General features: G+C 35.4%; 10 protein-coding genes across 13 annotated transcripts; 5 read left to right on the plus strand and 5 right to left on the minus strand.

The window, feature by feature from the left end:
- The first annotated feature begins 7,518 nt into the window (after window positions 1-7,518).
- On the plus strand, window positions 7,519-39,316 carry LOC123549777 (beta-hexosaminidase subunit beta-like). 2 transcript variants are annotated; one of them, XM_045338158.2, is made up of 15 exons: window positions 7,519-7,658; window positions 22,928-23,009; window positions 24,507-25,028; window positions 25,351-25,466; window positions 28,887-28,997; window positions 29,546-29,647; window positions 29,886-29,991; window positions 30,726-30,930; window positions 31,709-31,825; window positions 33,008-33,098; window positions 33,849-34,020; window positions 35,970-36,057; window positions 36,686-36,790; window positions 37,180-37,387; window positions 38,011-39,316. In XM_045338158.2, exons 2-15 carry the CDS (start codon window positions 22,931-22,933, stop codon window positions 38,134-38,136), a joined length of 2,148 nt encoding a protein of 715 aa, XP_045194093.2. In that variant the 5' UTR covers window positions 7,519-7,658; window positions 22,928-22,930; the 3' UTR covers window positions 38,137-39,316. The 2 variants fall into 2 exon arrangements, with proteins under 2 accessions (XP_045194093.2, XP_045194094.2); XM_045338159.2 differs by lacking the exon at window positions 7,519-7,658 and adding an exon at window positions 18,313-18,871.
- A 2,364-nt stretch (window positions 39,317-41,680) lies between these two features.
- LOC123550339 (mucin-5AC-like) lies at window positions 41,681-60,714 on the plus strand. The gene is made up of 4 exons (XM_045338769.2): window positions 41,681-42,247; window positions 53,426-53,489; window positions 57,737-58,402; window positions 59,740-60,714. Exons 1-4 carry the CDS (start codon window positions 41,912-41,914, stop codon window positions 59,994-59,996), a joined length of 1,323 nt encoding a protein of 440 aa, XP_045194704.2. The 5' UTR covers window positions 41,681-41,911; the 3' UTR covers window positions 59,997-60,714.
- A 6,888-nt stretch (window positions 60,715-67,602) lies between these two features.
- LOC123549779 (zinc finger protein 568-like) lies at window positions 67,603-83,479 on the minus strand. The gene is made up of 9 exons (XM_053545005.1): window positions 83,099-83,479; window positions 78,726-78,865; window positions 78,009-78,141; window positions 77,593-77,747; window positions 76,660-76,788; window positions 75,440-75,587; window positions 72,689-72,814; window positions 70,384-70,541; window positions 67,603-68,687 (listed from the first exon to the last, which is right to left on the minus strand). Exons 1-9 carry the CDS (start codon window positions 83,433-83,435, stop codon window positions 68,499-68,501), a joined length of 1,515 nt encoding a protein of 504 aa, XP_053400980.1. The 5' UTR covers window positions 83,436-83,479; the 3' UTR covers window positions 67,603-68,498.
- Window positions 83,480-101,047: 17,568 nt separating this feature from the next.
- LOC123549780 (glutathione S-transferase omega-1-like) lies at window positions 101,048-107,202 on the plus strand. 2 transcript variants are annotated; one of them, XM_045338162.2, is made up of 6 exons: window positions 101,048-101,202; window positions 103,474-103,643; window positions 104,762-104,867; window positions 105,533-105,752; window positions 106,056-106,185; window positions 106,567-107,202. In XM_045338162.2, exons 1-6 carry the CDS (start codon window positions 101,186-101,188, stop codon window positions 106,824-106,826), a joined length of 903 nt encoding a protein of 300 aa, XP_045194097.2. In that variant the 5' UTR covers window positions 101,048-101,185; the 3' UTR covers window positions 106,827-107,202. The 2 variants fall into 2 exon arrangements, with proteins under 2 accessions (XP_045194097.2, XP_045194098.2); XM_045338163.2 differs by lacking the exon at window positions 103,474-103,643 and having other exon boundaries at window positions 101,082-101,202.
- A 4,195-nt stretch (window positions 107,203-111,397) lies between these two features.
- On the plus strand, window positions 111,398-117,064 carry LOC123549781 (glutathione S-transferase omega-1-like). Its single transcript, XM_045338165.2, has 5 exons — window positions 111,398-111,542; window positions 112,929-113,034; window positions 113,473-113,692; window positions 114,739-114,871; window positions 115,648-117,064. Exons 1-5 carry the CDS (start codon window positions 111,506-111,508, stop codon window positions 115,905-115,907), a joined length of 756 nt encoding a protein of 251 aa, XP_045194100.2. The 5' UTR covers window positions 111,398-111,505; the 3' UTR covers window positions 115,908-117,064.
- Window positions 117,065-126,224: 9,160 nt separating this feature from the next.
- On the plus strand, window positions 126,225-139,976 carry LOC123549782 (uncharacterized). Of its 2 annotated transcripts, XM_045338167.2 has the most exons (9): window positions 126,285-126,370; window positions 128,528-128,557; window positions 129,186-129,272; window positions 129,778-129,987; window positions 132,620-132,757; window positions 135,200-135,260; window positions 135,782-135,849; window positions 137,630-137,724; window positions 138,270-139,976. In XM_045338167.2, exons 4-9 carry the CDS (start codon window positions 129,814-129,816, stop codon window positions 138,382-138,384), a joined length of 651 nt encoding a protein of 216 aa, XP_045194102.2. In that variant the 5' UTR covers window positions 126,285-126,370; window positions 128,528-128,557; window positions 129,186-129,272; window positions 129,778-129,813; the 3' UTR covers window positions 138,385-139,976. The 2 variants fall into 2 exon arrangements, with proteins under 2 accessions (XP_045194101.2, XP_045194102.2); XM_045338166.2 differs by lacking the exon at window positions 128,528-128,557 and having other exon boundaries at window positions 126,225-126,370.
- Window positions 139,977-139,978: 2 nt separating this feature from the next.
- LOC128557560 (nucleolar protein dao-5-like) lies at window positions 139,979-164,323 on the minus strand. The gene is made up of 11 exons (XM_053545006.1): window positions 164,208-164,323; window positions 161,643-161,744; window positions 160,611-160,689; window positions 158,749-159,415; window positions 157,778-157,932; window positions 156,621-156,978; window positions 154,279-154,386; window positions 153,734-153,754; window positions 152,253-152,555; window positions 151,039-151,218; window positions 139,979-146,894 (listed from the first exon to the last, which is right to left on the minus strand). The coding sequence occupies exons 2-11, from the start codon at window positions 161,711-161,713 to the stop codon at window positions 146,749-146,751; spliced, it is 2,088 nt and encodes a 695-aa protein (XP_053400981.1). The 5' UTR covers window positions 161,714-161,744; window positions 164,208-164,323; the 3' UTR covers window positions 139,979-146,748.
- A 10,152-nt stretch (window positions 164,324-174,475) lies between these two features.
- Window positions 174,476-225,755, minus strand: LOC123549783 (F-actin-uncapping protein LRRC16A-like). Its single transcript, XM_053546606.1, has 18 exons — window positions 225,746-225,755; window positions 224,617-224,668; window positions 220,526-220,628; window positions 216,839-217,053; window positions 216,407-216,461; window positions 214,982-215,085; window positions 213,094-213,231; window positions 211,890-211,971; window positions 205,652-205,750; window positions 204,990-205,121; window positions 204,350-204,466; window positions 203,743-203,805; window positions 202,824-202,933; window positions 201,710-201,797; window positions 201,062-201,169; window positions 199,868-199,903; window positions 196,585-196,654; window positions 174,476-178,044 (listed from the first exon to the last, which is right to left on the minus strand). The coding sequence occupies exons 1-18, from the start codon at window positions 225,753-225,755 to the stop codon at window positions 177,620-177,622; spliced, it is 2,007 nt and encodes a 668-aa protein (XP_053402581.1). The 3' UTR covers window positions 174,476-177,619.
- A 5,375-nt stretch (window positions 225,756-231,130) lies between these two features.
- On the minus strand, window positions 231,131-254,458 carry LOC128557561 (F-actin-uncapping protein LRRC16A-like). Its single transcript, XM_053545007.1, has 8 exons — window positions 254,265-254,458; window positions 249,678-249,775; window positions 243,523-243,579; window positions 243,102-243,161; window positions 240,113-240,249; window positions 239,144-239,312; window positions 236,597-236,670; window positions 231,131-231,278 (listed from the first exon to the last, which is right to left on the minus strand). Exons 1-8 carry the CDS (start codon window positions 254,299-254,301, stop codon window positions 231,164-231,166), a joined length of 747 nt encoding a protein of 248 aa, XP_053400982.1. The 5' UTR covers window positions 254,302-254,458; the 3' UTR covers window positions 231,131-231,163.
- Window positions 254,459-259,744: 5,286 nt separating this feature from the next.
- On the minus strand, window positions 259,745-261,157 carry LOC123550707 (uncharacterized). Its single transcript, XM_045339135.2, has one exon. The coding sequence runs from the start codon at window positions 261,155-261,157 to the stop codon at window positions 259,745-259,747; it is 1,413 nt and encodes a 470-aa protein (XP_045195070.2).
- Between the last annotated feature and the right edge of the window lie 10,250 nt (window positions 261,158-271,407).

Here is a 271,407-nt window from a genome sequence, read left to right on the forward strand (position 1 = left end):
GGTAGATGTCATTAGAAGAAAATGTCAACGGAAGGAAAGCTCATCTTGAGCACGCTGTGCTATGATGCGCAAAAAAACAACTGCAGCTGGCCATCATAAGACATGAAAATGTCACTAAACCGGTGAGCAAAAACTGAGGAATTATTTATTTTCACCATAGATAAAAGATGACGAAGCACTGACATATTGTATGAGCCCAATGGCTCTCAATGTTTCACCTTCGTTTGAAATTCATCCGTGCTTGTATGTTGCCACACGTGGTTCTCCTGAGACTCGTGATTGGCAGAAATACAAATAAAGGTATCATATTGTAGCTTTGGAACATGCACTTTCCAACGACACTAAGACATATAACATGTTACATTTAACGGGTGAGCAGCAGTACACTAAATAAAGTGCCGAACATTGACATTTCTTATATAAAATTGTAGAAAATAGCGGGTTTTGACCTGCATTCGGGCCATATTCTACACATTTTCAAAAAATTTAAAAACTGAACAGTCTGGGCCTGAAATTGGCACATCTTACTTGAATTTTAAGGAAAACAGGCTGAAAGTCACACAATAGACTTGCATATTGACTACCTCTACCCGTAGTGAGTATAAACCATCATATCTGAATTCCTGAACTGTTTAATTTCTTATTCTGTAACATTTCTTGATGTCTTGCATTTTTAGTATCCAATAATCTAAAATGAGCCCCGTGACATATACATTTTAAGCTTATATTAGAAAGCTAACGCGCATACTAGTAAAATTATCAATTATGCAGACTACGGATAACAATGAAACCAAAATACATTGAAAAGTGTTAATTATCCGTATTTTACTTCTTCTTTCAATATAAAATACCTTTGGATGGTCATGCACTTCAAACCTGGATAAAAAATTGTACTTGAAGGGACAGACATAGACGAAATGGAGATTGTGGCAGTTAAAACATTAAATTACACGAAATACAAAAAATTGCTGCGGCTCAACTAATTTGAATTTACCCTGGTAACAAGGTAACCTACATCCTTAAGTCACAGTGGCGCCGATATTACTTAGGTTTGTAATATCGATTGCGGTTATCGCTTGTGTTTAGCCGTTAATCGATAAGTTCTGTGACAGACTGAGACATTCAACCAAGTCGAAATAGCGTTCTTAGGCCAGGAATATTAATTTTTGCTTTGTAAAGTTTCAAATGTTCTTCAAAATTGCGACCGTCATCCTACCCTAAAACTGAACTGATTCGGCAGCTAAGAACCTTAAACTGTATTTCATTAGCATAGTACACTGGTATTTTTTCATTGCAATAGAGCGTCAAACACTTTAGCCACAGTGACATGATATTATTAAGGCATGTTTTATCATGTGTGGTTCTCACTTGGGTAAAGCCATTTAGGGATGAAGTCTGTGACAGACAGAAACAATTCAACCATCGCTTAATTCATTTGAAAGACCATGTAAATTAACTTCTGCTCTATTATGTTTCGATTAATTGTTCAATTGCGATCGTCACCCTGGCTTAAACACGGGACTGATTCAGCAGAGAAGTATCTGGATATATTTTTCATTGCAGTGGGGCAACAAACACTATATTCGGAATGACCTGGTATTACTTTGGCTTGTAATATCGTGTGCCGTTCTCACTTGCATTAAGCCGTATAAGACAGAGAAGGACCTCAAACTGAGGTTGTACTATATAAGTATGAGCTCTGATAGACTGAAACAATTCCACAAGCGTCAAATATATTTCATAGGACATGTATACATATACAGACTTTGCTGTGTGAAATTTCAATATTTTGTCCAAATTGCGACCGTCATCCGGTTCTAACCAATGAAACGACTACGGCACACCTCGGGTTGTACATCGCAAGCTCAATCCGGGGGTCGTAGGTTTGAGCGCCACTGGGGTCAAGACTATGACTTCTCATATCACACCAGTACTGTTTTTTCTGGAAGTGGACTCGAGAGTGGTTCAAATAAGCTTTTAAAAAGCTTTCATCACAATCGAGCTAAACAAATTAGCATAAACTAAATACGCAGACTTGTTTTTGCCACAGTAATTCCGCTTTAACCACTGCACTGGTAAGTTAATTAGCGAAACACCTCAATTGATAGTACAACTGCAGTATATCGAGAAACAAGTCACGGTGACCCGATATTACTAAAGCTTGTCTGTGCAAAATCTAATAAACATGATCTATGCCGAACTATTTTGAACTTGTTTAATTACAAACTGTCAGTCAGTCGCAGAATGCATCCTTTTATAGTCCAACGCACTCAACTTGAAATTTTAATCTAGAAATAATAAGAACCGCACACTGTTACAATCCTTAGTAATATCTGTCCACGTTGTTCAAAAATGTGTCACTCTTTTGTAATGACAATATAATCCTAATGCTTCGCTGCCGAATTGGTTCAGAGGTTAGGGCAGAAAAACGGGGTCAGTTCGGAAAAAAAATTGAAAATTTGACATAGCAAAAGTAAATATGCATGGTCTATATACGTATATATAGCTTTTGACGTTGGTTGGATAGTTTCAGCCTGTCACAGTATCCAAACGGCTCAACGCACTCAATACTAAAATTTTACAGAAACGAACCCATGTACGAGCCTTATGGCCAGTTTTTCAACTATTAAGTAATGACTTAAGCTCTGACTTAAGCCGTGTCGGGTATATTTACAACAATTTAGTCAGCACGTGAATAACGGGGCTCGACAAAAGTTAAACCTTCGATTGGATTTTTCTACTATGAGCGGTGTCAGCAATGGCTTATCTTTCTATTGTTATTTTAAACCTGGGGCATAGGTGGTTTAAGAAAAGATGCAGGCGGAATATTTAGACATGGAATTAAATTTCCAGTATGAAGTTAAAGCAGAAATGTTGAGGAGGGAGGGAATGATACGGGACTGAGCAAACCCTTCCGTTACGTACGACGATTTGGACTTTTGGACAGATTTTTTCTCAGTGAAGCTAGTATTATATATGTTTTACTTTATATAGAAGAAAAACTTAAACCAACGGCGACGGCGACGCCGACGCCGACGCTGGGGCGAGTGCAAAAGCTCTATTTTTTATTCGAAAAGTCGAGCTAAAAATGTAACACGTTCAACTCTTCCATTTTAACTTTACTAAATTCGCTACGTTTGTACACGTTTCAAAATATACGTGCAAGCATAAATATATAAGTGCATGTAATTAATTATAAATACATGTAACTTACAAATAATTATGTAGGTGAACATATATATAAAAGTTAATGGATACGCACGTCTGTATATATACGTCTCCTTTCAATGACGTGTGGATTTTGAAATTCATGCATTTGCAAGTGTAATTTGAGTGCCTACAGTATACTATTGATTTAAATTTACAAATGCATTCCTAATTACAAGTGCATATTACACGTGTTTTGTATACGAAAGGTGGAACATTTAGGAATAATGAAAACAATAAGACAATGAGCAAACATAGGAATGCTTGTAGTCTTACCTTGAAATAAATTCACCTTTTTTCCCAGCAATTTTTTTTCATTCATTAGACGGGCGCTAGTGCCTTGTGTTTTAATGTGTCTTTGTATTTTCTATGAGAAGTAGTAAATCACCAAAGTAACACGTTTTATCTATGAAAACGTACAGCGAAACGGTCCGATGACTGTATCTACATCTTCATAGTGTGTGACCAAGGCTTAGCTAATACATCGCAAAAATACCCGCCGAGTATTAGTAAAAATCCGTTAGAAAACAAGGTTGAGCGATGGCTTAACTAATACTGGTTTGAGCCTTTCTTAGTGCTAGAGTTGAAAAACTGGCCATTAGTAATATCAGGCCAAGATGACTAAAGTGTTTGTCGCTCTATTGCAATGAAAAGTTGTGTATCAAGCTTGCGACTACCGCTGTCAAATCGTTTCCCCTGGCTGGGGCAGGGTGACGGGCACAATTTGAAATTTCGCATATATTGCAAAAACTCATATAATTGGTCGGTGATATGCATTTTCATTTACTTTCTTTAATTCTGTGTAAAAAAGGTTGTTTTTTTTACATTTGCAAGATTGGCTTCAATCTGCGTCGACCATCTTTAAAAAAAAATATTTTCTTTATTGACTTCTGACCTCATATACTTGATGTATTCATCGATTTGCCATTTCAGGTGATTTATCGCCTTTCAGTGAGAAGTTCAAAGTGAATGCAGCTTAACAATAAAACATATTCGTTTTGTATCTAACTTTTTAATTGTTTCGATTACATAGTTTGAGTCCTAACGATCATGGTTAAATATCATGCTTGTGCATGTAGTTTCCGCCCATTCAACTTGCGTTTACGAACGGATCGTTAAATTTTTTAATTGAAATAGTATCGATTTGAGTCTCGTGAAACTCGTGAAATTTAGCGACTGTAACAGAATTTTACACAACTGTTCTGTTGTTCTCTGCGGGTTAATAACCAAAATGAATACCTACATACCATACCTGCGCACGTGCACTGGTATCATACCATACCTGCGCCCGTGCACAAGTTTCATACTATACCTGAGCACGTGAAAAGAATGGTAGATGAGTTCAAACTGTAATGTTTATATAATGCCATGTTATTGTCCGTAAGTATTGACCTGACACTCAAGAATATTCCGTATATTTTCCGTAAATTAATTCTCGGTGTCTGAAGTTAAATAGCGAAATAAATATTTCGTATATACTTATCTGATCATAACTTATGGTCTATAAACGTTATGAAAAATTTTGAATAAAACATATTTAAAAGTAGCTTAGATAAAAAGACAAAGTATTTCTCACCAGCGTTTCCTGAAAATGAATACTAGATCTACAAGAGAAAACAATCAGATTTCGGGAAATATGTTACGCAGAAGATATTGTAAGAATAAAAGTAACATGGATAACAACATTACATTGAATTAAAAAAATGGTCTGAAGTGGTTTTGAACTCGTGGGATCGTGCGTGGCAGTCAGACAGCTACCACTATGACTATGCCACCGTGCCATTTTTTATTTATATTGGTTATTTTAGGATACAAATATTTCGTAAAATAATGGAACCCCCTGAAAAAACTGGCGAAGATTAATGAGTGCCAGGTCAATACTTACGGACAGTAGACAATACCTGCGTCAAGTAGGATTTACAAATGTATACTTATTTTTTTAAATATTGTAGGCCTATAATTTGACCTTTGAATTACGATCGTCATGTTTTCATCTACAAGATACATTCACGGCTCAGTAGTTAACAGGGAGGAGTAGAAGAAGACAATTATCATAATAATTATTAATATTGTAAGATGATGATGATGATGATGATGATAATGACCATGACGAACCAAAAATGCAGAGCCCGAAACTAAGTTTATTATGAAAAATGATTTATAAACATGCAACCGAAGAGTGAAGTTGTGCATTAAAAGATAACAATGAAACAAATTGCGGACATTTCATTCAGTTAAACAGATAAACAGACGATACCATTTTCGGATACATAATTGTTAAATATCAGTTCATGAGAACGTGAACTACAGAAAGTGAAATATTGATGTTACAGAGACCATATTGGTGCGTTGTTTATTTTTCTGTAAAACGAAACAAAAAGAAAAAAATCTCACAACAAATAATCGGCTAACAAAAATGCATTTACATACGGGAATTGGCAGAACTTTCATAAACTATTTTTAATATCATTTTACGTATTTCAATTTACCTGCTGAAGTTAAAGTAATTCCCACAATCAGTGTTTTTTTTTCTGACTGGGAGAAGGAAAGACTTATAAATAAATTAATGAAAAAAACTAACAAATTAAAGTGACGTTGTGTAAGTCAGTTACTTACCTCTTAGATCGGTGTTCATGAATTGAAAATACCCGCGCTCGTGCGGTAACACCTCGAGCGCTATGCGCTCTCGGTGTCACGATTCGCACGAGCGCGGGTATTTTTAATTCATGAACACCTCCTACTCGGTTAGTAACCTACACATATATTAATAAACGTTAACGATACGGCAGATTTGTTGTTGTCTGGTGCATTTAAGAAAACACATTATAAAATGGTCATGTATATGAACTCCCCCGCAGCATCGCATTCAGAATTACAGAACACATTTGTTCCGCACAGAGGACCAAAATACTTCTCTACTTCAGGTTTTCACACACTCGGACATCACAACTCAAAACAGCAAAATTTCAACACGAATCTTTAGACCGCATCGGTAGCCAAGTGGTAGAGTGTCCGCTTCGAGTCCGGGGTCGTGGGTTCAATCCCTGGCCGCGTCATACCGAAGCACAAAGAGGATAGTACCAGGACTGGCCAGCCGGTGTCAGTATAATGTGACTGGGCGGGGTATCATGTCACGTGTCTACGGCGTGATATTCGAGTGAGGCAGCACTATAAAGTTGGTTGTTGTGCTCTCTGCTACAGGTAGACACGGTAGTGTATTGACGAAACATTGTTGAACAGACACTAATCCCGAACATACACAGTCAAAGAATTCCTTAACAAATCTAATTATGGACATCACTATTAATCTGATTAAGTGATTTGATTTGATTTGATTGCTCACTGGTTTTAACAAATGAGCCGTGCCATGAGAAAACCAACATAGTGGGTGTGCGACCAGCATAGATCCAGACCAGCCTGCGCATCCGCGCAGTCTGGTCAGGCTCCATGCTGTTCGCTTTTAAAGCCTATTGGAATTGGAGAAACTGTTAGCGAACAGCATGGAGCCTGACCAGACTGCGCGGATGCGCAGGCTGGTCTGGATCCATGCTGGTCGCATACCCACTATGTTGGTTTTCTCATGGCATGGCTCAAATATTATATTGAAGAACATCAAAATTTCAATAAGATTAAATCGTGCAAACGGATCATTTCATTTATATGTACGATCACTGCCCATATTTCAAAAGTCACATAAAATCACATGAATAAGTTTAATTACAAAACTATAATGATATAGGTGTGAAAGTGATTTTTTTTGCTGATATGTGGTTAAAAATTAATATCAAGATTTATTTTACAGACTGGGAGAGATAAAAGAATGTGTTGAGATTTTGACAGTTTTGTGACTTTTCAAAATTTGGTTGATGACGTAGAATGAATAAAATGATATCATATTATCATTCGATTTTAATGAAATTTTCGCATAATCATTAATGTTTGTAATCATGTTTTTCTTCAAATGTGAGAAATTTAAAAAATATGAAAGGTATTGATTGATAAAGAGAGATATATCTTTTATTCCCCCATAAGATTAGAAGCATGCAAGTCACATCATAATAAAGAAATTATATGAACATATAATACATAGAGAAACATCTATTGAACACAAAAAGTGAGAAATGATAAAGTGTAAAAGCACTTTACATGGAGATAAATGGCAATTTATACCAAAGAAGTATAAAATACATTTATTTTTATAGCTCTTTGTTTATACTGATGAATGCTAATGCTCAAGAGCTAGTCCATGATATTATTTTAAATAAACATAAACAACAATAATAGTGTAAAACATAATATAGGTCGACCACCATTTTTTTATGCATGACAGTTGATTCGCCAAAAGATAGGATAGGAATACACGTAATACATAATAAAGTGGCAAAGTTATTAATGTAAACGAATGCATCGACCAAAGGATTATGGCGTTGGCTTAACAAACTCGAGGCCTGGTAAGTTCACATTTTTTCAATCGTTTGTTTTAATAAACATTGCTTTAGAAAATGCTTAACTTGGATTCCGATACATCATCTGACTCAGAGACTGGCACAGCTGAAGGGTCGTCAATAGACACAGCAAATGAATTTGAAATTTTGTGACATAAATTAAATTTGAATAAAAGTAGCAAAACTTAATAATATAGAAACAATGAAAAAAGTCAAACATTATTATTAAAATATAAAATGATTTTTAAAAAGAGTCTTCAAAGATTCTTGACTAATAATAAAATAATAAAAAAATGTATACTGGAGAAAAAATACGGTCGTAATTTGGGCTTGAACTCGCACCTCAAGGTTTGTAATCATTGCGCTCTACATATTGCGCTAGCGATATAATCAAGTTTTTCAGCCAAGTATGGGCCGAATATCGATATAACCCAGTCACTATACATGTATTATCTATCTATATTTGTTTTCTTTCAGTAAGAAAATGTGTGCTTAATATTTTGACTAATTATTCATAAATACATTAATCAAGAATCAACTTTCATTATTGTAAGTTTCGTTAAACTTCAAAATTATGAACTATTTTTCCTAAGCGCATCTAATCTAAGACTTTAAAAATTATGAACCTATACCCTGTAGCATTTTGAGTATTTGCATCTAATTTCTGAGAATTATATTGCATGTATATGCATAATAAAAAATTGAAACGAAATGAGTATATAGACTGTATCTTTAAGCACTAGTCAAAATTACATACCATTTTTGAAAGTTTTGCTGTGTGAAATAGCATTTATAGCGGCGTGGCAGTGGCCGTCTTGGATGTGAGAGGTCTCGGGTCCAATTCCCGGTCAGGGCTGAATTATTTTAAGTCTGTTACACTCTATCAATAGTATTTTGCTTAGAAACAATAGACATGAATGTCATTTCAGGTAGCAAAGCTAATATTACTAGCATTAGAAATTTTACGCGGACCCATTGAGTCACTAGTAACAAAGGATTTATTAATATCGATCAGTGAACATGGCCAATATGAAACAAATTTTAAAATTATTAAGCGGCGCCATGAGAAAACCAACATAGTGCATTTGCGACCATCATGGATCCAGACCAGCCTGCTGTTCGTTTTCAAAGCCTATTGCAATTAGAAAATCCGTAAGCGAACAGCATGGATCCTGACCAGAATGCGCGGTCGCAAATGCACTATGTTGGTTTTCTCATGGCGGGACTCAAATCATTATCATCCACTTGAAATGCTGTATTGATGAAATAAGCACATTATCTACATGTTTGCTCAACAAGTAAAAACGTTAATAGTATTTAAGGCAAAGGGACATTGGTTAAAGAAATAAACGGACAGTCACAATGTATTTACAGGGCGCATTCGGCATACAAACCCGTGTAACTGACTTGATCACTGAGTTCACCTGAGTGACACGAGCAACAATTGTAGTCCGAACGCTTTATCGTGTAACTGAAATGATGGAGAACATTACCTATATGCTGACAGTTCAAAAGCTTCTGAGCTGTAACAATAATAAAGAATGTTGCTACTTTTGACACATAATGACTTCATTTTCCAAAATAAACAGCTGATCAGACGAGACAGTAGTGGTCTACATGTATACGTTTGGTCTACATGTATGTTTTCATGTACATGCGGTATAGTGCTGTTAGTTGATTGCATTGTCGTTGTGTGTATATTAAATAATGTTTTCAATGACAATGAAATAAATGATTTTAGTGAAGAACCTAATATAGATATATGTTTGATGACCATAATGAGGACAGACAGTCTGGTATCGTTGTTAGAGATTAAACTGGTACTACTTCAGTCAGAGTGCAAAATCAGCCTGGGTTATTATCAATCGACTTTTCAGATTCTGGGATCAAGTAATACTTGGAAAAAATGTTCAGCCTATAATGTTTAATAGACTAGAAATTTCTGTTATAATGTTAATTTATACTTTAATTCATTTCTGAAACACGGTGAGAGAATCCACTTTCCACACTTTAGCTGAATGCCAGGGACAGTTGCTGATACATTTACCATTTTCAACTACTTTGGTATATCTTGACAGGTGATCGAATCCGCAACCTTTAGCCAGGGATGTTGATCTATCACTTAGCCATGTCCATTAAAGAAATACGTTACGAAAATGAATAAGCTCAACTCTGCTGTCTCTATACCCCCATGCTAATGAATTTCTTTTTTTGAATGAAAATGTTTTTGTCTAAAAAGACATAACTGAATTCACCATGCTCACAAAAAAACACATAAGAAACAGTAAGCTTTGTTACACCTCAAAATGGTAGCAACGCGTTTTGGTAGTCACTACCAAAATTCGGCCGAGTTTTGGTAGCGACAAGATACGTTGCAATGGTACATATGATGTGTTAAGGATTTTGGAATGGAACGTGTTTTTGGTAGTTTTTTCTACACCGGGGGCTGAGCTCATTTTTTGCATTACGCATAAAAGAGAGAGATAAAAGGAGTGAATGCCTCATAAAAATGGTCGGAGAGGGTGTTCGGAATTTATCTCCCGATATATAGTTTTCGTATAAAACAACCAATATGTAGATTCCTGAGAGTGTGATAGGGGCCTCAAACGTCTTTCCCTACGCAATAACTTTGTATTGTTTTGTTGTTTTAATGTGTGAAACGGAGTATATATGTGAGGAAGGCACGTGGGTCCTCCTCCAAAATGTTTTTTAAAACATCCCACATAAACATAAATGGTGAATTCTGTGCGTGTTAAGGGGTCTCAGATAAATATTTCCGGCAAAAAAAGATTTTTTCTCTTTAAAAGTGAAACACAACGTAAAAAAATGGTAAAATGTGGGCCTGGGCTTACTTGACTAATTTTCCAAAAACTGAATTCTCCGTCGTTAGATTTTTATTTTTATTTTGGTGTATACATGCGAGTGGTATTTTGGGGTCCTCCTCGGGCAACACATGGAAATGGTGGGTTCTGTGTGTTTAGATGGGTAAGAAATATATAATTTACTCAGAAATGAAGCTTGCTCCGCAATGAAGTATACAATGTCATGTATCTTATTATTTATGTACATACATGCGAATGATTGTCTCTTTATATTTATCGCAGATTTTAGCTCTCTTCTTCATTTGTATACGACGCATTGTGAGAACACCTGCGGGGGGCGGGCGGCTCCAAAAGTTGTTCGCTATCTAACTTGAGCATTTTTATCCAATGTTCTATAGACTAGTCAGAATGTTAACATCTGAGGTAGTTCTAGAGTTTCGCCCTTTTAATTGCTCAAAATTGCAGGTATTGGCAGCGTCAACTCTTAAAACTTAAGCAATCTTATCCAATATCCACCAAACTTGGTCAGTATGCTGATTTGCATTATATCTAGGTCAAGATCTATAACCAGTCAGATCATCTCAGTAGCTCTGGGGGTATGTCCCTCGAATAACTCAGAATTGTGAATGTTGACAGTTTCCGCCCTCGTACATGAGCAGTTTTTGTCCGAAGTTCACCAAACTTTCTTTTATTGTTCACCAAACTTGGTCAGAATATTTATGGGCATAATATCTCGCGCAAGTTTGATAACCAGCAGCAAAAACTAAATGCTTTCCTTTAGCTTTGCATAGATCTACCCTACAATTGTTTAAATGTTTTGTAATCAAAATAATGTGTTGTGAAAATGATTAATTTCCATAGAATAAAATATATTAATCACATGATCAGCATTTGATTGTGTTTTGCATACATTTTAATTCTTAAACTTGACAGTGCATACCCTACAATTGTTTAAATGTTTTGTAATCAAAGTAACGTATATTTTGCTTGTGTTGTGAAATTGTTTAATTTCATAAAATTTAATCAATGGTTATGACGACCAGTATGATGATGATAATGGTAGTGATGATAATGATGATAATGAAACTCATAATAATGAAAAATTATGATTGTGGTGATGATATTGAGGATGAAAATAATGATGACGACAGTTTATCTTACTGCGAAGTAAGCTTCGTATAAGATCCCTCAAAACTACATGAAAAGATATATATCGTATTTCTGATTTTCGTTTAGATATGTTTAAGACCCGTTATGCACGCTCAGAATTCAACATTTTGGGATTGTTATTTCCCCTTTTACCTCTCCCATTCGTGTGTATCATTAAAATGAGTCCAGCCCCTGATGTAGACGAAACTACCAAAATGCGTTCCATTACCGCGCCTCAAAACGGTACCAACGCATTTTGGTAGAAACTACCAAAATGCGGCCGAGTTTTGGTAGTCACTACCAAATTGCGTTAGACTGAACAAAGACTAGTGTATTTGACCATCTTGGTTCCTTTATCACATTTTTTTTATTTCTAAAATTAACCAAAAAGAATCCTCCGAACGGTGATTCTTTGCGGGACTTCCTCTACTATGCCTTCGGAAAGGTAGATGCTGGGTCTGAGAATTCCTGTTAAGTTAATCATTTCTCAAAAATGCTCTACTTTATTTAAAACAAATCGTATTTGATGGATTCTCCTCCAGACAAAAATCCAGTTAAAGACGATTTCGGGAGTTTCGTGCTTTTTTTCATATAGACAAAGAAGGAAAATTGCAAACTGTTTCATAGATTTTTTTTAAACTTGGTATGATTATAGAAAATCACATCAGGAAGAAATTTATGAGAGAAAAATCGGGGGTCACCGTCCTACTTTTTGAGTTATCTGCCCTTGAATCTGAGATTTTTGCTATTTTATGTCATTTTCAAGGGCAGATAACTCAAAATCAAGCATACTGATACTTCATACAATTTCATATTCTTGTTTGTTATCTCAATTTCAGACATTCTGCAAAGTTTTAAATAATTCTTTCAAATAGAATTATTGCTATACTTCAATGAGTAAGAATATTGCTTTTTCCTTGAAAAAGGGAGATAATTTGAAAAAAAATCTATTTGTTCGCGTAAGAGACTATTGAAAGATATCTATCTGATGAAAGTTCTGTAAAGTTGGTACAATGACACTGAATAAAGTAAGAACCATTTATTTCAAATGACAATTGGTATGACTAGACGCAAATTTAAGTTATCTGCCCTTGAAAATGACCTAAAATAGTGAAAATCTCAGTTTCAAGGGCAGATAACTCAAAAAGTAGAACGGTGACCCCCGATTTTTTTCTCATAAATTTCTTCCTGATGTGATTTTCTATAATCATGCCAAGTTTAAGAAAATTCTATGGAACAGTTTGTAATTTTCCTTCTTTGTCTATATGAAAAAAAAACAACACGAAACTCCCGAAATCGTCTTTAAAACACATACTAGTAAAATAGTGGTTGATAAAGTTTCATCAAGATCGGACTTAGTTTTTTGTGTCCACTTAACCAAGCTTTGAACTAGACTTTTAGAGACGTAAATTCTGACAAAGATTTAGTAAGATCGGTTTAAATGTGAACCAAACCAATTGATCTTTCTGCGAAAACGTTTGAAATGACGTTTGGTCCAACTAAAGGCGGGAATATATGTTACGACAACGCACATCACCGTCATTTGGGAAAATCAGAAAATCGTCGTATGACGTAACATATATTCTCGCCTTTTTGTCAGACTGACGGGCATGTACCCTTGGCAATGCACACTTTCAACGTCATTTCAAACGTTTCTAGAAAAGTCAATTGTTAACGACGGACAAACAAATCCAACAATCCCCACAGCTCCACATGTGCTCTTTGTGCTCAGATGAGCTAAGAATTATTTCCTTTTCAAGAACCACTGGTAATTGTGCGATTGTGAAATTTATTCACGTCTAGGTTATCAGCGTATATCTCTGGTTACCAGGGCAACGAAAGGAAAACTTTTGAAGATTATATTGTTTCCAAAAATTTCAACACAACATTAGTTTTGAGCACTTGAACAAGAGGACTCAGTTGACTGATATAGGGTCATCATGGACGTCTTTCTTTCATTGATTGTGTTTTATGCACTAGTCATTTGTAACCAAGAAAATGTAGATGTGAACACTCCAAGGGGAGTAATAATTTATTTTCAACTTTCAATTTTGGCTCAACTTAAAATATTACCTTAAATTTGACCAATTTGCCTGCCTACTTTTCCCGTATTTTTTAAAAATGACAGTAATATACTACGGCCTAATCTTAATCATCATCATAATCAACAACATCATCACAGCCACGATCATCATCACCACAATCACAACCACCACCACCACCACCACCATCATCATCCCCACAACCATCATCATCATAATTATCATCATCATCATCATTCCCGTATTTTTTCAAAATGACAGTAATATGCTACGCCGTAATCTTAATCATTATCATAATCAACAACATCATCACAACCACCACCATCATCTCCACAATCACAACCATCACCATCATCATCATCCCCACCACCATCATCATTACCAACGCCAGCATCATCATAATTATCATCATCATCATCATCAACGTCATCACCATCGTTTTTGTTGAAATATTAGAACTCTGTTGTTTAGCTTTATAATAAATGGTTAAGTTAATCCTCTTTATGTGGCAAAAAGGCACAGTTGCGCCCCATATCAGCAATTTCTGCTTTATGCGTTGAGCGTCGCCGCATAAACGTTTATGCGTTGAAGATCACCGCATAAACGAAAAAAAACACGTTTATGCGGCGATGCTGTTATGCGGCGTTACATAGCATATCAAAGCGAAATATAGAAGGAGTACGCAATTTTTTATTTCTGTGATGCTGTCTCTCAGCTAATCGTAGCAAAGTTAAAGTATCCGGCTGAGAATTTGTATTCTCTGGCTGAGGATCGGTACACATTATCTGAGGATCAAGAGAATCTGTACGCTCTGACGCTAAACTTTCAATATTCTCTAGCGAAGGATCTGTTCTCTCTGGCACTGAATCAGTATTCTCTAGCGAAGGATCTGCACTCTCTAGCGCTAAATTTTCCATATTCTCTGGCGAAGGATCTGCACTCTTTGGAGCTAAACTTTCAGTATTCTCTGGCAAAGGATCTGCACTCTCTGGTGCTAAACTTTCAGTATTCTCTGGCGAAGGATCTGTTCTCTCTGGCACTGAATCAGTATTCTCTAGCGAAGGATCTGCACTCTCTAGCGCTAAATTTTCAGTATTCTCTGGCGAAGGATCTGCACTCTTTGGAGCTAAACTTTCAGTATTCTCTGGCAAAGGATCTGCACTCTCTGGTGCTAAACTTTCAGTATTCTCTGGCGAAGGATCTGTTCTCTCTGGCACTGAATCAGTATTCTCTGGCGAAGGATCTGCACTCTCTAGCGCTAAATTTTCAGTATTCTCTGGCGAAGGATCTGCACTCTCTGGTGCTAAACTTTCAGTATTCTCTGGCGAAGGATCTGCTCTCTCTGGCACTGAATCAGTATTCTCTGGCGAAGGATTTGCACTCTTTGGAGCTAAACTTTCAGTATTCTCTGGCGAAGGATCTGATTACATGTAAATTTATAAGCGGACGCCAACTTGGACGCTGGTACCGACGCCATCTCTCAGGAGGTCCTAATGTGAAATATGGTTCTCGTTCCAAATCGCATAAAGTATTTATCCTGAATATTCAGTTATTATAATAAGGCTCATGTTTCCAAGATACCATCATTTAGTCGAGTAATGGACAGACGCTTAGCTTATGTGCAACTGAACCTCAACTTTAAAACAGATGTAACAATTCAGGAGTTTACATTTGTGCATTCAGTCCATCGGTAGTCCTACTCCCCGGGGTGTACGTAAAGTTTTTTCCTGCATCAGGTGAAAATACGAGAAAGTTATGCCCGGTATACAAAAAAAAAAAAAAAAAAAAAACAAGTGCTTGATATTTACTCGACCAACCTCAATAACTCTTGGTGAATAAATTAATCGGTAACCCTTGTAATTAAATTCACTACGGGATTGGATTATTTTATTGCATTTTACTTCACTATATTAAACAACATTGAAAACTTCTAAAGAATTTTGGTAGATAAATGTTGCATGTCTACCTTGCATATGCTTTTAAAGGTATTATACAAACCGTCTTATGTGACCATTTCTCGTGAATCGCTAGAATTTTAACCTCAAACAGTCTATACTTACTTATGTGCGTTTGTGAAACCTGTCCCAGGGTCGGATCATGCGTCCGACGCATCAAATAATTGTGGTAAACAGTTGTGCCAAGTTCCTTCAATATCTCTCGATATTCCAATGGTCCTGCTTGACTGAATGAAAGGTCACGGTCGGATGAGCGATTAAGTTCCATCATGACACTCTTTGAAATAATATTGTCGATTTGTCACAAAATATCTTTTTTTTTTCTTTTTTTTTTTGCAAATCATGAGATTTTTATTAATACCGTTTTTCGTTGGATGCGTACATATCCGACGCATTTTGGTACTACAATTCTGTAAACTACCAAATTTCGTTGAGTGTAACGCGTTTTGGTAGTGACTACCAAAACTCGGCCGAATTTTGGTAGTGACTACCGAAACGCGTTGCTACCAATTTAAGGTGCAACAAAGCTTTTTTCAAACTTTGTACGTAGTACAGCCATGAAATGTGCTAAATGCTAGTTTGACTTTTAAAAGACCAAGTACCAGTTCTTGATGTTGTTCAATCGGGTCCAACACCATTTCCTACAATCTAATTGCCATATATGACTGACAGTCACTAACAAATGTTCACTCTCCCTGGCAAGCTTAGCAACCTAAGTGCACTTTCATAAGGAACTGACAACTCTACATTCGCATGAACTGAGGTAGACTGCAAATGGCCATTGAAGGAATTTCTTCGCAAACCGGATCAAACTCGTGACCTTTGGACTTGCAGTACAGTGCATCAACTACTTAGGTAACTAGACAACATACCATATGTGTCTGTGGAAAGGAAGTTTCTCGAAATATGCTTGACATGAATGTTGCTGTAAGAAGCAGATTTTTCAACCTTTGTCCTATTAAGCAGTATTTACAGATGTGGGAAGGTGGGGTGGGGTGGGGGGGGGGGGGGTGCATGAATGACAAAAGAGCATTTCAAAGTTACTCTGCATTTAGAAGAAAGTAAAAGGTTTTAAAAGAACAATGACAGCACGCTCCACTATTCGAAGGCAATTGTCAATATAAATGATTTTCGGTTCTAGAATTGAAATAATGATTCAAGGATTATTTGACTTGATTCTATGAACTGGCTTTAAAACTCTGAATAGTTTTCAAACCAGTACCGCCCTTAGTTTTGGTAAGAGCAACTTGACTACAATAAAGGGACATAACTTTGCCAAAATTAAAACAAATGTTATGGGACTTGATGTTTTTACCTTACTTAACAATCCTGAAGACTTGTGAGAAATTTCAACCCTATGCCCCCATTAGTTTTGCATGCAAACCCAACAATATCTATGCATAAGAAAGAGGGCATAACTTGTCCTTCCTTTACAACACTGGAGACATATATGGAAGTTTTAGTCCAATATCTGCGTTAGTTTCCAAGATAATTACTTGCATGCAAAACTTTAATCAGCTTTTTCTAAGTTTAAACAGTGGAGCATAACCTGGCCAAAGTTCAAGTAAGAGTTGTGGAAGTTGATGCTATGTCCTTCACAACATGGAAGACATGTTGGAAGTTTCAACCCAGTATCTGCATTAGTTTCAAAAAATATAACTTCCATGCAAAACTTTAACCCCCAAAAAGGGGTCTGACTCAAGTAAGAGTTATGAGGCTTGTGATATGTTGATATGACCTTAATTTACAGACCCAAAGAAGTTTTAACCAAACATCTGCATTAGTTTGGATATACTAATTTGTAAAACTTAAAACTGCATTTTCCAAAAGTGGCATGATTTTGTCAAATGCATATTAGAGTAATGGGACTTGATCGTCTGCGGTTAGTTAACGATCTTAAAAGTAAAATTGGGTTTCAAAGCAATATGTCTATAAATGAGTCCCATAATTTACATTATATTCGATCAAGAGATATCTAACCTATTTGGTAGATCTTATGAGTTAAACGACTTGTGTGAAATTTCAATTCAATATCATCTGCGGTTATTGAGATAAAGACTTGATATAATTGCACCCAAAACTTTACCACCATGTTTAAAGTGTTAATGCATTCGGATACGATCACCCGCCATTCCCAGCTTCAGGAGGTGGGTAGCATTCGGGTGACACATTACACGAGTTATACTCGAGTAATACCCAGGGTGACTCGGGTTAGCTCGAGTATGTATGCCGAACGCGCCCACAGTTGATAAGATATATTACTTTTGTGAAATACATGGAACATGTGGTGCAGAGGTAGATCAATAACTATACTACAATAAGTAGGATGGTATAGGCGACAATGAAAAAGATGGGTTCAATACAGTGATAAATTGAGTACGTTGTTCCTGTGAGTCCGCACAGGAAAAGAACAGATGAAAAGATCTATAAACGTTGCTATCAACAGACACCCAATTTAAAATTCAACAGCTTGTCTATTTTTGCGGAAACTATTATTGTAAAATTGATTTTATTCCCATAAAACAATGGGAAAATATATTCCGTCAGGAATGCTCTATTCTACCCTTTATTCTGCAGTACCAGTATATCACTGACGCTTAAATATCTAATACGATGTCCGTTGAAGCTAACGTGTGTTATTTGGGGCATTTAAAAAAGCTTTTAACTTTCGTTGACATGGCATGGCTGGTTGCAAACAGTCGTTCCTTACAGTCTTTCATGTCAGTATATTCTCGAACAGTCAGTAACTGGTCAGAAGGGAAGTACGCGGGCTAGCATCCAACATCATAGGAAGGATAAATGATGTCTTGTTATGTTTTGTTTTGTTTGTGCTATTAATAACTTGTCGCCAAAACTGAGTAATTTTCATTACAGAAAATTTTCAGATCCTTGAGTAGGACGCATTTTAACTGATTTAGTAGCAAGTAACAGCAATAAATAATTTCCATAGGCCTTTTAGATTTTTTTTATTTAATTGTTGCTTTAATGTGCGAGCACGAAGCTAACGGCTAGTTTACCTGTGAAATATTTGTGCATGTCTAATTTAACACGTTAACGCAATACACACTTCAAAGCAGCAGTGTTGATGTTCGTAAACTGACGTGCACGCCGGCCAGGGGCGGGCCTAAAAGCCGCAGGGTGTTAAGCATCTACAATGTTTAGTATATTTAATTTATTTACGGAAGTAGATAACAATCAATTGACACACACAGTGAAATAAAGTGGATGTTAGTGTATCTGGATAGATCAATGTATTATTTTGTTATTTTAAAAATATCCTGTACGCTTATCTATAAATATTCATCAAACTTAAAAGATATTCAGCATTTACTAGTGTGCGCCTTTCTTCCTACTGTGCCTCCAGTAATGCAGTCATTCAATGATTTAACTTTTTTTTATTTACGTAGCTATTTATTTATTTATTTATCAACTTTTGTATCTTATGAGCCTGAATATGAATTTATTATTTAAAAAGTAACTTCCCGAAAACACTTACTACAATTTTTTTATAAAGTTAAAAATAATTATCGGCCTTATTCATTAAAATCTGAAGATAAAGTATTGTTTTTATGCTCTCTGGACAATAATAATAGATGGGGTATGTAGTTTCCGCATTGTCCGTCAGTCTGTGTATGACCGTCCCATCTTTGTCCTGATAACTCCAAACTCATTTAGTCAAACCGTTATTCAGTGAACATATCATTATGAAGTGAACCTAAGTATATTGTCAGGACATGAATTTACCATGCTCGGTTTAGGAGTTATGACCCTTTTAGATTTTGCAGAATGCTGTATACCAACATTAATGTACGCCTTGTAACTCATCCTACAGTTTTCAGTGGATCTGGAAGTGAACTTGCGAGATTGTCAGGACTTGTCACTTGAATGTACCATGCCCCATTTAGGAATCAGGAGCTACGGCCTTCTCAACTTTTACAGAATATTGTATATTGCACAATATTGCTGTAGGTCTTGTTGAATAAATCCTGTTACAGTTTTAAAATGATCTGGCCCAAACTTACAGAAATTTATCACTTGGGAAGTGAACTTGCGTATATTCTCGGGATATAATCTATAGATGCATCTTGCCTAGTTTATGAGTAATGGCTCTTTGTCTGGTTCAAGAGTTATAACCCTTTAAAATTTTACATGGGTGAAATTGTCACAAACGCCATCCCCATATAAACGTACTCCAACTCGCCATATTCACCAAAAGAATTAATATGAAGATGACTTGTAGTTTGTTTTTTTTTAAATCGGGACCCAGAAATAAACGCCTCCTTTTAATGGTTCCGATAAAACGAAGTGCCGAGCATTTTGATAATTTTATTCAGGAAGTTTGATGGAGTCAATGTGGAAGGTCACGGATGTAATATTCTTTTAATCACATGTTAACTTTTGCTATCGAAACATCAAAAATTCTACTTTCTTTTACTGTATAATCAAGTTAATTTGACTAACGTCTCCTTTACTATAAAGGACGTCGACGTCAAGGCTTTATTACACTAGTGTTTTATCATTTTTAAATAATGGCTCTATTACACTTCCGCGACGTCAAACATGTGATTAAAAGATTAAAAGGTGTTACATAATGATGCTAGTCTCTGTCTGTTTTCATTGTTAAACAATCATAATGTATCAATATATATATATATATATATATATATATATATATATATATATATATATATATATATATATATATATATATATATATATATATATATATATATATATATATATATATAATATCAACTGCCCATTACTGTCGCCATATATGTATATGTATGTGTTTGCCACATGGGTCGATGACCTACTGGTGTTTATAAAATAAAATCTTAATCTTAAAAAATCATCTTAAATTTATAATCAGATGTTGTCAACATTAGTTGCCAACTTCTAACGTAGCTACTGACCTTTAACTGACCTTTTAAACACAAAACGCCTCCACAAAGTACAACAATTTTATATACTTAGGTAAAGTTCTGTTTGATGTTCATTCCTTTGTTTTTTTCATGTCACCGTTCTTTTTATCTCAGCAATATTAATAACTTTCCATGTCAGTTGCATGTTAACATTTCGTCTTCTTTCTTAACTGATCCGATACCATTAGGATTTTTAAACCATTCCACAAAACTGTTCTAAAACTATTCTACCGTCCTAAGAATAGGCTGAACACCACTAAATCCGGCTGTTCTTTATTTCATATAAAATGCACTTACTTTATAACGGTTTTTCGACATTTTCTAGCATATCAAATTTTCAGAAACTTTATTCCCATAAAGAACTATATCGCTACTTTAGAAAAACAAAAAGAAAAGGGGGTGTTAACTTTTATATGAGAAAACTACAGTTCTTTAAATACAACCCGTTGAATTTACTCCTTTTCGCTTCTTTCAATTTCTCTTTTCGAGACGTTAAATTCTTACGCCGCCATTTTTACCTAGCATGCGATAGGAACATGCCGATTTCAATAGAATGCAAAGGGAAACATACTGAAACGCGATAGAGTAAAAGTAAACACGTTGCTATGGAGAAAGGCACTAGGAAAGGAAAAAAGATTTGCACTATTTATATTTGGACTATTTGTTTTGGTTGTGATCAGCCTAAGACGTTTCTCAAACCATTCTACAAAATTATATCCTTCTAAGACCTTTTATAACCAATTCTACAACCATTCTACCTTCCTAAGACCCTTCTGTAGTGTAGACGAGATGGACTAATCATGTAATATTATTTTCTTTAGAACCAAGTTCCTTGCATTTCATCATTCCTTCTTTATGAACCATTTCTTATTCCACGACAGACTTACACCCCATTCATTGTTTTTTATTATCATTTATTAATTTCATATATACAACTGTTGGTACATCTCCTGTGTACAGGATATCTTCGGGAAGCATACTTCAGAAACTCCTGCTTCTAGTTATGCTTTCATTTGATAAAATCAGTATTTGAAGTGACTTTGAGACTTTGTACTTGTTTATTCTATCGTTAATATGAGTTCTTCATGGAATGGTTTTGATCATAGGACAGAAATTGTTTCGTAATTGTCTAATATAATATGAAAACATCTCGCGTTAAAATTTAATCAGCTGAGGAAAGCTGTCTGTCTGAAGAACATGACATTATCTATCTATGCATAGCGTTATAGGACATGGTTTTATCAGATTGTTGCGGAATTGCGGAAAGCCATAAAACCCGTTGAGTTGTGGCATAAAGTCATAAGAGATTAGTTTTGTGTAAAAGCTAGTCAGCTATCCGTTCATTATGCTAGTGTTCACCATCATTGAGACTGAAATATTTACGAAGTACATACCCGGGTATATACTATCGACCAATAACTCAACAAATACTTTCATTTAGAAAGAGGCTCTTTTGGGTTATATATTGTAACAGCTGGTTCCCAGATGATTCCCAATGCATTTGCAGTTGCTTGAAGAGAACGCAAGGTAAATAACGCTTCCATGGGATTTGGCATTTCAAGATGGGGCGGAATGAATAACATTCTCCACCACTCAATATAGACTGTGGCATATAAGATGGACAGCCAAGCCATAAAGTCATTTCAGATCATTAAATTAATTTGAAGACGGATATTAAAATTCTGTAAATTGGCTCCTGTTCCATAAACTGTAACTGGTGCCTTTATTATGTGTAGTGAACAATTTCCTTTTATCTATTTAGAGATTTTAGAGACATTTCCAAAAATATATTTTACATTCTTTTTAGATATTGTAAAAAAGGGACAAAAATCTTAAAGATTTTTTGCGAATATAATTTCAAAAAGCGTCATACTTTACCAACAGGTTAAACAGTAACTATTCTACATTTTCTTATAAACTGTAGACAAGGCCATTAAATCAGTGGATCCTTTATATTTATTTAATTTTAACAAGTCGGTCAAAATCCTACATTGATGCCTAGCATTCTAAACCATAACAAGAACCGAGTTACCGCAAAACAGTTACCCCAGAGCCAGATATTTCCATCCGCACCATCAACTAGTAATAGATACTTTTTTTACTTACATAAGAACAAATAAACAAAACTTTAAGCACTATTTTCTTATAGTATCGTATGAATTCATAAATTGCAGATTGGGGGTCACCCTATACCTTGGGTGCAAAACGAGAATTTTTAAGCAAAGACACAGAGAAACCCTGTTGCATGCAAGAAACTCTGTTGCTTCAAATGCCGATTACAGAATAAGATTGGAAAATGAGCACAGATTTCCGTCATTTATAGATATGAAATTTATTCTTTGTAAATAGAATAACCTTGCCCTTTTGTATATTTGTTTTCAGAACATGGACGTCAGTGTAATACATTTGCTTGCCATAATGTTTTCGGGACTTAGCGTTTGGGTAAATGCTGAAACTGTTCTTGGTAAGTTTTTTCCATTTTAGTTTTGTTTTACTCCATTTCGGCAAGGTCCATCTGATTGTCCGATTTGTTTTCCTTTTTGCTCGATCTTGCAAGGCAGGATTTTACATAAATTATAAACAATATGCTGAGTCAGGCACAATACCTTGCATCCAAGATGAAATTCCCCATCTAGACGACTAATTTTCTATATTTTTCAGCTCTTTTTAGGCATTTATGGATTTGAAAAATAACTTTATACAAAACATCAGTTCGTAGTCCTAGTCATTGAGGTCACACTAATTATATACAGAGGTCAAAGACCTTGTCCGTGCTTTGCCTATAGCCTTTTTATTAGGGATGGCAACGAATAGCAATTTAGGTATTCGAATATTCGGTCAAGCTTCCGAACGAATATTCGAATATTCGGTCATCAAATGATCAATTAATAAACTCAGAATCTTATGAATTTATCGTACCCTAATTAGCAGCGATCTGCATTAGTTCTACTTTCGTTTACACCGGAAAAGTTTTAATAAATATGTACATACAAGCAGCGTAAGAAGACAAAAGGTCACTTTTCCTAAGCTCCAAGGTCAAGAGTACATTCAAGATGGTGTTTCTTATGAGCATGTAGGATGGTAAAATGAGTTTGTACAAATGGACATAGAGTATTGTTATTATTTTCTGCCACTCCATGCTCCATCGGATCAGGCGGTCGCGTTGGCATCTTGACGCGGTTGCTACGGCGCAAAGACGAGGATTGTCAGATAGGTGCTTTAGTATCTTTGCACGCACTGCTGGCGCTTCAGAGAAAAGATGAAGTTTGTTATACTGGTGTAGGCATGTTGTTGTTCTGGTGTTGTGGACAACATGCCATAACGAAAAGGCGATGGGTTTAATACGCCGTTAATGGCACCTTTTCGTCATGTCTTGTTGTAGTACTAATTATGTTAGCAATTCATTTTGATAATGAAATGAACACAAACATGGCAGAGAGTACACGTAATGTACAAGGTTTGAAAGATTGAAAGAAAAACAAGAGCCTTTATCATTCTTCAATTAGTTTATACCAACATTTAGAAACTGATTTTTGTAAGGTGATTACATATGGTGAATTTGAGTAATTTAAACATCTGTTTGGAACTTGAAAACATCCAGAGTACGCCAGTTAAATCATCAATGCATGTGCTTATATGTATAGGAACCACACTTGTAAGGGTCATGTAACGCTTTTTCGTACTACCTGGACTTTTAAGAAAGGCGTACTGAGTTAACATTTGGGGCTCACACACACACAGGTATATGGACTGCAGTCGAACACTATTTACATGTACTAAAATTATCTGAGAGACAAGTAAAATCTCTTATCCCTATGGTTATTGTTATTTTGCATAAGATAAACGAAAATGAATAAGCAAGTCAGGTCAGGGTTATTAAACTTTATAGAAAGCTTTTTTTAAATCGTAAAGTTAGCCTCGTGGATATTTTCTTATTGTATTGTACGTTTTATACATTCAGGTGGCGCTAAGATTATCAGTTTGGGCAAGACCTACAACGCAAAAGTGCCAGATAACACATTTCAGAATCAATTTCTTGATACACATAGTCAGCCGGTAGCAAACCTGAAACAACACGGCGATAAATACACCTTTGACCTGACAATTGACAGAAGATATGCATTCAAACCGCCTATTCGAAAGGCGCCATTTTCATCAGTTGGCGAACCTTGGCCTTTACCGAAGCATTACAGGTCCGAGAGAGGTGCAGCGCTAAATCTAAAAAAATCAACTTTTAAAATATCTGTGCTCAATAAATCCTGTGATATTTTAACAGAAGCAATAAAAAGGTACAAAGCTATTATAGAAAATCACATAATAGAAGAACAATATGATTTTACATACAATTTCAATGAAAAGATATTCAACGACCATAAGAAACTAGAAGAAACGAAATACAGTCACGTGACAAAGATGGCTGATCTTGAAATCTACGTAGCTGAAGAGGACTGTGGATACCCGCATATTGATATGAAAGAGTCATGTATGTGATCTTTTTTTTTTAGCTTTTCGTTATGGCCTTTTTATCGAAAACATTAATTAATTCATATTTTCTTCTCGATGGCAAAAACTGTATAATTATATTCGAACACAGTTTAGACGCTCTTGTATGAGTTTTACGTGCAACAGTGGTCAAAATGCTTGGAGCTCCAATACATTTTTACCTGTAACTTTTATACCCTTTGACGAAATCTAAAGGGCAAATTATGTTCTTTTAGAACATGACAAGCTTTTTTAGAAGATCAAGTTTCGAAAACTTAATCTGTATACTTACACATCAAATAAACAATTTACAAACTTTTCAGACAAGCTTATAGTCCGTCCACACATAACAAGGCTTACAGCAGGGCAAGTGTGGGGAGCTCTACGTGGCCTAGAGACGTTCAGTCAATTGCTTTTCAGGAAGAGAGATACAGAGGAGGTAAAAACTTGAATTTTGAGAAGAACGCTATGGAAAGCCGGTGCGCCAGGCTAATTGCCAAATGTTCAATGATAAATGTTTAATGCTAAATGCTAATAACTTAATGCTAAATGTCAATTTATTAATGGTAAAAACGTAATGCTTAATACTAAATACTTAATGCTAAATGCCAAATGCTAAATGTCAAAAAGGTAATTCTTAATATTTAACTGATCTGTATTCCATTAACTAATGAATATAAATTTGAATTATTTGAAAGCATATAATGTTCTACTGCTCTAATTGGAAGCAGTAATATGTTCTATCGGTAATGGAAACACTAAATATCAAAATGCAAATGCTAAATGTTAATACTAATTATCAAATTCTTAAAATTCATTAGTTTGAATTGAAGCATTAACATGTTGCACTAGTGATGAAAACATTGGACTGAAACTGTTTACTCTGAAATATTTAGAAGAAAAAAAATTAACAGGTACAAAGTTATGTAAAGAAAGCCAATGACCTTTAATTTAGCGATAAGTATTTTGCTACATTGTTTCGCATTTCACACTTAACAGTTATCATTTATCATTTGACATAAGTATTGCCGTTTGAGCGTCAGTATTTGACCTTTATCATTTGGCAAATAACATTTTGCACTTACATTTTGGTATTTAGCATTTGGCAATTAGCATGGCGCACCGACCTTCCTTAGCCTTGTACGAAGTACATTTCATCTATCGTCACGTGTCATAATTATTTATAGTGATTACAAAGTTACTTGCAATTGACAAAAGTATCAACAGTGTGACGCAGTGTCACAAGTATATACACAATACTAACCCATCACCACTAGCATAATCATTATCATCGTCTAAGAATTATAAATGTGTGAGATTATATCAAAAGAGAACCAACATCCTACATGATAGCATCTTCAAAATTTCTATCATCATCATCGTTATCATCATCATCATCATCATCATCATCATCGCCATCGTCATTATTATTATTATTATCGTCATCATCATCATCATCATCACCATCATCATCATATATCATCATCATCATTATTATTATTATTATCATCATCATCATCATAATTATCATCGTCATTATCATCATCTAAGAACTATATTCGTTTCGACTAACAATTTCTGTGAAAAGTAACAAATATAATTGAAAGTGACTAAAATGCCAATGTGAATTTACTTTCAAGTATTGTACGATGGTCCGCTGCTTTTAACTGAAAGCAGTAAACCTGTTATTACTTATTTTAATGGATGTATTGATTTTTGTTAACGTAATTGTCTAGGTTGTACAAAACGGTTCAATTTCCAGGTAATTAGAAATGATCAATATTCAGTTATGAGGAGACAACTTAACATTCAACGATAAAGAAATATCTTGTCACAGTTTGCTGCACAAAAAAGTTTCGCCCGATCTGAATAATTTTTTTTACCTTTAAAATCAAAGTATTGAATTTCAGATTTCACAAAGCAGTATTTTTCCTATTTATACCAAGACAGACAAAAGATATGAAAAACTTTTTTTTGTTATTCGATATTATTATTTGTATTTTTTCAGTCAATTCGAGCTAAAAGCAGAAAAGGCAGTAATATTTTCCGGACAGACATTATCATATAATACAAATTTTAGTTTGGTATTACTGCGCAAGACTTTATCTTTTTTCTGTTTTTCTGTTCAGTTTTTCATATTTTACTATCCATCATAATATTTTCTTAATCACTTATATACGTTTATACGTTTTATAAAGCTAATTCGTTAAAAAGTTTGATTAAAATCAATCAAAAATGAAAGCGATGCAAGTAATTGTCTTGAAACAACTAGATTCGACCCGATTAGCATACGAAATATAGACGATGAAGATGTCACTGATAATTTACCATATTCGGCCTGTTTAGCAAACGAAAAATGACCAAAGGCCATGAGTTTTGTAAAAATTGACAGCCATCTGTTCTTATTAAATAATATCTTGTTGAAGTACCATACCGTCAATAATAAAATAATAGACCTCCGCACCACCCCCCCCCCCCCCCCCCCCAAATATTTTGGAAAAGAGATATAACTTGCAGTCTAATATAACATTTACTTAGCATCATATAATTCTTTTCAGCCTGATTTCTGATTTGCATTTGGCCTTCCCTTGTATTCTGACTTGTCTCTTTCCGTAGTGTGAGTACTGAAATCTGTACGCGCCACGCCAAGGATTGTTTGATTACATTTTATAAAAATAATATATCATTGAGCGCAACCACTACAGTTTGAGCATCTGCAAAATCCACGTAACTATTAAGCCTGTTTACGCATGTAAACGATATATGTATTTTTTTTCATTGTTCATTCAAGGGAAATAATATTTCCACAACTTTATATCACAATTAGACAAATGCAGCGCTAATTGATTGTATGTCCAGGGCTTCAACAGAAGAATGTAAAAAAAAATGGCACACTTAATTAGAACAATACATATTAAGACAGTTCAGTGCCTAGTCGTATGTGTATCATCAGAATAACTCAATGATTGCTAAAACATAGAGGCTTGAGGGGGCCTATGGCCCATTTGGCCCCTGTACAAGGCTTTGAGGCTTTGTCATGAATAATGCACCGGGGATACCTTGCCGCCCCCCCCCCCCCCCCCCCCCCCCAACGCCGGTCAAAAAGGTTGCCCCCCCCCCCCCCCCCAAGTTAAACTCGCTCCTACGCCCATGCAATATTAATTAGTTTATATGCTATACCCTAATTTTCCTGCGCTATTATTTATTGCAAAAATACGTATATTGGCCAAACCGGTTGATACCAGTGTTTTATCCAGTCTCAGTAAACTAAACACTCTCGGGAAACAGCTTAATATTAATTATTTAAAACTCAACAGAGTGGTTCTAAAGAAATTACTATAAATCCACTTAATCTGTGAAATAATAAATAATGAACTTAAAGCTAATGTCATTTAGAGTCACTGATAGCAGCAATTTGAACAAACTAGATAGAAGTATTTACATTTGAGCAAATTTGAATTGGGTACCAGGTACAACAAATAAACAACTGCCACGACCTTTTAGTTATTGAGTGAACAAACCTTACATATGTATGTCGTGCTTTGCCTTGTACATGGATAACTATAAATCTTCTCAGCAAATAAATAATGTATCCGCCCTGTTCTATATATGGAGGGACTTCCGTAGCTAAGTGGTTATAGTTGATAACTTCAAATCACTTGCCCCTCACCGATGCGGGTTCGAAACATCGTTTTGGGTGCATAATTCTTCGTGTGTGGAAGCCATCCAGTTGGCTAAAGGAAGGTTGATGGTTCTACCCATGCCTGAAATAATGTTTTCAGAGGCACGTGATGTACTTTTATTATAATCCTTTTATACATAACGTATCATGTGTGTATTGTTTATATATTTACATCAGGTGTATTCAAGAGTGACAGAGATTGAGGACGAACCTCGATTTCCCCACAGGGGTATACTGATAGACACAGCAAGACATTTTATCTACAAAAACACCATCAGAGATGTTCTGGTAATTTGATTTTAATTATAACATAAAGTTTGTATTCGCCTTAGGTCGAATGATGTAGCAGATACTGTTATTGATTCAAATTATTTTAAATGATAACAGCCTCGCTACTACGTGCGTAGTCTTCTGGTATCGCTCGTAAGTGGTCAGTAGTAACACCATTTTCGGTTTCATAAACATGTATTTTTAAGCTAATAGGTGGATTCTGTGCAATCTACATGTTATTTTCAAGTGCATGTTCACAGAACCGGACAGGATGTCATCCTTGACCGCACAGTTTTAAACATTTGAGTTACATACAAATTTACAAACATACTCTACTATTGCACATGTTTTTGAGTGTTCTTGTAGTAGTAGTAGTAGTAGTAGTTTTTCAAAAAAATCTTGTAAATTTCTCTATTTCATATTATTTCTTTATTTCCCACAAACGTCTTTAATCATGCTTGTATAAAACCTAGTGCATGTATATATGTATGGTAGATAATGCATGAATTTGATAAAATTGACTAAAACAATGTATGAGTGTAACAGTGATATATTTTTTTTCTCAGGACGGCATGGCATATAACAAGATGAATGTTTTACACTGGCATATAGTCGACGACAACTCATTTCCGTACAAGAGTGAAGTATTTCCGAAACTCAGTGAAAAGGTTCGTACCATTTTATGCATTACAGGACATGAGGAAACTTGCTGCTTAATAACTTTAATCTTGGCTTTATAAATGTTGACCTCTTTCGATAAATGAACTTTTGTAATTTTCTTCACATCTCTTGAAACCCAAAACAGAATGTTGGGAAAACATCATGTTTAAAAGGCTGTAATCTGCATATGTTCGAATAAAGTAATTTTTAACTGAAATGAACTGTACATTTTTTCCTTAATTTAAGGGTGCCTACCATTCAACCTTGGTGTATACCATAAACGATATAAAAGAAATTGTGGAGTATGCGAGATACCGGGGGATCCGTGTCATACCGGAATTCGATACACCAGGTACGGCTCTTGACGGGTTATATCAGAAGTTAGCCATATCATTTTGTTGGTTGCAGGTTTAGTGTATTTCTGACAATCTTTATTTTATTCCGAATCACATCCAAAGGATGTTCATGTGCTACACAAAATAGGCCCATTCATGAACAATGCGGATGAATTATCAATGAACAAGCAGTTCTTATTCAACCTGTATCCACTCACACTGACCATTTAGATTATATAAGATCTATCAATGATAAGGTATTCCAGCCCATGGTTACATCACAAGCTAGGTCAGGCAGAGTTCATCTTAGAAATGAGGCACATTAAATTTGTATTTGTTTCTCATTCATGTATATTCATAGACTGGCATTTAAACAGAAAATAAATCTACCAAAAACCCGCAATCATCAGACATTTCAAGGCTTTGATTTTAAAGAGAAACGTCTGAAGAAGCCTTGATATCTGACTGTCTATGATGAAATGTTTTATTATTTTGTCATTTATTTTTGCCGAACAGTGAAGTGTTTAACAAAATGAAAATTCAGTATTTGGAAACAAAAACAATTCTTTATGTATTGTATGTTTTTGTCTTTCATTTTTGCATCTAACATTCAAGAAATTCCACTGTTTTCTTTCATACTAAGCAGAGAGCAATTGTGGTATAATACTGTAAATAAGAGTCCTGCAATAGTGCATGGATTAAAATTAATTCACAAAATGCAAATATCGTTTTTCCTTTGTTCATACTATAGGACATACGTTTTCCTGGCTTGGATACCCGGAAATCAAAAGCACATGTTATGTTGGCAACGTGCCAATACAGGGACCGATGGGGCCAATAAATCCAGCACAGAATGAAACGTACTCCTTCTTGGCGAAATTATTCAGCGAGATATACAATGTATTCCCCGATAATTTTGTGCATTTAGGCGGAGACGAGTTACACAGCACATGCTGGTATTGTATAAATCTTTCTTTCTTATCTCGGATCCCTCTTTCTTGCTTAGCACAGGTGCCTTTTTCATTTTTTCCACATGGCCCCTTTCTTGTTTACCACAGGTCTCTCATTCTTGTTTACCACAAACCCCTCTTTCTTGCTTACCGCTAGCCCCTCTATCTTTATCACAGGTCCCTCTTCTTGTTATCACATGCCCTTCTTTCTTCCTATATTGAATAGTGTTTCTTGCATGTGACATGCGATCAAGTGGTAGTTTGTGATCATGGTAGAGCATTTTGCGATCAAGGTCTTTTATTTTGCGATAACATACGCCGATGTGTCTTCACCTGATGAATTACAGTGTTAACGGTCAAATCAAGACAAGTTTTACAGATGCCTGATTGAAAATTGGCCACAACTCTAGAGTAATAATAAGTTACAAGCCTTGCTGTATATAAGATCCATGGTTGTAGTATGGCTATAAAATATGTTCCATTCAATTATTACTTTTAGATGAAAGATTGTAAATAATTCTGCAGCAGCAATACATAACATATTGTATCATTCAGTCATAGAGCGTAGCTTTTATCGTTGTAAAATTATAGCGGCAAAAACATTAATGAGGCGATCATCTTTTCAACTGCCATAACATTAGTTTTAATCAAATCTAGGATTTCTCGTATCTAAAGCCACTTGTGCCTAAAATAATTCAATATTAAGTATATATACGAGTTATTTTAGATATTTTCCATTCATCTAAGGTTTTGCAGTGTTGGTACTTACCTTTCTAATTGACAGGGCGACAAATCCTCAGATTGTAGCGTTTTTACAGACAAACGGTGGTATCCCTGCATATGAGGCAAGATCAAATGCTGCCAACTATATCAACAAGGCGATAGGATACTATTTTAAAAGGTAAGACCTTTGACTAAAAGACAGTCCATGTTATTGAAATTAGAACTTGTTACGTTATAGTGTTTGACTTAGTTACTTTCAGTAGTTACTAACATTTGTATATATCGTGTAATGCAAAATGATTGGGTAATGAAATTGCTACCGACTGGCAGGTCGGGCTGGAGTCCCTTTCAGCTTTTTTCTTTCGGGTTCTCTGGAGTAATGGTGATGACTACTTATTTATACAATTGCTTAACAAGATATCTAGGAATGAACAATGGATAGAAAATTGATTTCAGTATTGCAGCTGCATGTGTGAATGCATAGTTTTGTTTTAGTATAGTTTTTTTGGGAGAATATATTATTTTAACATTTTGTCTAAAAATGCACTCATCGACCTCTGCAAAATTCATATCCTTATTCACATCATGACGGGCGTCTTCCTCCGACACAAAAATGCATCCATAAATCAATGAAAATGCACAAGATTTCACTTTGTCGGTCAGCCACATATAATGAATTAACCAACACTTGTCTAATTGTTTCGTAACTTCTTAACACACATTTCTTTCGTTTTACTAAAAACAGACCACAAAATTTACAAATTTTGTGAATGAGACCTCACAAGTGCTATATTAGTGGATACGTTTATGTGACATATTTCAATAATTCATTTACAAAACACGATGAATTAGGGAAAAAATGTTTTGTTACAACGGAACACAAATTGGATTATTAATTCATTTGAATAAATGGTCAGTTTTGTGAAAATTTAGCTGTTTTTCTTCGACAAAAACGGTTTGTCTAGACCGAAAATTCTCGGGATACTATTAGGCCTATTTAAGAGAGTTGTTGAGACAGGTTAGTGAATTTAAATACTATTTATGAATTGCGCACACATTTACGTTTAACAGTCAGTATATATATTTCATATCAATTATTTTCTAATGTATCTTTTGATTCTTACCTTTTGTTTGTAGTTCTGGAAAATTAAAAGTCCATGATAGTTTATGCCTGGTATCTTAACTGTCTATACGTTTGGGTTTGCGATGAAAAAAAGAGATATTTGTAGTTTGAAACAATCTTGTCAATAGGTTAAATATTTGTTAATTTCTTTTCAGATTAAGTTTTGTTTTATTATATTAACTTTTGCCATCTTCATACGTTATTAAAGTTAAAGTGTTTTTAAACTTTTCGTTTAAGGTTGATATCAACTCTTAAAACAACAGCCAGCGAGAAACAACAGAGAAAGTCCTTTATCATGTGGGAAGACGTTTTAAAGAACACGGGAGATGTAAGTTTTATTTGATAATTCGACGGATGAAGGAAAAATTGTTTTGGGGTTACTTTATTATTAGCAGATGGAAGTTTTATCAAACCTCTATAGCTTTCTTTGTAAAAAACGAATACACAAGTCACAGTGTCACAATATTGAAAAAAGTTCTGTAAATCTTAAATATCTGTTTCTTTTTTTTCTTTATACAGATATGAGAACAGCAATTGGAATTTGAAATTGATTAACTCAACGAAATCACTTAATATAGGGGAAAAAACGTTATTACTTAAAGCAAGTAGAATTCATTTTAAACGACTCTTGCTAACATTTGTCATAATTTACATTTTTACGTTGCATCATATGGTGCGTCATGATGGCAACCTTTTTGAAAGTCATTTAAGTGAAAACGTTCTTACTCACTGACTGTAAAATGGTAGTGAAATATTGTTACCATCTAACAGATAAGTTAAAATAAATTTAATCCGCCATGATTTTTGTTTTCTGAAAACAAAATTTTGGTAGTGTTTTTTTTTTTCTTTTTTTTTCTGTTTTTTTTTTTAATCTTCATAACTTTCTTATTTAAAAATACCGGGTATGAATATAAATGAAATATTCAATGCACAGGTAAAGAACCGTCGGAATTCTGTACAGGTTTTGAGTATTTATATGTAAATAAAAGCCACATCTTGTACAGAATATATATTATAGATTTTTAGTATTATTTCGCCAGTTGCGTAACTTCTGATCTCGGCATTCTGTGTCAACCAGGTACCCGCCGATTCTATACTGCAAGTATGGCTTGGACGGCAGCAAAATGTGCGAGCCCTGAACCAGCGTGGGTATCGGGCTTTGTACTCCTCCTGTTGGTACCTGGACAGCTACAAGAAACACGTCCTGTGGCCAGAGTACTATAAATGTGACCCGTCACCTTATATAACAGGTCAGTCTTGTAAATCATTGCCATAGATTTCTATTTATCTTTATGATGAACCTTGTGGCATGTTAAAAACCGTTAAAGGAATTTATAATATAGTCCTGGCAGTCAACTCTGCATACATTCTACATTTAGTTCACCCTCTATAAGCACATGTATTTATTTCACTATCTGATTTTGTTCACCGTCCTTAGTGACACATAAATATACTCTATACTGATGCTATGTAACGAGAAACATTATATTGTTTAAGTTACTGGAAATAAAGAATATGTTCTGTTCTGTTCTGTTCATCAAAAAAATCCGGGGCTGTAATGATGTTTATATGTTTATGACTAGTGTATGAAACAGAGGGCACTCTAGTTCCAAAGAGTTCCTTTTACCAATTTAAAATACACTTCCAAAGTTTGAGAATTTATGTATATTAAATTTGCGGTAATTTTGTTTTTGCACCATCATACCTGCAGACGTTTATTAAGTTGCAAGAAAGTCACTAAATATTTCTAAGAAAGTAGAAACATTAACAAAATGTGAAACAAGTAGAAATATCAGTTCACAGTCTACATCTTAATCTGAAAAACATGAAATTGATTAACATTACACCATTTGATAAAAAGGGTTGCCATAGCAAAACAAACAAAATGACATATTTGACTTTTTTAATTATTATTAATTTCTTAATTCAGAAAAAATGATTCTCTGTTTCTGAAAAAAAACGAAAAAGTCATGTTTTACATCTTAAGCTTGGGAAACTATACAGTAAATTATCTTGCTAATCCGCACATAATTATAAATAACGTTGTAAGTATTAAAATGGCTGCTTCCTTGATTAACCATATTCTGAAATTTTAGCTGCCATATCTTTTTTTCAATAGTGATTGGATTTTAAAGCTAAGAATTAGGGCTCGATATTGTACTTCTGATAATTCCAAAGTTCATGTCACGGGAGACATACTGCTTTTGTCTTCGATGTCTCTGTTTCTATCTGTACGTCGTTTGTGTGTCCGTCTACACTTAGCTTGTCCACACATCATCCGCAAAACGACTGGTCGTATTTAAATGAAACTTTACAGGAATGGTTGGCATTTCGACAGCACGCCCCACTCAGATTATTTTTTTGAGGTGTTATGTCCTCTTAGATGTAATTTTTAATAAATTGTGTCCGCACTGCTTCTACTATAGTATTGGTGGGATTGAATGAAACTTTATAGGACTGGTCAGTAGCCAGTCTAGTTGCTCAACTACCGGTGCTGCGGACGAATGATTTTTCACTGAGTTATGACCCTTTAATTATCACATAAAAGTATTTGTAGAGATTTTGCCCGCACTTCATCTCTAAAAACTCCTTGCAAAATTCAGTCAGTGAACTTCAAAGGAGTCGTAGGTGTAAAGCCTATTTGAGTATACCGTTTGAACGTCCCGCCAGATTTTTTTTTTGAGGAGTGAAGACCTCTAGAGGATGATATGTGAAGAAAAAATCCTAATCTGTTGAAGGGGTTTGATTTTTTTTTTTACACAAAAGTCTAAATAGTCCAATTCATTATTTTTTCACTATACATTTCTCTGGATATGTTAACATTTACTTTTTATATCATATTTCTTTAAAAAAGAAACCTTATCAAAATAGATCTAATAAGCATGGACCGATACGTGGTTTAAAAAAAACGTCCATCTAGTACATGTTTGTATACACTTTTTCAATAGCTTGCCGGTCAATAGTAAAAAAACTATTTTTGGTAATTTGTAATTTATATTATAAAATAGTTCTGACTATTGATTAGAAAGCCTTACTACATGAAATAAATTTCGTATTTTTTCTTCAAGTTTTGACATCAGCCGAGCAAAACTTAGTGTTGATTTATAGACCGGTCAGTAGTAAAAACTATGAAGCAGCAGTCTATATAAGGAGTCATGTAATAATTAACTTTCTTAGTCAATATATTTTATGTCTGCAGAGCAAGAGGAGAAAGGGAAAGTTTTAGGAGGAGAGGCGTGTGTTTGGACAGAATATATTACAACTGACACACTAATGTCCTTCATGTGGTAAGTTGATTTTGTAATACATGTACTTCAGTGATTTTTTTGTTAACAAGACTGTGTCATTTTGATTTATTTATCTTGCTGACAAGATTGTGTTTGTCTATCTTGCTGACAAGATTGTGTTTGTTTATCTTGCTGACAATATTGTATTATTTATCTTGATGTCAAGATTGTATTATTTAAACACACTACTTTTAAGTACTGCCTTTATGTTCTATTTTTGCTTCTATTTAAATATTAATATATTAATATAGATTTGATATCTGAGAAAATGATTACTATCTTCAAAGTATCTACCTCATCACAAAATAAACATGTTTGTGTGTACAAACAGTGTGGTCTCGTGCATATTCAAGACCACACTTGAACCACAAGAAAGGCATAAATATTACGATTTCATTAATTGCCGGACAGATTTTGGTGCAAATTGCTACAAATGGACCAGCTTGTGTACAGGAGATGGCGATGGATTGTGCTGGTTTGTTTAAAGGGGAAAATATTAATATATTTCCCTGACTTCACATATCCGCTGCTTCTGTTCTATTCGTTTAAGGTGATGGTGTATTTTAGTTGATAGCTTATATCTAGAGAAATCTTTTAAAAGAATTCAGTTTTTTTTCTGTTGTTTTAGGCCACGAGCTTCAGCACCGGCCGAGCGTCTGTGGAGTCCAAAAACGACCACTGACATAGTCAGTGCTCAGAGACGCTTGCAAGAACAAAGATGTCGTATGATTTAGTAAGTTGGGCAGTTTACTTTTCCATTTGTATTGTAACTTCTGCTGATTGTGTGAAATTGTAACTTATGCTAATCTGATGTATTACAAGAAATTTTGCGACGTTTCCCATTTTATAAAAGATCGTGATGAACAAGTTAGAGGTATAATGACTTACAGAACTCGCAGAAACGGTTATGGCTGTTATGTCCCTTTGTACATTTTTTTTGTCAAGGAATAAAAACAAAGAACTCACCGACAGGTTTCGTTCGAATACCATTTTGTCAATTATTTTTAGACATTCCTTGTTACAAATGCATGTCAAATTGACCTACTGCTGCCATCAAATAGCAATCTTCTGCAGTGTTTATTTTTATTAACATTCGACTGAATAAGAATGTTGCCGTTTCAGTCGTGGACTGCCTACCGGTCATATATCTGGCCCAGACTATTGTCTTCGACCGAGTGGCAAGGAAGACGGTCCGCTTGTTGGAAGTTTACAAGAAACTAGAGATACAGTTAGAGGTGCTGTAAAATCGGCTGCGGAACCAAGCCTTATAGCAGACGATACACTAGAAAGAAAGCAACTATCATTAGTTGTTCTGTCACATTATCACAATGTAAGTGCGTCGTAAATTTTCATTTCCCGTAATACACTATTATAAAAGGACATACAGTTGAACTTCAATGGCTCGAACTCGGATCTTTCGAACACCCCAGATCGCTCGAACTCTCTCCGGTCCGAATTTATTCCTCTTTATTCGTATAGTTCTAATGGATCGCTCGAATTCGAAACGAACTACGAATCATTGGGTGCCTTGTTAATACAGTGATATTACACCTATTCAGTCGAACACAAATTTGTCGACGGAATGATTGTGTTTACAAAGTTTTTCACACCTCTGCCTGACATTTCCCGTAATACACTATTATAAAAGGACATACATTTTTGTATTTTCTTTGATGTGAGTTGTGTCGCTTTCATTTACTATTTTGTACTTTGTATTTATTGTGTAATAGAGTTCTGTGCCATAGTATACACAATCATTTCATTCAAAACCAAAATGCACATTTAGATCATGTCTAATTTCAAATACAAATGAGTGCAAATTGAATTTTTACTAAAATTAGAGTTTCTTTAGAAAATGCCATATTTACGCTCTAAGAAGAGCTGCTATTTCTAAACCTAGTTTGTATTTTTTATTTTGATGTTTAATTCAAAACGTTCTGTTTTCTTTTTCAGTATATGCCGTTGATAAATATAATGTTGACCCTTATCGGAGTATATCTAATTCTTATTGCATCAAAACTGTGGAAGAAAAAGTTTCGAAAAAACAATGTATGCCCAAAGCTAGTCAGTCTGAAGTAGTCCCGGATTAGGAAATGTCGACTGGTGAAGACCGTGTCATACCCAAGTTAGTGCCAGTACGAGTTTGCAGACTACTCTCAAAAGAAAGGAACGAGGTATCATGCAAGAACTATCTGGAAATGTTCTACAAGAGGGGATACCTGCGTGCTTTGTTTTGAAACATGTTAAGGACTTGGCATAATAAAGAGTGCATTTATTGTATGGCAATGTGCAAACCTATATGACTGCCACAATATGTGTGTCTGGACTTTGAGCCAGAAAAAGAAGGTATATTAAAAGAATTGTGACGTTTTGTCCCCGTGCGTTCTAAGAATATGTCAAGTCTGAAAGTCAGTATATTTATTTCAGTCGTTGCATATAAATGATAAATATGAGAGGTGCATATATCTAAGTTCAAGCACGAAATAGGGAACACTAGGGTACCTGTTACGAATTCAACTGATACTAAGAAAGATGGTCCAGAATTATGCATTGGTGAATTCCATCATTTCTTTTGAAATCCATTAATTTAACGTCAGAAATAGGGAGTTTGGATAAAAAAAACAACAAGAAGTCGTCATTCACAACTTTGTAATATCCCTGTTTGGAATATGACTTGGTTTAAAATCAAGATAGTTACACTTTGTAAAAAAAAGACAAGCTAGAATCACTGAATATTTTCTCAACAAATTTAGCATTCCAAACACTGACAGTCGCCATCGTTTAGGCTAACATTAAAAAGTATGAGTGAAAATTTTGTATAAATCAAATCAAAGAAAGTGAATCTTGGACTACTATTCAAAGAGTATTAACTCGGTTATCTGCCCCTATTGTTACAGAACATGGTGAAGACGGCCCTGTTGTTCTACCTCAAGGCATTGGTGGTTTATATTGTCAGTTCATGAGTTTTGAATGTCTTAAGCATATTCTTAATCTTTACCCTGCTAAATTTCTAAAATGGTCTTTCATTCAGTTAGGGCAGTACCATTTATTATTCGAAGGGGCGTTCACTGAAAATTTACTGACTGAATAGCGACCAGTGTCTGCACGGTAGCTACCAAAGCTTTAATTAATACAATATGATCATTTATTGCCATAATTTTGATATATATTAATATAATATATTTGTATTTCGTTACGTGAATAGCGAAAATACACCGGTGAAATCATCAGTTAACTTATTTGTATTTTTGTATTTATTATATATATATATAAATGTTAAATGAATGTCACTAAAATTTATTGCTGTTGAATTGAAGTAATTTATTCATATTATATACCGTAGAGGGATCGATCGGTAGGATCGATTCCTTATTATATAAACAAATTTGTTTTCTTAAGTCGAAAGTGGAAACAGACTAGGGGGAGGAGGAGGAGAAGAGAGAGAGTTTTTTTCGGAGAATGAGAGAGAGAGAGAGAGAGAGAGGACGGGCCTGTCACAACTACAACATGTAAACATTAAGATTGACCAATGATTAGCTTCCATTTTAAGACACCAGTGATTGTTTTTCGGAAGGAACAGATCATGGACTGGCGTGGTACATTGGGTGGATTTTATAACTGTTTAGTTAAAATGGAATTCGGATTAAATATTTCTTTAGACCTACGTCTAACAAAACAAAATATTCGCCTCACATCACGAGATCGAAGGTCATGCATCATATCATGAAAAATGATTAATATCATAAAATTAGTGCAACAGATCGGGATAAAACTCATTAACAAACCAATTATGCTCGCCTTGATGATAACAACTATTTTCAATTAAAGCCCTGTTGTGTCAACTATTGCTGTTGCCGTGATGGCTTTTATATCCAATGAATAAAGTGTACGAAAAAAGACCATCAAACAGCTCTTTTATACATCCCGTTATTTAATTTTCTAGGAATAAAGGCAGAAATGATTACTTAGAAATGGTATCTATTGATGGATCGTTCGGACTTTTCCTCTTCAGTTGTTGCTCTGATTATATTAATTCCACAAGTATTAAGCTGTTAAAGTGGTTTTATAATTTCCGATCTATGGTAATAAACGATTTAAAACTGACCTTTGGAAATATGCCGAGAAACGATCCCTGAACTTGTTTATGCTGCTATGGAGACAATATGTCATGACAAAGAACGAATTAAAAGAATGTGAAATAACTGAAAGTGCTGGATATCCTGCCCAATGAAGAATTTACGACAAATGGGATTTAGTCCGCAGAAAATTCGCCTTTTTATTGTCAGATGCGTAAAAATGAAAAATAGTAAAATACATGAAAGGAATTATTTTCCAACTTAATTAAGTTACGCATTGCCTGATGTTTACAAATCTCTCAACATTTTCTGTTAAAAAATCTATAAGATATTTCCCATGGTGTTCAAGACTGATTAAGAAAACAGAAAGTGTATTACACTATACCGGAAGTTGCTAATAGAGAATCTGCATGTTGCCATTGATCTATACTTAACATAAACTGCTCACAAGCTCTAATGGTTAAGGTGTTAGTTTCATCTATGATGCATATTTATGTTGGGTTTTATGTCACACAGACACAGTTATAGGTCATATAGCGACTTTCAAGCTTTTCATGTTGGAGGAAGACCCCATGTGCCCCCTCTGGGCAGTATTTCATCGCGGTTGGGCATCTGGGTAGAACCACCAACCTTCCGAAAGCCAGCTGGATGGCTTCCTCACATGAAGAATTCTACGCTCCAAGTGAGGCTCGAGTCCACATTGGTGAGTGACAAGCGATTTGAAGTCAGCGACCTTATCCACTTGGCCTCGGAGACCCCTTTTTTGAAATATGTATATGTTAACTTATTTAATATCGCCTTTATGAGAATGTTAGCTTATAAATTTATATAACTATAAGATATTCAGAAATTGTTTAAGACAGTGATCATGGTTTCACATGGCTCTTGATTTAACTTTTCTTTTGAGGAAAATTTCATTTGAACTTTGGTAAATCTAGAACGTGTTTGGCAGATTCTATGATACAGTGCACCCGGATTAGGACTTTCCATGTCATACAGAATTAAGCGGATAGGCTACTTATAGTGTTGCAACATAATAAACAAGATCCGTGCATTTGTTTGTCCCATTATTTGTCGTCTTTGCTCAGTGTTGAAACAGACTTTTGCTTCAAATAGCGGCCCTCTTTAATTTCCACACCATCTGCAAGAATTCTCTCTTCCTTACTGTACCTGAGATAACGCACACAATTCCTACTACTAGTATGCCAGTGCTCAGTTGGTAAAAATATGAACGCTAACGAAAAAGGCAAATGTACCAGCAATTTATTCACATGGAACCTGATCTCAAACAGTTTAATTTCTTTTTTAAGATACGCTTATGAATTTTGAACAAAGCGAGGAAAAAACTTCATTCGGTGAAAAAAAAGGGGTTTTGTTGTTAGCCTGAGTTTATACTATCATAATGCAATACTTTTAGTAGCACAGAAACTTCGCCACCCATAGCTTATCTACCCCGGAAACGGAAACCCAGCATTTTTTAAGTTTAGCCTTATACGCGGCTCTGACGTGAGATCGGATAATAAATGATCTAACACTGTAAACGGACGTGTTGGTTGACTGACGCAAAACATACATTTATAAATGAATGACAACTTCAGTGTGCACTTTAATAAATTAAATCTGGCATTTAATAAAATCTATTATTGATGAAACAGCAAGTAACAATTCTGTTGAACTACGTGTTTCTGCGAAAAATGTAAAATTGATAACGGATTTTACGAAACATTTCTAAAATACAAGTCAAAATAAAATTTCATTGCAAGAAAGTAAAAGTGAATATGTATGGTAGATTTTTAAGTATCCTCAATACGGTATCTGTGATCACTATTTCCCGATATTTTAGCTATGTTGGCACAACGGAAGTGGTTGTGGGAGTTGCACGCGCGGTTCCGCTCTTCAATACTGCCATTTCCGGTTCAGCTTTCTTGCAGATAGCCGCGAACAGTAGGATCAAATGTTTGTCGGAGTGTTCACAACGGAATTGTTCTTCGTTTAATTTTGGCAGTGGAGAATGTCATTTACATAACACATATTTGTGCGACGATGGGGGACAGTCTTTGGTTTCCTGGTCAGGATTCAAGTACTATGACGTAGAAGTGGGTCCTATGATACCGGTAAGTCACAACCTAGTCAAACTAATCCGACGCATATGCAGTTTGTTTTATAGTGTGACAGGTCAAACGGTGGCTGCAAATGTCAGAAATTAAAAAAGCAGCCACTCAGCGACAGTAAGACCATTTAGCAGGGATTTTATTTTCGGGAATTTGCAGTTTTTAGATGCAACTTGGACATGAACATTGCCAAAAATATGAAAAGTGGACATAAGAACATGAGGCATTTAGTTGTCAAGCTAGTAGTTTCTGTACCAGTACAAACCTGTTCTCCGCAAGTAACTGCCAACTCCCCCACATGAATCAGAGGTGGAGGATGAATGATTTCAGACACAAAGTATTTTATCAAATCGTCACGGAGAACATACGCACCGCACGCGGATCAAAATCAGGACCCCGCGTTCTATAGATCTGCGCTCACCCTATTGAGCTTAGTAAGCGGGCGGGGGAATTTTGCTTAATGTTCAATCATTAATAGTCTTGGAAGGCTAATTTTCGTAGATTTCATGATTGAGTCAAACCATGAAATTTAATCCCAACGAACGGGAGAAGTTCTCGTTAATTTTCTCTTCCAAAGTTGAAATCCACGAATTTATATCCGCACAAAAGCAAGGAACATGAAACCATTTCACAGTATATGTGAATATTACAAACATGTTTGGCATTCTGAAAACTGAGACACTTCTATTATAACAACGCAGCGAGGACATTTTACTATGGTGAAATACGGCGCAAATGTTTGCTGTGAGAATGAAAGAGAATTACTGAGTCTATTAACCTCGTATTCGTGATGCCCCAAATTCAGGGTCTTTACTTGGGCTTTAATGGATATTTAGTAAATTATTTATGGGCGTTTGGATTGTAGCAATAATTGTGAAATGTTTCCCTGGATTACAAAAAAAATAAAGCTGACTTTTAAAATTAGTGACTGCACGGGCGCACTCACAAAATTATATAATATATATTCTATTTCTTATACAAGTTTAAAGATAGACTATGCTTGTACACATGACATAGGCGCCCCTAACTTACTGTCACAGTATGGTCATAAGTATGTTACTTTCTGAAAATGCGATACTAAATAAACTTTTAGTTTAGCTTCATTGCTAAGTAACCAAAATTGGGGGCTTGGTGCTTAATTGTTTGGGAGGGGCATTTGAAAATCAGATACTTTTACAGATACATTCGGCATCATTTTTCACTGAGTGTTGCGATGGCCATAACTTTGATCTTACTAAGTTTTATGAGACTAGGTCAAAAAAAGATACGCGCGACACAACCTTTTAGATCCTGTATTTATATTTTTGACGAAGTCAAGAGCCAAAACTCTAGTCTTACTGAATAAAATCTTAAACAAAACCGCAGGTGTACAATTTCGCATACAGAATAACATTTCTAAAATGTCTGGTTACTCTAAGTCAACTATTTTTGAGATATGCGCAAATTTTGTCGGGTGAACGGACCGACTGAAGGACGAAGGCGAATTTAAGACCCCCTCCAACCCAACCCACCCCACACCGCAAAAAATAAATAAATTGGCGGAGGGGATAGGTTACACAAATCCTAGCAGATGTATAGAATTAATTTGGCTAATATGTGAATAACTTATGTATAAAGAGCTGCCTTCACAGATAAATATATCATGTATTAATAGCCATCGATTAAAAAGCTTCCAGTCGTTTTAGTGCAAGCACAAATTTATAATGTGTTTTAAAAGTAATGCATTAATAATGTACTGTTTTCTTAACTTATCACAAAAAAGTTGCTTCTGCACATAAATGTATTTATTTCGTGTTTATATATAGGTATAGTGTTGTTATTGTTTTTTTTACTCAGCCTGTGTGCACAAGAGGTCCAGAGAAAATTTCTGTAGAAAAGGTTCAGGAGAATAATTATCTAAGGTGCAGTGGAAATGGTGGCGCATCAAGTAAATCTAAGATGGTCGTCAAGTTTTAAAATTATCTGTCTTTAATCGACGGGACTATTGCCAGTGCATATAATTACTTACGTCCGCTTTAATCATTTAATCATTAAAAATACATGGCCCCATTTAAAAATGTAATTTCTTCTTGAAAGTAATTTAAAAAGTCGCGAACTATATGGTTTAAAATGGCTAAAAATCCAGTATATTGTATTATATTTCTTTCGTTGTAGATTTTAGTTAAGCGACAAAACTTTCATATATATTCAGAACAAAACAGCTAACCGGCCATCAGTTATTAAAATTACCAAAAGTACATTTTTTTGAAATTTGGCGTACGCTCAAAGCAATATGGTGTTGATAACGTATTTCAAAATATCAAACCACACAAATTGTAAATTTATTTATTTTACTTCCCATCAGATTTCTAACACGTCTCAAAATTCCACAGAAAAGTTGTTGTGTATTTAGAAAACGAGTGAAAATATTAGAAAAATGGTTACTTTTCACGCAAATATTGAATGCTCATTTTGGAAAATGGCACGACAATACGGTGTCCCATTATAGACATCGCCGCATGTTGTGAGCTCGAAACAACGATACTGCGATGTTGAAAAGTCAAAATAACGAAACCAGGATACTTGGCACTCTAATCACAAAATACCAATATTTTGCAGGTTGGATTTTTTCTTATATCAACAAATATAATTAACAAAGTTAAATCGTGTAAAATAACAACTGGAATAAGATCCGATCATTCTTTAGTGTATCTAAAAATAGATGTGTGTGAGCAAGAAAGAGGACCCGGGTATTTCAAACTAAATAACTCGATTATTCTAGATGATAGTTACCAACAGCAAATAAGAAATAACATTAACGAAATAAAATAAATATAACAAAAGTGCAAACCCGAATGATTTTTTGGGAATACTACGATAAAATATTGTTTACATAAAAAGAAACGAGATACTAAAAATGAAAATGAACTGATTAAAACCATTGACAGATTAGAAAAGGAACTGACAAACGATCCAACAAATAATGATTTAATAGAGTTAATTAAAAGCAAAAAAAGCGACCTTGAAAAGTTTACATTTTTAAGAGCTCAAGGATACTATGTGAGATTAAAATCTCAACATATTGAAGGAATGGATAAAAATAGTAAATATTTCACTAATCTTGAAAAAAAGAACTGAAAGCGAAAGTAATGTCATTTCAAATCTTTTGATTAACGGTGCAGAGGTAACCGAATCAAACGAAATATTATCAGAAATTAAGGGCTATTATCAAAATCTTAACAAACAGAAACACATTGATATCACAGACTATGACTTTTTTCCTGAGAATAATATTAAACTAAACGAAGTACAAACATTATCATGCGAAGGTAAACTTACAGAACAATAATGTACAAAGGCCCTTTTAGAAATGAAAAATGAAAAAGCCCTGGATCTGATGGTTTTATAAAATGTTCTGGCCAGACATAAAATTATCATTTATAAACTCAATCAATTATTCTTATGATAACGGAAATTTAACAGAATTACAAAAACAAAGCATTATAAATCTGATTCCAAAAAAGAACAGTGAGCTGAACCTTTTAACTAACTGGAGACAAATATCACTTTTAAATATAGAATACAAGATAGCCATCAAAGCAATAGCTAATTGCTGAGGAGCAAAATGGGTTCCGTGAAAAGAGAAGTACCATATATCAAGTTTCCAGCCTGACAAACATTATTGATCTACGGACCATCATGATAAAAATGCAATTTTAGCAGTCCGAGGTGCAGATCCTGATCAGGCTGCACTGAGGCGCAGAACGGCCTGGCTCTGCACCGATGGCAATCCTTTATAATTCAGTTTAAAGAAGTTAAGGGTTGATTTGCATTGATAATAAAAGAAAAATGATATCTTTGAGCAACTGTTATAGGCAAATAGTTTTGGATTTTTCTCTTGCTGACACTTAGTTGAGTTTTGTGTTTTGTTTTGTCTTTTGTGTGTATAAGTAACCCTCTGGACAGTCCACAGGCAGAGTGTCTTTTCTTGGAAAATCCTCAATATAATACAATATACTATATATATATATGTATAAGTATAAACAGGGTTCCGACTTCCACTTTGTCTCTTATTTTTAAACGGTTTCCTAAAATCCTCGAATCTACATGTAATGACTATATAGTTGCTTGGGATACCCACTTTTAAACCTTTTTTCTTTTTTGGAACCCTGTAGACACTGAATAAGGAAGTAAGACAGTTTGGTTCACACTTAGGCCTTTTTGTACTTTTTTCTTTCTTTTTTCTTGGCAGAGGCCCTTTTTTCCTTTTCTTTCTCTGTTTGGGACCTCTTGTTCTCTAATAAAAGGCTTATAGACTAAGAGAAATAATAAGACTGGCTTAAAATTACATATTGACATACATTTTGGTCTGTTTTATGAAAGATAAATAAGCTGCTTGATAATACCTCTCTCTCTATTAAAAAATCCCCTGTTTCTAGGATTGAAAATTTTTAGAACTATTGTGTAAGATTAAGCCTTTTGAACAAGGCATTAAATATATTGATTAACCTATGTGAACTAGGTATTGTAGTTAAACTGATTTATAAATCATTGTGAACTAGGTATTGAATAGTTTGATAACATTGTTACTACACTAAGTATATACTATGCTCTGAAATTTGTTTTAACTTATATCTATGTTTATATTATGTCTGAAAGATGTGATGCGGGATGGGTCCCCGACCCCATCACATCATGGACGGGGATAATAAATGGGCCCCTTGTGGGCTGAAATTAAAAAAAAAACAAAAAAAAACCTTTCAACCATTTTTTTAACAACAATCGCAGCGAAATCGTCAAGGTTGTATATATGTATTAATAAATGAATTTAGAACTTAACAAAAAAAAAAACATTATTGATACACGGAAGAAAAATAAACAGTCAACATTCTGTGCCTTCATTGACTTCCGTAAGGCATTTGATTCTGTAAATAGGAACTTGCTATGGCACAAATTAGCCGATATTAGTATCTCGACTAAAATGCTCTCAGCTGTAAGGTCTTTGTATCAGAACATCACTTGTTGTGTACGTGTAAATGGTCATTTTACGGACTGGTTCAATGTGAAGACAGGTTTACGTCAAGGTTGTTCTCTATCAACTGTGTTGTTCAACATTGATATTAATGATCTTGCAATATTGTTAAAAAGTCTAGGTAAAGGAATTAGCATTGATGATGAACGTATTTGTATACTTATGTATGCGGATGACATTGTGCTGCTTGATGAAAACGAAACTGATTTACAAATCATGTTAACGTCTTTAAACGATTGGTGTATTTCCAGCTTTATGTCTGTAAATTGTAGTAAAAGTAATATCATTCAATTCAGACCAGTAAGTGTGCAGAGATCTGATCATATTTTAACTTGCGGTCAGTCAGTAATAGAATATACAGATAAATACTTGTATTTGGGTATCTTGTTGTTTGAACACCTTGACGTTAATGTAACTGCAAAAATGTAGCTCAGAGCGCTGGCCGTGCTCTTGGTCGTCTTACTGCAAAGTTCAAAAATAATGGTGGTTTACCTTGCAATGTATACACTAAATTGTATTATTCCTGTGTTGTTCCAGTTATCAGTTACGGAGCTCCAATTTGGGGTTTAGATCTTATTCTTGTTTTAATGCAGTGCACCATAGAGCAATGCGGGTTTTTCTTGGTACTGGGAAGTATACTCCCAATGCTGCTGTACAAGGTGAAATGGGCTGGGAGCCAATTATGGTTGAACAATTGCAATCTGTCTTTAATCATTGGAGACGTTGCCTGAATTATGATAGGTCGAGAGTAAATCAGAAAATATTTGACTGGACATGGCACAAATGCAATAGTAGGTGTAAACATTGTTACATTGTTACATTGTGACCAGTAAGCTACAATCACTTGGGCTAAATTCTTACTTACAATTGCCTTTCTCACGACGGCAATTACTGACTGATATATCTGAAATAATAATGAATGATCACATTGCTCAATGGAGGGCTGATTTAGAAAGAATACATGTTTTTAATTTCTTTTTACTGGAGCATATATAGTGCAGCTTTCAACTCTTGGTCAAAATTTATTAATTATCTTTTAAGGCCCTTTGTATGCACTTCGGTGCACGATTAGCGAACACTTCCTAATTCTTATAATATATATATACTTAATTGCAAGTCGAATATAAAACCGTGATGTTTGATATATCAAATGGTGTAGTATTTGTATAAAGTCTCTTGTAACTCTTACTAGAGTGGCCATTTACATTATATTTTATGTGCAGTATTTTATATGTTTATGTAAATTGACCCATGTAAATGGATGAGACTCAAATAAAATAAAATAAAATAGAATAAAATCAGTAATTCCAGCTATTATCAGTAACTGACAAACAGAATTTATTCAAGGTAGGTACATTGGGGAAAATATCAGATTGATATATGATGTAATAGATCATTTAAACGACAACAATAAAGACGGGTTATTATTTTTTGCCGACTTTGAAAAAGCTTTCGATAGTCTTGACCATAGATTTCTTTTGAAAACACTAGAATACTTTAACTTTGGCGATTCAATTAAATGCTGGGTAAAAACATTTTATCACGATATAAAAGGATGTGTGTCAAATATCGGACATCTGTCAGAACTATTTAATATTGAAAGAGGTGTCCGCCAAGGCTGTCCACATTCTCCTTACTTATTCATAATTGCTATAGAAATTTTGTCTCTAGCCATTTTAAATGAAAAACATATTACAGGTATAACAATGTCAGGTTAAGAAATAAAAAAGAAACTCATGATTTGCAGATGACGCAACATTTATAACAGATGGTTCAAACCAATCATTCTCTACACTTATCAGTGTCATTGAAAATTTTAGTCTCATATCGGGGCTAAAACTAAAACAGGTCCTTTGCGTTACACTGAAAAAATATTCTGTAAAATGAAACCATTTAAATGGACATCAGACCAAGCTACCACTTTAGGAATTGTTTTTACAAATAAAAAAACTGAACGAATAAAATTAAATTATGATAAAAAATTTGAAGAATTATATGCATGTCTAAATAAATGGGGAAAAACATAAATTGAGTTTGTTAGGAAAAATAACAGCAATAAAGACGTTTACTCTCCCAAAAATTATTTTTCCCTTAACAGTGTTAGAAAACCCACCAGATAATTTTTTTTCAGAACTAACTCAACTCATTTCTTTGGGATGGAAAACCAGACAAAATATCTCGAAAAACAATTATAAAAGATTATAAGAATGGTGGTCTAAAAGTGATTGATGTGCAATCATTTGTAAATGCGATAAAAGCTAGCTGGGTGAAACGAATTTTAAACACAGACAATAAAGGTGCTTGGAAATCGTCTTATTTAATGGAAATTAATAAACTTGGTGGAAAAAATGGCTTTTGAATGCAATTTCATATACTCCGATATTACATCTAAAATCAAGAACACCTTCCTTAAAGACGTTATTTCAAATTGGTTTAACATTAATTTTGAAAAAAATAAATATTAAAAGCGTATCCACAGAAATTATATGGAATAATTCATTGATCAAAATATCAGGCAAAACTATTTTCTATAAAACATGATTGGAGAAAGGGGTAATTAAAAATGATCAGAGATTTGTATAGCTATGAAAACAAACGATTCTATAAATTTGGGGAATTTCAAACTCTTTATGGAATTGGAAATAAATATTATCTTCATTACCATTCCCTGATATTAAACATTCCCTCTGCCTGGAAAGAAAAAATAAAGTCAAAAAAGGTAAATGAAAACGTGGGAGAAGCATACTATCTTATTAATAAAATAATGCAGTTGAAAAAAAAAAACCTAACAAACTCTTGTACAATAAATATTCAGAAAATAAAAAAACAATAAAATCATAACAGCAGAACAAAAATGGAACGAATGTTTTGTATATTTAAATTGGAAGAGTATCTATATGATACCCTTTAAGACTACTGTTGTGGCTAAGTTGAGAGTATTTCAATAAATATGTTATGCGGATTATTCCTACCAACAAATTTCTCCATAAATGTAATATTTCTCAGTCCAGTCTCTGTGACTTTTGTAACATGCATGTAGAAACATTCCAACATTTATTCTGGGATTGTACATATATTCAAAATTTTTGGTCAAAATTTCTTTCACAACATGATTTGAAAATCGATTTAAACTTCCGTAGTATTAGTTTTGGCCTTTTTAACATCCCTCAAGCTCAAAAACGTTGTTTGGTAAATTATATGATAATTTTATCAAAATACTTTATTTTCAAAAATAAATTAATGTATACTGTCCCTAGATTTGAGAACTTTTTAATATTCCTTCAAGAAAGAAATGAGTTAGAAAAACACATTGCAACAGTAAAAGGAAAACTTTCTTCACATAACATGAAATTGGATCATATAGAGCTGTGAGAGTAGATGTCGGTTTGTTGGCAAATTGATTTAAAGGTTCATTATTACTAAGGGAAAGTGAGTTGGCATTTTTTTTCATAGGCAGTGCATAGACTTCTGCAAGACACTAAATAATGAAGATTGGCAGGTCAAAATTTACAGAACGTCTTTGGAACTCAAAGAAATGTATGTGTATTATGTTGAAATTTCAATGAATCGACAGAATGACCCCCCAGGTCTTTTTAACTTTCTTCATACTTCATAGAAAAATAATTGTACATATACTGCGATTTATTTCGAATTTCTACATACCAACTTTCATTTTCCAATAAAATGAAATAGTTTCTGTGCTTTTTAAAAGAAATTAAAATGTTAACTTTCCTTAGTATTGGACCTTTAAGAAACTTTTTAAACATAACCTCCATTCACTTCATTCACTATGTAACTTTTTAAAAAAAATATTAATATCTTTAAAAAAAAACAACTTTCCATTAGCAGTACATGCTAAGATCAAGAATATATCTCTTTACTAATAATTTGTTTTTCAGCTTGAAAAGATATCTCTGCACTTAATTTCTTAACTTATATATGCAGCCTTGTTTAATGTTGTATTGTATAAATTAATGTACTGTTTTATATGGAATGGAAAAATAAAAGGGTTATCACTAGAAAACTAATAAAAAAAAAAACACGATTGTGAAAAGTCGAAAGTATATTATTTATTCTTTTATTTACGTCTCATCTGTATACATCATATACATAGAACATAGACAATTATTTAACAAATAAAAAGTACACAGCCGCTCTATACAGAGCTACAAGAGACAATGCATAATTAAAACCTATCAGTCAATTTAAAACTATTAACACAATGTTAATAAAATACCTGGAATTAAAATACACATAAAATACAGAATAAAAAAAACAGGAGCTGCCAATGGACAACATGCTCGACTATTCTCAGTGCCTGATAGTATAATATAAGCTACGAGTAAAACTTCAACATGACAAAAAACATATTCTAAGTCGAACAGGGGCCCTAGTTCAGTCAAAATGTTTGATAGAGTTGCCTCCTCCTTTTACTGGCTGGGGTCATCATGGTTAATAAGTATGCAAAATTTCAAAGCAATAACTCAATGGACTTTAAGAATATTTGGGGTGGTACACAAAATTTTAACATTACAATAAACATACACTAAGTCGAAAAGGGGCCAAAAATCAGTCAAAAAGCTTGAAAAAGATGCCTCATCCCTTTTTACGGACTGAGGTCGTGATGGTAAACAAGTATGTAAAATATCAAAGCGATCTCTCAATGGACCTTGAAAATATTTGGGGTGGTACGCTAACTTTAACATTTGTGTGACGCTCACCCGACGCCGGGGCGAGTAGGACAGCTCCCCTATTCTTCGAATAGTCGAGCAGAGACATTAAGCTATATTTCTTATTCCAAAACCTTAAGTTTGAAAGCCGAACTGAATGTCTACGGTCTCCGGCTTATGCCAAAATGTGACATATCAATAACCCCACAAAATGTTGAATTGTATACCTAAACAGTAACGCTCGATTTTTCTCAATGTTAGACTATGAATAGAACTGAGCCAAGAGATGTGGCTCAACTCAATAAAATAAATATTAAATTTTGTCAGAAATTATAACGAAAGGGAATTTCAAAATGGGTGTGAGGCACAGCTCACATACATTTGATTATGTGAATTGATTCATTTGGTATAAACTAAGATATAAAATAACTAATTTAAGTTACAGGTAAAAAAAAAAGCTCAAGGAAACAAAGATATTAGACCTGATACTGAGTTAAAAAGGGGCATCACTCTGACAAAATAAAAATCACAGTTAAAAGGGATGATTCCCCTTGACAATACCAGATATAAAGTAACTATTACAGGTTTCAAGTCAGAAGCTTAGATAGAAAAAGAGACACTGATTTCATCGAAACTTTAATCAACACACCGGAGATGCAGACGCCGAAATGAGAGTAAAAGCTCTACTTTTTCTGTGAAAAGTCGAGCTAACAGTATGAAATAACACATATATCTTAAAGGCTCCTAATGATTATAGTAATAACCTAAAAAAAAAAAAAAAAAAAAAAAAAAAAAAAAAAAAAACCCTTTTATTTACATAGGACTGATGCCCTTCTTGTTAAAATACTATGGCAGGTTTTGGCAACCACACGAACAAGTCCTTGGTTGGAAAATAAGAATTTCAACTTATCGCATTCCGACATTAACATGAAAGCATTGTTCAGACTACTGGCTTTAGCAAACAGTTCAGCTCTAAAATCGCTAAAGTTCGATATTATTTCGACTTTACACGATCATAGTTGCGTGTTTACCACATAGTTTACCATTTATAACGTGAAGAAAATTAGTTATCAATGCATGTATTAAGCATGTGTTGTGCAACTATTATTGAAACTGTGATATTAGGCAAAGAAAAATAAAGATTTTTTTTATTTTAGTTGGGTGAATTTTCTCCACCACTTTCAAAGCTGTTCTTGCTGAAGATGTTATATGTACCACCGTATACTTCTACAACACAAATGCACCCCCTGTTTTTTGCTGAAACGTATGTTTTCTTATTTGTAGATATATGCAGGTACTACTATATATCCCAGTATAAATTGTCAGACTAAACATGTACTTATATTACCATGTACACCAATATAAACGCTCACCCACCCTCTACAAAATTCACCCCTCCCCCTTTTATTAGCACACACACGCACGCACGCACGCACGCACGCACGCACAAACACGAAAAATAAAAAAAAAGTACAGCTTTCTGTATCATTAATATTTCAGTATGCAGACACTTACAGAAACTCTCCGGACTGCCTCACATTGGGAAGATGTTCGCCAAAATGCTGTAAGTAAAATTATTGTAGTTATAAAAATCTTTCTAGGCATAAATTCAAAAGAAACCTAAGCTGCGTATAGTTTTTGCAAACACTAACTTAATGCGTTCGTTGATGGAAAATTTCGAGTTAGAGAAACTGAGAAGTCACGTGATCGATTCATTTTCTGATGTTTTTAGCTCACCTGTCACATAGTGACAAGGTGAGCTTTTGTGATCACCCTTCGTCCGTCGTCAGTCCGTGTGTGCGTCCGTGCGTCCGTCAACAATTTCTTGTCTGCACGATAGTGGTTTCATTTATGATTTTATTTTAACCAAACTTGCACACAACTTGTATCACCATAAGATCACGGTTCCTTTCTTGAACTGGCCAGATCCCATTATGGGTTCCAGAGTTATGGCCCCTGAAAGGACCAAAATTAGTTATTTTGACCTTGTCTGCACAATAGCAGCTTTATTTATGATTTGATTTTAACCAAACTGGCACACAACTTGTATCACCATATGATCTTGGTTCCTTTCTTGAACTGGCCAGATTCCATTATGGATTCCAGAGTTATGGCCCCAGAAAGGGCCAGAATTAGCTATTTTGACCTTGTCTGCACAATAGCAGCTTCTTTTATGATTTGAATTTAATCAAACTTGCACAAAACTTGTGTCACCATAAGATCTCGGTTCGTTTCTTGAACCGGCCAGATCCCTTAATGGGTTCCAGAGTTATGGCCCCTGAAAGGGCCAAAATTAGCTATTTTGACCTTGTCTGCACAATAGCAGCTTCATTTATGATTTGATTTTAACCAAACTTGCATACAACTTGTATCACCACAAGATCTTGCTTCCTTTGTTTAAATGGCCATATTCTATCATGGGTTCCAGAGTTATGGCCCCATAAAGGTCCAAAATTGGCTATTTTGGCTTTTGCAGCCATATAGAGACTTCATTTATGGTTTTATTTGATACAAACTTCCAAAATATCTTCAACAACAATAAATCTTGGATTCCATGACAAATCAGATCCAGTCATAGGTTCCAGAGTTTTTTTATATCTGATTACCTTCCCTGATTGGAATCAAAATGGATTTATATCAGTAAGTACTTACAGGACTTATTTGAAATTTCATTATTGTTATTAGTTGGACTGAGACAATAAGGGTAGATAACTATGGACTAATTTTGTCAAATTACCTCCCTTAATTTCAAATTAAAATTGTTATGTCTCCATAACTAATGAAGATACTGATCTGAAATTTCATTTATGTCAACAGATTTATTTGGCAGATACTTCTTTTGTCCACTTACAATATATATATATTTTTTTTTAATTACTTCCCTTTTTACGTTACCATAAATAGCTTATTTTTAGTAACTTTTTTATTATTGGCCGTAGGGAAAACACGAGACCAGTTTTCTGTGGTACAACATGGATGGTACCTCCAATTTTTAGGTGTATTTTAACATATCTATACCTTGTAAGATTTTTTTTCCTTTTTGGTTAAATTCCTTCCCTTTGTTGTTCCTGTCCTTTGGACTTAGATATTTTTTCTGAGGACCTTCTTGTCCTCAAGTGTAATGATAATAGGTGAGCGATATAGGGCCATCATGGCCCTATTGTTTAGCTCAACTGAGCACGAAGTGCTACTGGTCAGTGATTGTCCGTCGTCTGTCGTCCATTGTCCGTTGTAATCCTTCAACATTTTCCTTTAAACAACATTTCCCCCTAAACCACCAGACCAATTTTGATAAAACTTCACAGGGATGTTCCTTGGATGGTCTTCTTTGTCGAAGTACAGAACTCTGTTGCCAACCAACCGAAAGGAAAAACTTTTAAAATCTTCTTGTCCAAAACCACAGGCCTAAGGACTTTGATATTTGGTGTGTGGCATCATCTAGTGCTCCTCTACCAAGATTGTTAAAATTATCCCTCTAGGATCAAATATGGCCCCGCCCCGGGGGTCACATGGTTTACATAGACTTTTATAGGAAAAGCTTTGAAACCCTTCTTGTACAAAACCACATGGCCTAGGGCTTTGATATTTGGTATGTAGCATCGTATAGTAGTTCTTTACCAAGACTGTTTAAATTAATGAGGTTTAAAGCGACTAACCCACACATAGTGATTTGTGATTTTCTAAAATAAATATCACCGAAAGGCAGTTGCCGCCACGGTTTTATATATTTACACGAAAATTTATGGTCGATAAGTTTCTTGTTTCCAGAATTACGGTAACATTCGAGTTTTCGAAGTTTTTCTCCTTCACTTTTATAAACTGTTGCAACGCTGTATGAATGTAAACATTGATAAGCGAAAGTATTTTTAGACACTATCATCACATGGGCAGCGAACCAAAACTCCGCATGGCAAAATGTGGCGTAATGAGGCATAATGCTGTATAATGTATGGGGGTATTGGGCATAATGTATATATATCTTAGAAAATGATATTTATAATGGAAGGAAAAAGATTATATTAATTATATAGCACTAAATGATACATTTGTAGCCTAAAAATCAGGCATATATATATTCAAAACTATTTCTGACTGCCTTCTTTATATATTAGGCCCGTTATTACCCTTTTTAGGTCAATTTCTTTCTTTCATGCATCAATTTGTTAAAGGGAACGTCAATGTTTTTCTCATATTTAGACATTTGTTTTTCTTATATTTATATAAATTCTTCTCCTTTATTTTTTAAGTAATGATTATATTATGAAAAAGTACAAAGACATTCGAGATCAATTAAAAAATCAATATCAATTTTTATTGTGTGGAATTGAGTCCAATGCCATTTACTAACTAAATATTTTCAAATGATACGGCGGTTCCAACTTTTATTAACAAAATCGTTATTACATTTGATCAAATCAAAATGATATCGCAATCCATGAGTGTTTATTAATCAAGAGAGGGAACAGTAGCATGCTACTATCGTGTATGTCACACGTATCTTCATTAGTCAACTACAGTGTAATGTCACATGTGTCGTCTTTAATCGTAAAATTTGCGTCTGCTTTAAACAACACTGAAATTATTAAAAGACCAATTTCAATTTCAGTAAGGATCGCAGTATTATTCTTTATTATAGTCTCATCTGTGTACAAACAATACATGCACATAAAATAATCAGAACATTAAAAACAACAGTACACAGTCATTCAAAACATTAGAATTATAAGAGACTTTGTTATATAACACTATGTCTATCATTTACATGTACATATAATTACAACGATAAAACCAAGATGTTATTGCTAATCGCTTTTAAAACAATTAATAAAAGTATGACCTAAAACTGCAATGAAACACAATACAACTTCCGATAAGACAGCACACTCGACTTTTCTCCGTGCTTAACTCTGAACTGAACCATTGCCATTGAAAGGGATAATGGCGCTAATCAACATGAAAGGTATCTTTAATCCAACAATGTCACTGGTCAAAGAAAATATTCAGATTGATTTTAAAAATGTTTTATTGGTTGCTTCTGAGTTAATAATATCAATATAAATGCTTTTTTCGGCGTGCCGTATTAAGCACGATTTTGACCTCGTATGACCTTATCCCGCCTAAATAATGTACCAATCGGATTGCTTGGTAAGGTATTCTCGGTATTTTCAGCCGTAATGAGAGATTTTGTAAGAGTGGCGCTGATTGGAGGAAAGGCTGTAAATGCTTCACTCTGAGTCATGTGTGACACTGAGTGAAATGACAACGCGTTCGTCATCTATAACCTCTATAAGTACAGCACCATCGGGTTGTATGCGTATGTCACAGGGTAAGAAAAATGTGCCGTTCCGATGCTCTACCGACTGAGCTACCCGGCCGCCTACACACTTTCTCCCAGTTTTAATATACAAGTTCTATACCGTGACATATTTCCCCACCATTTTGAAATTCGTCCTCGAATTTCAGCGGGTACTTTATATATAAGCAATTACAGGCGTCGGAGACTAACCAGTGCAATTCTGTCACGATCCCATGTTGGGCGCCAAATGTCACAGGGTGAGAAAGAGAAAAATGTGCAGCCAGACCGGGACTCGAACCAAGGGTCTCGGAATACCGTTCCAATGCTGTACCGACTGAGCTACCCGGCCGCCTACACACTTTCTCCCCGTTTCAATATACAAGTTCTATACCGTGACATTTACATAGTTTGATCAGAGTGGAGTCGGTTAAGACCAACTAAACCGACCTAATGTTATATTGTTATAAGGCTTTCATACTTGTAATCCCTTTAAAACACATTCTAATACCTTACAGATACGGCAACCACCACCACAACTACTACACCAGCCCCGACCACAACTACTGCCACTACTACTTCAACCACATCGACAACCACAACTACTACACCAGCCCCGACCACAACTACTGCCACTACTACTTCAACCACATCGACAACCACAACGACTACACTGGAACCAACAACAACAACAACTACCACACCGGCACCGACTACGACCACTGTTACAATGGCACCAACAACAACATCTACCACACCGGCACCAACAACAACAACTACCACGGCGGCGGCACCAACAACAACAACTACCACACCGGCGGCACCAACAACAACAGCTACCACACCGGCACCAACAACAACAACTACCACACCGGCACCAACAACAACAACTACCACGGCGGCGGCACCAACAACAACAACTACCACACCGGCTCCAACAACAACGACGACGACTACACCAGCTTCGACCACCACCACGACAACAACTACGACACCGGCTCCAACAACAACCACTACACCGCCGGCAGCGACCACAACATCAGGTGGGGGAATAGGTGATATACATTGGCCGTGCCATCCAAACGGAAGTTGTAATGACCCACTCTCTGATTGTAGGAACATTTTCATATGCGAATGTGTGGCTGGCTATAGTTACAACCCGGCAACAGAATCATGCGTAACAAGTAAGAAAGTTTCTAGTTTTAGACTCGTCTGTAACCACATTTTGCAAAAAGCGCCTCATGAAGATTGTCTTTAATGTACATATCAGACTGATCATAGTTTTCTATATATTCTGAATACAGTTTCGTTATATAGCCCCGGTCCGCAAAGATCATCGGATTTGCCACTCGTATTTTTTCTGACACATATAAAATTATTCTTTTCTTCTCCTTTTTTCATCTTTGTGCAATTCACTTCATTTTCCCATTGTTACGAAATCAGATTATTATCTTAAAAAACTAGGAATTCGCTAAAAAAAACATCTTAAAAAAACTAGGAAAACATCGTCCCAACGTCTTCATGCCAATAAAGTCAAACACAGAAACCAGCGCCTTACGCTGAACAAGAGTGACTATGAAAGTACTTCTCATAACCATAATAACCGCAGGTCACGTCTGCTCAGCACCAAATTGGGATCAAAACTCTTATTGTTTGGAACAGGAAACTAACTTAAGGAAATGGGAAATTCTTTAATCATGTTGAAACTGTACAAAACAGGTTTTATGATCGAGACGTGTGCTCAGGTTGTTTAAAAAAAGATATTTGCTGACAGCTGACAGGGTGGGAGGAGGGGACGGTGCTGACCTCCACGTGTCTGTGTTTATAATAGTTCCGCATTGAACGTTTGTTAAGTCAGTTAACTAGTTGTTACCTACACAACGGAACGCAGTGACAGCGCTAGTCCTATAGGAATAAGGTCAGTATTTCGGTCGAAATGCACGTGCTTCCGTGGTGTAGTCGAAAGAAGTCTATAATATTAAATAGATCCTAATTTTCCCATTTTTTTTGCGCAAATTCGTGTAGAACGAGTGCTTTAATCACCATTTTTCACTACTAGAATACATTCTGCATGGAATGAGACGGTTTTCATATTCATACACCCCACATGGCAAGTTTTGCAGATCGAAACCGGAAGTAGCTGTTTACTGCGCGGACGAGAGCAAATATGCGCCATTTTTAGGGTAGCAGACCACAGCTGACTGGCTTTTCACTAGGAACTAAATAACCCCCTATTTTCTTTTCATTTTTTCGTTAATTTGTGATAGAACTTTCATGAAAAATAGGTGTAGGAAAAAGTGATGTTCTCTAAAGATACGAAAAGACGACCTGAAATTGTTGTTTTTTATATGAAACAAAGAAGGATTTGAATTATCCTATAGGACCCACGTAGTTCGAGTCCCATAGTGGGACTATGTTTACTATGTTTACCTTTTCTCGATTCTCCGAGGAGCGCATTAATTTGGATATGCGCACAGATGGAACTACATATAACTCGTTTTTTTATCTTTGTTTATTTCAGCATGTCCATCAGGATTTGACAATTCATTCGAAAAAACGAGTGGATATTACGTTTTCTCAAACAATTTTGCGGTATATTTGAGTATTTTTGATATAGCCGATTGTGAAAGCATCTGCATAGCGGATTCGTCATGTGCGTCTTATGAGTATGACTACATGATGTTCGAGTGTCACATAGCATATGTTACAGAACACGGGCACGAGACTGACTGGACGTCAGACCCATGGTTTGAGTACTACCAACGAAACTGTCTGTGATACACCCTGCTGACAGTGCGCCGTCTAAACATGCACCATTTTGCAAAAAGACGTAACTTTTTAAATGAAATATAAAACTATGTCATATTTAGTTCATTCTTGGGAACACATATTGTTGTACAAAGTGATTCACTCTAGTCAATTTAACCAAACGTTTCAGGGACAAATGGTTTTGTTAAAATAATCATTAAACGGCGTCCCATAAGAACCCAGATAAAACCAACGACCGCACCTAGGTCAGATGAAAAACATAATTAAAGTAATCACTTGTTTTTGTTCATCAAAGTGTTTTCAACTTTGTTAGATTTTTCAGTTTCAACGAAAATAATGGTAGAAGAATGTCCAGAGTGCCCCTCTGGACTACTGGGTAAAACTATCGATCTCCTGCCAGTCAGCAATAGACACTTTTAAAGGGAAAATCCAGTATCCTAAAGCGAGGGTTTCAAACTCATAAATATGTGGGAAAAGTCTTTGCAGATTTTCATAAATTAGTCGATTGTAAAAGTTTAATTTAGTGGAAATCACATAAAAGTTGTAAATGAAATTGAAAAAGAAAGTATTGGAGTTTTTTTATTATTATTATTTCAGTTGAATATGCAGAGATGAACAGAGTCCTTTCATTTATTGTTGTTTATCTGTAGTACTCACACCCTATTGATTATTGAGTACGTGTAGGTGTTTTATTACATTACATCAGAAATAAATTTTCATCTCTTTCTTTCTTCAAGTTTTTACTTTTGCCCAGCAAAATTTAGTGCTGAACTATTGACCAGTCGATAGCGCAAACTATCGTCCAGCGATTTTTATAAGGATACGTGTAATATTAATGGTAACTTTGGCTCATGTCATTTCATGAACTGAACATTAAGATCCTGTAATACACTACACAACACTGACATTCTAACAGTGTTTTGCCTCAGACTGCATGTCTAGGTTCTATAACAATGACCAGTAAAGTTTAAAACTAAACCATTTTAAATAACACGGAGTAAGTAAAGTCACTATCTGTTACAGCATAAGACTTCGGCAGACATGATGTGTGTGTGTGTCCCAGAATCTAGGTCGCACGTCCGAATCCCTTTTGGGTCGCACAAACAGGCCTGGATCTAGAAGTATTTGATGAGGGGCACCAGTTTAGAACAAAATCGTCGCCGGCGAGGTGCATAGCGCCGAGAGGGGGTAGGTACGGGAGGGGGCCTCTGTCTATGTTTTGGGGGAGGGGGAGTGGGGTCTCCCTCCATCCCGCCCACCCCCTGAAACTTTTTGATTGTACAGGTATGAAATGGTGGCCACTGGTGCATTTTTTGGTCTAAATTTTGCGGTACTGGAGGGGTACTCCTCATTTTAGGGGATCAGGGGGGCTCTCCCCCTGGAAAATTTTGAAATACAGGTATGAAATGCTGGGCTCTTGTGCATTTTTTTATCTAAATTTTGAGGTATGGGAGTGGGTATTCCAGTCATTTTAGGGATGGGGTCATGGTCTCTCCCTGTGGAAAATTGTGAAATACAGGTATGAAATGGTGGCCTCTGGTGTATTTTGGTCTAAATTTTGAGGTACTGGGAGGGGTACTCCCCTCCTCCTGAAAAATTTTGAAATATAGGTATAAATGGAGACCTCCGGTGCGTTTTTGTTTGAGTCTAAAATTTGAGAAAGTATTATTCCTTTGCCAAAATAGTTGGGTGCAACTTTGATGAGTATAGGTCACTTCTCAGCCAACTGAGGGGTGTGTGTGTGTTGTGGGGGGGGGGGGGGGGGGGCACATGCCCCCTCGGCCCGGTCGTGGAACCGGGCCTGCATAGTGAAGAAGCCAGAATATTTCATTAATTCTAGTCAGCGCAAATGACGCCTTCATGTCGAAGAAGACGGATATAAAACTCACTGACATAAAAACATCTTGAAAAGTTTTGCTAAGAGTTAAAGTGACAGTGCATGGCAAAGAATAAACGTCTTTATGAAAATCAAATGCACCATTTTAAGCTAGTTATTTACATTTAAAACAAATATTGACAAAACTCAGGATAGACAATTTGATTAATAAACAAATGAAATTGACGTGCATTACTCTTTGTGTCAAGTATTGAACATTTAATTGCGAAAAGTGCTCGAGATTGCTAACTGAATAAAATAACTTTTAATCATTCTGATGTTTATTTATAGAAAGAAAATATAAAACAGAAATATGTTTCTTGTGGTCAAATCAGTATCATCATTCAGACTTTAAAAAATAATAATAGTATGTCCATTTTCTTAAATGTTAGTTGGGAATGAGTCTTCGATGCTCTCGCTTTTGCTGAAAAATGAGGGATTTTTTCTGTGCATTTCCTCAATTTGAACAGTTTTTATTACATAACAATAGGAGGGGAAAAGTTACACTCAAAATACAAAGAAATTATTATTATTTAAATTTTCTTGAATGACTCATAAGTGTGGTTATCTTACCGTAACAACCATAATAGTGCGCAACATGTACATGTATATTTTCATTATGAAGAGGCCGGCCGGCCTTTTTAAAGGTGGATAATCAGATTTTGGCCATGTAACGGATTTGTTCGAAACTTTAGCATCTGATCATTTACACTCATTTATGTTCACTTAACACTTAATACAAATTAGATTTTCACTGGAGGTATTTTTAAAATTTCATTTTCCTATCCTGGTTGCCCAACCAAGATAAAGTTATTTTATCATAAGTATAAATTTGATAAACATACTTTGCCAAAGGAAATGTTTAAATATTAGACATATTGTAATATATTTGTTAAATATTTGCATTAAAAATTTTGTATTTAGATGGAATTCATTAGAAACGCAAGTTTGAAAAATTATTATTACCTCCCTTTGCCTATCTTGGATGCGCAACCAAGATAGATTGGAAATACATGAATTCAGAAGCTACACACAGCTTTTAAACTTGCATTTTGGTTCAGATTGTTCAATAGTTGATATGTCTATCAAATGCAAATGTAAAACTAGACATTGTATCGAATAAAAAAGAAATACCCAGCTTTTTATATACTTTCATATTAAAGGGGAGTTATTACAAAATTTTATAAAAATAATAAAATATACATTTCAAATAGGAATCTAACTCTATGTAATCGGTCTTTTTGTTCCTTAAATAATTCTCTACCAGAATATACAAAAAGGAAAAAATGTCATTAAATGTTGTTTAAATGTGATTGACCACCTTTAAAGGTGCATAGAAAAAAAATAGGAACACTATGTAGGACAGAGGCTTCAGGTTCGCTGGGTTCCCTCACTTTCGATACCAACGCAATAGACTACGGAGGATATGGAAATACCAGATGTTTCACGATTGTTAAACGCTTTATGGAACATAAATAGAGCAGCTTCAGCAGTAGCAGTAACAAAATGTGAAATAACCAGTAACAGTGGCAGCAGCAGTAGAAAGAGCAGTAGCATGGGAACATTCGTGACACTGGAAGTAGCTGTAGCAGCAGTAAGAAAAATGTGAAATAGGCAGTAACAGTAGCAGTAGCAGTAGATGATGAAGCAGTAACAGTAGAAAAATCGTGAAACTAGCTCTGTATCAGTAGTAATCGAAAATACGTGAAAATGGATGTAGCTGTAGCAGCAGTAACAAAAATGTGAAATTGGCAGTAGCAGTAGAAAAAAAGCAGCAACAGTAGAAAAATCGTGAAACTAGCTGATGCAATAGCAGTCGAAAATTCGTGAAACTGGAAGTAGCTGTAGCAGCAGTACCAAAAATGTGAAATCGGCAGTACCTGTAGCCAAAATATGAAATTCGCAGTAGCAGTAACAGCAATACCAGTAGCAAAATGTGAAATTGGCAGTAGCAGTAGCAAAAATGTGGAATTAGCAGGAACAGTTGCAGCAGTAGGAAATATGTGAAATTCGCAGTAGCAGCAATAACAGTGGAAGACTAAGTAGTAGCAGTAGCGTTAAAAACGTGTTACAGGCGGCGACAGTAGCAAAAATATGAAACTGGAAATGTCAAATCGGCAGGAGTAGCAGTAGCAGAAATGTAAAATCGGCAGTAGAAAGAGTACCAATAGCAATAGCAAAAGATGTTAAATTGACAGCAGCAGTAGCAGATAAAGATTTAAAGACTAGACCATTGTTATGGTGTAATGATTGCGATATGCACCTCAAGACTGGACAGTTGCTAGTGTGAAATGCTTACGATATGTATCTCAAGACTGGACAATTGTAAGGGCGTGATGGTTGCGATATGCTCCTCAAGACTGGACAATTGTTAGGGTGTAATGGTTGCGATATTGTACCTTATGACTGGACAATTGTTAGGGTGTAATGGTTGCGATATGCTCCTCAAGACTGGACAATTGTTAGGGTGTAACGGTTGAGATATGCACCTCAAGACTGGATAATTGTTAGTGTGTACTGGTTGCGATATTATTCGTCAGAAGTGGACAATTGTTAGGGTTAATGGTTGCGATATGCTCCTCAAGACTGGACAATTGTTAGGTGAAATGGTTGCAATATGTATCTCAAGACTGGACAAATGCTAGTGTGTAATGGTTGCAGTAAACCTCTAAACCAGACAAATGCTAGTGTTGCAGTATACCTCTAAACCAGACAAATGCTAGTGTGTAATGGTTGCAGTATACCTGTAAACCGGACAAATGCTAGTGTGTAATGGTTGCAGTATACCTGTAAACCGGACAAATGCTAGTGTGTAATGGTTGCAGTATACCTCTAAACCGGACAAATGCTAGTGTGTAATGGTTGCAGTATACCTCTAAACCGGACAAATGCTAGTGTGTAATGGTTGCAGTATACCTCCAAACCGGACAAATGCTAATGTGTAATGGTTGCAGTATACCTCCAAACCGGACAAATGCTAATGTGTAATGGTTGCGATAAGTACTAGTACCTCAAGACTTGGCAATTGCTAGTGTGAAATTGTTGCGATATGCACGTCAAGACTGGTCAGTTGCATGTGTATAATTGTTGCGAAATATACCTCAACACTCGACAATTGCTTGTTTGTAATGTTTGCGATATGTACCTCAAAACAGCACAATTACTAGTGTGTTATCGTTCCAATATGTACCTCAAGACTGGTCAACTTCTACTTTCTAGTGTGTAATTGTTTCAATATGTACTGCAAGACTGTTTAATTGCGAGCGAGTTATCGTTACGTTATGTACCCGCAAGACTGGACAATTGCTAGGTTGTAATTGCTGTGATATATATCTGAAGACTGGATAAATGCTAGTATAAAATGGTTCTAATATGCATCTAAAGTGTTGGGTACTCAGTCTATCTTTGCAAAGCACTGGCAAACTTGTTTCAAACAAACTTAGTTTTATTTGCAGATAGTTATAGCTGGCACTATGTAGTTCAAAATCAGAATAAATGCATACTCAAACGTTTTATCACCAAAGATGATAGCTCTGCACCAAAGTTCCATAAATATCCTTATAATATATGCAAGTCTGAAGTCGAACTGACAACTTGCTTAGCATTTTAAACCTAGTCATGAAACCAGGTGTAACAGGAAGTGGAGTGGGGAGTGGGGACACAAATCTAGTTAGTAACTGAAGGGCCGTAACTCCAAAGCCAAAGGGACTATCTAAACTAGAGCTTTCTCTTAAAGTGATGAATGTACCCCCGCACGCAGACACAATACATTGCATAATTATGTGGACTGTATGTATATTTTATAGTAACAAAAAAAAAAAGTGCCATAGCTCTGCAAATATTTATCTAAAAGAACGTAACATGCACCAAGCACAACTGGAGTTGGCACTGATCACTTGTGTGAAGTTTCATTAAATTGTGTGCAAAGGATCTGAAGATTAGGCGCAAACAAGATTGCATATGCACTGTATTACCAAATTCGGCCTATATATTTTGCCCATAAACATTGTTACAAAGTTTGGTGAACACTGGATTTGGAGAGCTGACACAATCAATTTTCATGATTTTGCAACCGTTCCATAGAAAGGGAGGATCTTGCAGGTTATCAGACTTGGCCGAGATACTATGCCCATAAACATTGTGCCTAGGTTTGGCGAGCACTGGGTAAGAACTGCTCAAGTTACAAAGCTGACAACTTTCGTGGATGCTGCCCATCCTCGCAGGTGATCATATAATGCATCCCATTTCTAAGGGTATAAAAATTCAAGATAACAGGTATCAGTTTTATATGGCTGAATGCCACCTTTCGAAAAACCTCCAATAAGCCAAACTGAATGTATACTTTCGATCTGGGACGCTTCCATGAAGTGAAAGTCCATTCAATTCTGTTAACATAAAACTAAGCACCAGAATATGATACCTTAATTTATTAGATGCAATGTTTAACAGATATATCATGCTTAACGTTACAGAAACCAATTTAAACAACTTCATATACAGTTCTGTAAATATTCCCACCTAAATAACAAAAGGAAAACAGAATATATACAAAAAAGAAACTAATCTACGAAATATCAAAAACATTCATTTAACTGCCAATTAGTAGAATTCTAACAGCCATTAAACACTTGTTTTAGTTAACTGCCCAAGTGAACAATATTCAGAGTTAGTGGCGCAGAAATATTTTCAAGTCGGCTTCCTACATAATTCTTAATCCTCCGAACTGAATAAACGCCATTTTAACAGCACTCAGGTATATATAATTGAGATTATTTAAATCAAATGTACTTCTATTTTTCTTCCCACTATGTTACTTTTGTTTTTCATTTCAATTTCACAAGTGAATAACAAAAGTCCACTGAAAAATCAACTGTCAACACTTCTGGAAAGATTTGGTTAAAAGACTGTACTTTTATATTGAAGCTGTAACCTCCCACATTGATGGTGAACATAAAAACTTCAGCCTGAAATACTTGTTACTCAGGCAGAATATACCTTTCAACCAAGCTGTCAACTCCAATAAATAAGTGCAATTTTTACGTACATGTGTACTATGTGAAAAAAAAAAATACAAGTAAATGTTATTCCAAGGCATCAGGGCCCACACTGGGCTGAAAAAAGTTGGAGCCACCTTTTTTGTCGGGAACGGTAGGGAGGGTGCTGGAGAGGTTTCCCTTCCTGCGGCGCGTTGAAAATTTTTGTTACTTCCCATAAGCAAATGGTGATATTCTAGCTATATAGGGGGACTTTTGAATGAAAGTGGGTATACCTCTAAAGCAAGTTTTGTATTTTAAAATGTTGTTGGATGTTTGAAGCAACCTGTCTGAAATATTTTTCCATTACAGCTTCTTTTTGTTGTGGGCCTACTATGTAAATGCATGGCCCGGGGGCTGTGTTTTTGGTGCTCTGTGCTTCCGAGAAATCTACCCTGATACAGGATTACATTTCAAATCCATTCCTAACTTTTAAAGACATTCAAAAAACTTGGCAAACACCTTTACTAATTACTTACTAAGATCACAGACACGGATCCAGTGTATTTTTATTTTTTTTTATTAATATAAAAAAACAACCTTTTTTCACACAAATTTTATATGCTTTCTATATGTTAGTCAAATGGAAAAAAAAATGATGACAAAAATCCGGTCACAGTGTTGTGTATGATATTGTGACCGGATTTTTTGTCATCATTTTTTTTTCATTTGACTAACATATAAAAAGTATATTTGTGTGAAAAAAAAAGGATGTTTATATTAAACAAAAAATACACTGGACCCGTGCCTGTGACTAAGATACTGTCTGACGGTGGCGACAACGTTAAAAAATTCATCAAACCATTCATTATTTTGCCGATTTATTTATTAATTATTTGATCCATGGAAATTAAAGGCATCAATCATTTAATCTGCCGTAATGACAACAAAACAAAAAGATTATTTTAACCCGATAATCGGTTGCTAATTGATTGCAAATTGCATCTTCTCGCGTGTCAAGATGTTTATTACACATTGTTGTATGTAAAAGTAAACGCAGACTGGGTAGTACTATCCCGAAATAAGTTAATTTTATAAGGTAATATTATCGGAACCAGTCAACTGTTTTTTAACATAATTTCTCAGAGGTTACGATTTAGAAGGTCTAAAACAAAATGGCGGTCCAAATTACGAACATTTTTTCATTTTCGCCACTCGCGATTTTTCTTCGCCACTTTCATCGCAGATTCGCCAAATGGCTCGAGTGGCGAACGACAGCGTGGGCCCTGGGCATGCATATTTATATTTGTGTAAAGTTCTTGTTCTCAAGCACTAGCAGTTTCTGGTGCAGGCTAACCACTAATGCACATCTTCCTTAGTAAATTCCAGGTCACCTCTTTAACTCGTTATTTCAACCACACATCTGCATCAAAACATTAATACAATTTTACAGTAAATTCATATGTTTTCTAATGCAAGGTTCTCCATGCTGAAGAATAATTACTACCTTATAAAGGCAGACACTTCCTTCCTTTCTTGGCACATTCCTAAGAGAATTATCCTCCCCTTAGTATTAACATCTATATGGTGATTAAATGTTGGTCTTCAAAGCAGCATTTGCTCTATACATGTTACACTGTATATCACTTTCTGAACAGTGTTCTATGAATTTTGGACCTCGAGGTCAGACTGAGCACTGGTTGTCACAACAACCTGTTCTTTCTGGTCCGAACTGACAACTATCTGTTGTACTTGATTCGTGTTTGGGTTTAAAGTGTACAACATGTTATCCCCATCCTGTACCACAGTCAGAACATGGGCAGCTTCCAACTCCTTCTCTGTTAAAGTTGTCTGAAATAAATATAGATACACCACAGTAGATATATGGCTTTGAAGATGTGTGTAAATGTTGTCCAAGTGATACTTTAACTACATTCACCACAGTCCTAACATAGTAATATTCTGGAAAATGTCAGTTTTTTTCTGTCCATAGTGGAACAAGAGGGCCATGAAGACCCTATACGACTCACTGGAGTTTCACAGTTCAAAAAAGGAATATTTCTGCTAAATACATGTAACTTTAAAAATTTGCCTGCAGATTCACATGAAAAGTTTGTTATACAGCTATTTTAAGAAAACTATACTAGTTCCTAGCAACCACACGTTTGTTTAATAAAGATGGAGTTTAACCATTTCGGTAGAGGTTTACCAAAAGGAAATTATTTCAACATAAGACCAGTGGATTAGAAAACTGGTGGTCATGTTTTGACCAATCAGAATAATTTGAACAATCTTAGTAGAAGGTCACCTGTAAACAATTCCTATGAATTTATTTCTTTAACTGAGCTAGCAGTTTCTGACAAAACGATTTTTCAATTTTCTCCTGTTTACATATAGGGGTATTAACAAAGCTCCCTAGCTGCCACATTTCTCACAAATTAAATTAAACTGGACATTCAAGAGACAGGGACACAAAAAACATTTCTGTGAACTTATTTCATAATAAGACCAACAGGTAAGGAGAAAATGTTGTCTGAAGTTCTTCTATTTATAAGTATGATTTTTATTTAAGAACTTTTTGAATAATTTTGAACACTTTCCGTAAAGAGACACCCAAGGAACTTTTGTGTACAATCATTTAGATTTGTGACAACAGATTCTGACAAGAATTTTTTTGAAGCTTCCACTATATACAATACAGGGAAAATAAACCATACCCTCCCATAGCCACGTTCTTTTTACAAATCAGAATAATCTGAACAACATCTGACAGATAAAAACACATTCTACAAGGAAGCCTGACTATCACAAAATATGCCCGTCATCAAACTTGGCCTAATTCAAGGGCCATAATCCAGGTGTGCCTAGAGCGATTTGGGTGGTTACCGAATTTGGCCAAAATATTATGCCCACAAACATTGTTAGCAAGTTTGGTTAAGATCGGATGAAAACTGTTCCGTTTGACTTAGAGAGCGGACAAGGCTAAATTGAGTAAATTCACATTTTTTTTTAGTAATTCAAAGGCCATAATCCAAGAGTGCCTGGGGCGATTTGGGTGGTTATCGAACTTGGCCGAGATATCATGCCCACAAACATTGTCAGCAAGTTTGGTGAAGATCTGATGAAAACTGCTCTACTTAGAGAGCGGGCATGCGGTGTTCACATAATACGCCCTGCTCTTTCAGAGGCGGGCGTATAATAACGAACTTTATGAAAACAGGCTGAACAGAAAATATAATGTTTGTTTGCCTGATTTAACACTGTGTTTCAGTTAGTGTCAGAAGCAAGCAAGTGACAACTTCCCTACATGAATGAGAAGAGGAGAACAAATCATTGCAGGCATTCTGTTTTAGGTCAAACCATTATGTAAAACATCCACCTTCTAAAATGTAGCTCACAGGACCTTGATTCATAACCATGTGCTTTACCTTAAGTATATATAAAACATAACCAAAATGTAAATTCTGAATTTTAATGTTTCATCTACAACACGGAAAGAATTGTATAAATTTAGTTATGGAAGGCTATCAAATAGACTAGAGCTTACATGTACATCATGTAGTTCCAGCTCCTGTTCCTCATGTAACAGTTCTGCTTCATCTGATGTTGTGACTTCAGGTCCACCTATCACAATTGTTTTACCAAGTGCCGAAGCTGGTATTGTCTTACCAAGGGCAGAGGCTGATATGATCTTTGGAACATTCCCTGTACGAAAAGATAAAAATCTTAGGACTCTTCCCTGAAGGGTTATTTAGAATAAGTTAACACTTTATTAGGATTGTTCAAAAATATACTTCACACTGGGTAAAACTATCGGTAAATTAAACAAGAGGGCCAAGATGGCCCTAGGTCGCTCACCTAAGAAACACACCATAACAGTATAAAACATGTTTGACCTAGTGATTTCATGGAAACAAATATTCTGACCAATATTCATTAAAAAATTGGTCTCTTGCGATAAAACAAGCATTTTCTTAGATATGACCTAGTTTTTGACCCTAGATGACCCATGTTCAAACTCGACCTAGATTTTATCAAGGCAATCATTCTGATCAAAATTCATGAAGATCAACTGAAAAATACAGCCTCTATCACATACAGAAGTTTTTTCTTTGATTTGACCAAGTGACCTAGTTTTTGACCTCAGATGACCCATATTCAAATTCGACCTTGATTTCATTAAGGCAATCAACCTGACCAAATTTCATAAATATCAACTGAAAAAAAAAACAGTCTCTATCGCATACACAAGATTTTTCTTTAATTTGACCTAGTGACCTAGTTTTTGACCTCAGATAACCCATATTCAAAACCGACCTAGTTTTCATCAAGGCAATCACTCTGACCAAATTTCATGAAGATCAATTGAAAAATACATCCTCTATTGCATACACAATGTTTTTCTTCGATTTGACCTAGTGACCTAGTTTTTGACCCCAGATGACCCATTTTCGAAATCAGCCTAGATTTTATCAAGGTAATCATTCTGGCTAAATTTCATGAAGATCAGTTGAAAAATACAGCCTCTATTGCATACACAAGGTTTTTCTTTGATTTGACCTAGTGACCTAGTTTTTGAACCCAGATGACCCATTTTCGAACTTGGTCTAAATTTCATCAAGGGAATCATTCTGACCAAAATTCATGAAGATCAATTGAAAAATACAGCCTCTATCGCATACACAAGGTTTTTACGTGATATGACCTAGTGACCTAGTTTTTGACCCCAGATGACCCATTTTCAAACTCGGCCTAGATTTCATCAAGGTTATCACTCTGACCAAAATTCACGAAGATCAATTGAAAAATACCGCCTCTATCGCATACACAAGGTTTTTCTTTGATTTGACCTAGTGACCTAGTTTTTGACCCGAGATGACCCATTTTCCAACTCGGCCTAGATTTCATCAAGGCAATCATTCTGACCAAAAATCCATGAAGATCAATTGAAAAATACAGCCTCTATTGCATACACAAGGTTTTTCTTTGATTTGACCTAGTGACCTAGTTTTTGACCCGAGATGTCCCATTTTCGAACTCGGCTTAGATTTCATCAAGGTTATCATTCTGACCAATATTCATGAAGATTAATTGAAAAATACCACCTCTATCGCATACACAAGGTTTTTCTTTGATTTGACCTAGTGACCTAGTTTTTGACCCGAGATGACCCATTTTCGAACTCAGCCTAGATTTCATCAAAGTTATCATTCTGACCAATATTCATGAAGATTAAATGAAAAATACAGCCTCTATCGCATACACAAGGTTTTTCTTTGATTTGACCTAGTGACCTAGTTTTTGACCCGAGATGACCCATTTTCGAACTCGGCCTAGATTTCATCAAGGTTATCATTCTGACCAATATTCATGAAGATTAATTGAAAAATACAGCCTCTATCGCATACACAAGCTAAATGTTGACAGACGACGGACGACAGACGCCGGACGAGCGATCAGAAAAACTCACCTAACAAGTTTATTAGGTTTGGTTTTAGGTCACTTGCACAGTCAGGTCACATGCAACTTTCAGTTTTTAGCTTTCACTGCTGAGGAAACAATTAAGTGGCACGTAGGGCATTATTTCAGGTGCAAGCTGGCACCTAGATTGAAATCAAATCTTGTTTATAAGAGTTTATTTGTATTAAATGTGCTTTATATTCTGTTCTCCATGTGTGCTACATAGCTCTACATCTGTTCTCAAATGTGTAACATCTGATCTAAATGTGCTCTATATTTTGTTTCAATTGTGCTAAAAAATCTGTACCAAATGTGCTCTACATCTGTTTTAAATGTGCTCTACATAATACTAAAATTGTTTAAGTAATCCCCCAACTGCAGCAAAGACATACCAGATGAGATTTCATGTATCACACTGCCACTACTGATAGTTTCTGTACCGTCTAACCCTTCCATTGCAGCCTCCTGGCGTTCTATCTCCTCTAGTGCTGCCTCAGTCAGATCTTGTAATGTTGTTCCTGTGTAAAATACAATCTTTTTGTTGAGTTTTAACATTGCATCCATACAATCATAGGCCTTATGACAACCTTCCAACTTTGATGGTGGAGTAGACCCCAGGTGCCCCTCTGTGTATAATTTCATCACAGGCAAGCAAAAACATAAAATTCAAACCAATATATTCTCAATGTTTCAAGTGGTTTAAACAATATTCAAGATTTTTAAGGATGACAGTTTAAGGAGAATGAATGCCTGACTATTAAATTGACTTTATAATGCCATTGTCCAACAATTCATCATGCTGATAGATCTTTTAAAACAAACCACTATCAAAAACAATATGGCTTTTTGAAATGGCATTTTGAAATCTTAGTCAATGGCTAACCAAGGAGACTGCGTGTGTTTATAATGTCAATTTACAAACTTCTGAATTATCTAAATAGCAAATATCTTTTATTATAAATTAATCTATAATTTCTGGAATTTAGGATGATTTCTCTCACTGCCATAAATGATTCACAAAGACCTAGCAGACAGAATTAACATTAAAACAAAGTTGTCTTCATCTTCATCTTCATCATCAAACCTGTAAACAAATACTTTTTACCAAACATACTTATTTTTACCTAAAACTTTCCTCATATGAGATTTAGTGCTTAACCTTTAGCCTGCTAAATTTCTAAATTTGATTGGTCCATCATTCAATTTCAGCAGTACCACTTCTTATTCAAAGGGGGTTTCACTGAAAATTTACTGACTGAATAGCGAACAGCACAGACCATGATTCGTGCAGGCTGATCTTGGTCTGCACTGGCCGCAAAGGCAAAACCACTTGCTGACAGCAGGCTAAAATACCTATCAATAGAGATTTTAGTGTATCAATTAACTGTCAATACTAAAGTTTGCATTATCACATACTTCCAAACTTAATGTTCCATATACAGTGTGGAATAACTCTTTATTTCATTCACTTATCCCTTTCCAGGTATCAACAACTTAAAACCAACATTTTTCATAATATTTTCATATGTTTATGGTACTTGACTACTTGTTCACTGTTAAACAATTGAGTAAATTCATTTCAGCACTGTGATACAAAATGTATATCCGACATTACAAAATAACACACAGAAGTGAAAATATTTAACAGAAACACAGAAGTGAAAATATTTAACAGAATTCATGCAGAATGTTGATTCTGTATATCATTTCAAAAGAATCTCTGATTCCTCTGAAACACTGTTTATGGTTTTAAACTGATAGTTTGCAATAATTCATGTTGTTACGTTTGTACAGAAGGCCACTTTTACAAAATATATGTTTTAAAACCCCAAAACCAGCGGACCAGTCAAGATGATTAGGTAACTGTCAATACAAGCACTGTGATAACAGAAAACATAAAAAGACTGGAAAACAAATTTGGAACCTTAATAATCAAATCAGGAATTTAACCTCTTTGACAGGTTTATAATATCTTCATTACAAGGGCACCGCCTTGCGGGTGCAGACGCTCATCTGAGTTTTTGTCTCTGTATAATAGAAATACTGTCATACCCATGATTTTCTAAGTCCAAAAGGGGCCATAATTCTTGCAAAAAAGCAATGCAGAGTTACGGTACTTGCTGTGCAGAATCAGCTTTTAATGGCGAATAACTGCTCCAAGTTATAAAGCAATAACTTTGACCATTAAGGAGAAAACTTGACATAAACGCAAAACTTAACCAAGAAATCTGATATTTTCTAAGTCCAAAAGGGCCATAATTCTTGCAAAAGTAGGATGGAGTTATGTTTGTTGCTGCACAGAGTCAGTTTTTGATGGTGAACATGTGTTGCAAGTCTTAAAGCAATAGCTTTGATAGTTTAGGAGAAAAGCTGACCTAAACATAAAACTTACTGTAAAATCATTTAATTTCGTGGGCATCAAATTTCGTGGTTTTGGTCTAAGCCGCAATTTCGTGCGGATGTTAATTCGTGGATTTCAACTTCTGAACATAAAATGAATGGAATTTTACTTGTTCGTTGGGATTAAATTTTGTGGATTGACTCAACCACAAAAATTAGTCCCCCACGAACATTAATGATTTCACAGTAACCAAGAAGCCTGATTTTTTAAGTCAAAAAGGGACCATAATTCTTGCAAAAAGCAGGATGGAGATATGTTTCTTGATGTACAGAGTCAGCTTTTGATGGTTGAACAAGTGTTGCAAGTTTTAAAGCAATAGCTTTGATAGTTTAGGAGAAAAGTTGACCTAAACATAAAACTTAACCAAGAATCTGATATTTTCTAAGTCCAAAAGGGGCCATAATTCTTGCAAAAAGCAGGATGGAGTTATGTTTCTTGCTGTACAGAGTCAGCTATTGATGGTGAACAAGTGTTGCAAGTTTTAAAGCAATACCTTTGATAATTTAGGAGAAAAGTTGACCTAAACATAAAACTTAATTAACCAAGCAACGCTGACGCCGATCAAGTGATGACAATAACATATCATTTTTTCCCCAAAAAGTCAGATAAGCTAAAAAAAGAAAAACCAAAATCTTAACTTTTACTTGCCAGTAAAGCAAGTTACTGTTAAGCCTGTTAAACAAATATGGCAATAACTCAAACTACAGGAATGTTGGTTAGCTTGGGAGTAGCAATAAATTACCTCTGTGTTGACTTTTGATGTGATCTTTCAGCAGTATTTTCCTGGCAAACCCCTGTCCACACAAGTCACAGGTATGTGGTTTTTCTCCAGTGTGCACTTTCATGTGATCCTTCAAGTTTCCATTCTGGGCAAATCCCTTTCCACAAACCTGTAATAATCACTTAAACCTAGAGCTTTACAGGAAGTGATGAAATTAAATACTTGATATGTTATATGAAGATAGCTAAAATGACAAAATTACCTGAATGTTAAAACATGACCTACACCATTTCTTACTTATACATCACAAATGTCTAACAAGGAGAAATAGCTCATGAGCTAATGTTTTTTGTTATACTATATCCGACGTAAATAAAGATTCTTGTAGATGGGGCTGTTGCATAGTCGATAAAATTTCCCTCTTTGCAGTTCAGTTATACAGACTACTTACAGCCAACATTTTTGATTTTCAAAACCACAACATCGTACATTGATCACAAAATATCATAGACCTTAACCCATTTGATTAACTCCCTAGAATGTTTATCCTCTCCATTACACCATATAGTGAGCACAGTATCTTAGACCTTAATTCTTTTGAATATTAATTCAATAAAATGTTTTTAAGGTAGTTCTGCACGTTTGGATCGAAATATTTTTCTACAATGTAGAATTTGATTAAACTCCATTTTTTCAAAACTTCAGGCTATACCTAGAAAATTCAGCAAATAAAAAAGATAGGGTCGTGTGCTTGATTTTTTGCTAGGCTGGTTTGAAAAATTGGACCTCACCCAATATTTCATAATGGGAGTCTATGGGAAAATCATAACTTTCATAACATTTTCACGAATAGGATTTTTTCTACAATGTAGATTTTGATGAAACTTCTCACAGTTGTAAATAAACACATGGACTATAATTTGCTGAAATAAAATGTATAGGTCCGTGTGCTTATTTTTGAGATATTTGACCATGATTAAAGGGAACCGGGCATTTCACGTTAATTTTAAGACATTTTTTTAATTTTTATAACGTGCCATATATTTTAATATCATATTTTGACTTTAGAAATATAGAAACAGTGCCATTATAACAAATTTACTGACAGGTTTCGATTAATTCATAAATTGATTTTCATTTCCGTATGCTGAATCCAGGCTTTATGCTACATTTTCCGGATATATGATGTTACGCCATCACTTCCGGTTTTTCAAACGTGCAGAACTACCTTAAGACAATACCTGACATTTGTAAGGTTTTTCGCCAGTGTGTGTACGCAGATGTCGGTACATATCACCTATCTTCTTCACTTTACGTCCACATACAGTGCATACAAATGGACGCTGACCGGAATGTATTTGGAGATGAACCTTTAAATAACACAATAAATGAATGTTACAGAAGAACACAACTCTTTGCATTGTACCAGTATGTGATTACCTTGCAATGCCCATGTGACCATGAATGACCAATTTTTGTTCTTGTATAATCTGTAATTGGTTGAATTAACTTTTAAAAAGCTGTGGTAAACAAATTTTATCTTGTGTTGTCCCTTCAAGTTAACCATCAATGACTTTTCAGCATGTTTTACAAATACATGGTATAAGAAAATCACTTTGTCAAACTGTTCACATTTAGTAGTTCATAGACTTGAAACTTATGAAAAGGTACTACGCTTGCCCTACCAAGCTATCTGGCTATGTCATTTTTTTTAAAGTTGAAAGGTTCAAATAACAATTTCAATTTATAATGTATTAAAGATAATAGCATTTTAATGAAAATATATTTGAAATGAACTTAACATGGGATGGTAGTGTCTTCTTCAAGTGTGCTAGGTTGGGTGTTTGATTCCTGGTCAGCAGGTCAAGTCATACTAAAGACATGAAAAATGGTACCAGTCTCTTTCACGGCATACAGTATTCAAAGGGTTGTACCGTAAGGTAAAATAAGCCCAGGTCTGTACCTGTTCCTGGATACTTTATTTGTCACAAGAGAGCTTAAGTTTCATTGCTCATGCTATCTGCTCGGCGATATATGACCATTTTGTGTCGATTCACCGTAAAACCCAACTCACTCATGTTATCTGTTGATCATATACTGCATTAAATAAAGCTTAGCTTTACCTCTAAAGAATAGAAAATAAATAACAAGCTTAATCAATGTTGTTAATATACCTGTAGTTTTTCAGCATGGAAGAACCCTTTACAACATATACCACACCTGTACGGTGATGCTTCCTGGGGACGTACGTGGATTTGAGTGTGCCGCCGCCAGTTACCACGCTCCGTAAAAGTCTTACCACATACAGCACAGGTAAATGGCTTCTCACCTGAAACACCATACATCCAATACATTACTAAGATTAATCTTTTCTTACTTATATCAGAGTTAAATTATAAATGAGACAGAACAGCTACATGTCAATGAAATTTTGGTATCGGCCAGCTGATTTTATCTATTTAAATATTGAGAAAGTAACTCCAGTATATAGTATTTATTTTTTCCATAACATTTCACATTGAAATTGGAAATATTGGAAGTTCATTTACAATTCCTACAGTAAAACTTATTTGCTAAAAAGCTGACGCACCTGTGTGTATTCTGGCATGCATTCTGACCTCGTATTTCTGAGAGAAACATTTCCCGCAGTATTCACACTTGTACAATTTACGGTCATCTGTATGTACCATCATGTGACGCTTACAGTTACTCTTGTTAGTGTACTGAAAACAAAAACAATACAATAATTTATTCATATCATGTTAAACTGTGTTTTAACAAGCATTCAGTGAATAGTATTTCTACTGTTTTCTGCAAGAAATAGTAAACTTCCAATCACGAGGAGTATAACATAGTCCAATGGAAATAAAAGTCTTCAGTAAATTTTACTTCAGGAAAGATTAGTCCTGTGTGGTGAATCAACCACAGGCACTCACTAATTGAGCTAGTCTTCTTAACTGTTTGCTAATACAATAGCCTCTGCCAGACTCAGACATAAAAGATAATTTTATCCATTCAGTTCACATCTTTTCATGTTAATTTTCTGCTTCAACTGGTATGTGTTACTTACAAATGAAACCAGTTAAGTCCTACATAGTAAGTTCAATACAAATATTATGGATTTGCAAATGTTCTGGAAAGGAAGAGTCCAGACTTCTTGGTCTCTAATCTTTTTATCAACATTTGCTATATACTTGATCACTTTATGTGTATATGTGTTTGGTACGTACTTTAAATAAGGCATTAAAACAAAAACTTATTTTTTTCTTTTAAAGGTTTACATTCAACATGAATCATCAAAACTCACCTGCTTGCCGCAAACATTACATGCATAGATATAAGAACTCCATCTATTCTTAGGAGGGGAAATCCTTTTCTCAAGTGGCGGTGCTGAAGGGCTTGGAATAGGGCTGTCTTCTTTTGATGTGCCAGCTTGATCTGTTTCTCCTGTTCAGTAAGAAAAACGTGTTTGATCTACAGTAACTGGTTGCTGGAGAAAAAAATATTTTACAACTAGAAATGTGTCCATGGGACACAGATGCCCCCACTACATGACATTAAAATGACAATTTTTTCCCAGGTCAGGGGCCATAACTCCTACACGACTGAATGAATCCGGACACGAAACCCCAGGTGCACAACTGCACATGCTGACCAACATTCCTGTAAACTTTGGTGACTCTAGGTCAAATACTTTTGGAGCTACGCACGACACAACATTAAAATGACCAATTTTTAACTAAGTCAGGGGCTATAAGTCCTACAAGACTGAATGAATCCGGACGCGAAACCCCAGGTGCACAACTGCACATGCTGACCAACATTCCTGTAAACTTTGGTGACTCTAGGTCAAATACTTTTGGAGCTATGCGCGACACAACATTAAAATGACCAATTTTTTACTAAGTTAGGGGCCATAACTCCTACATGACTGGATGAATCCGGACGTGAAACCCCAGGTGCACAACTACACATGCTGACCAACATTCCTGTAAAGTTTTGTGACTCTATGTCATATACTTTTGGAGCTAGGCGCGACACAACACTAAAATGACCAATTTTTACAAAGTCAGGGGCCATCACTTCTACATGACTGAATGAATCCGGACGCGAGACCCCATGTGCACAACTACACATGCTGACCAACATTCCTGTAAAGTTTTGTGACTCTACGTCAAATACTTTTGGAGCTAGGCACGACACAACATTCTTGGAAGGACGAACGTTCCTACATATGGATACTTATTAGGCTACTCTTTTGTTCTCTCTATTGTTCTTTTAGCCACATAAGAAAAAAATAGCCACATTAAAGCCTTATGGAATGAATGACATCAAAGAAAAAGTACAGTTACCTATTGTTCCTATAGCCACCTAAGTATGCAAATGTGAGCTCGGACGGACGGACAAGAGCAAATCTATATGCCCCCCCCCCCACCCCCAAAAAGTGGGGGCATAAAAATGGCGCAAGTTCTCTACTCTTATGGAACATTAATATCCCAAGTTTTCCAGATATATATATATATACATGTTCAAAAGTTATGTCTTACTTTTAGTCAGATCAATAGTTAAAACCACATACTGCTTTCGAGATTTACTGATATTATTTAAAGTAACTGTCTGCACTTAAAAACACAAACTTGCTGCAAACATACAACAAATGTGAAACAAATAATTTGTGTCAAGTTTCAATGAACTTAACAAGGGAAACTAGAGCTATCACTAAAGGTGATGAATGTACCCCCCGCATGCACTGACACAATACACTGCAATTTGACGCACACAAGATTGCATAATTATGTGGACTGTATGTATATAGACCGTATGTATACAGTATAGTAACAAAAAACAAAGTCCCATAACAATGCAAAATATTTATCTAAAAGAATGTAACATGCACCATGCACAACTACTGTTGGTACTGATCACTTGTGTGAAGTTTCATTAAATTGTGTGCAAGGGTTTGGTAGATTAGGCACACACAAGATTGCATATGCAGACTGTATGTACATAGTATGTTAACAAGAAACAAAGTCCCATAACTCTGCAATTTTTGTTGCTGAAAGAACATAACATGCCCCTGCACAAATACTGTTGTTACTGATCACTTGTGTGAAGTTTCATTAAATTGTGTCAAGGGGATGAGGAGAGATGGTGCACACAAGATTGTGTCTAATGTATATAGTATAGTAACAAAAAAACAAAGTCCCATAACTCTGCAAAATTTTTTTCTGAAAGAACCTAACATGCCCCATGCACAACTACTGTTGTTACTGATCACTTGTGTGAAGTTTCATTAAATTGTGTCAAGGGGATGAGGAGAGATGGTGCGCACAAGATTGTGTCTATATATACAGTATAGTAACAAAAAAAAAACAAAGTCCCATAACTCTGCAAATTTTTTTCTAAAAGAACCTAACATGCCCCATGCACAACTACTGTTGGTACTGATCACTTGTGTGAAGTTTCATTAAATTGTGTCAAGGGGATGAGGAGAGATGGTGTGCACAAGATTGTGTCTATGTATATAGTATAGTAACAAAAACAAGAGGGCCAAGATGGCCCTAGGTCGCTCACCTAAGAAACACTCCATAACAGTGTAAAACATGTTTGACCTAGTGATTTCATGGAAACAAATATTCTGACCAATTTTCATTAAGATTGGACCAAAAAATTGGTCTCTTGCGATAAAACAAGCATTTTCTTATATATGACCTAGTTTTTGACCCTAGATGACCCATGTTCAAACTCGACCTAGATTTTATCAAGGCAATCATTTCTGACCAAAATTCATGAGATCAACTGAAAAATACAGCCTCTATCACATACAGAAGTTTTTTCTTTGATTTGACAATGTGACCTAGTTTTTGACCTCAGATGACCCATATTCAAATTCGACCTAGATTTCATTTAGGCAATCAACCTGACCAAATTTCATAAATATCAACTGAAAAAAACAGTCTCTATCGCATACACAAGATTTTTTTTAATTTGACCTAGTGACCTAGTTTTTGACCTCAGATAACCCATATTCAAAACCGACCTAGTTTTCATCAAGGCAATCACTCTGACCAAATTTCATGAAGATCAATTGAAAAATACATCCTCTATTGCATACACAATGTTTTTCTTCGATTTGACCTAGTGACCTAGTTTTTGATCCCAGATGACCCATTTTCGAAATCAGCCTAGATTTTATCAAGGTAATCATTCTGGCTAAATTTCATGAAGATCAGTTGAAAAATACAGCCTCTATTGCATACACAAGGTTTTACTTTGATTTGACCTAGTGACCTAGTTTTTGACCCCAGATGACCCATTTTCGAACTTGGGGTTAATTTCATCAAGGCAATCATTCTGACCAAAATTCATGAAGATCAATTGAAAAATACAGCCTCTATCGCATACACAAGGTTTTTACGTGATATGACCTAGTGACCTAGTTTTTGAACCCAGATGACCCATTTTCGAACTCGGCCTAGATTTTCATCAAAATAATCATTCTGACCAAAATTCATGAAGATCAATTGAAAAATACACCTCTATCGCATACACAAGGTTTTTCTTTGATTTGACCTAGTGACTAGTTTTTGCCCCGAGATGACCCATTTTCGAACTCGGCCTAGATTTCATCAAGGCAATCATTCTGACCAAAATTCATGAAGATCAATTGAAAAATACAGCCTCTATCGCATACACAAGGTTTTTCTTTGATTTGACCTAGTGACCTAGTTTTTGATCCAAGATGACCCATTTCGAACTCGGCCTAGATTTCATCAAGGTTATCATTCTGACTAATATTCATGAAGAAAAATTGAAAAATACAGCCTCTATCGCATACACAAGGTTTTTCTTTGATTTGACCTAGTGACCTAGTTTTTGACCCGAGATGACCCATTTTCGAACTCGGCCTAGATTTCATTAAGGTTATCATTCTGACCAATATTCATGAAGATTAATTGAAAAATACCACCTCTATCGCATACACAAGGTTTTTCTTTGATTTGACCTAGTGACCTAGTTTTTGACCCGAGATGACCCATTTTCGAACTCAGCTTAGATTTCATCAAGGTTATCATTCTGACCAATATTCATGAAGATTAAATGAAAAATACAGCCTCTATCGCATACACAAGGTTTTTCTTTGATTTGACCTAGTGACCTAGTTTTTGACCCGAGATGACCCATTTTCGAACTCGGCCTAGATTTCATCAAGGTTATCATTCTGACCAATATTCATGAAGATTAATTGAAAAATACAGCCTCTATCGCATACACAAGCTAAATGTTGACAGACGACGGACGACAGACGACAGACGACAGACGACGGACGACGGACGCCGGACATTGAGCGATCAGAAAAACTCACCTGAGCATTGCTCAGGTGAGCTAAAAACAAAGTCCCATAACTCTGCAAATTTTTTTTCTAAAAGAACCTAACATGCCCTATGCACAACTACTGTTGGTACTGATCACTTGTGTGAAGTTTCATTAAATTCTGTCAAGGGGATAAGGAGAGATGGTGCGCACAAGATTGCGTCTACGGACAGACGGACAGACAGACAGACAACCTGAAACCAGTATACCCCCCCTTACAACTTTGTTGTCGGAGGGTACAAAAATGACCAAAAAAACAACCATGGTAAATTGGCTGACACCAAGCAGATGAAAGCTGTAAAGTACCTGTATGAACTTTAAGGTGCTTCTCACAGTCTTCCTTCACTGCATACTGCACTCCACATATGTTACATGCATAAACAAAACCACCTTCATTCTCCTCTACAGGTTCATCCTCAATCACGCCAGTTTCTTCTTTCATCTCGACTGGTTCCGGGCTTGCCACATTTTCTACCTCCTCTGTTGCAGCTACATATGAATCAGTGTGAGAACCATCCTGCTCAAGTATATTTCCAGTATCAAGACACAGATGTTTGCTGAGTACTTTATCATCATCTTTCGGCACAATGTCACCTGGCATGTAGACACCTCCTATTTTTAAGTCAGCTGAACCATACATCATATCACGCTGTTTCTTCAGCTTTCTCTCCTGAAAAGAAATAAAAATTTTTGTGCAATTTCAATTCAATTTTCATACAAGTCCTTGTATTACGGTCTTTTGGCAAACAGCTGGGTCTTAGCTAGTAAACTGAGTTTGGAAACTTTTCTCTTTTTTTTTTGCTTAAGCCTTTGTATTTGTTAAGTTACACCAAATCAACACATTTCAGATTTATAAGGTGACTTTTTTTCCAGCTTTTGATGGTAGAGGAAGGCCCCAAAGGTCCCTCCAAACAGTTTCAGGCATGTGCTGGAACCCTGTTAGAACCACTGATCTTCTGTAAGCCAGCTGGTTGTTTCCTTCACAAGAAAGAACTCTATACCCAACATGAGATTTTGAGCGCAGATTGGTGATAGGCAAGCAGTTTGACGAAAGTGACCTTTACTAATCCCTCATGGAACCAACCAGGTCTCATAGTGTAACCTTGTCATTGGTCAATATCATTACTATGCTCAAAACAGGAAGTATTTGAAATCTCTTCATCAAAAAAAGTTTGATAACAACAGTAGTTATCTACATATATTCAGGCCTTCAACTGACCATTATATCAGATTACAACAAGCAAATTCGATGAATTAATATCCCCCGCCGAAAGGGTTTGTGGTGAGGAATGGCAAAAAAGTATATCCGTCAAAAAGTTAAAGATGTTAATAAGAAGCAAATAATTTCATTAGTCAAAATCAATTTAACAGAAAACAAATGTTTCATTAAAGAGTACACAATAAATGTATGATACTTTGATCCTGACTTAAGAATTTATTTTGAATGGGATATGCTTTTTGTAATAAGCTTAGCTTTTAAAATTAAATGCAGTTAATTGAAATGTGAGCTTGAAGTTTAACTGGTATGAAATATTGTCTTTGAGTGGTTTGGCACCAGGTGTTGTTGATTAACATGTACATTTGAACTTAAAAGAACAGATGTCCTTAAGAGAACACAGGTAAGATATCTTGAACATGGCTGAGGACAAGGTTTGTGCAGTCACAACTTAACATGTTGAAGGTTTGAACATTTAAAAAAAAAAAAGGAATGGAAATATAATTATATATGTATATATTTATTTTTTTAGGGGGTGGGGGGTGCGGGGGAATGGGAGAGGAAACAAAATTTCACATGTTGATTATAAATATTGATGGAAAAGTAAAAATGAAAAAAAAAAAACGGTAAAAGGGTTAAGTTGGGGGAGGGGGGGACAGAGGATGCATGATTAGCGGTGGGCATGACTGTATGGAGGAGTGAGGTGGGGGAACTTGCATGTTGATAAATAATCATGGAAGGTTTGAAAAAAAATAAAATTATTAATTGTTTTTTTTGGGGGGAAGGGGGTTGGGAGGGGGAGGGGGTGCGACCAAAGCAAGTGGGTGACCAGGTGTAGGTGCGCAACTTCACATGTTTCTAATAAACGTTCACAGAAAAGAATGAAAGAAATTTAATGAAATTCTGCCGAATGGTAAGTTTGTTATGTACAAATATGTGGATTTTTTTTTGGGGGGGGGGGGGGGGGGGGGGGTGCAGAGGATGCATGATCAGTGGTGGGCATGACTGTATGGAGGAGTGAGGTTGGGAAATGGTATAACTTGCATGTTGATAAATAATCATGGAAGGTTTGAAAAAAATATAAAATAAATGAAAAAAAAAATTTTTTTTTTTTGGGTGGGGGTGGGGTGAGGAGGGAGTGTGACGAAGGCAAGTAGGTGACGAGGTGTGGGTGCGTAACTTCACATGTTTATAATAAATGTTCACAGAAAAGAATGAAAGAGATTTAATGAAATTCTGCCAAATGGTAAGTTTGTTATGTACAAATATGTGGATTTTTAGACAATTAAAGGGCAATAACTCTGAAAGAAATCCGTACAAAATTGTGCGCGCACAACCACATTATAGTGCTCTAAATTCTGTTAAAGTTTCATAGTTCAAGGTCAAATATATCAAAAGTTATGATGCAGAAATTGCCATATCTATAGATCTATAGTACCCTATATTACAGTTAACACTAGAAACTTCTAAGGGTTATAACTCTGGTGTTACTTGGGCAATCTGTCTGAAACTTGATGGTCACCATAACCTCATAGTGGTGAACATGTTTATGAAGTTTGTCTGAAAAAAATGTAAAATAATGATTTTTTTTTTTTTTGGGGGGGGGGGGGGGGGGGGGGGGGGGGGGGGTGTGATCAAGGTAAGAGGGTGACGAGGTGTGGGTGCGTAACTTCACATGTTTATAATAAATGTTCACAGAAAAGAATGAAAGAGATTTAATGAAATTCTGCCAAATGGTAAGTTTGTTATGTACAAATAGTGGTTTTTTTTAACAATTAAAGGAAATAATAAAATTACAAATAAACCCAAAAAAAAAATTGTGTTCAAAACCAAAATTTAGGTTCTAAATTTTTTTAATTTATAGTTCTGGGTGAAAATACAATTAGGAGAAAAAAATTGCCATTTTTATATACCCTATATGTTAACACTAGAAATTTCAAAAGGGGCCATAACCTGGTATTTGGGGCAATCTGACGAAACTTGAGGGGCGCAAGAACCAAGGGTGAACTTATAAAAGATTAAAAAATTTTCCCAACCATTTCCTAATTGGCCCGGAGGGACGGACGGAAAACCAAAACTAATCCCTCAGATTTTCCCGGGGGTAATAAAAAAAATTCCCAAATTTTAAAAATTTAAACCTTAAAAATCTGAACCAGGATAAAATTAAATCGCCAGTGCGCCCAATTGAACGGTAAAGTAAATTTTTCCAAGATAGTCACCCAGCCACGAAGGCTTTGGATTTCCTAATGTCAATTTCGGGGTTTTTCCGAGAGCTTATTAAATGCACACGTACTTAAATCGACCAAATTAAAATACGTATATTTTACACCTACCATACGGGATCTTTACCCGCAAAATGCTGCACCCATAAAATACAGCACTAAAAAAAAAGGGTTTATTAAAGGGGTTTTAAAGCCCTTTTAGAACGGAGGGGTCCCCCAGTGAAAAAAGAAATTTTATCGGATAAGAAAAGCCCTAAAGGCCAGTGAGGACTCTTAATAAAAAAGGGGCTGTTAACAGACTGTGGCTGCTTAGAACACAGACTGCAATATTTTTTGTACAAGTAATAATTAATGGCAGTATTATCAATTTGTTGATGTTAGCCATAAAGGGGTAGAAGTAGAAAATTTCGTGACATGTTCGAGTCTTGAAATCGAAAACGTAACAAAATAAAAATTCGATGTCCAAAGCATGAGCCTCTATCAAAAGGGGCCCAAAACAACCCAAATCCTCTGTCTGAAAAAATATTCAAACTTTTTAAAAACCTTTGCCTGGTGGCGGCAAGTGACTCGGCCTCTGTGCCCTCAGCCAAAGATCACCCCTGCACATCCATGCAGACTGATCAGTCTGCACTGTTCGTATTCAGTCGTAAATTCAGGGAGCCCCCCTTCAAAACGAAGGTACACCCAAATTGAATGATAGATCAGCCTTTGTAAAATTTTAAAGGGGGTAAAGTTAAAGTGTGCTTTTGGAGGCTGTGCCCGTTTAGAACAGTCATCACGGTTGTTACAACTTCTTTTTCATTTTTGATTGGGGTTCTTTTTTTCTTTTTTTTAAGAAATTGATATATTTTGGCGGGAAGCAAATTACAAGCCCGATTTTTAAGTATTAGAGCAAAACCATTTTAGAAATTTTTTTTTCCCCCATAAAAAACGGGGCCCCTAACTTTAGGCGGGGCCCCTAGAACTTGCCGAAAGGACCCCAGATGGCTAAGAGGTCTAGTTTTAAATTTATATCCTTTGAACTTTTCCTCAAAAATCCCCTTTTTTTTAATCAAATTACATTTTTAAATTTTTTTTTTTCAGAATATTTAAATGGAAAAGGAGCAGTATAGAATACCCTCTAACAGAATATTGTGAGCTTTCAGGTAACTCTCGCGTAAAACAGCTGTCCCCCCAAACCCCACCTTAAACCTCATCCCATTATGTCAATCAGATTTTTTGCCAACTGATTTGTTTCTAAAAAACCTGAAATAAATCAAAGTTTAATTTTCAATTTTTTCACACCAGACATAGTCACTTTCCACCAAAAAAATAGTCACTCAACAAACAGGTCTAAATTTTCACTCATTGGAATAGTCTCTGACAACATTTTGGGGATAAACCTTAGGACAATCAACTGCAGACTGTTTAGGGTCTTCAATCCAATTTTACACTAAATGTGACCATTTTTCTTTTCAGGCTCGACAAATTTTTGAAAGCAATCTCCTGCAGGACAATCCTAGAATTTTTACTCCTCCTTTACAATTTTTACCGCCTGCAATCCATCAGAAAATATTTTTTTTCAACAGATCTATTTTTAAAGTCCGTTTGAAATTTAAAACTGAACTTTTGACTGTGACATTTCTACTCACGGGCTAATGTGGTATTATAAACCCCAGTTGGGGGTTTTAAAGTTCAAAAAACAAATTTAATTTTGTTTTAGATCTTTTTGATCCCATTTTCCGGCTCCATTTTAAATTTTTATTGTATTTGTTTTCAAAAAAGCACTCACGCAGGGCAATACTAACAAATTTCCTTTCCAACCAATTCTTTTCATATTTACGAAATGATAATTTGCGAGCCCTGCTTTTGATGGCATGGTTACGCGTCAGTGCCAATGCGCCCCAAAACCCTTTTACAAATCTGGCGTAATTGGGTCAAATTGGCAAAAGCGGCAAATAAGCAAAAATCAGGGCCAAGACATTTTTTTTCAAAGAATCGAGGGTATCCTACATCATTGCTGTAAATCGCCACTTTTTCCTAAACTTTCAAGGGTAAAACAATAAAGGTAAAATTTTCGATAAATCCATGGTTTTAAACCCTTACTCACCTGTCAAACTCAAACAATCATAGCGTTAATATTCACACTGTAGTTATCAATATTGAAAGCTGCTGCCATTTAAAAAACAAAATTCTATCAGTGTGTAAAAAGCCAATAATTTTATCAAGTGCAGACTTAAACCTCCTTCAACATGATCTTATGCATCAATCGTATGTTATTTCTTGATTTTATTAAAAATTACATAAAAATTTACTTCAAATACGACCAATTTCTATAAATCGATTAATGAATTGCCCGGGAACCGATTCCGCCGACGACTGAACTGCCGTAAAAAATATTGTAAAAAGATCTACAAGTTTGGTATTGTTTTCGAAAAGATTAATAAATAAATCAATTAAATGTATAAATCTGAACAAGTTGATGCAAGAATTGGGCATTATTAAAGCAAGAGAATTGAAACATGCATGAAAACTTCCACAGCGTCCGATCATGCACCTGATAAATTTATGAGTTTCGGACACGTAAATTTCGGATAAAAATTTAAAGGCGACTTTTTTCATAGCACAGTTTTTACTTTATTTAGAAATGGTTTAAAAAACTTGTAAAACACTCATTTTACTAAAATGTTCCTTAAACTGTGCTTTTTATTCTATAAATAAATTTGTTTTGTAGTTTTGAAAATAGAACTGAAATAAACGAACTTGAAGTTTAGTATTTGTTTTTGTTCTTGTAGTTTATAATGCAGGTAAAATGAACTTTCATTTCCCATCTTCCTTTAGCACCAATGTTGGCTCCAGTGGCTCCAACTTTTGCCAAATGGCGAAAATGTTGGCAACAGCCATCCCTGTGAGTAAAACTTTTTTCCAATAATATTCCAATTTCACAATGGCGACCAGTCATTTGAGAAAACACCATCATGTCATCTTGTTTCTAGAAACAGAGTTTCAGTATTACAAAATTAAGACATGTTTCGGCCAAATCATAACAAGGCACTACTCATTATAATCCTGACTGACTGCACCACCGGTACAAGCCACAGTTGACAAAAATTGCATGTTCTGTTGAGGAAAAAAATTTGCATGTAGTCCAAGTAAACAATACAATTAAATACCTTGGCACAAATATTACATGTGTAGATGCCATTGACTGGACCAGATGTAACCTCCTGCATGGGTTTATGTTGCTCCTGCTCAATCTTCCTTGTCTTTGCAATAGTTTTACGAACTATTTCTTTCACAGTGGGAAGATCTTCCAGTCCAAACACAGTCTCTGTCTGTGTCTCGTTGTCACGTAATCTGGCTTCAGTTTCAGTTGGAAGACCTTGTTCTACATATATACCAGTTTCAGTCCCATCTGGTGCTGTCATACCTGCAGGAACAATTTGAATTACATTTACTTTTTTTCTAAGCCTACAACATAATACAACAAACAATACAAGAGATCACAGAGTGATCTTGGCGCCCACCAATGTGCCATTTTTGAGTGTTCCAAATTTCAAGACTTACTGACTAGCTCAAGGTCAAATTTCATTTCCATACACAACACTGTGCATGTGGTCCAAATTCGAAAGCTTTAGCTTGAGAAATGTGAAAGTAGGTCACTAGGTCAATGTCAAGGTCAAACTTTGTTTCGGTATACAATCCTATGCATGTGGTCTAAATTTGAAGCCTGTAGCTACAGAAATGTGAAAGTAGGTCACTAGGTCAATCTTAAGGTCAAAGTTCATTTCGGTACACAAAACTATGCAAGTGGTCCAAATCTGAAGGCTGTAGCTTGAGAAATGTAAAAGTAGGTCACTAGGTCAAAATCAAGATCAAAATTCAAATTCTATTTCGGAATCCAAAACTATACATGTGGTCTAAATTTGAAGCCTGTACCTTCAAAAATGTGAAAATAGGTCACTAGGTCAATGTAAAGGTCAAAGTTCATTTCGGTACACAAAACTATGCATGTGGTCCAAATTTGAAGGCTACAGCTTGAGAAATGTAAAAGTAGGTCACAAGGTCAAAATCAAGGTCAAATTTTATTTCAAAATACAAAACTATGCATGTGGTCCAAATTTGAAGCCTGTACCTTAAAAATGTGAAAGTAGGTCACTAGGTCAATGTAAAGGTCAAAGTTCATTTCGGTACACAAAACTATGCATGAGGTCCAAATTTGAAGGCTGTAGCTTGAGAAATGTAAAAGTAGGTCACTAGGTCAAAATCAAGGTCAAATTTTATTTTGGAATACAAAACTATGCATGTGGTCAAAATTTGAAGCCTGTACCTTCAAAAATGTGAAAGTAGGTCACTAGGTCAATGTGAAGGTCAAAGTTTTTTTCGGTACATAAAACTATGCATGTGGTCCAAATTTGAAGGCTGTAGCTTGAGAAATGTGAAAGTAGGTCATTAGGTCAAAATCAATGTCAAATTTCATTTTGAAACACGGAACTATGCATATGGTCCAAATTTGACGCCTGTACCTTCAAAAATGTGAAAGTAGGTCACTAGGTCAAAATCAAGGTCAAAGTTTTTTCCAGTGCACAAATCTATGCATGTGGTCCAAATTTGAAGGCTGTAGCTACAGAAATGTGAAAGTAGGTCACTAGGTCAAAATCAAGGTCAACTCATGTCAAGGTTCATCTTGCCACTCAAAAATATACATGTGGTCCAAATTTGAAGGCTGTAGCTACAGAAATGTGAAAGTAGGTCACGAGGTCAAAATCAAGGTCAACTCATGTCAAGGTTCATCTTGCCACTCAAAAATATACATGTGGTTCAAATTTGAATGTTGTACTTATTGACAAGAACATTTTAAAAGCTTTTCCCTATATAAGTCTACATGAACCATGTGACCACTGGGGCGGGGCAATTTTTGATCCTAGGGGGATAATTTGAACAAACTTGGTAGAGAACCACTAGATGATGCTACATTACAAGTATCAAAGCCCTAGGCTTTGTGGTTTAAACAAGAAGATTTTCAAAGTTTTTCCCTATATAAGTCTATGTTAAACCATATGACCCCCAGGGCGGGGCCATATTTGACCCTAGGGGTATAATTTGAACAATCTTAGTTGAAGACCACTAGATGATGTCACATACAAAATATCAAAGCCCTAGGCCCTATGGTTTTGGACAAGAGGTTATTCAAAGTTTTTCCCTATATAAGTCTATATAAACCATGTGACCCCCAGGGCGGGGCCATATTTGACCCTAGAGAAATAATTTGAATCATCTTTGTAGAGGACCACTAGATGATGCTTCAAACCAAATATCAAAGCCCTAGGCCCTGTGGTTTTGGACAAGAAGGTTTTCACAGCTTTTCCCTATATAAATCTATGTAAAATATAGAAATAAACAAAGGGCCATAACTCACTTATAAATTGTTGAACCAGTCTGATTTTCAGGGGGACACAACTAGGGTACCAATACATCATTCTGACAAAGTTTGGTCAAAATCCCCCCAGTAGTTTCTGAGGAGATGCGATAACGAGAAATTGTTAACGGACGGACGGAATGACGGACGGACGGACCACGGACGCAGAGTGATTTTAATAGCCCACCATCTGATGATGGTGGGCTAAAAATATGTTTCTAGGACCTAAATACTATGCATACATATATAGGCCATCACTAAATATGCTTCACACCCAAAGTAAAAGTCTTGTTTGAAAAGATTATAGTGGTGATAAATAATAGTAACTGTCCAGGTTTTTAAGCTAAACCAGGGAAACAATTTTACATCTATTTAGTAGAGTTATGGACCTCATGTTTTACAATTTATTTCTCTATCATCTACCAATCGTCTTAAATCATAAAAAAATAATTTAACAAGAGTGCAAGAATGTCACAATATACGCCCGTCACAGCAAATTTCTTTACTCTAGCACCTGTATTTGCAAATGGAATTTTAACTTTGTGGTTGTTTAGTAATAACTAAGTGTTTTGTTTTTCTAAGTCCACAAAAAAACTCCTTACCAGGTAGAGATACCTTAAAATACACCTAAAATTGGAAAGTAACATCTATGTTGTACCACAGAAAAGTGGTCTTGGTTTTTCCCTATGGTCAATTATAAAAAAGTTACAATATAAGTTATTTATAGTAACAACTAAGGGAAGTTAATCTTAAAAAAAAAAAAAAAAAAAAAAAAAAAAAATCAAAAAAAAAAATTGTAAGTCCTCACAAAAATCTTTACCAGGTAGAGACTGGTCAAAATACACCTCAAAATTGGATGTAGCATCATATTGTACTACAGAAAAGTGGTCTCGATTTTTCCCTATGACTAGTAATGAAAAAGTTACAATATAAGCTATTTATAGTAACAACAAAGGGAAGTAATTCGAAGAAGGGAACTGCGCATGACACTTCGTCTCAGATTGGTGTATAATTGTGTCAAGTTACATCAAAACCCTAAATGCATAAGAAGAAATGTTTCGGACAAGCATTCTTGAAATTGACCTTTGGGCCCTCTAGTGTGACCTTGACCAAAACCCTAGGCCCGGGCTTGCGCTGCACAGTCTTGGGGGTGAACTTTTGTCCCAAGTTATATAAAAAATCCCTTAGCATGAAAAACATGCCCGGCAAGGTTTCTTTTTGTACCCTTTTGACCTTAAGTGGACCTTCCCTTTAGACCTAGAGACCGGGTTCTTGCGCAACCCCCGCCTCAGGGGGTGAACATTTTGTGCCAAGTTATATCAAAATCCCCTAGCATAAGAAAAAAATGCTCCGAAAAAAGTTTCATTCTTGTATCCTTTGACCTCTAAGGTGACCTTAAATTAGACCTAGGGCCCGGGGTTTTTTGCCCCTGACACCCCTTCTCATGAGATGAAAAATTTGGCCCAAATTTTCATCAAAATCCCTCAATGCATAAGAAGATATTCCGGACAAATCATTCTTGAATTACCTTTGACCTCTAATGTACCTTTGACCTTAGCCTGGGACCGTTCTTGCGCTGACACCCCTCTCATGTGGGAACACTGGAAAATTTTTCTCAAAACCCCTTCATGCATTAAAGATATGCTCCACAAGGGACGGGGGACCCCGAGCCCGCCCCCCCCGGGGTTTCCCTAATACGTAACGTTTTTAAAAGGGTATAAAAATGTAAACGGGTAAAATTTACAAGCAAAACTTACTTTTTTTTAGCTAAAGGCAATAGTTTCCTAAGTCACTACTTCTAACCTGACCACAAATACACCTGAAAGCTGTGATCATCTTCGGTGTCGAACTGTAATCACTGTTATCGCCCCCATTTCCCCTGCACCAAGATTCTCAATCCCCGTTTTGACACGTAACACACCACTCTCACTCTCCTGAATTTTAAAAAAAAAATTACTTTGAAATTTTTTTTAAATGTTCACTTTGAAAAAAGGGTTGGGCTAAAAAATTTGATAAAACTTTCTTCCTTATTTTCCAAAATTTAAAACATTTTTAACGAACTTTTAAATTCTATAAAAAAAATACTTAATGGGAAATTGTTTTAAGGGGTTTAAGTAAGGCCCCCCCCCGTTTACACATTTAACCCTTTGCCGCCCCCAAGTAATTTACCTTGGCCCCGGGGGTCAAATCAGCCGAACCAGTGAAAAAAACGATGGGCTCACTGTCGCTTTCATAAAATTTTTTATGAACCCCCCTTCGAAAAAAATGGTATTCCCAAATTTAAAGAGTGACAAATTCATTATGGAAAATTTGCAGGGAAGGGTTAAATTTATCATCGATTTTTGGTTGACACGGGGGGCCCTGTCTATGCATTTGACGGAAAAATTTACAAATTTCTATGCGTTTAAATGAAACAACCCCAATGAAGTCTTAAGTCTCCTCATAAAAATGAAAATAAGTGAATGGTATTTCAGCAAGAAATATATATTTAATTTGTTGGTTTAACGCGCACCGCAAAAGTATAGCAATGGCCTTTTCCGCTTTGTAGGGGGAGGGAAAACCCCAAGGGGCCCCCCCGGCATTATTTTCATCAGCGGGCACCCGGGGAAACCCCGACCTTTCCCAAAACCAGCTGGATGACTTCCTCACATGAAAATTCATGCCCCCAGTGAGACTCAACCCACATCATGGGGACAGGATTTGAAGTCCACAACCACTCAGAACGGGGGCCCCCCCCATCAATACAAAGTCCCCATGGGAAAGGGACCTAATTTTTTCTACTGCAGTAAACTGATAACAAAGAACGATCAATGATTATAAACAAATTGTACAATATACAAAATGTTTCACAAACACTTGGGTTAAAATTTTTAGATTTAAAAACCTACAGTTGTTTTCATATGGCATTTTTTGGCCAATTATAAAAAAAGTTATCATATAAGTTATTTATAGTAACAACAAAGGAAAACTAGAAATTGCTTTTGTAAAAAAGCGCATGTCTTCCCCAATGCAAAGTCCTATAGGCAAGAAGTCAATAGGGGTCAAGAGCGAAAGTCAAAGAGACACTGATGGTTGGCTGCAATAGGGATCATCTACTTGGCATGTCCAGTCATCCCGCTAAATTTCAACACTCTTGGCCTAGTGGTTCTCAAGTCACTGTTCAGGCCCCTGTGACCTTGACCTTTGATCAAGTGACCTCAAAATAAATAGGGGTCAGACAGGGTTTTCCCTCGGTTTTTTTATTTGGGAGTCCATGGACTCCCATGGCTGCTAATTTAAGGGTCCCTAATAATTTTTGGGGGTCAGCAAATTACTGATCTTGAAAATGGACATTATTACTATAAAAATTCACCCTAAAACCGAATGAACTTGTATCTTTTTAATTTAGATAACAGATGATTCAATATTTCAGAATGGTATCTTTCAAAGTGACATGAGCTTCTCAATTCAGACCGATAACAAAAGGCGTGATACCCTCTGTTACGATCAAACAGCCGGTAATTACCGGCAATTAACGTGTCACCTCGTGCGAATTATGTTGTTCACAGTTTGATCTCGGTTAAAGATAATACTCGATCCTTAATTAGTATCATAATTTTTGTGATTTAATTATATTTCTTTTATCAAAATACTTCTAAATTTATATGAAATTAATTTTGTTTGAAAGAAAAATAAACCATTCGATCTTTTACGGAACGTAACGGCAATCTTCGATTTTAGCGGTGACAATTAGCGCGGAGAGTAGTTTCCCTTAACTAAAATGGCGAACATTGGTAACAAAACTTGGTTTGAAGTTGGAAAATCGTCTATACCTGTGTATAAATGTGCACCCACGATTCGGGGATGGTCCCTGAGGTAAAACAAGAGCACCGCCTTGCGGGTGCTGACGCTCATCTGATTTTTTTTGTGTAATAGAAATATTGTCCTACCCATGATCTAAGTCTAAAAAGGGCCATCATTCTTGCAAAAAGCAGGATAGAGTTATGTTTCTTGATGTACAGTGTCCACTTATGATGGTGAAAAACTGTTGCAAGTTTTAAAGCAATAGCTTTGATAGTTTATGAGAAAAGTTGACTTAAACATAATACTCAACCAAGAAAATGATTTTCTAAGTCCAAAAGGGGCAATAATTATTGCAAAAATCAGGATGGAGTTACGCTGCTTGCTGTACAGGGTCAGCTTATGATGGTGAACAAGTGTTGCAAGTTTCAAAGCAATAGCTTTGATAGTTTATGAAAAAAAGTTGACCTAAACATAAAACTTAACCAAGAAATCTGATATTTTCTAAGTCCAAAAGGGGCCATAAATCTTGCAAAAAGCAGGATGGAGTTATGTTTCTTGCTGTACAGGGTAAAACTTATGATGGTTTGAACAAGTGTTGCAAGTTTTTAAAAAGCAATACCTTGATAGTTAGGATAAAAGCTGACCTAACATAAAACTTAACCAAGAAAACTGATTTTCTAAGTCCAAAAGGGGCAATAAATCTTGAAAAAAGCAAGATGGAGTTATGTTTCTTGCTGTACAGGGTCAGCTATGATGGTGAACAAGTATTCCAAGTTTCAAAGCAATAGCTTTGACATTTTGGGGAGAAAAGTTGACCTAAACATAAAACTTAACCAAGAAATCTGATATTTTCTAAGTACAAAAGGGGCCATAAATCTTGCAAAAAGCAAGATGGAGTTATGTTTCTTGCTATACAGGGTCAGCTTATGATGGTGAACAAGTATTCCAAGTTTCAAAGCAATAGCTTTGATAGTTTAGGAGAAAAGCTGACCTAAACAAAAAACTTAACCAGGCAACGCCGACGCAGACGCCGACGACGCCGACAACCGCTCAAGTGATGACAATAACTCATCATTTTTTTTCAAAAAATCAGATGAGCTAAAAAACTGCACATTATACATGGGTATCTCACAAAGGAGGCTTCAGTGCAAAGGAGTTTTGTGACCGATTTTGCGGGTCCAGTGGACGAAGAGGCACTGAAATATGCGAGTTCAAAGCAGTAAAATCGCGTCAGGGACGTAGAAAACCTGCGTCCGGGAAAACCCTGGGGTCATCTACTCTGCATGTCCAATCATCATATTAAGTTTCAACATTCTAGGTCAAGTGGTTCTCAAGTTATTTCCACAAAATGATTTTACATGACCAGGCCCCTGTGACCTTGACCTTTAATAGACTGACCCCAAAATCAATAGGGGTCATCTCCTCTGCATGTTCAATCATCCTATGAAGTTTCAACATTCTGGGTCAAGTGGTTCTCAAGTTATTGATCGGAACTGGTTATCAATGTTCAGGCCCCTATGACCTTGACCTTTAACGGAGTGACCTCAAAAACAATATTGGTCATTTACTCTGCATGAACAATCATCCTATGAAGTTTCAACATTCTGGGTCGAGAGGTTCTCAAGTTATTGATTGGAAATGGTTTTCCATGTTCAGGCCCCTGTGACCTTGACCTTTAACAGAGTGACCCCAAAATCATTAGGGGTCATCTATTCTGCATGACCAATCATCCTATGAAGTTTCATCATGTTTGATCAAGTGGTTCTCAAGTTACTGACTGGAAATGGTTTTCAATGTTCAGGCCCCTGTGACCTTGACCTTTAACAGAGTGACCCCAAAATTGATAGGGGTCATCTACTCTGCATGACCAATCATCCTATTAAGATTCAACATTCTGGGTCAAGTGGTTCTCAAGTTACTGACCAGAAATGGTTTTCCATGTTTAGGCCCCTTTGACCTTGACCTTTAACGGAGTGACCCCAAAATCGATAGGGGTCATCTACTGTGCATGTACAATCATCCTATGAAGTTCCAACATTCTGGGTTAAGTGGTACTCAAGTTACTGACTGGAAATGGTTTTCAATGTTCAGGCCCCTGTGACCTTGACCTTTAACGGAGTGACCCCATAATCAATAGGGGTCATCTACTTTGCATGTACAATCATCCTATGAAGTTTCAACATTCTGGGTCAAGTGGTTCTCTAGTTATTGATCGGAAATGGTTTTCAATGTACAGGCCCCTGTGACCTTGACCTTTGACAGAGTGACCCCAAAATCGATAGGGGTCATCTACTCTTCATTACCAATCATCCTATGAAGTTTCAACATTCTGGGTCAAGTGGTTCTCTAATTGTTGATCGGAAATGGTTTTCAATGTTCAGGCCCCTGTGACCTTGACCTTTGACGGAGTGACCCCAAAATCGATAGGGTCATCTACTCTTCATGACCAATCATCCTATGAAGTTTCAACATTCTGGGTCAAGTGGTTCTCTAGTTATTGATCGGAAATGGTTTTCAATGTTCAGGCCCCTGTGACCTTGACCTTTGACGGAGTGAGCCCAAAATCAATAGGAGTCATCTACTCTTCATGACCAATCATCCTATGAAGTTTCAACATTCTGGGTCAAGTGGTTCTCTAGTTATTGATCGGAAATGGTTTTCAATGTTCAGGGCACTTGTTTGGCCATTTTTGGGGCCGAATATGGGCCCCATTCCCCTGATAATAGGTTATTTGACACAACTAGATATGAACTCTCAAGTTATAATGAGTTATATTATAGTGCCTCTAAGGAAGGTAACTGCTGCAATATAGTTACATTTGGTTAGAAATGATTGAAAACAGTATTAATAAGTGTTAAAAGTAGTAACATATATATGGCTAAAAACTTCCCCTTTTTGTCTTAAAACGACGAAAAATTCCCCTTCCTGAAGGTATGGGTACCTGTCGCCAAAAGTTGTCTAGTGCCCTGATGTTCAGGCCCCTGTGACCTTGACCTAGTGCCTCTAAGGAAGGTAACTGCTGCAATATAGTTACATTTGGTTAGAAATGATTGAAAACAGTATTAGTAAGTGTTAAAAGTAGTAACATATATATGGCTAAAAACTTCCCCTTTTTGTCTTAAAACGACGAAAAATTCCCCTTCCTGAAGGTATGGGTACCTGTCGCCAAAAGTTGTCTAGTGCCCTGATGTTCAGGCCCCTGTGACCTTGACCTTTGACTGAATGACCCCAAATTCAATAGGGGTCATCTACTCTTCATGACCTAGTTAATATTGATCGGAAATGGTTTTCAATGTTCAGGCCCCTGTGACCTTGACCTTTGACGGAGTGACCCCGAAAACAATAGGGGTCGTCTAGTCCAGCAGCCCTACAACCCTATGAAGTTTGAAGGTTCTAGGTCAATGTAAATTTTCAAGAAACTCGTTACTAGGTAGAAATTGGTCAAAATACATGTAACAAGAGCTGTCTGTAAGACAGCCATTACAGACAGCCAATGCTTCACTATTAGAATTATTGTTCCAGAAGCAGGAAAATATTACCCTAAATGTTAAAATATATAGAGAGTTTCAATCCAGTATCTGCATTAGTTTTGGGTTTTAAGGTCAAAAGGGGACATAATTTGATTAAAATGCATGTCATAGTTATGGGACTTGATGCAATCAACTAGTTTTATAACCCCGAAGGCACATCCGATGTTTTAATTTAATATCTGCATTTGTTTTGCAGATAGTAACTTGCACGTAAAACTTTAACCAGAATGTTTCAAGTCCAAAATTGGGCATAATTTGCCCAAAATACATGTCAGAGTTATAGGACTTGACCCAGTGAGGTTGGTAATTGATCTAGAAAAAAAAAGAAGTTAAGTTTCAAACCTATATGCCTTTAAGTAATAGCTGTATGTACTTGCACGCAAAACTTTAACCAGGATTTTTAAAGTCAAAAAGGGGGCATAATTTGGCCAAAATGCATGTCAGAGTTATGGCTCTTGATGCTGACACCTAGTTTTATGACCCCGAAGACACGTGAAGTTTCAATTCAAAAGGGACCATAATTCTTGCAAAAAAGCAATGAGTTACGGTACTTGCTGTGGAGTCAGCTTTTAATGGCCAATAACTGCTCCAAGTTTTAAAGCAATAGCTTTGACCGCTAAGGAGAAAAGTTGACCTAAATGCAAAACTTAACCAAGAAATCTGATATTTTCTAAGTCCAAAAGGGGCCATAATTTTTGCAACAAGAGGGCCCTGAAGGCCCTGTATCGCTCACCTGACCTAATTCTAACCCCTGATAACTAGCTTTTCCTTTGATTTCACCTAGTGACCTAGTTTTTGACCCCACATGACCTAGATTCGACCTTGACCTTGAGATAAAAAAATTAACATTCTGACCAAGTTTCATGAAGATACAGTCATAAATGTGGCTTCTAGATTGTTAACAAGCTTCACCTTTGATCTGACCTGGCGACCTAGTTTTTCACCTCACCTGACCCAGATTGGAACATTCTGACCAAGTTTCATTTGGATATGGTCATAAATGTGGTCTCTAGAGTGTTAACTAGCTTTTCCTTTGATCTGACCTGGTGACCTAGTTTTTTATCCCACATGACCCAGATTCCAAATTGAACTAAAGATGATCATCAAGATTAACATTCTGACCAAGTTTCATAAAGATACAATCATAAATGTGTCCTCCAAAGTGTTAACAAGCTTTTCCTTTGATTTGACCTGGCAACCTAGTTTTTGACCCCACATGACCCAGATTCGCACTTGACATAGAGGTCATAAAGACAAACATTCTGATCAGTTCTCACGAGTTTCTAACTTAAAATTAGGTCTCTAGAGTGTCAACAACAAGCTTTTCCTTTGACTTGACCAGGTGACTTAGTTTTTGACCCAGATTCGAACTTGGCCTAGGAATCATCAAGATAAACATTCTGACCAAGTTTCACGAAGATAGGGTAATAAATGTGGCCTCTAGAGTGTTAACAAGCTTTTCCTTTGATTTGACCTGGTGACCTAATTTTTGACCCCAGATGACCCAATATGTTAACAGTCAAATTGTTGACGATGCACGGAGGACACCGACAGGGCGATCACAAAAGCTCACCTTGAGCACTTCGTACTGTGGTGAGCTAAAAAGCAGAAAATTATGAAAAAGTTGAAAAATCTCTAGCAGTTTCAGCATTGTTTCTCGAATTTGCGATCGGAATTATAAAAAGATTGTACTAGTTTCCTGTCACAATGTATTTAAAACAATGAAATTTATGTGAATGAGAAAAATACGGGAGCAAACATTTGAAAACATCTCACGGTTGCCCAGTTTTGTATGCCATAAATACCGTTCTCAGTATTCATATTGATTATCGGACCTTTAGCAGGCTAGGTACATCTCCCGATTGGGGAAAAATATTTTGAACTTCTCTATTGTTCTTGTTTTACTCCGATTGGGGTAATTTACCACTATCGGGAGATATGTCCAGCCTGTTTTGCCAGTCCTGTAGGCGTTACCGACCCCTAGCCACTGCCTAAAACTTTTTTTATAAAATTTCACGTTTGGAGTCACCATGGAAAAAAGTATCTTTATTCTTTGTAAAGAAAACACAAACCAGTATAAATGGTGTGTGGAACATAATGATCTGTTGATGTCTAGTATGGAAAAAAATCATCAAAGTGGAAGAGGCGAATATATATGCTTTTGGGCGACATTGAACAACAAGCTTCTTGGCATTCACGGTCTCTTCGGCGCATGGGCGTCATTTTCACACTGATTTCTGAAAAATGGGGAAGAAAAAACGGTATTTTGATTGATTATTAAATGATTTGCCAACTTACACTTAAAAATTAGGTACATCTATAGATTTTACAGCTTATTTTTGTAAGTGTCCTTGAGTTCCAGCCGACAGGAACAGAATTTTGCAAATGGCTGCCAAGCGCCGAGCAGGGCGGAAGTGAGATTTTCAAGGGAAGCAATCGATTTTCACGCGGGAAAATTCAAAATCCTATACCGTACCCTTTGGGATAATAGTTGTCGTCTCAATCCCTGTCTCAATACATACTGGATTACGATATATTTCTAAAAATATACCCGGTTATAAAACCTGATTATAGTTCGGCTATATATCTAAGTCCGAGCTACTTTTTATGTACTGGAAAAACTTGAATAAACCTCCCTGCTAAACTTCCGGTCCAGACATCTGATAGATCTTTATAGATTTCTATTAGATCTATGTAGATCTATATATCATATCTATGTTTAGGTCTAAGCTCGGTTTCAGTTACCTTTGCTAAAATGTTCGTATATACTCCATGAATGTGCAGTGTGATGCAGGAACGTAGGGACAATTTGAGCATTGGGGCGGTGGTGGGAGCGGGTTTGGTAGGGGATATCCCTCTCTTATCAACAGGGTCCGGGGTGGCCCCGGGAAAATTTTGCATATAGCTGGAGTAAATAGGGCAATCTGGCGACTTCTTGGACTGCTCAGTAGCTGTTGAACATACTCGTTTTTTTTCCGAGTTTTCACTCCTATTTACTGTTTACTGTGTTTAAACACTGTTATGGCGGTACGATGTTAGATACGGACAACGTCTTGCCAGGATAGAACAAAGAGCTATAAAAATAAAGTGGCGCTTTCTCCACGCGCCATTTTGTATACGAAAGCAATTATTCATCAGTAAAATAATTATCACCGTATGACCACGCTTCTTTCGACGGCAGAAAAGACCGTGTACTTCGTGTCTTAAGACCATTTCACATTAAACTAATTTTGTTTTAGAAGATAACATGTATTTTAAATGTAGTTTTAAAGGTACAAATTGTAACTCCATGCTCGCCGATGTTTGTTTTTAGTAAGATAACGCCGAATCACGCTCTGACACGAGCTCACGCGAGATTACAGCCAGTTGCCATTCTGTGTATTTTATACTTCTTTGGATAGAACCAGTAAAGTCTGAGTAGGGGATCGAGCACAAGACACTGACTTAAAGGTGTAATTCAATGCTTATAGCATTTTAGTCATTATAATTTGTTCGGCAGTAAGCAATTTAATACAAATAACTTTAATGTGTCGCCTATAATCCGAGTCTACGGTGCATGAAAATACGGCGACCTTGGTCGTTGCGGATTAACGATTTTGTAAAATATCCTTCCACCAAGGAGAAAGCAAGGGGTCCCGCGATAAAGGACAATATTCCCGTGTACCTATCAGTCGCCGAGCACTTCTTATAACTTTTACAATTGGCAAGGGAAGACCGCTGTATTTATTCTCAAATTTTATATTTCTAGCTTTTCAAAAAATTACGAGTTCGGCATTTCGCCGTTTCTCGAAATATTGGGGCGGCGGACGCCGTCCCTGCCGCCCCAGCTCCTGCGCCCTTGTGATGTTTTAGATTAAATGAATAAAACAAATGAGCTATAGATCTACCGATTTTCTAAATGAATTTACAGTCAGAATCATTTCTCAGATGACATTCATTTGTTTTATTGTATCAAGTTCTGTGAATACTACATATTCTGCTTTTTGTTTGTTTGCATTTCGCCAGCATGTGCATACGGCGGTGTGGTCTGGACTAGAAGATAGTGCGTAAATTGACGTAGACCTTGCCGAAAGGAAGTTAACAGATCGCTAGAACTAACCTTTCAGTAGGCCTAGTGAACGTTATCGAAATTTTCTGTAAAAAATAAAGTAGGCAAGATCTCAGAGGCGATAAGTAAAGAATGAAAAAATGTGACTAGTAGATAAAAAAAAAATCTAATCTAGTAATTTACCAATTGTTTAAGTATTTTCAGCATTTGCCGAACTGCGCATTTTAGCTTAGAAATGCGCGATTGCAGTCACTGAGGCTAGCTAGTATATTTTCCAGGTTGGTACCATGATTCCCATATATAGTATACCCAAGAGAAAGGTAATGATATTTGCTTTCTGGTGGTCTGGTGCCAGTGGGAATGATAGATGAGGACGCGATTTTCCGACATGCTTTAAATTGACCAAGTATTTAACCGATATGGAGGTTTAAGAATTAGAACGTGGTATGCTATTTTAATATAAACATTGGTGTTTATTATCTAGGACGTATGTGATACCTGCCTACTTCCGTATGAGAGGACTTACATGCATGAAAACGTCTGCGTGTTTGTGGACTAACTCCCTAGGTGTAAAGAAGGGTTTGCCAAATTCTGCTTTTGCAAGAACTTGTTCTACAATGAGTTCAACAATCACCGAGTTTTCACTTGGCAAAGGTACTGTATACTTTCTGTTTGTCGCTGAATGCACAGGAGCATGAAATTTAATCATGATACCGTAAACGGCTAATATAAGTGATAAAGAGCCTCATTCTTTATATTCAAGTAGCGTTTGGGGTATTGTGGTCAGATTTTCAGATTCCTATGCTGAGTAACTTAAACAACGTACTCCGTGAAAGTTCGTGCTATCTAAAATTCTAAACAGATAACTTTAGTAAAGACTAAAGAAACCGGAAATTAACCAAAGAATACTTATCGTACTTCTGTTTCAGGACTGTCTTTTTTTTTTATTTTTCAGAACCAACATGCAGTTTTAGCACGCAACATATTGTTAACACAATAGTGCCTAACACAGAAAAAAATACATAAATCTGATTATAGGCCTACCCATTAATATGATAATGGCCTTATTTTTGACCTTATTGTTATCATTAACACATTAAATGTCGGCCTTTGATGACGTTATTTCTTCAGTGTACTGTAACACTGGCACCGGACCATTGTATTTGTTTTACCCTTACCATAGGTGTACTATGAAAACCGTGGTACCTAACGAGAAAATATTCTACTAGTAGCCCATTCGTGCATTTCTCACCTAAAACGCCCAGTTAGGCAAATGGATACATTCCATCGTGCACCTGTCATATTTTTTCACTGTTTCTCATCACAGAGACACTTGCATAATTTCCGATCGTGTGCACATATATATACATATGTATATATAATATTATATATATATATGGGTAGAGTATAGTAAGTACACCTGTATTTTCTTTTCTGGTCTCGTGCAAGTGCACTGCACAATTCGTCATACACTGTAGCGAAAGACAACTTACTATGGAATTTTCAATTTTGCAATGCCTACTTTCCAAGTTGTCTGGCTGTCTTTGCACTTGAACAAACTGTGGAACTCTTTTTTAAAAATGTCCCTAATTAATTGTATCTGTTTAATACCATGCCGAACAGGATTTTTATGAAATAGGTAATTATGAAAACTGTACCAGAAGTTTACAAAAACGAGTTTACCACAATATATATTCTCTTTTGTTTGGTTCAAGGGTTTCCGAAGTTTAAGGAAGCTTGTCATTGATATACTTCTAAACGTTTAATTACAGGTCAAGCATGCCCGCCACTGAAGCCAGGAGTTTTGCGATTGTACAGCATGCGGTTTTGCCCGTACGCACAGCGTACACGGCTTGTGCTTGAACATAGAGAAATCCCGTGAGTCTACAAATTATGTTAAAAAGATAGTTACATGTTGATTAATAATTATTCTAGCATAAAACTGCACTTTTCGGGGGTGTTTTAACAAGAGAGAAAACGTGTGTTAACAGAGAGATTCTCGCGCTTACGTGCTGTTATAACATCTTTTTATATTTGCGCGTTTCGTGGGAAAGCGTAAACGTAGTGCGGCCCCAAAATGGATAATTCAAATGGAAATGACGTCCAGCAAAATTTAGCGTTGAACTATAGCCTGGACAATAGCAGGAACAATGGACCGGAGTCGTGCAATAATTATACCCAATGATTAATCAAAACATTAAAAAAAAAAAAACGGTGTATGCACAAGAGATTTTTATATTAAAGCCCTGCTCCGCGGCTATTCAAATTCTATTGTGTGTATGCAACCCATGATTACAATAGGTAACAGTTAACGGCCACGCGCCACATTTAAGCACGCAAAACCACAGGTATTTTATATAGAATTTTATATCTATTTTGACAGGCGTCACTGTTCATAGTCAGGATTTTCATGCTTTTTCAGTGACAGTTTAAGGTTAAAAGGTAGGACCGGAGCAGGTCTTTAATGTATTCCTTGGCCATGTACCTGTCTGTGCTTCATTACCTTCTGTTTGGGACGAGCATGGTATTTTCTGATTGTTTAGATTTGAAACAGTGAACGTCAACTTGAAGCGTAAACCCGTCTGGCTGTTTGAGATGAACCCGATAGGACTGGTTCCTGTACTGGAATGGGACGGTCACGTGATTCACGAGTCAGCCACGTGCAATGACTATCTTGATGAAGTATATCCAGGAGAAAAATTGAATCCCAGCGATCCTTACCAAAGAGCAAGGGATCGCCAACTTTGGGAGTCAATGAACAAGGTACGAACAATAATATGAATAGAATATATGAGTATTATAGCTCTCAAGAATTGCAATTATTGTTCACATATTATTATTCAGACAGCGATGTCAGTTCTTCCAATGTTATTGATGTAACATTATAATATCACCTTCATTCTTGCCATATTATTTTTTTTATTTTACTTCAAATGATATTTTTAAATTAATTTAAATATTTCTTACGGAATAGGTGGTACTTATTTTACGCTATTTTTAAATTCTCACCACATTTTATTATGGTGTTATCAACCGACTGCTTGTATTTCTACGATTGTTTTGTAGTTAATTAGCTCATTTTACGATGTTGCTGGTACACAAGGTCAAGACAAGAAGGTCTTTGATAGAATGATGAGGGCTTTCACTAGATACGAAAAAGAACTGACTTCCAGAGCAGACGGTCCATTCTTTGGAGGTAAGCCTTTTTTTTTTGCAACTATATACACATCTCACCTTACTATGTCAGATGTGTTAGTGAACACGAAGCAGTGTCGTAGCAGCGAGGCAACAACCTAAATGGGATTTTTAAAAAAAAAATCTTTTCGGAGACGCATCTCCGATCCCAAAAAGTTTTATTCTGGTGTTGTAACGGTTTCTGGTTACAGATGTAGGGAGAGAAATAAGCATGCATATCTATATATAGATATACTATGACTTACGGGTAGATTCTATACCATTTTTAAACTTTATGGAAAGAATAACTTAGAATCTACCATTTTATTAAATAGACTCCGCTGGAACATCGTTATAACATTTTATTTATCAAAGTTTTAAATAATGTATTTCTTATTTTAAGGAAAGAAAATATGTATGGCAGACTTCATGCTGTGGCCGTGGTTTGAGAGACTTCCGGTAGTAAATGCAATTGTTCCAGAGACAACTATAACAGATTCAAACTTCCCGCGTCTTGCGTCATGGATACGTCATATGTATGAGCTTCCGGCTGTGAAGAAGACAATGTTTGATAAAGATTCGCATGCACATTTTTTAAAATCATTAATGGTTGATAAAAATCCAGACTATGATTACGGACTAGTTAAACCAGCTAATCTATGATGTTGTGTTTTCTTTATATATTTATATACTTTACACCAATTCACAAGAGTACTTACATTTTACGGACCAAAGTATATGTAGGCTATGTCGTCAGTGGACTGTATCACTGCAGTGAAGGTCCAGGTATTAGGTCGGACACCTCCGACTTCTTAGAAGCTAATATATCAAGTGGGCTGAGTCTGCCCCGGCCGGGTTGCACGTACAGATATTATTGACGATAACTACATTCAGTTACCAAGGTCTGATGATTGTTTCAGAATTAAAATATTTTGTGACAAAAATGTTTTTGACTTATTTCTTCGTATATTCAAGGGCCGATATGGTCCCAGTACCAACTGTTAACTTACACAATCAAAGTAATACATTTTTAATGAAATGAGATTTTTTATGTCTGTTTGTATTGGTAGGATTCAAAGCACAGGAATACAAATTCAGGTCATGCGATTTCCAGGTTTTTATGATGCACCCGCTCGCTTAGCTCAATAGGGAGAGCGCAGATCAACGGATCGCGGGGTCGTAAATTCGATCCATGGGCGAGGCGTATGTTCTCGTTGACGATTTGGTAAAAAAACATTGTGTCTAAAATCATTCGTTTCTTACCTCAGATTCATGTGGGGAAGTTGGCAGTTGCTTGCGGAGAACAGGTTTATATTGGTACAGAATCCAGGAACACTGGCTAGGTTAACTGCCCGCCATTACATAACTGAAATACTGTTTAAAACGGCGTTAAATCCAAAACAAACAAAAACCCACTTGGCCGTCGGGGCACTGTTTCAGGCCCAGACGAACACCTACCTGTCGTAAAGCAGTCTGATGGCATCCCCTCTTGGAAAGTTCTATCCAAGAAAGGTTTCTCACCAACAACAATGAGGGACAGCAACCCCATCCTTCTCCGATTATTAGCTCGACTATTCATAGAATAGTAGAGCTATTGGACTCGCCCATGCGTCGGCGTCCGCGTCCCGATTTTGGTTAAGGTTTTGTATGTAAGCTGGTATCTCAGTAACCACTTGTGGGAATGGATTGAAACTTCACACACTTATTCACTGTGACAAACTGACTTACAATGCACAGGTTCCATAACTCTATTTGCTTTTTTACAAAATTATGCACCTTTTTCGACTTAGAAATTTTTGGTCAAGGTTTTGTATGTAAGCTGGTAACTCAGTAACCACTTGTGGGAATGGATTGAAACTTCACACACTTATTCACTGTGATGAACTGAGCTACATTGCACAGGTTCCATAACTCTATTTTGCTTTTTTACAAAATTATGCCCCTTTTTCGACTTAAAAATATTTGGTTAAGGTTTTGTATGTAAGCTGGTATCTCAGTACTTACTAATGGGAATGGATTGAAACTTCATATACTTGTTCACTATCATAATCTGACATGCACTAAGCAAGTCCCATAACTCTACTCTTTTTTTTTTAAATTATGCCCCTTTTCCGACTTAGCAGTTTTTGGTTAAATTTTTGTATGTAATCTGATATCTCAGTATCCACTAATTGGAATGGATTGAAACTTCACATACTTGTTCACTGTCATGATCTAACATGCACTGTGAAGGTCCCATAACTCTACTTGGCATTTTTACAAAATTATGCCCCTTTGACTTAGCAGTTTTTGTATGTAAGCTGGTATCTCAGTATCCACAAATTGGAAAGGATTGAAACTTCACACACTTGTTCACTGTCATGATATGACATGCAGTACAGAGGTTCAATACCTCTACTTTGCATTTTACAAAATTATGCCCCTTTTTCAACTTTTGTATTCATTCAATTGACAAGGCTGTTGAATAGTCGAGCGTTGCTGTCCTCCGACAGCTCTTGTTTATAATTAATTGTGATTTCTAATGGTTTTACTTCAATAAATTTTATACAAAATATACTTATTTGACTTCTGCCATAACTTCAGAATTAGTGAACAAAGATGCATTAAGTTTCTATCATTTTGAAAAAAATAAAGTATTTGCTACAATTGTATCAAATCTTAAACTGATACTGTACATTATGTTTTATATTTCATCAGTAGTTTTATCAAGAAGTAATCATTCTAGACATGGAGTGCGACGTCAGTCTGTCTGTCTGCTGTAGAGTGAATGGCTTCTTTTCAATAACTTGAGAACCACTTGACCCAGAACATTCAAATTTGATAACATGATAGAGCTCAATGTGTAGTCCTGTCAGTGGGTAGGACAGTCGGTAGAGCAAATGTCTTCCGCTTGAAAACCACTTGATAGAAAACATTCAAACTTGGTAACCTGACTGGGTTTATAAAGTTTGTTGTTGGTCAATAGGCAAAGGTCAAGGTCACAGAGGTCTAAACCTTGAAAACGGTTTGAGAACCACTTGACTTCAAACTTGATAGTATGTTTGGGCTTATGAAGTGGATGACCTCTAGGGTGGAGACAACTGGTTAGTTTTCAGTCGGTAAGAACAGTCTACATTTTGTAGATCTATAACTTGATAAGATTGTTATTTTATTTATGATCATCATCATGTACTTACCACCATTCAAACTAGGCAATCAAATAAGTTAAACAGTTGTTTGTATTTTTTTTTCAGCATTTTTTATTTTTTAATCAGTGTTTGTGATAAAAACCTATCTGTCGGTCTGGCTGCGGACCATGGGTTTCCCATTGATAATTGAAGAAAGCGTTGACCAAAAGGTCTCAGTTGCCTGTAGTCAGTAGATAACTTCTGTTGTTTTAGTGGTCAGTTGACCAAAGGACAAAAGTCATAGTGATACTGGGAGGCCATCACAGGGGGGCATGTGTGTTTTACAAACGCATCTTGTTTACTTTTTTTTTATTTTGACCTTTTGAGAGGCGGGTACATTTTTAATGAAGCGAGCGGGATATTTTTTTTTATATTTATTTCCAATGTTTCAAAATAATGCCACTGTGTATAACAAAGATGATACTTTTCAACTGCTTAATGTATGATGGATTGAATAAAACTCCATGCAGTTTCAAATGTTGCACTTCGTATCATTGTGAAATTGCACCATTCGTTGCAATTTGAAAAAATGACGCCATGAAACACTAGTGTTTGACCACATGATCCAGACACCTGCGCATCGCGCAGTCTGTCAGACCATTCTGTCGTTCAAGCTATTGCAATTAGGAAACCGTTAGCGAACACACGATCTGACCAACTGCCGTCTGGTCAGGATCACTGTCGCAAACATATGTTGGTTTTCTTTGTACGGCTCAAATGACATTCCGCAAAACGAAAGTCGGCTGTTGCACTACTTCAGTCACGTAAATTACAATAAAACTTAATGTCGTTTAAATGAATATTTTATTGGATACAATTAAATTACAGCATAGAATTCCAGCAAGGCATTTCAACAAAGTCATTGTCTATAATTTTGCTCTTAAAAATGGAATCTTAGGCTGAATATTCAGGTGCACTCATTCTTTCCTATAAAATATTTTCATTAATTAAGTTTTGTTGTTACTTTTCATGATAATATATTTTTCAAGAAATGTCTGAATAAAGTTGCAGTTACGTCAATAGACAAAAATATTAACATATAGTTTTCCCCGAATCCACGGGTGAATGGAAGAGTGATTCAAAGTCAACTACTTTAATCAGTTGGCCATAAGAAGTATTGACATTGTGCAGTGTAGTCTTTTTATACGCCTGTCTCTTAAAGAGCGGGTCGTATTATGTGAACAACCGTGGCTGGCGGGTTGCGGGCGGGCGGGCGGTCGGCGTCCAAAAGCATGTCCGCACTCAAGTCAAACAGTTTTCATCCTATCTTCACCAAACTTGCTGACTATGTTTGTGGCCAAGTTCGATAACCACCCAAATCGCCCCAGGCACTCTTGGATTATGGCCCTTGTATTACTCGAAAAACTGCTAATTTAGCATTGTCCGCTCTATAAGTCGAACAGTTTTCATCCGATCTTCACCAAACTTGCTGACAATGTGTGTGGGCACAATATCTCGGTCATGTTCGATAACCACCAAAATCGCCCCAGGCACTCTTGGATTATGGCCCTTGAATTTACTTAACTGAATATTTAGACGGGCGTATTTTGTGACACTCTTGTTTCAAATTGTATGCATTATATATCCTTTTAGTTCACCAATAAAGTGCATTCTTGTAAAGTTAGAATAACATAAAAAACCGGTTCCACAGAACAATATTCAGTTTTTCAAGTCTATAAGTGAATTGTTTTGAAACCTAATATTGTCTACTTTGTAGAGAATAAAAATAGCCATGACCGCATAAGGGGCTCATATTTTAAGATATCAGGGTTTGTTTTTCAGTAAAGCCAGCTTACTGAACGAACGCCAGTTAATAGTGAAACAGCAAAATCGGTTAAGTTGTATTTTCTGTAGCGGCCTTTAAATGTGAAAGCGACATGTGTAATGTGAAAAGCAATCCCTTTTTTTTTTATTTTAACACTTAGATATTGATATTCTCTTAGTTTTGTTTATTCTGTGGCACATATTTTAACAAACGTTTGGGCATTAATTAGTACAAGTAATATTAAAATACTTCAGTCCTATAGTTACTTCCCGTTTGTAAGTTTAAGAACTGGGATCCGATATACGAGGACTATATGATACGTAAACATTTCGGTTTATTATCTGGGTCGTGGTTATATCAACCTGTATATATTTCAAAACACAAAAACGTAAAGTTCATACTGTTTTACAATGACTTCAGAAATTACGGAGTTTTCATTTGGGAAAGGTATGTTTGTTTGTTTTGTCCGGTTTAACGTCGCACCGATGCATAAGTCGTACGGCGGCTTTCCTTCTTTTGATGTTAGACAAAGACTCTAGGATAAACCACCCACCTTCCATAAACCAGATGGATGGCATCCTTCATGCAGACTGATTATACGCCCCAGTTAAGGCTCGAACTCATATCGGTGAGAGGCAAGTGATTCGAACTCGACGACCTTAACCACTAGACCACCGAGGCCCCTTAAGGAGATGTATAGTATCCGTTTGATAGAACGTTCGATTGCCGCCTTTTGGCGTTTCTATATGAGATCAACACTTTGTTAGTTTGCTCATGTTTTTTTTATAAATTGAGAATGATTTAGTTATAAATTTGAAAATTGAAATGAAATTCCATCTGTACCATAACAATAGACATTTAAAAATAATTGGAACTAAATTATAATTCAAGAAGCTTCAAACTACCACAATTAATATTAAAGTTCTTTTTTTTCCGTTTTTGATAACATTATTATTTCACGATACTCTGCATCTGAATCGTGTTGACGTTATTTTTAGCTTGACTATACGAAATCCTTCTGGATCCGGCGTCGGCGTCCGTTCCGCGTCAAGTTTTGCTGCACTTCCTCTTTATCTCTGACATTACATAAGGGATTTTCTTCAAACTTGAAATAGTTATTCCACAATATCACCCACATCATATGACATAATGCCATAACTCTCGCACCAGTATTTCATTAATATCCTCCCTTTTACTTAGAGTTTCAGTTCAATTTTGATGTTTTTCACCATATCTCTGTTGGTACTAAATAGATTTGATTCAAACTTAAAGTGGCTGTTAAACATCACCACCCACATCATATGAAACACATTAAGGTCCATTACTCTAGCACCAATGTTTTATGAATTCTGTCCCTTTCTTTCTTAGAATTTCATGTTCATAATGTGATTCTCTTTTGCTCTGTCTCAACTCGGTATTACTAAATAGATTTGATTAAAACGGTTCCGCATTATTAGCCACATGATATTACACATGGTACATTATTCTTTCAGAATTTTTTCATGAATTATGTCCCTTGTATACTTAGTTAATGTTTTTCTTTACCTCTGTCTCTGTAATCACGGAATATATTTGATTCAGATTTAAACTATTGCCCAATATTGTCGTCCGCAGTGATAGCTTCAACTTTCTCAGATGTGCCGTATTTCACTGTCCAGCATCGAAATAGTCGAGCTGGCTGTTTTCTGTGACAGCTCTTGTTTCTGTTCAGTAAAATATCAGTGTAATTCCAATTTAAATGGTTCGTGTAATTTATGAACCGTACTTTATTGAAATAACACTAGACGTGTGTTAAGAATAAAAAACATGGAATCTATAACCTCTTTATTTCAGGTCAAGCATGTCCGCCACTGAAGCCAGGGGTTTTGCGATTATACAGTATGCGGTTCTGCCCTTATGCACAGCGTACACGACTTGTAATAGAACATAAAGGAATCCCGTGAGTAATTTCTGTTGGAATTTACTCTTTTACTAAGGACTGAATTAAGTTTTTTTCTTTTTATGGCCCCGAACATATAGCGATTGAACTGTCCGTCCGTACGAGATTTTACCGTTTCACCTACAGCCCACATTAATGACCCTCCTTGAGGCAAGACCTGAAACCTGACCTATATATATATATATATATATATAAATGACCTTAACTCTCATATGTCCTTCAACTTCAAACTTAAAATCTAAATAAGCAACATTTTTTATTTTACAGCCCACTTGAATGACCCAATTTAGGGGCATGATTTTGCGTTTTTAAAACGCAGCTCCTAGTTTTCCATGAAATTACTATTTATTTGCTGATCAATAAAATAGAGGTGAAATTAGTCAAACATCTTAGTTACTTGTTACACTTGTGTGGGTAATTACGTTGCAATCTTTGCAGAGTTGAGACAGTGAACATAAACTTGAAGAGGAAACCAAAATGGCTTTTCGACATGAACCCTACTGGTGTAGTTCCTGTGCTACAGTGGAATGATCGCGTGCTATATGAATCAGGCACATGCAATGACTATCTTGACGATGTATATCCTGAGCAGAAACTGAACCCCACTGATCCATACCAAAGAGCCAGGGACCGGCAGCTTTGGGAATCCATGGGCAAGGTAACAAACTGCATGAAGAGAGTATATTTTTATATCTTTTTTTCTTCTATCACACCAATGTAGATGCGTCTTCACTTTTTATAACTGTTTTCTTCTGTCAGTTTTTTTTAGCTCACTAGAGCACGAAGTGCTCCAGGTGAGCTATTGTGACCGGGTATTGTCCGGCGTCCGTTGTCGTGCAACGTGTGTCATGCGTTGTCTGTCAACATTTGCCTTGTTAGCATTCTAGAGGCCCCAGTTGTGACCCAATTTTTTGGAATCTTGGTTAGAATGTTTATCTTGATGAACTCTATGTCATGTTTGAAACTTGGTCATGTGGGTTCAAAAACAAAGACAGTAGGCCAGATAAAAGGAAAATCTTGCTAACACTCTAGTGTCTACAGTTTAAGTTTGAAACTCATGAGAACTGATCAGAATGTTTCTCTTGACGTCCTAATCTGGATTATGTGGGGTGAAAAACTAGGTCACTCGGTCAAATCAAAGGAAATGCTTATTAACACTCTAGAGGCCACTGTTGTAATCCAATCTGTATGAAACTTAGTGAGAATGTTTGTATAGATGATTTCTAGGTCAAGTTTGAAACTGGGTCATGTGGGATCAAAAACTAGGTCAGTAGGCCAGATCAAAGGAAAATCTTGTTAACACTCAAGAATCCACGGTTTAATTTTGAAACTCACGAGAATACGTCAGAGTGTTTGTCTTGATGACCTCTAGGTCAAATTTGAGTCTTAGTCATGTGGTGTCAAAAACTAGGTCAGTAGGCTAGATCAACTCTGATGAGCGATATAGGGCCATCATGGCCCTCTTGTTCTCTCAAGTGTTTGTAGCTAATCGTAAAAAATCGCTTTTAGAATGCTAGCAGAATATTTATGTATGAACACCTTGAATGATAAAGAAATAGAATATTTGACATTTGTTTATAAATTCATGAAATGTACATATATATTAGGGTAGGTTGTTGTTTGGCACTTCTCGTTTAAGAGTTCCATTTCTTTTTTATATAAAATAAATATTTGGACAAGTCATATTTCTATTTTCATATAAAGTTGATAAGCTCGTTTTACGAGGTGGGGCCGGGTGTACAGAAGAAAGACTACACGGCACTTGACAGAATGTTGAGGGCTTTCGCTAGATACGAGAAGGAACTGGTCTCTAGGGGAGATGGGCCATTCTTTGGAGGTAAATCGTTTTCTATGGTACTCGAATGATATTTTACTAGTTTAAGCTTACAAGTAGAATCTACCGTCAAGGGGTGTATGGCACTGTCTACGGATCAGTTTTCCTATATCTTTTTTTTTGTAAATTGTACTCGATGTAAAAAAGTAGCTGTATATATATATATCAGATTGGATATTATTTTCTATAATATTTTCAAGGAATAGTTAGAAGAAGAAAGGGGGTCATTCAAAAACTATGTAGCCTGCGCAGAAACGCAGTTTTTACTTTTCTACGTTTTTGTGCAGTTGACATTATTTCTCCCATATTAAATGTACACACGCATTGAATGTACACTATTAAACCTTTTGTAAATAGTCTGGATTACCTGCCCCTTAACTGCTACACTATTAGTACACGCCGGGAACCAGGCTAGCCTGTATATTATACACTTACATACGTGCGTACATTCAATAGGTGCTAATTAATGTTGGCGCGTTTTTAGCTCTTTTTTTTGTTGACACACTAAATTCTGTCCACAACGTTCTTCAGTGTATATGTCAAGCTTCATTACAGGGTCAAGCGTCCATTTCAACATTAGCTATTCATCCCCTTTGTCTAATTCGGACATCTATAGAACCGCTTATATCAACGTACATTCTGTTTCGCGTTTCCTCTTGCTGCTATCCAAATAGGTATTATACTTTTGCTGATATCCAAATCTAGGTATTATTCTTTGCTGATATCCAAATAGGTATTATTCTTTTGCTGATATCCATATAGGTATTATTATTTTACAGGGAAGAAAGTGTGCATGGCAGATTTCATGCTATGGCCATGGTTTGAGAGACTTCAGGTGTTAAATTCTGTTGTACCAGAGACAACTATAAAAGATTCAAACTTCCCGCGTCTTGCGTCATGGATACGCCATATGTATGAGCTTCCGGCTGTGAAGAAAACAATGTTTGATAAAGATCACCATGCACATTTTATGAAATCATTAAAAATTGACAAAAATCCAGATTATGATTATGGACTTGTTTCACCAGCACGACTATAATAGTCTGTTTCATTATATAAGCGGAGAGCAGATTAAATTCAGAGACTGGTTATCACATGATCAAACGGCTGTTTTAACAGGACAATGATTTGAAGGCTGCATAGAAATTATGCTTACTAAAAGATTTTTGACATATTTTCATAAAATAATTTATATAAATTTTGTATATAGAATAGAAACATTGCCAGTATAAAAATGTGTTTTATGAAAAAAACATGACAAAACAGCTACTAAGTGAAATTTATAATGAATGCCTGTCAAAGGACAATCCTACTAGAATATATTTATTACTTTTTAAGTTTTCTATTGAGCGTACTTATACATTAATTTACATAATATGGGTCAGTCCATATTGTATGATTTTCGTTTTTTTCTGTTCGTGATTTGCGTGGATCTGATCCATTGCTCAAATTAATGTATACACTACCGTTTTATTACTAATGCGGGCGATTTTCGAAAAGAATAAAGAATAAAAATCCCTTCTAAAAAGGAAATGCTTGACTAGTTGAGGAAATAGTGTCCAGCAAAGACCTTTTTTTCTGGCTAGTTGGCGTCCGGTGCTTGAAAATGTATTTATGTACATAATATGCTGAAAATACAATAAACAATTGAGGTTTATTGTTAATTCCAATATGCTTGTCTCTGTTAAAACACTCTTACGCTAGAATGACGTCACGTTAACGTGCAATGACGTCAAAGTTTTTGTTGCGACCAAGAACGAGCGCTTCTATATTTTTCTACTGTTTTAGATTAAGGACATATTAGAATCGAAACAATTTATAGCAAAACCGTGTTTTAACACTATTTATACACTCGGGCGGTAACACGTCGTACAAATAATTTCGCCCATCGTGCATAAATAGTGTTAAAACACTTGCTATAAATTATTTCTTTATTAACACCCTATTACACACTGATGAGATCAGCCACAACATAAGCACAGAAATTTGCGGCAAAATTGTATCCGCGATACCCATTTGACGTACGACATCACTCCATCGCCTCTGTCAATATTCCCTTCTTTTGGTAAATATCACATCATATTCAATGGCTGAAGAGTCAATAATTGTTTTATTACATCAAAATTCCTTTTAAATCTAAAATGGTATTAAAATATTTAACAGACAAAAACCTTATACTTTTCAATTTAAAAACTTAACATATTTAATAAATATCAGAAAACAGTCATAAGTGGACCTAGTTGCGTTTTCATATCAGAAGCCTCCCTTTCATTTATAATATTACTATTCTCTACCTTTGATAAAGAGGCAAAGCTCTTTTTTGTTTTGATATTCATTTTGATAACACAAGTCAGCGAAAACTATGAGGAAGCACTAAACTTTATAACGAACATTGAAAACAACTGAAAATAATCTGGCGAACAGTAAAAGAAACCACGCAAAAACTACAGATACATGTATTGCAAGGTCAAACTATATATTTCCCAGTGGACCTAGGAAACTAAAGTGTGTTTTATAGAAAACGCATGGAAAATACGCAAACTGGCATACAACAAGGAAACATGCAGCAGACTAGAGGGTGGGGAGAAACATGAGAGAGAGAGAGAGAGAGGGGGGGGGGGGCGTCAGGCAGACGGAACGGTAGAGTTTATCTCCTATCAATATTCCAGCTTTGCAATTATGTTTGCGTGCCTGTGAATTGCTTTATATTCGTTTTTTTAGACTTTACAGTATGTATAATTAAATGCCATTACTCATTGGCATAGGAGTGATTTAAAATGGGGAAGTGCGGGGGAGGGGGAGGGGGCCAACTACATCTATTCAAGTTCCCTTGAATTTTTTGGACAATCAGAAAAAAACGTGCAAAGCCTTATCAGTATTCTAAATTCTCTCCCAAGTTGTTTTTCCCCTTTATATACAGTTTAAATACCTAGGGGACGTTCTAACCGACACTCTATCCTGGATTGCGCACGTCAACATGATCACAAAAAAGGCCAACAACACCACAACCATCCTCACTCGCAACCTTCTATTTTGTCCCAAATCCACAAAAGAGGCCTGCTACAAAACCTACATTCGACGCTGGCACTGTATTGGACCCCCACACACAGGCTAACATCATCAAAGTTGAAGCGGTGCAGAGCTGCCAGATACGTTCTCGGGAATTACTCGCGTAAAAGCAGCGTCACCCCAGTGCTCAACACTCTTGGCTGGGTCAGTCTCCAGCAGCGAATGAAAGAGGTCAAATTAAGCAGTGATGATTTACAAGACTATTTTTTTATCCTGCTTTTAATTTGGCACTTTGGACCCTGCCTCACTTGTGTATATAGTCATCACGATGCCTCAAGGTCAGTTATTTGGCCCTGCATCGATACCAGAAGAAGAAGAAGAAGGAAGAACAAAACATATGCTTGTTAACCCTTATTTATCATATATGTATAAGAAAGTACTAAACGCATTGCAATTAAAGCTAAAAATTTAAAGCTGCTTTCCACACTCTGATTAAATTTCGTTATAGAAAAAGATCATTCTACTTGTACGTGTTCAAATAATTCTGGTTTCAATAGCGAAATATTGATAATTGTTAAATTCGGCGTACTTTCAAATACCATTTTTAGCTTTAATTTCAATGCGTTTAGTACTTTCTTATACATATATGATAAACGAAAAACGTATACGGGTCTAGATTTCGCCCGATTCTACATGCGCGGAAATCTCAAGCGACAGGTAAAATCAAGACATAAAATTGATAGTGATGAATTTTCTTTTAAAATCTTTTTAGGCTTTTATTAAGAATATATTTCTCAGTTTGCATGTCAATTTTCAAGAAAAAATATTTATATATAAGGTGGTTTTGAAACGAAAAACATATACGGGTGTTGATTTCGCCAGACTCTATATGCAAAGAAATCTCAAGTGACAAGCAAAATCAAGACATAAAATCTAAAGTGGTGAATACTTTTTCAAAATCCTTTTAAGCTTCTATTAAGAATATATTTCTAAGTGTGCATGTCAATTTTCAAGAAAAAAATACTTATACTTAGTAATAATTAGAAACGAAAAATACGGGTGTTGATTTTGCCAGATAGTCAGTGACATGCAAAATCAAGTCATAAAATTTAAAGTAATGAATAATTTTTAAAATCCTTTTAAACATTTATCAGGAATATAAATCTACGTTTGCATGTCAATTTTCAAGAAAAATATTTATATTTAGGGTAGTTTTGAAGCGCAAAACATACGGGTCTTGATTTCGCCCGATTCTACATGCGCGGAAACCTCAAGCGACAGGTAAATCAAGACATAGAATTTAAATTGATGGATATTTTTTTGGAAATTCTTTTAAGCTTTCATCAAGAATATAGTTGTATGCGTGCATATCAATTTTCAGGAACAAATATTAATATTTAATATGATTAATAAACGAAAAACTTATACGGATGTTGATTTCGCCAGATTTTATATCAAATCTTAAAATCTTAAAGAATGAACATTTTTAAAAAAATCCTTTTGAGCTTTAATTAGGAACATATTTCTAAGTTTCAAGAGAAAAGAATAATATTTAGTATTGTTTTGAAAAGAAAGCGTATGCAGGTCTTGAATTCGCCTGATTCTGTATGCGCAGAAATCTCAGTGTCAGGCAAAATCAAGACATATAATCTAAAGTAATGATTATTTTAAAATATCCTTTTGTGCTTTTATTAGGAATGTATTTCTACGTGTCCATGTCAAGTTTCAAGAAAAAATATTTATATTTAGTAAGGTTTTGAAAAGAAAATCCAATGCGAGTGTTGATTTCGTCCTATTCTGCGCGGAAGCAAAATCAAATCGTAAAATTAAAATCGCGTTGAGCCGTTATTGAGAATATAATTCCACACTTATATGTCGAAAAATAGTATTGTTTTGAAAAAAAAAAACGTATACGGGTGTATCTTGATGCATTATTCCAATATTAAATCTAAGTTAGGTTTTAAAGTTATTACTTATTTTCATAAAAAAAGGTGTGAGAAAACTACCTTTAATTAAATTATCGTTTATCCCCGCTCAGCTAACTGGATTAAATTTAATTTGATTAACTAATCAACTGTATGTGCCGACCAGTGTGACGACCGTTGTATCTTCTACGAGGTAAGGTTAGTTGTTGAGAATATTGTGCTGAAAATATTTAACTTACAGAAATCAATTTTTTTGTAGAAAATGATAGACTCTGTATATCAACGGATTACAGTTCTTTGAAAATTGTTGGAACGGGCGTAAAACACAATCGCATTATCTAGATACATCTGGGATTATTTTCGTCATGATAAAATATTAATATCAATCATACTAAATATTAATATTTTTTCCTGAAAACTGACATGCACACGTAGAAATATATTCTTGATAAAAGCTTAAAAGGATTTTCAAAAAATATCCATCACTTTAAAATTAATGTCTTGATTTTACCTGTCACTCGAGATTTCCGGGCATGTAGAATCGGGCGAAATCTAGACCCGTATACGTTTTTCGCTTCAAAATCACCCTAAATACAAATATTTTTTCTTGAAAATTGACATACACACGAAGATTTATATTTTTAATAAAAGCTTAAAAGGATTTTTAAAAATATTCATTATTTTACATTTTATGTCTAGATTTCGCTAATTTGATTAGATTTCGCGAAATCTACTCGATTTGGTTATTAATAAAACCCGGACCGACCCAGCCCGGTCCAAACCACGGAAATAGCCGATTCCGATTGTACGGAAACCACCGAAAATTTACGGACGGAAGGCTAATATAATTACGAATGGTAATACCGTCATCTTAATAAAGGCAAATTTATGTATATTTTATTTTATTATTACAAAAGTAGAAGCAAAGTATTTAATATTGATGATACGTATGTTTGATGAAGTATTGCACTTGACATAAGCAAAGACCTAAAATAACAAGATATTTGAATCACATTCAATCAAAGAAGTAATACGTTCGGCAGTCGGTACCGTACAGACACGAGATAGCAGTTTGCAGGATACTTTCACTCAACAGAACTGGACAGGCTAGTTAATGGTGCGTCGTTATTTCACACCTAACGATGTGACACTAGGTTGTGTAGTACAGCGAAAGGGTCTATACCGTGCACTGGAAGTATTTATGAAATTTGGTTGCCCGACCAAGATAGCGTTTTAGCATATTAAGTATTAATTTAATAAAATATATTGCCTTAGGGAACATATGAATATAAACACTCTTATTTTTAAGGTTGTCAAGATTTGCATTGATAAGTACACATTTTGCGAAAATTAATTAGAAATGTAAGTTTATGAAATTATTATTATACTCCTTTTGCCTATCTCGGACCAAGACAGATCGAAAATAGATGAACTTCGAAGCTGTGCGCTGTTTTCATACTTGCCATTTGTTTCAGGTTGCTGAAGTATTCAAATTTGAATATAAAACTATAAATTATATCAAAAGCTAAAAAAATAGTCCACTTTTTACATTTTTTCATATTAAAGGGAGACAATTACAAAATTTCATAAAAAGTATCAAGGTAAACATTTCCAGAAGAGGTATAACTCTTTGTAATAAGTCTTTGTTCCTGAAATACAAGAAAACTGAAAAAAAATATCATAAAATGTTGCTCAAATGATAAATCATATGATTTAGCTTTAAACAAAACCGGGTGATGTGTATGGAGATGATACCCGGAGTTACAGTAAGTTGTAGAAATGAATGAACTTGAGTATAGAATATGAAAGATCGGTCGCAAAGTTTCAAACCCGGACCCCCACCCCGAAACATGCCCGCTCAGTCTGTTTAAAACACAACAATAAAAAAAGAGGTAAATATGTAATATGGAAATGGGAGCGTAGTGATAGCAATGAACTTTCGTGTTTTAACAATTTACTGCTAACGTTTTTCTTTTGTTTTTAGATTATTTAACTTTTGATTTCTTTCTTTTATATTTGAAATAATACTAGCATATCTTTTTAACACAGAATTAAAAAGAAAACCCGGTCTGGTCGGACTATGAACTATTTCAGCCTATGCTTATACAACTATTCACATAATGTTAACTTTTTGTTTTTTTAAATGAACATTTCAAAGGATGGATTACAAATGTGTGCAATTCAGATGTTAAAGTATTATACCCCACACAATGTCCAATGCAATTTTCCATTTAGTTTAACTTGAATAATATATCTTATTTACAAGCGTTTTTATATCTCGTGCGCAAAATCATTATTTTCAATTTCTGCGCATGTGATATTATACAATAATTGCCTTTTGGTGAGGTCGATATGAGCCGCGCCATGAGAAAACCAACATCCGCGCAGTCTGGTCAGGATCCATGGTGTTTGCTAACGGTTTCTCTAATCGCAATAGACAATGTTGGTTTTCTCATGGCGTGGCTCATATGTGGATTTATCGGCCTGATAAAAGCAACATCAACCTCGGGCGAATTTATCGACTTGATATCGCCTTAACAGGTCGATAAATCCACATATCTACCACACATAAAAGGCGACAATTGTTTTATTATTAAATCCAGCCTACTCATAAGTATAAACATTAGATACAAATGTCTGCAACCTTAGGTCATCTTTCGTGGTTAATTGTATACGACGTCGCATAACGTGTGGACGTCACAGCTGGAGGTCAATACGTGTGTTTGGCTCCGCCTTCGAGAAAATACGATTTTTTATCGTTGAACATGTGACTACATCTAGAACAATGGAAAGGACTATAAATATAGATTTAATGATAAAAAAAACTAATTTCATATCGCATGCGCAACAACGCTATTTTGTTTTTCTGCGCATATGACATTACATTTTCATGTCTCCCTATGTAAAATCGATACTTTCGTACTGATTAAAAGACGATGCGCTTATTTATACATAGGATTAAATTACTTTATCTTGTGTTAATACATGTGTGAACCCGGCCTATTTTTCGTTTCTGCTTTTGAATGATTTGTTCTACATGCAACATTTTGAAAACAATTTTTCATCAAATATTAAACTGAAACTGTCACCATCAGATTGGAAATTAACTAACTACTAAATACTAAGAAAATAAGTGCTCTCATTATATGTTCCGTAGTTATCGCCGTTTTTCGAATGTTACTGCTGCTGATTTTGTTGAAGTATGCCCATAAATACAGCGTTATGTAACCTCAAGACTATATCTATCAAAAAGTATTTTTATACAGCAAAGTCGCGACAATTTCTAAGTGCTTACTAGTAAAGCCTCCTTAATTCTGTCTTCATTATTTGGTAAGTAATAACTTTTTTAATGTTAAATAAATCATTTCATTAACTTTTCGGTATAATAAAATAAATAATGTATTCCTGAGAGGGTGATCCCTCGAAATAACTCTATCCGTGACTAATATTTTTCAATGCGACAATTGTAAGTTACTGTAGAGAAAGAGTTTAGTATTTAAAATGTAAATGTATAATAAAATGTTGACGAAAATGGGCTTAAAATCCTAAAAGGCCACAATAGGAAATAATTCTTCCCGGCTAATTCTGACTTTTAAGTTGGTCGGGACTTTGATATGCACAGTCAAAATTTTCCTAGCACCGCAGCATGAAAATGAACCTGGTAGTCATTTTATAATTTTATTTCATCCAAAAACATTTCAGGAACATTTTCAGAAAATAGAAGATACATACTGAGTGGCGAACGATCAGTAAAATGTTTAATAAGAAGTACTATATTATGTTTTTCATTACGCCGCTTTTGTGTATAACATGTATTCAGGGATACACGCGTAACAATAAAGATCGGAAAGAAATCGAAAATGGCTAACAAAATAAGAATATAATTAAAATGAAATGTATGCAGTTGTAAACTTTTTTGGTGATTAACTTATTTTTCCCTTAGATACAAGCATTTGTATGTAAAAATTGAGTGTGCAATAGCTGCGCGTGAAAATAGGGTAAGAGAAGATTAAGACAATACCGCGAAATCGAAGAAGGAGACCCCTGTTTATTTTTCGCTCATATTACAATTCATTTTTTTATCATAATTGTATTTGTGAAAAAAAGAACACATTACTTAGTCATTCCATTTGAAAACATATAGGTTTCAATGGGCCTGGTATACCAAATGAAACATAATTACTTTTGGATATAATGGACAACCCAAAAAATAAATTAATCTTCGTAAAAACAGAAATGTCACAACTATATATATTAAGGGTTGAGCGAAAATGTGATTTCTCGACGCGATTTGCGTAAGAAGTACGAATTTTATCTTTTCAATACAATGTAATATCGGGTGAAGATCAACTTTTACTATTATTTAAACAAGTTATGAAGGATGCAACTTGTTTTTGGAAAATCCCGCTCATTACACTTTCTTTACCGTAAAGTTGAAAAAATATGTAAGGTTAAAACTTTTCTGAGATGCTTTATGGATTTGGCCACACATGGGCCGTTTAACAACCCATTTTAGCTGGAGATTACACTCAGATCCTTCGTAAAAAACTGCAAACTATCGTACAGTTACTCTGTATATAAAAAAGCAACAGTTTAATTTGCATAGTTACAATAGGCTTGGTTCTACCAATGAAAAACTAACGAAACGTAGGGTCTCAGAATGCGACAGCATTAAAGCTGCTCAATATAGATCCAAGTACAGTTCACTTCCGGTGTGGGTCACGTGACCATAGTTAAAGTAAGCAATGTTAGAATAAATCGTCTGCAGTACACTGTGATATTGATAAATTTACAAAAAAAATCTTAATGAAGAAATTTGTGAGATTTGAAGAAACATCATCCATTCAAAGTTTTCTTTTCTTTTTCCAGACTTATTTGTAATTATGATTAGCGGGCTCAAACGATTCTTCTGTTGTTATGTATCAAAAATGCCGAGCACTAGCAAACTGACTGAAAGGGTATTCTGTATACAATAATATATCAAATCAACCTAAATAAATTGCAAAGTTTTGCAAGATATGTCTAACCATTGAAGTTTAATCTTGAAGTATCTAAATGCATAATCTGAAAGTGTAGAGCATTGGTAAATATCCAAACGAACCTTAACAAGTTTTTACTTGGTCTTTTTTCACGAAACATTGTGATTCGTTCTATATATTGAGTGCAGTTAAATGGTAATTTTGTTCCCATTTAAAAGATTTCTTTTTTGCGTCGAGTTTTGGTTCACCAACTAATGTGAAATACACTCGATGACTGCTTCCTGGACACTAACCAGTACTCTCACCGAAAGAAGGGACTGTTGGAGTTACGGTCAAAATCCGCTGACAGGACCCGACCCCGCGACCTCCGGATTACGAGACATCTGTACAAAAATGAAAAAATGGTAAACTTTGTATCTCGATTCTACTCTATATAGTTTTGAACTAATTTGAATATAACTTAAGTAAGTCAGTTTATTCAGAGATTACTTGCAAACTTGAAAAAAAGAAAAAAAAAAAGATGTTAAAACATCATAGCAACCTGCCGAATATGAAATCGAATATTGAAAGTACAAAGACTATGCCAAAAACTGCAATGTACCACAATATATTCAATGTGTGACTTTCATCGTACGTCAATTCAGTCGACTAAGTTCAAGAGATACTCAGAATACTGCGTGAACAAACCTATCTCACAATTTGTTTCTATATATTTATACAGGAATATTTTAAAAATATGGGGTACAGTATGTAACACTTTTCAATATTCAACGCTGCATTCTTCGTGCGTAATCGGTATCCCGACCTATCCTAAATTTTTTACATGACCCTAAATGTTTTATGGTCTTTGAGATTTTTTAAAAAATTTTAATAAAAAGTGCTCATTCTATTCTTTAAAAATTGTCAGTGATATTAGAAATTACTCGTATTCATTTTCTTTCTTTTTTTGACATAAAAATAATTTCTGTAAAGTCTCATTGAACAAAAAAGTATCATAAAAAAAACCTGCCTATTTACTAACTATTTTTAGGCATGTTACCGGACACAAAGAATTATTTAGGGAATGCACAGGTGAAACAAAAACTCTTTGAGGCCCGAGAGGATATCCTTTCTTCGAAATATAACAATTTTTTGGACAAAACGATACAAAATATCGGGAACTAATTATAGAAGGCTCGTCAAAACAACGCTATGTATAACGACTTCCTGTGTACAAGTTTACAAATTATATTAAGACGTTTTTGCAACCAGAAAGAACACAGTCTTAACCAATTCATCAAAGAAGTTCCTCGCGGGCATCATAAAGTTCAGTGTTTTTTTGTTTTTTTTTTACTAAATTCTAAAGTCGATATGGACACGATATCATTCGTAATTATATTAGCCTTCCGTCCGTAAGTTTCCGGTGGTTTCCGTACAATCGGAATCGGCTATTTCCGTGGTTTCGGCAGGGCCGGGTTGGGCCGGGTTTTATTAATAACCCTTTATTTCGCTATTCAGTCATACCTCTAATATACCATTATTTACTAATATGGTATGGTGGAGGATTTTCCTCAGCAACAAAAATGCATACTGGGCTGGTCAGCTTATTCGTAAGTGAAGCTAACTTCTTTGTTTATAAAAGAGACAAATGTATTGAAAATAGTTAATTACAAGTGAATTCTACAATTTGATGCAAGGAATGAGAATGTCACATTTATTCGTACTCAAAACTATTCATACCATGTGGTTATACCAGTGAAAAATCACATATATATTTTACTGGTAGTTCATGAAAGACCATGCACATGAGAATAAAAATTTACAGATAGATATTGCTGAAACTTGCATTTTATTAATTCAAATTCTGTCTGGAAAAATGTTAATTCCATAAAAAGCTTATGCTGTCAAGGGCCTAAATTCTTTAATGCTGAAAATGCAGTAATCTATTCGAGACAATTAAAAATATACTTTGGTAAAAGATTTATTTGTAGGCAGTGGCTAGGTAGCCGGTTCCGTCTACCTAGACCTTTAGTCTACGTAGCCGGTTCCGGCTACCTAGACTAAAGGTCTAAGTAGCCGGTTCTATATAGCGTATATTAAATATAAGTCAAGGTAGCCGGTGTATTATAAAGGATCATTATAGTACTTGAGTAAATTACATTTCTTTTAGTATGTGTTTAACCTGTTTATTTCGCTGTATTTACGCACTCCTATCATATCGGCCGACATTTTGTTATGTTAAAACATACTCGATATATATTTGAGATACCGTGATTCATTCTTAAAATAAAACAAAATAAGTACTAAAAAGAAGGACAAAACAAAGAGCATAAACGTACATCTGTGTCTTTCAAAAATTGAGTGACCCTGCGTACATTAAATGATGCGGCTCTACTGGACATTCCATGTGCCTTTTTAAAGTGATAATTGTAAATGATCATCACTTTCGCACCTCTACGTGCGTCTTTAATTAATTAATTACTACATAATTTCTCCGCCAATTTGTTTAGTAGTCAATAAGCTTGACTGGTTCTAATTGTTTGTTTGAACATACGACCTCTTTATTCTAAGGCAGCGTATACTAAATGTGAAAGATAATTACATATCAAAAGACCTAATGCTAAAAGATCGCCGACAATTAACATATAATCAAATATGTTTTTTATATACATTTGTGTATAACAAACTACGAAAAATCATTAAAAACTTTATTTTCAGAATTTAAAAACACGCCGATGACGATAACGGCTCTGATCATTTGTTGATAACACAACAAAATATCGGCCGATATTTTGTGAGTGCGTAGATACGGCAAAATGAACTGGTAAATCACTAATAGTAAATAATAAATCACAAGAAATGTAATTTATTTTACTTATATAATGATCCTTTGTAATACAGTTTATCAAAGACGGCTACCTTGACTTACATGTTCATAGTACGATATGTATATGTATATATATAGAGAGCTGGCTACCTAGACCTTTAGTCTAGGTAGCCGGAATCGGCTACGTAGACCTTTGGTCTAGGTAGACGGAACCAGCTACCTAGCCACTGCCTTATTTGTAAATGTATGTAATGAAATACACAGTTATTTATCACTTAGGTCAGATAGATCTAGTTAATTAGTCCAAATAATAGGACGTTTCGGGACAGCATGATAACATTTTGACGGTCGATCGCTGTCTCCATCACGTCCAAACTTATTCTGCAGATTTCTGTTAGGAAATCCCAAATGAAATCCGTTGGGAACGTTTTCTGGTACATGTACAAAGTATTTGTAATGATTACATCTCTGATAATGAATTTATGTTGACCATTGGTTATTTAAAGCATAAACTTGCCTCGCTGACATTTATAAATAAATGTGCTATATTTTGTGTTTTGTTTCTGCAATTTAGTGTCATCGGCAGTTTGCGGTTTATTGTAACTGGTGTCAGGGTATATATCTCCTCGCACCAGTAAATGTCACATCATATTTTCGAAGATTTAAGTCTCTTATTCATAAATATGGATTGAATTCAACCAATTTGAAGTTTCTACATGAATATTAATGTTTAATTTATTAAAGCATTTAAGTCTGACCAGTATATTGTGACTTGTTTGGACTTTTTAATGTCTTCATTTTCTTAACAGTAAAATTCAGATACGAGTAAGGCTTAGAGGGATGAGAACTATAAAATATCAGATCATAAAATAAGTCATCCCGAAAAGCCAAATGAGTTAGGCTAATAGTTAATATGTTTGATACAAAATTTTGTTTGCAGATAAGCATTGTTATCTTCAGAGAATAACAGGTAAAATTATATTAAATCATTACTTATTCATTAAGAAATCGGTAACCGGATGGCTAGAAAATCCCCTGAGGATTTGCTAGACGTCCGGTAACCAGAAGGCTGGAACACAGGCTAGGCATCCCATCTGGTTACTGGACATGTGGAACAGCTAGCACTTCCTTTTAAATTCTACAAGTTGGTAATGCTGAAGAGTCAAATCGAAATCCACGGGAATACGAGAAACTCTTGGTCCATTTCTGAGGTTGGGGGTGGTAATAGTCTAAATAATGAGACCTCGGGTAGACCTATTTTACATTTTGATATTTTACGTTGTCTACCCGGAGGCGGATATCGACAAGTCAAAAAAATATAACGATATTCAACTCTCGAGTACAATTATTTGGACTAGGGGTGGTAACAGATTCTGTATCAATACAATTAAATGGGATAATTTCTGTGTCTAGAAAACAACAAAGATTATATCATTTGACAACTTTAAGGCAAAAAAAACGACAGTATGCATGAGAAACACTGAGAATATGTGAAATGAGGATACAAGTTATATTGCAGCATATTTGCATATATACAGTAATTAAGACACACAGCTGTGAAATCCAAATATATCATAATATGCCATGTTATCTTTCAGACTGTGTTCCAGCTGGTTTTCAGCTTTGTTTCTAGCTTTGAATGTTCACGTGGTCATTCCAGAATTGTCAGGGACTTTGTAAATCATGTAAGTTTGGTTTAAACAATATTTATTTTCCAAATATGTATCATACAAACATATATTAATGTGATAGGATTGAGGAGTAAGCTAAAAGCTTGTATTAAAACCTCTTTCCATGTAAGTTTGAACGTAATAATCATTATAATGTTGTAATTTTTATACAGTCACACACTAGTGAATTAATTAATTGTAAATCTTTACGAAAGGAACCTATCTGGCAAAATATTACATGAATGCAGCAACTATATGTCATAGTTTCCAAAGTGAAAGTTTCAATGGTTATTTTTTATCTGATGTCCTAATGATATATTCTTTAAATTGAACTGTATATTTGATTGCATTTTGAGAAAATACTTCTCCTTGCACTTTGAACTTTACACTCACTGCCACTGTTTTAGAAATTCCCGAGTTCTATCACTCTGTTGGTTCAATGTGAATAATTTGATTTTTGAGCTGACGAAATACTTGCTGAAGCTATATGGTAAACATTTATTTATATGTAATATTTCAGCATTTGAAACCTGTTTATAGAACACACAATGTTGAAATGCCAAGGTCGTGTCCATTTCATGGAGAGAGGGATATTTACCACGAACACGAGAGTCATAAAACCGAGGAGGGATATGGGAAATGGTGTTGTGAATACTGTGGCAAAATGTTCTATGCCGAGATGTACCTTGATAAACATTTAAACAACAGACATGCTGACCATCTTTATGTTGTAAGAGTCTCATATATGATTAAGTTTATGAAATTCTTTTTGTCCTGATCAGTTACATTTTTATCAGGAAGAAGTTTGTGTTACTATATTCAGATATCAGATTCAGTCTTATTTATAAACATTCAAAGCAATAATTTTGAACTTCAAATACTTCATGAATGATTTTAGGCATTAACTTGGAATTTATCACTCGTCACCCTGGGGGTCACTTGTTATGGATCTCATTATCATGTGTTGTCCATCCGTCAACATTTTCTAAAAAAATCTTCTTCTTGAAAACCACTGGGCAGAATTACACCAAACTTCACAGGAATGATCCTTGGGTGGTCCCCTTTCAACATTTTTCAAAGAATTTAATTCCATGTAGAACTCTGGTTGCCATGGCAACCGAAAGGAAAAACTTAAAAAATCTTCTTGTCTAAAACTGCAAAGCGTAGAGCCTTGATATTTGGCATGTGACATCATCTTATGGTCCTCTATCAAGGTTATTCAAACTGTGCCCCAGGGGTGAAAAGAGGCCACGTCACGGGGGTCACAAGTTTTACATAGACATATATAGTAAAAAACTTTAAAAATCTTCTTGTCTAAAACCACAAGACCTAGGCCTTTGATATTTGGTATGTAGCATTGCCTTGTTGTCTTCTACCAAAATTGTTCAAATTATGCCCCTGGGGCGAAAAGAGGCCCTGCCCCGGGGGTTCTCAAGTTTTACATAGACTTATATAGGAAAAAAAACTTGAAAAATCTTCTTGCCTGAAAATGCAAGGCCTACGCTTTTGGTATTAAGTATGTTGCCTTCCTAGTGTTTATCTACCAAATTTGTTCAAATTATGTCCCTAGGGTACCAAAATAGAAAAAGTGGAAACTCCACAGGTCGCTCAACGTGACAAAAACGAAAATGTTGCAGGCTTTGTTTGACATAGACTTACATAGGAAAAAAAAATAAAGATCTTCTTGTCAGAAAGTTCAAGGCCTAGGCCTTTGATATTTGGTATGTAGCATTGCCTGGTGGATCTCTAACAAGTTTGTTCAAATTATGGCCCTGTGATGAAAAGAGGCCCCGCCCTGGGGGTCACTTGTTATAAATATGAGTTATATAGGAAAAAATACTTCAAATATTATCAGATCATATTTCCTAAACTGTTTAATTATAATTACCTGATGACCCCAAGTGACCTACTGACCTACTTTCTTGTTTTTAGCTCACCTGAGCACAAAGTGCTCAGAGTGAGGTATTGTGATCACTCACCGTCCGGCGTCCGTCCGTCGTCCGTCCGTCCGTCCGTCCACACTTTCCTTTAAACAACATCTCCTCCTAAACCAACAGGCCAATTTTGATGAAACTTCACAGGGTTGTTCCTTGGATGATCTTCTTTGTTCAAAGAATTGAATTCCATACAGAATTCTGGTTGCCATGGCAACCAAAAGTAAAAACTTTAAAAATCTTCTTCTCAAAAACCAGAAGCCCTAGAGCTTAGATATTTGGTGTGAAGCATTGCCTAGTGGACCTCTACCAAGTTTGTTCAAATCATGACCCCAGGGTCAAAATTGACCCCGCCCCGGGGGTCACTTGATTTTACATAGGAAAATCTTAAAAAATCTTCTTCTCAAAAACCAGAAGCCCTAGAGCTTAGATATTTGACTTGTAGCATTGCCTAGTGGACCTCTACTAAAATTGTTCAAATCATGACCCCGGGGTCAAAATTGACCTCGCCCCAGGGGTCACTTGATTTTACATAGGAAAATCTTCAAAAAATTTCTAAAAATAAACCAGAAGGCTTAGAGCTTAGATATTTGACATGTAGCATTGCCTAGTGGACCTCTACAAAATTTGTTCAAATCATGACCCCCGGGTCAAAATTGACCCCACACCAGGGGTCACTTGATTTTACATAGGAAAATCTTCAAAAATTTTCTAAAAATAAACCAGAAGGCCTAGGTCTTAGATATTTGACATGTAGCATTGCCTAGTAGACTTCTACAAAATTTATTCAAATCATGACCCCCGGGGTCAAATTGACCCCGCCCCATGGGATTACTTGATTGTACATAGAAAAATCTTCAAAATAAACCAGAAAGCCTAGAGCTTAGATATTTCATATGTAGCATTGCCTAGTGGACCTCTACAAAATTTGTTCAAATCATGACCCCCGGGGTTAAAATTGACCCCACCCCAGGGGTCACTTGATTTTATATAGGAAAATCTTCAAAAAATTTCTAAAAATAAACCAGAAGGCTTAGATCTTAGATATTTGACATGTAGCATTGCCTAGTAGACTTCTACAAAATTTGTTCAAATCATTACCTCCGGGGTCAAATTGACCCCACCCCATGGGGTTATTTGTTTAGCTTTAGCAAAGAATTTTTTTCAAGAAAGCAATTAAACTCAGGTGAGCGATATAGGGCCATCATGGCCCTCTTGTTTAAGATACAGCCTTGAAATTTGGATGACATGTACAGTTTTGCACACCGATCTTAAAACTGACTTCCAGTTACCATGAATGTGACCTACTGATAATTTAGCATCAGTTTGCCATTTGAAACATGTGGCTCATATTACTCAGGTGAGCGATCCAGGGTCATCATGACCCTCTTGTATAGGTTGATTTAACTGATTGTAATTTTACTGTAGGGACCAGATGCTGTATGTTTGGCTGATTACTGTGATATTTTCCGATGTGATATCATCTCTGGTCGGGTGGAGCCCAGCTTCTGGGATACTGCCCTGTGTATAGATGATGATATGACTGATCTCATTACCAAGTGCAATGTAAGTATAACATAGCTGTTATGGATCTCTTTAACAAATGCAATACGAGTACAGCATAGCTGTTATGGATCTCATTACCAAATGCATCTGAGTATAACATAGCTGTTATGGATCTCTTTACCAAATGCAATATGAGTACAACATAGCTGTTATGGATCTCATTACCAAATGCATCTGAGTATACATAGCTGTTATGGATCTCTTTACCAAATGCAATATGAGTACAACATAGCTGTTATGGATCTCATTACCAAATGCATCTGAGTATAACATAGCTGTTATGGATCTCATTACCAAATGCAATGTGAGTATATCATAGCTGTTATGGATCTCATGACCAAATGCAATGTGAGTACAATATAGCTGTTTTGGATCTCTTTACCAAATGCAGTGTGAGTATATCATAGCTGTTATGGATCTCATGACCAAATGCAATGTGAGTACAATATAGCTGTTATGGATCTCATTACCAAATGCAATGTGAGTACAATATAGCTGTTATGGATCTCATTACCAAATGCAATGTGAGTACAATATAGCTGTTATGGATCTCATTACCAAATGCAATGTGAGTACAATATAGCTGTTATGGATCTCATTACCAAATGCAATGTGAGTACAGTATAGCTGTTATGGATCTCATTACCAAATGCAGTGTGAGAACATCATAGCTGTTATGGATCTCATTACCAAATGCAATGTGAGTACAATATAGCTGTTATGGATCTCATTACCAAATGCAGTGTGAGAACATCATAGCTGTTATGGATCTCATTACCAAATGCAATGTGAGTACAATATAGCTGTTACGGATCTCATTACCAAATGCAGTGTGAGAACATCATAGCTGTTATGGGTCTCATTACCAAATGCAGTGTGAGTACAATATAGCTGTTATGGATCTCATTACCAAATGCAATGTGAGTACAGTATAGCTGTTATGGATCTCATTACCAAATGCAATGTGAGTACAGTGTAACTGTTATGGATCTCATTACCAAATGCAGTGTGAGAACATCATAGCTGTTATGGATCTCATTACCAAATGCAGTGTGAGTACAATATAACTGTTATGGATCTCAATACCAAATGCAGTGTGAGAACATTATAGCTGTTATGGATCTCATTACCAAATGCAATGTGAGAACATCATAGCTGTTATGGATCTCATTACCAAATGCAATGTGAGTTCAACATAGCTGTTATGGATCTCATTACCAAATGCAATATAAGTACAGCATACCTTTTACTGATCTCATTACTTTACTATATGTAATGTGAGTACAACATACCTGCTACTAATCTCATTACCAAGTGTAACAAAATATCTGTTACTGACCTCATTACCAAGAGCAGTGAGTACAACATACCTGTTACTGATTATTACTAATCAAATTCATTATTAGTACAACATCCTGTATCTGATATGATTACCAAGTGCTATATATATATACAAAAAATTACATGTAAGTGTTATTGTCAGATCTCAGTTCAGATAAGATACAGACTTATGTACACCTAAAATATTGATAGTACATATGTTCTCTTGAAGTGATGTAGTCAGAAATTGACAAGTATTTCTGTTAAGATTTGTTGCATTATGTCTGCATCTTTACAATAGGTAATGTTATCATTTATAAGATGGGTGCATCTTCAACATGGCAGCAATAACAGGGCTTTTCATCAGGAAATTGGGAAGAGGCCTTGGCCTTTAAATTTGGGAAATTTATGCGCAATAATTGTCCATTTTGGGAAAAATAATCAACCAGAAGTAAACACCGAAAGACAAATTAAATTTATCTCCTCTGAAACACAGACTAAAATCCAGGCCATGGAACATAATGGATTAGACTGGTAATGTGTCACAGGTGGTTCTGTGTGCTGTTAGGCTATAGTGCAACAAAAAATCGATACCAGACAAATGCTTCCTCTGGAAATACTAAAATGTAAACAAAATCTTAACCATCAGTTGGCATGATTTTGGGAAATCTTACCTTGAATTTTGGGAAATACCTCTATCACAGTTGGGAAAAAATAGTATATTTTTGGATTGGGAAGTGGCCTTATACAGACCTCTGTTATATAAGGATGAAAAGCCCTGAATAAGCATTGGAAAAAGTTCAAGTGTTTTACAGAAGGTGTGTCCATATACAGTACAAGTGATTTCTCATGGCAGATACCCCATGAAGATATTGTAATCACTCGAAGTAATAAAAATGATACTTAACCTTTAGCCTTCTGGTGGCAAGTGATTTTGCCTTTGTGATCAGTGCAGACATCAGTGCAGGCTGATCGTGGTCTGCACTGTTCGCTACTCAGTCAGTAAATTTTCAGTGAACACCCCTTTGATACACAAGTGGTACTGCCTAAATTGAACGATGGACCAGTCCATTTTAGAAATTTAGCAGGGTAAAGGTTAAAAAAATTGATTTTTCATTTCAGAGTGCATTTTCTACATGCTCCCCTATTGATGTGCCAAGAAATTCAAGTCAAGCCATTTTGAGTAAGTAATTAATTTTCCTGAGCAAAAAGTTACCCTTAACTCTCTAGTTTAACGAGATGACTCAGTGGCTGAGTCACTTAGATAGGTAACTTCCTATTGCTTGCCTTTCTGATTTATGGGTCTGAACCGTGCTTGGATGTCTGAGGAATTAAGCTGTTCAGCTTGCTTTGGGACTAGTTTGTGGTTCTATCCAGGTGCCTGTGTGCGCTCGGAAGTATTCCCAGAGGGCACGTTGGATCTTCCTCGCCCAAGAAAGGTTCAGCGTGGCCATATGACCTATATTGTGTTAATGTGACTTAAAACCAATAGAAGGAATAAACAATGAAGTAATGAACGAGTAGTTTTTGTTGGATTGTATTACGAGTATTGCACATAAAAACATTAGAAACTACATATGTGTACTTCAGTAATTTATTACATTGGTATCTGTTTTAAAAAAAAAAAAACTGAACAATTCTGTCATGTTAAAGATGAGGCAGACATTAGAATTTGTAGATAATATGTTCTGGGTATAATTTCAGATAAAACGAAGTCCCAGGTGTGTTCCTCCCTGACATGCAATAAATACTGGTATACAGGCAAAATTGAGGTACAGAAGTAACTTTTAAATACAATAGACAAATGTTTGCAGTATGAAGCTTAATCGTTTTAGGTATAATGTAGTCTGTCAGTTTAGCTCGTTAGGGAGAGTGCAGACCTACGGAACGTGGGGTTGTGGGTACAGTCCCATGGCGAGGTGTATGTATGAAATACTGACTCAAATCATTTGTCCTCATTCACATGGGGAGATGGTAATTGCTTGCAGAGAACGGGTTAGCACTTGTACAGAATCCAGGAAAACTGGTTAGGTTAACAGACTACTGTGACATAACTGGAATGAAGTTGAAAAATGTTGCTTAACCTGATGCACACAAACAAATACTTCACTTGAAATATTTTCAAATAAAAAACAAGTACGACATGGCAGACATGGAATAAGTAAGTCTGCATTGCCATTAACTGAACAAATAGAATTACAGCACAGTGACATGTCTGTAATAAAATAGGTGGACAATTTGGAGACAGGCAACATTAAAATCCAACAATTATATACACCAAAGGTAAATTCATATCATAGCTCCAGTATAGGCATTACATTCTTTTACACATGTATATTTATACACAAGGACAATTTTTCGCCCATCTGATTTTTTGAAAAAAAAAAATGATGAATTATTGTCATCACTTGGTCGGCGTCGGCATTTGCGTTGCCTGGTTAAGTTTTATGTTTATGTCAGCTTTTCTCCTAAACTATCAAAGCTATTGCTTTGAAACTTGCAACACTTGTTCACCATCAATAGCTGACTCTGTACAGCAAGAAACATAACTCCATCCTGCTTTTTGCAAGAATTATGGCCCCTTTTGGACTTAGAAAATATCAGATTTCTTGGTTAAGTATTATGTTTAGGTCAACTTTCCTCCTAAACTATCAAAGCTATTGCTTTGAAACTTGCAACACTTGTTCACCATCAATAGCTGACTCTGTACAGCAAGAAACATAACTCCATCCTGCTTTTTGCAAGAAATATGGGCCCTTTTGGACTTAGAAAATCAGATTTCTTGGTTAAGTCTTGTGTTTAGGTCAGCTTTTCTCCTAAACTATCAAAGCTATTCCTTTAAAACTTGCAACGCTTGTTCACCATCAAAAGCTGACTCTGTACAGCAAGAAACATAACTCCATCCTGCTTTTTGCAAGAATTATGGCCCCTTTTGGATGTAGAAAATATCAGATTTCTTGGTTAAGTTTTATGTTTAGATCAACTTTTCTTCTTAACGGTCAAAGCTATTGCTTTAAAACTTGAAGCAGTTATTCGCCATTAAAACCTGACTCTACCCAGCAAGTACCGTAACTCTGCTTTGATTTTTGCAAGAATTATGGCCCCTTTTGGACTTAGAAAATCATGGGTAGGACAATATTTCTATTATATTACACAAGCAGATTTAGAGATGATTCTTAAAACTTAGTTTTAAAGGTGTACTAGACCTAAATTTCATATTCGAAATCATGAACAAATACTACATATAGTTTATGTAACCATAAAATAAATGTTTTAAATTTTGTGTGTATTAACAGTACTATGCGTTAGGTTAAAAAAGGTATGTATAAATGTGTACTACCACTAGTCAAAAAGAACTGGAAGTTTTTTTACAAACGAGTGTTACTACATGTCATATAATTATGACTGTAGCTCTACATACTCAATTAATTTATATATTTAGTAAAACTAAATATATTTGTTGAGGATTTTCTACATTTGAAGTAATTAAATTTATATAAAATATTTTAGTGAAATATAGCCATTTGATATCTTTAATGTTTTCTTTTACAGCCTTCTCAATGGCGAATGTTGCTGAAGACATTTTGTACAGTGATGTTAATTGGTGGAATGATTGTCTATTACTTCATAGCTTACCACCACTTCTAGTATGTTACTTTATTGATTACGATCACCTTCAATAACTTTCTTCATAAGTCACCAGCAGTTTTAATATATTACTTCATAGTTCGCTATTGTTGTATGATACTTCTTAGTCTAGGGGCCTCCATGGCTAAATTGTTAAGGTAGCTTACTTCAAATCACTTGTCGCTCACCAAGCCTTGCGTTGGGGATTGAATTCTTCATGTGAATAAGACATGTAGTTAACTTATGAAAGATACTACCCAGTTGGCCGCCCATGATAAAATAATGTACAGTGGGGCAGTTGGGGTTTTCATCCAAACATAGAAGATAGAAGGAAAATGGCTGAGGACCCGGTCAGTTGCTCGTGTTAGCTCGTGCTTGAGCCGTCAGTAGTCTAGTCTAGTGAGTGATATTTCACTTTACATAGCACATTGATTTATAGGGACCCTATAAAATTGCTTCTTCATTTAGATTCTTGTCTGTATAGTATTCGAGACAGTGTTGTTCTTGGGTGTTGTATTTTTTACACTTATCACATTTTCATTGAGAACGTTTTGTTCTATTACAGTTCAGACTCCCTATCTGAGCCACAACATACTGAACCGTACAAGCCATATGTGAAAGAAGGTCATCAAGTGCAGAGAAGAAAGTTCCGGAGAAAGCTTGTCAAAGGATGGACATGATTGTTGTTTTTTTTTAATACTTTGAGCTAAAACTAGTCACTTACTGTTGAGCATATTGTAATAATAGATATCAGCTTTCCGACGATAGTTTCTATCAGTAGTGGATATTTATGCACTTCTTGAGAGGAGGGGATATATGTCTGTCGGTTGCCTGTGGTGAGTGGATGACATCTGTTTTGATGGTTACAGTGACCGCGAGACTGAAAATTGGGTCTGATTAACAAGTGGAAACCGTTTGGAAGTTAAATTGTTAAACTTTGTTGGATGATTGCCTGTGATCAGTAGATGACCTCTATTAATTTACGAGTCATTAGGTCAAAGTTTACTTGATTCTTAAAGTTACACACCCAGTTTTTTCTCACTGGCCATCATTTTGGGTAGGTGTTTTTTCCAAAAAAAAAAAATTTACGGATATGTTCAGTATGTATGTAAATTCATCATCTTATGAAAGTTGACATATACTCTTGTAGTAATTCATGTTGTGATGATTAGTCTTTACGTGTAAGTGCTTTCATTTGGTCAATGAGATCTGCTTGTAGAATATAAAAGCATAATATTTTTGCATGATACTAATGCATTCTGGAGTCGCCTGTTCCCATCTAATCTGCTGATGTGGAAAATGTACGAACGACTGGTGCATTTTGAGACCACATGTGCAAACTCAAGTGGCAGCCTTACCTATTATACTGCCAAGAGCCTAAAGTCTAAATTTCTTCAGTTAGTAGCAAGTTTCTTTTTCTTCAAATGTTAAATCAACTTTTAATTTTCATACTTAGTATATGATTTAAGCATCAGACAAAACTAACATTACCAGTAGATTTTTATTCACACAGTTTAATATTAATTACTTTATGCATCATGTAAAGTTCATTTTCAGCTCAACTATTCAAAGAACAGGTAGAGCTATTGGACTCGCCCCATGCGTAGGCGTCCCAATTTGGTCAAGTTTTTGTATGCAAGCTGGTATCTCAAAAACCACCTGTGGGAAAGGATTGAAATTTCACACACTTATAAACTGATTTACATTCAACAGGTTCCATAACTCTATTTTGCTTTTTTTACAAAATTATGCCCCTTTTTTTGACAGTAATTTTTGGTGAAGGTTTTATATTTAAGCTGGTATTTCATTACCCACTAATGGGAATGGATGGAAACTTCACACACACATTAACTGTGATGATCCGACATGCAGTGCACAGGTTCCATAACTCTACTTTGCATTTTTACAAAATTATGCCGCTTTTTTGACTGAACAGTTTTTGTATGTAAGCTAGTATCTCAGTACCCACTAATGGGAATGAATTGAAACTTCAAACACTCTCAGTGTCATGATCTGACATGCATTATACAGGTTCCATAACCCTGTTTTGCAATTTTACAAAATTATGCCTCTTTTTCGACTTCAATATTCATTCATTTGACAAGGCTGTTGAATAGTTGAGCGTTGCTGTCCGACAGCTGTTGTGTTTACATGTAGTTCAGTATTTGGATTGTGTACGTTGTAATTTGCATAATATATATATACTTCTATTTTTTTTTAACTTTCGTTTATCTTAATTGTTGTCTACAATAAAACAAGAATAACAAACAAGTATTGTGTTTATGGTTTATTTGCATTTATATAATAAAACATGAAACTGACTGAAAATATAATATTTAATAAAATTTGTGTAAGTAAATATAAAAGCAAATACAATAGGTTGCTATAGTAACATCATGAACAAAGGCCAGAGGTGAGTTTTTCATCAATGAATATATGTACTGAATGCGCTTGGATTACTTTGTTTTCAAAAGAGCTCCACGTGTCCTTAACCTGTCCCTCTGAATCATTATTTACTTACCCAGTTTTATAAGCAACCTATAACATCTCCCATGAAGAAATGAGATAATTTTCAAGGTTTATGACATAGTGTTGACTGTGACCTGGCCCCATGTTCACAAAACATTTTTTGGTCTCGGCTGAGTTTGATACTGAAATTTTGATAGTAATTTTTACTATAACTTCAAGATCGAATTCCAGCTGTGACTGACCAGCAATACTGAATAGTCATTTGGAAATGGTAATGAACTTAACATCTGGTTTAAAACATGTCATTTAGGTATAAATGACTAAAGACTCAATATAGTTTCATTATCAAACTCTGCCAAGACTGAAAATGTTTTGAGAACATGGGGCCTGCATCAGCATGTCATACTATTAGCTCACCAGAGTACTTCTGTGAGTCTGACACGAAATCCCAACAGACCTCGGAACATTCTGATGGAAGGGAATGGCAAAATGTGAAAATGCATATTATTTTCCTTCGAGTAAAGAAATACTTTAGTTATTATAAAATTTAATGCACAAAATAATTCAAATTAAACTCTGGGAATGTATTTTCAATAAATTTTTAAAGGTATAACAATGTATTAATGCTATTTTTAGACTTAACAAAAACTTCTTTAGAGGAGTTAAAATTTAACTATGAAACTGCACATGTATATCAGTTTGTATGTCACTTAATTTTTGTCCCAAATAGTGATGTACATTCTGAAACTTTAGGGCATTTATAAGTACACACATTCTGACCTATTTTCAAAAGGAATATTAAGTCACTTGTCTGTCAGCTTGGCAAACAAATTGGAGAAATGGAAGCCAGATTTGTTAAATTATAAGTGTTTAAATAACCCCCCACCCCACAGCAGATTTGTACACTTTTGTGCAATACAAAAATCATCTGGTATTACTTAAAGACTGCTTTCAACGTAAAAAAATAGAAGTGCAGTTCATATGAGGCAATTACAGTATTTTGGCAAAGTCAACAAAGTGCATAGAAATAACGCTGACCAAACAAACAAAAGCACCATAAAACACTAAACAATAACAAGTCTTTGCATGAACAGTGACCTGACACCTATATTTAAAGCTTCTGAGAAACATTCTAATCTGAATCTGCTTTTCTTTAGTCTTAAGTATCAGTACTGTCAAACTTCTTTCAATTAAAGTCAGTCAATTCGAACACCACCCTAAGTTCGAACTCCTCGTCCGGTCCCGGCAAAATTCGATGCAAGAGCATAATGAAAATTTAACTTTTTAAAGGCCAAGTTACAAACTTTAAACATTGATGAATATGGACACTATGCAAAATTTACCTTAAAGAAAAGGCATCACCACTCTGATAGTTTAACCAAGGTAATGCATTTCTAAACTATATATTGCACTTGCTCTAATTTTCTTATTGAATGTACACATAGCTACAAAACAACTATCAAAGCTTCTATACACAACATAAGCTCCTTTGAGGATTGTATAAAGCATTTTGATTTACAGCAGCGAGAAATGTACAAACATGAAAAAGAAAGATGTAAATGTAAGTCATGAACAATAAATAAAAAAAAAAAGATCTGCTCTTTCTTCAGTCGCTGTATTTCCAACAGTTGCAGGATTGATACAAAAATAATATAAAACTAAATTAGCAGCAGAACAAAATAAGGCCAATATTCAAAAATGCATAGACACAAATATTCAACAGTACTGGAACTGGTAAACACCATATAGTGAAGGCACTACGTTAAACAGTACACACAGACTTTTTCGGGCTTCCCTATGTTATAAACGTCAGGCCATGCAAAAAAATAAACTGAATCTAGATTGGCAAAATCAACACTCTTCAATATTATTGCATATGTAAAACTAGTGAACTACTTCAATTACTTCATTCTCTTATTTTAGACATCTCGTCACCTTGGCGCAGGAAGTGGATAACTGCACCAACAAACAAATGCACATCCACTTTTAGCACTCGGGTGACGATACCTGATTTTGTCATGATTGTTGAACCATCGTACTAACTGATCAACAGGAAATTCTGAATGAGTCCCAACACTTGATTTGTCACGAAAATTAAGAAGACATACCAGTAAGTTCAAAAGCATCTTTTACCTAAAAAAGCTATCAACTGACAGAAGAAATGGAACCTCTGACATATGACTTTGTGGTCCTTTGGGATCATGGAGTCCATTCGATAGATGTGTAATAGAGTTCCACTTAAGCCGTTGCTAGGGGGCGTGAGAGGTGTTGCACATTTCATTACCTCTCATGAACAGACTAGAGTCTGCTATTATTCTTTTTTGATTGCATTCTATGCTTCCAAGGGATCTTTTTACAGATTTTATTAAGTTAATACCACAGTTCTAGCTACCTTTTCAAGAGTAGGACAAAAAAAAATGTGTAGCTGACATTCAAAATGCAGAGCTGTGACCAATGTTTTAGTCCTTTCTACTACCGGTAACAGCTTCTAGCTGAAGAAAAAATATACTTTTCACAAATTTATACAGCAAAGAGGGATGCTTTTCACAAATTTATACAGAAAAGTGGAACAGTTTTCACAAATTTATACAGTAAAGGGGGATGCTTTTCACAGATTTTTACAGCAAAGAGGAAAGCTTTTCTCAAATATATACAGCAGAGGAAAACTTTTCACGAATTCATACATCCGCAAGCTTAAACTGAAGGCCACTTTCCTGAAGTTAAGTATTAACATATTTTGCCAGAACTTAAATTTTATACATTAAAATGTAAACAAGTTGCTTTAGATATATACTATACAGAATAACAATGCAATTATGCAAATTAACTGACAAACTGAGATTACTATTTCACGCCATTATATCATTTATAAGTTCAATTTTGTGCTTACATGTACATGTATAATCGACCAAGTCAAAGTAAAATACAGTAACTTTTTATCAGAAACACAGTAAACTACTGAACTGTTTGAACAGAATCATATAACAAAAAAATTCAACAATTTCAACTCGAAACAATATTTATATTTGTTTTTCTATATATACAATGTATACACAGCCATTAAATTTTGCCACTAGCTACATTCAGACATAAGCAAAATGTAAGACAGTGAAAACAAAATATTTTTGGTAGCAATTTTAAAAGTTTTACACATGCCACAACTGAATTATTAATAACCTGCTTTAAACATGACATTTCAAAATGAAAAGTTAAAAAAAAAAAGACAAGAGGGTCATGATCACCTGAGTAATATGAGCTACATGTTTCAAATGTCAAACTGATGCTAAAATATTAAGAAAGTAGGTCATATTTATGGTCACTGAAAGTCAGTTTTAAGATCGGTATGCAAAACTGTACATGTCATCCAAATTTCATGACTGTATCTTAAAAAACAAGGAAGTAGGTCAGTAGGTCACCATCATGGTGACTGAAATTCAGTTTTAAGATCAGTCTGCAAAAGTGTACATATCCAAATTTCGAGGCTGTTTCTTAAAAAAACAAGAAAGTAGGTCAGTAGGTCACATTCCACATGACCTAGATTCAAACTTGACCTAAAGATAATCAAGGTTACCATTCTGACCAAGTTTCATGAAGATACAGTCATAAATGTGGCCTCTAGAGTGATAACTAGCTTTTCCTTTGATTTGACACGGTGACTTAATTTTTTAACCCACATGACCCAGATTTGACCTTGACCTAAAGATCATCAAGATTAACATTCTGACCAAGTTTCATCAAGATATGGTCATAAATGTGGCCTCTAGAGTGTTAACTAGCTTTTCCTTTGATTTGAACTGGTGACCTAGTTTTTGACCCCACATGACAAAAATTCAAACTTGCCCTAAAGATCACCAAGATTAACAATCTGACCAAGTTTCATGAAGATATAGTCATAAATGTGGCCTCTAGAGTGTTAACAAGCTTTTACTTTGATTTTACCTGGTGACCTAGCTTTTGACCCTACCTGACCCAGATTTGAACTTGACCTAAAGATCATCAAAATTAACATTCTGACCAAGTTTCATGGAGATATTTCATAAATGTGGCCTCTAGTGTTTACAAGCTTTTCCTTTGATTTGACCTGGTGACCTAGTTTTTGACCCCACCTGACCCAGATTTGAATCTGACCTAAAGATCATCAAGATTAACATTCTGACCAAGTTTCATTAATATATGGTCATAAATGTGGACTCTAGTGTGTTAACTAGCTTTTCCATTGATTTGACCTGGTGACCTAGTTTTTAATCCCACATGACCCAGATTCAAACTTGACCTAAAGATCATCAAGATTAATATTCTGACCAAGTTTCATGAAGATATAGTCTTAAATGTGGCCTCTGGAGTGTTAACAAGCTTTTCCTTTGATTTGACCTGGTGACCTAGTTTTTGATCCCACCTGACCCAGATTTGAAATTCACCTAAAGATCATCAAGATTAACATTCTGACCAAGTTTCATAGAGATATTATCTTAAATGTGGCCTCCAGAATGTTAACAAGCTTTTCCTTTGATTTGACCTGGTGACCTACTTTTTGATCCCAGATGACCCAATATCGAACTCGTCCAAGATTTTATTGAGGGTAACATTCTGACCAAGTTTCATTAAGATTTGGCCAAAATTGTGACCTCTAAGTGTTAACAGTCAAATTGTTGACGACGACAGACACAGGGCGATCACAAAAGCTCACCCTTGAGCACTTTGTGCTCAGGTGAGCTAAAAAAGGTCATTTACCAGTTCATGATTCTGCCAACATAAGCATTAAAAAGATGAGGACTACATTTGGTAAATACATTTAATAAGTCTAGTCTACAGTATAATATTTTCTCATAGTGTACACATTCTATAAGGTCAAATTTTCTCATTTTTAATCAATTCCAAGTCGACATTAGCTGATGCATTTGCATGAAGAAACAATCTCTCCAAGGTCTCAATTGCTTACATCATTCTGTAAATTTCATTCAAATAACTTTAATAGTTCACTGCTTCGTTACATACATAATGAAAATGGTAGCAAGTCCATATACCTGTATACACTTAAAACATACAAAATTGCACAATTTTGCCAAAAAAATACAGATAAAACATATGCATGGAATTATCGCCTATTATATGCATCAATGATAGTTTTGTGGTCTACATATAATAAGAGATATGACAGTAAAATGAACTTGTACAATAAAATGAACTTGCATTAACAGTAATTGTTCCCTAAGCTAACACAGATGATTTTGGTCCTAATTTACAACCATTTTAAAATATGATTTTTTTTTTTTTTTTGGAATGTGATGTGGTAAATTACTAATAATTCTTTCAAACAAATTTATAACAGAATACATTTTTATTTCTCTACCTGGTCCATCAGTAAAGTCTATTAGTTTCAAGAGTCAAAATTTTCATGGAATTTTGTATCTTTATCACCGTTTTAAAAAATGCCTAACAATTATATCAGTAAGTATGAAAACTTTCAATGTCCTCTAAATACTCAAACCTTGGAAGCTACTAATATATTTCAAGTTAACAAGATTTTGATTCACAAGATCAAATACCCATTCATTTTTGCAAATTAAAGAAATTTCAAAGCTTTTAGTAGGTAAAAATATTTCTGTACTTTTTTTTCAAAAACCACAAAATCATATTAACAAAATAATGACTGCAGGCCAATGTAGTGTCAACAAAATGAGGCTCGATCTTACATCCTTCAGCTTGAAAAACATGCTGAAACACTCTGAATTTAATAGTCAACAATAATTTAAAGGTAAAATCTCAGCAGTGACGTTATGGTAGCACAATCTGGTCAGTTTGCATTATGACATTAAAAAACGTAAATACAACACCATCACAGCAATAATGTTTTGTAAGGGTTGTGTAATGGTACCCTTTCTAGATGTGTAAATTGGAACCCTATTTGAAAATCTCAAGAAATATTTACAGGTCTACTTACAATCAAGTCTTGTTTCAATACATGAACAGTAAATATATAAGTGACTTTGATAATATATTTCACTATGGATAATGCAAGTCTCGGTAACAAAATGTACGTATATACATAATGTAACATATAAGCAATAATCATAAACATGATAAAGCACTAATTTGTGTAAGTACCGGTACTAAAAAAAAATTTTAAACAGTAAATAAATCTCTAACTACATCTATTTCTCAGAACACAAACTCCTATACAGAGAAATTGACAACAGCTTTGCGCAGAAAGTCTTTATTGCTGAATAACAAACTTTCATGCCAAAATTCAGTCAGATCAGCCAAGCTCTCCTCTTCAACTTTAATCCTCCCTTATCCTTTCTAAATTTTTAATCTTATACAAGGAAAACTGAGTTAGTACAAAAAAAATTATTTGACCTAGTTTTGTTCCAAAGAAAAACACCAAACTTGAGCTAATTCTTTTTATTCTGCAGGTAAAAGCAAAATAAAGTTCTATGTAATATTTTACTACATTTAAGGAGAGTGACTTTGTTGTGTATTAATTTTTTGTTAATTAAAAAGCATTCCATTATCTTAGCAACTAGAGGTATACAATTTTACAGTGTGCCATGGCACAATGTTATTACACACTATGATCACACAAGTATAATTTCCTCTGTAGGTGAGTCTTTTTCTTTCTCCTCCGGAATTACTGCTTTATTTTCTGCTGGTTTCTTCAGGTCAGGACGACTATCAACCAAAGCAAACATTGACTTAGGACGCTTTGGACTTTCCTCACCATCTGAAAAAACGAACAAAACAAAAAGCATCATCTATTTTTGGATTCCCAATAAATACAAATTCAAAATATAAATGAAGATGCCAAAATTTTGACATCGTTAAAATGCTGTCATTTATGTATGTTACAAAAAGCTATTTCTGTAAACCAGATTAGGGCTGTAGATCGACAGGTATGAAGCGATCTGATCCACAAGAACCAACAATTCACAGATCGAACCACGAACCTTATTATAAGGATAATACAGACATAATCATCTTAATAAACAATGATCTGATCATGCTAATATAACTGTGTATTGTGTCATCATATACACAAGTTTAATTACAAATATAAGAACAGGACTTCTGTTGTCAAAACAATAAAAATAGTGAAAATTAATACAGGTCATCAGAGAAAGACTAAAATTATGTTGAAGCATTTTGATAGTCGTTCAGCAATGCTTGCAGTCAGTCACTACGGGTTAATTTGTTTCACTTAACCCAGGACATCCTGGTCATGTAAGTGGCAAAAAAATTCTTGCTAGTTTATTAACAAGAGCACCGCCTTGCGGGTGCTGACGCTCATCTGATTTTTTTTGTATAATAGAAATATTGTCCTACCCATGATTTTCTAAGTCTAAAAAGGGCCATCACTCTTGCAAAAAGCAGGATAGAGTTATGTTTCTTGATGTACAGTGTCCACTTATGATGGTGAAAAACTGTTGCAAGTTTTAAAGCAATAGCTTTGATAGTTTATGAGAAAAGTTGTTTTAAACATAATATTCAACCAAGAAAATGATTTTTCTAAGTCCAAAAGGGGCAATAATTATTGCAAAAAGCAGGATGGAGTTATGTTGCTTGCTGTACAGGGTCAGCTTATGATGGTGAACAAGAGTTGCAAGTTTTAAAGCAATAGCTTTGATAGTTTAAGAGAAAAAGTAGACCTAAACATAAAACTTAACCAAGAAATCTGATATTTTCTAAGTCCAAAAGGGGCCATAAATCTTGCAAAAAGCAGGATGGAGTTATGTTTCTTGCTGTACAGGGTCAGCTTATGATGGTGAACAAGTGTTGCAAGTTTTAAAGGAATAGCTTTGATAGTTTAGGATAAAAGCTGACCTAAACATAAAACTTAACCAAGAAAACTGATTTTCTAAGTCCAAAAGGGGCAATAATTCTTGCAAAAAGCAAGATGGAGTTATGTTTCTTGATGTACAGGGTCTGCTTATGATGGTGAATAAGTATTCCAAGTTTCAAAGCAAAAGCTTTGATAGTTTAGGAGAAAAGTTGACCTAAACATAAAACTTAACCAAGAAATCTGATATTTTCTAAGTACAAAAGGGGCCATAAATCTTGCAAAAAGCAAGATGGAGTTATGTTTCTTGCTATACAGGGTCAGCTTATGATGGTGAACAAGTATTCCAAGTTTCAAAGCAATAGCTTTGATAGTTTAGGAGAAAAGCTGACCTAAACATAAAACTTAACCAGGCAACGCCGACGCCGACGCCGACGCCGACAACCGCTCAAGTGATGACAATAACTCATCATTTTTTTTCAAAAAATCAGATGAGCTAATAAATGAATGCTTCTGTAAATTTCCAATTTGTTATAATTTTCAATTGTGGCAAGGTTCCAAATAAGTTAGCAAATTATTTCTTGCTGTATGTTTCTACCTTAACTGGTATTAACCCCAAATTCCAAATGTTTACCTGATTTTTTATCGTGAAAATATATTATTAGCCGCTCTGCCTATCTCGCAAGACTGGCGCACATCGGAGTATGCCAGATAGACCCGGGCAGTGCCAGGAAGCCAAATGAATGCCTAGCCAGTTGCCTTCAGTGAAATGGCATACGCCGCAAAAGTGAAACTTATTGGCCTCATGATATCATATTAATAATTTAGGTGTATTCTATTTTCATATTACAAAACTTTTACTTTATTGAAAATAAATTATACAATCAAACTGAAATACATAATGATTTAAAATGGTCGTTCTTCAGGACTTATAACATTTTAACAAAACGGTACTGACCCTGATACCACTATATAGTATGCACTTTTGACAGATCTTTGAAAAGAACATAAAGTAACAATATTCCAAAATACACATTGCATTTTATTAGTAGTTATGCAATAACTTAGCCAAACTAGAGCCAACCAGAGAGGAAGCGATTCTTCACCAGGCTATACAAAGTTAATCATGTACTGCAGATATAAAAAGAGACAAATTTGAACTACAAGTAACAAGAACATTAAAAGTAGAAATTGATGATTAATATTTACTAAATGGATATTGAACTTTACCACTGCTATTTAATCCTACATTTTTTAGGGATTTAAAGATGAATCTGTTAATGAACAAGACAATACATAATATTTCTGGAGGTAACTGGACCTCACAGATAAAAGAGAGCACCTTTTTCTATGCCCCCCTTCGAAGAAGGAGAGGTATATTGTTTTGCAGATGTCGGTCGGTCTGTAGGTCGGTCGGTATGTAGACCAATCCGTTTCTGGATGATAACTTAAGAATGCTTCGGCCTAGGATCATGAAAGTTGATAGGAAGGTTGGTCATAACCAGCAATTGACCCCTATCGATTTGGAGATCAGCAGGTCAAAGGTCAAGGTCACAGTGACCCAGAACAATTAAATGGTTTCCGAATGTAACTCATGAATGCTTGGGCCTAGGATTATGAAAGTTAATAGGGAGGCTGGTCATAACCAGCAGATGACCCTATTGATTTTGAGATCAGTAGATCAAAGGTCAAGGTCAAAGTGACCCAGAACAGTTAAACGGTTTCCGGAAGATATCTCAAGAACGCTTGGGCCTAGAATCATGAAAGTTGATAGGGAGGTTGATCATGACCAGAAAATGACCCCTATTGATTTTGAGGTCAATAGGTCAAAGGTCAAGGTCACTGTGACTTGGAACAGTAAACCATTTCCGGATGATTATTTGAGAACGCTTGGGCCTAGGATCACAAAACTAAATATGGAAGTTTATCATGGTCAGCAGAGGAATTCTTTTGATTTTGAGGTCAGTAGGTCTTAGGTCAAGGTCACAGTGATCCGGAACTGTTTAAATGTTTTCTGGATGACAACTCAAGAACACTTTGGCCTAGGTTAATGAAAGCTGATAGGGAGGTTGGTCATGACCAGCAAATGACCCCTATTGATTTTTAGGTCAGTAGGACAAAGGTCAGGGTCACAGTGACCCAGAACAGTTAAACCATTTCCTGATGATAACTCAAGAACGCTTAGGCCTAGGATCACGAAACTTAATAGGGAGGTTGATCATGACCAGCAGATGACCCCTATTGATTTTGTGGTCAGAAAGTCAAAGGTAAAGGTCACATTGACCCAAACAGTAGAACTTTTGTGCACAGTGACCAAATAATTTCAGTTCATTGTGCAATTACTGAATGCATTAAGGGGGGCATTTCGTGTTCTACGAGTCTTGTTAACAAATAAACTGACATTATTCCCTAAAATCTATTTTTATAAAATAAATCTACTTTTAGAACTGTAAGTTGTGCAATTAACTTTTTATGTACTTCGGTAGCACAATTCCAATAATTTTCACGTACTCTGATATTTTCTGTTCGAAAACACAACACTACTAGCTTTACATAATTTTAATTTATGATCTATTTAATTTCGAATGGTCGCACATTATGGTACACAAAATATATTTGTTTAAAGTTTATAAAGCTTCTAGAATAGGATTTATTAATATCATGTTAACACTTCACAAAGATTGTGATTCAACGATTTCAGAGATAACGAATATTCATACTCGATTTTCAGGTGTAACAAGTGAATATCTCAGTACTCGGATACTCGCTACAGCCCTAAACCAGGTAACCATCTTGTCTCTAGGCTTCTGTTTACACAAACACAAAAAAGCACGGACCCATAAGGCAAGCTCAGTGGTCAATAATCACAGGTAATAAATACTTCAGAAGTGCACAAAACTAACTAATTTAAGTAATTAGTTATATTATTTACTAATCTGATAAACTTTCATCATCATTAGAGCTGGGGGTCAGCAAAATATTGACCCATCCAGAGACATTAACCAAACTGTGAATGATGACTCAAATGTGATGTCCCTACTGTCAACGAAGTCTTAAATTATATGAAAAAGAGTTCATTTTAAAGATATACCATTCACAGCATCTTCCTTTTTCATATGTCTAGGCAGAGATCCATGTTTCCTCAATCCTACATCGTTGCTGTCAAACTTTGACAGTGTGTCTTTCACAGAAGACCTCGGCGAGTCGTCTACTATACCACTATCTGTCATGCTTGTATTCTCCTCAATCTTTCGAAGGTCAAGGTCACCAGCTGTAATATGAGACAATATAACAATTCCTTGTTTACAGTTTGTTTTGTTTTAACCTAGGTACCAGCTTTTCTGGATTTTAGGTTAGTTTAACTTGCTTTCCAAAAGAAGTGGATGCTACCATATAAATCGGAGAAAAAATGTCTTCAAATCATCCTGGAGACTTGCACAGGGACTGAATCTGTGATTGTTCCTTTAAGAAATGAATGTATAATTTATGGATAATATATAATTTTGGAAATTTTGGAATTAAAACAAGATAAACCAGCAAATCCATGAGCAATTCATGATTAATATAGTCGGATCATATTTCTGTCATTCATTGCGCATGACCCCATTCTCTCCTGATAAAAATTCATTTCTTATATTTTTGTAGACCATTCATTTTTAAAAACCACACATATTTTGTTGTATTAACATTAGAATCTGCTCCCTTGTCATTCTCGTCACCAGACAGAACAAATGCTACATACATGCGGCTGTTGCAATAAATTCACTGTATCAAACCTCAACAAGCACATAAAAATCCCATTAATTTGTAAGAATTCATTTCCTGAAGAAAAAGCTAAAACCACAAAATTTTAATGACAGTGAAATTAAATGATGTCACATATCTATAAAACTTTTGTTTACAGCAGCTTGTCACAGCCTATGTCTGCTGACCCTACTAATTTACAATTTATTAATTAGATAAATTTTGTACATACTTTACCTGTTATTTTCAAAACAAACATAAAAGTCAAATGTGGTTTTTCATTTGGTGTAATTGAAAATTTTATAGGAACTGATCAAGTTAAGATAAACACAGCCATGCAAAGTGTCACTTAGAATGACAAAACGGAACTGAACTCAAAAGAAAGACTCAGACATGCATATAACAAAACCAAGGAGAAAGAGAACTATAAATATAAATTATAATTTGCCGCTGTGACCTCCATCTAAGTGGCACACATGTCATGAGATTTTACTGTTGTCTCTTACACTGTCTGGGATTTACTAAAATATTAATTTCTTAGAGCATAAATCAAAACACAACCTTCTGGAGTTGTTTCCCCTTTGTTAATATCAGATGGAGTTGTTTCCTTTGACAAAGATGAAGACTTCTCGGCATTGGATATGTCTGAATCACTTGGCAGTGAGTCACTTTTCTTACTATCTCTTGAAATCACATGTTCCTTTTTCTCAGGTTGTGAGAGTGGCTTCCCTTTACCAGCTTCACTTTCACTCCCTGAACTCCTGAACTTTGAGATTTTGTCTTTCACTGACATTTTCAAAGTGGCAGAGTCGTATACCACACCCCCTTCAGCAGGCTTCTTTCCTGGTTTATTCATTTCTTCATCTGTTCAAGTTTATAGAAAGAAAATAACACATGCAAACAAACACGTAAAACAGTAATTCAAATACGCATGGCTGACTGAATGATCAATATATATTAACCTTTACCCTGCTACATTTCTAAAATGGTCCATCATTCATTTTGGGCAGTACCACTTATTATTCAAAGGGGTGTTCACTGAAAATTTACTGACTGAATAGCGAACAGTGCAGACCATGATCTGCACTGGTCACAAAGACAAAATCTCTTGCTGCCAGCAGGCTAAAGGTTAAAGATAGACTACCTCTGTTTCAAGACAAAATTCTCAGAATACATGTGCAAAATATCTGAGCTCTTACCATTTTTGAGTGATACAATATTTTCTTCAAAACCTCTTGCCAAAGTTGAAAATACAATTAATGAAGTTGTGAATTTCTAGTTCTATAACCAAGGTAGCATTTAATATTCATCAGCCAAGACGATGCCTATTGAAGGATTCAGACAAATAAGTTGAATACATGAACAAAACTAGCAAGCATTGAAACAAAGATTGGCAACACATAAATCACCATCTTCCAAAATCCTTAGAAAGAAATCTCAGTAATGCTAGAACTACACAGAACATACAGGTTCATAATAAACATGCAAGAATGTTTTGGGAAAAGACTACTTAAAATTGTACAAATTAAGATTTCATATTTAGAAATTGCCTGTAATCGCTCATTCTCAGTCTACAGAAAAAAATGAAATGAAGCTCTATTCATATCCACTTTCTTTTCAGAGTTACATTCTAAAACATATATTGTATGTACATCTTCTACTTTAGCACTATCCCTTTTCTTCAAATTCTAGGCCTAGTTAAGAATACATATGAAATCTTAACATCACTATTTAACAAGAAATTAACACATACATTCCCTTTGAAAATGCTTGTGAGTCCACAAGTCTGGGCAGTAACACAAAGAAACAACAACCAGAAACAACAACACCAACAGGATATGAAAACCCCCAAAATATGCATGTGTTCATTACATGTCGATTATGCATATCAAGCTTCATTTCAATTGGATGGAAAAGGGTGTTGAGTATACAATGTTCTGATGTAGTTGTAGTAAACTCCATGCAAACAGAACTAAACAGAACCAAACAGAACTAACAAAACCGTAACTCTATTGAAATAAAGCATGCTATATCAAACTTACCGTATGAATGTCGATATCGAACTGGTGTAATATACAAAATTATACACTGGGATATTCAGCTCCTTAGCAAATTTAATTTTGTTATACCCTAGATATCATGCAATAACAGGGATTGTTTAACATAGTACATCTTAAGCAAGAATAAAAACTGTCTCCATCAATAGGTGCAAATAGATTATCATGTACATATGAAATGAAGACTGAATCTTTGATATACATTCAAACTTCGTTCGCTCGAACTGAACGGGACTGAAAAAATTTGTTTGAGTTATCATTAGTTTGCGCCATCAAACAATATACATTATACAGATACTTTGTCTGACAATGAGTTCGAGCAAAGGGCACTGCATGAATTATCTGAGTTCGAGAGAAAAAAGTTTGATTGTACTGTCTTAAAAAAGCAGCCTAATTTCAGTGAAGCACTGAGGAAAATACAAAACAGGCAGAAATAGTCCCAACACCTCTATGGTAGGATGTAAAAGTTCATCTGTAGACTTTTGAAAATCAAACATAAAAATTGTTTGGTAAATGTAAAAAATGCTTACCATGCTCTGTACTATCAGTACTGGAAAGACTTTTCCTTGGGGCTGGAGTAGGTTTGCTGGTTGTGATCGGGGGCTTTGGTCTGGTTGGTGGAGGAGGCTTGTTGAAACCTGAAACATAGGAAAAACTTAAGCCTTTTATTGCTCAATTGTGGCTCTGTTATATTCAACATCAAGTTTTGCTAAGTGTATGCTTTATTTGTGAGAATTAAACATATATTTAGAAAGACAAGGGTAAATCCAACTTAGGGGGTGGGAGAGTTGAATAGGCTGCACATGCCGTGCCCCCTTATATCTGGCCAGCATACATTTTTGATATCCAAAAACTTAGATGTCAATCATTTTAGTCAAAATTTTCAGCTCACTTCACTTCCTAAACTTCATATCAGTAAAATCTATTATCTCTGAAGCAGTGGAACAGTATGACGTCAAATCAAAAAGCTGTCATCTTGGTCAAATTGCTTTTTGTTGTTGAAAATTTGCAAATTAAGATAACATTGTGTCAAATACTCATGCTTCAGATCATTACATTGCACATTAAAAAGGCTGATTTAGAGGTTTTATAATCAAACTGGGATGAAAAACAAGAGCTGTCGGAGGACAGCAATGCTCGACTATTCAACAGCCTTGTCAATTGAATGAATACAAAAGTTGAAAAAGGGGCATAATTTTGTAAAATGCAAAGTAGAGGTATTGAACCTCTGTACTGCATGTCATATCATGACAGTGAACAAGTGTGTGAAGTTTCAATCCTTTCCAATTTGTGGATACTGAGATACCAGCTTACATACAAAAACTTAACAAAAAAACTGCTAAATCAAAGGGGCATAATTTTGTAAAAATGCCAAGTAGAATTATGGGACCTTCACAGTGCATGTTAGATCATGACAGTGAACAAGTGTGTGAAGTTTCAATCCATTCCAATTAGTGGATACTGAGATATCAGATTACATACAAAAATTTAACCAAAAACTGCTAAGTCGAAAAAGGGGCATAATTTTGAAAAAAAAGAGAGTAGAGTTATGGGACTTGCTTAGTGCATGTCAGATCATGATAGTGAACAAGTATGTGAAGTTTCAATCCATTCCCATTAGTAAGTACTGAGATACCAGCTTACATACAAAACCTTAACCAAAAATTTCCAAGTCGAAAAAGGGGCATAATTTTGTAAATAAGCAAAATAGAGTTATGGAACCTGTGCAATGTAGATCAGTTCATCACAGTGAATAAGTGTGTGAAGTTTCAATCCATTCCCACAAGTGGTTACTGAGCTACCAGCTTACATACAAAACCTTAACCAAAAATTTCTAAGTCGAAAAAGGGGCATAATTTTGTAAAAAAGCAAAATAGAGTTATGGAACCTGTGCAATGTAAGTCAGTTTGTCACAGTGAATAAGTGTGTGAAGTTTCAATCCTTTCCCACAAGTGGTTACTGAGATACCAGCTTACATACAAAACCTTAACCAAAATCGGGACGCGGACGCCGACGCCGACGCATGGGCGAGTGCAATAGCTCACTATTCTATGAATAGTCGAGCTAAAAATCCAATTTTTTTTTTAATCGGTAGATCTACAGAACAACTAACTAATACTATTGGTAAAATATCTTATGTGTAACCCTTGCACTTTTGTAGAAGACTTTCGAATTTTCAAAGCCTCTTTGGACAGGTAAACGTTGACCCCAAGGTCATGATAAATGAATTAAATTCATCTAATGATGCCACACCCAACTAGAGCTATCACTGAAGGTGATTAATGCACAGACATGCCATTCTATGACCTTGACCTTGAACCTAGTGACGTTGATTTTACACTCTCCATCATGATGAGGTAAACAACTGAAGCTGGTTATATGAAAATCCTGTTAGTTTAAAAAGATATGGAGCAGACATGAAATAAAGCAACCTGACCTTTGATGACATTGGACCTATTAACCTGGAGTATGCCCACTGCATGTTGTCTTGATGAGGTTAACAATTAATGCTAGTTTTATGAAAATCCATCCAGTGGTTTAGAATATATGGAGGACAAAAAGTTAAGATTACATTGTAATTTCTTGGATCTACTCAACAACAAAAATTAGTCCCTCACGAAAATTATTATCTGACCTTTGTCTTCAAGGTGTGACCTTCACTTTGGACCAATAAACTTATTTGTATGTGGTTCTTATCACATTATTATGATGCAAATTGTGTAGTAACTTGAAAACCATCCAGTAAATGGTTTCAGAGATATACCTCAAGAAAGTACAGACATACGTGACTCCATTACAGCCCTTACATACTGTGTACCTGAGGATATGAAAACCTGGTGAACTACTATGAATTGGTAGGAAGTCGACAAACCTGACGGTCTAGGTGTCACTGAAGGTTTTTCTGCTCCTGAATCTTTCAAAGAATTGTTTTTCATTGCCTTCTGATCAGCTTTAGCTACTGGGGTCACAGTTTTAGTATCAGAACTACCACCTTTGTTATCTGTCCCTACACTTCCAGTTCTAGTCTTTAGTGCAGGAACTTCAGCACTCTTAACTGAATCACTGGACTTGTTGTCCGATGGTTTAACTGGTGCACTAGTATTTTCCTTTGGCACAGTTTTTGTTACAGGTTTAAGGTTGTGTAGACCAAATGGTGACTTCTTTTCTTCTGCCGCAGATCCTCGATTTTCTGTCTGGTCAGGTGGTGGCGCAGCTGGCTTACTTGGCATCTGCAACAAAAGCATAAAAGAATTTTCACCAACTGATTGTTTGCTGAGGGCAATTTTTCAGAAGTACCTTAGCCTGAAATAAGTTCACCATATTTCTGACTTTGATGTCTTCTGCACAAGTTGGTACCTCTGTGGCAGAGTGGTTAAGGTAGCAGACTTCCAATCACTTGCTCGTCTATGCAGTGGCTTTGAAACTCACTAAAGATTGCTGTTACACAGCTGTCCGAACTGTAGATACTGAATGAAAAATCTATTTTTTTTCTATTTATAGTAAGGGATCTTGACTAAAGCAAGCACACATGCAACTGAACCTTGGTCTCTGTGCTAGCTACCTATATGACAAGTTTGATCACAATACCTCATTCATATCTAAAGTATCTAAGCAGAAACTATTTTTTTATTTTGAGTAATAGCAACTTAACTTTCATCCCAGTGGCCAGAACATATCCCTCTTGTCTCTCAGGAAGCTGCATAAGTACCAAGTTTGGTAGCAACATCTCATTTCTAGCTGAAGTCAATAAGCATAAATGGACCTATGCAGTTTGCAAAAGTAATACCCTTAACATACAGACCATAGCTCCTGTGTTCCTCTGGTAATCTGAATGAAATTTAGACCAGTCCATTTCTCTATAGCATTATACAGTCTAACTAAATTTCATTCAAATAACAATGTCTTAAAAATGACCCCAGAGGGGCAGACAAGCCAAACCTATATTCGGCTCCCATTGGCGGAGGGAGAATGATGGTTACAGAAGTAAACACAAATCAAGGTATGATAATTCAAATCAGATAACTTTACCTGTGACCTTCTCTTCTCCTGTTTAGCCTTTAAGTCTGCCATTATATTAAGACCAAAGCCTATACCCCCTGGTACCCCAGGTTTCCTGGCAACACTTAATGGTTTGTTCTCATCAGTTTTATCTGGTTCCTCCTTGTCTTTCTCTGCCTCAGAATCTGTAAATCAAAATGTCCATAGTTTCTATTAATACAAAGCATAGGTGAGTCAGAGAGCTAATTTGATCTAACAAGTGTGCTGTTTGTAAAACGCATATGCCCCCAAAGATGGCCTGTTCCATTTTTAGTCCTGAGAACACTATTATCTTTACCTTTGACCTATTGACGCTAAAACAAAAGAGGTCATCTACTGACCAGAGGCAATCATACTGTGAAGTTTGAAGGCAGTAAGTTCATGATTTCTTAAATTATTGAGTGGAAACTGTTTTCAGTCTCTAGGTCACTGTGACCTTGTCCTTTGACCTACTGACCTCAAAATAAATGTATATCTACTGACATAGGTAATCAACCCATAGAAGATTGAAAAATGTAGACCAAAGCCAGCAGGTATCACTTTCAATCTCAAGGTCACCAAGACCTTGACCTATGACCTACTGACCCCAATTGAGGTCACCTAATAAACACGGGCAATCATCCTATGAAGGCAGTAGGTCCAACGTTTCTTAAGTTACTGAGCAGAAACCATTTATAGTCTTAAGGTAACTGTGACCTTTACCTTTGACCTACTGACACCAAAAACAAAAGTGTTTGTTTAATAATCACATGCAATTATCTTATGCAGAGGCCAAGGCATTCTTTAGTTATTGCGTGAAAACCATTTTCAGTCTCAATGTTGCTGTTCTTTATGAGCCAGACCTCTTTTCCAACCAAAGCAAACAGTGCTTCTGGAAAATGTGCTTTTCTTATCATTTCTAGCAGAACTTATGCAAACTGTAAAAATATGTTCAAGCACCTGAACATGTGAAATCAACATACCTTTTACTTCTTCCTTAACCTCCTCCTGTTCTTTCTTTTCAACTAGATCCTCAGTTTCCTTGTTTTCTTTCTCATCTTTGACACTTTCCTTTGAAGCATCTTTCTCTTCTGACTTTTCTTCAACAGTATCATCAGAAGCTTTTTCTTTCTTAGCATCAGCTTTACTGAATGACCTTTTAGTACTTGGAAGTTGTAATGGTTTCTTTTCTTCTTTCTTAGCATCTCCATTTTCCACTTTATCTTTATCAGCCTCTGTTCCTTTTCCAGTGGTCTCTTCTGTCTCATTTTCGCTACTTGATTCACTCTTATCATCCTTAGCTTTATTCACGTCCTCACTTTTTGCTGGTTCACTTTCTGCTACATTTACTGGTGATTTGTCTCCAGACTTGTCAGATTTCCTACTGTCTAAACTATTAGACTTGTCAGATTTTCTACTTAAACTATCAGAATCAGATTTTGTACTGATGGTGTCCGATTTATCAGACTTTCTGTCTAAACTACCACTTAGTGAAACATTTTCTGTAGCACTTCTTGGTACTTTAGGTGACTGATCATCCTTTGGTTTTTCAGATTTTTTGTCCATACTTCCTCGTAATGATGAATTTTCAGTTGTACTTCTAGTAAGACCACTGTTGTTCTTGTTAATGGATTCTTCTTCAGGCTCTTCCTTAAATTATCAGACAGGGAAAGTGTAATGACAGTAATCACTATAGAGATAGAACTAGAATTTTTTTTAATCTCTTCTGCTTTGATTAAATCTTGACATAGATATTTTACAGGTGCAGCATTATAATAACCTATTCCATGTTTACAGATGTCTGGTATTGGGTCTGTTAAACATTTACATTTACTATTATTTGTTTGGTTTAGAATTACACCGATACAATTACAGGTCATATTGCAACTTTTTCCTGCTTTTGATGGTGGAGGAAGACACCTGGTGCCCCTCCAAGCATCATCTCATCACGGGCAGGCACCTGGGTATAACCATCATGCTGGATAGCTTTCTCACATGAAGAATTCTGCAAACCAAACCAGGTTTCAAGCTCACACTGGTAAGGGGCAAGCCATTCAAAGTCAGCTACAATAACCACTTGGCCATGGAAGCCCCAATTACCAGATTTTGACACCTATATTATACATAATGCTCATATACCTGAATATATGACATACAAAATGCACTTGTATAAACTTCGCATATCAAAATACATGGTCTGCATACTGCAGTCACATACACAACTAGATGTGTGTCTATAGGACCCTAGTGCCATCACCTCCTGTCACTGTACATTCATTATATTACATGCACAATGCATTAATGCAAGACAATCTAAACTTTTATATCACTTTGGGTTGGGGGTATGAGTTATCAGGGGTGTGTGGTGGGGGTACAAGTATGGATAATAAACATCATCAAGTAACAATAAAGAAACAGAGAGAATTGTTTTTCTTATTGGGGGGTGGGGGGGAGAGGGAGGGAGTAGGAGGGGTTAAATCCCAAGTAAAGCCTCAGATGCACAACTTCACATACTGAATAATATTCCTATAAGGTTTAATGATTCTAGGTCAAATATGTTTTGAAAAACATGTGACACTAACTATTATGCTCTTTATGCATATTTTTTTTCTAAGTCAAGGGCCATAACTTGGGTCTGACAGAATGAAATCCCACACAAAACCCAGGTGCAAAACTTCACATTTAATGCATATTTTTGACTAAGCCAAGGGCTATATTTCTGGTCTGGCTGAGTGAAACCCAAAACAAAAGCCCATGTGCTCAACTTCACATGCTGATTAACATAATACTTTTTGAGATATACGCACAACACCAATATCTGATAATACCCAAAAATTCTGCATACCTGAACATTTGAAATTCTGCTCTTATTTGGAGACGGGCTCGATTTTGGTGATCCATGTAGCTTAGACAGTAAACCTCCCCTAAAACGAAAATAGGAAAACTTGAAAATTTTCCACCAACCAGAAAATTGTCTAATAAAAAGCTGAAATTGCAGTTAAAAATAGCTTATGATTTATGATGTGCAATGTCTCACCTAAATATTGTGAGTATGAAATATCTTTAAGCATTTTGAAAATATTTTATAATTATTTTTCATTATATTCTTTTATCAAAACAAAAACAAAAAAAAAAACCCAACAATAACAGCATCAATGAACTTTGAAGCACGGAACTGTTTTACTAATCTAGCTGTCAAAAGCAGCTCTTAACATTTACCCTGCTATATTTCTAAAATGGACTGGTCCGTCATTCAATTTGGGCAGTACCACTTATTATCCAAAGGGTTGTCCATTGAAAATTTACTCACATAACAGCGAACAGTGCAGACCATGACCAGCCTGCACTGGTCATTAAGGCAAAATCACTAGCCAGCAGGCTAAAGGTTTAAGATTAATTTCACAATTATTTTTCAACAACATGCAGTTATTATAAAATCAATAGCAACAACTAAGTTTCAACTGCATGTATTCTTAGATACCGGGCATCAATTCTGTGGTATTTGTACAATTTCTGAAAACAGCAACATTTTTATTTTCCATACAAACAAACTGTGTACAGATATAAAACAGCAAGGTTTTATAGTCAACCAAACTGATTACATAAGAAAAGTTTAAGGAAGAAATTTTCTCTTTATTTTCCATATGAAAAAAAACTGTGTACAGACATAAAACAGCAAGATTTTATAGTTAATCAAACAGAGTATAAAGAAAGGTTTAAGGAAGACAAATTAATGAGTAGTAAAAGAGGATGATTTGTATTCTGTCAATGAAAAGAATGCTATTATCAATTTTCTGTATGAATTTATCGTTGTACAAAACCTATATTCTTCCTGTAAGAGTGAATATAACACATATTTTGCACACTGAAAACTTACTTTTTTGGTTCTTTTCCTTTTGGGTCCTTTTGTTCCTTGTCTTTGTGGGCAAAGTTAAAAAATCCTCCCATTTTTTTCTTACTTTCTGGTGTAGATTTTGTACTGTAAATATTACACATGCTTACCTCACAATTATAATTTCTATGTAAGAAATACACAGTTAGTGTAAACCTGTGGTTCATACCTGCACCTTTTTTCATTAACCATTACGGACATTGGATAATCAGAACAGTTATTTCTGTCTATTTAACTTACTGTATATGACTGGACTTCTAACCAGTGATGGATAGTTGGTTGTTCACAAGTGGTTGGTTGTTTGCAAGTAAATGAGCATTACCCAACTCAGATCACATGAGCAAGGGAATTGCCTTACACATGTCCATTTCATATAAATCGTCACTGAGAGTATATAGTCTAAACAATGATAAAACTTTAGACACTAAGTCATATAATTACAAGTTGTCCCTGTGGAGTTGATTAGCACGATGTGTTATCTACACAAAGACCAATCTTGCGATCCTATGTGTAATGAATTCAAGCTCTCCCATGAGGACCTGCACGGCCAACATATGCAAACAATCTTTTGCTCCTATTGTTAACAAAAGCTTGTAAACACCACTACTGCTTTTATGCCCAAAGCATTGTTGTTTACTTTTATACAATGGTACAAGTAAATATGGAAAATACATTAGGCCTACAAAAGGATGACTTGTTTCTCAGGCCAGTTTTCTCAGCAGCATAGTCGTATCATTTGAAATTATACAAGCAGGTTCTCATTTATTCAGGTGGATTTTTTTAGGCAAATGCAAAACAATACTGGTTTATAGAGAATTTGTTATGTTGTACATTGGCAGAGATAATTCTGAAATGCTAGCATTAAAATTCAAGGTCAGAAAACTGTCTTAAACTGTGTACAATACACACTCCTGATTAAAGGGTGGTCCCAGGGGGTACAAAAAGTGTGTTTTATAAATGGGCAGATATTGTAGGACTGAAATCAGGCAGTCTTTTTGAAACATCACACTAGAAAATATCTTTATTGCACAGTCAATATCTTTCAAGGCCTAAGAAACAAAACATCCAACTGTACTGCATTTTGGTTACATATTGTCATAAGAGTATGAAATGCATGAAAACATGTGAAGATATAAATATTTTCAGAAGAAACTGGTTTCTGTTTCAAACAAGTTTAGAACTGAATTTGATATACTGAATAGATACAAAGAATAATTAAGTCCACTGCACTCAAACAGATCTCACTGTCTGGATATTTGAAATGTGCCATGTCAAAAGGTACCATATGTAAATATTCTAAACAGATCTTAATTTCCAATTGCAGTATGTCAATATAATGTCCATTTTAAATCAATTACTGCATTTGATCACTATCTTTAGTGCACTACTTTTATCAACAGATCATTTTGGCATCATTATAAGTCTGATACTATTATATCAATAGGTACCTTTTTGCAATGGCAAGACCATATATTAAGTAAAGAGTATATAGATATATAGTTAACATTCTAGTATGTAAGTTCTAGCATAATCAGCTGCAATCTGCTATGTGTGTTTTACACACTGTAAACCAATTTAATACAGTACACAGGTATGTTTACACTTGGTCCTAAGTAAATGCACCCCACTAAAAAGGCTTGCATTCAGAGCTCGCAGTAAATCATTTTAAGCATCTTACTAAGTAAGAGAAAATGTTATAATGACATTTTAACTGTGTAAAACATCTGTAATATTCTCAATTCAGTGAGATATGTATTTCCCAAGTTTCCTAGAAATGTTCTTTAGATACTTCTTGAACTGTTTCCCCTAGCTTTGTATTTATTAAAATAAACTACATACTGGTACACTCGTTTTTTTTCAACAATTTTTTTCTTACTTTATCTTAGCAACCTGACCAAGTACTCTGGTTCCCTATAAACTGTTTACAAATTTCAAAATGCACCCATAGACCAATCTAAACAAATTTTGTATAAATATTTACCATTAAAATGACTCAAATTTATGATGGCAATTTTTGATTAATGAATTGTATGTGAGTTTTGATTTCAAAAATATTATCTAGAACTAGTTACTATTCAGTTTGTAGATATTACTAACATATAACCTTACTTTGAACAAGAGCTACTTGTATGAAGCAAACATGAAATTCTAAATATAAAATTACGCCCTTTGATTTCACTGTACGACCTTGACCTGATTTGGCTGAAAACTGTTTTCTGCAACCTGTCTTACAGTGAACTGTCTTAGACTGACTAGTATATAAAGATCATACCTGAAAGAACTAGACAATTATAGTCTTAATTTGCGCATGGTTTTTATTTATAGGTGAAACTACTGGACAATGCAAATGTTTCAATCGAAAATGACATCAGTGATATGCAGTCAGGTGGTCTCTGTTCAAGGGGACTGGGGCAGTGTGGGTAAGGGTGGGGGCTTATTCAGTGTCTATATAAATTGGTTTACAGTGCAGTGTCATCATAAAATATCAGTCATACATTTCTACAACCTGCATAGCTGGCCAAAACATTTCCTTCTCTTAACAAAACATACCTAGGACTCTTGAAGGGTGTCTCCTCCTTCTTTTCAGGTATACTGTTAACAATGACTGTAGACGGTTTGGAGAAGAAGTCCTCAACATTTTCATCAACCTGAAATTTTGAAGTATTTCCAGTAAAACTTAGGATGAACCCGCCTCAAGCTGGCAATTGTTGCACTGATTTTCATATAGTATTAAAACCCTCTCAGAAATGCATCACAGCTGGACTGAACATTTTGGTTGAGGGTCACTAAAGGAACATTGCTGTAAAATCATTTTAAACTAGAAGATGCTTTTGTAGAAAAGCAAGTCTCCCCCAAAGCATATTAGTAATAGGCAAGAAGGCAATAGGGGACAGGAGCGAACGTCAAAGAGACACTGATGGTTGGCTTAGTGACGAAAATGCAATAGGGATCATCTACTTGGCAAGTTCAATCATCCCATGAAGTTTCAACATTCTGGGTCAGTTACAGACTGGAAATTGTTTTCTATGTTCTGGTCCCTGTGACCTTGACCTCTGAAAGAATGGCCCCAAGATCAATCGGGGTCATCTACTCTGCATGTCCAATCATCCTATGGAAGTTTCAACATTCTGGGTCAAATGGTTCTCAAGTTATTAATAGGAAACGGTTTCCATGTTCAAGCCTCTGTGTCCTTGACCTTTCAAGGAGTATCTTCAAAAACAATAGGGATCATCTTACTCTGCATGTCCAATCATCCTATAAAGTTTCACCATTCTGGGTCAAGTGGTTCACAAGTTATCGATCTGAAAGGGTTTTCCATGTTCAGGCCCCTGTGAGCTTGACCTTTGATCAAGTGACCCTACAATCAATAGGGGTCACCTACTCTGCATGTCCAATCATTCTATAAACTTTGAAGGTTCTAGGCCAAATGGTTCACCAGTTACTGATTGGAAACTGTTTGCATATTCTGGCCCTTTTAACACTGACCTTTGATCAAGTGACCCTAAAATCAATAGGGGTCATCTACTCTGCAGGTCTAATTATCCTATGAAGATTCAACATTCTGGGTCAAGTGGTTCTCAAGTTATTGATCAGAAACGGTTTTCCATGTTCAGGCCCCTGTGACCTTGACCTTTGATGGAGTGACCCAAAGAATAAAAGAGTCATTTACTTCATAAGCCCTATCACCCTATAAAGTTTGAAGGTTCTAGATTAAATGGTTCTCCAGTTATTGATCAAAAATGAAGTGTGACAGACCAACTGATAGATGAACATTTTCAGGCCCTCTGTGATTTTGACCTTTGATTGAGTGACCCCAAAAGCAATTGGGGTCATCTACTCCATAAGACCTATCACCCCATGAAGTTTGAAGGTTCTAGGTCAAATGGTTCTCAAGTTATTGATGAGAAATGGTTTTCAATGTTCTGGCTCCTGTGACCTTGACCTTTGGTCAAGTGACCCCACAATCAAACAGGGTCATCTACTCTGCATGTCCAATCATCCTATGAAGTTTTAACATTCTGGGTCAAGTGGTTCTCAAGTTATTAATCTAAAACGGTTTTCCATGTTCGGGCCACTGTGACCTTGACCACTGACAGAGTGACCCCAAAAACAAAAGGAGTCAACTCCATAAGCCCTATCATCTTATGAAGTTTGAAGGCTCTATGTCAAATGGTTCTCCAGTTATTGATCGGAAATGAAGTGTGACAAAAGGACAGACAGACGTTCTTACGAACGAACCTTTGTAGAGTATTTCTTTTGTTAAAATGTACCCAACAAGGGACAGGGAGTGCCCAATAAGCAGCATGGAAAGAATAGAATGTACCATTACCTATTGTCCTCAGTACTCAAAAAATGTTCTCTTGTTTGCTCGGACTGATAAGACAAAAACAATATGTCTCCCCCAGTGGGGGGGGGGGGGGGAATAATTCAGGCCAGTTGTTTCGAAGTTTTCCACATAGAGAAAACTAGCCTAGCCCACCCCAGTTATCATGTTTTAAGACAAATTAAAACACTTCATGTGTCATCCATGAAACATCACTGTGAAATTATTTTGAAATTGAGGTTTAGGATAAAATTTTCAAGGTTTTCCATACAGCCATACAGAGAATACAGCCCCAAATTCTGGTGGTCATGTTTTTCAACAAATCATAATGACTTGAATCTCGCAGAGGATCACCCAGTAAACATTGCAGTAAAATCATTTTAAAATCAGGGCAATGGTTTCTGTGGAGAACATTTTCGAAGTTTTCCATATAGCCATACATGTAAAACTAGCCCAGTTTCCTGGTCGCTATGTTTTTTTAACAAAACAGAATGATTTTAAGCATTTAGTAGGCAGACAATAAAGAACAAGTCTTTTAAATTATTTCAAAATCTGGCCAGTGCTTTCAGAGAAGGTTTTTTTTTAAAGTTGTTTTCTTTTGTTTGCCATAGCAACCAGAAAACTACATGGATGACCTACATTTGAAGGAATCTGAAAGTGATCCACCCAAGGAGCATTTCTAGTATGAAGTCTATAAAACAGGTTTGGGTGGCTTAGGACCTTTAAAGAAACTGTGGGAAAAAGGAAGACAACAGAATCCATGATCCAAAAAGTTAATGCTCAGTAGTTTAACGTTGATTGTACATCACGATGTTTATAGAAGAACTTTGTAAAAGCTTTTTCACAAAAATTTTATATTGAAGCGATTTAGCCAAGGGGGACCAAACTCTTAACCGATAAAAATTTCTGCGTATATATATTAAGAAAGAGTATTTAAAAAAACTAATGAATATTCACCTACTTTACAATTTTTTTGTATGGGCAGGGACTAGGCTTCCTTCAGGAATTTTTGATTTCTTGTCCCGCTGTCTGGTAGTTGGGGAAACCTTTTTGGGTTTGGGGGGGCCCGATCTTTGTTAACATTAATTTGGGTCGGTTTCAATTCAATACTTTTTTCGGATGCTGAACAAAAAGAAAAGTTTTGGAACTGGTATAATAGATTCTCCCTCATACGTCATTATGGGTGAATCCCATTAGACATGTCCCCCCCACTCCCCCTATGGTTGTACCTTTAAATAGCCCATTTGCTGTCCTAGGGGGTAAAAAAACCTTTTGAAAGTCCCATAAAACTGCCCTTGGGGATGGTTTACCATTAAATATTCCCATTTGCTGTCCTATAGGGTGAAGAACCTTTTGAATGCCTAAAACTCCCCAAAGGGTGATGTACCATTAAATAGTCCCTTTTACTTTCTATAGTGTGAAAAACCTTTAAAAATGTCCCCATCAACTCCCCATAAGGGGTTTTGTACCTTAAATATGTCCCATTTGCTGCCATAGGGTGAAGAACATTACAGTGCCCCATCAACCCCTATAGAGTGGGTTTTACCATTAAATGCCCCATTTCTGTCTTGGGTGAAAGGAAAACCATTAAAGCCCCCTCAATCCCCTATAGAGTGAGCCCTTTAAAATTTTACTACCCTTTTAAGGGTAAAGAACAATTAGGATTCCTAAACTGCCCTACGGGTGATTTCCCTTTAAAATTACTACCAAAGGGCGAAAAACCATTAAGAGTCCCATAACTCCCCTAAAGGGTGGGCCCCTTAAATTTATACCCATAGGGGAAAACATTGGGAATGTCCAAACAATCCCTACAGGGTGATTTCCTTTAAATTTACTACCCAAAGGGGGTAAAAACCATTAGAATGTCCCATCAATCCCTACGGGTTTGACCATTAAAATTTATACCAAAAGGGTGAAAAACCCTTTAGAGATTCCCTTCAACCCCCCATAGAGTGAGTACCTTAAATTTCTATCCTTAGGGTGAAGAACCCATAGAATTCCCACAACGCCTACAGGGTGATGTACAAAAAATTTTACTATCCTATAGGGTGAGAACCTTAGAGATGTCCTTCAATGCCTAAGGGTGGTACCATTAAATTTACTTCATGGGTAAAGAACCTTTTAAGATGTCATCAACGCCCTACAGGGTGATTTTTCCTTTAAATTTACTTTTAAATACGGGAAGAACCTTGAGATGCCCCATAAAAGCCCTACAGGGTGTTGTCCCATTAAATTTAACCCTTACGGTGAAAACCATTAAGATTCCCATCAACTGCCCTACGGGTGATGACCTTTAAATTTACTTTTCCTATAGGGTGAAAACCTTTAGGGCCCCATAAAATCCCCCTACGGGGTGTTGTACCTTTAAAATTTACTACCCTATCGGTAAAGAACCATTGAGATGCCCACAACTGCCCTAAGGGTGATTTACCATTAATTTACTATCCATTAGTGCGATAAATTCGAAACAGAAATCCCAAAATATTCAGAAATGGGGGGAAAAAAGCCCCAAAAATTGGAAGCTTTTATTAAAGCATTAAAAAACATTTTTTTATGGGGACCCTTTTGAATCTGTCAAGAGGCCGATATGGCGCCATTTTCCAAAAAGGGCCCCAAAACCAAATTTCCCTTGAAGACTCTAATGAAAGGTCTTATTTTTTCTTTCACCCCAAAAATGACAAATATAAATTTTTATATAAAAAAATAAATCAAAAAATTTGCTCAAACAAAAAAAACAATTCAAATGATTTAGTTTTTTTCTTTTCCGGGTAACGGCAAAATCAAACCTTTAAAACTTATTTAATTTACATTTGTTTTTTAAATTTTTTTAAAGAATATTTTTTTTTTAAATTATTTGTAATTTATTTTATTTCATTGAACCCCCTCCACAGCAGCATTTTTAAAATCGTTGTTTTTCCCCTAACCAGTATTTAGCCAGGGGGGTTAGGGGTTTGCCCCGATGATTCAAACGTCACCAGCGAGTGGGGATACGCAATAACTTTGAAATACAGCAAATTTTTCATGTACGTGGTACATGGTAGTGGCAATGCAGAAAAATGCCAAGTCATTTAATTTTTTCCCATGGCAACAAATGTTTTTGCTATGTAAACAAAAGTGCACGAAATGAAAAAAGTGTCACTTGCATTTCTTCAAAACAAGGAGAGATTGTTTCTTGAAAAAATTTTACATAGACAGAGGGAAAATTGTTGTTATCTTATTTTCTCCTCTTGTACTCATTTTGTCCGTCTGTATGTCGGCCACTTTGCAAAGGGCGGTTTTCAATAACTCAAAATTGAAATTTCTAAAGATTCTTTAAAAAACTTTTTTTGAGGTAAGTAATATGGAGATGTAAAGGGTCAATTAATATTTTCTTTTAAAATTTTGTATTTTCTTTGACCCGTACCAAAACCCCTTTCAGTTGGGACTTCTAAATGCAAGAAAAATTATACCCCGGGGCTGTGGATCAAATGAAACAATTTTCCTTTTTCACCCGGTCCCCATGTCTCGAATAAATCCCCAACTGTGTAACAAAAAGAGTAAGGCGAAAAATAAAAAAGTTGTAGTTTGGAAAACACTTAGAACTATTCTGGAAATTATTATCGAAAAGTGAGCAAATCTGAAATAAGGTAATGTCAGTTACCGTCATAACACAAGCACGAATTGTCGAAAACTTTAGTAATTGTAAAGGCTCAGCATTTCCACTTTTGAAAAATTACGTCCCCCGACAGACTATATGGGGGTTGCAAATCCCTTGGGATTTTATTGGACGAGATCGGATTGAGACAAAATAGGGAAAAGGGTTTCCAGTATATCAAAGATCTCTTGGTCAGCCTTTTTTACTTACTAGGAATTTTAGGAAAATGATAGAACACCCGCCCCCCATATGTGCCCCCCAAATGGGCAACCTTTTTCAGTAGTTCAAGAGGGGTGCAACGATGCAGGAATCACAATAGCCCTAATCTTATGTAAACGAGGTTGATCAAGCAATTGACAGTTTTCTGAAAAGAGGTATCGAAAGCCCATTTATACCCCAGAAATAATAGCTTTTTACAACAGTTTTTTGTAGGATGTAAAAATGCTTTTAAAAAAGCTGATTCCCCGGGGAACGGAACTGTAGGGTTATTTTTTTTGACAAGACAGGTTACTCTTACTTTGGGACTGCTTAACTGGAAGTCAAATGGAAATTATAATATTTTTCGTTTAAAACTAGAATTTAAAATTTGGTATTAAAATTGTGTTTTCAAAATTCCCTTCTCATTAGAAAAACCCCAAAGTTTCACTTTTAAATTTTAAATTTTAATTTATTTTAAAATGTCTAGAAAATATATTAGGCACATTTTTTTTGTAAAATGAAGATTCTGCCTTTAATTTTTTACCCGCGTTCACTCAGCACGTTCCCACTCTCGTAAAAAACTAGCGGACGCAGTAAAAACTTGTACAAGTAGAAAAATAAAAGACTCCGATAAACATGAAATTAATAATTATTCTCCATTTTAGTGTGAGAACGCGGTCAATTTTTGGGCATGTTTAAAAAAAATAGTGAGAAACGCGCTAATCAGGGAAACAGGAAGGCGTAGTAATGATTAACTAAAACCGTAGGGAAAAAAAACAAACGCGGGGCGGAAGGGAAAGGTGCTGGCGTGCTCACTGCGCTGTATTGGGTTATCTTGGTTCTTTCTACTCTTTGGAGTTCTTTTAAATTATCTACGCTTGGTCTATGACCCCTGTACGTATCCACATTTTAGTAACCGCATAAAGGTTTTTAATACGTTCTTTCTTCTTAACAATTGTCACGTTGCGCAGGTTTCTCCCTGATTTGGGTTTGTTCTGATAAATTAAGTATGAATCGGAATCCAGTTCCCAACACTTCGTTTCAATCACAAGGGTATCGAACATCATCAGGAATTGCCCATAATCTGGGTCGCAGCATGGCAGCTTTATGGACTTTTGGACCCCCCTATATCCTTTACACTGCTTTTGCTTATTCCACCGCAGTCTCTCTCTATAAGACCTCTTTTTTTTTTCTTTGGGGGTTGGGGGGGGGGGGGGGGGTCGTCTTTATTGTAATTTGGTTGTTGATGTGATGCGGGAAAAATTTTTCAATAAACTTGCAGAAGGAAAGAAAAAAAGAGGGATGGGTGAAATTTTTAAGTAGCCGACAATTCAGTGAAAAGGTGATAAGCTATGGTTAAAGTGGAAAGGGAAGGTGAATCGATGACGTTCTGAATGTAGTAAGAAACACCTAGTGAAGAAGGCGGGTAAAAAATTAGTGTAACGTGTTAGACGCCGTGAGAAACCCGGCGGGTTTTAAAAGCCCAAAAATGAACTTAGAACTGCAAATTTTTTTGGTTGATCCCCGTCCCCACCGAGTCAAAATTTTCAGGGGAAACTTTTGACTTCGGGCTTTTTCCTAAGTGTCAGGACTTAGGTTTTACATAAGCTTATACATTAAACTATAAACCATTTTATGGCACAAAGTGACAATTTTACAAAAAAAAATATTACAGGACATGCAAATGAAATTTTTTCGCGATCAAACCGGGAATGACTTTTTTTCCCAAAAAAAAGATGATTGACAGGGCCGGGGTTCACAGGTCTATCACACAACATAATTAAGAATTTTATGTTTTATTAACTGCATAATTTTTAGTGTAAAAAAATTTAAAAGAAACCAACACTTCAAAAGAGTCCTAAAACTAATGACAAAGAAAAACATGATTTTTCACTAATACACATTCGATAAAACTTCGTTTGCCAACCTTTAAATTCGAAAAAACCCTTTTTCAAAATTAACATTGTATCCCAAACAAACCTTTAAAAAATATTTTTCATCCCCATACTAGACTACCGAAACCGTTTTAAAATTTGTCGGTCCCCGAGGTTCCCTTAGAAGTTCGAATGTATTTATAATTAATTAATTACAATTGTTGAAAGTTTTGCACAAGACGTTGGTTTTTTAAATTTCTTGATATGCCTTACCATTTTTTATAATTTTGTTCAATAAAAAACATATGACTTTTTTTTTTTAAAACACATTTTTCGGGAGACAAATTTTTTTCATTTTGTTGGAAGAGCGGGATTTTTTAATTAATATGTTTGGATTTATTTAGGCTGGTGGGTTTTTGCTATTAACTGATAACTGTAAGGGCAAAAGAAAATTTTTATTGGTACTATGTATTTTGAAAAAAATTACAATTTTCGGCCCCTTGGATTTTTCGGCCATATTGGTTTTTTGGATGGGTCTCATGTCATTTTTGATTTGCCCATAGTAGTACGTACCCGTTTCAGCTTTCCCCCTTTTCGAAATATTTTTACACCATTTTACTGTTAATAGGGTGAAGAACCCTTAGAATGCCCCTCAACTCCCTACGGGTGATTACCTTTTTAAATTTTTTCCCAAGGGTGAAGAACCCTTTGAGATGTCCCCCTCAACGCCCTCAGGGGGGATGTACCATTTAAAATTTAATACCTATTGGGTGAAAAGGGCCCTTTTAGATGTCCCATCAATGCCCTCAGGGGGGGTCCCTTTAAATTTACTATCTAAGGGGGGGAAAAACCTTTTGGGTTCCTATCAACTGCCCTACAGGGGGAGTACCCGTAATTCCCCCGGGTGCTTTTTTTTTTGGTGGAAATTCTTAGCAAAGTACCCTTAGGTAATTTTACATCTTTTTAATCCTATTGGAAAATTATTTAACCAAATTCGTTTCTGTCAAAGGGCATTTACAAAATTTTATATTTAAAAAGGGCTCCACATATCCGCTAATTGTAAAAAAAGGAAATAGTCGGGTGGGGAAACTTTCGAAAACCCACTTTCAGAATAGGCAATTTTTGACCAAAAATATTTATATCCAATAAAAAGAGCCCTTTCGAAGCCAACCAACAACTAAGAGGAAAATTTTATTTGTTCGCAACTCAAAATTAAGACGCAACACAAGTTTTTTTAGTAAAAGAATGTTGACAGTACAGGCCAAGATCAATCAGCCTAATAAACTCGAGGTTTTGCTTTGATAAGCCAAGAACGTATACGCATTCTTTTTAAAGGGTTTTATATAAAATTAAATAGTTAAAACGTGCGTTTCAGTCTAAAAAATTTTTAACCCGGCCTCCAATCATAAAAAAAACTTTCAAAGTATGTTTACACTAAAAAAGGAAGCTTTCACAATAACTGGGGAAGTGATTTAAAAAGCGGATTGATAAGTAGTAATATGACACAATGAAATAGGGTTTTTCAAAAACCAGAGTAATCTTAGACTCACCATAAAACTTGTTCTTAAATTTTACTTTTCAGTGTGAAATTTCTAATGACATAAAGATTCAAAAAAGAAGGAACTGGGGTAGGACATCCTTTTGTAATATGGTGAGTGACCCTACATTTTAAACCTGCAGTGTATTTTAAATCCATGCAAAAGCCTTTAAAACTTAAAAATGCTTTTTTAAAAAGCACATGTCTCCCCAAAAGCAAATATAAAAGGCAAGAACAATTGGGAAAAAAGCGAAAATTTAAAGAGTCACATGGTTTGGGTTAGTGACTGAAATGAAAAAAAGGGGTCTCTACTCTGCATGTCCAATCATCCTGTGAAAATTTTAACATTCGGGTCAAGGGTCTTGTTTTTGTTTTGGAAATGAAGTGTGAGGACAAATGTAGAGGGACATATTAATCCCGTGCCGTGACCCTTTAAAAAAGTGACCCAAACCATAGGGGGGTTTTTCCACTCCTAAGCACTACCCCCTAGAGTTTGAAGGTTTTTTGGTCAAAATTTTTCCTCAGGACAGACAGCCAAAAATTTTCAGTTTTTTAAACATTTTACCTTTTCCTGAAGACCCCTATTTTCAGTACTTTTTTATTTGACTAGATTTACTGTGCATTGGAGGAAAAGGCTTGGATGGAAATTAGGGAATTGGGCCCCCTAACCATTGAAAGGTATAAAATTAGGCTTGTACAAGGGATTTTACATGCTTTATAAAAATTACCCTGGAATATAATTCTTTTTTAATTTACAAAAAAAGAATTATGAATTCAGAAGTATAATCCAACTGAAATAGATCAACAAGTGTCCTGTACACATTTTGAAGAATTATGTAAACTTATTCTTAGAAACAAACAAAAGAGTAAATGTCCTTTTTCATAAACCCAAATGGTCAAGCCTTATTTCCTGAAACAACAACTGTTTTTTTTTTGTTGGTTGGGGTTTAAACATTGACCAAAACATTACACAATTCAGGCATTGGCAACTTCCCGGAAACCGCAGGGGGCATTATTTCATCAAAAGGGAGGGGCCCGGATGAACCACCGACCTTCGTAAGCCAGGGAGACTTCCCACATGAAAAATTCAACCCCCCGGGGTGGGGTCAACCAAATTTAGTGAGGGCATTTTCAAAGTCAGCCCTTAAAACCCCGCAGAAGGAGGCCCCTGAACAAAAACAAAAGTGACAAAACCATTTTTGTATATACTTGTAAATTTTTCAATATTTTTTTACTAATCAGATTCTAGCACACCTGACCAAACTTTACAAATATTTAAAGTTTAAAACAAAAAAAAGAGACATTTTTACATAGCTAGATTGTTTCAGAGTGAATCAAGTAGACCATGCAAATGTTAACAAAGATCATTCAAATCACAGAAAGGCGAGCAAATTAATAAAAGGGAAATAATAAATTGATTCATAGAAATAAAAAATTATTAACTGCACATTCCAAAGTTATAAAAGAACCACTCTGGCTCTGAGAATCACTATAACATATCTTGTGAAACTTAATTAAGTTAACTGAATTATGAACATCCATACTATTCTTTATTCTACTCTTTACAATTTATTAAAAGAAACAAATTCAGCAAATACTTATTAATTAGTCAGTAAACAAGAGCTGTCCGTAAGATAGCCAAGCTCGACTATTCGAAATATTGTCCCAGAAGCAGGAAAATATTACCCAAAATGTTAAATATCAAAAGAGTTTTAAGTTCAAAAGGGGACATAATTTGACCAAAATGCATATCAGAGTTATAAGACTTGCTGCTATCAACTAGTTTTATAACCCTGAAGACACATGTGGAGTTTCAATTCAATATCTGCATTAGTTTTGGAGATAGTAACTTGCATGTAAAACTTTAACCAGAATTTTCTAAGTCCAAAAGGGGGCATAATTTGCTTAAAATACATGTCAGAGTTATGGGACTTGACCCAGTGAGGTTGGTAATTGACCTAGAAAAAGAATAAATAAGTTTCAAATCTATATGCCTTTTAGTAACAGCTGTATGTACTTGCACGCAAAACTTTAACCAGAATTTTCTAAGTCCAAAAGGGGGCATAATTTGGCCAAAATGAAGGTCAGAGTAATGGGACTTGCTGCTATCAACTAGTTTTATAACCCCAAAGACACATGTGAAGTTTCAATTCAATATCTGCATTAGTTTTGGAGATAGTAACTTGCATGTAAAACTTTAACCAGAATTTTCTAAGTCCAAAAGGGGGCATAATTTGCTCAAAATACATGTCAGAGTTATGGAACTTGACCCAGTGAGGTTGGTATTTGACATAGAAAAAGAATAAATAAGTTTCAAAGCTATATGCCTTTAAATGATGGCTGTATGTACTCGCATGCAAAAACATAACCAGAATTTTCTAAGTCCAAAAGGGGGCATAATTTGGCCAAAATGGAGGTCAGAGTTATGGGACTTGCTGATATCAACTAGTTTTATAACCCCGAAGACACATGTGAAGTTTCAACTCAATATCTGCATTAGTTTTGGAGATAGTAACTTGCATGTAAAACTTTAACCAGAATTTTCTAAGTCCAAAAGGGGGCATAATTTGCTCAAAATACATGTCAGAGTTATGGAACTTGACCCATTGAGGTTGGTAATTGACCTAGAAAATGAATAAATAAGTTTCAAAGCTATATGCCTTTAAATGATGGCTGTATGTACTTGCATGCAAAAACTTAACCAAGGTGTGACGCAGACGCCGACGCCGATGCAGACGCCAGGGTGAGTAGAATAGCTAGACTATTCTTCGAATAGTCGAGCTAAAAATGTTAGTATACCTTCGCCAGCCTCTTTGCCACGAAACAAAACTAAAATCCAATCAGCAAATCTACGAAACATGTTTCAAGTTTATTCCAATATAGTTTCAAAGGAAAATCTTCCCACTAGATTCTACAGTTTCTGTTTGTACGACAGTTTTAACTAGTGTTAGTATCACCATAAAGTGTTTTGATTCACCTCAAAAATGCATTTTTACTCCTAATATAACATAAGTTAAAAGCTACAAATTCATTGTGAATTTGAAATGGACTAAACACCCCTTTGCCAGGTATGTATCCAAGAATATTTGTTTGTTTCAGAAATATCACTCACAGAGGGAAACACCAGACCTGTGTAGTACCTAGTAAACATTTTGTGATGTTCGACCTGTAAAAGTGAGCAACTTTTTTCAAACGTTTATTACCAAATTTGGTATATTTAAATTTTTTCGCCCTATGTAAAATTTTCAGAAGTATTCCAGTCTAATTCACTAAAAAAAACACCGTATTCACTGCTAAAATATAAATCCACTTCCTTTCAAACCAAAAATCATTGATTGTATAATTTCGAGTGTCCAAACATCACAATTTAGATAAATTTCCTTGAGATTAAATAACAAATTTTCAAAGCTTTAAACCATTGTTTCTATTTTTTTTCAATAACAAGTGAGTCAATGAATTTCAGATTTGCATTAATAACATAAAACAAAACCAGTCTTTTTGGTTAAGAAGACGTATCTAAACTTTTTAAGTAGTACTTCCTTGTCTTAATCAAATTTCCGATCTATTTTACAGTGAAACACATATATACTACTTCTTACAGCTTTTCACAAGTGTAGAAGTATGCATAATTTAAACGATGCATATTAACATGCATGTTCAACCTCATCCAAACCAAAATGATCACTTTTTTGTGAACTGAATGCAAAACATTTACAGTGCAAATTTCTGATCTATTTTACAGTGAAACATGTTCTTTTATAATTATAGCTATTCATAAGCGTAAAATTCCATATAATTCAAAGATGCATATTTAAGTTTTTTTTTTTTTTAATAACATGAACGTTCAACCTAATGTAAATCAAACTGACCATGTTTTCTTTTTAAGTTGAATGCAATACTTTTGCAGTACGCAAAATGGCACCTAAATTGCTGATACACTCTTTCTGGCCCCTATCTTACAAGATTTTCTACACAGACAGAAATATTGTTGACTATAAACCAGAAATTACATGCAGTGCTTTAAACATTTTACATGCTAACATAAAGATAATATACTAAAAGAAAAATGCATGTTCCAATCCTGAAAAACAATATGAAAATCCATCAATTGATAGATATACTCAGAATTCTAATTTTTCTAGGTTTTCTTATCTATCAAAGGAACAAATAATTAAAACAGTTTCTTCATAGTTTCTAAACCAGTGTTCTGTACCAGGGCTATGTGAGATATCATACTGACTGTGCAGCAATAAAAAAAGCCAAATATTAGAATTCCACGTATCATCTATCTAGATGCATCAAAATGCTGTAACTATTATAAATCAGCATTCCCTGCAAATATTTAGAAGCACTTCGTTCATTTCCTGAGCACCCATGCATCACTCTTTATTCCTATCAAATTATGTTTTGTAATCCGCATTCCACATTCACTACATTCAAAGACATATCGTACAAACCCCGCAATCCCCTTTCATCGCCACTATGCTTCTTGTGCCTCCTATCTGGGGTCACATTGTCATATAAGGGGTCATGACCTTGATCAAGGTTACCCACATCTGTGTAGGTCACCGAAATAGTGGGCACTGGAGAATTTGACCTAGGTGATGCATTTGGCGACCTTGAGGTAGGTTTCAATGACCTTGGTGCCTTTTTAGGTACTGTTTCAGTTTTGAGATTTTCTTTTTCCTGAGATTTATCTTTTGCCCTTGGTGATTTCGGTGACCTATTTTTGGGTGACCTTGAACCAGTCCTGGTTGCCTGAGGAACTGTTGTAGGTCGGGTTTTTTCTGCATCCAAAGCAAGCCGAATATGATCTCTGTCTAAAACAAGCAATACGATAAAAATATATTTGAAAACATGCTGTTTGAAATTTTGTGTGTTTTTAATGGTTTTATTGCAAAATTGTGTCTGTAAAAGTATTTCAGGATTTCAATCACAATAGGTTCAGAATACACACTACCATATAAACAAGTAATTTGCCACTTGTAACAAAGGTGAATATTCTGCTCTGCCAGGACTTCCTTCTCATATCTCTTACTCTGTCACAGTTTTTGCTTTAGCCAAAAAAAACCAACAACCTAAGCACTCATAGCCTTGGGTTTGTGTGTCCCAGCTTTTGCTTTTGCCAAACAATAGTGTAAGCACTGATCATTAACCCTAGGCTTGAGTGTCCCAGCATTTTTAAGTTGAACTATAATGTAAGCACTCATCAACGCTGTGTTCGTCTTCCCAGCTTCTGCTTTAGCCAAACAACAATGTAGGCACTTATTAACCCTGGATTCATCTGTGCCAGCTTCTGCTTTAGCCAAACAACAATGTAGACACTTATTAACCCTGGATTCATCTGTACCAGCTTCTGCTTTAGCCAAACAACAATGTAGGCACTTATTAACCCTGGATTCATCTGAGCCAGCTTTTGCTTTAGCCAAGCAACAACTTAAGCACTCATAACTCTTGCTTTGTCTGTCCCAGCTTCTGCTTTAGCCAAACAACAACCTAAGCACTCATTAACCTTAGGTTTGTCTGTGCTTGAGCCTCTGCATTAGCCAAACAACAATTTAAGCACTCACAACCCTGGGTTTGGGTTTCCTATGTCCCACTTTAGGCCTTTCATGCCAAACATCAACCACTAACACATCATAACTCTTGCTATTCTTTCTCTGTCCTTAGTTGGCTACTATTAGCCAAACACAACAAAGTAAGCGCTCAATAACCTTAAGCTTTGTCCGTCCATTTCCCTTTAGCCAAACAACAACTTAAGCACTCATAACACTGGATTTGTCTTTCTCAGTAGACTGGCTCCCATCCCTATGTTTGTTCTGTCATACTTCTTATATAATATTATAAGTTTCTTCATTAACTGAGGGAGAAACTCAAGCAGGTTGTTTCTGTATTGACATTTTTATTGCCCCTGACGTTTAGCCATCAGATAAAATGTGCAACTTAAGAGGCTTAAAATTTACTTTAAAATGTTTGCAGTATTTATAAAACATAACCATGCAGCCAGGGAGCCAGACTACTTTCCCATAGCTCAGCAACAAAATAAGCAAATGGCCAGAGTAACAAGAATCTTTTAAGTCCTTGTTATCAAATATTAAAAAAATTCTAACTAAATTTGTAGTAAAACAGCTTATCTTTGTAATGACACTAGTACTTGCAGGACATTTATCTGATATTTCTGACATGTAAACATTCAGAACCTTGAAATCTAACACAATGCAGACATGCACTTTTCATAAAAGCACTTGTACAACCTAATTTGAAGTGTATAGTAGTAATTAAACAAAAAAGGACACTTATAGTTAGATTTTAGCCCACTATGCTAATATGCTATATTCTAATTTCATTTAGCGCCATTTTTCAACAACTAGAGCTGTCACAGGAGTGAGAATTTTACCCAAAAATCCCCTCGTACAGAAGTAAGCCAAAGTCAAAATGAACCTCAAAATCAATGGGGTCTTTTTTAGTTTGGTGACCTGGGCCCCGTACATTCTCGATTTATTGCCCGGGAAAACCGGTTTAATGTTCTGGTCACGTGCCTTTGACCTTTTCCAATTTAAACCTAAAAATCAATGATATCATCGCTGGTCTGCAACCTTCCTATAAAATTCCATGATCCTAGGAAAAGTGTTTCAATTTATCGCCCGAAATGGTTTAATTTTTGGGTCATGTACTTGATCTTTGCCCTACTCCCCAAAAATATAGGTTATCTGCTGGTCATGACCCACTTTCCCTATCAATTTTCGGATCCTGGGCCCCAGTGACTAAAGTTATCTCTGGAAACCCTTTAATGTTCTGGAAAAATTGGACCTTGATCTATGCTCAAAGCGAACTTGACCTGATTTTTTGATGTCCCAAAATTTATGTCGGGCCCAAGTTTCTAAAACTTATCTTTGGGAAACTGTTTAATTTTTCTGGGTTTTTGGCCCTTTGACCTTTGACCTAGACCTCAAAGTAAAAACATGACCAGTTTTTTTGTATGTTACACCTGTGTTCCAAAAATTATTTAAATCTGTCAAGTTTTTTGATTTACGCCCAGAAACATGAAAAACCAAAAGGACGCGGACCGCAGAAAAAGCCACTCTATTCCCCCCTAAAACCTTGTTTGTGGGGGTTTAATAATGAAAACAAAATTAAATAAAATCCAGTAAAAAGGGTTGTCCCCTTTTGAAAAAGTCGTTTTCATTTTTTTTTGGTAAGTATTGTTGAAACTTTTAAAGTAAGTTTCATTTTCACTTGTTTGACCATATTCGTTATATGATCTGTATTTATTGGTTGTAACAAAACCCAAAATTGATTTTTACTGTCCTCCCCCTTTTTAGCATTTTTAATGTGTATTTCTAAGTTTTGGGAGTTCGATAAAAAATATTTGTTTCTAAAATTCAAATCTTATATATTTTTCCAATTCATTCTATATAAAAAAATTAAAAGAAATTTCTTTTATATGTTTTTTAGGGTTTTTAAATTTTTTTTTAATAACCCACAAAACAAGTTTATTCCAATCCCTTGATGCAAGCAGGAATTTTTTTTTTTGTGTTTTATCTTTTTAAAAGGGCTTCAATTACATTTATGATCATAAGATTATGCAAAAAAAAAAATTTATATTGTTACTATATGAAAACTAAAATTACGTGTTTTTATGATCAAAATTTGATGATTGAATCAATGATATTATGTCATTTTAAAAAGTAAAAAAAACTGTGCGGGTTTGGCCAATATTCCCTGGTTTTACCTGAATACTTTGTTTTATACGTTCAAAATATGCAAAGCTAAAAAGCATTTTTGCAAATGTTTATTGTCCGTAAGTATTGACCGGGACTCATGAATTTTCCCGTATATACCCGTGAATTAAATTTTCGGTGTCCGAAATAAATAGCGATATAACAAAATATTCATATTTGTTCTTAACTGTAAACTGTCACATCTGCAAGTATTTGTAACGGACAAGCTTTTAAACTGTCAAAACCACAATTCAGGATTGTGGGTTCGGTCCCAGTTGGCCGTCCTTTTTTTTCCTCAAATTTTTTGCAGTTACTACCCTTTTATCAAAGTATCTTGTGTTTTGGTTATTTATTAAGAGAAAACAATTTTCCCGTTGTAAAAAAAATGGTTTAAAATTTTTTTAAAAGTATCTTAGATAAAAAAGACAAAATTTCATGTACAGGTTCCCAAAAAAAAGTACCAAAGAGGGGAAAAAACTAAAAAATTTTAAAATATGTAAATAAAATATGTAAGCGATAACATTACAGTACAATAATTTAAAAAAAAAAGATTATTCTTAATGATTTGAACCCGTGGTAATTGCTGGAAGTCAGACACCTTACCTTAGCCAGTGTCATCAATTGCTTTACTGTTATTTGTAAAATGGATACTTTAGGGGCTAGAACTGCGTTTTAAATTTTCGAAAACACCCCGGGAAAAAATTTGGGGAAGATTAATGAGTGCCCGGTCATACCCGGACAAAACCATAATATAAATAGACAATTTCAATGAAAGAAATCCTGTAAGGTTTTGTGACCCGGATCAAAATTTTGAAGTTGCAGGACAAAATTAGACAGGGCAGATGTATCGCTAGGGAAAACCCATTGCCCCACTCCCCCCAAATTTTTTGGGGGGGATAAAAGGAATAAAACCTACATGATTGATTTTTGAAGTGTTAAGGTTTTTGATATATATGTTGTTAAAACAGTCGCACTGCCTCTGTTTCACAGTAGTTGCGCATAGCTTAGTGGTAAGATTAAATGGAGTTTTGGGAAAAAGTGTTTTTTAGTTAATCATATATTTTTTATTAAAATAATTTTTGATACACGCATCATGAACATAAACACAATGTACCATAATGTTGTTTTCCTATAATGCTGGAGGAAACTATTAACTGATTTCTCCTAAAATTTCCTAACATCAATTTTAAACAAGATGGCAATAAAGGCCCTGTATCACTCAACATAGCTTTTAGAACTTTTCAAAAATCAGGCATCCCAGCATCATCAATCTTCATTTATTGCCAGTGAGTTATTTAGTTCACATTTTGTTATTTCTGGTTTAACAAACCCATGGCACTCTCCCTGGATACTTTAAACAAATTACTGTATCACCTGGTATGGTACCAAGCTGCATCATGTCGTTTGCAAGATTTACTTTAATTTTGATATTATCTTTCAGTTATTTAAACAGCGTTTTACTTACAAAAAGTAGCTGAAATTGTTTGACTAAAACTTCATCCGTAACACACCACACTTTTATCAGAAATTTGGTGATGGTTGTGATAGTGCACTGTATATTTAATTCCTGTTTCAGTCCAATACATATATGGTAGTTGGTTTATAGCTGCATGCAAAACTTAATGAATTTTCAAAGTTAAAAAAGGGCAATGATTTCTATCAAATTCAAGCAAGAGTTATCCGAGTTGGTTATGTCAATACATCTGATGACTGGGAAGCACTGTATGCATTTTCAATCCAATAAAATTGTTCTTAGGATACAGCTTAACTTTCTTTATGTCAAACTTTAACTGAATTTTCGGAAACGGAAAACGGACCATACCTTGTTTTAAATTCAACCTAGAGTTATCTTACTTGGTTATTTCAGTAGGTTTGGTGACTTGAAAGTATTGTATAAAGTATCAATCCAACACATGCAATGATTGCTGAAATATGAATTTGCACTCTAAACTTTAACCAATGTGTGATTGAAATGATGACAGCAACAGCTACACCAATACTCAGGTGAGCAGAATTAAGCTCTCACTATCTTCGAACAGTCAAGCTCAAAGACCAGACCCTTTTCTCAACAACTTATCGGGTAGCAGTGAGCACAATGCCCAACTTTATAGTGCTGCCTCACTGGAATATCTCACCATAGACACATTATAATGTCACTGAACTAACCAGTCCTAGAACTATCAGTGCCAATTAAGGAAGCTACTAAAGTACCATTTTTCACATCTTTGGTATGATGTATGACTCGGCCAGGGAGCAATGCACAACTTCTGCACTCAAAGTGGGTGTTCTTCCACTAGGCTACTAAGGTAGTTATTTACATTTAGGGACCTTGATATAGACTGTAACTGGTGACATTCAAAATTATTGAAAGACTGTCAATAAAGAAATTGTCCATTTTGCTTCAGAAAAAATTAAGACGTCATTCTGAATATGAAAACAAGAGCTGTCACTAATGGTGACAAATGCCCCCGCAGCACCTTGACCTTTGACCTGGTGACCCCAAAGTCAGTAGGGGTGGTGTACTCAATAAGTACTATCAGCATGTGAAGTTTGAAGGTCCTGGGTGAAGTGGTTCGCATGTAAAGTGCCTTCATGCAAAAAGTTAACGTTGGCCCCTGTGACCTTGACCTTTGACCTGGTGACCCCAAGGTCAGTAGGGTTGGTGTACTCATAAAGTACTATCAGCAAGTAAAGTTTGAAGGTCCTGGGTGAAGTGGTTCACGAGTAAAGTGCCTTCATGCAAAAAGTTAACGTTGGCCCCTGTGACCTTGACCTTTGACCTGGTGACCCCAAAGTCAGTAGGGTTGGTGTACTCATAAAGTACTATCAGCACGTAAAGTTTGAAGGTCCTGGGTGAAGTGGTTCCCGAGTAGTGCCTTCATGCAAAAAGTTAACGTTGGCCCCTGTGACCTTGACCTTTGACCTGGTGTCCCCAAAGTCAGTAGGGGTGGTGTACTCAATAAGTACTATCAGCAAGTGAAGTTTGAAGGTCCTGGGTGCAGTGGTTTGCGAGTAAAGTGCCTTCATGCAAAAAGTTAACGTTGTGACGAATGAACAAACTAACTAACTAACTAACGAACAAACGGATGGACAGTTCAAAACTAATATGCCTCCCTTTGGGGGCATAAAAAAACAATGAAAACCCCCTGAAAAGTCAACTTTGAAAATTTTAATTTCTATGGCTACAAGTAAAGTTTTAGTTAAAAAAGATGATTCATAAGATTAAAACAAAAGGTTTTTGGCCCATCCAGTTTTTATCAAAAATCAACAAATATTTAAACAATTACCTGTATCAAACAAAAGTGTATGTTACTAGTAAACTTCCTGGAGATATCGCTATGTCATACCTCCGACTTTACAAGTAGGTTTAATGAACCAAAAGAAGGGTGCAACCTTAAAACATGCCACTTCATTATCAACTTTATTTATAGAATACAAAAATTAACTTTGCATTATAACCATATCTGATTTTTAAAAATCTGAAACTGACAACTGTGAGCAACATACTCACTCTATTATTCCCATATATAGACCCATTTTCAAGGATTTCACAGTTGCATTAATTGACCATACTAATACCATTGAACTAATAATAAGTGGTAACTGGTCAAGGCCACTGAAATACCATATATGTAAGCAGACTCATAATGAATCATTTCCTTTGCAGCCACCTTTTCTCACACACAATGCTAAAGAAAATTGAAAGAACACATAGCCAGGCAGGGACAGTCTAAACTAGAGCTATCACAGAAGGTAACGAACACCCCTACACTTTGCTTTGATATATGGTAGGTAAGTGCTCAGCCTGTTTGTATCAATAAGAAACAGTCAGATGCTAGTTTAATGAAAATCCTTCCAGCGGTTAAGAAGACATGTAGCAGACAAGACATAAAGCCATTTGACCTTTGACCTTTAAAGGCAGATAATCAGATTTTGGCCATATAAGGGATTTGCTTGTAACTTTATCATCTGATCATTTACACTCATTTATGTTCACTAAACACTTAATACAAGTTAGATTTTCACTGGAGGTATTTTTAAAATTTGATTTTCCTATCCTGGTTGCCCAAATATAATATATATTGTAATATATTTGTAAAATATTTTCATTAACATTTATGTATTTAGATGGAATTCGATAGAAACGCAAGTTTAAAAAATTATTATTATCTCCCTTTGCCTATCTTGGTTGCGCAACCAAGATAGATTGGAAATAAATGAATTCAGAAGCTACACACAGATTTAAAGCTTGCCGTTCGGTTCAGATTGTTAAATAGTTGGTATGTCTATCAAACGCAAACGTAAAACAAGAAACTGTATCGAAATAAAATGAATTACTCAGCTTTTTAAATACTTTTATATTAAAGAGGAGTAATTACAAATTTTTATAAAAAATAATAAAACATACATTTCTAATAGGAATCTAACTCTATGTAATGGGTCTTTTTGTTCCTTAAACAGATCTCTACCAGAATATACAAAAAGTAAAAAATGGCATTAAATGTTGTTTAAATGTGATTGACCACCTTTAATAGTGACCTTGATCTTAGGACTAGTGACCATAGTCATGCACTCTGCAAATCGTCTTGATAAGGTTAACAGTTCATGCTAATGATATGGAGAATGTATACAAGCTTTTCTACATTTGGTGTCCAAATGTGATCTTGGCCTTGAACTTATGGCCTGGATCATGCGGGTATCTTGTCATATTATGATGGTAAAAACTGGTGAGTAGTTATTTAAAAGAGACTGATCAATGGACCAACCAAAGCACATGACTTAAATATAGCCCCCGCCCCCCATATTGTATCTTGGGTGTAACTCATCATCTGTTATGATTACCATAGCAACAGAAATAGTGAAATTTTAATGATCCCTACCTTCACAATGATTATCCTTCTTTTTCTTTCTTATTTTCCACCACAGACAGACTGACATTCTAATGTGATGTCTTATAAATCAAACTATATCCATTTCTTTTCATGTATACACCCAAAGTAGCTTCAAATCCAACAACAAACATTTCCGCAACATTTTCAATCACTTTAAAATGTCAGTCAGATAATGTTCAACATTTTGATAACTTTATTCCCTCACATTGTTTCTTTTTTTACACGTTTGTACTTTTAAGTTGTCAATCAGTTTTCTTTTGACTATGAATTACAGTTGAACGTGACTTAGCGGTCACTTGTATTCACCAGTCACCTGTCTTAAGCAGCCAATCAGTTAACTCCCCAAATTGACTTTTTGTTCTATTTTACTAACAGTCACCTGTCTTGCGGCCACATTGTGCCGCTCCTTTGGCTGGTTGTTTTATATGGGTTAACTGTTAACCGTTTTATTCCAAGCCTACAAAAAACACTGAGTTTTCTCTAATCAACTTTCTATATCACAGTCACTGCATGACTAAAACTGAAAACTCAGTACAAAACTACATTTTCATTTATATACAGCTATCTCTGAAGTATTCCAAGTTAGAATAAAACTTAAAATGTATTCCATATACAATGAATAAGCTATTATTACACAAGAACATGTGCAATTATTTAAATCATACACAAATCTACTCTTTTAAACATGCGTGCACTCTATCTATCCACACTATATACACCTATTGTCAGGTGTTTCAGTCAAACGGATTTCCCACAATGAAATCTAGACTCCAGATAAAATAGAAGAAACACAACTAAAATACTTCCTTCTTTAAGCACGATTTATATCTTAAATTTCATTCTATTCTATATTTTTTAACTGGACACATGTGACAAGGACAATCTATGTATCACACAAATCTATGGTTTTTATCCAAATCAAATTCCTAAATCAAATATAAACTAGTTTTATATTCCGATTTTATACAAGGTTAAGTATATTTAGGTGACAATTCAATCATATCCAAACAGTATATTTAATTTCATGCATATATACGTATTTACACAGTACAGTCATGCAATCTCAGGAAATGCATTTTTTCATAATCAGCGTACAAAATCTTTACAAACACGCCCATTTAAGATACAGTGTTTCTACTGTAAGTTAATTTAATTTTTCATTGAATAAACACTATAGAAACTGAAACATCAAAATTTTCCTTTTTGGATGAATGAATATGTAACTACTGGTTCAGTTCACACGAAAACTATTTTACATTTTTACTAAAACAGATTGAAAATATGTTAATACAAATTAAAACATATAAGTGGAAGGGCTGTTCAACAATTAAAATTACATATTTACATTTGATGGTTTAAGGGTCACAATGTCTTTGTTGCTAATCTGGCTGCCACATTTTTTGTTACGAACATAAAAATATATATTAATTTCCTGTTAAATCCTATTGTCGATAACTGTTTTTTCACATAATTATTTGTCATATGTTTGAATATGTCATTAACATTCTGGAAATTAATAGTCAGTCCACTGTTTTGGTTACCTCCCTTTATCAGTTCATTGTTTTGATTACCTCCCTTTAGGGCTATGACTATCAGATCATGTGCAATATTGAAAGTAGTGATGTAACATAATTATGCATTTTCTCTATATGGAGAGCTGCTATATCGGTTTTTAACATAAACTGAACAAGAGTGCCAGACTGTCACAAAATATGCCCGTCATCGAACTTGGCCTAATTAAAGGGGCATAATCCAAGAGTGCCTGGGGTGCTTGGGGTGGTTATCATACTTGGCCGAGATATTAGGCTCACAAACATTGTCAGCAAGTTTGGTGAAGATCGGATGAAATCTGTTCGACTTAGAGTGCGACAAGGCTAAATTCGCAGTTTTTAGTAATTCAAGAGCCATAATCCAAGAGTGCCTGGGGCGATTTGGCTGGTTATCGAACTTGGCTGAGATATTATGCCCACAAACATTGTCAGCAAGTTTGGTGAAGATCAGATGAAAACTGTTTGACTTAGACAGCGGACAAGGCTAAATTCGCTGTTTTTCGAGTAATTCAAGGGCCATAATCCAAGAGTGCCTGGGACGATTTGGCTGGTTATCGAACTTGGCCGAGATATTATGCGGACAAACATTGTCAGCAAGTTTGGTGAAGATCCAATAAAAACTGTTCGACTTAGAGAGCAAACATGCTTTGGACGCCTCCCACCCGCAGCCATGGGTGTTCACATAATACGCCCTGCTCTTTCAGAGATGGGAGTATAAAAATCTTACAGAATGTTAAGTGAAGATATTTATTACAAATTTCTTGGTAACGTTATTCAGTATATTGTGTAACTAAGAAACTGAAGAGACAGCATGCAAACTGATCATATACTTGACAGTGTTCACACCTAAACTACTTTGAGACGTATCAGTACCATTGTTGAATGATTATGAATGATTACATTTGACAGGTCTTATACAAGTTTTGAATAAAACCCTTTTTAGCTTCCAATATGGCTAAAAACATTTTTTGGAGACCAGCTTACTTTTACCTTCATACCAGAATTTGATCAGTGCTCAATTTTGGCAATATCCTATATCCTGAGCAATAATTTGAATGAATAAAATAGATTTCTGAGAGCAATATTCACAATAAAAATATACAAGTAATATAGGATAATAATTAATTTGATATTCAATATTTGTTCTAATGATACCTTGGTGTAGTGGGGGAATTGAAACTGTATGGGTAAAGTCAATCTGACTAAAGTACATCTCCTATTACGCTACGCATAGGATCTGAAAACGACCTATTCATTGCCTCGTTCTGACGGCCCTTTCACTAGCCAATCAGAGCCTAGCTTACAACATCTTGCAAATCTACCTGTAGCATTGACTTTTGATATTTACAATTCTTATGTCGTAAGGTATCAGATAGCCGGTTAGCTCAGTCGGTAGGCCACTTGCTTCGTAAGCGAGGGGTCCCTGGTTCGAGTCCTGGAACAACTGCATATTTTTCTTACTCTTTGACAATCGAACAAGTCGTCTGATTGGATAACATAAAAATAGCAATAATGGAAATCCAAAATATACAGAAGACGAATGTGAATGGGTCGTTCTCAGATCTTCGTTTAGAAGATCAAGCACTTTAGTCAGATTGTGGGTAAAGTGTACATATGTGATATCATATCTTACCATCAATAAAAGTGTATATATGTGATATCATATCTAGCCATTTATACAAACTGTACCAGTATTTAATACTCATGGTTATCACTGATGCATATTACTGATCATCAAAACCAGATATTACATATCAGACTTCATGTAATCTTCTCCACTCCCCCTCACCCCTTACCACACACATACATTTCTCCCACATATATTTATATTTATCTATTTGTTTACTTAAACGTTAATATTTTGTTCCTTAACTTCCTTCCCAATTGTTTAATCAATTTAATATTTTCCTGTCTTTATCATGTTTTCCATAAAAGGAAGACTAGGTAACAGAGCACTTCATTCCTTGGAAAAATAAAGCATTCGTCACAAAAAACTTGTGACATAAAAAGTATATCATCACATCAGAATTGGGCTCTGCACGAGACTTGGGCCCTATATCATCACATCAGAATTGGGCTCTGCACGAGACTTGGGCCCTATATAATCACATCAGAATTGGGCTCTGCACGAGACTTGGGCCCTATATCATCACATCAGAATTGGGCCCAGAATTGGGCCCTGCACAAGACTTGGGCCCTATATCATCATATCAGAATTGGGCCCTGCATGAGACTTGGGCCCTATACTATCACATCAGAATTGGGCCCTGCACGAGACTTGGGCCCTATATCATCACATCAGAATTGGGCTCTGCACGAGACTTGGGCCCTATATCATCACATCAGAATTGGGTCCTGTAAGTATATATCATAGTTATGATCTTTATGTATATCAATACACCAGACTTGGGCCCAATAAGTATATCATCACATCAGAATTGGGCTCTGCACGAGACTTGGGCCCTATATCATAGCATCAAACTTGGGCCCTGTAAGTATATATCAACACATCAACATATCATAGTTATGATCTTTATGTATATCAATACACCAGACTTGGGCCCAATAAGTATATTATCACATCAGAATTGGACCCTTTGACAACTTGGGCCCTATAGGTAACAAAGATAAGCTCAAAGACCAGTCTCAGGTTTGGAAACCAGTCTCAAGTTTGGAAACCAGTCTCAAGTTTGAAAACCAGTCTCAAGTTTGGAAACCAGTCTTAAGTTTGGAGACCATTTCAAAACTACACCATTTCAAAACTTGCTGCCAGAGGTCAACATTGACCAATGGCAAACTTAAAGTCAACAATTCAATTTCAAAATCTTTAATCCTTGAAAGACCACAAAACATTGCCACTATCTCTAGCCAGATAGCATCCTACACAGTTTGTTTGATATTTACATGTCAAGTGAATACAACCTGGTATCATTAAACACTTGATCATAAAGTAATCAGTCATTAGACTTCCTTGATTAAACAATATACCATTATCTTGAATATCACATGCATTTTGAAGACAAAAGTTAATTTGAATGTAACCCCCTTTTCTAACTCTAATTATGTAATTTCAATTTATATGTATATGCATGCTTTTCTTTTACATACTTATTTAGATGTAACTAAATTTTAGAAGTTAAAAGTAACACACCTTTACGTCAGATTTTAAACAGATATCATAATTATATGGTGTGTTAACATTTGTATGTCCGGGGTGGAGCGTATCAACCTTGAATGATTACAAAATGCATGACTGCGCTAATCTTATACTGTACTGTAAACTAATACTGCTTTAAAGCAAGTTCTGAAAAACTGTACATTTCAACGTGATTTATTCTTTTCACTTTTCATAACAAATTCTTTTGCCAACATTTTTTCTGAGTATGTGTACTGGAAGTCTGAAATACATGAAATATACTGAAAAATCATACAGCCAGAGTCAGCATCCATAACCTTAATTTAAGTTCAAAACATTAAACAATAAACTCATTGTTGCTGTACAAGAAGAGAGAACTGGACACTGTTGGTGAGCTATGACTAAGAAACAGAGGAAATGTTTTACTGCCTGTCCAGCAATTTCAGATACTCTTCATACCACTGGGGAAATGACTAAGTACTATTTAATGTAAGCTAGGGAAAGGCTTTATTTGAAGATGGGTATACCTGTAGGTTGCATTTTTGTGTTGTGAAAAGAAGAATTCCTTTTTTGCAAATTGTAACAAAAGCAGTATTCATTTCCTTATAATCTATAGGAAAATCAATGGCACATCTTATATCTCTTAAAGTGGCCACTACACCTATTCAATTAATGGTCTGACAAATTGTTGCACAATTTACCTTCAAAATAAATAGACTAAAGTTTTGCTTTTGAAATACATACTGCAAACTACTTATCTAAAAGTACACCACCTTTGATCATTTTCTAATATTAAATGAAAAGAAGATTTTTGAATCAATCCTGAAAACAATGTTACAAAGTGAAGTTACAAAGGGTAATAAATTTAATCATTATTTTTGCATTTTTTGGTTTAAACGTTCAGGCAATTTTTCAATTTTTGTAATACAAGGCTTTGAAAGAAGTTAAATACATAAAAGAATCACATTTAAGATGGAATGCACTAAATCTGGTATTACACTTCAAACCATAGTAGTGTTTTCTGACCTGTCCTGACACTCTTTCTAAATATAAAGATTACATGCTTTCTACACAGAATCCATGACTGAACAAAAATGGTGATAAAATTCCTTCGGCGCTTGCTTGCCAATGTAATGGTCAACAACTTCACCATACCTTTCAGACTGGAGAGAGAGAGATGGAGGAGTGAGATGAACTTCTAACTGAGAGTCCTTCAACAGTTTCTTGTAACTTAAAGGTTAAATTAAATCGATCATTTAATGCCGATGCTGATGAACAAGCATATTCCACAAAGCATATCACTGTTAAACACTTCTGGTTTTAAAGAATTTTATTTTTACTTTTTGGATATTTGCGAATTCAATAAGAATAAAGTAATCTGTTAATGTGCTAATATATATTCCTATACTATTTAATATAATTATACATATTTCTATTCAAAATTAACTACAAATCTCTTATAATAAATGAAATGTTCAAAAAATCATCTGACCAATTAAAATCTCATGAATTCAATATTCTAAATAAACAAGACAAACAAGAGAAGTCTGAGAGACAGCCATATGCAGGGTAGCCAACCCACATGCCTTTAGGAAACCGTACACATGGAGAAAATGTAAGGTAACATTCTGCCTATATTTTCCATATTTCTTGACAGAATTTCATAAAATAAAGTGTGTCAAAGGCAGCAAAATGAGTGCTTTCCTCTGCACAAAGCTTTCCTCTGCTATTTAAGTTATCAGTACTTTTCTTACATACTTCACCCAGCTGCTTTTACTTTTGAAGTTGGACGAAGTGTTTGAGAAAAGTACTGAGAACTGACTGCAGACATTTTGTACAAAGGAAAATGCACTCATTTTGCTGCCTTAGGACACACTTTTTATTATGAAAATCCATCAAATAATAAGGAAAATAAGGAAAATATAGGCAAAATGTCACCTGAATCGCTATCCAAAAGTCACGTGTTGGCCACCCAGATATCTCCTGCTGCTGTGTTTTACAGTGGAACAGGGATTTAGTAAGGAACAGATGGAATTGTTTTGAACAGTCATTTCCATTCATTAATATAACATTCAACTTCCTTCAGCAGTTGAAAAGGTCTGTATAATAAGGAAGATAATTCAAGAACTATTTTAGACAAAATGATTCATGTGCTATGCCATCTGCACTTCCTCTTCCTCACATTAAATGAAGTTAAGTTTAATTACCTATGGCAGTTTTAATTTTATAGTCCAGATAAAACAAATAACTAAAAATGGGGAAATAATTTAAGATAGAGTTAAGGTTCTTGAGCTCTACCCTGCAGGTCATTACCTTCCATCATAATGGCATATTATATGACATTCCCTTCAGTGTTTTTGAAGTTGTTGTCCAGACAGACAGCAAAGAAAGGGAGATAATTAAAAAATTATTAAAGACAGATTAGTTTTGTTGTTCTTTCTCTCTGCACTCCATCTCATTGCCATGTATTATTTATATAACGTTTCATTATATTCTCTTCAGTGGTTTTAAAATTTAAAAAAAATACACTTTCTTTTCAGTTTTCTCAAAAGTACTGTTTTTCAGTTAAAACCTATTATTTCTGGGGTGTCGAAAACATGTTACCAGCATAGAGGTGTGACCATTCACTGCAAACATGAAATAAATATCAACTTAAACGACTCAAATTGCTTAGTACTCTCAAAACAAGTACAAAATGTATATTAAATGCATATGTAACATTTAAACATGTATATCAGGCCACAGTGAAAAAATTCTGTACAAAGTGTCATCTTCAAGTCAAATTCTGAAACTCTCAGTCTGTTGAACATTAAGATAACACATTTCAGCTGTAGGTTGATAATCAACCTGTGCAGTGGTATTATGAAATTCACAAAATGTTATATTTTCAACATGTGCATTACAAAAGGTGTTTTAGTAATGTGAGTCTTCATGTCCTGCAAACACAGTTTCTTGCACGACAATAAAATATTAATTGCTACTAGAGCTATCACTAAAGGTAATCAATACCCCCAGATGCTGCTTTGATACAGGGAGAGTAATATGTTGTGATCATGGCATTTGACCTTCTAGTGAGACCTAGATTTTGAACCTAATGAACTGGGTTGTGCGCTATCTCTGGCACCCTGTTCAGGTTAACAATTAATGCTAGTTCTATGAAAATACTTACAGTGGTTAGAAAGATATGGAGCTGATAACAAGAGGACCATGATGGTCCTGAATCGCTCACCTCTTCCCACATGACCCAGTTTTGAGTATGACGTCGTTTTTTCTATTATTTGACATAGTGACCTAGTTTTTGAGCTCATGTGACCCAGTTTTGAACTTGACCTAGATATTATCAAGATAAAAATTCTGACCAATTTTCATGAAGATCCATTGAAAAATATGGTCTCTAGAGAGGTCACAAGGTTTTTCTATTATTTGACCTATTGACCTAGTTTTCGAAGGTACGTGACCCTGTTTTGAACTTTACATAGATATCATCAAGGTGAACATTCTCACTAATTTTCATGAAGATCTCATGAAAAATATGGCCTCTAGAGAGGTCACAAGGTTTTTCTATTTTTATACCTACTGGCCTAGTTTTTGACCGCACGTGACCCAGTTTCGAAACTGACCTAGATATCATCAAGGTGAATATTCAGATCAATTTTCATGAAGATCCATTGAAAAATATGGCCTCTAGAGAGATCAAAAGATTTTAATAATTTTAGACCTACTGACCTAGTTTTTAATAGCAACTGACCCAGTTTCAAACTTGACCTAGATATCATCAAGATGAACATTCAGACCAACTTTCATACAGATCCCATGAAAAGTATGGCCTCTAGAGAGGTCACAAGGTTTTTTTATTATTTGACCTACTGACCTAGTTTTTTAAGGCACATGACCCAGTTTCAAACTTGACCTAGATATCATCAAGGTGAACATTCTGACCAATTTTTATGGAGATCCATTCACAAGTATGGCCTCTAGAGAGGTCACAAGGTTTTTCTATTTTTAGACCTACTGACCTAGTTTTTGACCGCACATGACCCTGTTTCGAACTTGACCTAGATATCATCAAGATGAACATTCAGACCAATTTTCATACAGATCCCATGAAAAATATGGCCTTTAGAGAGGTCACAAGGTTTTTCTATTATTTGACCTACTGACCTAGTTTTTGATGGCACGTGACCCACTTTCGAACTTGACCTAGATATCATCAAGATGAACATTCTGACCAACTTTCATACAGATCCCATGAAAAATATGGCCTCTAGAGAGGTCACAAGGTTTTTCTATTATTTGACCTTCTGACCTAGTTTTTGATGGCACGTGACCCACTTTCGAACTTGACCTAGATATCATCAAGATGAACATTCTGACCAATTTTCATGAAGATCTCGTGAAATATATGGCCTCTAGAGAGGTCACAAGGTTTTTCTATTTTTAGCCCTACTGACCTAGTTTTTGACCGCACGTGACCCAGTTTCGAACTTGACCTAGATATCATCAAGATGAACATTCAGACCAACTTTCATACAGATCCCATGAAAAATATGGCCTTTAGAGAGGTCACAAGGTTTTTCTATTATTTGACCTACTGACCTAGTTTTTGATGGCACGTTGACCCAGTTTCAAACTTGACCTAGATATCATCAAGGTGAACATTCTGACCAATTTTCATGAAGATCTTGTGAAATATATGGCCTCTAGAGAGGTCACAAGGTTTTTCTATTTTTAGACCTACTGACCTAGTTTTTGATGGAACGTGACCCAGTTTCAAACTTGACCTAGATATCATCAAGGTGAACATTCTGACCAATTTTCATGAAGATCTTGTGAAATATATGGCCTCTAGAGAGGTCACAAGGTTTTTCTATTTTTAGACCTACTGACCTAGTTTTTGATGGCACTTGACCCAGTTTCGAACTTGACCTAGATATCATCAAGATGAACATTCTGACCAACTTTCATAAAGATCCCATGAAAAATGTGACCTCTAGAGTGGTCACAAGCAAAAGTTTACGGACGGTCGCACGGACGGACGGACGACGGACACCGCACGATCACAAAAGCTCACCTTGTCACTTTGTGACAGGTGAGCTAAAAATTGAACTGTCTGACCTTTGAACTGTAAGTGTAACCTTGAACCTTATGATGTGGGTTATGCGCTATGCATGTCATCTTGATGAGGTTAACAAGTCATGCTAGTTTTATGAAAATTCATTCAATGGTTACAAGATATAGAGCCAAACACAAATTTAAACTTTCTAAGTGTGATCTTGATCTAAGATGGAGTGACCTTGGTTGTGCACTGTGCACATCATCTTGATGAGGTTAACAACTGATACTTATTTTATGGAAGTCTTTCCAGTGGTTAAGAAACTAGATATCGTCAAGATGAACATTCTGACCAATTTTCATGAAGATTTCTGGCATCACGTCATCGTTATAACACAAAATCCAAACATGACATGAAACTTCTACTTAGTTAAGAACAATATGTGAGAAGGCTTTTCATATTAAGTGCAATATCACAAAGCATCTAATGTTGACATAATTACCATCTGGCTGCAAGTCATTTAAGTCGTCTGAAATCATTACACTAAAATGTTTTACACAATAATAACTCTAAATGAAATTTTCAACCCTTTTTTACTCCATGTTTGACATACTTATCTGTTGCAAACCCTACTTACAAATCTATACTTATGTACAATATCATTTAAAATAAATGTCTAAAACTACAAGTATTCAAATCTCTAGAACAGTGGAGCCCCTGTAAATGGAACGTCATGACTAAAGGGACAGGGGAAGTTCAGTTTTGTTGGATTTCTGGTTTGGAAGGAACTTCCTCAAGACAACTAATCAATTTCTAAGGGGGTTTCCCCATGCAGGGGTTCTGATTTAGAGGGGTTCCACTGTATTAGCTATTATATATTCACTTTAACCAAAGCAAAGGATTTTTACAGCTCTGGGATACTTTAACAAACAATATAAATATACATACAAAGGGACAATAAATCATATAATGTAGTAGGGATGCTTTATTCTATGGTTTTGTACTTACCAACAACCGACTGGGGACGTATCTTTCTTGCATGCATACTCTTCCTCTTGTCTTTCATTTTAGGAGAGTCCTGAAAATCAAATTATGTGTATGTGTAAAAGTACAACATAAAATCCTTTAGGTTTTGTAAGGACGAGATATTGATAGAATTGCATATTTTATCTTTCATCATTCAATTAAATTTATAGCTGGAAATCATAAACAAATTGTCTAAATAACTGGATTAATAAAAGCAAATTTACATGTACAGGAATATGATATGCGTTATTAACTAGTGACTGCTTTTAGTAGAAGCAAATGTCTCCCCACACTGTTTCATTGAAAAGGAAAGCTGAATTGATATATGCAGCTGAAAGACATGTGTTTGGAGACAGTTAAAAAAAGAAGTTGAACCATGACCAAAACTACATAACTAATCAACAAAAATTAAACAAGAGCTGTCTATAAAACATATATGCCCCACAAGATGGCTCGCATGAGGTAAATTGTAATTGTAATTTTCAGTATTAAGTATGTGGTCACCTTGACCTTGGCCTAATGACCTCATAGACTAGAAAGATTATCTACTAACCACATGAAGTTTGAAGGCTGTAGGTCCTAATTAGTTCCAGTTATTAATGAGGAACATTTTTCAGCCTCAAGGTCACTGTGACTTTCACCTTGATCTAATAAGGACAAAACATTTAGGGATAATCTATTGACCACAGACAATCATTCTATTCAGTCTGAAAGCTGCAGGTCTTAATGCCCTCCAGTTATTGACCAGAAACAATCTTCAGTCTCAAAATCACTGTGACCTTAACCTTTGATGTACTGATCCATCATCAGCTGACCATAAGCTGTAGGCCAGATAGTGCTGGAAATAGTTCTCAATTTCAGGGTAAAGTTGACTTTGACTTCTGATATACTGATCTCTAATGACAATAGGCAATCATGAAATGGAGTTTGGTGGCCATAGGACTAAGCATTTCTCCAGATAATGATCAGACACCCTTTGCAGTTTCGATGTCCATATAGCTTTGACTTTTGACCTACTTACCATCAATTCAATAGATGTTGAAGGCAAAAGGTCCATGTTTTCTTTAGTTATTGCTATGAAACCCCTTTCATTCTCATTGAGGTCACAGTAACCTTGACATTCTGACACCCACCCCCTCCAAACCAACATGGATCAACTACTAACCTGAGCAACCATCCTTTAAAGTTTGGTAGCTGTTAACCCAATGGTTATTTAGTTAAGAACTAAAAAAATTTTTTTTAGTCCTGACCTTGACCTTTGACCCCTAAAACAATATGGGTCATCTTCAAATCACAGGCAAACATTCCATGAAGTTTGATGGCTTAAGACCCTTTTAAGGTTATTTTAGGATGAGGTTTATTTTCGTCCAGCTAAACTGACCGAAGTACTACTTTAAGTAGAGAGTGCATGGCATGCTCTCGAAAAATGACCTTTAAAGGGCCAACTTAAGGACTCGATCTAAAAATAATCAACAGGAAAATGCCGATAATATAACTAGCCTTCGCTTTACATCTTCCCACATCCTACCTGTAATTTCAGAAGAACAGTACCAACAAATTTTTGTGACAGACAGACAGACAGACAGACAGACAGACAGACAGACAAGACAAAATCAATATACCTCTCCACATATGAAGATATCGAGACACATTTAAATAGTGATTTTGTTAAACAAATATACAATGGATATAAATGTGTTTTTAGCACAAAACACAATGCATTACAAGCACTTAGAAAATCTGTCTCTTGCACATGATAATATAAAGTCTTTATCTAGTATTACACTTGTGAACAGAAAATTTCCAATCCAAAGAATCATGCTTATAATAGACTACAGAGTTTTCTGTTACCAAATATCAATCTGAAAGCCAAATAAGTTAAAACTTAAACTTTTCCCATGATTTAAGACATTTTGTGTTAAAATTTGCGATAAGAACTTGTTCTACTGGTAAGTCCATTTTTAGATGATTAAATACCATATAAATGGAATGAGCATGTATAACAGGATGAATTATTATAAACTTACTGACCAGTTTGTTGGTCAACAGTCCAAGCACCAAGGCAAAAGGAGCAAGGGCCAACAGCTTTGACTACTGACTGGCAAGTCATTCAGTGAGTGCTTCATTACATAACATGAGACAATTGTTTTCATAGATTAAATTTTAAATTTTTTACTTTTAGCCCAGTAAACGTATGTTGAATAGAGACCAATTTTATAGCACAAACTATGGACTGGGAATTCACAAAATGTATATAAGAAGTCATGTAATAACAAGGAGCTGCGTTTTCAAAATCATGCCCCTGGGTGTATGACCAAAAATGTAGTTTTTTGATGTTTTAAGTTTAAAGGTGAAGATCATATGAAGGTCAGGGTTATCTATATATAGGTCAGTTTGAACGTTATGTCACATGGTTTGTTGAGTGTGAGTATGAACTAAATTGGGTCATTTATTTCGGCTGTAGGACCAAAAATGTTGTATTTTAAGGTTGGTTTTAAGTAAGAAGGCAGAGGTCATACGAGGGTCAAGGTCATTTATATACAGGTCAGTTTGTAGGTCTTGCCGCAAGGATTGTTGAGTGTGAATAAAAACCAAATTGGTTTATTAATGTAGGCTGTAGGCAAACTGGTAAAATCTCATAAGGACGGACACAATCACTATATGCTCAGGGATCATAAGAATAGAACTAGAGGTGCTTTTGAGAAAAGCGCATGTCTCCCACAACTGCCTAATCATCTGAATAGTAAGTCTGTCTTTATATACTGTTTACGTCTTGGAGTAACCGGCCTATTGGTATTCACATGTTGGAGTAACCGGCCTACGTCTGGGTATCAGCGGAGTAACCGGCCTACATCTGTGTATCGGTAATTATGTTCAAGGGCCATAATTCCGAAGTGCCTGGGCCGATTTGGTTAGTTATCGAACTTGGCCGAGGACTTATTGGCAAACACATTTTGTTTAAGTTTGGTGAAGATCGGATGAGAAATGTTCGATTTAGAGTCCGAACAAGCTTTGTGACAGACAGACACACACACAGACAGGAGTAAATCAATATGTCTCCCACACTACTGTGTGGTGGGAGACATAATAATAACTGTATTAATTAAACAACAAAAGTAACTGCTAAAATATTACCTTGATAATAAATCTTTAACAAAGCATTACATATAATGTGTGCAAGAAACTCGACAAAGCAAGAACAACAAATCCAAAATGTGCAAAAGAAAAAAAGCCAATAAATATTTGGCAGAATGTTATACCCTACCCTGAAAGCTTCCACATGGAGTGTGTGTAATATTGGCTAGAAAATATAGTAACATGAACAGATAAACATTAAAAACAGTTTTATCAGTCAACTGCTTCACAATAAATTGTAATATCTAGTTTTCGAAGAGTTTCAAGCAAGATGAGACATTATTTTAGCATGTAATAAGCAAATAATAAATATGTAAGCACACAAATAATTATCAAACAAGTTTTCACTTGCAGTCCTTAAAGTGTGTAAGTTTTGAGCAGATTAGCACTTAGTGGACCAAAGACAGTATATTGTTAAACCAAATTTCATATGCAAAATCAGCATTAATTCCTTATTACTTTATCTATGGACATATTCCTATTATTAAAAGTTACAATCAAAACGAAATCATCATATCTTAGACAATAGGTAAAATTAACAAATTTTTAATCCTTATCATGCTGGACATGACTGATTCTGCCTTTGGGACCAGTGCAGATCATAATCAGCCTGCACATCTGTGCAGTCCGATCAAGATCTGCCCTGTTTGCCATTCAGTCAGTATCCTTTTTGGTAAGCACCCCTTTTAACAGTTAATGGTACTGTCCAAATTGAAAGATGGATAAGTTCATTATAGAAATTTAGCAGGGTAAATATCAAAATTATTAGAATTTTTTCTCTTATAAATCTGAAAGGCAAACACCCTGGATATTTTAGCTGCATATCTATGATTGCAAAGACTCTAATTCATCTAAATTATACTAATATATTTGTTGGAACAAATCCTCTCTCACAGAAATTATATACAAACAACAGTTACTGAAGCCACATATATGTTATTATTCTAATACTTTAAAGGGGCAAGTGTCCAGATATATATCATAACCATTTGTAAGCCATTTGTACCAAGAAGAACTAATTGTCTACTATTTTACAATTAAATATTTTACAGTCTGACTGAAACAATAGATAGATTTTTAACATAACTAAACAGACTACCCAAACATCTGTGTAAAAGCTCACTGTATCACATTATTTTTCTTTTTTATTTATGATAATTAGGAAATAAAAGTACTTTCTAAACATAAAGTGTCTGATATAAACCTGGACTGGTGCTCCTATAAGCAACGATCTTACGCAACATTTATAAGTATGAGACAAACACACAAGAGGAATGGTATTAAAAGTTCACATAGATCTGACACATTCACTAAACTGATGTACCTGTGGAGATTTACTGCGAATATTAGCCTCATTCTGGTCAAGCTTCTTTGACTCGGTCACCTGACTTCGTCGACCAGCGTCCTTCTTCCGTTCATTCAAGTGATTGGTCTGGAAATAAACAAAATCATCTTCACCAACGTGTAACAGTATCTTATTTTTTTCATAATTGTACTGAAAGAATTCCTCCATTAGAGATAAGGCCACGAGTTTTATTTTGATAGCTTAGCTTTAAGAACGAGCAGAAAAAGCCTTTCTGTCATTATACAACAGGCTTCAGAATGAGAAAAGAAAACTACAGAAAACAGTGAACAAAATACGAAATTCATAGGCAGCATGTTTTGTCTGATTTAAAAAATGAAATGTAACAGAATAGCTCTCCTTTTTCTATAAATAGTGGGAAAAAACAACAGAAAAAAAATTGCCGAAGATCAGTTATGCAGATTTCCAACAAAATTCAAGAACATACTCATTTGAGAAAATGCTGATGGAGGGTTGTACACTTTCTGTATGGTAAGTTTACGTCATACACTTTGTTAAGAAGACAAACAGCACGACATAGTCAAATCATGAAAAAACACTGATTGTCCAAACTCCACACTCCTAAGTCAGGAGAAGTTATATCACTGCTCCAAATAAGTGGCTACTTACCAAAGTTTTATGAGAGAAAGAGAGACGTTCTATGACTTCATCAATAACTCTGTCAGATACATGCGCTGCAACTGCGAGATTGAGCTCACTGTAACAGATAAACATAACACTTTCAATGGTGTGTTCCAATCATTCTGTACATATGTATTTATTTTTAGAAGTTTTTTCCATCTTTTAGACTAATTTTAGCACAAATGCAAAGATGAAGAACACAAAATTTAAATGACAACTGCTGACTCAGTGAACTAATTATTATTTTTTTTACTATTTTTTACAGCCAAACATAGGCTACTTCCCCTAAACAAAAATAGCTATCTGTTGCATTTTACCTTTAAGGTCACATTTTTCTCCTGGAATTTACAGAAAATGTTCTGTAATATGCATGGTGAGCAATTTTATGAAAGCCTGCATTTAGATATTTTTCAACCTCAATTACCCCTCATGTTGCTTTAAATTTACAACTTTCACAGCTGCACTCCACTGATAATTATGTCAAGCTAACTGTGTTTACTTCTCATCTGGTGCAAAATTCATAAGAGCTGTTCGTAAGACAGCCAATGCTCGGCTCTTCGAATTGTTGTCCCAGATACAGGAATATTACCCTAAATGTTAAAATATCTTAGAGTTTCAATCCAGTATATGCATTAGTTTTGGAGTAACTTGCAGGCAAAACTTTAACCAGAAGTCGTTAAGTTCAAAAGGGGACATAATTTTGCAAAATACATGTCAGACATATGGTCCAAAAGGGGGTATAATTTGGCCAAATTGCATGTCAGAGTTATGGACTTAATGTTATCACCTAGTTTAATAACCCCAAAGACACATGTGAAGTTTCAATTCAGTATCTGCATTAGTTTTGGAGATAGTAACTTGCATGCAAAACTTTAACCAGGATTTTCTAAGTCCAAAAGGGGGCATAATCTGGCCTACTGTGTAGTTTTAAGGCTTGTTATTGCTTAGTGATAAAAATACAGATTTTTGACCTCAATAACAAGGTTGACTGAATATATCAGTGTCTCCCTAAAAATGTTTACTCAAATTTACTGAAGATATCAGTAACTCCCTTGAGTTATTTACTTAAGTTTACTGAAGATAATGCCATTGAAATGCTTACCTAAGTTTGTTGAAGATATCAGTATCAACATCATTGAGGATATTACTGGTGAAATCTTTTGGCAAGGCACTCTTCTCTCCACAACCAGATTGTAGGTCTGACAGAAATGCCTGTAAAATATATAAATATTTATTACTACACAAGAACACAACTTGCTGTTCATGTATGACATAGTAATGAATTAACAGACATAATAAACTCAACATTAACAAGTAAATACAAGTATGACTGAAAGCTTTATTACAAAAAAGAACATATTTCTCTGATAAAAAGTGTCAATCAAACCAGTTCTGTCCTCAGAAAAATCTTTTAAGAACAAGAGCTGTCTCCATAGGATGACACATGCCCCCGATGGCACTTTGAATGAATAGTTATGGCCGATGTCAGAGTTTAGGACCTTTGACCTACGGAGCTGGGTCTTGCGCGCGACACGTCGTCTTACTGTGTCACACATTCATGTGTAGTTATTTTAAAATCCATGCATGAATGACAAAGATATGGACCGGACACGCCCATCAATGCACTATCATGAAAAATGACCTTTAACGTCTAAGTGTGACCTTGACCTTTGAGCTACGGACCTGGGTCTTGCGCACGACACGTCGTCTTACTGTGGTACACATTCATGCCAAGTTATTTGAAAATCCATCCATGGATGACAAAGATATGGACCGGACACGCCCATCAATGCACTATCCTTTAACATCTAAGTGTGACCTTGACCTTTGAGCTACGGACCTGGGTCTTGTGCACGACACGTCGTCTTACTGTGGTACACATTCATGCCAAGTTATTTGAAAATCCATCCATGGATGACAAAGATATGGACCGGACACGCCCATCAATGCACTATCCTTTAATGTCTAAGTGTGACCTTGACCTTTAACCTACAACCGGTAAAAGAATCTTACAATCTTACCTGATCTTTCATCAAGGCCTTGCACTGTTTAGTTGTTGCTTCCAACATATCTTGCACTGTTTTCTGAAAGTAGAACTGAACAGTTAGTTAGATACAAATAGAACCTACCCAGTATCAGCAATGATAAAAACAGTTTCATTTATCAATAACGTTTTTTCTTTATTCAGGCTGAACAGGTCCCCATTCACTAAGACTTATTTGATTTGAAACCAGATGAACTTCTGATTCGCCTTCCTGCATATACCAGTGGGATAACACTGTGACAGCTATTTCTGTATATACCAGTGGGATCCATCAAGTGGTTCATGAGAAAAAGTTCTTTAACGGTTTTTCTCTTTTTATTACTAGTGACCCCTATAAGGGCTCAAGCAGAACCATTTGAAAAAAAATCTGAAATAGGTCCATGCCAAATTTGGAGTGATTCAAACCTGAAGTTTCAAGGAGAAACATTGATGCAGGACAAAGGAACCTGGGCAATCCACCTTTATCAATAATAAATATCAGGTGAACTTAAAACAGCAGGACCATGTGAAACATGTTAAACCTCAAAGTGAGCAATGAAAAATTTGGATTATATAATGTAAGAAGACAATAACACAATACAAACTTTCATCTGAGATTCCAAGACCTTTGTAAGTTCCACTGAGATTTCCTTTAGTTTCTGAGCTACTGGGCTATTGGTGTTCTGTGACTGTATGGCAATATCATGTAGTCTAGGTAACAACTGAAAAGTGGACAAGAACATTCCTCAGAAAGTTGTTAATTTGAACAAATTGTATGGGCTCAAGCATCTGTGTTACGAGTCCGACCTTCACTTGTTCAGCAGTTTGACTTACATGAAATTATCAATCTATAAATCATATTATATATCATATTGTATGTATGTAAAGCACCTATGAATGTGTTTGTCATGAAAACGGCGCTATATAAATATGACAGAATATAATATCATGGTAGTGGGCCCTTAATGACATTCGGTAATTTATGTACTCTCTCTACGTGATTTCAGCATTCTCTGATTTTTACTGAGAGTCATGCACGTGTTTAGCTACATTTACATACAAAGAATGCCAAAATGCATAATGAGACTTTATTAGCAAATGGAAATTTCCGTGTGTCAATACGATCCACTAACTTAATTTTACTTTTGACAAAGTTTACTCTGTAATAAATTTGATAATTATTCAACAACATTTTATTGATTCTTTCAACATCAATTCAGGAAATAAACAAAATTCCAATCCTACTGTTTTAGAGTTGTCAGCATCGGTTATTAAAGACTTTGCAGTCTCTACATCCCCGCTGCATGGCTGAAGGGCATTCATAGATTCCAATGCGTTAATTGTATCCTGCGATTGTACAACCAATCTATCGACCATCTGAAAAAAATTTTTAATTAAATATGGCATTACCAGTCCATTTACCATCCGAAAAAAAAAAATTAAATGTTATATATGGCATAACCTACATATCCATTGGAAACAAATGGTCTACCACCAGAATGAATGATAGACTGATCAAATGACAACAGGGAGGCATAAAAAGAAAACATGTGAAGATAAAAGCTACATTTCACATGCTTAGATCTCCACAATACTTTGCTATGATTGCTTCCAACTTCTTTCAAGATTTCATTTAAAAACACAAAACTTGTTTAACTTTTGACAATTTTATTATTGTCAAGGCTCCAATAAAGAATTTTTGACCATTCATACAGCTTTTCCATGCTTATTTTGAAATACAGAGGACCATTACTTTCATACCTTCTAATAATTGTGAGGTCTTCACTACTGGCAGATTCTTTTGCACAAAAACTGAAGGAATGAAGACTCCAGACTTTTGACTAAAATGACAGAATATGCTTATTACAAGTCTCTAAAATACTATAAATAAATATCCAATGTTGTACCTGTTGTGTTGAGCTGATCAGAAATCCCTGCTGTAACCGGTATGCCTGATCTGACGAGTATTTCTGTGGGCTGTGATTTCGCTGAAGTAATCTCTCAATCTGTATAGAAAGGTTAAAAAATTAACAATGCAAAGATTAAACAAAATTCAATGTTTTCTTGTAGGAATGTTTAATTGGTTGTAGGTGAAAATGGGAATATGCAGCTTGGGGGTAACTGTTGACAGTAATGAGGCTCTGATTTGCACCTACATGTCATAACTTATCTACTTGTATACTGTATTCTACAAATAATAGAAAAAATGAAAACAAGAGCAATCTAATGACAGGATGCTTGACTATTTGCAGCCCTTCCACCTAATACTAGCTTATAAACAAAAGTTTTAGTAAATTTTGAAGTTGAATACAGGGCTTAATTTTGCCAAAATTAAACCAGACTTATGAAGTCATCTAATAAATTAAATGCTAAACACGTGTGAAGAATATGAAAACATTTGGTCAAGTACAAGGTAGTTCATGTCAAATATGCTTACATGCAAAACTTTCACAAAGTTTCTATGTTAAAAAGGGGCATAATTTTAACAAAACATAAGCTAGAGTCATGTAGCTCACCCTGTGCGGTGAACTCATGATGCTGATGCTATGTTTTAATTGCATGTATTTAAGTTTGAAAGCATTTGGCCAAGAGGTTTTGAGAAACCTGCCACATGAAGAACTTTAACAGAAAGTTCTATGTTAAAAAGCAGCATAATTTTAACAAAATAAAAGGTAAAGTTAAATAACTTGTCTTGTGCAATCATCTCATGATGCAAAACAAAGTGTGAAGTTTGAGTGTTTTTGGCCAAGTTGTGAAGTTTGAGTGTATTTGGCCAAGTTGTGAAGTTTGAGTGTTTTTGGCCAAGTTGTGAAGTTGGAATGTATTTGGCCAAGTTGTGAAGTTTGAGTGTATTTGGCCAAGTTGTGAAGTTTGAGTGTTTTTGGCCAAGTTGTGAAGTTGGAATGTATTTGGCCAAGAAGTTTAACAGAAATCTTACATGCAAAACTGTTTAGTGATAGAGATGTCGGGTTGAAAAACAAGAGGGCCATGATGGCCCTATATAGCTCACCTGTTATCATTGCACTTGAGGACAAGAAGGTCCTCAGAAAAAATATCTAAGTCCACAGGACAGGAACAACAAAGGGAAGAAAATAAACCAAAAAGAAAAAAAAAATTCTATAAGATACAGATATGTCAAAATACACCTAAAAAGTGGAGGTACCATCCATGTTGTACCACAGAAAAGTGGTCTCTGTTTTTCCCTACCACCAATAATAAAAAAGTTACTATAAATAAGCTATTTATAGTAACGTAAAAGGGAAGTAATTAAAAAACAAGAGCTGTCTGATGACAGCGCGCTCGACTATTCGAAGAATTGATTGAAGAATGGGGTCAAAATATTTCCACGGATATTCAGACAAAAGAAATAAATAGATTAGACAAACAATGTTCCTGTATTACTTTGATTTCGATAAGTCTTGCACTAAATGGCAATATATGAGGCAATTTCAAAGTCCAAAAAGGGCCATAATTCAGTCAAAATAGTTATGTACTCTTGCCTACAGATGGAAATCATAATGATAAACAAGTGTTCAAAGTTGAAAAGCCATATGTCAAATAGTTTTGACAAAACATGGACTTGTATGAAAACAGAACCAATTTCAAAGTCCAAAAAGGGCCATAATTCAGCCAAAATAGATGACAGAGTCATTTTCTCTTTCCTAAAGATAGAGACTATTATACTAAACAAGTGATAAAAGTTTCAAAGCCATATGTCAAACACTTTACAAAAAATATGAACTGGTACGAAAAACTTAACCAAGATTTCTAAGTCAAAAGGGGCCATAATTCAGCCAAAATCCTTGATGGAGTTATGTACTCTTGCCTGTAACTGGACATGGTGATGGTAAACAGGTGTTGAAAGTTTCAAAGCTTTATCTCAAAAGACTTGTAAAAATATGAACTGGTAAGAAATATTAACCAAGATTTCTAAGTCGAAAGGGGCCATAATTCAGCCAAAATTCCTCATGGAGTTATGTACTCTTGCCTATAACTGGCCATGGTGATGGTTAACAAGTGTTGAAAGTTTCAAAGCTTTATCTTAAAAGACTTTGTCAAAATATGAACTGGTAGGAAAAACTTAACCATGATTTCTAAGTCAAAAGGGGCCATAATTCAGCCAAAATCCTTGATGGAGTTATGTACTCTTTCCTATAACTGGCCATGGTGATGGTCAACAAGTGTTGAAAGTTTCAAAGCTTAATCTTAAAAGACTTTGTCAAAACATGAACTGGTACGAAAAACTTAACCATGATTTCTAAGTCAAAAGGGGCCATAATTCAGCCAAAATCCTTGATGGAGTTATGTGCTCTTGCCTATAACTGGCCATGATGATGGTAAACAAGTGTTGAAAGTTTCAAAGCTTTATCTCAAAAGACTTTGTCAAAATGTGGACTGGTACGAAAAACTTAACCAAGGTGTGATGCCGACGTCGACGTCGACGCCGTGGTGAGTAGGATAGCTCTACTTATTCTTCGAATAGTCGAGCTAAAAATGATTGTAAGTGAACAAAAGAAGGATCTGCCAAAATAAATCTGTTGACATAAATGAAATTTCAGATCAGTATCTTCATTAGTTACGGAGATATACCCATTTTAATTTGAAATAAAGGGAGGTAATTTGACATAAAATCAGTCCATAGTTATCTACCCTCATTGGCTCAGTCCAACTAATGACAATAATGAAATTTCAAATAAGTCCTATAAGTACTTACTGATATAAATCCATTTTGATTACAATCAGGGGAGGTAATCAGATATAAGATAAAATAATTGTGGAACCTACGAATGGATCTGATTTGTCATGGAATCCAAGATTTATTGTTGTTGAAGATATTTTGGAAGTTTGTATCAAATAAAACCATAAATGAAGTCTCTATTAACTGCAAAAGCCAAAATAGCCAATTTTGGACCTTTAAGGGGCCATAACTCTGGAACCCATGATGGAATCTGGCCAGTTCAAGAAAGGAACCAAGATCTTGTGGTGATACAAGTTTTGTGCAAGTTTGGTTAAAATCAAATCATAAATGAAGCTGCTATTGTGCAGACAAGGTCAAAATAGCTAATTTTGGCCCTTTCAGGGGCCATAACTCTGGAATCCATTATGGGATCTGGCTGGGTCAACAAAGGAAACGAGATCTTATGGTGACACAAGTTTTGTGCAAGTCTGATTAAATTCAAATCATAAATGAAGCTGCTATTCTGCAGACAAGGTCAAAATAGCTAATTCTGGCCCTTTCAGGGGCCATCACTCTGGAACCCATAATGGAATCTCGCCAGTTCAAGAAAGAAACCAAGATCTAGTGGTGATACAAGTTGTGTGCAAGTTTGGTTAAAACAAGCAAATTCGATGAATTGGTATCCCCCGCCGAAAGGGTTTGTGGTAAGGAATGGTAAAAAGATATATCCGGCAAAAAGTTCAGGATGTTAATAAGAAGCAAATAATTTCATTAGTCAAAATCAATTTAACAGAAAACAAATGTTTAATTAAAGAGTACATAATAAATGTATGATACTTTGATCCTGACTAAAGAATTTATTTTGAATGGGATATGCTTACTGTAATAAGCTTAGCTTTTAAGATTAAATGCAGTTAATTGAAATGTGAGCTTGAGTTTAACTGGAACGAAATATTGTCTTTGAGTGGTTTGGCACCAGGTGTTACTGTTTAACATGTACATTTGAACTTAAAAGAACAGATGTCCTTAAGAGAACACAGGTAAGATATCTTGAACATGGCTGAGGGCAAGGTTTGTGCAGTCACAACTTAACATGTTGAAGGTTTGAACATCTAAAAAAAAAAAAAAAAAAAAAGGAATGGAAATATATATATCTATATATATAGATATATGTTCATATTTATTTTTTTAGGGGGTGGGGGTGCAGGGGAATGGGAGAGGAAACAAAATTTCACATGTTGATTATAAATATTGATTAAAAATTAAAAAAAAAAGGGTAAAAGGGTGAAGGGGGGGGGGGGGGGGCTCACCTGTTCCCGTATGACCCAGTTTTGAGTATGACATCGTTTTTTTCTATTATTTGACATAGTGACCTAGTTTTTGACCTCATGTGACCCAGTTTTGAACTTGACCTAGATATCATCAAGATAAAAATTCTGACCAATTTTCATGAAGATCCATTGAAAAATATGGTCTCTACAGAGGTCACAAGGTTTTTCTATTATTTGACCTATTGACCTAGTTTTCGAAGGTACGTGACCCTGTTTTGAACATGACCTAGACATCATCAAGGTGAACATTCTCACTAATTTTCATGAAGATCTCATGAAAAATATGGCCTCTAGAGAGGTCACAAGGTTTTTCTATTTTTATACCTACTGGCCTAGCTTTTGATCACACGTGATCCAGTTTCGAAACTGACCTAGATATCATCAAGGTGAACATTCAGACCAATTTTCATGAAGATCCATTGAAAAATATGGCCTCTAGAGAGGTCAAAAGATTTTTCTAATTTTAGACCTACTGGCCTAGTTTTTGACCACAGTTGACCCAGTTTCAAATTTGACCTAGATATCATCAAGATGAACATTCAGACCAACTTTCATACAGATCCCATGAAAAGTATGGCCTCTAGAGAGGTCACAAGGTTTTTCATTATTTGACCTACTGACCTAGTTTTTGACGGCACGTGACCCAGTTTCGAACTTGACCTAGATATCATCAATGTGAACATTCTGACCAATTTTCATGAAGATCCATTCAAGGGTATGGCCTCTAGAGAGGTCACAAGGTTTTTCTATTTTAAGACCTACTGACCGAGTTTTTAATCACAGTTGACCCAGTTTCAAACCTGACCTAGATATCATCAACGGGTGTGACCAAGGCAAGTGGGTGACCAGGTGTGGGTGCACAACTTCACATGTTTATAATTAATGTTCACAGAAAAGAATGAAAGAAATTTAATGAAATTCTGCCAAATGGTAAGTTTGTTATGTACAAATATGTGGATTTTTAGACAATTAAAGGGCAATAACTATGAAGTTACAAAAGAAATCCGTACAAAATTGTCTGTGCACAACCACATTATAGTGCTCCAAATTCTGTTAAAGTTTCATAGTTCCTAAGGGCCATAACTCTGGTGTTACTTGGGCAATCTGTCTGAAACTTGATGGGCCCCATAACCTCATAGTGGTGAACATGTATATGAAGTTTGTTTGAAAAAAATCTAAAATAAGGAATGATTTTTTTTTTTATAGTACCCTATACAGTTAACACTAGAAACTTCTAAGGGCCATAACTCTGGTGTTACTTGGGCAATCTGACTGAAACTTGATGGGCCCCAAGAACTCATAGTGGTGAACATGTATATGAAGTTTTAAATAAATATTCCCAACCATTTCCTAGATATGGCTCCGGACGGACGGAAAGACGGACGGAAGGACGGACAACGCCAAAACTATATCCCTCCGACTTTCGTCGGGGGATAATAAAATCATAAATGAAGCTGCTATGGTGCAGACAAGGTCAAAATAGCTAATTCTGGCCCTTTCAGGGGCCATAACTCTGGAACCCATAAACGAATCTGACCAGTTCAAGAAAGGAACCAAGATCTTATGGTGATACAAGTTGTGTGCCAGTTTTGTAAAAATCAAATCATAAATAAAGCTGCTATTGTGCAGACAAGGTCAAAATAGCTAATTTTGGCCCTTTCAGGGGCCATAACTCTGGAACCTATAATGGGATCTGGCCAGTTCAAGAAAGGAACCGAAATCTTATGGTGATACAAGCTGTGTGCAAGTTTGGTTAAAATAAAATCATAAATGAAACCACTATCTAGCAGACAAGAAATTGTTGACGCACGCACGGACGAACTGACGACGGACGAAGGGTGATCACAAAAGCTCACCTTGTCACTATGTGACAGGTGAGCTAAAAAGGGTGACAAGAAAAGCTCTACTATTTGAAAATTTCAAATAGTCAAGCTACACAGCAAATGAATTTCTTGTAAACACTTTCTACTTTGTATTTATTTTCAGCAAGAGAAATCTGAACACCCCAGGGTGTAAACTGAGTTTTTTTTTCCATTACCAACTGCAAATCTCCACTGCTTTTGGTTCTACAGAATAATAAAAACTACTTTTCAAATAATAAAATTATATAACCTAATGATTTAAGTGTAATCTTACTCTCTGTAAGGCTTGTTCAGCTTTCTCTGGGTTACTACTGGCATCATGTACTGGCATAGGCATCTTCCTCAGCGTGAAATTCCTACAACATATTCATACATCAGTGAAAAGACGCCTTTAACATATTTACAGTGTCTTGTTTCAAAAATGGGTTTGCAATTGCATCAACAGTTTTGTCTGTAATGTGCAAATTGCAGTCACATTTTTAAAGTTATAAAGCAGGCTTCTTAACTAATCTGGACGGACGGACAGACAGACAGGACAGGACAGTACGGGACAGGATGGACAGACAGACATCACTTTGATTATTACTCCGATTAAGAGTTATCCATATCATCCCATGTAACGAAGAATTCTGGTGAAAAGGGTATAGATTATAAGATTCTTTCACTGGTTATAGGTGCAGATGGCAATTTCCGGCCTCGAGGGTAACTGTTTAGGCGGTACCGAGGTTCCTACCGAGTTACCGCCTAAACAGTTACCCGAGAGCCGGATATTCCCATCTGCACCTATAACCAGTGACAGAATCTTTTTCTTGCATACCGATTTCAAGAAATAATAATAAAAATAAAGTCAATCGAACGGCTTTCTTTTTAGAACTATTTCTTCTGGCAGTGTATTTAAACAAAGCGCGGGAAACCAACGTCTATAAACAGGAAAGACGTCATGACGTTTCAAAACAAACAACAATGTTTAGTTCCGGTTTTGTTTTATCAGTTGCAGCGTAACGTTATAAATTTTTGATAAATTAACGTGATTTGAATCGAGAAATATACTATCAGGAACCAATAGGAACTGTCAAGGTATTGAATTTTTATTCCGTTTTTTAAATAAAATATAAATTACTACATAAATCTTCTACATATATGTAGTTCGTTATACGTCATTTACAGCACGAGAGTCATCTTACACCCCGGGGTGTAAGATGGATTTTTCCAGCACCGGTAAAGATACCGGAAATCCCCGTCTGGTATGCAAGAAACAGGCTGCTCTCTGGAAGGTAGCAAGTTTGGATCCTATCAAAAGCTGGAAGTGTTGTGGGACTGGCTAATCCCTTAACAAATCAAAAACCGGAAATCTAATCAATGGCCATCATACTCACGTGATATAAAGTGAAAGAATGTTCTAAAAGTTCTATGTAAAACAAAATAATGTACAGACTAATCATGCATTGACCTGTAACTCATGCAAGGTTATAACTTACTTCTCCAGGGCATCTGCAACATCTTCAAATCCCTGTGAAGTTGTGTTGTTCTTGTCCCAAATAATGGTCTTCAGTTTGTTGTTGATCTGTAAAGCTTTTGACAACATCCTTGCTCCAAGATCTCCCATCTGATTTCCACTGAAATACATGCAATAATTATATTATGTAAAACCTTAATACTGTATGTAGAATCAAATCTTAAATATAGTCAAACATGTGCTAAAGATCATCTCCAAATAAAGGCAACTACTATAAAATCTGCTTATAAGAGCCAGTATTTAATAATTTTCTCTTCCCAAAAGTAGTGTAAATCTTTACCTTTGTTAAAAGACCACCGATCAAAACTATTTTTATTTCCCAAGGGTGGTCTTTACAGACACATTAGTCTGTATACTGAAATCTTGTACATACAGCTGGTTGGAATGTCCAAGTTTCTTGTTTATAAACCAAGTATTACTTCAAATAATGTTCGGAATGTGAAAAACCAGCAGGTTTTTCCCTTCACCATCAGACTGTGGAACATGCTACCAGTGCATATGGCCACACCAGCAAGTCTCAAGTACATTAAGAAAGGTCTTGCATCATAACACAATTACTGGGTCTTTTGTCTTTTTTAACCTGTATTTGTTGATACCTGCCCATCTGATGCAACATTGCACATACACAACTGAGAATGGTATCATTAACAAGAGATTCTTAAAACTAATACTGTGAAATCAGTTCATTTTGTTGACATACAATTTTGAGGCATTGGTGATGCAGTTTTTTCATAGGACTTGATTTCATGGATTTTAAACTCTACAAGGCAGTCTGAAAGACAGCTATATCCCCCGCCACTGTTATGGCTAGTGACTCAAACCTTTTACCTTAAGTTGTGACCTTGACCTTAAGCCAACATGGCTGATTTATGGGTTCTGCACATCGTCTTGATGAGGTGATCATTTGACCCAAGTTTCATGATTATCCTTCAAGGGGTTTAGGAGATACAGAGTGGACACAAAATGGAAGGCTCAAACCTTTGACCTTGTGACCTTAACCTTGAGCCAACATGGCTGACTCATGGGTTCTGCACATCATCTTGATGAGGTGATCATTTGACCCAAGTTTCAAGATTATCCTTCAAGGGGTTTAGGAGACACAGAGCGGACACAAAATGGAAGGCTCAAACCTTTGACCTTGAGCTGACATGGCTGACTCATGGGTTCTGTACATCGTCTTGATAAGGTGATCATTTGACCCAAGTTTCATGAATATCCTTTAAGAGGTTTAGGAGATACAGAGCAGACACAAAATGTTACGGAAGGACAGACAACGGAAGAACGGACGGTGACCATTCCTATAACCCCCCGCCAGAAGTAAATTAAAATATTATTAAATGAGAATATTCTTTTATTCCTTGAGATTTTGTTTCTTGGACTGAACCAATTACTGAACAAAAAAATCGGCCTCCCACAAATATTCAGATTTCACAGTAGTCAATTTTATTTTGATTTCATTTTAGAAATAAATCTTGTCTATACCAAAAACTGCTGATGTGTCAATTTTGTTGTCAACTTTAAACCATGCTTTTTGTTTATAACCTAAGAATCCTTACATCTATTTTACCTGATATCTATCCAAGTAAGAGAGAAAGTTCTGCCGAGAGCACTAATGATCATGCTTCTACTATCTCTTAATTTGCTGTCAACCAGTTATACAAATTCTTATTACTATGGTTACCTGGTATCTATCTCAGTATGTGAGGTATTACTGCTGACAGCATGTTCATACTGTCTCTTAGTTTGCTGTCAGCAAACCACACAGATTCTACTTAAATATATTCAATCAGTCTCTTAGTTTGCTGACAGATAGAATGGTAATTCTATTATTTATAAATTACTATGGTTACCTGATATCTATCTCAGTAAGTGAGGTATTACTGCCGAGAGCATTGATGATCATGTTCATACTGTCTCTCAGTTTGCTGTCAGACAGTGACACAGATTCTATCACCTAATACAAACAACAAGTACATACAATTTAACACAATATCCATGCACTGAACAACAATTATACAAATAAATCTAGGTAATACAAAGGACCAAATATTGCAGTGGCAATACAGAAGTCCCCTACCAGTGAAAAAGCAATTTTACTTCACCTTCAATAGTGACCTTGACCTTTGGCCGACAACCATGGGTCATGTGTGCGACACACAGTCTAATCATAGGCAACATTTCTGTGTAGTACTAAAAAAATTCTTCAATGCAATTAAAAGAAATGGAGCAGAAACAAATTTTTACTTGACCTTGACCTTTAACCGACAAGCCTAGATCATACGTTGACACATTGTCTCATCATGGGGAATGTTTGTGTATAGCACTAAGATAATTCATCAATGCATGTAAAAGTTATGGAGCAGAAACATTTTTTTCTTGATCTTCAAAAGTGACCTTGACCTTTGACCTACAAACGTAACTCATGTACATACATGATCTACATATTGCCCTCTATTCACATACCAAGTTTTATGAACCTAGCTTGAATACTTTTTTAGTTATCATAGGATCCAGATTTGCAGATGGACAGAGGGCATCCGGTGTTCCACTGGTAGGGGACTGACTAAGAAAGTAATGCAGCAATATAAGAAACTTCAAAATTACTGACAATTTCAAAGATATTTCAGTATTACTTCTACTTAGATAAATGTACAAATCTGTATATTTCAAGCAGTGAATGGCATTTTGAAAAATAAAACATATATTCAAACCTTTTTTAACACAATTCCCTTACAAATTAATTTTCATACTTGAATGCAAGAAGCAATAAAACTCCCATACTGGTTTTAAAGTTTGTGCTTCATAAAAATCAAGTTTTTATCAAAACGTTCATATTTACATCATCACTGTTGCATTTCTCAAATGTTTCATAGGACTGTAAATGGTCTGGCCCTGTGGAATCTGCTTTTTAGATATGAAATTATATTATGCACAAGAAACACAAGATGGTAAGTTTCTGTTTATCAATTTATTTGGGTTTTTTTTTGTGCTGCACAATCTAGATATAGGTACTGCAAGTTATTAACCTTTAGCCTGCGGGTGGCAAGTGATTCTGCCTTTGCGACCAGTGCAGACCATTATCAGCCTGCACATCTGTGCAGGCTGATCATTGTCTGCACTGTTCACTTTTCAGTCAGTAAATTTTCAGTGAACACCCATTCGAATTCTAAATGGTATTGCCCAAATTGAATGAAAGACCAGTCCATAACAGAAATTAAGTAGGGTAAGGGTTAAGGCTTGAAATGGACAACTGGGAACTTGCTGAGATCACTTACAGATTCTTCATCTTGTAAAACTTCTACAAGTTGTTCCATTACACCTTTGAGATTTCTGAAAGGAAAGCAAGTCACATTTATTCTGGCATGATACATTATACAACTGTATCTATATAGTGTTGTTTACACTGCATAACTCAAAATTTTTACTAGTGCATAAAAATCATTTTTAAGTTATAATAGTCTAACAGTGACTGTCTTAATTAAATGTATAAATGATTGATGATATATATATCTTTTATACAAATTGTGAAATAACTTCATATAAATGAATTAATCTGAATAAGTTTGAATCATACATAACTGTTGATATCTTTAAATAAATTCCTTTATAAACAACAACAACAACAACAACCAGTCTTAAGAAAACTTGACAAAAATGCCTTAACCTAAGAACAGTGTCATCACCATAAAAAACCTAAGGAATCTTACTTTGGTTTGATATTTTTAAAGACTCCACCCATGGACAGCTGCTGTATTTGTTTGTTCTGTCCTATTGTGTTGAGAACACTGATCAGATCTGTGTCTGTAAATCCTGTAATAGTGTGATATATAGTGTTGAGAACATTGATCAGATCTATGTCTGTAAATCCTGTAATAGTGAGATATAGTGTTGAGAACATTGATAAGATCTGTGTCTGTATATCCTGTAATAGTGATATATAGTGTTGAGAACATTGATCAGATCTGTGTCTGTAAATCCTGTAATAGTGAGATATAGTGTTGAGAACATTGATCAGATCTGTGTCTGTAAATCCTGTAATAGTGAGATATAGTGTTGAGAACATTGATCAGATCTGTGTCTGTAAATCCTGTAATAGTGAGATATAGTGCTGAGAACATTGATCAGATCTGTGTCTGTAAATCCTGTAATAGTGAGATATAGTGCTGAGAACATTGATCAGATCTGTGTCTGTAAATCCTGTAAAAGTGATATATAGTGCTGAGAACATTGATCAGATCTGTGTCTGTAAATCCTGTTAAATTGAGATATAGTGCTGAGAACATTGATCAGATCTGTGTCTGTAAATCCTGTAATAGTGAGATATAGTGCTGAGAACATTGATCAGATCTGTGTCTTTTGTTTGTTTGTTTGTTTTGGGTTTAACACCGTTTTTCAACAGTATTTCAGTCATGTAACGGCGGGCAGTTAACCTAACCAGTGTTCCTGGATTCTGTACCAGTACAAATCTGTTCTCCGCAAGTAACTGCCAACTTCCCCACATGAATCAGAGGTGGAGGACTAATGATTTCAGACACAATGTCGTTTATCAAATAGTCACGGAGAACATACGCCCCGCCCGAGGATCGAACTCACGACCCCGCGATCCGTAGACCGACGCTCTACCTACTGAGCTAAGCGGGCGGGCAGATCTGTGTCTGTAAATCCTGTAAAAGTGAGATATAGTGCTGAGAACATTGATCAGATCTGTGTCTGTAATAATGAGATATAGTGCTGAGAACATTGCTCAGATCTGTGTCTGTAAATCCTGTAAAAGTGAGATATAGTGCTGAGAACATTGATCAGATCTGTGTCTGTAAATCCTGTAATAGTGATATATAGTGTTGAGAACATTGGTCAGATCTGTGTCTGTAAATCCTGTAAAAGTGAGATACAGTGTTGAGAACATTGATCAAATCTGTGTCTATAAATACTAACAGTGTGATATAGTGTTGAGAACATTGATCAAACATATGTCTGTAAATCCTGTAACAGTGAGATATAGTGCTGAGAACATTGATCAAACATTGGTCTATAAATCCTGTAACAGTGTGATATAGTGTTGAGAACATTGATCAAATCTGTGTCTGTAAATCCTGTTACAGTGAGATATAGTGCTGAGAACATTGATCAAACATATGTCTATAAATCCTGTAACAGTGAGATATAGTGCTGAGAACATTGATCAAACATATGTCTATAAATCCTGTTACAGTGAGATATAGTGCTGAGAACATTGATCAAACATATGTCTATAAATCCTGTTACAGTGAGATATAGTGCTGAGAACATTGATCAAACATATGTCTATAAATCCTGTTACAGTGAGATATAGTGCTGAGAACATTGATCAAACATATGTCTATAAATCCTGTTACAGTGAGATATAGTGCTGAGAACATTGATCAAACATATGTCTGTAAATCCTGTAACAGTGAGATATAGTGCTGAGAACATTGATAATGTGCCTGTAATAGTGTGATATATAGTGTTGAGAACATTGATAAAACATATGTCTGTAAATCCTGTAACAGTGATATATAGTGTTGAGAACACTGATCAAATCTGTGTCTGTAAATCATGTTACAGTGAGATATAGTGCTGAGAACATTGATCAAACATATGTCTGTAAATCCTGTAACAGTGTGATATAGTGCTGAGAACACTTATAATGTGCCTGTAATAGTGTGATATATAGTGTTGAGAACATTGATCAAACATATGTCTGTAAATCCTGTAACAGTGAGATATAGTGCTGAGAACATTGATAATGTGCCTGTAATAAAGATACAGTGTCAAGAACATCAAATCCTCTAAAAGTGAGAGATAGTGTCAAGAACATCAAATTCATGTCTGTAAATCCTCTAAAAGTGAGAGATAGTGTCAAGAACATCAAATCCATGTCTGTAAATCCTCTAAAAGTGAGAGATAGTGTCAAGAACATCAAATCTGTGTCTGTAAATCAGGTAAAATTGGGAAATAGTGTCAAGAATATCAAATCTGTGTCTGTAAATCAGGTAAAATTGGGAGAGAGTGTCAAGAACATCAAATCTGTGTCTGTAAATCAGGTAAAAATGGGAGATAGTGTCAAGAACATCAAATCTGTATCTGTAAATCCTGTAAAAGTGAGAGATAGTGTCAAGAACACCAAATCCATGCCTGTAAATCCTCTAAAAGTGAGAGATAGTGTCAAGAACATCAAATCCATGTCTGTAAATCATCTAAAAATGAGAGATAGCGTCAAGAACATCAAATCCAGGTCTGTAAATCCTCTAAAAGTGAGAGATAGTGTCAAGAACATCAAATCTGTGTCTGTAAATCAGGTAAAATTGGAAAAAAAGTGTCAAGAATATCAAATCTGTGTCTGTAAATCAGGTAAAATTGGGAGAGAGTGTCAAGAACATCAAATCTGTGTCAATAAATCTGTTAAAATTGAAAGATAGTGTCAAGAACATCAAATCTGTGGCTGTAAATCAGGTAAAATTGGGAGATAGTGTCAAAAACATCAAATCCATGTCTGTAAATCCTGTAATAGTCAGATATAGGGTCAAGAACATCAAATTTGTGTCTGTAAATCAGGTAAAATTGGGAGATAGTGTCAAAAACATCAAATCCATGTCTGTAAATCCTGTAATAGTCAGATATAGTGTCAAGAACATCAAATCTGTGTCTGTAAATCAGGTAAAATTGGGAGATAGTGTCAAAAACATCAAATCCATGTCAAAAAACCCCAAAAAAGTGAAAAAAAGTGTCAAGAACATCAAATCTGTTGTATTCAGTAAAATTGGAAATTTCAAAAATTAAAATCGGTCTTAAATCAGAAATTTGGGGAAGATGTCAAAAACCCAAAAAACTTGTCTGTAAATCAGGAAAAAGGTAGGCCAGAACATCAACTGGTAAATAAAAATAAAATTTTGGGAGAAGTGTCAAACATCAAATCCATGCTGTAAGTCGGGTAAAAGGGGAATAGTGTAAGAACATCAACTGTGCGAAAAACCTTAATCGGATATAGTGTTGAAAATACAGATCAAACTGTTCTGTAAACCTGTAATAGTCAATATAGTGTTAAGAACCGATCAAACCCCCCTTTTTAAAATTTCTTTAAATGAAAATACAACGATGTCAAAAATTATATGTTGAAACACGATCAAAACTGCTTCTGTAAATCCTTGTGCGATATTTTGGTAAGTAAGCACAAATTTTTACCATTTTCAAACAATGCTGAAAAAAATCATGTACTTTGGTAAAAAATTTTATCATTTTCCAGTCAGGTAGGGGCTCAAAACTTTACTCCTAGACAATTTTTGTACTTATTTCTGGCCCCTACAATTTACCTCTACCAAAATACTCCCCAAAATTTTGCTGATATTCAGGCGGGGAAATTTTTTGGGGCAAACAACTCTGAAACATTGAGCTCCCTGAGCTGGCAGATCTATTCCACTGATGTCTAAATGTACATCTTTTATATTTCTGTTTGCACTTATCCCCAGCAGCAGGTCCCTGTGATTGAATATACCATTTTAATATGCTGAACCCTTAGCCTGCGGCAGCAAGTGATTCTGCCTTTGCGACCAGTGCGACCAAGATCAGCCGCACATCCGGCAGTCTGATCAGGTCTGCACTGTTCGCTATCATCACCATTTTTTTGGTAAGCACCCCTTTTAACAGTAAGGGACTGCCAAAATTTGGAAGAGGAAAATTTCCATTAAAAATTTTAGCGGGGTAAGGGTTAATCAATAACATTATATCTTTTCAATATCATTTTACATTACAAGCATGGTAAAAGCAGATGTTTGATCCTCAGCAATAATAATTCACTCTTTCAAACTGGACAATATAAGATAAACTTTCTTCAAACACAACAAAATGAACAGCTGTTAGAATATTCATGCTCATCATTTGTACGGACTGTGTCTCACTTACATCCAGAACTTTATCTCTAATACCCTTAAACTCTACTGACAGTACTGACCGTCATGTACCCTCAAGTAACCAGTTTCAGTTACAGTAAGGAAACAGCTCACAATTTCATGAATTATAATTGTAAAGCTCAAACTATTTTTACTTAAAGTGAAAATCTTTACTCTTTTATCCCCCAGTTTCAAAACGTATTTTATTTTGCTAAGATGGGCGCTGCCATTTTTAAAACACAACTGGAACTACTTCCATTAAGGGTAAAAATTTTTTTAAACCCTTTTGCGAAACTGTTGAATTAAAGGGAATGAAAGGGCACTCCAAAACAGAACCCTAAAATTCGAAAATATTTTTTTTCCATCTTTTTTTGGACACAAAGTACTTTATAATTTAATCGCTTTTTTAAAAAATTTAACACTCTCTTTGGGCTTTGCCAAGGAAGTTAAAATACTCCCTTTAAAAATAGTTTTCTAAGGGGGATTTCTATAAACCACAAAATTTTTACAAAGACGTTTACAATGACAACAATTTATCAAGATAGACCTTACCTGTGTATTGATAAAATGGTTTGACTAAAAACAAAGGCCATGACCTTCTTATAACAAAAAAAAAAAAAATACCTCAAGTTGTTACACTGTACTTTGAAAGTCTTTTCAAGCCTGCATAAAAGGGAAAGTACCTTTTACTCCCATTTCATTAAACAATTAAAGCTTTTGAAAAATTTTCCAAGGCTGTGACCTTCATTAAAAAATTTAAAACAATCACTGCAACTGCCTTTTTGGGGAAACACTATGTATTAAAATTTATTTAATGGAAAAAAAAGGGTGCATTTTAGATTAATATGTTTATACTATTTCATGGAAAGGAAGTAAAACTGTTTTCTCCACCTCCAAGTATAACAGACTTTTTTTGGGTAAAAGATGACTTAACTTTCGAAACTGGCTTCCGGGTTTGGTTCAAAATCAAAACAGGGGGTGAGCCCTTTAAAAAATTTTTTTCAGGACAGAAATGAAAGGAACATGATTGGGTTACTGAGGGTAACTTAATTTTCTAAAAACACATGATTACCATATCTCTTACTTAGAGCATCTGGTGGAAGTTTAGCTCCTGACAGATCTACATGTTTGAGCGCGAACACCGTGCAAAGAACTGTTTGAATGATGTTTTTACAACAAATCCTTACTCTTTTTGTTCGAGATGTCCCTTGAAAATTTCAAGACGCGTATTCGATACAACCTCTTTCAAGGGGGCCATAACTTTTTTTCAAATAGGTTTTACGAAAACCCAGTGTGTCATAAAAAATTATACTCATTAATTCGGGGGAGTAAATATTTTGAATTCAAGCTGAAACAACCATGAAATTATCCCTCAAAAAAAAAACATCCCCACCCCATTTACTTTATTTTTTTAAATTCTTTTAAAATGTTTTTAAATTCCCCCGGTAAAGTGGTTTTTGTAAAAACTGCAAATAAAATGCAATCATTTACACTCTATACAAGATTTATCAGGTTAAACAAAAACTCAGTGCTAATGTTTGAAAAATTTGAAAAAAATATCAATCTCCGGTTGTTACTGATTTTTTGTCATTTTTTTAAAAACGTACCCTTTCAGATGTGTGTTCAAACTTAAATCAGACGACCTACCCTTGATTTTTTTCCCTTCCACAAATATCTGTTGTTCACAAAAAAAGAAAGGCTGCTTATAATTTGTTTTTTTAAATCTTCAAAAAAAAAACAACAGTGTAAGGATCATATTTGTTGTTTTGCTTTTTTCCTTCATACACTACAAGAGCTTGTAGAACTAAAATCCCCCCCCTTGGCTTTCAGTAACTGCAAAAGGAACAGCAATTTTTTGGGTCACTGTGTTTGGACTTTTGACAACTGACCTCAAATCAAAAAATTAGGGGCTTTCCCATAATAAACTCCGTACAAATGTGACTTAAACCAAAGCATTCCTAGTTTTTTGGGCAAAATTTTGTGCCCCTTAAACCTTTTGACCTACTGACTCGAATCATAGGGGCCCATCTGCTGGTCATGATCCCCCTAAGTTTCGTGTCTTAGGCCCAATGTCTCCGTTATTATCTGGAAACGGTTTAACTGTTCCGGGTCAGTCACTGGATCTGCCTTTGCCCTCAAAATAAAAAGGGGGACTGCTGGTCAGATCAACACACTATAAAGTTTTGTGATCCTAGCCCAATGTTCAAAAGTTATTTCCAAAATGTTTAACTTTTTCCGGGTCACTGTGACCTTGACCTTTGACCTACGACCTAAACATAAATGGGGGTCTCTGCTATCACGACCAACCTCCCTACAATTTCATGACCGGGCCCAGACCTCAATTATCACCAAAACATTTTAACATTTCGGGTACTGCCCTTTAACCCTTTTGACCTACTGCCCTGAAAAAATAGGGTCACGCTGTGATGCCCCAACCTCCCATCAACTTTCATGATCCTAGGCCTAAACTTTTTTGAGTATCACCGGGAAACTTTTTAAATTTGTTAGGGGTCAATATGACCTTACCCTAAACCTACTGACCTCAAAATCAATGGGGGTCATCTGCTGGTTAGCCCAACCCCCCAAAATCAACTTTATTCCCAGGGCCCAAGCATTTTTGATTTTCATCAGAAAGGGTGGTCTACCGACAGACAAAACCAACCACATCTGCAAACAATTAAAACCCCCCCTTTTTCGAGGGGCATAAAAAAAGTACCAAAAAAATATATCTGTAATACTTCAAAAAAAAAGGTTTTTAAAGTTTTTAATTTTTTAAAAAAAAATCTAGTATTTTTTACAGTAAACAGAAGAGTAAAACCAAAATACCTTATCAAGTTTTTTCATAAGAAACAGGCCAAAGACTTAAAATTGTTTTGGGGGCCAAAATGTATACAGGCCCGAAAAAATGAACATACAGCTCTGTAAACCTTTTGAAAACATCCCAACAATAACCTATCTTGATAGGTTGATATGTTCCCCTATAAATTTGGGCCCTTTCTTTCTTTTAAATATCAAAACCACTACGTAGGTTTACTTAACGGGGAAATCATAGTTTTTAACCCACGCGGCGTAATCGAAAAGGGCGAAACGTGCACACCGCTTTATTATCTGCGCTCATCCCACGGAACTCCTTTGCGATAAAGGTTACCCCCAAAAAATTTCCGGGGTAACCCGAAAATTCCCATATTACGTCAACCAGCGACTCAAACCGACAAAAATATCAAAATAAATGCACTATTTCCTGGGAAAAACGATCTATTTTTTTAAAACCACTGAAAAATATTTTTAAAAAAGCTTGGGAAAAACTTCTAAAAAAAATTTAATTTTTTTTCATGTTAAATACAATCATTTTACAATAGCACTGGATTTTACTTAAAATAAAATAACCCTTTCCCGACAATTTTTTTTTTTTACCTGTAACAACAACAAGTTTGTTTTACCCTTGACATCCGCTTTTCCCTAGGTGACACCACTAATACTAGGTCGTTAAAAAACTGAACACAGTGGGCTTTTTAAATCACAACTCGGAGATTTTGCTCAGTCCTTTAAAAAGGGTGCGAGTCTTGGACAGATCTAACCATGTGACCCTTCTACCACGACTGCTTAATGCACCAAATATATGCTCAGCACCTGTAATATATATAAGAATAAAACATCTACCAATTTTCAATTCTTAAACAAATGGTTTTCGGTAATCTTCATTTAAAGTAAAACCCCCCTAAAAGCTGAAAAATTTAAAAAACCATGAAATTTATTTAATTTAAAAGAATTTTGGGTTCTTTGCCCTTTGGGAAAATAATTTTGTGGATTTCAAATTTTGAACATAAAATGAAAAGTTTGTGAAACTGGGTACCAGGTATGTATTTGGTGAAGTGATCTCCATTCTCTGTAAAACTGCTGTACAGATCAAGTTTGTGAAAATGGGGACCAGACATGTATCTGGGGAACAGATCTTTTATTTTCGTAAGACTGCTGTACAGACAAGTTTTTTGAAAATGGGGTACCAGACATGTATTTGGGGAACTGACCCATTTTCTATAAGCTGCTGACAATCAATTTTGTGAAACTGGGTACAACAGTTTTTGGGGGACCGATCTCCACCTATAAGGCTGCTGTACAGACAAGTTTTTGAAACGGGGACCAACATGTATTTGGGAACTGATCCCATTTTCTATAAGGCTGCTGTACAGATCAAGTTTGTGAAACTGGGTACCAGACATGTATTTGGTGAACTGATCTCCATTCTCTATAAGGCTGCTTACAGATCAAATTTTGAAACTGGGGAACAGACATTTTGGTGAACTGATCTCCCTTTTCCCATAAGGCTGCGTAAATCAATTTTTGAAACTGGGACCAGACATGTATTTGGGGGAACTATCTCCTTCTCTATAAGGGTCTGTACAATCAAGTTGGGGAAACGGTAAGTCATGGGTTTAAATATTGATCTCCTAATAAAATGCCCAACCCAAAAAAATTCTCTGAAACAGGGAAAAAGACTTTTTTAAACTGACCTCCATCTTCTAAGGAATTGCCATTTGTAAAACTGGGTACCAGGCATGGATTTAGTGACAAGGTTCATCCTCTATGGTACTACAGAAGCTTGTGAAACTTGTACAGACATGGGAAAAATGCCCCACTTTTATCTTGTATGGGACAAAACAAATTTGTGTAGCGGGGGACCAACCAACAGGGGTAAAAAGGGCCTACCTTCACCCATGGGGTTTCCGACAATCTAGTTTGTGAGTTAATATCAACAGGGATATATAAAACCTACCTTCATCCTCATGGGGGTTCCGAAGATCAGGGGATTATATCAACGGATATTGAACCTACCTCTCCCCATGGGGGTTTCCGACAGATCTATTTTTTGGGGTTTTTAGATCAGCAGGGGTAAATGAACCACCTTCATCCCTATGGGGTTTGCCCGAAAAGCCTGTTTGGAAGCTGGACCAGACATGAATATAGTGAACCACCTTCATCCCTATGGGGTTTCCAGACAGACTTTTTTGGAGCTGGGGACAAAGGGAAATCGAAAAAGTTTCTTGATGAAATCTCTGAAAAACAATTTTGTACAAAAAAAAATTAATGCCAATGTTAAAAACATCTAGGGGAAAAGAAAATTTGGTTTAGGAAAAAATGATGTAACATTTTGCCTACTTTAAAGGTATGGTTTATACTGATAAGGGGAAATTTTTTTTATTTTGTATTTTTGTACTGTTTGGGCATCCCTTTCCCATAACAGAAAATTACTTTTACTAAAAACTAGAGTAGTTGAAAATTTCATATTGGAAACATTATCAAAATGAAAATGCTGACCCAAATTTTTCCACCATTTCCTTAATCACACAGTTCATGGGATCACGGCCGATTTTTTCATTTAAAGTAAATAAAATCTCTTAGAGAAGCCTAGAGTTTTGGGTAAATCAAATTTTTTGGACCATTTAAAACTTTTTTTGATAATGGGATACTGTGTAAGGAACTAACCCCTGGATGATAATGACAATACAGTAAATTTAAAAATGTGTTCTAAAACTTTAACCTGAAACAACAGTGAGTAAACCCCTCCAAGGGAAGGGAAAAAAGCCCTCATTATTTTCTGGGGATTAAAAAAAATATCTTTGTTTTCTTTATGATGACTTAATAGCAGTTCAGTTGCATAAAGCGTCAGTCTGTCTGACATAGTGATCCTAGTTTCAGAATCACTATTGAAACATTTTTCAAATGTAACTTACAACTTCCCTTATAAATTAAAGGTTTAAAGAAAAGTATTATTTTTCTGATACAAATTCTACATTCTGTAGCTTAACACCAAAAAAATCAAGAAATTTACATAAAAAAAAAATATTCAGTTATCCCAGAATAAGTCCTGCAGTTTTAAATGAACATTAAGCAGGTAAAATTGTCATTTACAAACTGTTCATTGTGACTGAAATATACACTGGTACACTTACGTCGTAATTCCTGTGTTGCTTAGCAACAAGGATTCTATCACAGCATTCTTTTTCATGACACGAAAAATTTTAGTACAAAAAATCGAATTCAAAAAACAATGAAAAACAAACAAAATTAAAACACAATAACCCCAAAGCTTCTAAATTAAATTTACGAAAGAAAACTGAAAGGAAAATGAGTCTTTGTTGCTACAGTTTAAACTTTTTTTATGTAGGGTCTGGATTACACAGCAACTATGATGGGTTATTAATTGATGGGGCATCTATGAAAACAACATGTTCAAGCATGCCACCAAAGCCCACTTATTGGCCATTTTTTTCATTTTAGTCACTCTCAAATATATTTGAAACTTTTAAATTTTTAATTATAAAAAACTAATTTAAAGATATTTTTTCAAAGTAAAATTTATCAATTTTTACTTTACTGCGTACGATTCATTTTAAAAAAAAAAACAATGCATTTATTTTACAATATCAAAAATAATTTAAAAATATCAAGGGTAGTTTTTTAAATTTCGTGACAATCTGTGATGCACTATTTCATTTTCAAAAATTTACACAAACTTTTTTTGGATATAGTGATTCAAAACATTTCTGAATTATGACCGTAAATTGTGCATACCATATTGAATATATAATTTTAACTGACTTTCTGTTCTACCTCCAATATCAGGGACCCAATGGAAATAAGAGGGGAAACCTTTCCTCTTTTTGTGTTATCCCTGGGATTGGGAGCATTACGACATTTTTTTCATTATTTTCTTTCAAGGCCATATTTTTTAGTCTGAAATTTCACCATGTTATTTTTATCATTATGCATGAATTTGTCATTTGTTTTAAATTGCCATGTTATGTACACTTGTGCCGAATAAAACTACTACTACTACTTTCACAAATTTTTACATTCTATATGTACCCTGAAATAAGCTATATCCGGCAAAATAGTGAAAGAAAAAAACAAGAGGACCATGATGGTCCTGAATCGCTCATCTCTTCCCACATGACCCAGTTTTGAGTATGACGTTGTTTTTTCTATTATTTGACATAGTGACCTAGTTTTTGAGCTCATGTGACCCAGTTTTGAACTTGACCTAGATATTATCAAGATATAAATTCTGACCAATTTTCATGAAGATCCATTGAAAAATATGGTCTCTAGAGAGGTCACAAGGTTTTTCTGTTATTTGACCTACTGACCTAGTTTTCGAAGGTACGTGACCCTGTTTTGAACTTTACCTAGATATCATCAAGGTGAACATTCTCACTAATTTTCATGAAGATCTCTTGAAAAATATGGCCTCTAGAGAGGGCACAAGGTTTTTCTATTTTTATACCTACTGGCCTAGTTTTTGACCGCACGTGACCCACTTTCTAAACTTATCTAGATATCATCAAGGTGAACATTCTGATCAATTTTCATGAAGATCCATTGAAAAATATGGCCTCTATAGAGGTCAAAAGATTTTTCTAATTTTAGACCTACTGACCTAGTTTTTGACTGAAGTTGACCCAGTTTCAAACTTGACCTAGATATCATCAAGTTGAACATTCAGACCAACTTTCATACAGATCCCATGAAAAGTATGGCCTCTAGAGAGGTCACAAGGTTTTTTTTATTATTTGACCTACTGACCTAGTTTTTTATGGCACGTGACCCAGTTTCAAATTTATCCTAGATATCATCAAGGTGAACATTCAGACCAATTTTCATGAAGATCCATTCAAGGGTATGGCCTCTAGAGAGGTCACAAGGTTTTTCTATTTCAAGACCTACTGACCTAGTTTTTGATCACAGTTGACCCAGTTTCAAACTTGACCTATATATCATCAAGATAAACATTCAGACTAACTTTCATACAGATCCCATGAAAAATATGGCCTCTAGAGAGGTCACAACGTTTTTTCATTATTTGACCTACTGACCTACTTTTTGATGGCACGTGACCCACTTTCGAACATGACCTAGATATCATCAAGATGAACATTCTGACCAATTTTTATGGAGATCCATTCACAAGTATGGCCTCTAGAGAGGTCACAAGGTTTTTCTATTTTTAAACCTACTGACCTAGTTTTTGACCGCACATGACCCTGTTTCGAACTTGATCTAGATATCATCAAGATGAACATTCAGACCAACTTTCATACAGATCCCATGAAAAATATGGCCTTTAGAGAGGTCACAAGGTTTTTCTATTATTTGACCTACTGACCTAGTTTTTGAAGGCACGTGGCCCACTTTCGAACTTGATCTAGATATAATCAAGATGAACATTCAGACCAACTTTCATACAGATCCCATGAAAAATATGGCCTCTAGAGAGGTCACAAGGTTTATCTATTATTTGACCTACTGACCTAGTTTTTGGAGGCACGTGACCCACTTTCGAACTTGATCTAGATATCATCAAGATGAACATTCAGACCAACTTTCATACAGATCCCATGAAAAATATGGCCTCTAGAGAGGTCACAAGGTTTTTCTATAATTTGACCTACTGACCTAGTTTTTGACGGCACGTGACCCACTTTCGAATCTGACCTAGATATCATCAAGGTGAACATTCTGACCAATTTTCATGAAGATCTCATGAAATATATGGTCTCTAGAGAGGTCACAAGGTTTTTCTATTTTTATACCTACTGGCCTAGTTTTTGATTGCACGTGACCCAGTTTCGAACTTGACCTAGATATCATCAAGATGAACATTCAGACCAACTTTCATACAGATCCCATGAAAAATATGGCCTTTAGAGAGGTCACAAGGTTTTTCTATTATTTGACCTACTGACCTAGTTTTTGAAGGCACGTGGCCCACTTTCGAACTTGATCTAGATATCATCAAGATGAACATTCAGACCAACTTTCATACAGATCCCATGAAAAATATGGCCTCTAGAGAGGTCACATGGTTTATCTATTATTTGACCTACTGACCTAGTTTTTGAAGGCATGTGACCCACTTTCGAACTTGATCTAGATATCATCAAGATGAACATTCAGACCAACTTTCATACAGATCCCATGAAAAATATGGCCTCTAGAGAGGTCACAAGGTTTTTCTATAATTTGACCTACTGACCTAGTTTTTGACGGCACGTGACCCACTTTCGAATCTGACCTAGATATCATAAAGGTGAACATTCTGACCAATTTTCATGAAGATCTCATGAAATATATGGTCTCTAGAGAGGTCACAAGGTTTTTCTATTTTTATACCTACTGGCCTAGTTTTTGACCGCACGTGACCCAGTTTCGAACTTGACCTAGATATCATCAAGATGAACATTCAGACCAACTTTCATACAGATCCCATGAAAAATATGGCCTTTAGAGAGATCACAAGATTTTTCTATTATTTGACCTACTGACCTAGTTTTTGAAGGCACGTAACCCAGTTTCAAACTTGACCTAGATATCATCAAGTTGAACACTCTGACCAATTTTCATGATGATCTTGTGAAATATATGGCCTCTAGAGAGGTCAGAAGGTTTTTCTGTTTTTAGACCTACTGACCTAGTTTTTGAAGGCACGTGACCCAGTTTCGAACTTGACCTAGATATCATCAAGATGAACATTCTGACCAACTTTCATAAAGATCCCACAAAAAATGTGACCTCTAGAGTGGTCACAGGCAAAAGTTTACGGACGCACAGACTGACGACGGACACCGCACGATCACAAAAGCTCACCTTGTCACTTTGTGACAGGTGAGCTAAAAACAGTCATTAAAAACAGGAAGTTTTTCTATTTTTCAAAAAAAAAGTCAGCAAATTATAATTATGCATCAATTATTATTCACTGATGAGCTGGTTATTTTTGTTCTGATTAATCAATATGGAAATTTTGACAGACAGCCAACTAAAGGCTCCATTTAACAACATTTAATGGGTGTAATTACCTTTTCTTTGACACACATGTTTGATAGTGACAAGTCTTGAAACATGTTTACACCCTTTTTAACAAATTCCCCCTTTGCAAGTAGGAAGACCGATTTATATTCGAGATTAAAGATCTCAGTATTTGTTTAAACTTTCATTTCAAATTCTTATCTCATTCTGGATATAAATAAAACCTTTATACAATATAAAATGTTTTACAAACTACCGGGTATAATAATGCAAACAGTAATAACTAAAAATAGTCCCTGTGATAACTTTCAACTTCCTTGTTTAACTGTATGATAAATGTGCCAGTGCATAAGGACTTACCAGTTTCACATTGTTTGCATTCAGACTGGTAAACCATGTATTGTGAACCAGTGCCGACACAATTGGTACCAAATCTCTGCAATGGATAAAACACACTTTATTTTTTTTATTTCTTTTGGGTTGTGTTAATGCTCTATATCAAATGGCACTTTATCATTTCAACTGTTTCCACCTACGGCACACAATTATTGCATAATGACTTCTTGCAATTTGGCCAGTAACCAATACACAGATTTCTGTTGGACTGACATAAACTATATTGTATACCAGAACAGAAACAAGAGCTGTCACAGGAGACAGTGCGCTCGACTATTTTGATGCCGGATAGTGAAACAGGGCACATCTCAGGAAGCTGGAGCTGTCACTGGAGTGTTTAATGACTCCAATGTGGATAAAGATATTGGACAATAGCTCAAGTCTGTGTCAAATGTTTTCATAATAACAGAGATAAGGAGTATCAAACATTAAATAAGTATAAAAGGGACATATTCATATATAGAAAATTTCTGCAAAAATATGCATCATGTGTCTTATCATGTCGCTAATAATGTTGAACAACTATTTCAAGTTTGAATTAAATCTATTCAGTAATTAAAAGATGCTTTTGTAGAAAAGCGTATGTCCCCCCAATGCATAGTCATATAGGCAAAAAGTCAATAGGGGAAAGGAGCGAAAGTCAAAGAGACAGTTGGCTGCAATAGGGATCATCTACTTGGCATGTCCAATCATCCAACTAAGTTTCAACATTGTGGGCCTAGTGGTTCTCAAGTTACAAATTGGAAATGGTTTTCCATGTTCAGTCCCCTATGACCTTGATCTTTGGTCGAGTGACCCCAAATTCAGTAGGGATCATCTACTCTGCATGTCCAATCATCCTATTAAGTTTCAACATTCTGGGTCAAGTGGTTCTCAAGTTATTGATCAGAAATGGTTTATCATGTTCAGGCCCCTGTGACCTTGACCTTTAACAGGGTGACCCCAAAATCAATAGGGGTCATCTACTCTGCATGTTCAATCATTCTATAAAGTTTCAACATTCTGGGTCAAGTAGTTCTCAAGTTATTAATCTGAAATGGTTTTCCATGTTCAGGCTCCTGTAACCTTGACCTTTAACAGAGTGATCCTAAAATCAATTAGGGGTCATCTACATTGCATGTCCAATCATCCTACGAAGTTTAAACATTATGGGTCAAGTGGTTCTCAAGTTATTGATCGGAAAAGGTTTTCTATGTTCAGGCCCCTGTGACCTTGACCTTTAACAGGGTGACCCCAAAATCAATAGGGGTCATCTACATTGCATGTCCAATCATCCTATGAAGTTAAACATTCTGGGTCAAGTGGTTCTCAAGTTATTGATCGGAAATGGTTTTCCATGTTCAGGCCCCTGTGACCTTGACCTTTATCAGAGTGACCCTAAAATCAATAGGGGTCATCTTCTTTGCATTTCCAATCATCCTATGAAGTTTCAACATTCTGGGTCAAGTGGTTCTCAAGTTATTGATCGGAAATGGTTTTCCATGTTCAGGCCCCTGTGACCTTGACCTTTATCAGGGTGACCCTAAAATCAATAGGGGTCATCTACATTGCATTTCCAATCATCCTATGAAGTTTCAACATTCTGGGTCAAGTGGTTCTCAAGTTATTGATCAGAAATGGTTTTCCATGTTCAGGCCCCTGTGACCTTGACCTTTGATGTAGTGACCCCAAAAACAATAGGGGTCGCTACTCCATAAGCCCTGCCACAATATGAAGTTTGAAGGTTCTAGGTCAAATGGTTCTCCAGTTATTGATCAGAAATGAAGTGTGAAGGACGGACAGACAGGGCAAAAACAATATGTCTCCACCAGTGGGGGGAGACATAATAACTGAGACAGAGCAAAAGTGCATCAAAACTGGAACCTGAAATTCTTGTATCTTGTATTATCTGATGTGGGTGATGATGCTGAACAACTGTTTTAAGTTTGAATCAAATCCATTCAGTAAATATAGATTATGGTGAAAAAGCATCAAAATTAAACTAAAATTCTAAGTAAAAGGGTGACATAATTCATGAAATATTTGCGCAAAAGTTATGGACCTTGTGCCATATGATGAGGATGATTCAAATTCATTCAGTAATAACAAAGATGTAATGAAAGTGCATCAAAATGAACCTGAATTAGTAAGTAAAAAGGGGTCATAATTCATGAAATACTGTTGCAAATGTGATGGCCCTTGTGTTACATGATGCCAGGGATGATGTGGTAAAACTTTTTTTAAGTTTGAGGCTAAACCATTTGGTAATAACAAGGATAGAGGTAAAATGCATTAAAACTTTAAACCTGAAAATCTAAGTAAAAAGGGGGATAATTAATAAAATATTGGCCCTTGTGTCAAATGATATGGGTGATGATGTGGAACAGTTTGAATCAAATCGGATTATCCCTTCTGTAATAACAGAGATAAAGTGAAATGCATCAAAATTAACCTAAAGTTCTAAGTTAAAAGGGGGCATAATTCATGAAAAAAAGAGTTATGGACCTAGTGTCATTTGGTGTGGGTGATAATGTGGAACTACTATTTCAAACTTGAATCCAAGTCTACCTATTAATAACAGAGATAGAATGAAACTGCACCAAAAGCAGCCCCTAAAACGGACCAAGCAGACACATTTGAGGAACTGAGGTAAATGACCTTACATGAATACTTCTGACCAAGCTACGTGTAATTCTGGCAGTAATTTCAGAGTAGAAGTAAAAATGTTGATGAAGAACAATGGACGCCGGGCTACTGATGCAGGACCATCCACCTATAGTTCAGGGGAGCTAATAAAAACCATGGTTCTGCTATATATTATTTTTTAATTGTTGAAACATCTAAAATACTAGTCAAGTATAACTTACAAGTCAAATGGTTTGTCGCAGCCAGAAATTTGTACAAACCGGACAGAAGTTGCGAAACTGTCATTTGTGCAGGAAAGAAGCGTTTACCATAATGTCCAGTACTGGACAGGTATAGTGACTATGCACGGACACAGCCAATTTTCTCAGAGGGGGTCCGATGCCCTGCTACCCCCCCCCCCCCCACCCCGGAAATTTTGAAACTTAGCACTTCATTTTTTGCATTCTGGGACAGTTTTATGGATTAACCTGTTAAATTTGAGAAAAATGATAAAATCAAGCTTTCTTGAAGGTAAAAGTCTTAGTTTCTTTTAGATAATTAATATGAATTATGTCGGGGTCGTATGTAGCAGCAACCGCATATACTTTACATGCAGTCCTAATGTTGCCTTTTTCGAAAAACATTTTCTTTCCTTCTTGTTACGGTAAAGCCCGAAACGCGTGAAAATGTTCCGAATGTAAATCGGGTGAAGTAAGCGCTCTATGTATGCGTCTGGATTGATTAAACTGGGCAAGTCTACTTACTTATTACTTGAGGATGAAAAAAATGTGTTTTTTAAATGTCGCTCTTAAACAAGGGTGGCGGCTGAACTACTAAAAGTACAACAACAGTTAATTCACAACAAATCGTACGGTATGTTTTATAATCAGTAGAAGCTAGTCGTATTTACGCTTATGAGACTTGTTTCACCCACAAGTAAAGAATTCACAGGTCCATCATGAAATATTTTCCCCAGCGCACATATACTTGTCCTATTCAAAATGATCGCGATCAATAACTACTGTTTTAATAAGTTAATATAACAAGAGCTGTCCGTAAGACAGCCAAGCTCGACTATTCGAAATATTGTCACAGAAGCAGGAAATTATTACCCAAAATGTTAAATATCAAAAGAGTTTTAAGTTCGAAAGGGGACATAATTTGACTAAAATACATATCAGAGTTATGGGACTTGATGTTATCAACTAGTTTTATAACCCGAAGAAACATGTTAAGTTTCAATTCAATATCTGCATTAGTTTTGGGGATAGTAACTTGCATGTTAAACTTTAACCAGAATTTTCTAAGTCCAAAAGGGGGCATAATTTGCTCAAAATACATGTTAAGAGTTATGGAACTTGACCCAGTGAGGTTGGTAATTGACCTTGAAAAAGAATAAATAAGTTTCAAAGCTATATGCCTTTTGGTAATAGCTGTATGTACTTGCACGCAAAACTTTAACCAGGATTTTCTAAGTCCAAAAGGGGGCATAATTTGCCCAAAATACATGTCAGAGTTATGGGACTTGGTGCTATCAACTAGTTTTATAACCCCGAAGACATATGTGAAGTTTCAATTTAATATCTGTAGTAGTTTTGGAGATAGTTACTTGCATGTAAAACTTTAACCAGAATTTTCTAAGTCCAAAAGGGGGTATAATTTGCCCAAAATACATGTCAGAGTTATGGGACTTGACCCAGTGAGGTAGGTAATTGACCTAGAAAAAGAAAAAATAAGTTTCAAATCTATATGCCTTTTAGTAATAGCTGTATGTACTTGCACGCAAAACTTTAACCAGAATTTTCTAAGTCCAAAAGGGGGCATAATTTGGCCAAAATACATGTCAGAGTTATGGGGCTTGACCCAGTGAGGAAGGTAATTGATCTAGAAAAAGAAAAATTAAGTTTCAAATCTATATGCCTTTTAGTAATAGCTGTATGTACTTCCACGCAAAACTTTAACCAGAATTTTCTAAGTCCAAAAGGGGCATAATTTGGCCAAAATGAAGGTCAGAGTTATGGGACTTGGTGCTATCAACTAGTTTTATAACCCCAAAGACACATGTGAAGTTTCAATTCAATATCTGCATTAGTTTTGGAGATAGTAACTTGCATGTAAAACTTTAACCAGAATTTTCTAAGTCCAAAAGGGGGCATAATTTGCTCAAAATACATGTCAGAGTTATGGGACTTGACCCAGTGAGGTAGGTAATTGATCTAGAAAAAGAAAAAATAAGTTTCAAATCTATATGCCTTTTAGTAATAGCTGTATGTACTTGCACGCAAAACTTTAACCAGAATTTTCTAAGTCCAAAAGGGGGCATAATTTGGCCAAAATGAAGGTCAGAGTTATGGGACTTGGTGCTATCAACTAGTTTTATAACCCCGAAGACACATGTGAAGTTTCAATTCAATATCTGCATTAGTTTTGGAGATAGTAACTTGCATGTAAAACTTTAACCAAAATTTTCTAAGTCCAAAAGGGGGCATAATTTGCTCAAAATACATGTCAGAGTTATGGGACTTGACCCAGAGAGGTAGGTAATTGACCTAGAAAAAGAATAAATAAGTTTCAAAGCTATATGCCTTTAAATGATAGCTGTATGTACTTGCATGCAAAAACTTAACCAAGGTGTGACGCCGACGCCGACGCCGACGCCAGGGTGAGTAGAATAGCTAGACTATTCTTCGAATAGTCGAGCTAAAAATGTGTTTCTAAGAGTTTGAGTTAAACATGCTCAAGTAACAAGTGTACCTTTCTTTCAAATGGTCAAAATCTCTAAGGCATAATTCTCTGGAGTCCTGTGACAAGTATATTGTGTCAACATCCTGCAATGGAGAAATTAGGTTTTCCTTGAATAATCTATATATACCTCAGGTCTATAAGATTACATGCTGTACAACTAAGCACAGAAAATACTGTACTAAAACAACTAGGGCGTTCGGTTGACCCAAGGTCCCGGGTTTTGACCCGCGAAAATCGAGAAAAACTCATATTTGACCCGCATAAATTACGCCACGTGCGTCAGCTTGACTTGCGGAAATTTACTTTGATGCGTCTCAAGTTCGACGGTTCTGCCCCCTGCCAATCAAAATCCCAGTGAATTTCAATACTGTTCGCCGGCAATAGCGGAAATATGGCAGTAGGCTGAGCATAGTATGTTAATTAGCTACCGACAGATGTCAGCCACGCCACGCGCCAAATGACATGTGATTATCTCGCGGTTTGTAATTGATAAACAATGCAGCCTTAGATTATCGTGTTTGTACCACTTGTTAATTATTTTGTGTGCTCGATACGATAATTTAATGAGCCAGTCGGCCGTCATAGTCTATAGCGTGCTGGGGGGTTCGTTTTGAGGAGGCTGCGCTTTTGGTGCGTGGCGCTCCCTGTTTGATATTTTTCTCTGTTTCTATAGTAAATTTATTATCATTGCTGAGGCTTTGTTTGGGCCAAAACAAATTAAATAAGCAGAAATTATGCATGGTATGATGAGAAAATGAAATTTAAAACAGTTATTTTTCAAGAATTTTAAATGTTACTTTCATTTTCCGTAATTGTCACTCGTTTTCGAGATGCCATTTTAGGACATTTTTATCATTTCTAACAAGATTTTTCTAGTACAATCTGAATAAAAAGCCAAAAAATGTCTGCATTTACGAAAAATATGATCACTGGTGCCAAAGCGACTCTTATTTAGAAGAATTTGCTGATAATAAAAGCATGCAAAGCACTAAACCCCACCCACTTTTAGGCAATGTGCAAAATAAGACAACTAAAATATGAATTGATTAAGAAAATCTGTTACAACTAAGTACTAGTTTTAGATAAAGTCTGTGGGAGTTGCATTAATAACAGTATACATGTAGCTTAACCCCTGAAAAGCTAATCTTGACTCTTGAAAATCTGATTTTGACCCTTGAAAATTTAGGCTGAAGAGTCAATGACTCTTGAGTTTCAGAACCTACCGAAAGCCCTAACAACAATGTTCACAATCCTGGTTCAGGGTGCTAAAAGGCAAAGATATGTTTCTTAAGTCTTGACACATGTTTTCTAGTACCTTTCAGGTGAAATGTTAACATTCATATCCTAAATTGCAGCATTTTTGGTAAAACTTACCACTCTTCCAGGAAAATTAGAGATCTCTTCTTTAAAGTTTAAGTTTAACATACATCTGTATGTGTACAAAGTTAACACAGATCTCTAAGTGTACAAAGTTAACACAGATCTATATGTGTACAAACTTAACGCAGATGTATATGTGCACAAAATTAACACTGTATATGTAAAAAGGTAACAGAGCCATGTGTACAAAATTAGCATAAATCTTTATGTGTACACAGTAGAAATGAAGGAAACTGAAAGCATTTTCTCAGTCAGATATACAACACAGCTATTATGGTCTGCTAGCTATCACTTAAGGTGATTAATACCCCAAACACCACTTTGATACTGGGAAAGTAAAATTTTTGGGATTATGATCTTTGACCTTCAGGCATGACCTTGACCTTGGACCTAGTGATTTGGGTTGTGTGCTCTGTATGTTGTCTTAATGAGGTTAATGTCTTAATGAGGTTAACAATTGGTGTAAGTTCGAAATATTAGCACTAAAGAATATATGGTGTAAACACGAATTTAAGCTATTTGATCTGTGACCTTCATGTGTGGCCTTGACCTAGGATCTAGTGACCTGGGTTGTGCACTATGCTAGTGGTGTTGGTGAGGTAAACAACTGATGTTAGTTTTATGGAAGTCTTACGAGTGGTTCAGACAATATGAAGCAGACACAAAGTTAAGCTATTTGACCTTCAAGTGTGAGACATGTGACCAGGGTGGTGAGCTCTGCATATTATCTTGATAAAGCAAGTAACTGGTGCTAGTTTTATGAAAATCTTCTTAGAGGTTTAGAAGATATGGAGGAAGATATGGAGCAGTCAGAAGGTTAAGCTATCTGACCTTCAACCTCCAATGTGAGCTTATCCTTGAACCTAGTGAACTGGGTTATATGCTCTGCATATCATCTTGATGAGGTTAAAAATGGATGCTGGTTTAATGAAAATCTTTAAAGCCAATAAGAACACATGGAGCAGACATGATGCACAAATGGACATGTGTGACTCCAACACAGTCCCAATAAACTTTGTATTTAATGGTATAACTAGTAATAATGTTTGTGTGTTTTAACAACTGATTAATACACCTGCCATATAATAGTAATTTTTATCCTGAATTAAAGTTGTCCTGAGGAATATACTAGAATATACAGAACTACTAATTAACCTTTAAGAAAATTTTACTTACCCAAGCCACTTCATCTCTGTATGGCAGGTAATGGAATTCACACATACATGAATACATGAGGGTAAACCCTCCACATGGTCCCGTTTCCTTTTGTTCAATGGTTCGTATCAAATCATTCATTAGATTCAGTCGAGATGGTGGCTGAACTTCAATGGTTTTTATCAACCTTCTGTAAATGATTAAAATTCAAATCATTATTATAATAAACTGATAAAACAAATCATTACATGTGAATTAATTCTGCAATTTTTATGTCTTCTAGCCTAGAACAGCATCAATCAGCGAGCATGATAAATTCCTAGATTTACATAGTAATTTTTTATTTCTTTAAAGTCAGTGTAAAAACAAAATACCTTTATACATGTGCTGTCCTCGGCCAAATAATAAAGCTAATACCAAATCAACTAATTAACAACATTATATATTTTCAGAAAATATCTTCAGCTCCAATACTAGGGCTCTCTAAAACGTAGTTCTTATAAATACCATCAAAACTGCATAGGAGAAAATTCTGTAACCCAGGCCAAATAACTGAAAGAATGCGTTAGAACCAGAAGCGGGCACTACAACCTCTTATTGTCCTATCATGGATGAGTGACATCATGTGTGACATCATTTTACGGCGTTGTCACAATTAAAAATTTGTTTACGTTGATATTTTTAAATTGATTCATACAATCAAGTTATCTTTATTGTCTTAAGGTATACAATAAATAACTCATCAAACTGCAGTGACATTCCTTACATAATTATTAGTACTCCTAAACCTAAACTGGCACTCAGTCTGTGCCCTTGTGCAAATACAGATTCAGCTCTGTGTCAATAACCACTTTAGGCCCACCATTGCATTTAATAATTGTATATTACAGTTAACAAATGAATTACAAAATAACACTTACCAGTACAGCTACTTATAAAATATTCAACTTAATGTAAAAGGAATCCAACTGAATCCCAAAGATTACTTACTTTAGAGGGTATGCATGGAAGACAGTTTGCAGGGAAGTTCCGATGTGGGTGATGATATGATCTACCTCATCTGTATCAGCCTCCAATGTGGTGAATGTGAATGATTTATTGTTCATTAAGGAGGTGGTGATCACAAGCTGAAAAAACAACACTGATTTGTTTGATTGGCATAAGGGTAAATTTTTCAACAGTACTAAAATGTTACAGCACCGCCCGTGCGAAAACAGGCCAGGAAATCCTTGGATTATCCTGGGATATCTCAGGTTATCTCAGGAGAAATTCCTGCCATTTTCCTGGGATATCCTGGGATATCTCAAGATTTTTCATGCCGGTTATTGGAACAGGATTTATTCCTGCACATTCCTGGACAATCCTGTATAAGCAGGAAATGCCAGGGTGTAGAAAATAACATTTTGAGTTCCAGGAAATCCCAGGATATCCTTGGAAGCCAAGAATGAAAAAAGTGTCCTGGGGCCAGGATATCCTGGAATTTCCTGGGATGTAGATGGAGTACCAGGACCAGGAAATCCCAGGAAGCCAGGATGGTAGTGTCCTGGGGCCAGGATATCCTGGGATTTCTTGGCAAGTAGAATGAATCCTGGGGCCAGGACATCCAAGGTTATCCTGGGTGCAGGACTTTACCTTAAAATAATTGTTAGAAATAATCAATCATTGTGTCTCATTTGGAAAGAATTAACTTTTTGTAGCTTTAAGATTATTATTATTAGACTGAAATGAGACCCTAAAGACAAACACAAGTTGTAAGTTTTTCTTCCTTTTTGGGGGAATTCATATAATAGGTATCTCACAAACACTGACAACTGTATAAACAAAAATTAATGTAATAAAAAATGTCAAATGTTAAATGTTATTTTTATACTTAAATATGATCATATTTGACAGGTTGTATTGTTTTTTTGTTGTTTTTTTTTGTTTTTTTTGTTTTTTCAAATTAGCATAATTTTTCAACATCTCTTTTCATTCTCATCAACTGCTGAATGTGATCAGCCTTTGCCTGACCAGCTTCAGCCTGTCCCTCATTATATTTAGGTACCCATGTAATTAAGTCAGTGGTTCAGATCTATTTATATAACAATCACCTAAAATATATACAAGTATTAGATAAACTCTTGTTACAGAAGCATAATTATCTATCCTTCACATATACCTGAACAAAAAATACCTATGACCAGGTAAAAGTTTAATTAAGACACTGAGGGGAATAAAGATGGTATTTTAGTCTATAATTTTTTTCTGGTCCTGTGACATTACAGGTTTGAATTACATTTAAAATTAAAAAGTTTAATGTTCTTACCTGATATCCTTCTTAAACTTAAGCATTTTTAGAGATTCCAGTTAAAATATTTTGCTCCATTCCATGTGCCAGCAACAACATGAACAAAGCACTTCCTGTTTACATTCAAATTTTTGGTATTCATGAGCAATTTTCTTGAGTACAATATAGTTACTGAAGGGAATATCTAGAATGTTATTGATATAAATATATACAGTACAAGAGTGAATTTGACCATTCTTTAGCCAACAGAATTTGCAATAATCACAGAAAAACAAACAGAAAAAGGGGGAATATTTTTTTGGCACATGTATAACAGCGTCAGAAGCCTTCATTTTCATTGGTTCCTTTCTTGATGCAGGATTTCTCAGGATATCCTTGGATTTCCTGCATAAAGAAAATTATGATTTACATTTGTTACAGCTTATTGAATCTTATTTGAAGAAGTCCTGGCTTGTCCTGCCTGTTCCTCAATCAATTTATATAAGTCCTGGATTGTCTTGCCTTATCCTGTCTTCTTTTATTCTGGTCCTGGCTTTTCCTGTCTTAAGCTGAGCTCTTAAAATACCACATAGGATATCCCAGGATATCTCAGGATTTACCTGGGATATCCAGGCCACCAGGATTTATTTCTGCATGGGCAGTACTACTGTACTCTGTACCAGTTCTGATCTGTTCTCCAGAAGTAACTGACAAAATCTCCACAGAATTTTTGTTTTCTTTTGGGTTTTACGGCGCACCAACATGGTATAGAATATATGGTGTCAAACAGGACTAAATATTTTGATTTCACATCCATTTACATCGAAATGAAAACATGAGGTATGGAATCAAAACTTTTATACCTGCTGGAATCAAAGAGATACAGCAAAACCAAGTGTTCATACCCTATTGGTCACCTCTTACAATCATGCAAGGGTAAGACAGTGGTTCCAATTCTTTTCATACACAGACTGTCCCAGAACCACATAGGGGAAATCTTCACAGGAATCAAGAGCTCCAGGTTATAGGACTTAAAAATATATTTCCTTTCATCAAATTGTGAAAGGGAAAAAAATGTCTCATCAAAAATCCGTATTCACCAATGTTTTATAAAGCTAGACTTTAAGTGAGTTCAACACTTGAAAATTCAACACTTGAAAATACAACACTTCCTCAAAATGCCTTAATAAAGAATGAAAATCTTAAAACACTCTACTTCATTCTTAGCAGATGCAATACAAATTACAACCAATATTCCATCAATACAACTGCAAACTAAAATTTGTAATCTTTAGTCTTGAAAAGTGATGACTACCGGTATTGGCTCTGCCTCTTAAACAACATTGTAAATGTATCTTAAAATCATTTCAAGTAAACACTTTGCTCTGGACTTCTTTCAAACTTCTTGAAAATCAATCTGAAGCACATCATCTGAATACAACTTAGATTTTACAATGTCAAGCACATCTGACACTGATTCAGTAATTTAGGAAACCGTTTGTTTTGCTTGGTAAGTCTTCTGTTCCCCACTAGTAAATTACAACTTCCAAACAAAATCCAGTGATGGAAGAAAAAAAAGACTTTTGAAAATATTGTCTACACTTATATGTCATTAAGCATTGGTCACATCCATAACATAACTTCATGGATATACAAAATTTCTCTGCCCTAAGTGAAAAACAGGACTTACATAAAATGGAATAGTGGACTTACTTGATTTGGTCTCTTACTCTCTATGGATTTGATGTCAAGATAGTGGAAGTCAAGCTCTTTCTGAAATATTGACAAGAAAAGTTTAGGAATTTTATTACTACACCAGCTTTCAGCAATGTTCCATATCTTAAAAGATTCAAATTCCAGCAAAGTCGTCAAACACTATTTCAGTCATCAGACCAGACATATGCAGTTATGAAGTGTCTTACCCTGAGAAATTTTATTAATTCAAATTTACCTGGATAAACCAGGTTCTATTCAAACAACATTTAAAATTTTAAAGAAATCCTCACCCAAATTGCTTTTTATAGACTAACGAATACTTCAATTTTATCAAAGCAACAACAGTTCCTATTTCCTAGGTAACATCACCCATGTCTGAATACAAAACTATGTTTGTTTATTTATCCAGGTATTTTACCTTTACATCCTTTGCTGACTTGGCTGTAAACATGTACAGTCTGTGTGCTGAGAATGCCTGAAAGCAGAACATATTCAATTATTTGCTACACATGTGCCCAGAGAGCCTGAAAGCAGAAAACATTCAATTATTTGCAATCCATGTTACTGTACTGAAAAAAAAATAAACAGAAATACACTGTAGTCCTGATACAGATTGCTATATATGATATCCTTTCCGCAGCCTTAACGTAATAAAACGTATTAGCGTCTGATGGCCCTTTCAAGCTTCTGTAGAATCAACATTTATTACACGAAATTTATTTTGAAAATATTTCTGAAATATCTAGGTCTGCAGCTCTCAAATACGGTTATATCTTACATCCGAGGCGTATACTGAAACTCTCAGACGACATCAAAAACGACCTTTTGAGTGATTTGATGAAGTTCCAAAATTATCAATGTACCCTTGGTCTGTTACGGACCCCTGTGGAATTTGTGTTTATCCCATTCGTAGATGAAAAGCTGACATGCCGTACTAAAGCCCAGGTAATTTCAATTCGTCAGAAAGTGCTGAAAATTGACTCCCCAATAGCAAAAAAAAAAAAAAAAAAAAAAAAGAAAAAAAGAAGTCCACGTGCATACATTTAGACGGGGTGACCCCTGAGCGTGACCCCTGACAATCTACAAATCAAAATACGGCTTTCGTTTTCAAGTTTAGCATTTCTACTTTCATTTTCTTTACTTCCAGAAATAGCTGACGGTTGAGTGACATCATTTTCTGTGTTGTCAAAAACATATATATACCTGGCGGGATTGCATAAATATGTGCTGGCCGTCCTAAGGATATAGAACATTTCATAGTGAAAATAAAAGCAAATATGCCAAAGCACAAACTTCTACAATCAAATCTCAAACTCAAAAATCTATTTCCCCTACTTAACCCAAGCCTTTGATTTTACAGTAAAAACAAGTAGGGAAAAAAACAGGTGATTTAGTAAAAATGTGCAAGAGTTGAATTCTTTTGAGTGATTTCTGGCACTGTTTTCTACTATGGGATGACAAATATAAGATTTCAATGCAGGACTGATGTTCACCTTTATGTTAATTCTTAAATGATAGTTTTAAGAGAAATGGGCTCCCTTTTTATGTAGTTCCCCATCCCTACCCATGATAGTTTTAAGAGAAATGGGCTTCCTTTTTATGTAGTTCCCCATCCCTACCCTTTCCATACTGAGGAGCTAGCACTAAGAAAATTTAAAATCAGTTTACACGCATAAAGTTGTGATACTGAGAGTATAAACTTGAAGGATAATCTTGTAGACAGTGTGTCCCTATAGCTCTGATTTATGATTGATATCAATGTCAATTATATATACAGGCCACCATGATAAGTGACCCCTCTCCACTCCAAACTGTTAGTTTACTAGGCCAAATAATTTATTAACATTAATAAACTTCCTGTACTATATCTATGTATCATTTATACAAGATTATTTGTTAAGATGACATATGGCTTTTTTATCAGTGAGTCAAAGTGGACAAATTTTGTCAATAAAGTCTTCCTTGTTATTAATTCATTTTCTATAATTCAGGTACATGGTTCCTGGCTGACAAAAGCAAATAAGTCTACTTTAAATTTAGTAGCATGTTATCCGGCTGTTTATAGAACAGTTTTTTACTTACAGTTTTCATGGTTTATGTTTATGATGAACATATGTGATAGAGACCTAGTGTTCATGATTTACATCTATCATGAACATATCTGACAGAGACCTAAAGTGTTCATGATTTACATCTATGATGAACATATTTGATAGAGACCTAAAGTGTTCATGATTTACATCCATGATGAACATATTTGATAGAGACCTAAAGTGTTCATGATTTACATCTATGATGAACATATTTGATAGAGACCTAAAGTGTTCATGATTTACATCTATCATGAACATATTTGATAGAGACCTAAAGTGTTCATGATTTACATCTATGATGAATATATTTGATAGAGACCTAAAGTGTTCATGATTTACATCTATGATGAACATATTTGATAGAGACCTAAAGTGTTCATGGTGTACATCCACGATGAACATATCTGACAGAGACTTAAAAGTGTTCATGATTTATATCTATCATGAACATATTTGATAGAGACGTGAAGTGTTCATGATTTACATCTATGATGAACATATTTGATTGAGACCTAAAGTGTTCATGATTTACATCTATGATGAACATATTTGACAGAGACCTAAAGTGTTCATGATTTACATCTATGATGAACATATCTGACAGAGACCAGTTGCCATGGTTTACAACTACAGTATAATGAATGTATCTGAAAAAAGACCACTTCTTATCAAGCTTGATCAGCAACATTTGAAATAAAAATCTAGTTAAGTCAACAAAAAGTGTCAGACAAACTCCTAAAATATTGGGCCTCACAAAATATAATCTATGCCTTAGAAAACTGGTCATGGTAGAAATATTTTTATTACAATTTACATCAACTTCCTTACATACAGGGCTATTTAGAATATCTCATTTTTGTAATCTTCAGTAAAGAAGCAAACAGGAAGTCCCATCTTATGTATACTATGCTTACAAAGGAAATGAAACTTTATATGAATAATGACACTAATTAATTACCTTGACTATAAAAGGAATTTACTATTAGGTCAGGCTTTAATACAGAATGTACAGTCAAACCTATATTGTGCAACCAGTCAAGGAAGTGATACACTCCAGATGCTTAAGACAGATGGCTGCTTAAGACAAGATAAATTTAGAAGAAAAATCAATTTGGGATGAGTACCAGACTGGCAGTTTAAAGCATGTTATTGATTAATACAGGTGGCCACAATGGCAGGTTCAACTGTAAATCTGAACTGGGAGATAATCACACAAATGTATCCCAAAACAAGAGCACCGCCTTGCGGGTGCTGACGCTCATCTGATTTTTTTTGTATAATAGAAATATTGTCCTACCCATGATTTTCTAAGTCTAAAAAGGGCCATCATTCTTGCAAAAAGCAGGACAGAGTTATGTTTCTTGATGTACAGTGTCCACTTATGATTGTGAAAAACTGTTGCAAGTTTTAAAGCAATAGCTTTGATAGTTTATGAGAAAAGTTGCCTTAAACATAATACTCAACCAAGAAAATGATTTTCTAAGTCCAAAAGGGGCAATAATTATTGCAAAAAGCAGGATGGAGTTATGTTGCTTGCTATACAGGGTCAGCTTATGATGGTGAACAAGTGTTGCAAGTTTCAAAGCAATAGCTTTGATAGTTTAAGAGAAAAAGTTGACCTAAACATAAAACTTAACCAAGAAATCTGATATTTTCTAAGTCCAAAAGGGGCCATAAATCTTGCAAAAAGCAGGATGGAGTTATGTTTCTTGCTGTACAGGTCAGCTTATGATGGTGAACAAGTGTTGCAAGTTTTAAAGCAATAGCTTTGATAGTTTAGGATAAAAGCTGACCTAAACATAAAACTTAACCAAGAAAACTGATTTTCTAAGTCCAAAAGGGGCAATAATTCTTGCAAAAAGCAAGATGGAGTTATGTTTCTTGATGTACAGGGTCTGCTTATGATGGTGAACAAGTATTCCAAGTTTCAAAGCAATAGCTTTGATAGTTTAGGAGAAAAGTTGACCTAAACATAAAACTTAACCAAGAAATCTGATATTTTCTAAGTACAAAAGGGGCCATAAATCTTGCAAAAAGCAAGATGGAGTTATGTTTCTTGCTATACAGGGTCAGCTTATGATGGTGAACAAGTCTTCCAAGTTTCAAAGCAATAGCTTTGATAGTTTAGGAGAAAAGCTGACCTAAACATAAAACTTAACCAGGCAACGCCGACGCAGACGCCGACGCCGACGCCGACAACCACTCAAGTGATGACAATAACTCATCATTTTTTTTCAAAAAATCAGATGAGCTAATAAGATGATGTGTCATGTGCAACACCCAAACCACTAGCCCGAAGTTAAAGGTCACACTCAGAGTTCAAAGGTCAATAGGCTTTTTTTCCTGCCCAGCCAATCGTTCTGTCAACCATCAAGATGACTTGACACAAATGTTCCTCAGAATGAGATCATGTGTCTTGCGCAGGACCCAGATCTCTAACTTAAAGGTAAAGGTCAAACTCGGAGGTCAGGTTCAATAAGTTTTTTTTTCTTGTGTTGTTAATAACACTACCATTCATCAAGGGATTTTAGTATTTGGTTTGCACAGATATTTCCAAGAATGAGACAACTTGCTATGCGCAACACTCAGGCCCCTAGCTCAAAGATCAAGGTCACACTGTGACGTCAGAGGTCAATAGGTTTTTTCCCCTGTCCAATCCATATCATATAGGTTACAAAATATTTGACCAAACGTTTACCTTGATATTAAACATCAGTTACAACTTCCATTCAAACAAATGGAGTAAGAGGGGGCATGCACTTTTTTCAAATGTAGTTTCTTGTTTAACTGCTTATTCTAAAACAACCCGATTTATTTCCCTGTTAAACAAAGAAGACTGAAACTGTGTATAATCATGCACTATTGACATTAATAGTCATTTATGAAAGTTCTTCTGAGTTAAGAAACAGCAGACAGAATGAATGCATTTCCCCTTTAATGAAGTCTGGATTAACTGAATCATTCCATCAATCAACATAAGGTTAAAGGCAGCCTATCAAACTGTGTTACTTAATCCCTTTTAACAATATTCAAAGACATTATTACGGTAAAACACCACTGCTACAGCATCAAAGGCTCAAGCATCTGGGCCATCTACAGCAGTTCATATATTCCTCCGCTACTTCTTCTGTACTTGGATCACTCAAAACTCTGGATAACTCAAATATTTTGCTCCTCCCCTTACTGCCGGAAGCAATGGGTGTTTTATTCTAACATTTTTTTACCCGACACTGGTGTATCAATTCATCTTTTTTTAAATAAAGAAAATGACAGCTTTTTCGGCATTTATAACTCGTGTATATACAGTCTTTGTTTCATGTTTTGCGGACATATTTCATCTCCAATCACATACCAATTACATTTTTGCACCAAGTTTTGTGAAAAAAAAAAATCACTCCTGAAAGATAATGAAACAAATTTAACTTTTAGATAAAGATTAATTAATTGCTGTCCAAGGACTATACATGATAAAAGATAAAACTGTTGAAAAAAAATATGTTTCACCAAGATTTTGTATTAGCTATCCTTTGTATACAATACTTTAAACTACTGGATTTTCTTTCATCAGTTTCATTTCTATACAATCATGTATACCAATTCATGCATCATTAATAGTACATTACCCCTCTAATCCAACCTACATGTAATATGACTCATTTTCAAATCTAATCCCATAACCACAACCTTTCCATTTTTAGGAGTAGACAAAAGTAGAGGTCTTTTTAGTTTAATATGTTTATACAGCCTTTATTTAACCCTTAGCCTGCTGCAGGCGAATTTCACAGCCTTTGCAAACAGCTTGGAACCAGATCAGACGCCGATTAAATCGGCGTCTGATCAGGTTCCAAGCTGTTTGCTACTCTGACAATATTTCTTCCAATTTTGGACCAAATTGAATGAACTTTACAATTTTAGCAGACGACATTTCCAGCAGATGACAATTTATCTAGCATGCTAAAGGTTAAAAGATACATAATTGTTATACATGATCAGGACTTGTTGGAGGTCAGCAACACTTGGTTATTTGAGTGCCTTGTCACTTAAGCATGTTTATAAGATATATGTATGAGGCAGACATGATATTAAGATTTCACCTTTGACTTCTGTAACCTTGAACTTAGACCCTTTGACATAGGTCATGGAACCTACTGGCCTAAGTTATGCACTCTGCAACAGTTTAGATGATATGAAGTGGACACAATGTTCAGCTATTTGACCTTTAACCTCCAAAATTTAATATGACCTTGACCTTAAATGTAGTGACTTCAGCCATATCTATTTTTTCTCGTATTATCATGGTTAACATTTGAAATTTGATCAAACTGCTTTGGAGACATGCCTCTAGAAAGAAATCACAGACCAACATACGGACAGACAAACAGACATGTGTGACTCTAATATAACCTCCATATACAATGTACATTGTACAGGAGACTATAAAAATTTACAAATTCATTGTAGTTCCTTTTTTTCTACATACCAAAACTCTTTTTTCAAGCTTGTCTTTTTTCACACTGTAGTTGACAAGTCGTTTAATTGACAACTTGACCCTTCTGTCAAGACATCCTCGCATGCTCTCTGAAACAATGAAACAATACAACTGAATATATATGTCTTCACACAGTTTGTGTAAAACACAAGCAAATTCAAAGTATTCAATGTATTCGGACAAAATTTCCTTTATCTGTTCAAATCTCTATTTGTTTGTTTCATTTTTTAAATCCAGTGTCTAACAGTGTTTAACAAGAGCTGATAGAGAACAGCAACACTCAGCTATTCAAAAGCCTTGTAACTAAAAAGGTAGATGTATGGGAACCAAAACAATGAGGACAGGACATAACTTATTAAGCATGTCAGATCATCACAACAAACATTTTAGAATGGCTGTGTTTCAATCCATTCCCACAAGTGGTTACTTAGACACCAGCTTACATACAAAAACTTAAACCAAAACTGATAAATCAAAAATAGAGCATAACTTTGTAAAAATGCAAAACAGATTTATGGAACCTATAAAATGGATGTCATTTCATCACAGTGAACAAGTGTGTGAAGTTTCAATCCATTCCCACACGTGGTTACTGTGATCCCAGATTACATACAAAATTTAATCAAATCAGGATGGAAATGTCAACAAATTTATGAGTGAGTGCAACAGCTCTACCTCGGCTAAAAATCAATACAGAAGGATACACCCTCCTGCACCCATCCTCTGTGCTTTCATAAATTTATGTTGAAGGTTCTTGCATACAAACAAAAACTTTAAGACCAAATCGGGATTATTACTGCACCCACAAGTGCAATACAATAGCTTCACCTATCCAATTTGCAAAATTCGTCAAATAGGGTAGCATCCCATGGCATCTTTTTCTAGTACCATGTTACCATTTAAGAACTGCAGCAAATTTTCTAGAGAAATTGATCCATACATGTAGCAGTGTAAAATTCCTCACACGTACACAGTGCGCTAGATTATTCGAAGAACTGATGGAAGTATGGGGTCAAAAGAAGAAAAATAGACAAGACAAACAATGTACCTGTAGTTGTAGAACTGGATAAGTCTTGTACTATATGGCAATATGTGACCATGATGGTAAGCAAGTGTTCAAAGTTTCAAAGCCATATATCAAACAGTTAAGACAAAATATGGAATGGTATGCAAAACTAATTTCTATGTCAACTGAGCTAAAGTCCTTGTCTTAGTTATGTAGTCTTGCCTAAGTGGTCAAAGTTTTAAAGCCATATGACAAACTAGTTAGGCAAAATATGGACTGGTATGAAAAATTTAACTGACTTCCAAGTCCAAAAAGGGCCATAATTCAGCCAAAACAGTTGACAGAGTTATGTATTCTTGATGATAAACAAGTGTTCAAAGTTTCAAAGCCACAAGTCAAATAGTTTGGGCAAAACATGGACTTGTATGAAAACTGTATCAATTTCCAAGTCCAAAAAGGGCCATAATTCAGCCAAAATAGTTGACAGACTTACTACATATAGAGACTGTTATAATAAACAAGTGATAAAAGTTTCAAAGCCATACAAAAATGTATGTCAAACAGTTTACACAAAGTATGAACTGGTACGAAAAACTTAAACAAGACTTATAAGTTAAAAGAGGCCATAATTCAAACAAAATTCTTTATGAAGTTACATACTCTTGCCTAAAACTGGACATGACGATGGTACACAAGCATTGCAAGTTTCAAAGCTTTATCTTAAAAGGTTTTGTCAAAATGTGGACTGGTACAAAAAACTTAAAACCAAGGTGTGACGCCGATGCGAGTAGGATAGCTATTCTTTGAAGAGTCGAGCTTTTTTAAAAAGCTCATTAATCACCCAAATATTATGACAATATGTTTTTCCTTCAACACAAAAGACATGCTGAAATTTAATCTTTTAATAATTAGAATAAATATTATACAAGTAAATTAAGGTAGCCATTAAATTTGGTTCTAAACTGGGTAAGTGGTAATTATTTTATAATTCCAAACTTCCCTACAACAAATAATTGGGCATGTCTAAGCATTAAAATGCAACTTGTCAATGGACACCTATATAAAATCTCTTCTATGTCTCTTTGACACAACCAACTAATTGGGCTCCATCGCCACGAGGGTATCAGACATCCCAACTCTCCCGATCTGATCGGGTTTCTCCCGATTCTGGTTGTAAAACCCGATCACCCTGATCAGAAGTCTCAATCTCCCGATTAAAAAAAAAACAACAAAACAACATAAACACACAAAAATTATGAAATAATCCGCTTCTTTGCACCTATCTGATACTGTATCACTACTGACGAGTCCATGGAGTCGGTAAACAACAGCTTTCGGATATTTTCGCACCTTATTCTACCCGTGCTGATTATTGTTTATTACACGATTTAACAAAGCCAGGGGTTGATTAATGTGTCACAGTTGAAATTAAAATCCAGACATTAGATATCTAATTAAATTCAATCAAATTTAGATTAGAAATTATAGTGGCTTTACCTTTTTCTGTAACTTTTTGAAATCGAAAGTAGATGGTCGCCGAGTCAACCTGCTAGGTTTTAAAAAACATTTCTCTTGAAATCATTTTGATAAGAGGAAATGTCATGGTAAATTTTAATATCACTTACTATCAAATGCTGTTAAACTGTCTTTGCATCATAACAATTTGTCAAACACATCCTTTTAACTGGAGATTTAGGCAAATCTACGAAAGTGTAACAATACCCGACCATTCAATTTTGGATAACAGGATTTTGATCAATAAAAGTATTTGAGCGAGGGGTTTTAAATACTGGTTGACAGGGATGAGAATCAAACAGTAAATTTTCTATTGCTTGAACTTTTATTCTTTTAGCTATATACATTTTGTTTTTACAGTTCTAACAGCTGCACTGTTTGCCATGTAAAATTCACCTGGGGAGTCTTCTTTCCAACAAAAGAAATAAAAGTGCAGGTTTAATTCTCAGTGGTGTTTTGAATTTAGACATAGTGCTTAAAGTGCCATAACTATTTAATTTTGCACAGAAGGCTTCATGTATTATTGTTCCAAAACATTAAAAATGCATGAATAATAAGATATAGACAAGTGAATTTTTTTAAGACTAGTGATTTTATAAGGGCAAATAAGTTTATATTATCATTAGATTTGTTAAAAGCTTCATTATCATGAACATTATTACCGCGGTATAAAATCTCCCACTTGAACACCTCAATCTCCCACTTTGGAAAGCAAAAACTCCCACTTGGCATTCAGAAAAAGTTGGGATGTCTGGGGTATATGATCGTGAAAAGAGAAGCCAGTGTCCCTTTTAATGGTGAGCGCCAAAAAAGGGAAGTACTGGTATCATTTTTCACGTATTTGGTATTGCGAGACCAGGGATCACACCCACGACCCCTCGCACTCAAATCGGACGCTCTACCACAAGGCTATCGAGGCTGTTATGGTTAACATGCAGTTGTTAATAAAAATTTAAGCAATATATATACATCAACCTAAAACCTGAATCAAAATAGTTCACAGAAACCAGCTTTCACTTGTTTACATTTTTTTTCGAAATGTATGAATTGGGGATGAAATGTCCAAGGAGTTAGGGTGGGAATGTTTTGTGGTCACATTGTCTTTCTGGGTTGAAATTAGTCAAACTAATCTGACGCATACAGTTTGTTATGTAGTGTAACAGACAGCTGCAAATATCAGAAATTAAAAAGCAGTCACTCAGCATCAGTAAGATTTTTTAGGCTGCATTAAATGTTTTGGGCGTAAGTTGGTGTAGTCCAAATAATAGGACGTTTCGGGACAGCGTGATAACTTTTGACTGTCGCTGTCTCTGTCACATCCAAATTTGTTCTGCATATTTCTGTTAGGAAATTCAAAATTAAAATATCCTTTGGGAACGTTTTCTGGAACATGTAGAAAGTATTTGTAATTATTACATCTCTGATAATGAATTTATGTTGACATTAAAGCATAAACTTGCCTCGTTGACATTTTATGAATGTATATTTTGTGTTTTATTTCTGTAATTTAGTGTCGGCAGTATGATGTTATTGAAACCGGTGTCTGGGTAGATATCTCCTCGCACCTATCACATCATATTTTGGAAGATTTAAATATCTTATTTAAAATTGTGGATTAAATCCAACGCATATGAAGTTTCTACATGAATATTAATTAATGTTTATTTTATTAAAGCAAGTAAAAGTCTGACCAGTAAGTTATGACTTTTTTGGATTTTTTAACGTCTTTGTTTTCCTAACAGTAAAATGCAGTTACAGTAAGGCTTAGAGGGATGACAACTATAAAATATCAGATCATACAATAAGTCACCCCAATAAGCCATATGAGTAAGGCTAAAGTTGGGGTTGAAATGTCTTGGGACGAAACGTCTTGCTGTCAAATTCTACACAACAGCAACATTATGCCAACTCGACCATTAAATATTAAAATTTCTGCCAGCTTTCATGCGTCATCTGAAATATGCAATGACAACTTTAAAATTAATTAGGTACACATTAATTTAAAACAGTCCATAATTTCCCCACCCATTTTGGACACCTGTTGGAGTTAACCTTACCGAGGATGTCTTTCGGTACATTATTCAGTGATGCCATCCTGTCACAATTAAATCGATGTATCTCTAAAATATAACGCCCTTGAAAGCAGTTTTCATTCCAGTAAAAGACGCTTTCAAACACTTAAATTTTATTTTCTAAAAGTTTCACTTCCACTGAACCTCCATTTTGTGACGTCATATTAACTTCTATTTTTAGGTAAACCCGGAAGCGTGGACGTTTATTTACAAACAAACATCACGTGTCAAAATATCATGCCCATTTAAGGAATAACAAGACCAGTTTCGGACCAGTCTTTATAAATCTCAGAAAAGATGTTTCTCATATTAGCTAGGTGTTTTAGACAACTGTTTTCTACTATCTATTTACTGTGTTGTGATATCTAAAATATCCTATGGCCATCGTTCACTAAAATATTTTATCTTAAATAGGTATTTACTTCAAATGTTGAAAATCCTCATTAATATTTAACTTTACTAAATTGGAAATTAATTGTGTTAATTTTTTTTTTCATTTATTGATATCACAAATTCAAATAGAAATGAATTTATGATAACAAACTTATCTTATGATATTAGTGATAATTTTTTATCCATAAAATATCATTTTTTAAACTTACAGTAGGAAATAGATCTATCTGAAATTCTACCGTAAGATAACCAAAAATCGAATTTCTTCACGGTTTCTCGATATCATTAATTAAAATGATATTCTTTGTTTTATGACTGTCCATCGATAACGTATTTTCTGATATTACAAAAAAAAATGAAAGATATCATTTTAAATAGATCTAATTTAAGGATAACGGAAAGTAGACCGACTTTGTTATAGCAAAGAAGTATAAATAAATTTATTTCTATAGCTCTTTGGTTATAGTTGCATCATTAACTCGTTTTTATGATATCACTAAATGAATTCCAGATCTCTTTAATTCGATTCTTGGTACCATTAGGTGAGCTACTCGTAATAGAGACAACTTTTTGATAGCTTATCAAATAGTTAAGTCCCGAAAAATCTCACTATTAATTTTGTTCGACCTAATTTTTGATATCCGTAATGGATATCAAAAATTACACTTACGAGTCTTTAACTATTTCCTAACATGATAGCCAAACCAAACTAGGTTTAAATAAAATCAAATGACCATACATTGCCTTGGAAATGGTTTGAAAATAGAAACATTTACATATGTATATCACATTTGTCGAAAATTTCCTATGAAAACTTCAATTGAAATGTTATGATTACCATTTTGCGCAAGCCAGATAGGTTGGAAGAAATTAATTCTAAAGATGCGTTGCATTATTAAAACTTATTCATTAGTCCTGATTACTGTCACTGAAAGAGACATGTGAAACAAGCAATTGAAACAGTGTGCTTTATGGTACAAATCTGACCCTTCCGTTCCTAAAAGGCTAAACAGCACAAGTGAAAAGTATCAAAGATTGTTGCTAACAAGCATTGATCATCTTTAAATATTGACGTACCTTATAATTCTCAGCATACAAAGTTATACCAGATATTTAAATTCAAGTATGATTATATATTTTTTAAAGAATTTCAGAAATGCACAGAATTATCTCCTCGCTCCTTTAACATGTAACTTCCATGGCTCGAATGTTCAGTTGCAAGCTAATATATCATGATCATGCAAAATGGATTCCATTGCCATAGAACATAAAACATTTATTACTTTCAAGCAAAACCAGCAGACGCTTTCAATGAATGCAGATCTGATACAAATTTGTCCGTTTGAAGTGATGCTGGAAGTGTGCTTTACGTGAAATCCATGCACAGTATAGTGATTCTTTGCATGGATTTCACATGAGAAATGTTTAAGAAATAAAGCTTATTTCTCGGCTATGTCGGCCATTTTCGAATGATAGAAAGAACAAAAGGTCGATGTACTGATAAAAAGTGCTAGTAGGTTGCAGTCACTAAAACGTCTTGTAAAGAATTCAAAACTACTAGGAAACTGCCTGATAAAGTGTATATGCACATCAACTAGTGGTCCTTTGTGTCCTGTAGGAAATATAGGATATATACTGTTGATACAGAACTGTAATACGATTTATGTCAATAAAAATTATACATTTTTCACTTTCCAAGTAAAACAATAATTTTAGTTTGCAACTGAGGCTTTACTTTCAATTTCATTGCCAGAATATATCAGTAATCTCCGTAATGTACTATTTCATTTGCATTTGTTCACCTTTGAATGAAGTAAAAATAGATAAAAGTTTGTTTTTTTAAGTCACAGAATGATAAAGGGAGCTAATTCACTATACATATGTCTGCAAAATATGGGTAACCAACGGAGATATTTTTAGTCGTATACAAGTATATATAAGTAAAATGTACACTGTTTCTAGATACAGTATGATAAAGAGAGCTAAATCAATATATACAATTCATTAAAAATATGAATTCCCGCGAGAGAGTTTTTCTTTGTAGCTACATAAAAAAGGTTCAATATTTTTTAAACAGATTTAATTCATTATACAATGTATACAAAATAACTAAACACGTGAGCTTGAATGCATAACATCCGTACTTAGACACACGTATCCAAATATTGCATGCATCACAATTCAATGACCTCTATAGCATGAGGCTACGCCCATACCCATGCCAGCATAAAAAAATCCGTAATAGCCTTTGCTAAAAAAAAACACAGATTCCAGTACAGGGACCAAAGACGCCAGCAAATATAAAGCCGCAAAACCCTACCTAACACATTGTAGTCCTATATCGACTGCCTTCAACAAATAACTGGCACCAGAATGGTTTTGACTATATATATAAATATATTCATTATCATATACCAGTATAAACATAAATAGGATGATAAGAAATTGCCATGATGTGTTTATAATCGTTATATTACAGTAATATAAGTTTGTGCTATATTGTTAACATACACCCCGTTAAAACTCTGCCACAACGGGAGCCCCCGCCCCCATGACAGCCCCACAGGACGCCACAACAGGATCTGCGCCCCGACGACACTCGAGGTGTTATCGTCGATCGCAACCCCCGCTGCAACACACCACAGAGTCGCCGCCGAGACGCAACCCCCGCCGCAACAGAGCTCCAACGGGGTGATATAATACATTAGATAAAATAACCATGTTGACCAGGAAGGTTCACGGTAAACATTACTTGACAACAGACATAATCTTTTGTACAAAACAGCTAGCTTAATTAAATATTGTTCTATCATTACTTGCAAATAGTTGTTCAAAGTTGAACATATTAGCTCTTCTTAAGTAAATGGGTATACATTTTCTGCGATCAACAATAAAGTTAGAGCATTCAAAAAGTGTTATTTGGACCTAAATGACAGGTTCTCAAATTACGAGCTAAATTAGTAAAACGCCCCTTTTCAATAGGGAGTTTGTGGTTACTGCATCTAAAACGGCAAAGAGAGACTTTTCCTTCACCTCTTATGTACAGTATATGTAGGCTCCTCACCACTAATCCAGTATATGTAGTTGGAGCGCTTCTTTTTCTGTTCCCAAAGATGCTTTTTATACGTCGCTGAGGTTTCGTAACTCATTTCTGATTTCCACGTCATTGTCACCTAGTAGTAATAATTATGTTTAGGAAGTATTGGATCTAATTTTTCCTGCAGTGTCAAATGTATCCCTGCTATTTACGTAGAGTGGATCATGATACATGATGGCACGCGATTTAACGCCCATATATATTGTAATTTTAAGGTTTTGAGTCGTCTTTTTGAAATCATGTGCTAGAATTCTACGAAATCCATTTTCAATTATTTCTTTTATTCTTAATATTCTTCCGTGGAAATTGTTTTATGATTAATGTCAACACTCAACACTTTAGATGTTCAAATAAATTCCTTTTTATTACATGACCTATACAGAAACACTACATAATAAAATATTTGAATAAAACAATATTGCTATTGACATCAAAATATTGAATTATTTTGTTTTATTAATTATATTATAAGTTAGTATATCATAAAACAATGAATTAATCAAATGATTACCGTTGAGTTCTACATTGCTAAGGTTTTAGAATTCTAGGTATGTTGGACTTAATACAATATTTGAATTCAACCGACAGAAAAAAAACTTACAAGCAGTTATCAGTAATGGTTTAAAGACTCTAGCAGCTAATAATTAAAATTATTCTATGAGTGTAAGTCCAGAAATAGATATACTAAGCATTCCTATTATGAATTCTACTTAAAAGACTCTGAATAATGTTTTGGTGATATGCAATGATATAGTCAACAGTATTTTTTGTTGTTCATACTCAATACTATTCTTAATAATAATGTTTGATCTTGTATTACATTGTAATATTTGGTACTAACTAACAGATATTTCCAAGTGAAATGGAGTTTGATGTAACAGATCATAATCCTCCTGAATATTGCGACTTTATTATGCTTAATTCAGATATTAGTGATTTTAATTTGCTAAGGTCTCCAGGGCGGTAGCAGATTTTATTTTTGTTGAGAAATGTTTGAAAATGTCATTTTTTATTTAAGAATGTTCTTTTCCCGGTACAATTTAAAAATGGATATACTGATTTTATGTCATCTAGAAATCCTTCAACAAATAAAGTCAAAATTTAAGTTTTGATTTTTTGTGTCCAAAATGTCTCACGAAACCATCAAAACTACTCACGACATTTACGAAATGTAAAAATATTCCTAAATACCACTAGCAGTCAGACAGGAAATTTAAAATACTGATGTGGGGAAATAAAGAGGAAGGACTAATAGAAAGTCAGAATGCGACTTTTTGATTTTATAAAAGTGATGGTGACCTGGTTGTTAACACAGGTTTACTGAAACCCGTTTTGTTTCATCGTTACTAAACGGATATAATTGTATATCCTTAATTAATCCATAAGGTATGGAAAAGTAAACCTATAGCAGTATTGTAGACATTGCTTATCCTAATCCATGTTTAATCTGTTACAAGACTAACCACACCTTACATTGTATGTCAGTTGTACAAAACGTTGACGACCATAAATAACAACTATCTACTATGGAATGCCTATTATCTTAAAATTACAACTTTTTTTCTTTTATTTCATGTTCATAACCAATGTTTATTGTGAAAATATGCAAATAAATGAAATATAGTAGAACATTTTTTGTTGTTTACTGAGAGGTCACGTTAAATAGTCGTTAAAAGAATAGATACCAATATTATTTAAGAAAACATTTCACGCCTCTAGATATACAGCACAATACATTGATATATTAAAAAACAGCAAGGTCTCATAAATATGTAAATACAACAGATATCACGTTCTATATTTAGTAATGTTTAATACTTTCTTTCAGGCACTTGGATAAAGGTTTATACCGTTATAAAACAGATTAATATTGCCTAGAACTCACCAAATCAACAGTTTATCACAATTTAGAAAAAAGGCAGATTTTGAAAAAAAAACAGTCAGAAAAAATTGAAAACGTGACCGCATATATATTTTATGTGAACTTATATACACGTATCTGATCGCTTAACGTAAAATTACTAAGGTACAGCTTGTCTGCTGCATCAAAATAGCAAATAGCTTGGCAGAACTCGCCACCTTCCTTTCTTCGCAGCATAACCTTCAGTTTGTTACATTCTGAGGAGATCAGATGCACGCTATGACCATGGGAGCTACACACGAGGAGGGAACCGTCTCGGCAAACAACCAGACCTCTGGGACACCGCAGTTCTGTGTCCTTGTACGTACCGAGCATTTCACCATCAAATGTCAGTCTAGTTACAGAATGTTTTTCATTATCGGAGACATAAACACTCTCTCCATCAGCACTTGCTACCACATAGTACGGACGTTCAAACAGCGCATTTCCAGATGTGTCAGTCTTCAGGCATCGCAAAACCTTTCCGTACATGTTCAAAATCTCCACTTTCGAGGGGTCATCGTACGAAACAACAAGATTTTCCTTGTTATAAGCAATTCCTCGACATCTGCCTACAACGTCAATACTGTTGCTTTTTGACAGACCGCTCCTATTGTGTAAATACTGAATCTTATTCTCGCTGGTTACTGTGACTGCCAACTGATCGTCAGAAATGGAAGTAAGGTCCCATGGCTGAGATGATAGATGAATTTCTGAGGTAACTTTTCCGGTTTTAGTTTCAACCAATTTCACCGAATTGTTGGCCCAGTCGGCACAAGCAATCGTGTCACTAGAAATGACAATAATGCTCGTAATGTAACAATCTTTTTTGTCTGTTTTAGACTTCACATTGATCTCTCCTTTATTATTAGAAACCATGTCATATAAATTCTTTTTATCTTCTTGAAATGAAGGATGGGTAAGCGTGATTTCTAATTTTCCTATAGCTCGGTCTGATGATATCATATCTCTGATAGTTTTGCTTCTTTTAAATAAACACAGCTGGAGCTTAGTTTCGCCATTATCAGCCTTTAGATCTTGAACAATACTCTTCAAAGTGGAACTTGTTTTATTCGCTACCAAGACCATGTCGCCCGACTGCCTCCCGTGTGATTTCAGTCGAGAATATACAGTATCTAGTTCATACTTCATTGCTTTAAATTCACTATCTAATTTCTTTATCGCCTTCTCATTTTCCTTATTAATCTCGTGACACCTTTCTAACAAACGATGTTCCATTGCATTTAAATATGAATCAATATCTTCACGATATTTTCTTATATCATTAATCGCGTCGGTGTAAGATGTAGCTATTTCTTTTCCATTGTTATCAATTTCTTCTTTTGTTGTTTTAACCACAGTAAGAAGTTTTTCAATCCTTCTTACAAACGCTTTATAATCGTCTCCTCCAGCGCTAGAAGTGTGATTAGCTTTACATATGGTGTGTCCCAGAACACTAGACTTTTCCTTTCGAATGTAATCCTCCATGTCAAAATTGGTTTCCAATTTCACGTTACGTAATTTTTGTTTCAGAAGCCTATAACAAAACTGGCTTTTAATGAACACAAACTATTAATCACTGTTATTTTCTGACACTCAAAATCTGATTACCTAATTATAACAATTGTATGCATATTGTTATTTTTGTCAGATGTTTTGTTTATCACCATTTTAAAAGATAAACAGAACACTTAAAACAACTGTTTAAATGGTATCATCATTCAATCTCAATTTCGTGCCAGTATAATGATTTCGGCTATCATATTTCATGAGTAAGCCATGTAAGGCATAAAGCGGCACTATAGTTTCTTTTTGAACAGTAAGTTATCCCACGACTTAATTGTAACGTATCCAAATTAAGCGCAATAAATGATTCTTCTTAAATCATATCATTTTAATCTTAAATGAATCGGATTATAATAAGGATAAACCACTTAAAAATGTTTGTGAAAGTGAAACATTTAACGTCCTAATCCGAAAAGAATAGGCTCAATTTAGTCTAACTTGGATCATAGTCCACAGAAGGTAATTATCAATTTTATAAACTGCTGGCGAATGCAACAGAGCTAAAACTTAAATTCTTTGTTTTCTTTAATTCTTTAATAAGTTTAAGAATACTTAAAAATAATTCGTCAATTAATTTTTATTCCACATTAAAAGGTAAAATCCCACTGGGGTGTCATTATGAAACTATTATGCAGCCTTTGCATCGGTTTGTAAACCAAACCATCCATATTACTCAGCACAGATGTTCCCTATAATTAGACAATATGTTCAGTGTACGGTCAATAACTCTGCCATCAATCAAAAGATTATAATATTGACTTGCACAAAATGTTTCATAATAACACGACGTGTCATGCAAAACATCCAGAACCCTAGCTCAAAAGTCAAGGTTATACTTTGAGATCAAATGTCAACAGGATTTTCCCCAGTCTACTACATAACACTCATCCATCAATGTTGGCATAAATGCGGCCTCATAAGCTGATCAGAATCCTAGCTCAAAGACAGGCCAAGGTCACACGCGGAGGTCGTCAAATAACAACAGGGGTTCTTTTCTGTTCAGTCAGTAATTGGAACAAATCAAGGGATTTTTATATACAACTTAATTGGCACAAATATTTCCCATAATTAGATAATGTGTAAAGTACAATGGAAGACCAGGTCTAGCTTAAAGGTCAATGTCACATCTTGAGGTCAAATCTTAACAAGAGCTACAGCAACGCTCGACTATTCAACAGCCTTGTCGATTGAATGAATACGAAAGTCGAAAAAGGGCATAATGTAGTAACAAAGCAAAATAGGGTTATGGAACCTGCATAGTGCTTATCTGCTCATGACAGTGGACAATTGTGTGAAGTTTTAATCCATTCCCATTAGTGGGTACTGAGATACCAGCTTACATATAAGAATTTAACCCAAAACTCCTAAGTTGAAAATGGGGCATAATTTTGTAAAATGCGAAGTTGAGTTATTGACCCTTTGCACTGCATGTCATATCATGACAGTGAACAAGTGTGTGAAGTTTCAATCCTTTCCCATTTGTGGATACTGAGATACCAGCTTACATACAAAAACTTAACCAAACATTTCTATGTTGAAACAAAGGGGCATAATTTTGTAAAAAAGCAAAATAAAGTTATGGGACTTGCTTTGTGCATGTCAGATCATAACAGTGAACAAGTCTGTGAAGTTTCAATCCATTCCAATTAGTGAGAACTGAGATACCAGCTGACATACAAAGCCTTAACCAAAAAATTCTAAGTCGAAAAAGGGGCATAATTTTGTAAAAAAAGCAAAATAGAGTTATAGAACCTGTGCAATGTAAGTCAGTTTATCACAGTAAATAAGTGTGTGAAGTTTCAATCCATTCCCACAAGTGTTTACTGAGATACCAGCTTACATACAAAACCTTAAACCAAAAATTTCTAAGTCGAAAAAGGGGCATAATTTTGTAAAAAAGCAAAATAGAGTTATGGAACCTGTGCAATGTAAGTCAGTTTATCACAGTGAATAAGTGTGTGAAGTTTCAATCCATTCCCACAAGTGGTTGCTGAGATACCAGCTTACATAGAAAAACTTAACCAAATCGGGACGCGGACGCCGACGCGGACGACGACGCAGACGCCGACGCCGACGCATTGGCGAGTCCAATAGCTCTACTATTCAATGAATAGTCGAGCTAAAAATGGAGTTAACAGCATCTGTTTCGTATCTGGTCCAATAATTAATGGTAAGCCATTTTTGGATCTGATGTCCCTTACAAGGAACAAAAATTAAAGCGGGACCACGCTGAGTTGGGAAATAACCACACAATGATGCTACAGACCAAGTTTAGTGATGACCCGTCAAATAACTCTTTTTCAGAAAATTATACTTTAATTATTTTTCAGACTGTACATTTTGATGCACATTTTGACAAATCGTAAACAAAGGGTTAAAGGTCCATTACTAAGGGAAAGTGAGTTGGCAATTTTTTTCATAGCCAGTGCATAGACTTCTGCAAGACACTAAATAATGAAGATTGGCAGGTCAAAATTTACAGAAGGTCTTTGGAACTCAAAGAAATGTATGTGTATTATGTTGAAATTTCAATGAATTGACAGAATGACCCCCCCCCCCCAGGTCTTTTTAACTTTCTTCATACTTCATAGAAAATAATTGTACGTATACTGCGATTTATTTCGAATTTCTACATACCAACTTTCATTTTCCAATAAAATGAAATAGTTTCTGTGCTTTTTAAAAGAAATTAAAATGTTCACTTTCCTTAGTATTGGACCTTTAAGCTTGGAAAATATTACAGCGATCGGTAACCTCCTTCAAAATTAATCATACAGAGATTACCTGTGAAGAAAATGTTTAATTATTAGGAGTTGTAATTGATTCCCTTTTAAATTTTAATTTTCATGTCTCAAACATCTGTAAAAAGTTGCAAGACAAATAGATATCCTAGCAAGATTGAGTAAGTTCTTAGGTCGAAATACTAAATTTTTGATTTATAAGTGCTTTTTCCGCTTCAATTTTTCATCTACTGTCTACTAGTATGGCATTTGTTGTACCAAACAAAACACTGAAAAGTTAGAAAAAATACAGTACAGAGCACTGGATATTGTTTATAGATATTATAACTCGTTTTATGAAACTCTGTCCAGTAAAGCAGCGTGCCGACACTCCATATAAATAGATTGAGACAAACAGCCATTGAAGTATTTAAATACTATAACTCGCCACACTTCTCTTTCAGGAATGTAAATTTTGCTTCAGTTTTCTAGCATTCATTAGTTGTTTGTTCATAGTATGCTCATCAGTGTTTCAGTTGCTTTCCTTTTTGTTGTTGCTGTATGTTTCTTTCTTCTTCTTTTTTGTTTTCTTTGCATATCCTTATTTGTTTGACAGTTGTTGATAGTCTTGCATTTTTTATTATTTATTTTGTGTTTATGTTTGCATCAGAATAGTTGCTGCTGATGCAAATGTAAATGTATCACCTTACATTAAGTTACTCAGTAGGCAAAATAGGGTCATTGTTTTATCACTTGATTGAACAGCTATTAGCACTTATATTTTTGGTAATGATGTAGTAGTGACATTCGCAGCAACATCATGTACTATTTTGACATACACCGTATCCTCACAAACAGCCAACGTGGTTCCCGAAAAAGGCGTTCCTGTGACACCCAACTTATCACCACCATCATTTGATCTCGCCAAAGGCATAGACAACAACCATCAGATTCACACCGTCTTTCTCGATTTCTCTAAAGCCTTTGACAATGTTCCGCACTCACGTCTATTACAGAAACTAGATGACTACGGAAACATCTACTCATGGATCGAAGACTTTTTGTCATCAAGAACCAAGCAGGTTGTCCTTGAGGGCTCCAGTTCAACTACCTCCTCAGTCACTTCCGGTGTTCCCCAGGGCAGTATTCTTGGCCCCCTTCTCTTCCAGATTTACATCAATGATCTCCCGTCCAAGGTAAAGTCCACAGCTCGATGTTGCCGATGACTTTTTTTTATACAGGATCATCAACACCAAGGAAGATACACGCCAGCTGCAAAAAGACCTTGAGAACTTTGCATCATGGGAGCACAATTGGCAGATGGCATTCAACCCCGACAAATGTAAAGTTATACACATCACCACAAACAGCCACCCTGAAATCAGCCCTTACAGCATTCACGGCATTCAACTGAAAACTTCAAACAAAGCAAAATGTCTTGGCGTTACCATATCCAACGACCTCTCCTGGAAAATGCACATTGACAACATCACTAAAAAGGCAATTTCCACCATGTCCTTTATCAAGAGAAACATCCGTTCTAGCCCCCAGAGTGCCAAGGCCAATGCGTTTAACGCCAAAGTCCGTCCAGCTGTGGAGTATGTTTCATCAGTCTGGTCCCCTCGCTTCGAAATTCAAATCAACCAACTTGAGTTGGTCCAACGGAGATCTGCTAGATTTATTAAGAACAACTACGCCCGAACTAGCAGCGTTACCAATATGCTCCATGAACTGAGGTGGGACACCCTAAGATCGTCGCAACTCCTCAAGGACTACTATGTTCTACAAGATCAGGAACAATCTTATCCCGACCCATCACTTCGTGAGGCCAAGACCATCAGAGGCCATAACCAGCGTTTCTGCCAAATACGTGCACGAAGAAATATCTATCGGAACAGCTTCTTCCCTGCCAACATCATCTTATGGAACAAGCTGCCTCAAAGTGCTTTTTCCAGACAACTGTGGGGGTTTCCAACTGGTCCTGGTAAACCAACACACCTACTAGACTCCGAGATGTTTTTATCAACTTTTATCCTACTGTATATAGAGGAACTTTTTTTTTGGAAGAAGTCAGTCCTGCCTGCTGCGCATGTGTAATATAGTTTTATCCAATTGCGAATATACTCCATTACTCAAGATGATGATGATGATGATGATGATGATGATGGTGATGATGACATTATCCTTAAAGGTCAGAGACCTACATTTCAAAAAAGTACAGGGAACTTACTGGGAATGAGTGTATACCTGGGAATAAGATAACGTCTGTGAGTTCTGATTGGTCAGTTTCAAACAAACCCAGGAAGGGATTAATTTTTCAAAATTGATATTTTTCTCGGCATTTACAGTATTTTATTATACATTTTGACAAACTTTGCTACATTTTATGTGTATTGAAAGATGTTTTATCAAACGAATTTCTCCCGCCATCACAACGAGGTAAGGGGGTCGTCTCATTCATACGAAAATTACTTAAATAAAGTATCATTATTCGTATGTTTTTCGTCCGATATTTTGGAAGAACCAAAATAGTTTTTGAAAAATATGTAATTAGATATACATATTTCGATGTATGGAAGGCCGTACACGCCATAATGTTAGAATGTAAGTCTATGGGAAAACAGTTGGTGGTATCTAACCTATATTATAGCTAAAACATGACTTTCGTCGGAAGCCATCACAGGAATTGTTAATGGCCACAAATCTCTTGTAAATGGTGAAGAAAGACGTTTTCGTGATAAAATAAGCGTGAAATTCGAATATTTTTTTAAATTTTGACCTCTTTTTTGACAGGTGTGCCCTTTTTATCTGAGCTTTTGGGCAAAAAATTATCATTTTTATTTCTGTAATGTCAGAGAACGATCAGAATTAATAGACTTTATTTCTGTTTTTTTTTACGGAATGAATCATATTTCAGCTTCCAAGTGAAATCCAATGCATGCAGATAACTTAAATTTCACGAAAAATTGCAGTCAGACGACGACAGGGATTGGATCTGGGCATTTAGTCGACAGGGGGTGACCTCAGTAAACTGTCCATATCTTTCTTAAAACTGAACATTTCTTGATGAAACTTTGCAACACATTTGGTATTGGGATCATTTTTGAAAATATCACAATAAAATCAGAAAATGTGATACGAAACATTCGTCTATAGGTCAGAGACAACTAGTTAAAAAATATAGGGAACTTAAACTACTGGGAATGAGGTAAGTGTATACCTGGGAATAAGGAATAAGGTATCGTCTGTGCGTTCTGATTGGTCAGTCATGTAAACAAACCCAGGAAATGATTAATTTTTCAAAATTGATATTTTTTCACTGCATTTACAGCATTTTATGATACATTTTGACAAAATTTGCTACATTTTATATGTATGAAACAAGTTTTATCAAACGAATTCCTCCCGCCATGCCAACGATGTAAACAGGGTGTCATCTCATACACACGAAATTACTTAAATAAAGTATCACTATTCATATGTTTTTCTTCTGATATTTTGGTAGAACTAAGAGAGTTCTTAAAAAATATTCAATTAGGTATACATGTTTCGATGTATGGGAAGGCCGTACACGCCTTTATGTTATAATGTAAGTCTATGGGAAAACAACTGGTGGCCTCTAACCTATAAGTATCTTTTTATAACATTGCTCAGTCGCCGCATTTAATTATCATGATTATTAAACAGCACATATGCGTATTTTGTTAGTTTCTTAGTTACTTTAGCTTTAGTTTTATCTATTTATTTATTTATTTATTTACTTATCATTCTTATCTTTTGTTTTGGAGGTTTGAACTGTGCTATATAAAACTATATGCTTTAGGCTATTAAAATTAGTCTTAACACGTTATCATTTATGCATCTTAGCTTTTAATTGTGTGCTTTTTCTTTTCCATTAATGCTGATTATAGTTTGTTCGTTTGAATTGTTACAGGATAATCATGTTTGTCAGAAAAACTAATGCTAAACCGACACGCAAGACGACAGCGATCTTGTGTTCGTATTTGAGTTAAAACCAGTCTTTTCTCTGAGGCAGATTAACCAAAACATTTCCACGTGGGGAAAAACTTGACAACAAAATGTATCTTATGTACTACTTAGATGATGAAGGAAATCGAGTATATACTATGAAGGTAAATTTTCCGTCTATTTTACGTTTTGCTTATGTCAGTTTCTATAAAAGTGCTATATATGTGAACATTTTACTCCAAGTTTTCATCTTGATTGAGAAACGCTCATTGATATTGGCAGAGAGATCAATGAAACAAATTAGCTATATATCTAAATCTAGCTATGTATTGTTAGAAATAGCTATAAAATCAATAAATAACATTTGTTCAATATATGTCAGTATTGAATATAAAACAGTTACTATCCCATCCAAATGGTTTATGAGGCAAAAGACAATCACGCAGAATGGAGATCTATGCAGTTTCAGTTTCAATACATGTTGCAGATTTCCGCAATAAGTCATTACAAAATTTGTCTTATGCAACGATGATTCTCACAAGTGACCAAAGGTCTAGGTATATACACAGGTACTCTGCGGCTGGAAATAAAGCTGCTGTTTTGACTCACAGGTGGCAGTAACGTACCTAGGATACAGTATGGGTCCATGAGCCATATGCACTAAAATTTACTACAATTATAATGTTTTCTTAGGAAAAAAATGACAAAAAGCCATTTTGAAAAATAAAATTGCTCCTGTGAAAATGAGCCATGAGAAAGGTGATCAAGAACAGTTTTACATGTGCATTGCTTCCAGATCCGTATTTTTTGTCTAAACAATATTTCGTTATCAATGGTTGGCCGCCTTTTCGGCAAAAGATTAATCTTTCAGAAAAACCTTACTTCAAAACCCAGTTCCAAACCGTTAACGCACCACGAGCGAGGAACGGCATACGAAACGCTAGTGATTTCTCCACCCGAATAATTCCCACACATTTTTCGCATCGAAGTCTCCCCACTAAAACACATCAAGCACACAGTTCGAGTTTAAAATAATGTTATAACCGGTCATAACAGACTAAACACAAACTTACAAGACCGAAAAACTAGGTTCAATCCTACTTTGTTACTTACATGCTATTTAATATTTTCGCTTCCGGAAATTACCTTCGCCTGCCATGATTACCGTTGACAAGACGGTGGTTGTAAAGAATGTTTTCATTGGCGGAGACAGTTTATGTATTTCAAACGTAGCGATAAAATCCAGAGTACCCGAATATAAACAAGCAGCAATGGCTCACGAGGATTATTTACCAAATTCAGATAAATAACTGGTAAGTAATTAAGTAGAATTGAACCTTATTTTTAGTCTTGTTAGTTTACATTTAGCCTATTCTGACTGCTTGTAGTGCTATTTTTAACTGACATGGTGTACTTGATAGGGGGGAGACTTCGGTGCGAAAAATGTGTGGGATTTATTCGGGTGGAGAAATCACTATCGTTTCATACGCCGTTGCTCGCTTGTGATGCGTAAACGGTTTGGAACTGGGTTTTGAAGTAAGGTTTTTTTGAAAGATTAATCTTTTGCCGAAAAGGCGGCCAATCATTGATAAGGAAATATTGTTTTGAAAAAAAAATACGGACCTGGAAGCAATGCACATGTAAAACTGTTCTTGATCACCTTTCTCATGGCTCATTGTCACAGGAGCATTTTTTTTTTCAAAATGGCTTTTTGTCATTATTTTCCTAAGAAAACATTATAATTGTAGTAAATTTAAGTGCATATGGCTCATGGACCCATACTGTATCCTAGGTACGTTACTGCCACCTGTGAGTTGACTACCTGCCGTGATTTGACCGTTATTTCTCCTATTTGAAATTCTTTACATGTATAGTCACTAATAACCCACAGCTTTCTAAATAAATGGAAAATTCTGGATATGTTAAAATTTAAGCATTTAAATCGAATGTTGTTGGTTAACTTATTTGGTGACTGTGTATGTAAAGAATTTCAAATAGGAGAAATAACGTCAGATCATGGCGGCTAGTCGAAACGGTGGCTGTATTTCCAGCCGCAAGGTACCCGTGTATATATACATATCGTATATGAACATGTAAGTCAAGGTGTAATAAACTGTATTATAAAGGATCATTATATTAGTTAAATAAATTACATTTCTTGTGATTTTTTATGCCCCTGGCATCTACTGATGCGGGAGGCATATAGTGATTGTCCTGTCCGTACATACGAGGTTAACCAAATGGGACCGTTTCATCTAGCATCAATACCCCTTACTAGACTGACTTGATACTAATGCAGATGTACTCATCTTCAGACATCATCTGACCTCAGTTTGACCTTGACCTCATTTTGGACGTATGTTGCTTTATATGGGCCATCTCTTGGTTAACCAAATGGGACCGTTTCGTCTAGCATCAATACCCCTTACTAGAATGACTTGATACTAATGCAGATGTAACCTCTGACCATTCCTCATCTTCAGACATCATCTGACCTCGGTTTGACCTTGAATTTGACCTCGTTTTGGACTTAGGTTGCTTTGTATCGACAAGGATGCGGGGGGCATCAAGCGTTTATTGAACGCAGCTTCTTGTTTTATTTACAATTTGTAATTTACCTGTTTATTTCGCCGTATTTTCGCACACATATCATATCGGCCAACATTTTGTTTGTTATCAACAAATGATCAGAGTGCATATTGCAGTTGCAACAGGCTTATTCCCATATTGATAAGTGTGTGCCTGATCGGTTGTATTAAGATCAAGGTAAAATGTGAAACAACTGAAAGACATCACTGTTAACACTAGAGGTCATTTGCAAACTGAAACTGAATAATTTGATTAAATGCCTATTTTTATACAATGCCTTATTTTATCAAACAGTCATGACCGCACCCCTCTCCTTGAGGTCATTTTACCCCTATTGCGAATACCAGTGCTTAAAGCATCACATGGTATGCCCAGACAGGCTGCATATAGAGGTTCAACCCCCCCCCCAACCTCCCGCCCGTTAATGGTGCCATCATATACTACTTATAAAAGAAATGCTACACACTACCCTACCCATAGAGCCTGTACCAACAAGTGCATTTAATTAAACAAACCTTGGAAATATAAATGTTGGGCACTATTTTAGGTAGTCACTGCCTTTACAAAGACATAATCATAAATCTTTATATTTTCAGAAAACAGATCCAAATGGGAGACCAACAATGTCAGCACATCCTGCAAAGTTTTCCCCAGAGGATAAATATTCCAGACAAAGAGTGACATTAAAGAAAAGATTTGGACTGCTTCTCACCCAGCAACCAAAACCAGTCTGGTGATAACATATACCAGTCTGTGGACAGTTCTTTTATTCTTGATGATTAAAATTGAAAAAGGCAATAAAAGAGGCAACAGATGAATTATCCCATAGAGACAAAATGTCATAAATTACTGATCTTGATCATTTATGCACACACATATTTAGGTGGTAAACAA

Source organism: Mercenaria mercenaria, chromosome 6 (assembly GCF_021730395.1).
Source record: "Mercenaria mercenaria strain notata chromosome 6, MADL_Memer_1, whole genome shotgun sequence".
In the NCBI taxonomy this organism is placed as follows: domain Eukaryota; kingdom Metazoa; phylum Mollusca; class Bivalvia; order Venerida; family Veneridae; genus Mercenaria; species Mercenaria mercenaria.

What these genes read in the sequence shown, in the direction of transcription:
- LOC123550339 (XM_045338769.2), top strand. Translation starts at nt 41,912, where the DNA reads ATGTATGGTAGATTTTTAAGTATCCTCAATACGGTATCTGTGATCACT. An exon ending in AAGTGGGTCCTATGATACCG is followed by an intron (nt 42,248 to 53,425) that starts GTAAGTCACAAC and finishes TTAATATTTCAG; the next exon opens with TATGCAGACACTTACAGAAA. An exon ending in AAGATGTTCGCCAAAATGCT is followed by an intron (nt 53,490 to 57,736) that starts GTAAGTAAAATT and finishes AATACCTTACAG; the next exon opens with ATACGGCAACCACCACCACA.
- LOC128557560 (XM_053545006.1), bottom strand. Translation starts at nt 161,713, where the DNA reads ATGGGAGGATTTTTTAACTTTGCCCACAAAGACAAGGAACAAAAGGAC. An exon ending in AAAGGAAAAGAACCAAAAAA is followed by an intron (nt 160,690 to 161,642) that starts GTAAGTTTTCAG and finishes TTTTCGTTTTAG; the next exon opens with GGGAGGTTTACTGTCTAAGC. An exon ending in AAAGGAAGATGCTGTGAATG is followed by an intron (nt 146,895 to 151,038) that starts GTATATCTTTAA and finishes TCGTTTTTTCAG; the next exon opens with ATGGTGAGGAAAGTCCAAAG.
- LOC123549780 (XM_045338162.2), top strand. An exon ending in CTTGAACATAGAGAAATCCC is followed by an intron (nt 104,868 to 105,532) that starts GTGAGTCTACAA and finishes CTGATTGTTTAG; the next exon opens with ATTTGAAACAGTGAACGTCA. An exon ending in TTTGGGAGTCAATGAACAAG is followed by an intron (nt 105,753 to 106,055) that starts GTACGAACAATA and finishes ATTGTTTTGTAG; the next exon opens with TTAATTAGCTCATTTTACGA.
- LOC123549779 (XM_053545005.1), bottom strand. Translation starts at nt 83,435, where the DNA reads ATGATGTATGGTTCAGCTGACTTAAAAATAGGAGGTGTCTACATGCCA. An exon ending in GTAATGTTTGCGGCAAGCAG is followed by an intron (nt 78,142 to 78,725) that starts GTGAGTTTTGAT and finishes TTTTGTTTTCAG; the next exon opens with TACACTAACAAGAGTAACTG. An exon ending in GATACATGAAATCTCATCTG is followed by an intron (nt 70,542 to 72,688) that starts GTATGTCTTTGC and finishes CTTTTCGTACAG; the next exon opens with GGAATGTTCCAAAGATCATA.
- LOC123549782 (XM_045338166.2), top strand. Translation starts at nt 126,344, where the DNA reads ATGCATACTGGGCTGGTCAGCTTATTC. An exon ending in TCAGGGACTTTGTAAATCAT is followed by an intron (nt 129,273 to 129,777) that starts GTAAGTTTGGTT and finishes GTAATATTTCAG; the next exon opens with CATTTGAAACCTGTTTATAG. An exon ending in ATAGCTTACCACCACTTCTA is followed by an intron (nt 137,725 to 138,269) that starts GTATGTTACTTT and finishes GTTCTATTACAG; the next exon opens with TTCAGACTCCCTATCTGAGC.
- LOC128557561 (XM_053545007.1), bottom strand. Translation starts at nt 254,301, where the DNA reads ATGGCATCACTGAATAATGTACCGAAAGACATCCTCG. An exon ending in AGCTTGAAAAAAGAGTTTTG is followed by an intron (nt 243,580 to 249,677) that starts GTATGTAGAAAA and finishes TTCTGCTTTCAG; the next exon opens with GCATTCTCAGCACACAGACT. An exon ending in ACAGAGATGAAGTGGCTTGG is followed by an intron (nt 236,671 to 239,143) that starts GTAAGTAAAATT and finishes TCTCCATTGCAG; the next exon opens with GATGTTGACACAATATACTT.
- LOC123549783 (XM_053546606.1), bottom strand. An exon ending in GAGCTCAATGTTTCAGAGTT is followed by an intron (nt 217,054 to 220,525) that starts GTTTGCCCCAAA and finishes TCACTATTACAG; the next exon opens with GATATACAGACACAGATCTT. An exon ending in ACGTCCCCAGTCGGTTGTTG is followed by an intron (nt 178,045 to 196,584) that starts GTAAGTACAAAA and finishes TGCTTGTTTTAG; the next exon opens with ACAGAGATCATATTCGGCTT.
- LOC123549781 (XM_045338165.2), top strand. Translation starts at nt 111,506, where the DNA reads ATGACTTCAGAAATTACGGAGTTTTCATTTGGGAAAG. An exon ending in GGAGTTTTCATTTGGGAAAG is followed by an intron (nt 111,543 to 112,928) that starts GTATGTTTGTTT and finishes TCTTTATTTCAG; the next exon opens with GTCAAGCATGTCCGCCACTG. An exon ending in TTTGGGAATCCATGGGCAAG is followed by an intron (nt 113,693 to 114,738) that starts GTAACAAACTGC and finishes TTTCATATAAAG; the next exon opens with TTGATAAGCTCGTTTTACGA.
- LOC123550707 (XM_045339135.2), bottom strand. Translation starts at nt 261,157, where the DNA reads ATGGAGGATTACATTCGAAAGGAAAAGTCTAGTGTTCTGGGACACACC.
- LOC123549777 (XM_045338158.2), top strand. Translation starts at nt 22,931, where the DNA reads ATGGACGTCAGTGTAATACATTTGCTTGCCATAATGTTTTCGGGACTT. An exon ending in ACCGGAATTCGATACACCAG is followed by an intron (nt 29,992 to 30,725) that starts GTACGGCTCTTG and finishes TTCATACTATAG; the next exon opens with GACATACGTTTTCCTGGCTT. An exon ending in TTTTAAAGAACACGGGAGAT is followed by an intron (nt 33,099 to 33,848) that starts GTAAGTTTTATT and finishes TGTGTCAACCAG; the next exon opens with GTACCCGCCGATTCTATACT.